Below are 288358 nucleotides of genomic sequence, written 5' to 3'. Positions count from 1 at the left end.
GAGCAATGTTACAAATTACAGCTCTCTTGATCACACATTTCAGATGTTTTGCTTCTGGCAACATATGCCTAGTTCAGCATGATCTCTACTCTCATGTATAAACTATCCTCTTCAACACATGGAGCATAGCTCTGTCATTGTTTACATGAATATCCATTCATTCTCCTTCTGCTCCTATTCTGAGAAACAAATGTCCAAAGGCATATTTACGTCACGCACAGATTGGCACCAAACAAGGTCCTGGCATCCAGGGAGTGCTGGCAACTGATGGGCCAAATGTAAACTGACCAGGAGCCAACACAGTTCTGCTTGACTGAGTGCTCCAAGCAGTCAAGGTTAAACCAATCTTGCAATCAGTATCTCCATAGTGCACCTTTCTATTCAAATACAAAAACATGCTCCATTACTCAAGGATGATCCTGGGGTAGGCTCTGGATCCACTGCAACCATCTTGAGTAATAAGTGTGTCATTCAAGATGAATGAATGATTGATATAAAAAGTGCAAAGACAGCACTTATATTACACAAATCTTTATTTTCCATTCAACTCATTAATCTCCCTTGTTCATGTGGCAGTTGCAGAACATTTAGATAAAAGGTATAGACAATATAGAAATCTAAATATCTTAATTAGGTCCTTTCACTGTAAATGGTGTTACAGCACCACACTTCACCACACGTAGTGTGAATTAAACACGATAGATTGCCTAAGTAGATTATACGCAAGTTAGTAAAATTACAATAAATCTACTGTCCAATATTGAAAAGGAACAATGTGAAAGAGACTCACAGTCGTAACTTAGCTTGAATTATAGCCCCACTTTCGTCACTTTATTTACAGCCCCAAAGAAGGACTGACAGTCAGATCAATTGACTTAAATAAATAAATAAATAAATAAATAAAAAGCATTGCCATATTTTGTATATGGGATGCAGGCTGGATGTTTTGCATGATTTAAAGTAATTATGTCAATGTTCCACAACCCTGATATCTGACTTGGTGTTTTTGATTAAATGTAATGAAAAGTAAATAATCTGTTTCATATGTTTGTTGGGTGATAATCAGGATAAATATGTAGTGAAGCATGTTGTGCATTCTGAGAAGTTTTTCTGTTCAACATGAGTGTAAAATGTGGTTGTTTAAACTCCAACATCTCTCATCAACAAGGCTTGCAAAACTGCTCACCAGATGTTATTTATTTATTTCCACACAGTTCTGGATAAACTTGAGAGATTGTTGTGTGAACATTCCAGGAGATCAGCAGTTTCTGAAATACTCAATCCAGTCTGTCTGGCACCAGCAGCCTTGCAGCAATCAAATAATTTTTTCCTCAGTTCTGATGTTTGATGTGAACATTAACTGAAACTCTTTACTTATATTTGCATTACTTCATGCATTGAATGTGTCTTGATTTTGAGTGGACATTAGGCTGACTTTGAGTGACCTTTGGTATAGTTTGATTTTGAGTTGACATTGGTCTGAATTGGTGGAGACATTGGTCTGGTTTTGAGTGGACATTGCTCTGATTTTGATCAGATATTGAACTAATATAGAGTGGACAACAGTCTGATTTAGAGTGGACATTGCTCTGGTTTTGAGTGGACATTGGTCTGAGTTTGAGAGGAGATTGGTCTAGTTTTGAGTGGACCTTGGGTTGGTTTTGAGTGGATATTGAACTGGTTTTGAATGCCCATTGGTCTGAATTGGTGTGGACATTGGTCTGGTTTTGAGTGGACATCGGTCTGGTTTTGAGTGGACATTGGACTGAACTGGTGTGGACATTGGTCTGATTTTGAGTGGACATTACTCTGGTTTTGAATGGAAATTGGTCTCAATTGGTGTGGTCATTGGTTTGATTTTGAGTGGATATCAGTCTGAATTGGAGTGGACATTGGTCTGGTTTTGAGTGAACATTGGTCTGGTTGTGAATGGACATTGGTCTGGTTGTGAATGGACATTGGTCTGAATTGGTGTGGACATTGGTTTGGCTTTCAGTGGACATTGGTCTGATTTTGAGTGGACATTGGGCTGGTTGTGAATGGATATTGGTCTGATTTTGAGTGGACATTGGGCTGGTTTTGAATGGAAATTGGTCTGAATTGGTGTGGTAATTGGTTTGATTTTGAGTGGATATCAGTCTGAATTGGAGTGGACATTGGTCTGATTTTGAGTGGACATTGGGCTGATCATAATCCTGCACTACAGGTTATAAACTGAATAAAAACATTTGAAGGTTCAGAAAAGCATGCCTTTCCATATAACTGACAAACACGAGCTATGTCCCAGAGAGTATTTCGAGCTATGTCCCAGAGATGGACAGATGTGTGTGCATGTCTTCAAAACACCAATACCAGCAGAAAGTCATTGTTTGTAGCAACTTTCAATTGTGTGCTTTCTTTTCTTTTTTCTTGAAAAAGAAAGCAGCAAGCAAAACTTAAAACACTGGTAGACAACATACTGTATCTATACATGTGTATACATGAAGACAACATGTAGCTGTATCGTAACTGTATTTTGGTCTACTTCACTGTAGTAATTTTTTCTTTTATTTATCTGCACTTGGCAAATAGTGATGCACAGACCCTGTTCTGTCTGTTGATCTGTGATAGACACTAGTTTCTATAATAAAATGTGTCTATAATTTCATATGATTACACAATCACAATTTGTAGCACATAGCTATTATGCGATGTAGAAATTTGTTAGGTGTATAACAAGTGAAACAATGACTAACATGATGCTCTTATAGACATGAGGGGTGGGGGTTGCAGCTTGTGTCGTTTGCATATAGGAAGGTCTGGCACTATATCATTACATCTTCTCAATCTATCCAGGTCTATAATGATTATTACTGTAATTGTGTGTGTTACATGAAAGGAGGGCATAAGTGTTTAAAATCAGTGTGAAATTTAGTCTGGGCAATCCAAAAATCAATAGGTAGTCAACATAAAACTAGGATAATCCATATTCAGAAATTGGGAAAACAGACAAGGGTCAAAATCTGGAAGTACAACAACTTACATGGGAAAATAATGCTTAGAAACACATACCTTATATGTCACTACTAGTGCATGTCAAACAATTAGAATATCATGAAAAAGTTTTTTTTTTCATAATTTAATTCAAGAAGGTAAACTTTCATATATTCTGTATTCATAACAAGTAAAAGTGAAATATTTCAAGCCTTTTTGTTTTAATTTTGATGATTATGGCTTAAATCAGAAATCCAGAATCTCAAATTATTAGAATATTTCCTAAGATCAACTTCTGAAAAATATGTTCATTTATACACTCAGTACGTGGTTGGGGCTCCTTTACCATGATTTACTGCATCAATGTGGAGCAGCATGGAGACGATCAGCCTGTGGCACTGCTGAGGTGTTATTGAAGCCTGTTGCTTTGATAGTGACCTTCAGCTCATCTGTATTTTTGGGTCAAGTGTTTCTCATCTTCCTCTTGACAATACCCCATAGATTCTTTCTGGGGTTCAGGTCCGGTAGGTTGGCTGGCCAATCAAGTACAGTAATATCATGGTCAGCAAACAATTTGGTAGTAGTTTTGGCACTGTGGGCAGGTGCTCAGTCCTGCTGGAAAAGGAAATTAGCATCTCCATAAAGCTTGTCAGCAGATGGAAGCAAGAAGTGCTCTAAAATCTCCTGGTAGACAGCTGCGTTGACTTTGGACTTGATAAAATACAGTGGACCAACCAATGTATGGCACCCCAAATCATCACAGACGATAGAAACTTCACACTGGACTTCAAACACCTTGGATTCTGTGCCTCTCCACTCTTCCTCCAGACTTGAGGACCTTGATTTCCAAATGAAATGCAAAATTTACTTTCATCTGAAAAAATAACTTTGGACCACTGAGCAGCAGTCCAGTTCTTTCTCTCTTTAGCCCAGGTAAGACACTTCTGACATTGTCTCTGGTTCAGGAGTGACTTGATATTAGGATTGCGACAGTTGTAGCCCCTTTCCTGAAGACATCTGCTGACACCAGCCTCAGTCCACTCCTTGTGAGGCACTCCCAAGTCCTTAAATTGACTTTGCTTGACAATCCTCTCAAGGCTGCAGTCATCCCCGTTGCTTGTGCACCTTTTCTAGCCAGCCTTTTCAGCAATGAACTTCTGTGGCTTTCTCTCCTTGTGGAGGGTGTCAGTGATTTGGCTTCTGGACAGCTGTCAAGTCAGCAGTCTTCCCCACGACTGTGATTGCATGTACTGAGCTAGACCTAGAGATAGATGGTATTTATGTTGTTTTACTCAAACTTGAAATGAAATACTCATATTTTGAGTTTATTTTATTTTTTTGCACTGTAGGCCATAATTATCAAAATTAAAATAGAAAAATGCTTGAAACATTTTAGTTTATGTGTAATGAGTCAAGAAAACATTTCATAATATATTGAATAATTATTATATTATGTATATTATAATATCTTCTTCTTCTTTTGGCTGCTCCTGATTAGGGATCGCCACAGCGGATCTTTCGTCTCCATTACTACCTGTCTTATTCATTCTTCTCTACCACACCTGCCACTTTCATGTCCTCTCTCACCACATCCATGTATCTCCTCTTTGGCCTTCCTCATTTTCGTTTGCCTGGCAGCTCCATCCTCAACATTCTCCTTCCCACATGCTCTGCATCTCTTCTCAGGATGTGCCCATACCATCTCTATGTATATTATAATATAATAATAAAATAATTGATGGAAAATATTGAACTTTTCATGATATTCTAATTGTTTGAGCTGCCCTAGTATATAGCTGATAGCTGTCAGAAAGTCTTCATTGTGAGAAAAAGGAACATGAAGGTACTAATAGACAAACTAATCAAACCGAAGCACAGAACAACTGAACACATTCAGGTAATAAACCAATGATAAAATGAAGGCAGAGGCAAGACTGAACAAAGCTACTGAATAAAAAAGCAAGCAGCACTCACACTGAGATGTGGGCAAACATGATAATAATGTAATGCCAATTTTGTTTTCATCATCATCATCATCATTAACTGTTAGATGCCACAATCATACTGGATGTTAACATATAAATCAAGTCAAAATTTCATTACTGTACCAATTGTTTTGTCTTGCAGATTTTAAGCATGCACCCAGGCTGTGTCATCCAACTTGAAAAAGAAAAATGTATGGAGAGGATGGCCTTGGATGACCCTGTCAGTGACCCTGAAAATGGTAAGTAGTGTGTGTGTGTGTGTATTATTGTGGGGTAGGTATGTTTGAATATCTACAGTATAACTGTATATTATTCTATCCACATTCACTGGATATGAGCAATCGCATGCTCTGATTGGCTACTCTACTACTAGGCTATCAGCTCATATACTGTGAGTAGAGAAAAATAAAATGGCGGAACGTGTTGCTGAACCAACCGAGGATGAAATAAAAACTCTACTTGAATACAAAACCCCCCAAAATACAAAAAAAAAAAAATGGAATGAAAAGTATTTGATAGTAAGAACGTATCTTTTTTATTTTTCAAGAATTATTGTCGTATTTTTCACAAATTGCTACTGTCATTTCGCCGGTTTGTTTACATTCTACGTGGAAATGATTTTGTCGGACGTTTTGTATAAAGTTTTTATTTATCAAATTTGCAAAAAATAAAAATGCTCTGTTTCTCAAAATCCAGTGAATGTGGATAGAATAAAACAGTTATTCCACTCAATCTCATCGTACATGGCTTATAGCCAACTCGGTGCTATGCGCCTCATCGGCTATCAGCTCATGTACGACTCGATTTCATGGAATAACTGTTAAATAGAGTGAATATTAATTAAAGGATATTGCTTAAGTGTATGTTAGAGTTCTTGATATTCTAAATCTTAATCTTAAAGGTCTCCTTGCATCGTTTTTTCATTAATTGTGCGGTGGTCTCTAGTATGAATGAATGCCCTGTGAGCCGGTTTTGGTGAAAAAAATGCTGTGGTTCTCCTGTTTCATGCTGTTCTAGTTTGCTGGAGGAGTGGGTGGCGGGAGAACGACAGGATTTCAGCTCTTACTCATTAATATTCATGACATGTAAACGTGTTACCTCTGATTGGCTAACAGCACTGTGACGCTACCTCCAGTGAGTCAGAGCAAGCGGATGTGGGTGTCTTACTACGGCGAGAGAGAAGGAACAAACCGCGAAGGGAAAAATACCGCGCACTGAAGTCATTGAGGTGCGACACGAGGAAAAATTCAACAAATGTTTGGGTTTTTACTGAACAAACAAACGAATAAAATGAACGCGTGACTTAAAAAAAGAATGCGGGTGTCTTTGTAAAAAATGTTTTGATTGGCTATTATGGTCTCGACGTCGATGTTTTGACCAATAACAATGTAGATAACATGAATTTTACATCACATTCAACGAGATTTAAACGAGACTAAAGATGGCGACTTACAAATAATGTGTAAACATCGTTGGAGTTAATAAAGTTTGAACAGCATGAAGGAACATACCCCAACCCCCCGAAATTAATAATAAAAAAAATTCTCAACAGATTTGGCATAATATAAAAAGGTCGTTTTTTACTCAGAAAAAGCGGAAAACTCTCATCCCTGCCTAGCTTGTGACCATGTCATGCATGCTAACGTGGAGAATATGAACATGCTATTTTGTAACAAAAACCTTCGAACAAAAAGTTCATGTTTTACTTCCAGCTTGTGAACTGGTGGTCGATCGTCTTGACGGCACAGATCCAGGGATTAAATACAACCTCGAAGCAAAACCACTACTGAAGGCACTGAAGTTTGAAAAGTCACTGTGGTTGAAATGATCAGAACACAGTACTAACGCTGCATTGTACTTCACTGGTGGTGTTCCAAAGATAAATTCCAACCATTTATTCTTCACCTCTTCTATCTTGGGCAAGAAATGCAACGTTGATGTGTTACTGCCACAAATAACACAGGCACGAACTTGTTCAGACATGTTTTCAACTTGCTGTTAGGTCCTCTTCGTTAGCTACTGACGAGATGGGCTCTGCTATCTCTCCTCGCGCTTAAATCCGAACTTCCTTCCCGTGGGCGGTCGCAAGCCAAGGTGGGCGAGGCCATGAATACTAATTTACAGTTTCGTTTTTCCGACTATTTTCTTTCATAAGCTAATACAGGGAATGGGGTAGAATTACATTTTCACATGCAGCATGCATATGCAACTCGGAGTGAACTATGGTATTTCAAAAAGAGCCAGTATTAAACGTTTTTGGTGGAAGGGCACCTTTAAAAAATCTTAATATTCAAATTGTAGTGCCATCATTTGCTGCTTCGAGTGTGTGATAGTGAAAATTAATTTATTGTGCAGCTATAACCTGGAGTACTACCCGAGGAACATGTCTTTGATTAAAGTTTTCTGTTATATCTCACATGATTTTATCGTGATTCTCGTATGTGTTTCATTTACATATGTACCCTCATAAATTGGATTTTCTTAGGTCAAAGGAATCAAATCAGAGAGAAATGCCATGCTCAGCATCATCATCATCCAAACATGTGCTCTTCTGATCATGAGTCATACATTTTTCCACTGCAACTTTCTTCCGAGATGGGAAGTTGTGAATTGGTGCAAAAACAACCATTTTCCCATCTATCTTCCCATGGATTAGTTTATCCAGTAATTCTTTTATTGGCAAAAGTGCTCCACAGTGAAATCAAGTTAGAACAATATTTGAGTTTCTATAAACACAATTTAAAATGTTTGATAAAAATGTATTCTGAACACACTCTAATACTGGTTTAACACTCACATAAAAACATAATTTAAGCTCGACAATAAATAGGTAGATGCATATATTTATTATAGTCAAATATTTCTGATACCCTTATTACTACATCTAAAACTAGAAGGACACTCAGTAGAGTTCACACCTCCGCCAAGCCACGCATTTGAATATCCAGATATTTACTATGTTTCCTATGTTTACATAAATGTATGGATTTGCATTAAAATCTAATCATGGTTCCTTGGACCGTGGCACATCGTTCCTCAGAATTTCATCAAAATCCGTTTGCTACTTTTTGAGTTACGTTGGGAACAAACAAACAAACAAACAAAAAACAAGCAGAGGTGAACACATAATCTCCTCCAACAAAGTTGAAGGAGGTTATGTTTTTGCCTCAGTTTGTTTACTGGAGGTAACTATATTAGCACCTAGTGTACTTCTCTTCGCACTTAGCTCTTATAAATATCAAGTTGTATATTTGAGTGAAATTGATTTATTTAATATGGAGGAGCCATGGCCCAATGGTTAGAGAAGCAGCTTTGGGCCTAAAAGATCACTAGTTCAATTCCATGGACCAGCAGGAATGGCTGAAGTGCCCTTGAGCAAGGCACCTAACCCCCAGGTTGCTCTGGGCATGTTGTACATCCTTCTGGATAAGAGTGTCTGCTAAATGCCTATAGTGTAATGTAGTAATTTTGGTAGATCTGAGCAGAATATATGACTGATATCTGTACTGAAACTCAAGAGGAAAAGTATGAGATGACAGGAGACTGAAGCAGAAATCTTTTTTTCTTTTCAGTTCATCTAATTGTTGTCTAGGAGAACATATAGAGATACAGTTGAAGCCAACAGCAAAAGAACTGATGAATGAGTTAGAAGTATCCATCCACCATTAAGAGAATCCTACATCAGCATGGCCTGAAAGGTTGTTGTGCGAAGAAAAAGTCCTTAAAAAATACAGACTGACATTTGCAGGTAATGACCAGAGTTTTGGAGAAGTGTCCTCTGATCAGATGAAACAAAGATGGCACAGTTTGGCCATGATGATCAGTGCTGTATGTGGAGGAAAAAGGGTGAGATTTTAATCTGAATAACACCATCCTAAGTGTGAAGCATGGGGGTGGCAGCATCATGTTGTGAGAATGTTTTGCTGGAAAAGGGACTGTTGTTCTTTAGAAAATAAATATCATCATGAGGAAAGGAAGGAGGCTTATCCAGAAATACTGATGCAACACCTCAAGATATCAGCCACAAATGTAAAGCGTGGTTGCAGCTGGGTCTTCCTGCAGGACAGTGATCCTAAGAATACCTCCAAAGCTGTAACAAAGTGTAACAAAGTCATCACAAAGCCCTGACCTGAATCAACAGGAAAGAAAAAAGAAAAATCCAGCGAAGTATTGTAAGAAGCATGTGGAAAGCTACCCAAAGCTTTTGATTCAAGCTAAACAATTTAAAGGCAATACCATTAAATACTAACAAATTGTACAGTACCAGTCAAAGGTTTGGACATATTTACTCATTACTATGAATGAGTCAGTGTGTCCAAACTTTTGACTGGTACTGTATGTACTACCACAGATGCATGCTAACCTGATCTCTTTTTAGATTTTTTTATGGAGTCATGAAAAATTGATTGTGGACGTATAACCTAGGTGTGTGTAAACCTTTGGTCTCAACTACAATGTAGATCACTTTTTAAAATTTTTTTTTGCTATGGGTAGATTTCTTAATTCAGTTTTAAACACTTAGCAGATTACAATTACCAAATCACATTATACTGCATTCATTACCAAGTGGGAACAGGAAGGAAGGAAGGAAGTATATTTAGAACAGCCCTCTAGTATGTAATAGCTGAGCCACAGTAGAGGATAATCCTGCTGAATGCAAAGCATGTTTTCCACTCCCGATTGCAAAAGTGATGTGTAAAATCTAATTTAATAAAATCTTTCTGACCCTAATCACTTGTAAGACTGCAGTTTCAAAAACAGTTATCATTTGTCATTAACAGTTTAACAAAATGCTCTGGAAGTTACAGTCTTTACATAATAATAAGCTTAATTTATATAGCGCCTTTCTCACACCTAACCGTGAGCTGGCCTAGTGGTTAGTGTGTCTGCCTCTCAATCAGGAGATCGCAAGTTCTACTTGTGGTCAGGTTATGCCAAAGACCATCATAAAAATGGTACCTACTGCCGTCTGGCAAGGCATGCTGCGATACAGGTGCGAGTGGGGAGTCAAGCTCTCGTGGTTACTAGAAGACTAGCCCCCCACTGTAACCCTAGCTGTATAATAGGCAAGAGGCCGAGGGCTAGAGAAGTGGAGATCGGCACTGCCCAATGTGCCTTAAGGGCCTAGTTAGTACTGCCTGGGAAGACCAGATTCTAGCACGGGAAGGGCTTTAACTTTTCTCACACCCAAGGTCGCCTTATGGTTACAAAAACAAACAGGAAAAAAAAATTCTTCCAAAAGTTGTCAGGATGTAACTCTTGTGACGTAGCTGCTCACAGTCCCACCGAAAGGTGCACACAGGTATGTCCTACACTGTCTACACAGCCACCGCGAAGTCACCAGGCAACAGTGCTGGGAACACCATGCCATGAACACAGAGCGCTGGGCAACCCCGATGTTGATGAAAGCAACAAGCACACTGCAGTCCATAGCGAGCAGGGAGATAAAGTCCTGGGGAAACCGACGCTCAAGACTGGGTCTGGAGCGACGCCACAACCGGTGGACAAAAAGTAAAAATCGGCAAAACACTAAAACAGAGAACAAACATCAAAACATACAAACAAAGAAAGCAAAGAAAAAGAAAAATCTCCGGTGAGAAGCGGCAGCCAAAATGTGCACAGCGTACTCTCAATTGGAAAACTTAGAGTTAAAACCCCCACATTGATAAGAATATAGTCATTAGTGCTCTATACGGTATACTGTAGCTGTGTAGCTGAGTCTAGTGTTTAGAGCAGATATTTTAGCAACGAAGGGATTACTTTGAAAACAAACTAGATCAAACATTTTCCTCATGAGGCTCACTTTTTAGTTTTGGTGGCATCCTTAATAAATACAGTCAGTGGCTATTAACTATAGATAGGCATACCGTATCAGGTGAAAATTCAAATTCAATCCAAATTGGTTGAAATGGATGTTACTGAATTCAGAAATGAATGAAGAACAACATATTTTAATTCTGTAAAAAGCATGTTTATCCATTCTTGAGATATTATAAATCAAAGATTGAAAAAACAGCTTAATTTTTAGAAAACTGCCGTAATATTCTGTCTGAGGATCACATGGTCCAAAATGGGCCTCATTAACCAATGAGATCAAATGTTTTTTCTTCATAACTTTTCTATTTTTCAATATATTTACATGGAAATTAGCAGGCACATAGATGGTTGTATACTTAATACAAAGTTTGAAAAATTAGTAAAAACAAATTATGCAAATTCGTATTTAATTAGATTAATTATGCTAATTAGAGAAAAATGTTAAATCGGCACACTCAATAAAAAAGTAATAAAAGATTATTTCTAATACGCTCTTTGTGCTCTGTAGGCCTTTGTATTTCTCAAAAGTAGGGTCTACTGGTGTTTATATGAAAGAATATAAATGATAATATTCACAGATTTCAAGGCGAATCTTGAAAAAACTATGTGAGCCACATCCAATAAATAAGTCACATTAATTGAACTGAAATTGGCACTTGCGTTTCTGACTTCCGGTTTTTTAAAATATCATCCCGACCACTGAAACCTCAATATTTTTCATCAAAACAACTCCAGTTATACTCTAAAATAGTTATTTATTTACATAAGTCAGTTTGATTTGAAAAAATAAGTAGGTAAAGCTATGAAAACTCACTTCAAAATCTCCCGTGAATCATAACATCAAAACTAGCTGACGGAAAATTTTGCTGAATACTTCATCAGAAGCAGTGAGAGTGAGAGAACATCCCTATAAAAGTTGATATTCATGAGTAATCCAGTCGGAAACCGATTAGAAGAGAGAGAGCCTGACCACTTTCCCATGACTCAAAAAGCACTGGCAGTTTCCGAACATCATGTGAGCAGAGTTTTTACTTTGCTGTACCAACGTCAACCTGCTGTTACTCCCAAAGTATTGAACAGAGCTTAACCAGATACATTTCTTTGGAAAGCAGAGATGCAGAATTTTCACAGCACAGCCAGCGAGAGTCTGATGTGCCTACTGTATAGTAGAGACGAGGTAGAGGAAAGCTGGTGTTTACTTGTGTAAGTGTTTTCCAAAGAAAGGAATATAATGCACATTTGTACGATTAGAACATGATAATGGTGTAATCAAAATTCTGTGAGAGTCTGCAATGCAAAGATGCACTTTGCACTTTGCTGCTAGCCACATTTGTGCCTTCTGTAATTAGCACAGCTTTGTAGAGAGAAGACAGGATTTGCAAAATCAGAGTTAATGGCATTTGGGACTGAATAAATGTTCCCATAGCTTCCAGGAACTGCATGTCACATGTAACTCCTCAATGCACATCTTTGTAGAACTCAGTTGGAATACAAACAATGCTTTTTTTGCTTTGTTTAATATTCATCCATATCGCTTATCCTTCAGGGCAATGGGGGAAGCTGGAGCCAATCCCAGCTGACTTTGGGCGAGAGGCGGGGTTCACCCTGGGCAGGTCACCAATCTATCACAGTGCTAACACAGAGATGAACAACCTTTCACACTCACATTCATACCTACAGTATGGGCAATTTAGAGTAGCCAGTTGACCAAATCTGCATGCCTTTGGACTGTGAGAGGAAACCAAAGCACTAAGAAGAAACCCAAACAGACACAAGGAGAAGATGCAAACTCCATACAGAAAGTCCCCATTCAGCCATGAGGTTTGAACTCAGAACCTTCTTTGCTGTGAGGCAAGAGAGCTAACCATTGCACCACTCTGTTGTCTCATCTCATCTCATCTTATCTCATCTCATCTCATTATCTCTAGCTGCTTTATCCTGTCCTACAGGGTCACAGGCAAGCTGGAGCCTATCCCAGCTGACTACGGGCGAAAGGCGGGGTACACCCTGGGCAGGTCACCAATCTATCACAGTGCTAACACAGAGATGAACAACCTTTCACACTCGCATTCATACCTACAGTATGGGCAATTTAGAGTAGCCAGTTGACCAAATCTGCATGCCTTTGGACTGTGAGAGGAAACCAAAGCACTAAGAAGAAACCCAAACAGACACAAGGAGAAGATGCAAACTCCATACAGAAAGTCCCCATTCAGCCATGAGGTTTGAACCCAGAACCTTCTTTGCTGTGAGGCAAGAGAGCTAACCATTGCACCACTCTGTTGTACTAATTCATAAAATGGTTTTCTGTATACAGAGCAATGCAAAGTTGTTATATTGATGCCAATTAATAGATGGTGGATAAAGTCCCAGATAATATGATGCTTTACAGGCACAGATCATTAGGAGGCTAATGTCAGTTACATGTCACTTTATGTTGGGGTTTTGATGTTTACATTATTGGTTGTATAAATACTGGCTACTTCCTGCCTCGGCTGAAATGTAAGTCATGTGCTCAGCAGCATAAACTCGGAGAAACTATTAGCCATATAGGGGAAAGGAAATAATATGGTGTCATTCACAGACACTGAGGGGTCCATGAGATATTGACTGTATAATTAAATCGGAAAACCAGATATGACAGCTGTTGATTGACACGTCACTCTTTCTCAGATACACTTTCTATCTGAATGGAAATATACTGAAGGTTTGATAGATGTAAATGAGAAATTCAGCTGCCAATGCATTTACAGTGCCTTGAAAAAGTATTCATACCCCTTGAACTTTTTCACATTTTCCCACCTTACAACCACGAACTTAAAAGTTTTTAATTGAGATTTTATGTGATAGACCAACACAGAGTAGCACATAATTGTGAAGTGAAATGAAAATGATAAATGGTCTTCAAAATTTTAAACAAATAAAAATCTGAAAAATGTGGTGTGCATTAGTATTCAGCCCCCCGCGTCAATACTTTGTAGAGCCACCTTTTGCTGCAATTACAGCTGCAAGTCTTTTGTGGTATGTCTCTACCAGCTTTGCACATCTAGACACTGAAATTTTTGCCCATTCTTCTTTGCAAAATAGCTCAAGCTCAGCCAGATTGGATGGAGAGCGTCTGTGAACAGCAATTTTCAAGTCTTGCCACAGATGCTCAATGGGATTTAGGTCTGGACTTTGACTGGGCCATTCTAACACATGAATATTCTTTGATCTAAACCATTCCATTGTAGCTCTGGCTATGTTTAGGGTCATTGTCTTGCTGGAAGGTGAATCTCCTTCCCAGTCTCAAGTCTTTTGCAGCCTCCAACAGGTTTTCTTCCAGGATTGCCCTGTATTTAGCTCCATCCATCTTCCCATCAACTCTGACCAGCTTCCCTGTCCCTGCTGAAGAAAAGCATCCCCATAGCACGATGCTGCTACCACCATGTTTCACAGTGGGGATGGTGTGTGCAGGGTGATGAGCAGTGTTAGTTTTCCGCCACACATAGCGCTTTGCATTTAGGCCAAAAAGTTCAACTTTGGTCTCATCTGACCAAAGCACCTTCTTCCACATGTTTGCTGTGTCCCCTACATGGCTTCTGGCAGACTGCAAACGGGACTTCTTATGCCTGTCTTTCAACAATGGCTTTCTTCTTACCACTCTTCCAAAAAGGCCAGATTTGTGGAGTGTACGACTTATAGTTGACCTGTGCACAGATTCTCCCACCTGAGCTGTGGATTTCTGCAGCTCCTCCAGAGTGATCATGGGCCTCTTGGCTGCTTCTCTGACCAGTGCTCTCCTTGCTCGCTCTGTCAGTTTAGGTGGACGGCCATGTCTTGGTAGGTTTGCAGTTGTGCCATACTTTTTCCATTTTTGAATGATGGATTGAACAGTGCTTCTTGAGATGTTCAGAGCTTGGGATATTTTTTTATAACCTAACCCTGCTTTAAACTTCTCCAGAACTTTATCCCTGACGTGTCTGGTGAGTTCTTTGGTCTTCATGATGCTGTTTGTTCTTCAGTGTTCTCTAACAAACCACTGAGGCCTTCACAGAAGAAGTGTATTTATGCTGAGAGTAAATTACACACAGTAGGCCTCTATGAACTAATTAGATGACTTCTGAAGGCAATTGATTGCACTGGATTGTATTTAGAGGTATCAGAGTACAGGGGGCTGAATACTAATGCACACCACATTTTTCAGATTTTTATTTGTTTAAAATTTTGAAGACCATTTATCATTTTCATTTCACTTCACAATTATGTGCTACTCTGTGTTGGTCTATCACATAAAATCTCAATTAAAAACTTTTAAGTTCGTGGTTGTAAGGTGGAAAAATGTGAAAAAGTTCAAGGGGTATGAATAATTTTCAAGGCACTGTATTAGATTAAGTGATGAGTAAACGCGAACTTGTCTAAAACTGAAATAGCATAAGTGAATGCTCAGTCATGTAGTCATTTAAGTGCATGTAGGTGTTAAAACAATAAGGTGAAATCAATGTCTGGGAGATGCTACAGAGTAATATACATCATTTAAAGACCTGGAATTTCATGGTTTGTGAGATGGATAGTGTCTCATCTCATCTCATCTCATCTCATCTCATCTCATCTCATCTCATCTCATCTCATCTCATCTCATCTCATCTCATTTTCTTCTGCTTATCTGGGTCGCGGAGACAGCAGTCTGAGAATGGAAGCCCAAACTTCCCTCTCCCCAGACACCTCGGCCAGCTCCTCAGGAAGAACACCGAGGCGTTCCCAGGCCAGTCGAGAGACATAGTCCCTCCAGCGTGTCCTGGATCTTCCCCGGGGCCTCCTCCCGGGGGGACATGCCTGGAACACCTCCCCATGGAGGCGTCCAGGAGACATCCAAAAGAGATGCCTGAGCCACCTCAGCTGATTCCTCTCAATGTGGAGGAGCAGCAGCTCTACTCCGAGCTCCTCCTGAGTGACTGTGCTTCTCACCCTATCTCTAAGGGAGCGCCCAGCCACCCTGCGAAGGAAACTCATTTCGGCCGCTTGTATCTGCGATCTTGTTCTTTTGGTCATTACCCAAAGCTCATGACCATAGGTGAGAGTCGGAACGTAGATCGACCGATAAATCGAGAGCTTTGCCTTTTGGCTCAGCTCCTTCTTCACTACGACAGACTGGTAAAGCGACCGCATCACTGCGGAGGCTGCACCAATCCGCCTGTCGATCTCACACTCCATCCTTCCCTCACTCGTGAACAAGATCCTGAGATACTTAAACTCCTCCACTTGAGGCAGGACTTCTCCACCAACCTGAAGAGGGCAAGCCACCCTTTTCCGGTCGAGAACCATGGCCTCGGACTTGGAGGTGCTGATTCTCATCCCAGCCGCTTCACACTTGACTGCAAACTGCCCCAGTGCGTGCTGAAGGTCCTGGTTTGAAGAAGCCAACAGGACAACATCATCTGCAGAAAGCAGAGATGAAATCCTGTGGTTCCCAAACAGGATTCCCTCCGGCCCCTGGCTGCACCTAGAAATTCTGTCCATAAAAATTATGAACAGAACCGGTGACAAAGGGCAGCCCTGCCAGAGTCCAACATGCACTGGGAACATGTCTGACTTACTGCCGGCAATGTGAACCAGACTCCTGCTCCGTTCGTACAGGGACCGGACAGCCCTTAGCAAAGAGCCCTGAACCCCATAATCCCGAAGCACCCCCCCACAGGATACCACGAGGGACATGGTCGAATGCCTTCTCCAGATCCACAAAACACATGTGGACTTTTTGGGCAAAATCCCATGAACCCTCAAGCACCCTATGAAGGGTATAGAGCTGGTCCAGTGTTCCACAACCAGGCCGAAAACTGCATTGTTCCTCCTGGATCTGAAGTTTGACTATTGGTCGAATTCTTCTCTCCAGTACCCTGGAGTAAACCTACCCGGGGAGGCTGAGAAGTGTGATTCCCCTATAATTGGAGCACACTCTCCGGTCCCCTTTCTTAAAAAGAGGGACCACCACCCCGGTCTGCCACCCCAGAGGCACTGTCCCCAACTGCCACACGATGTTGCAGAGGCGTGTCAGCCAAGACAGCCCCACAACATCCAGAGACTTGAGATACTCAGGGCGGATCTCATCCACCCCCGGTGCCTTGCCACCGAGGAGCTTGCAAACCACCTCAGTGACTTCGGCTTGTGTAATGGACGAGTCCACCTCTGAGTCATCAGCCTCTGCTTCCTCAATGGAAGACGTGATGGTAGGATTGAGGAGATCCTCGAAGTATTCCTTCCACCGCCTGACAATATCCCCAGTCGAGGTCAACAGCTCCCCACCTGCACTGTAAACATTGTTGGCAGAATACTGCTTCCCCCTCCTGAGGCGCCGGACGGTTTGCCAGAATTTCCTTGAGGCCGACCGATAGTCCTCCTCCATGGCCTCACCGAACTCCTCCCAGTTCCGAGTTTTTGCCTCTGCAACTGCCCAAGCTGCAGCACGCCTGGCCTTACTTCCAGTGTCCACCACCGGGTTCTGGGATTGCCGCCACGACAGGCACCAGAGACCTTGCGACCACAGCTCTGAACAGCCACGTTGACAATGGAGGCAGAGAACATGGTCCACTCAGACTCAATGTCCCCCGCCTCCCTCGGAAGCTGGGAGAAGCTCTCCCGGAGGTGGGAGTTAAAGACCTCCCTGACAGAGTGCTCGGCCAGATGTTCCCAGCAGACCCTCACCATACATTTGGGCCTGCCAGGTCTGTCCGGCTTTCTCCGCCAGCGGATCCAACACACCACCAGGTGGTGATCAGTTGACAGCTCAGCCCCCCTCTTCACCTGAGTGTCCAAGACATAGGGCCGGAGATCAGATGAAACGACAACAAAGTCGATCATCGACCTCTGACCTAAGGTGTCCTGGTGCCACGTGCACTTATGGACACCCCTATGCTCGAACATGGTGTTTGTTATGGACAAACTGTGACTAGCACAGAAGTCCAATAACAAAGCACCACTCGGGTTCAGATCGGGGAGGCCGTTCCTCCCAATCATGCCCCTCCAGGTGTCACTGTCGTCGCCCACGTGAGCGTTAAAGTCCCCCAGTAGAACAATGGAGTCCCCAGTCTGAGTACCTCTCCCAGGGACTCCAAGAAGGCCGGATACTCTATACTGCTATTCGGCCCGTAGGCACAAACAGCAGCAAGAGCCCTCTCCCTGACCCGACGGCGCAGAGAGGCGACCCTCTCGTTCACTGGGGTAAACTCCAATACATGGTGGCTGAGCTGGGGAACTATAAGCAAGCCCACACCAGCCCGCCACCGCTGACTGTGGGTGACTCCAGAGAAGTGGAGAGTCCAGCCCCTCTTGAGGAGCTGGGTTCTGGAGCCCAAGCTGTGCTTGGAGGTGAGCCCGACTATCTCTAGCCGGTACCTCTCAACCTCCCGCACAAGCTCAGGCTCTTTCCCCCCAACAGCTAGCCACTGTGTTCGGGGATCAGGTCGTCGAGGCCCCTGCCTTTGGCTGCCGCCCAATCCACACTGCACCGGCCCCCTACGGCTACCTCTGTGGGTGGTGAACCCACAGGTGGTGGGCCCACGTCACCACTTTGGGCTGAGCCCGGCCGGGCCCCGTGGGTAAAGGCCCGGCCATCAGGCACTCGCATACGAGCCCCAACCTTGGGCCTGGCTCCAGGGTGGGGCCCCGGCTGCACCATACCGGGCGACGTCACGGTCCTTGATTTTTTCATTTCCATAAGGGGGTTTGGTGAACTGCTCTTGATCTGGCCTGTCACCTAGGACCTGTCTGCCTTGGGAAACCCTGACAGGGGCGTAATGCCCCCGACAACATAGCTCCTAGGATCATTCAAGCACACAAACCCCTCCACCACAATAAGGTGGCAGTTCTAGGAGGGGATAGTGTGTGAGCTAAAAAGAGAATTGCAGAATGTGGTGGTGTGTAAAAAAAAATCTGTTTATTAAGATAACCCCAATCCCAAAGAAGTTGGAATGCTGTGTAAACTGTAAATAAAAACAGAATGTGATGATTTGCAAATCATGGAAACGCTATATTTCGTTGAAAATAATACAAAGACAACATATCAAATATTAAAACTGAAATGCTATTGTTTTTTGAAAAATATATGCTCATTTTGAATTTGAGGTTAGCAACATGTCTCAAAAAAGTTGGGACAGGGGCATGTTTACCACTGTGTTGCATCACTTCTACTTTTAACAACACTCTGTAAACATTTGGGAACTGAGGAGACCAATTGCTGTAGTTTTGAGAGAGAAATGTTGTCCCATTCTTGCCTGATATATAATTTCAGTTGCTCAACAGTTCAGGGTCTCCTTTGTCGTATTTTGCGCATCATAATGCGCCAAATGTTTTAAATGGGAGACAGGTCTGGACTGCAGGCAGGCCAGTTTAGCACCCGGACTCTTTTACGACAGAGCCATGCAGGTTTCATATGTGCAGAAAGCGGTTTGGTATTGTCTTGCTGAAAGAAGGAAGGCCTTCCCTGGAAAAGATTTTGTCTGGATGGCAGCATATTGCTCTGAAGCGTGTATATATCATTCAGCATTAATGATGCCTTCCCAGATGTACAAGCTACCCATGTCATGTGCACTAATGCACCCTCATACCATCACAGATGCTGCCTTTTGAACTGTGCACTGATAACAAGCCCGATGGTCCCTCTCCTCTTTAGCCTGGAGGATGTGGTGTCCATGATTTCTAAAAAGAATTTCTACTTTTGATTCGTCAGACCTCGGGACAGTTTTCCACTTCGCCTCAGTCCATTGTAAAAGAGCTCGGGCCCAGAGAAGGTGGCATTGTTTCTGGACATTGTTCATATCTGTTTTTTTTAACTTGCATTTGTGGATGCAGTAATGAACTGTTTTCACAGACAACGGTTTTCTGAAATGTTCCTGAGCCCATACAGTGAGTTCCACTACAGACACGCGTCTGCTTTTAATGCAGTGTCACCTGAGGGCCTGAAGAAGATCACAGGCAGCCAGTGTCAGTTTTCAGTCTTGTCTCTTGCATATAGAGATTTCTCCAGATTCTCTGAATCTTTTAATGATATTATGGGCCATAGATGATGTGATCCCCAAATTCTTTGCAACTTTACATTGAGGAACGTTATACTTAAATTGTTGCATTGTTTGCCCATACAGTCTTTCACAGAGCAGTGAACCCCTCCCCATCTTTACTTCTGAGAGACTCCGCCTCTCTGGGATGCTTTTTTTATATCCAGTCATGTTACTGATCTGTTGTCAATTAACCTAATTTTTTTTTTAATTAGCATTACAGAACTCTTGCAGAAGGTCCGGGTTCGAGCCCCGTGGCCGGCGAGGGCCTTTCTGTGCGGAGTTTGCATGTTCTCCCTGTGTCCGTGTGGGTTTCCTCCGGGTGCTCCGGTTTCCCCCACAGTCCAAAGACATGCAGGTTAGGTTAACTGGTGACTCTAAATTGACCGTAGGTGTAAATGTGAGTGTAAATGGTTGTCTGTGTCTATGTGTCAGCCCTGTGATGACCTGGCGACTTGTCCAGGGTGTACCCCGCCTTTCGCCCGTAGTCAGCTGGGATAGGCTCCAGCTTGCCTGCGACCCTGTAGAACAGGATAAAGCGGCTAGAGATAATGAGATGAGAATGAGATGAGAACTCTTGCAGTCTTTTGTTGCCCCTGTCCCAACTTTTTTGAAACGTGTTGCTGACATCAAATTCAAAATGAGCATATATGTTTCAAAAAAGAATAAAATTTCTCAGTTTCAACGTTTGATATGTTGTCTTTGTACTATTTTCAATGAAATATAGGGTTTCCATGATTTGCAAATCTTCACATTCTGTTTTTATTTGTTTTACCCAGTGTCCCAACTTTTTTGGAATTGGGGTTGTATATGGGAGATAAATTATTTGACGTGTGACGCTCCATCATCTCCATCATGAGGCAAATTTTAGATACATGCAACTCTCTGTTCAGTGCTGTTGAATGTTTATTAAGGTTGATTTCTTGTTATTATGCTGTTGGTGAGTATAAGGACTGAGATTTACAGTATACCACATCACTGTTGAATTCTCGATTCTGATTGGTCAGCAATTATAAATTTATTTTCCATAACAACAGCTTTGACAGTAGTTCCAGATGTAACTCAGAGGTTCGTGTATATTAATGTGCTCATACCAGGATGTTATAATTTCAATAGTAAAAACTTACTCAGCCTAATAATATACAGATGCATCAAGTGTTGTTATTCAACATCCCGTTGAATAACATCTCGTCCCTACATCATGGACGTCTGGTGGCTGCTACTGCTGTGATCTACAAGATGCACACTAGCTCATGCCCACCAGACCTGAAGAGGATAGTTCCTTAACCATATGTGATCAGACGTGCAACTTGCATCAGCCTATCTATGCCAAGTCATGCACTCACTGAACCAGTCTCAAGAACCTCCTCCACAGGCAGGACCTTCATCCACATTGAGATCTGTATCTGGAATAGACTCTCAGACAGTGTAGTTGGAGAGATTAGTGACAGTAGGTTTTAGTCTTTCAAAACTCATGCTCATTACTATTTGCTTTCCATACTGTGATCTCATAGGGAGAACTTCTTAGCTGTTGTGAACCATTGATTGGCCTTTTTGGTTTACTTTTATAGTGCTTTGTTGACTATGTTAGTTCATGACCTAGACATACCTCCTGTGGCTATTGTTCACCATAGCATGTTTATATATCGAAGATGGTATATTTATTAGACTCCAGTGTCAGTGCTTAGAAATGGTCAGAGGTAAAATACTTCCTGTTTTCCTTCTCAAGAGATTCTTCAGAACAGACGACTTTGCACATTGTGGTTTCTCAGTAACATAAACTTTAAAGTGTGAGAAGAGAAGAAAGCCTGGATCAATTGTTTATAGCTGTTATAAGTGATGATAGGAAAACTTACTTTGGGGATATTCCTGACATTAAATGCAACCATAAAAGAATACAATTTAAGATGATCTTTAATAAATACAAATGTAATAATTGGCAGATGGCTGTGGTATGAGAGGAGTAAACACTTTGGCACATGCCATAAACGCTTTGGCTGTTATTGGAAAATAATAAACTGCGGTGTGGTAACAATAAATCTGCTACCTGTTGTTGATAATTTTCTTATAACAGACATTAATAATTATTTGTACAACAGCCTTTGAAAGTAAATAATTAATAAGCATAAATAATACATCAGGGCGGCACGGTGGTGTAGTGGTTAGTGCTGTCGCCTCACAGCAAGAAGGTCCGGGTTTGAGCCCCGTGGCCGACGAGAGCCTTTCTGTGCGGAGTTTGCATGTTGTCCGCGTGGGTTTCCTCTGGGTGCTCCAGTTTCCCCCACAGTCCAAAGACATGCAGGTTAGGTTAACTGGTGACTCTAAATTGACCGTAGGTGTGAATGTGCATGTGAATGGTTGTCTATGTCGATGTGTCAGCCCTGTGATGACCTGGCGACTTGTACAGAGTGTACCCCGCCTTTTGCCCGTAGTCAGCTGGGATAGGCTCCAGCTTGCCTGCGACCCTGTAGAACAGGATAAAGTGGCTATAGATAATGAGATGAGATGAGATGAGAAATAATTCATCATTCTAGTCCTACTCCTCTGTTGTTTCCTGAAGGGGAAAGGAAAGGAAGAAATACGGCCTTGGTCACACTATTTTTCCCACGTCAAAAAATGTCACATCTAAAGCTTCTATTAGATCATGTTAGATATTTATCACCAAAAGCACATGTCCTCATAGTGTTCATATAGGACTAGCTTGGGTAGCATAATTATTTTTTTCTGATCTATTTCCAGGTGACCACAGTCATCCAAAGCCTTCTGTTTGGCAGTATGCCGTGTTGCATGCAGATATAAGACCAGATAGGAACTGTTTGTAGTTTTTGCCTGTTTGGATACCTCAAAATTTCTTGTTGGTTGGACTACTAATAGTCTAGTTTAAATGTTTGGTAAGATGTGGAATGTCAGTCTCACCAGGTACAATGCAATCCCATGGTTCCGTACCATATATGACATTTTCCATAAACACCTTTAAGTTATTTCTAGTAGGCTGCTGCGTCCCAACAGGTAAGAACTGGAGTCATTCAAAATGATGTCTGAGAAGGCGCAGTCTAACATGTACAGGTGTAACACACAGACTTCTGGAACACTAAGAATTTTAAGATGTGCCATGTGGCTAAAGTTCATTTGACTATTTTCTGTAAACATTTGTCACATATGGGATTTCAGTAGCCTCTGTAAGTGGTGTTCCGATTCTGCTGAAGTTTTCAAGCTTTGCTACAAAAGAAAGTGTTTACTGTGCTTGGATCATTGACAAGTCGAGGTAAAGTGAATTTTAGAAACATTGAGTTTATACCACCTTCTTATTTGAAGCAGAAGAGCTTTCTTGTTGCTTTATTCAGATGCCTGGATAATGTGCACTAGGGTCCCATTAAGCTCTCACTCCCTGTGATTTGTTAACTTTAGGGTATTAGGAAATTAAAAAGTACAGTACTGGGTACATACGTACAAGGATGTTTCAGTTTTACTCCTGGTGCAACATAATTGGGACCAATAGCATGACCAGGGCTGTATGTATAATTCTTAAATGCAAAATTTGGATTCATTGAAAAAGCCATTACAATTTGCAAACATCCTGTCTAACATGAGACAAGAGACTTGTCTGTTTACCTGTATATAGCTCACCTAACCACAAATAGCTGTTTTTGTGTGTCAGAAATACTGAAAGATGTCAAAATGACATTTTTGGTGGTCACTTGGTCAAGCTACATAGATATTTGGTGTTCAATGCTCTAGTAACTAAGCAAAATACAACCTGCACATACAGAATGTGTTATACCAGAACACGTTTATATATCTACTGTATGTTTAGAAAAAGAAGCTGTTGGGAGAACTGAACTGCTGTGTTTTTATTCACCAGATATTTTCAGTCTTTATTTCCTACTGCAGTTTCACTATGACTTCAGCCTGTGCAGTAAATCTTACATTTGTGAGTCTGTTCAGTATAACATCATTTTTATTATTTAATAGTGACAATATGACAAGAATAACTCACTCCTGTTTATCTAAAAAGTGATCGATGAAGCTCAGGATGGTTGAAAACTGTTTTGTCGTCTCATTAAGTGTCTCTTGTATTGACCGAGAGCTTTGAAAGCAGTAAAGTAATTGGGATATGAGCACATTGTGATGCTCGATGTCTGTGAGTAAGCTCACTGGAGAAATGCTCACTTGTTGGTGTGAATTGAAATTGGCACACCTTTTACCCATCTATTCCTCTATGCTTTGCTTGTTTTCTGGTTCAAAACCATGTCTATAGAGAGATGAGAGAGATGAAGGCTGCATCCCAGATTGTATTTGACATTTGGTAGATGTTTATTAAGCTTTGATTGGAAAATATGCTGTCACATTGTGTAAATAGGTATTAAATGTAGAAATATTGCTGGCAGATGGAGGACTCTTCCTGTCACTAATCCACAGTTCTCCTTTAAAATAATGTCCTGCAGCGTGACTAAATATAACTGAAACTGGTGCTCCAGACACCCCAATATCAAACACTTTTTCACAGTCTGAAGAAAACATTCATCACCACTTTTCACTTTTTTTGTAAGCTTATATGGAATGTAAACTGACAGTGTTCTTCTGTTTACCTGTATCAGTTGACATCTAAATGATCAGCAGAAAGCTGTTAAACCAACCAACCAACCAACCAAACAACCAAACAAACACAAAAATAAGAAATGCAACAAACACAAACAAATAAATAACATAAAAGAAACAAAAAACAAGCAAACAAACAACCAGACAAACAAATACATAAATATGAGAACAAACACAAATAAGAAAACAAACTAACTAACTAACTAACAAGCAAACATACATACACATAAATAAGAGACAAACAAACAAATACCAAAATAAGAAAAACAAACACCTAAATAAGAAAAACAAACTAACTAACTAACTAACTAACTAACTAACTAACTAACTAACTAACTAACTAACTAACTAACTAACTAACTAACACATAAATAAGAAAACAGACATATAAACAAACAGCAAACAAACAAACAAACTAGAAAAGCACTCGGAGAGCGCAGACCTCCGCCAAGAATCCTTTAAAAAATTCCAGGATCCAGACGGTGATCCAGATCACCGCCCAAATTTAATGGATTGTTACTTGTGCCCAGTCACACCTCTGGAAAAAATTTTTAGAGCAATCTGTTCATAACTTTTTCCATAATGTTGCTAACAAACAAACAAACAAACAAACAAACAAACAAACAAACGCTACCGAAAACATAACCTCCTTAGCGGAGGTAACAATCTACCAGACAAACAGACAAATAACCAGACAAACTACCAGACAAACAAACAAATACCTGAATCTGAGAACAGACATGTACATTAACAAACAAACAAACAAACAAACAAACAAACACATAAATAAGAGACAAACTAACAAACTAAGACAACAAACAGACACATAAATTAACAAACAAACAAACAAACAAACAAACAAATGAGAAACTAATAAGCAAACAAACAACCAGACAAGCAAACTAACAAATACATAAATGAGAAAACGAACAAACAAATAAACACAAATAAGAAAATGAACAAACAAACATATTAATAAGAACTAGATAGAACTTGACGCCAATGGCGTCGATGGGGATGCCTCCACCTGGTAGACTACACGCCTTATTAAGTTGTGATTTGGGGATGGACATTTGACCTCACAGTAATCTTGACCTGTGACCTTTTAACCTCAAAATCTAATCAGTTAATGTTTGTCCCCAAATGCACAAATGGTGAAAGTTTGGTGAAATTCCTTTCATTTGCCTTGGAGATATTGTGTTCACAAGGTTTTTGGACAGACATTTGACCTCACAGCGACCTTGACCTTAGACCTTTTGATCTCAAAATCTAATCATTTCATCTTTGTCCCAAAGCGCACAAATGGTGAAAGTTTGGTGAAATTCCTTTCATTAGTCTTTGAGATATGGCGTGCACAAGGTTTGGGGATGGACATTTGACCTCACAGTAATCTTGACCTGTGACCTTTTAACCTCAAAATCTAATCAGTTCATGTTTGTCCCAAAGTGCACAAATGGTGAAAGTTTGGTGAAATTCCTTTCATTAGCCTTTGAGATATCGTGTTCACAAGGTTTCGGGATGGACGGACGGACGGACGGACAGATGGACAACCCGAAAACATAATGCCTCCTGCACCTTAAGGTGGCGGAGGCATAAAAACAAACAAACAAATTAACATAAGAAAAAGCAAACACATAAATAAGAAAGAACAAACAAATAAACACAAATTATAAAAAACAAATAAACAGATTTATAGCTTAATTAATTAATTTATTGATAATACACTCATTGGGCACTTTATTAGGAATACCTCTACACCTGAACATTCATGTTTTTATGAATTTGTCTCAGCCGCGAGGCAGTTCCACCCGCAGAAACACCACTCACTGGATGTGCTTTCAGTTTCACACCATTCTGTGTAAACTCTAGAAATCAACAGCTTCTAAAACCCTATAAAAAACAAGCCTGTGTAGCACCAAAAACCATCACAATTTTCAAAAAGTCACTGATTTCTTCCCCATTCTGATGTTTGATTTGAACATTAACCAAACCTCTTGACCTGTATCTGCATGATATTAAACACTGGGCTACTGCCATACGATCAGCCAACTGGATAATTGCATAATTATATTAGGATTGTTTTGTTTCTCGTTATTTCTGATTTAAAGCCATACATCCCCACTATCAGTTCTCATCTGGCTCAGTGTCACAAATCACACTTTTCTGTTTGTCTGTCTATATTTAGCAGTGATGAGTGTGTTTCTGTCACCTCCAGTGTGTCGCTGGATGTGGGACAATCTGACATGCTGGCAGCCAGCGGGAATAGGTGATGTGGTGTGGATGCCCTGCCCTGAGCTTTTTGAGGTCATGAACGAAGACTATGATGGTATGTAACAGCTGTTAATCACCTCTGTCTGCTTAAACAACTAGTTGACCTTTGAAATCAATAACCATTTGTTTGACAAGGTAACTGTTCATTGGTTAGTTATTGCAGAGTTTGGAAAGGTGAGCCGTAACTGTACTGAGGATGGCTGGTCAGAGATGTTCCCTCATTATGTGGACGTGTGTCCTTTTGATGACAATAGAACCACTCCTATGGTAAATATTATAACACGCACAGGAGATACTTTACAGTCTGTGAAAGCTCTGTATTATTATTATTATTAGTTGTAGTAGTTAGGTTGAAACACACAGACCAAACAGAATGATACAGAATAACAATAAACAGCAATAAATATTTGTGGAAGTTATTTATTGCATGCTCTGAAATAAATGGTTTATTAAAGGAAGATATGGCACTTGGTGGGTAAAACACTCAAACAGTGCTAGTATTAATTGAAAAAATAGACAAGTGCTGTTCTACAAGTGCCAGTTTTGATTGAAAATGATTTTGGCCTTTTGAAATTAGATTAAACCTAGATTGTTCTAACACACTCACACTCACTATCCGTTTTGAGTCAGTTGACACGTTAGACGTGTGTATGACTAGCAGTCTTCAGCAGAGCTCTCCATTCAGCACGGTCTTGAGTTGCCTCCTCTACGATATTCCATAGCTTCAAGTCAGCACGGACAGATTCTTTCCAGCTTTTTTGAGGTCGGCCACGGTTGTTCGCTCCTTCAACTTCCAAGGTAGTACATCTGTCGATCCAAGAATTACCGCGTTGGACGTGTCCAAACCAACGGAGATGATTGTATCTGGGAACAGTGTCAAGGCGACGGAGGTTCAGCATCCGCAGAAGAGAAGATGTGCTAATTCGTGTTTCTCTTTTGACATTGCACATCCATAAAAGCATAGCTCTTTCATTACGCTCAAGCCATTTTTGGTCATCTCTTTGGAGTGCCCAACATTCAGAACCGTTTAACATGGTGCTACGCACACAACTGCTGTATAGTTGACTACGGGTATGAAGTGAGACAGCTTTGCAGGTTAACAATGGCAGCAGCTCTCTAAACTTTCCCCAAGCAGAACGAGTTCTGATAATCATTGCCAGTTCACAACCACCTCCTGGGCAGATACCATCACCAAGGTATACGAAGCTATTGATGACCTCTAGTTTGCGACCTGCCAACATTACCTCACTACATGGTCTTGCATTAATCACATAGTACGCATAGTAACACAATAAATTAATTTCTTGCATGTCTCCATTCACTAATTATTTAATAATAATAATTCATGGATTGACTAATTCATGATTTAGATTTTAAAATATGTTTGATTTTTAATTTTTTTTACACATGTTGGTGTATGTAATGTGAAATAAAAAAATGAAGTGATATAATGTGACATGACAGAGGTAAGAAAAATAAAACATGACAGACAGTGCTGTTATATGAAAATAATGCATGGTGGGGTGTAATGCAGCAAGCAAGTGAACGCACAAGTGTCTTCCCTTCAGGACAAGTACTATGTGTCTGTGAAAGCTCTGTACACAGTGGGCTACAGCACATCCCTGGTGTCTCTCACCACTGCCATGGTGATCCTCTGCTGGTTCAGGTGAGAGATCGTCTTAATACAAGAGGACAAAAATACAATGAGTAGTCATATTATCTCCTATTAATATTTCTACTGGTACAACAACTACTATACTCTTAATACTAACCTTTAATACTGCTATATGTAACACTATTATTTATAATAATTGCAATCAGCAGCAGCACAATGCCCTTAATGAAGCAGCTAAATATTTATTGTAATTCACAACAATACAGATCAGATGAGTCAACTGAAAGATGTTATGCTGAATCTGTAATGGAGGTGGTGGTTATATTTAGTTTACTTTTCTCCACACATTGCTAACTTGTGATTTTCCCCACAGGAAGCTTCATTGCACCAGGAACTTCATCCACATGAATCTCTTCGTGTCTTTTATCCTGAGAGCCATCTCAGTTTTCATTAAAGATGGAGTTCTGTATGCTGAGGAGGACAGCAGCCACTGTTTTATACACACTGTGAGTTACACACACACACACACACACACACACACACACACACACACACACACACACACACACGTACACTTTTATTCACTGGCTCTTTTAATGCGTCAGATAAAACATGAAATATGTCTTTGAGATCTCAATAAGAAAGCAAACAATGTACAGTGCTTTCAGGAGTAGATCACTGCTGCTTTGGGATTCAGTTTTAATTATGAGGGATATAATTATGAGAGAAGGATGACTTTGTGGTTTCTGCTTGTAATCCAATTCATGTTTAAAAAACAAAAACCCACATCAAAATATCATCCTAAGGTTCTGAAGCCACCACGATCCTGACGAGGATAAAGTGGTTACAGAGGATGAACGATTGAACAAATAAATGCCAATACATTGTACTGTATTGTTTACATTGATATTCAATAAAAATGTGTGTGTATATATATATATATATATATATATATATATATATATATATATATATATATATGCGATGACCTGGCGACTTGTCCAGGGTGTATCCCGTCTCTCTCCCATAGTCAGCTGGGATAGGCTCCAGCTTGCCTGCGACCCTGTCGAACAGGATAAGCGGCTACGGATAATGGATGGATATATATAATCTCATCTCATTATCTCTAGCCGCTTTATCCTTCTACAGGGTCGCAGGCAAGCTGGAGCCTATCCCAGCTGACTATGGGAGAGAGACGGGGTACACCCTGGACAAGTCGCCAGGTCATCGCAGATATATATATATATATATATATATATATATATATATATATTTTACACCATGCACTGAGAGGCACCGGTAATTATGGATTCTCTTGGGATAAACTCACTGGAGGCGGCCATGTTTGGCGCGACCTTCGACTTGCGCATGTGCGACATACCATGTTATCGCCTGCCTTGCTCGGCATGATCATGATGCATAGATCTACACACACAGAAATGCTAACGGAGCCACAGCTGTGACTCAAGTTGGCTGTACAGCTTGAAATTGTGACGTCAATTCATGGTATATCCAGGATATACCATGACTGACTCACACCATATCTCATATGTTTTTTTATTTTTATTTATTTATTTTTTTAATCTCATGAGATACATTGCTTAATCAGTGGTGGAACTATTTTATGTCACGTGAGCCATCCTTGGCCGATCCCTGCATGGGGAATTTTTGATGAGGGATATATATATATGTATATAATAGTTATTCCATTAAATCGAGTCGTACATGAGCTGATAGCCGACGAGGAGCATAGTGCCGAGTTGGCTGTAAACCATGTATGACGAGATTGAGTGGAATAACTGTTCTATTCTATCCACATTGACTGGATTTTGAGAAACAGAGCATTTTTAATTTTAGCAAATTCGATAAATAAAAACTTTATTCAAAACATCAGACAAAATAATTTCTGCTTAGAATGTAAACAAACCAGCGAAATGACGAGAGCAAGTTTTGAAAAATGCGATAATAATAATTCTTGAAAAATATGAAAGATATGTTTTTACCATCAAATACTTTCATTCCTCATTTTGTTGCTTTTTTTGTATTTTTGGGGGGGTTTGTTTTCAAGTAGAGTTTTTATTTCATCCTCGGTTGGTTCAGCAACACGATCCGCCATTTTGTTTTTCTCTACTCATGGTATATGAGCTGATAGCCTAGTAGCAGAGTAGCCAATCAGAACACATGATTGCTCATATCCAGTGAATGTGGACAGAATATATATATATATATATATATATATATATATATATATATATATATATATATATATATATAATATGGACATGAGTGTTTTACTAGGAAATACACCACTTGTATTTTTTATACGAGCTACATCCGGGACATGGAGAACCAAAACTGTGACATAAATGTCTATATGTTACTCGTGAGGAAATTGATGAATTGTTTTGATAAATTTGGGTTCTTTTTGTTTGTGAATATGTTTATATTATAAAAAGAAAATCACACATTGGCTTGAAGGTATGAAGTTTATCTTCTTGTGTTGAAATACTTGTATTTTTTAAAATATGAAATACATCATGGGTCTGAGTGACATATTTCCAGATATTTCACCCTGATGATGTCACTCCCGGTGTTTTCCTGCTGACTAGACGTGCATTGTCAAAATGGCGAACCGGTTCAGAATTAAAATTCTTTTGATTAACTTGCGTGTTTTTTTTTGTGTGTGTGGATGTGTCCATATAATATAAAGAACATTACATGGTGGCACAAAGATATAAAGTTTATCTTCTCATGTTGAAAATATTTTCATTTGTTCGCTTTGCTCACTCGTGATATATACATTCACCACTCGAAGATAAACTTCATATCTTCATATACAGTGTATATATATATATATATATATATATATATATATATATATATATATATATATATATATATATATATGAATGACATTAGTGCAAGAACCTACGGAGCCCCTAAAATCCTGTAAGATGATATTTTTTATCTTGTGCGCACAAGTTATTTATCTGTCCAAATAAAGCAATGAATGCAACCATGTTTTAAACATACTTGACAAATCAATTAAGTATTAAAAGCTATAAACACAACCTACCCATGTGGTCTTCAAAGCATTGGTCCATCATACAGATATTAATGTGTTCCTATAAGATAATTAACTTGTGAACACAAGGCAAAAAACAAACAAACAAACAAACAAACAAACAAACAAACAAACAAACAAACAAACACCTTCTGTGGCTTTAGGGGCTTTGTAAAGAACAAATAGTAATAGTGAAATATATAAAAAATCAGGAAAAGAGAATTAACCAAATCTAACAGGCCTATCTAATGTGTTTTGGTGTGACCCATTGGTAGCTCTTCTGTAAGCAGTAGTAACTGTTCAGAAGAGGAAGTAAGAATGGATGAAATTAAATGGATGCCATTTTTTTTGCTTTGGTGATATTAAGAATTCAGTCTCCTTATAAACACTGTAGTGTTCTTTTTCCTGTTGCAGGTGGAATGTAAAGCAGTGATGGTGTTTTTTCACTACTGTGTTTTGTCAAACTACTTCTGGCTGTTCATTGAGGGACTATACCTCTTTACTCTACTGGTGGAGACCTTCTTCCCTGAGAGGAGATATTTCTACTGGTACACCATCATCGGCTGGGGTGAGCTAAAACACCACGACAGCACATTCAATAATTAAGAAGACTGCATGTGTGACTCATTCAGTAAAATCTTTCAACCAGGAACCCCAACAGTGTGTGTAACAGTCTGGGCCATGCTTCGTATCCATTTTGATAACATTGGGTAAGATATATATGACATAGTTCTTAACAGTATAGAAAATGGTATTGTTGAAGATAAATATTAATCAGTAAAGGACTGTTTTTTTATGTTTTATCTGATGTGAATAATGTTTTAGATGTTGGGACATAAATACCAACGCTGCCATCTGGTGGGTGATAAAGGGACCTGTGCTTGCTTCCATTATGGTGCGTTTTTTGTTTTGTCATAATTTCTCTGAAGCCTGTATTCAAAATCATGATTACTGTGTTTATAATTCTTCGTAAACTGATAACGATTAATTGGGAATTTTTATAAACTCTGTTAATGCCTCATAAAGTACTAATACTGTGCTTGATTACTTCTCATATTGTATCTCAAGCGTATCTTAAGCATTTATGACAGTGCTGTTCTGTACTGCATGACTGTTTTCAACTAATAATGACTTGTGCATAATTAGAAAGCAAACATCATAAAATACTTTATAAACATTATATTATGAACATGTAATTCCTGGTTAATTAAAACACACACACACATGCTTTAGTATCAGTTCATCTCATCTCATCTCATTATCTCTAGCTGCTTTATCCTGTTCTACAGGGTCACAGGCAAGCTGGAGCCTATCCCAGCTGACTACGGGTGAAAGGCGAGGTACACCCTGGACAAGTCGCCAGGTCATCACAGGGCTGACACATAGACACAGACAACCATTCACACTCACATTCACACCTACGCTCAATTTAGAGTCACCAGTTAACCTAACCTGCATGTCTTTGGACTGTGGGGGAAACTGGAGCACCCAGAGGAAACCCACGCGGACACGGGAAGAACATGCAAACTCTGCACAGAAAGGCCCTCGCCGGCCACGGGGCTCGAACCCGGACCTTCTTGCTGTGAGGCGACAGCGCTAACCACTACACCACCGTGCCGCCCCCTTCTAATTCAATGGTTTTAATTTATTTTTATTAATTAAAAGTCACTTCATGTCTTAAAGTAATGATGGATGTAATTTCTCTTTACTTAGTTGAGCAGTTCTTGATATAATATAGCTTACTCCTGCTATGGCCTAATGGTTAGAAAAGCAGCGTTTGGATCAAAAGATTGCTGGTTTGATTTCCTTAACCAGCAGGAATGGTTGAAGTGCCCTTGAGGAAGGCATCTGACCCCCACCTGCTCCCCAGGCTGCTCTGGGTACATTGTACGTTGCTCTGGATAAGAGGGTCTGCTAAATGTCATTAATGTAATGTACAACAGTTGTGGAATAGGGCTATTTACTGTATTTTTATTGTTTACTGTTGGATCTCAAACGCATTACAAAGGCAAGAAATTGCACTAATTACCTTTTGACGAGACACCTGTTAATTGAAAAGCGTTCCAGGTGACTACCTCATGAAGCTGGTTAAGATAATGCCAATAGTATGTAAAGAGTCATCAAGATAAACGCTGGATACTTTGAGGAATCTAAAATATGAAACATATTTTGTGTTATTTTAAACACTTTTTTGCTCACCACATAATTCCATATATATTCCGATTAAAATGGTTGGTGAGTGTATACAATTTGGTTCACCATTCAAAATAAATGGACAAGACTAAAGAAATTGCTTGCAGACATGTTTATGCTTATTACAGATGGAAAGTGCGTTCCACTGAGCTCTAGCGCCAGGCCATTTCCAGGAAATATAAGTTTCGGTCATGGCGACAGTGTGTGTATGTCAGCCTCGGTTCAGAGGTTTCAGTTTTGAAAACTGTAAGAGGTAAGAGTAGAATAATATAAAGTACAGACACTTGGTATATTTTACTGCTGTGATTTTTAATTGTTGATTTTTGGATTACGCTTCAGTTTTGTGGCTACTGCCTCATAGAGTAAATATATATGCTATATTTACTGTATGGACATGGGATCAGAAAACTATTTTATTTATAAGCAGTAGCTACATGTACCCATAGGGTACCTATTTTTTTCACGATATCTTCTTTCATATTCATCATAAGTGCTACCGGGCGAGGTTAGTTTTGCCTGGCAACACTTGTTTTTTATTGTAATTAAAAGTGACATTTGCATTACGACATGATTATCAGACATTTTTCGAGCTTTATGAGGCATTATTAGAGTTTTCTTACAATTTTTTACCAACTTACAAAGAATTATACGTACATATATGTATAATTATGTACATATATGTACATATATGTATATGTATAGTATATGTAGAATTATACGTCAGAAGTTGCTGCTTTTTTTTCTTTATGATGATAAATTCTCTTTCCCAAAATAACACACACCGTATCTTTCTACCATTTCAGATCAATTTTGTCCTCTTTATCGGTATCATTATAATCCTTGTCCAGAAGTTGCAGTCTCCTGATATAGGAGGCAATGAATCCAGTATTTACTTGTAAGCATTACATGATTATTTCTCTTTCCATTCAGAGCGTCTTTGTATAGTGCCTGTGCATTATGTTGCTATCATTATGGAAATATTGTGTAATCGACAGACGCCTTGCTCGCTCCACTCTCCTGCTCATCCCTCTCTTCGGTATCCACTACACTGTGTTTGCTTTCACTCCTGAGGACGTCAGTAAGAGGGAACGACTCGTGTTTGAACTGGGTCTTGGGTCTTTCCAGGTACTAAAGCTAAACCTCTTGTGTTGACACAGAGCTGAGCTTTTACATTTGCTCATGTACATGTACACAGGAATATTTGCTTAATGTGCCTGCTCTATTTGAAGCACAATATTTGTGTGGAGTTTTAAAATTGATAGCATTTAGTTTCTTATGATGTACTGGAAAATATTGTGTATTGTATTTACTCCATTGTCTTTTAAATATATTGTTGAATATTTAACAGTCATTCCACGAAATCGAGTCATACGTGAGCTGACGGCCGACAAGGCGTGTAGCACTGAGTACGACGTCTTGTACAACGAGATTGAGTGGAATGACTATTTTATTCGATCCACATTCACTGGATTTTGAGAAACAGAGCATTTTTATTTTTTGCAAATTCAATAAATAAAAAATTTATACAAAACGTCCGACTTAGAATGTAAACAAACTGGCGAAATGACAGTAGTAATTTGTGAAAAATGCGATAATAATAATTTTTGAAAAAAAGATACGTTTTTACCATGAAACACTTTCATTCCATATTTTGTTGCTTTTTTTGTATTGTTTGGGGTTTTATTTTCAAGCAGAGTCTTTATTTCGTACTCAGTTGGTTCAGCAACACACTCCGCCATTTTCTTCTTCTTTCATTTTTTTTGGCAGTTGGCAAACCAACTTAAAGGTGCATTACCACCACCGACTGGGCTGGAGTGTGGAACAGGAGATATTGGGGGGAAAACTATATCCTTTTAGCTATTTCTGTTTCTTTTAAATACTTGAGAGCAAAGTGATATATCTGACTTGATGCGCTTTGCCATTTTGTTTTTCTCTACTCATGGTATGAGATGATAGCCTAGTAATAGAGTAGCCAATCAGAGCGCGTGATTGCTTACATCCAGTGAATGTGGATAGAATAAATTGTGTCATACCCCACCAATGTTGAAAGCTTGAATCTGATTGGTCAGAAGATGATAATGATTTTTTTTTTTTTTATAATAACATAGTTCTGAGTTCTGATAGCGCTATAGTGCTGGCTCTAATTCAAATTTCAGTAACAACATACACAGAGACTTGGGTTGTGAACACTTTGCATAAACTAATGCTAATAATAAACATATATATATATATATATATATATATATATATATATATATATATATATATATATATACAGTGGTGCTTGAAAGTTTGTGAACCCTTTAGAATTTTCTATATTTCTGCATAAATATGACCTAAAACATCATCGGATTTTCACACAAGTCCTAAAAGTAGAGAAAGAGAACCCAGTTAAACAAATGAGACAAAAATATTATACTTGGTCATTTATTTATTGAAGAAAATGATCCAATATTACATAATCTGTGAGTGGCAAAAGTATGTGAACCTTTGCTTTCAGTATCTGGTGTGACCCCCTTGTGCAGCGATAACTGCAACTAAACGTTTCCGGTAACTGTTGATCAGTCCTGCACACCGGCTTGGAGGAATTTTAGCCCATTCCTCTGTACAGAACAGCTTCAACTCTGGGATGTTGGTGGGTTTCCTCACATGAACTTCTCACTTCAGGTCCTTCCACAACATTTCGATTGGATTAAGGTCAGGACTTTGACTTGGCCATTCCAAAACATGAACTTTATTCTTCTTTAACCATTCTTTGGTAGAATGACTTGTGTGCTTAGGGCTGTTGTCTTGCTGCATGACCCACCTTCTCTTGAGATTCAGTTCATGGACAGATGTCCTGGCATTTTCCTTTATAATTCGCTGGTATAATTCAGAATTCATTGTTCCATCAATGATGGCAAGCCATCCTGGCCCAGATGCAGCAAAACAGGCCCAAACCATGATACTACCACCACCATGTTTCACAGATGGGATAAGGTTCTTATGCTGGAATGCAGTGTTTTCCTTTCTCCAAACATAACGCTTCTCATTTAAACCAAAAAGTTCTATTTTGGTCTCATCCGTCCACAAAACATTTGTCCAATAGCCTTCTGGCTTGTCCACATGATCTTTAGCAGACTGTAGACAAGCAGCAATGTTCTTTTTGGAGAGCAGTGGCTTTCTCCTTGCAGCCCTGCCATGCACACCATTGTTGTTCAGTGTTTTCCTGATGGTGTACTCATGAACATTAACATTAGCCAATCTGAGAGAGGCCTTCAGTTGCTTAGAAGTTACCCTGGGGTCCTTTGTGACCTCGCCGACTATTACACGCCTTGCTCTTGGAGTGATCTTTGTTGGTCACCCACTCCTGGGGAGGGTAACAATGGTCTTGAGTTTCCTCCATTTGTACACAGTCTGTCTGTCTGTGGATTGGTGGAGTCCAAACCCTTTAGAGATGGTTTTGTAACCTTTTCCAGCCTGATGAGCATCAGCAACACTTTTTCTGAGGTCCTCAGAAATCTCCTTTGTTCGTGCCATGATACACTTCCACAAACATGTGTTGTGAAGATCAGACTTTGATAGATCCTTGTTCTTTAAATAAAACAGGGTGCTCACTCACACCTGATTGTCATCCCATTGATTGAAAACACCTGACTCTAATTTCACCTTCAAATTAACTGCTAATCCTAGAGGTTCACATACTTTTGCCACTCACAGATTATGTAATATTGGATCATTTTCCTCAATAAATAAATGACCAAGTATAATATGACATGTCTCATTTGTTTAACTGGGTTCTCTTTATCTACCTTTAGGACTTGTGTGAAAATCTGATGATGTTTTAGGTCATATTTATGCAGAAATATAGAAAATTCTAAAGGGTTCACAAACTTTCAAGCACCACTGTATATATATATATATATATATATATATATATATATATATATATATATATATATACATTTTTAAAAAAGTATAAAATATGTGACGAGTCATGGAATCCACGGACACATGTCGGCCGAAACGAATCCGAGAAAATCGCAAAAGAAGCATGAATTAATTAATTAATTCATGCTTCTTTTGCGATTTTCTCGGATTCGTTTCGGCCGACATGTGTCCGTGGATTCCATGACTTGTCACAAATACAATCGATATAATGAAGTAGAGATTTATGCAACATTTATGGAAGCAGTCTCCAGTGTTAGCACTTTGTAAAGGTCAGTTTGTTTTCTCAGTACGTTTGCACTCTCTGGTTTCTCAGTCACTTGACATGCTGCATTTTTAGTCTTATGCCAGGGTCAGACTACACAAATTCAACCTGATTTTGAAATGATTTTGCCGTGGCTGACAAATTTGCAGCTTCGGGCCTGAATATGAATGTCAGGAATGACGAACAGATCTTGTATTGTGACATAATTGAAGAAGAGTGATGTGGTGTTTGGGATGCCCCATGACACCCTGATGAAAAGTCTCGCATGTCAGAATTTTTTTTTTTTGCCGAGTTTGACATCTTCTACGACGTGTTCTTTTATGTTCTTTCAGTAGCCATGATTAACAATTTCTTAACCCTCCTCCCTGATGACATGCAAGGACATGAACGACGATTGGTCGAGGTCAAACTTGTGTCTCCAGTCTCCCGACCAAGACATGCCAAGAAATTATGGCACTGTGATCACCTAATCTGCAAGGGTGACCATCATGAACTGACAACAATATCATGTGGTCTGATCCCAGCATTATTTAGCGATAAGAGAGTGAAAAAAAGAGAGGCTGGTGAGGGAAGGAGTATTAATAGCTTCTGTAATATAAGTGATAAATTTAATTTGCTGACATTCGACAACATTAAATGTAACTAAAACAGATAAAAAGCATGACTTGTTCATTCATAGATAAAAATAAATTGTAATCGTCATGAGGTTGCTGTGGTATAAGGGGAATAAAATACTTCAGGATGTGCTGTTATTGGAAAATAATCTTGTCTTTTGTCAGGGCTTTGTGGTTGCTGTCCTTTACTGCTTCCTTAATGGAGAGGTGAGTCTTTTTGTCCTGATTTTGTCCTGATTTTGAAAGCAGCAATGACATACAGTACATAGGCATCTGTCAGGAAGATGCACATACAGTTGTGGTCAGAAGTTTACATACAGTGACATGAATGTCATGGCAATATTTGAGCTTTCAATAATTTCTTTCAACTGTTCTTTTTCTGTGGCAGAATGATTGTACAGCATACATCTTTAATAAAAAAAACCTAGAATTTGGTGCACAAGTTTTAATTTTCTTTGGGTTTCTGAAATCAACACAGGGTCAAAATTATACATACAGGGTCAAACATTTACATACGCTCACTTAAATTATTAATTCAGAGGTGCTGAAATTTCCAAAATGTCTCTTATCTTGCCAAGGCTGAGGTCTCTTAACTTCCTGTTAGTGATTATGATTGACTACAGCTGGTAGCTTCTCTGTGCCTTCATAAAAAGGGTTTGTTTACAGCACTCATTGGATTGACCAACACACAGTAAAATGGGAAAGTCCTCTGAGAAAGAGGATCGCAGATATACACAACTCCGGAATGTCTCTTGGAGCCATTTCTAAATAACTGCAAAATTCCAAGATCAGTTCAAACAATTGTATGCAAGTTATTGTGATGTGTAGTCACTTTGCCAAGCCACTTTGCTTCAAGAAAACCCAAACTGTCACCCTCAGTTGAAAGGAAATTGGTTTGGATGGTCAGGAACAACCTGGGAACCACCATGGCACAGCCCTGCCATGAACTGTAAGCTGATGGATCACTGTCTACAGTTCAGATCACCATGGACTAAGAGGCTGCTATCCAAGAAATAACTCCCTGTTCCAAAATTGACATCTTCAAGCTTAACTAAAGTTTGAAGCTGACCACACGGACAAAGAAAAAGCCTTCTGGAGGAAAGCTGTATGGTCAAATGAGACAAAGATTGAGTTGTTTGGCCACAATGACCACCATGTACAGAGGAACACTGTACCAGCTGGTGGTGGTGGTAGGATCATCATGCTCTGCAGCTGTTTTGCTGCCAGTGGAACTGGTTCATTGCACAAAGAGAATGGAATAATGAAGAAGGAGGACTACCTCAGAATTCTTCAGCATAAACCATCAGAAACTTGAACATGACTTGGAACTTGGGACTTACAACAGGACAATGAACCCAAACACACATCAGAGCTGGTTGTGGAGGATAAAGCAGGCTAACATTAAGCTTAAAACAAGTCCTGACTTCAACCCTATTGAAAATATATGGACCGTGCTTATAAGTCGAGTCCATGCCAAGAAAAAAAAAATTAATTGAACTCTACCAATTCTACCATGAAGAGTCATGAAATATCCAACCAGAATTCTGCCAGAAGCTTGTTCATGGTAAACAAAAATGTTTGGTCAAGGTGAATCTTGTGAAGAGACATTTTACCCAAATATTAGGTGTGCTGTATGTATATTTTTGACCCTGTATGTATAATTTTGACCCTGTGTTGATTTCAGAAAACCCAAAGAAAATTAAAACTTGTGCACCAAATTCTAGTGTTTTTTTTAAACTTAAAAGCTGTATGCTGTGCAATCATTCTGCCATAGAAAAAGAACAGTTCAAAGAAACTACTGAAAGCCCAAATATTGCCATGACATTCATATCCAAGATGACATTCATGTCACTGTATGTAAACTTCTGACAACAACTGTAATTATGAATGTGAAATGTATAAATATGACCTAAACCTATGTGATAAAATCAACCTGTGATGAATATGTGGAGCATAAAAATGATCCAATGCTATACTCTTATAAACAGTATAATTTAGGGTCTAAACCTACTTTTTGAATCCACTTTCATCAGTTTTAAAAATACAATATACAATTTTGAAAAATAAAAATTCCAAAATTCTGCACTAGTGTAAGTAAAAATGGTTCTTATTAATCGAAGGAAAGGTAACATTAGTGCACTATAAGGGGAACGATACTACTTTTTTTCAGTATCAAGTGTTGGTCAGAATCAGAAACAATTGTGGCCTGTACTGTTGTTAGGATGCGGATGTGTTACCATGGTAACATTTTACTGGAAGCTTACTCCTCTTTCCCACGGCCCAGCAGGTATATTAATGACCAGCTAAGGACTTTTTTTGTGTGAAATTTGGGGTCATGCCTTGGGAATAGGAGATGAAGTGAGAATTGTAGAGGAAGAGAGAGAGCAGAACAGAATATGCCAATGTAACAATATAAACCACTAGAGACCAACCTGCTAATTTGCTAGCTAGTAATGAATTGTATACAAAAATGTATGGAGAAATTCTGGATGTCATGTGTCATTCCTGTCAGATTTTCATCACTGGTATTAAATTATATATCCATATATTATATGGACACGAATGTTTTACTGGGAACTTGTATTTTTTCATATGAGCTACATCTGGGACATGGAGAACCAAAACTCTCTTTATCATATGACCAGTCTGGACCAGTGCGCGCACTCTTAATAAAATCATTGGGAAAAGTCACGTGACTGGGCAGATATGGATTTTTGAATCCAGTCCGGAAAAGGCCATATGCAGCCCCGGACCCGTTTCCCTCACTTCCACCGTTTTCATTTTGCTCTGAATTGTTACTTTGAACAATGAGCGACATAACTGAACACAGTGAAAGTGAATTTTATTATCCAGATGATTTATCAGACACAGACCTAATTGAACAAGCTAAAACTGTCAAAGAAAATGAAAAAACAAAAAGTACTTTTGAATGAAGAAATTCACTTGTTTATGCAAGGACACATTCATTATTCTGAAAAAACGACATTTTGTTATCGAGTCATCATCAGATGAAGAAGTCTGACGCGACTCCATTTTGTTCTCAAATCAAAGTTCTTTTGTGTAGATTTAACAGGCTTGTATCGATGTTGTCTCCATGAGCTGACCCGAGTTTGAACTGACTTTTATGAATAATGTTATCTTAAAATCGTTTTCATTTCGAGAGAACAGGAAAGTCAGTTGTATTTTATAGAAATTAAACTGTAATTTCAAACTTGTACAAAGGTGATTCAGCATATAAATGATTTGCTGTCAATGAAATAAAAATTGATTGGTTCATTTTTCGCACACCGTTGTTCATTGTTTTCCACTGTGTACTGTAGGTTAGTTAAAAAAGGTCATATGATAAAATGCTTATTGAATGAGTTAGGCCAGGTTGGACGGGAAAATATTCAGCTCTTGGTCATTTGTATGGATCAAACGTAGCAAGGTCTGTACAAATGACCAAGAGCCAAATATTTTCCTGTCCAGCCCTTCTACTTAGTCAATAAGTATATAACATCACTTGTGAGGAAATTGATGAATTGTTTTGATAAATTTGGATACTTTTTGTTTGTGAATGTGTCTACATAATAAAAAAAAACTCCACATGCTGGCTTGAAGATATAAAGTTGATATTCTCATGTTGAAAAGCTCGCATTTTGCATACAAAATATATTACGGCTCTGAGTGACATATTTCACTCCAAAATGATGTCACTCCCACCCTGTGCCCGAAATCACTCCCTACTCACTATATAGGGCACTATACAGTATATAGTGAGGACGCCATTTTGTAGTGATGTCTGAAACCTTAGTGAGGATTATTTACACTCAAAGTATCCCACAATGCATCACGAAAAGTAGTGTACAACGATGGTCACTAACCAAAGCAATATATCCCATCATGCGTTGCGGTCGCGCTGAAAGAAATCAAATTAAAAGTCTCAAATTTTATTTAATAAAAGGCAGCGGCAAAGAAGAAAGTATTCAGCCTTGATTTAAAAGAACTGAAAGATGCAGGTATTGATTAATGTAGTAAATACGCTCAGTATAATATGGATTTATCACAAAAACACATGCATGTATTTATTATTTTGAAAACCCACCAGCCGACTGATCTGGCACGTTTTAATTGTGCGACAGTAATGACATAAATACCAGCGTGACGAACTAGTGTCCGAAAGTGCTTTTTCATTTTACCAATGAGCTCACTATATAGTCCTCTGTATACAGTGCCTTGAAAAAGTATTCATACCCCTTGAACTTTTTCACATTTTTCCACCTTACAACCACGAACTTAAAAGTTTTTTATTGAGATTTTATGTGATAGACCAACAAAGAGTAGCACATAATTGTGAAGGGAAATGAAAATGATAAATGGTCTTCAAAACTTTAAACAAATAAAAATCTGAAAAATGTGGTGTGCATTAGTATTCAGCCCCCTGTACTCTGATACCTCTAAATACAATCCAGTGCAATCAGTTGCCTTCAGAAGTCATCTAATTAGTTAATAGAGTCCTACTGTGTGTAATTTACTCTCAGCATAAATACACTTGTTCTGTGAAGGCCTCAGTGGTTTGTTAGAGAACACTGAAGAACAAACAGCATCATGAAGACCAAAGAACTCACCAGACACGTCAGGGATAAAGTTCTGGAGAAGTTTAAAGCAGGGTTAGGTTATAAAAAAATATCCCAAGCTCTGAACATCTCAAGAAGCACTGTTCACTCCATCATTCAAAAATGGAAAAAGTATGGCACAACTGCAAACCTACCAAGACATGGCCAGCCACCTAAACTGACAGAGCGAGCAAGGAGAGCACTGGTCAGAGAAGCAGCCAAGAGGCCCATGATCACTCTGGAGGAGCTGCAGAAATCCACAGCTCAGGTGGGAGAATCTGTGCACAGGACAACTATAAGTTGTACACTCCACAAATCTGGCCTTTTTGGAAGAGTGGCAAGAAGAAAGCCATTGTTGAAAGACAGGCATAAGAAGTCCCATTTGCAGTTTGCCAGAAGCCATGTAGGGGACACAGCAAACATGTGGAAGAAGGTGCTTTGGTCAGATGAGACCAAAGTTGAACTTTTTGGCCTAAATGCAAAGCGCTATGTGTGGTGGAAAACTAACACTGCTCATCACCCTGCGCACACCATCCCCACTGTGAAACATGGTGGTGGCAGCATCATGCTATGGGGATGCTTTTCTTCAGCAGGGACAGGGAAGCTGGTCAGAGTTGATGGGAAGATGGATGGAGCTAAATACAGGGCAATCCTGGAAGAAAACCTGTTGGAGGCTGCAAAAGACTTGAGACTGAGAAGGAGATTCACCTTCCAGCAAGACAATGACCCTAAACATACAGCCAGAGCTACAGTGGAATGGTTTAGATCAAGGAATATTCATGTGTTAGAATGGCCCAGTCAAAGTCCAGACCTAAATCCCATTGAGCATCTGTGGCAAGACTTGAAAATTGCTGTTCACAGACGCTCTCCATCCAATCTGGCTGAGCTTGAGCTATTTTGCAAAGAAGAATGGGCAAAAATTTCAGTGTCTAGATGTGCAAAGCTGGTAGAGACATACCACAAAAGACTTGCAGCTGTAATTGCAGCAAAAGGTGGCTCTACAAAGTATTGACGCAGGGGGGCTGAATACTAATGCACACCACATTTTTCAGATTTTTATTTGTTTAAAATTTTGAAGACCATTTATCATTTTCGTTTCACTTCACAATTATGTGCTACTCTGTGTTGGTCTATCACATAAAATCTCAGTAAAAAACTTTTAAGTTTGTGGTTGTAACGTGAAAAAGTGTGAAAAAGTTCAAGGGGTATGAATACTTTTTCAAGGCACTGTAGTAATTCTCTCTATAGTGAGTCGGGAGTAGTGAACGAGTGAGCGATTTTGGACACAGGGCAAGTATTTTCCCGTTGTGAAAATGGCGAAGTGGTTCAAAATTTAAATTTTTTTGATTAACTTGCATGTTTTTTTGTGGATGTGTCCATATAATATAAAGAACATTACACGATGGCACGAAGATATGAAGTTTATCTTCCCATGTTGAGAAATATATCACTCATTTGCTTCGCTCACTTGTGATATATACATTCACCACTCGAAGATAAACGTCATATCTTGGCTAACCATGTAATATCCTCTATAATACAACCCCGATTCCAAAAAAGTTGGGACAAAGTACAAATTGTAAATAAAAATGGAATGCAATGATGTGGAAGTTTCAAAATTCCATATTTTATTCAGAATAGAACATAAATGACATATCAAATGTTTAAACTGAGAAAATGTATCATTTAAAGAGAAAAATTAGGTGATTTTACATTTCATGACAACAACACATCTCAAAAAAGTTGGGACAAGGCCATGTTTACCACTGTGAGACATCCCCTTTTCTCTTTACAACAGTCTGTAAACGTCTGGGGACTGAGGAGACAAGTTGCTCAAGTTTAGGGATAGGAATGTTAACCAATTCTTGTCTAATGTAGGATTCTAGTTGCTCAACTGTCTTAGGTCTTTTTTGTCGTATCTTCCGTTTTATGATGCGCCAAATGTTTTCTATGGGTGAAAGATCTGGACTGCAGGCTGGCCAGTTCAGTGCCCGGACCCTTCTTCTACGCAGCCATGATGCTGTAATTGATGCAGTATGTGGTTTGGCATTGTCATGTTGGAAAATGCAAGGTCTTCCCTGAAAGAGACGTCGTCTGGATGGGAGCATATGTTGCTCTAGAACCTGGATATACCTTTCAGCATTGATGGTGTCTTTCCAGATGTGCAAGCTGCCCATGCCACACGCACTAATGCAACCCCATACCATCAGAGATGCAGGCTTCTGAACTGAGCGCTGATAACAACTCGGTTCGTCCTTCTCCTCTTTAGTCCGAATGACCCGGCGTCGCTGATTTCCATAAAGAACTTCAAATTTTGATTCGTCTGACCACAGAACAGTTTTCCACTTTGCCACAGTCCATTTTAAATGAGCCTTGGCCCAGAGAAGACGTCTGCGCTTCTGGATCATGTTTAGATACGGCTTCTTCTTTGAACTATAGAGTTTTAGCTGGCAACGGCGGATGGCACGGTGAATTGTGTTCACAGATAATGTTCTCTGGAAATATTCCTGAGCCCATTTTGTGATTTCCAATACAGAAGCATGCCTGTATGTGATGCAGTGCCGTCTAAGGGCCTAAAGATCACGGGCACCCAGTATGGTTTTCCGGCCTTGACCCTTACGCACAGAGATTCTTCCAGATTCTCTGAATCTTTTGATGATATTATGCACTGTAGATGATGATATGTTCAAACTCTTTGCAATTTTACACTGTCGAACTCCTTTCTGATATTGCTCCACTATTTGTCGGTGCAGAATTAGGGGGATTGGTGATCCTCTTCCCATCTTTACTTCTGAGAGCCGCTGCCACTCCAAGATGCTCTTTTTATACCCAGTCATGTTAATGACCTATTGCCAATTGACCTAATGAGTTGCAATTTGGTCCTCCAGCTGTTCCTTTTTTGTACCTTTAACTTTTCCAGCCTCTTATTGCCCCTGTCCCAACTTTTTTGAGATGTGTTGCTGTCATGAAATTTCAAATGAGCCAATATTTGGCATGAAATTTCAAAATGTCTCACTTTCGACATTTGATATGTTGTCTATGTTCTATTGTGAATACAATATCAGTTTTTGAGATTTGTAAATTATTGCATTCCATTTTTATTTACAATTTGTACTTTGTCCCAACTTTTTTGGAATCGGGGTTGTATCCTTCTAAACTTCCAGCCAATTTCGGTCTTCCACTTCATGATGCTGCATGAGTGACATTGTTAAATTTCTCCTTAAAGGTGCAGTCGGAGGTGAAGAGGAAGTGGAGGAGCTGGACAGTGAACCGTTACTTTGCGGTGGACATGAAGCACAGGCACCCGTCCTTGGCTAGCAGTGGCGTAAATGGGGGCACGCAGCTCTCCATCCTCAGCAAAAGCAGCTCACAGATCCGCATGTCCAGCCTGCAGGCTGAGACTCCAGCCACATGAGCGGCAGTCTCTCAGATCCGCAGACACACACTGAACTCCTCACACTTAGTGCTATAGTAGTCCAGTTTCACCTCACAGACTTGTAGGAAGTTGCATTGTGTGGGGCAAACTGATGCTGGAGGCCATTCATCACAGCAATCTGCTCCTGAACACAAAAGAATTCAACACCTTTAACAATCACATGGCCAAGGACACAAATATTTGGCTCATCCTTGATATAAACGACGGCATTTCTAGAGCCATTGGAAATCTCAAATGAAAGAAATATTTCACTCATTGATTGTGATGATCTTGAACACAAAGGCTGAATATCTCTGGCCTGCCATAGAACTCTTGCCCATATTGATGTGAAATGGCCCCTTAGCCACATAGGAATGGTTTTATCCATGATCCTAGCAAAAAATAAAAAATTAAAAAATACAAAGGGATGATACAAAGGGAAACACACTGACATGTCCTTCTGAAGACCATTATCACATTAAGGTTAATCAATCTTTAAGAAAAGAGATATTTCAACCCTGAAGTGTTACACTGAATACTAATCTATTTGATTTAATGCAGTAGAAATATAAAAAGTAAAAGAGCTACTAATCTGCCAAAAGTATTTTATTTAGAAATTGTGCAGTGTTTTCCTGAACCTCTTTCTCCATGTGCTCGTAAATATGATCTTGGATTTGATGTAGAACATGCTGTGGTCTTCCTTCCAGTGTGAATATTTTTATTTATATATTATATTTCCATAATGGAGAGTAAGGATCTAATTTGTGAAAGGAATTTAAAAAGAAAAGAAATCGAATAGCTGAGATATATTTCGTGCTATTTTTTACATTATTGATGTTGATAGAAGTGAAGAACTATTTGGTTTAATGTTCTTAAAGCGCACAGAGGACGTACTGACTTGCATCATGGGAAAAGTTGTTTCATATGAGGTATGGAAAGAGCACATTTTTCAGTATCAGTTTAAAACTGTGAATGTATATGGTTAGTCAACTGGGGACCATTTTTATTAAAAGTTGGGTAAAAACTTTGCCCTCTTATTATTTTAGATGAACAAAAGCAAAACTAATACCTGCAAACTAAAACTAATACAGTACATAACGTACTTTAAGTAGAGCGGCGGCTACAATTATCGACACCTTAACGATCTTTTGGCCGTTGCAAAAGTAGAAAAGACTTTCAATATGTAAATTGTGCATGAATAGTTACTCAAACTTCCACTGAAAAAAAAAAGAAGAGTTGATTCCTGGTTACTTAGCGTATCAGATCACGTGACACCGTTCCACAGTTATCGACACCTTTGTCCACAGTTATCGACACCGTTCCACAATTATCAATATCCAGATGATTATTTATAAAAAGAAATTGGTATGTAGTATTAAGTTAACAAAACATAGTTTTTATTTCAAATTTGTTTTACATAGACATATTTAGTACAAAATATATTTTATATAAAAATATGGATGTCGGCGCTTACGTAAATGATGAAGTAATTCTAATGTTTGTATACAAATGAACTGATAATGTTTAACCTGCGTCAGAAAATCTTTTAGTTCCACTTTCTACCCACTTTCTAAGTATTTTTGTAGATCACATTTTGTTAATCATTTGTTATTGTTTGTATGTTGTTAATTTCTAGTTTCATAGTTTGCCAATAAATGTCAACAGGCAATTGACATTGTAACTGCATGAAAATCCAGGTCAAAGGTCACATGTCATTCCTCGAACCAAAATATAAACTGTCTACTAATATTGTAATATGTGGTAGATCTTTACAACAGACAAACAAACAAACAAACAAACAAACAAACAAACAAACAAACAAAAAATTCTGAATGGAATAGAAAAATCTGAATATTTCAAGCATGTCTTTTTTTTATATGCAAGGAATTTAATTCTGGTCTAATTCTATTTATTGCACTCAGGTTCCAAATACTCTATAAACATTCCATTCTGTTTTGAATCAGAAAAAAAATTATTATAAATCACAGCACTTTTATTTTTTTAAAGTACTTAATCTACTTCAACAATGTTACACAAAGATTGATCCATAACAGTTGTAAATGTCACTTAATTCCACAGGGTGTCGATAATGGTGGACACCGGTGTAAGCGATCACTATTATCGACACCTCACGTGACTTCTCAAACACGCATTCAGATACGGTACAAAACGGTGACTGTCAAACGAAAGAGTAAGAAACAAAGTAGGTTTCGACAAGGAGATCATGAAATATTGGTGAATTTGATGAGTAAAAACATGTCTGTAATCTTTCCACCATGCTTACCTGTGACGATAATGTTCGGGTTTTCCTCAAACTGTTGATCGTGCGAAAAAAATTCCATCTCCGATAACGAGCTGTGTCATCAGACGACAAGATCAAAGGGCGAGGGGGGTCTTCCGGTCAATTAATTAACCAATAATAACTGTTGTAACTGAAACTCACCTTTGTAAAATAGTTTTTTATTGGTAAATCTGAAAAAGTGTTGATAATTATGGACTGTCAATAATTGTAGCTGCCGCTCTAGTAAAGTTGTGATTTTGTGAGTGGATGGCTCTTGTATTTTATTTTTAAGACTTTTTCTAAAGAGCTGTTAGTACTGAAAATGTCACTAAAGCAAACAACAAGCAAAGCACCTCATGATTTTGTATAACTTGTTTGGTTCATTCTTGTTGTTTGCATGTTTTTTTTTCTTGAATGCTTCAACTGTAAGATCATTATATTGTAAATATATATATAGTCTAATGAAAAGTCTGCAGCTTCATAAATACAAAGTGACTATTTTGGGCATATTTTTGAGTAATAACTTTTTTTGTAGTAGTAATATCCTAATAATATCTAGTTTGGTTGGTGGTTTTTAACTGAATGTTTATCACAGTAGAATACTATCTTTAATATAATTTAACCCATATATAAAACAAAATCAATGTATTACATGGCACTTTTGGGACTCCAAAGATCAATATTTAGATATTTGACCTTATACGCTGGTATTACCGTACTTGCTTGCAAAGGCTTAGGAAGCTTTGCAGCTGATGTCAATTCAGATCTCCTCAAACAGGGATCCTGAGAAGGATATTCTTTAACAGTGATGCTCAGAAAGTTTATCATGAAAGTGCCTTTTTGCACAAAAGAAAGAATAACATTTAAAAGATAATCCATTATTGTTCAACTGCAAATGCATGAAGCTTTGTGGCTCGAGGGAAGTGCTTTTATTGTACATAAATATGTCTGTGAAACCAAGAGGCCTTCAGAAAATTTTATTCTGATTTATTTCTCAGCCTTCAATTAGACATTTGATCTCTTCAGATATTTTCTTTGGAAATAATATAGAAAAAAATGTTTTTTTTTATTAAATTGTAGCTGTGTTGGATATTTCCACAGCATTTTTAAAAGCATTTTGCCTTTTCTTTTTGCTTTTATATGTTTAAACATAAAAAAACCATTTCATCCTTGTGTCTACAGTAATTTCAGCCTTTTTTCCCCACTTTATATCACTTTATAATGCAATGCCTTGTTTGCAAACCGGAACTGCAAAAAGACAGAATATGTGTTTCAACAGGAGATGAAACACAAATAAAACTCACATTTGTTTTTAGAGGATTGCAATTTATGTATTTGTGTGAAGTTACAGTATAGAAGACTGCTTCATGTTTTCTGGTGTTGTGTCAGCGTTACTAAAGCATAGACGTGTTGTAAATCGATTTTAGTTCATCACATTTTAAACTTACACATTTGTTATTAACGCAAAATACAACTTGCGCGTTGTCTTAAAAGGCAACAGTTTCTACTGATATTAGTTGTAAGAGGATTAGTAAAAGCTTGTGGTGTTGTGTAGGACTAGAACACTAAGCATCAACTCTGTGACCTGTCCGGAACTGAAATCCGGCTTCATTTATATCCATTGTTATCCATAAAGTGCTCCTGTTCAACGATTTCCAAACAAGCTAGCCAATGAATCTGAATCAAATCACTGCCAAAATGTACGTTATTGTTATTTGATGTTGTGGATCAGTCACAATAGGAGTGTTCCAGGACATATTAAACAATATGTCATTCGATTTCAAGGGCAAGTCTCATTAGCTATATTAGATTTTGATATGAGGTTGTGCCACAGGTAACTATTCGCTCTTGATGTTGATGTCCAAGAAGCCAACATTGTCTTATAAGAATATACTGTTCTCGAAAAGTAGTTATAGTATCAGTGTTAATGAGAAGTGTACTGTAGAGGACATGCTCTCTGGTTATGAAACTTGCTGAATTGTTGCATCTGTACCATGCGATATTGAGTATTATGCTTCTGGAGCTGTATCTTCTAATATATGTTCAACATGGGTAGTTTGATTTGTTTCTGTGATTTATTTTGAAGATGGTGTTTGTTACATATAACCTGCATTCTTTCTGCCTGTAGTCGTGAAACAGATGCATGTGTATTCTGTGGTTTGATGGTTTCTTCTCAAACTGTTGAGTGTGTTGATGTTTAACAAAATGTGCCAGCCTGAAACGAAGCTGTCATGTTAAAATATGCAAGAAATAGTACTTAGTTGGAAATGACTGCAATCGGTTCTGTTCATAGCACCGGTGTGTTTTTATGAATGTCATGTTGCCATACACTGCTTCAATTATTCAGACAATAACTTACCTTTTTCACTGTAAAATCTCTGTTGCTCATAGCTTTTTAGCCTTTTGTCTGCTCCCAGACAAGTCGCTGGGATTCACACACACACACACACACACACATTAGTACTTCACTATTTATCGAGGACAGGATTGAATCTGCATCACTAAGTGATGGAGCTGACTGCTGATTGTATGAAAATAGGTATATTATGTGAAGATTATTATGTCAAATCCATTTTCATATTCCGCAATACCAGCATATTTAAACGTGCAAGGTTGATAAGAGAAACCTGTAAAATAAGAGGCAATTTTGAAAATGCGCTGTCATCAATGAAAAATGGCATCATTTCTTTTTTCTGTTTTAATTGAACATTAACAGCACGGCACACATAAACATTACCTACAGTAAAACATCTCACATCCATTACTGGAATACAGAAATAATTCCTGAATGAGCTAAGACAGTGAATTTTTTGAGACAACAGTGACTGAATAATAATAATAACAATAATAATTACTGAATGTAAATGCATGACAAAACCCACAGCTGATATTCATGTTGCTTTTGTGATGGAAAGCTTGCTTTTTTTTCTTTTTAAATTTCATCTTATGTCCCATCTGCAATGTAATGTACTTTAGTTCTGGTGTGTTAGACATTTTGTATATTATGACTTTTAAATTGCATTAAATGTCTCTAAAACTACCTAAACATGTGTAGTAGTATTATAAATAAACTTCATAACACAAAAGGCCCATGAAATTAAACAAATGAATCATGATGGGAGAAAGAAAAAAAAGTTCAATCACTAATTATTTCTCTGGTTATTGTGCTTTATAAATGAAAGATTTCCAAGTACAGTGTGTCTGAAAATTTTCTTTACAACTTTGTTCCAATATGAAAAGTCAATCAGAAGGTTAAGAGATAGGGGGATTGTCCTGTTACACAGAGAAACATATTAAGTTTTTTTTCTGAATACCAGGTTTTGGGAAGTTTTGATCATCTGCAATGATCAGAGTAAGACATTCCCAAGCAGGTCGAACATCAGACCCTGTGATTTCTTTCTTTCTTTGGGGATTTGTCAAAAAATATGTCAAAAATTTCCTTTATTTGTAATTACCTCCACCTATTTTGTTGGAGGAGGTTATGTTTTCACCTCCATTTGTTTGTTTGTTTGTTCCCAACAGATCTTAATGAAATTTTAAGGAAAGGTGAGCCATGGGTCAAGGCACAATTGATTAAACTTTTATGCAAATCCAGATATGTATGTAAACATAGTAAACATCTGGATATTCTAATATGTGGCTTGGGAGATATTGCTTGGCTTGGCACTCTACCACATGTCCTTCGAGATACCTCTGCCAACTTTTTGCCTCTGTTTGTTTGTTTGTTTGTTTGTCAGGCTTGTAGTACTTGAGTCCAATATTCAGACTCGAGTCCGACTCATGCCCTAATTTTAAGGACTTGTGACTCAGCTTGGACTCGGACTCATGCATTAATTAACTGCATTAGGACTCGTAAATTGGAGACGAGGACTCTGATTTTTTCTTTATTTTTTGCAACATGCCATAATAATTTGGCATAAGATATTTATATCTGAATTAATTTTTGTACTAATTTCGTGCAACAGTGTCACACCTCAGATAGACTCTTGGGCATGCTCCGGACAACGCGTACGCTAAGCGGACTCTCGTGTGTGCACTCCATAAATGGTTTTACATAAAGGCAGCAATAGCCATCGTCAGATGGTGCAGTTGGAGTCTTGTTCTTGGATTCAACTCGAAATTTTCTTTCATGACTTGGACTTGAACACTGGGGACTCGAGACAGGACTTGGACTCGAGGTTTAGTGACTCAACTGCAACACTGTTTGTTTAGGATCCAGTATTTTTTTTTGTAGATATTCTAATATGTGGCTTGGAGGAGGTATACACTCTACCAAGTGCTTTTCTAGTTCTATGTGCATTTGTAAAATTTTTATTTACTATCAAAGTTGTATAGATCATTTTGAAACACCCTGTACTTTAACAAATATACCCCCAAAAAGTCTTGTTTAGGCATGAACACTAAAAGCATGTCTCCAAACTGTGCACTGCAGAAATACATTTGGCACCTGTTCCTCTTCAGAATATTTTACATATGTAGTGATTAATGCTCTGAGGTAAAATCAATGCGATGTAGTTGACAAAGTTAAAGAACAAAGCAGCTGATCATGAAATACATTAAGGCAAGTTGGTGAAAGTAGCAAGGAGACTTCATCTCAGCATTTAGATACAAAAGGCGAAAGTCATTGGAAAACAACCATACAACAAAAACGTCCAGGTATAACAAACAATCTCAACTTTAGAGATGGAAAATTGATATCAGGGTTTCTCACCTCCAGTCCAGGAGTCTGACTGATCAATACTCCATTTGCCACTGTTTAAACAATTTCGTCCACTGAGACTAGAGCTGAGAAAATGTGTTCTACACTGACTTAGAACATTCTCAATGAAAAACATACTCTCCAAGAATTAGTATATGCAATATAAATTGAAACAGACTTGAAACAACAAATTCAAACCATGAAGTTGTTCCTTATGTGTCAATATCACAGGTGGCTTCCTCATGGCTATTGTGAAACATCTAACTCTTTATATTGTCTGATATTTTTGGCACTTCATAATTCCAAATATTCATTCACACTGTGTGTGAGGTGGGAATACACCCTGGATTGGACGTCACAAGACATAATACTAGTACGCACACATTCACACACTCATAATTCCAATAATTAATTATTTCATAATTCCAATGTCTTTGATATTATGGAAATAGTTCAAATAAAGAAAAGTCAGCAGCTCTATTGAAACATTCGTATGTACAGTCGACACAAAAAGTATTTGGACACTTAAACGTATATTAATTTCACTGCATGAGGAAACACCATCATTACATGACAGGCATTTAGCAGATGCTCTTATCCAGAGCGACGTACAACAGAACATCAGGGCAGTTGGGGGTGAGGTGCCTTTCACTCAAGGGCACTTCAGCCATTCCTGCTGGTCCAGAGAATCAAACTGGCAACCTTTTGGCCCCAAAACTTTTCTCTAACCTTTAGGCCATGACTTCCTCATCAAATGAAGTAGCTTTCATTTTAAAGAAAGTAATCACAAGCACAAGTTTCAAGCAAATATAAAATAGATTGTTAAATATAGTCTATTTTTTTTTGGGGGGGGGGTATATTTTGCTTGGAAAGTGTGCTTCTGGTAACTATCTTTAAAATAAATATCACTTGGTTTGACATGTTGTTTTCTAATGCAGTGAATTTCAAACATTTGTAAGTGTGGCTTCGTGTCCAGATACTTGTTGGGGCCACTGGAGATGGATTCATTGGTATTATAAATATAAATATATAAAATAATAGTGAAATAATATTAAGAAATTACACACAGTACACAAATTAATCATACATCCAAACAATAAATATAAGAAAAATTCTGTATTACATTATACATATACCAACATATAGCTAAATATATTATTAAATAATAGCCATATGACATGTCAGCAATATTTACATATTTACACCATGTGATAATCTTATTTACAGAGACATTCACCAGTATTAGAACTTTCTGAAGGAAACAGTATTAAACAACAAATTATACAGTTTAGTGCTCCACATTGTGAAATATAACACTGTTATTTAAGATGGTCAGAAAATGTTGTGAATCTAAATTAAAGAGTTTAACATTCTATTTCAATAATAATAATAATAATAATAATAATAATAATAATAATCATTAAATAACAATGTTAAATATTACTAAATGGAAATCAAATAAATCACTTAGTACTGTACTTAACATAAATAAAGCTCATTAATGAAGCCACTGCCTAAGAGCAGCTTTATCACACAGGACAAATTCACTATGCAATACTGTATTTACTCACAAATGGCTTAAGAACTTCACTGTACAGTGGATTAATTATTTATACAAATACAGAAATAAACAACAATGGCATTTATATGATTTAGCCTTTTAATATATATATATATATATATATATATATATATATATATATATATATATATATATATAAAATTTATTTATTTTTAAAGCTCTTAGTTGGTAAAGCAGTCATGCAAAGCATGGACCTTCACGAGTCTTAAGAATATTTCTAAAGTAAAAGCAATTGTACGCGCACACACACACACACACACACACACAATAATAAACTGTAAATGCAAAAAATAACTCAAGCAATAGCCCAAAAACTATGGCATGGCAAAGGAATTTCAATGAAAGGTAAAAATATTAAATATAACCCCAATTCCAAGAAAGTTGGGACTCTGTGTAAAATATATATAAAATCAGAATGTAATGATTTGCAAATCTTGGAAACCCTATATTTCATTGAAAATAGTACAAAGACAACATATCAAATGTTGAAACTGAGAAATTGCATTGTTTTTTGAAAAATATATTCTCATTTTGAATTTGATGTCAGCAATACATCTCAAAAAAGTTGGGACAGGGGCATGTTTACCACTGTGTTGCATCACCTCTACTTTTAAGAACACTCTGTAAACATTTGGGAACTGAGGAGACCAATTGCTGTAGTTTTGAAAGTGAAATTCTTGCCTGAAATAGGATTTCAGTTGCTCAACAGTTCGGGGTCTCCTTTGTTGTATTTTTTGTTTCATAATGCAGCAAATGTTTTAAATGGGAGACAGGTCTGGACTGCAGGCAGGCCAGTTTAGCACCCAGGCTCTTTTACTACAGAGCCATGCAGTTTGAATATGTGCAGAAAGCAGTTTGGCATTGTCTTGCTGAAATAAATAAAACCTTCCATGAAAAACATGCGGTCTTGATGGCAGCATTTTACTCCAAAACCTGTATATACTTTTCAGTATTAATGATGCCTTTCCACTTCACCTCAGTCCATCATAAAAGAGCTCGGGCCCAGAGAAAGTGGTGGTGTTTCTGGATATTGTTTATGTCTGGTTTTAACTTGCATTTGTGGATGCAGCAATGAACTGTTTTCACAGACGATGGTTTTCTGAAGTGTTCCTGAGCCCATCCAGTGATTTCCACTACAGACACATGTCTGCTTTTAATGCAGTGTTGCCTAAGGGCCTGAAGATCACAAGCATCCAGTGTCAGTTTTCAGCCTTGTCTCTTGCATACAGAGATTTCTCCAGATTCTCTGAATCTTTTAATGATATTATGTACCATAGATGATGTGATTCCCAAATTCTTTGCAATTTTACATTGAGGAATGTTATCCATAAATCGATGCACTATTTGCCCATGCAGTCTTTCACAGAGCTGTGAACCCATCCCCATCTTTACTTCTGAGAGACTCCGCCTCTCTGGGATGCTCTTTTTATACCCAATCATCTTACTGACCTGTTTCCAATTAATTTAAGTAGTTTTTTTTTTTTCAACTTTAAACAACTTTTCCATTCTTTTGTTGCCCTGTCTCAACTTTTTTGAAACATGTTGCTGGCACTAAATTCAAAATGAGCGTATATTTTTCAAAAAACAATAGAACTTCACACTTTCAACATTTGATATGTTGTCTTTGTACTTTTTCGATTAAATATTGGGTTTACATGTTTTGCAAATCTTTGCATTCTGTTTTTATTTACATTTTACACAGTGTACACCTTTTTTGGAAACAGGGTTGTAAAACTGATTTTACCGTATAGTTGGCAGTCAGGGCCGGCCCGATGTGTAAGCAAACTAACTCCCTGCTTAGGGCCCCTGTGGCCACCTGAGGGCCCTCAAATAGCACTTGAATATTTTTTCGTGGTGATATATTATGACAATGGTAATCATACAAAAATGCAGTATTACGTTAAGAGGCTGTGTATTTATTACCACTAGTTTAAGCAAGCTAGACAAGACACCAGCGAGACACCAGTGCTGCCTCTGTCAGAGCTGGTGTCACATTCATAGGCATGTAGACTGTAATAGATGTTAACTGCATTTTAATGCAAGCACAGTCAGTCAGAAAAATGTTATATGAAACTTTTGCACAAGTGTACATAATTTTCAAAAATAATTTTTCAGTTTTATATTTTATTGTTCCTCGGTTCATTTTATGTCATTATTTAAGTAATTATTTAATTTATTTAATCCTGTCTGGGTTTTGTTTTTTAACATTTGCATTTATCTTTCACATACAAAGGAGACTTTATTGAGGGATGTTCTGTTTATCCAAGTTATTTGATTTTAATTGTTGTTCTGCACTTTTGCAAATTGCAATTTTTTAAAAACCAAAACAATTACAGTAGTTTACTTGTTTACAGTAAATGCATTGTCTGATGGTTTATTTTGTTAATTTTCAGTCCACCATGGTCAGTATGCCACTAAGTACTGTATCACTTTCAAGTGTAATTAAAGTGCAATTTTACGGCAGGCCATGCTTGTGAATTTGCTATCTTTTAAGATTAAAACCCACAGAAGGGTAAAAACATGTCAAGCTGATATTGGTATGATGTAAGCAACACAGCTACACCTAATAAAACTGATAGTGGGTGTGTTAGATTTACAGTAGGTGTGTGAACAATCCAGCATTGACAGTAGTCATTAGTGTTGGTGGTACTGATGCGGCGGGGGGGGGGATATCAAATTCTGCTCAGGGGCCCATAAAGGCTTGGGCTGGTGCTGTTGGCAGTCATTTGCACATTTAGACACATTGTTTAATTGAAGAATAATAGCACTTGTTCTTGAACTTGAGTGAATCAGAGCACAAACAACCTTTAGTACGTGTCTTAGAAGCTGATATACAGTATCTTACTTGTTAACTACTAGGATGCAGTATGAACTTTGGAAAACATTCAAAACAGACCCATATGAGCTAGAGATTCAAAACTATAAATATATTTTGCTTACGCTGGATAAATGGAAAAAAAATACACACCACTTGTAGATAATATTTAAATATTTCCAGTGAAGAAAACCAGGCAAGGTCAGAAAAAAAGACCAGTGCAATAAAACAACATCCCATAGTCATGGCTGTAAACTGCTCATATAGTGCAACTACAAGCTTAAAAAACTAAAAGTATAGAGATATAAGAGATAAAACACTACTGTAAAACAAAGATGACAAAAAAAAACATCAACTAATTAACATGAAAATTGATGAGAAATCAAAGTGCATACATAATGAAAATCATTCACAACATGCCTCTGGAACTAGTGCACTAATTATTAGTGATCTCAGGAAGTAGAGCTTAGAGGTGATTCACTGTGCAACAAATAAACACACAACAAATTTAAGATTCAGAAACTGAACATGTTTGGAATAGAGTATTTTGGGAATAGTATTTGGCGTATAGTCAATGAAAGTATGTCAGTGAAGAAAGTTAATCTGAGCAAATTTCTTCTGTGCAACAAGAAAACATACTAACTATTTGTAGATGTCATTTAAGGGTAACACTTCGGTGTAGAGGATCACATATTAGAACTGGGAAGTACTTTGTTAATGTAGTTCATCTTTTTTAAGTATTTGTACGACACCAAATCAGAAAAATTTGGGACAGTATTGGGTTGAAATTGAAATTAAAACTGAAAATTATGATTTCAAAATAACCTTTGATCCATATTGCACTCAAAACAACACAACAACACATTATTTGACGTTTTACCTTATGAATTTTATTGTTGTTGGGGTTTTTTTCTCCCCCAAATTAACACATTTAAATTTTGATTCTTGCAACACGTAAAAAGAAAAAAAAATAGTTGGGACAGTAAAGCATTTCCCACTCACCACCCCGCAGGACAACTTCTGAATCCTGATTATTAAACCTCAAATATTAAACCTCAAATATTCTGTCTTCTTCCTATTTAACCCTAATCCTCTGTCTTCCAAAGCTCTTCTTCATTCTTCCAACTTCCTCTCCATTTCCTCCTTTCTGGTGTTACCAGGGGGACTGCTTTTGTATCTCAAACATCAACACATGCATAACCAGAGGTAGAAATTTAAAGTGCTAGTCTTATGAAAATAACATCATAAAATCCCAGGTTTTCTGTGTGTGATTTGCTCAAATAGGTTGTAAAGTTCACTGATAAATAAAACGTTCGTTCAAAAAATATTTTTTTTTGCATCTGAATTCTGTTCCAAAAATCACTAAAAGCTTGTCCGCCATTAGATTGCAGTGATTTATGGGTCAGCGACGCTGCATGTGTGACATCATATGTGCCACTGCATTCTTTTGTAAAGCTCTCAACACAACTTTACGACAACAAGGGCGTAAAGGCTTATTTCCTTGTTTGGTTTCCTGATCCCTGATTTCCTGTTTCTCGTCTTTGATTCTGCCGAGTCTATGATAGCCTGTTTGTGCCTCACTCGACCTATTGCCTGTTTCACGATTTTGCCTGCCATTCTGGATTGTTTAGCTGTCTTCGTTTGTATTAATAAACACACTTACATCCATCTCCCAACCACCTCTGACAGAATACTTTGCTCTCCCTGACAAAGAGAGATTCACCTGTTCATACGTCACGTTCAGGAACAAACTAATGTTAATGGCGCTAAAACAGCCACCATCAAATGGTGTGGTTGAAGTCTTGTTCTTGGACTCGACTCGGATCAATAGGGGACTCGACTTGGATCAATAGTGGACTCAACTCGGATCAATAGTGGACTCGACTTGGACTCGACTCGGATCAATAGTGGACTCGACTCGGACTCGACTTGGATCAATAATGGACTCGACTCGAAATTTTTTTGAATGGCTTGGACTTGACTCGGACTTGAACACTGGAGACTCGAGACTGGACTTGGACTCGAGGTTTATTGACTCGACTACAACACTGTGTGACAACAACTTTATTCCTCTATAGTTTCTATAGTCTAGACTATCTCCCTTTTCCTTGTAAATGGGTACCATCTCATTGCTCCTTCACCCCTCTGGTGTTTTCTCCTACTCATAGGTCTTCTACATTAGGTCCCACAACACATCTACTCCCTCTTCTCCTAAACTCTTCCAGATTTCCACTGGTATATCCCTCTAGAACAGGATAAAGCAGCTAGAGATAATGAGATGAGATATCATCTGGTCCTGTTGTCTTTTCATTCTTCATTCACTTCATTGACTCTTTCACTTCCTTCCTTCTTATTCTTGGTACTAACCCTTAATTTTGGACTCCATCCCCAAACACTATCCTCTGATTTTTTTTCATTCAGCAGCTTGTCAAAATACCAGAGGTGGAAAACTGGATTGACAAAGTAAAAGTCCTGCTTAGGTTTTCCTTCTGCCTGTGCTCTCAACACAGGTGATTTCACCAATTAGCTCATCAACCTGGCTTAGGGGATGTGGTAATTAGGATTAGCTGGTTCACTGAATTGGCTGGAGCAAAAATGTGGCAGGGTTTTTACTTTCTGCACCCGGGTTTTTCCACCTCTGCAAAATACCCCTTCCATCTATTTTTACTCCTATCATGCTCACTCAAGACTACACCTTACTCATCTCTTATCTGTTTTATCTGATTATGTAGCTTTATCAATATTTAAAAGCTACATAAGGCCATAATACCTTTTTATACTATATGATACTAAGGTCGCAAAATGTGAGAACACTAAATAAAGGCTTAATAAGCTGCTAATGTTGCCAACTGCTATATTTATCACTTACAGTATATGCACATTAACTGTATTAGGTATGAAGATAGGAATAAAACACTCAGGAGCATGCTGTTATAGGAAAGTAATCAACATCTGGGTGATGTGATGCTGCCTGATTCAAAGTGTACTTACTTTTCCCACCCTGAAGTTGATTATTTTCCAATATGTGCATCCCATAGTACTTTATTCCTCTTATAGAGGCTTTGCGCCATCATGTGACCCCCATAGCAATGGTAACTATGCCACCATGCCAGGAGGCAGCTTGTAGTGCTTCATTCAGACGAGTTAGTTGTTATTGATCGGTATAGGAGGGTTTTGCTGTGATTTTAGATGTACAAATCATTCTGAATGAAACAAAGACTTCAGATTTTTTTATTTACCAAAAGTAAGTCATCATCAGGGGGAAAAAATAGAGAGATTTCTAAACATAGAAGGGAAAAATGGTTCGCAAACATACAAAGTGCAGCGAGGTGCTCATTCTTATACAGAGAAGTGAACATGAGCTTGAACACCTCACTGCACTTTGTCTCTTACGCTCATGTTCACTTCACTGGATAAGACTGAGCACCTCATTGCAGTTCTGAAATTAAACATTTTTTGGAGTTCTTACGTTTGTGGAAATGAAGTGAGCATACCATTGGGTTTCTGACCTCTCCATTCAATACTAAGTCCAACCAAATGTTTGCGAGCCATTTTTCCCTTCTATGTTTTGAAATCTCTCTAGTTTTTTTCCCCTTGATGATGAATTACTTTTGGTAAATTAAAAAAAATCTAATGTCTTTGTTTCATTCAGAACAATTTGCGCATCCAAAAACACAGCAAAACCTTCCCATACCAATCAATAGCAACTAACTCATCTGAATGAAGCGCTACAAGCTGCCTCCTGTCATAGCGGCATAGTTTTTATTTTTTTAATATATATATATATATATATATATATATATATATATATATATATATATATATATATAGTGCAATTGTGAACAATAACTAACTCAGGTACTGAGTTTGCCAATCAGATTGGTTCACTGCTGCTCAGAGATAAAGAAATCATTACAGCCAGGGATTGAAAGGGAAGCATGCATGTCTGGAAACCCATGTGGCTGACAAGAGAGAGAGCTTATCCCTACCAGAAAAAAACAGAACCAGGTCTTATTGCACTGTTTTCTGGCAGTTTAAGGAGCAAGTCCAGCCAGCTCATAAATCACAAGTGCTCTACGGTAATAAGCCAGGTGATTTACTTACAGCACATGGGTTATCCAGTTATGACTACCACCCTCTTTAACTGTAAACATAGGTCACCCTGCTGACAGTGAGTGGTTACACATGAAGTGCCATCAGGTGCTTATTCACTTGCTCTTTAAAAGATTGAAGACTCTGATTATTCAGTTTACCTACAACTGTGTCTGGGAGGTTGTTCCACAGCCTTGTTGAAGAATGAATGAAGGTTCTGTCCAGTGTAGATGTTCTGGCTTTTGCCATTATCAGGGCATGGGTAGGCATAGAAGTGCCAGGATGGGTAGTTCTGCAGGACACATATTGGTTTGGCAGCATAGCTTGGAGGTCTCTGGGACAATGGCTGGTGGGCATTTTGTAAAGAACTGTGACAGTGGCAACCTCCCTTCTGTGTTGGAGAGTAGTGATGGCCAACTCCCTACCAGCAGCGACCTGATCTACTCCAATGAAGCAGAGAGCTTTCCGTTGAATTGAGTCAAGCTGGTTTAAGACAAGATAGTTATCGTTGCCATAGGGGTCACGTGACGATGCAAAGCCTCTGAACAGTCAGTCAATCCCTGTGTCTGAAATCGCTCCCTACTAACTATATAGGGCATAGTGAGGACACCATTTTGTAGTGCTGTCCGAAACGATAGTGAGGATTATTACACCCAATATAGTGCACTCAAAGTATCCCACAATGCATCACGAAAAGTAGTGTACAACCGGTGGTCACTAACCAAGCAATATATCCCATCATGCATTGTGGTTGCGCTGAAAGAAATCAAATCAAAAGCCTCAAATTTGATTTAATAAAAAGGCAGTGGCAAAAAAGAAAGTATTCAGCCTTGATTTAAAAGAACTGAAAGACGCAGCAGACACAAAGTACTTTGTATTGATTAACATGGGAAATACGCTCAGTATAATATGGATTTATTACACAAATACATGAATGTCTTTATTATTTTGAAACCCCACCAGCTGCCTGATCTGGCACGTTTTACCTGTATGACAGTAATGACGTAAATAATAGCATGACCAACCAGTGTCCGAAAGAGTTTTTTCATTTTATTACTGAGCTCACTATATAGTCCTCTACAGGGGTTAAATTGGGATTGGTTATGTGGGGGGGCTCTGCCTCGTACCCGCCCCTGCCCCCGCCGCCCTGCCCCAATATACTTTTTGGAAAATAACCCTCTAATTTGATAACCATATCATATTGCACAGAGATATACACCTTATCTGTGTGTTGTAGGCCTATGTGTGTCTTGTAGTGCCCCCCTACACATTATGGCAGTTTGAATGTAGATTGGTTGGCCAATGTAACAGATTGTACAGGTTGTTGTACATTGGTTTGAAGGAAATGATTAGTGGGGGGTCTGGGGGTCCTCCCCCAGAAGTTTTTTATTATCATACATGTTATTTGCTGAATTCTGGTGCATTTTAATAAGTTGTTAGCTGACTTTACAGAGGTAGGTCGAGCAATATCATGTTAAATCTTGTCACATGCCTACAGGTGAAAAATGTGAAGGAGAAATGTTCAGTGAGAAAATTTGAAGGCTTGCACAATCTTAAACCAAAACAGTTGATTTATTTTGGAGGATAAATGTTAAATATGCCAAAACACTGTCAGTCAAATTGTCAATCAAATATATTCATGCAGTGAATGCAACCAAATACAAACAACACTATAACATTGGAAGCATTTATTATTATTGTTATTATTATGTATTCAATTATTTATTTGGCATGTGGTGCTTTTTGTATTGTCTAGAACATACATAAGATGAGCATATTATAGCAGCAAAATAGAAGCACAATCATTTGAATGCAGCAAAAGTTTTGCTGCATTCAAATGATTGTGCTTCTATTTTGCTGCTATAATATGCTCATGTTATGTATGTTCTAGACAATACAAAAAGCACCACATGCCAAATAAATAATTGAATACATAATAATAACAATAATAATTACACTAATAATACACTAATTATATTAACAATAAATAATAATAAATTAACATTAAATTAAATATTAACAATAAATAATAAAACACTAATAATATTAACAATACAGTGAACATAATCATTATCATATTTTTTATTATTAAAAACAAAATATCAAATAATACTGAAGAGGGCAAAAAATAATACTGATCTAAATATGTTGTGTTTTTATTTTTAGACAGTATGTGTTTTGCTAAACACATACTGTCTAAAAATAAAAACACAACATATTTAGATCAGTATTATTTTTTCCCCTCTTCAGTATTATTTGATATTTTGTTTTTAATAATAAAAAATATGATGCTGCCCACCTTTTGAAGAAATCTGTAAGCTTCCTCCTCTTTGCTTTCCTCATTTTTAACCTTTAGCTGCTGACCTCTAAAAATCCAAGACAACAAAACAATTTATTAACCTTCTTGTATAAAAGTGAAATTGACTGTATCGACAGTTAATTAAGGCTAGAGCACAAGACGAGTGTTTTGTTTATGTTTGCCAAAGGTAGCTAACTTGAGGCAACGTTAGGCTCAACTTTTGGTCAATCTCAGTAGCTAACTTTAACTGACATCTCCCCCTTCCCCCTGGCTAATTTCTGTCGATAACTGGGGACTATGGAAATTGAACTCGCCAAATGCACAGACAGTTCGTTCAAGCACCTCTGATGGATTAGGATCGTATGCAGGTAAAAGGGGAGACGGTGTACGGAGAAAATTATAAACAAGTCACAACGCTGAAACACAAGCCCAAAAACCCGCAAACCACGACTTCTGATTTTTTTTTAAGGCGAGCTCACAAAAAAAGAAACCCCAAAGTCGCTTATAAAAAGCGGAATTGGCAACCCACGCAGTGTTCCAGAAACCAGAATCTCTGATCGCAAGTTCTGTTCTAAATAGCTTTGACAGGTCGTCTTGTTATCAGGAAAACTATGATCTATCTCATAAAAGTCATGGGTTTATTGATTAATAAAACGATATTTAATTATTCAGAACTGAAAATCGTGAAAAGGGTTTGTTGCTTTTGATGTGTGCATGATCATATGCCATCCGCTCTGAGCTTATGTGCCGGGGCTCAGCCCCGGAGAGCCCCGGCCCAATTTAACCCCTGGTCCTCTATATAACAATTCCCTCTATAGTGAGTCGGGAGTAGTGAACAAGTGAGCGATTTCGGACATGGAATGTGTAATGACTTTGTGACTGCTGCTCTTTTTTGGCCATGTGGGGTCCTCAGTGTCTTTGGTTGGTCTCATTATCTACTGTATGTATTGTGTTCACCTGAGCCTGGTTTATGTGCCAATTTAAGCCCCCTATTTTCCTGAGTTCTTTGCTCAGTCTTGAGTTGACGTGCAGTGCAAACCAGTGATTAAGCTTAGTCCCGTGTTTAATGCCCTGAGGCTTCTCCTGTTTATTTTCCTGTCATTGACCCTTGCCTGCCGATCTTGGACTTTTTTTTTTTTTTGCCTGCCACTTTGGATTGCATGCTGATTCTGACTGACACTGGCTTCTGACCCTTGCCTGGACTGTATTTCTGGATAATTGTCTACTTGCTGTTTGGATAGTCCTACCCTACTTAGCAAGCAAAAACCCTTGATCTGAATAACCTCATCTCTGCATGCAGGTCTACTGTATGCAGGTAGACTGCATGCAGGTCTACTGTGTACACCACCTTATGGCACAGAGGTAGAACTGTTGCCTGTTATACCAGAAATCTAGGTTCAATTCTAGGTAAACCTAACACGATGTTGCGAGACACCTGCAAAACAAACTAGTTCCTTGAATGCTTATATTACAGCAGCTATAAATGGTTCTTCCCTCATTAGCCTCTATTCTAATCTCACTTGAAGCGACGAAGACAAAAAGTGCATTTGTCATGTTACTATGAAGCCTCAAAACTCTCCTATATTTATTTTAAACTTATAACTTTATCGCTGACTGTTATACTGGAACATCCTTCCAAAAATATCAATTACACAATTACGTGTATGGTTTTTAAAATCCATTTTGGTGGAGTGGCCACCACACAGGTCCCTTTTACTATAGAAACAATATACTATACTCTATGAGAAAGAGTGCATTAATAGTGTATAAACCTGTGATTTTCCTGACAGTGAGAAATGTCAGAGCTGCAACAATCTCGTACATCATTGTACTCTGTATAATACAGCAAATTGTCCATCTTTGTCTGTCTGCAGACTTTCACACTGGTTGGTGTTTGTTTATAAATCTGCTCTTGGGCTAGTTCCTCCTTATCTTTCTTTTACTTGCGTCTAAAACAAAATCGACACAGCCTGTGCTCTAATAACACAATACAGATGTTGGTCCCTGGACTGAGAACAGACTTTGGGGGAGGTTTTTAAATTTGCTGCTCCTTCATCCTGGAACCATTTACAAAGGGACTTGAAACTATCAAAGCTGATAACCCTGATCAGGGTGAATTTAAATCCATTCTAAAAGATAGAGAAAATACCTCTCTTGTACAATGCACTTGTTTTTAAAATTCTATTTGTATTTTTAATTGAATTCTTAACCTTGAGCTTTTATGGCATTTTTTCCCCCCCAATTTTTTTATTCAGTTTTTGCACAGTACAGAATAGTATATCAACTTTACATCAGAGCGTCCGCATTAGAAGGAAAGAAAACCCCAGCATAAATCCCACTATCCCACCCCATGTCCCATGTCGGTTGAGGCCACAGTAAGTGACTAATTAGTTACATAACATAAAAATAAATAAATAAATAAAGTAAAATAAGATAAAATAAAGTGAATGAATAACAAGGGGGAAGGGGGGGGTCTCTCTCTCTCTCTCTCTCTCTCTCTCTCCTTTTATGGCATTTTAAGTGAATACTATTTTATCTGTAATGTTGCACCAGGTGTATTTTGTCTGTTTGTATGGTTGTATTTTTATTGTAATGTTGTTTATGCTGCCCTTTTGGCCAGGTCACTCTTGGAAAAGAGATTTTAATCGTACTGAGTCTTTTACGTGGTTAAATAAAGGATATTGATTAATTGATTGATTGATTGAGAGCTTCTGTTATAGAAAATTATTCTTCACTGTCTGACCTTGAGAATTCAACAGAGCTCTGGAATACTGTCTAATATGTGACCCCTTTACACTGTGTGATATATCGCCAAATTATGCATTACGAGCCCACAGTATGATTAAATCCAATCTCTGAATGTGAGTTGTATTCTTTTATAAGAATGGTAGTATACGGTAACTTTAATACTAACACTCTTGTATTAATGACAGTGTTATATATTGTTATTAAAATATTATAGGGATGGGGCAATTAAGACAAGCAGAATGGGGCAGTGTCCTTAGACCAGTGAGATGCCATTTTTGAGCTCAGCTGAAGGCTGCTCCTTAGGGCTGGATTTTTCTAGAACAGAAATCTGAGTGACGGTGCTGCTCTCCGTGAACAATGTTCGCCTCCTCTTACTGTAACTCATATAACCCTGCATCTGCCATTTCCACAGCCTCTTCTTCAGCTCCGCTTGCACCTAACACCACACACGCATGTATGTGCGCGCACACACACACACACACACACACACACACACACACACACACACACACACACCTATAGTATATGTTTGAGACATACATCAGTTCTATAGGTGCATATAATTAATTATCTGAAACTGAAGATCTGATGATCCATTTGCATTTAATACAACTTCACGTGTTTACAAGGCCCGTACCAGCCAATGAATTATTTTCACGGTTCAAACTAAAGTCATAAATTAATCTCCTTGTTATTGCCTTGTTCTGTATGCATTCTACAACTTCCTCATAGTGCTAGCAATGTGCTATAAATAAAACTAAAATAATAACTTTCAAGATAACAAAAGTCTAAGAATTACTGCAACAATCTCAATAATGATGATTCAGTGTTGTTTTCTCTTCTCTCTTTCATGTAAAGTCATAAGAAACTGTCAAGTTTTGACATGTTCATCTTTCATAAAGTCACCCATATTACTTTAAAAATGTAAACGTAAGCATATTCACAATGCTGAGCATCAACGGTGTAACACCATTATTGAAAAATACACTGTCCCATATTAATATAAATGTTGCATTTTTTGAAAGTATATACCTAAAAGAAATGAAAAAATATAAGTGGGCAAACAATCTTTCCCCTGATGCAGCACACCGTCAGAAATAGGGGTACAGTAGGAGTCCATTTCTGTCCCCCAAGGCACAGTCTACACTAATGTACCCCCTAGGGCTCATTATTGGACCTCAAGATAGCTATGTGTTTTCTGACCAAGCTCCAGCTGTCTTCATTCTGTCAAGGACGAGATAGTGAGGCTGATAGCTGTGCAACTCTCCCTCACTCTAATCCAAGTTACATGCAAGTCATGACTTCAAATTCAAGTCTTGTGGCAATGAGCAAGTGGCGAAGCAACAGATGCGGAAACACTGGAAGCTGTAGTCACGAACCTGCACAGAGGTGGCCCAGGGCATAGGGTTGCTTTCTGCTGGAATGAATCAGCAGTGGAGTTTGGCAGCCCCTTGGGTGTCTGAGCAGCCCTGTTTAGGATTGGCTTTGCTCACCTCCATGGAGGAAGGGGCTAGAAAAGGCGCCCAAAACATAACTTGCTTCACCTCACCCAGGCCAGCACACCATGGCTGGTGGGGATCCCACTCAGCGGTCGAAATACAACAAAAAGATAGTGAAGGTACCCAACCTTGTCACATGGAACGTTGACATGTGGGTGTACCTTCAAAACCTGGATTGGCCTTATCAGTCACCTCCAGACCCACAACCGCCACCCACCAAATTGAAGTCATGGTCATCTTTGACCCTGAAGGACGATCAACATCATCATCAACTATGTGTACCTTTTAGGGCCAAAAAGGTACATATATGTTCCCAAGCAGTATATAAAGGGTACAAACCTTAGAGGGTACTGCCCCAGTGACAAGCCATTGTACCCCTAAAGGTACAATAATGTACTTTATTTTCTAAGAGTGTATATATCAGCAGCCTTTAATTCAAATGGCTTCAAAATTGGCATTTTATGTCAGATTAATTATTATTTTTCTATGTAACTGCACACATTTATACTGGACTTAAGCATATGATTTTAGCTTGTTTAGGGTCTAAGGAATCATTGAATCCGTGTTTAGTTGATATAGTGCAGCAGATAACTGCATATTTCATTAAAATCATTCAGATGGTGAAACAAACATCAAATTTGGCACAGATACTCTTCAGAGTCCTGTCTTTCTAAAAAGGGCATTGGCCACGCAAAAAATTCAAAATGGCGGCCATTTTTCAAGATGGCCACTGGTGAGTGACAAATTTAGGTTCTTCGTGTAATATATTTACATGTATTTGCTCTTTTAGTATTTTTTTGCCCTTATAAGCTCATTTTGTGAAGACAGAAGCTTCTGAAAGAGGACTGCCAGCTGTTCTTGAAGCTGTTTATATCCTGTCAAAGCAGAGAATGTAATCTACATGAGTTTTTCCAGCATGAGAATCAAGCATTCCCAGCTGCACTGAGTGAGGGTGGAAGGCTGTATACATGCCAGAAAGCTCAACTGACCTCTGTCCTGGAGGGTCATGTTACACCAGAAGACACGACACCAGAGTCCGATGTCCTGATTGTAGATGGGTCTGCTCTAGTCCATACATTGCCACCAAAGAGAGGGAAAACCTTTGAGGGCTATGCACTATTGGACTTCCTGCCAGTGATACAGTCCTACAGTAGCAAACACACTGCCACACATCTTGTCTTTGATGTATACACCACATCAAGTCTCAAAGCTGACACCAGGATCCAATGTGGTCAGGGAGGGAGGCGCAAGGTGACAGATGAGAACACCATTCCATCCAACTGGCGCAATTTCCTCAGACACAATGACAACAAAACTGAGTTGTTCCAATTCCTGGCAGAAAAGGTTACCCAGATGTCTGCAGCAAACCTGGTTATTGTGACAAAAGGATCTGCTGTCCTCAGCACCCATGAGACTGGCCTTCAGGAGCTGGACAAGTGCACTCATGAGGAAGCTGACAGCCGCATCTTTGTGCATGCGAAGTATGCTGTGGAACATGGGAGCAAAGCCATTGTGATCAAGGCAAATGACACAGATATTGTCATCATTGCACTGAGTGTCTTCCACATACTTCAGAGTCTGGGGTTGGAGTACCTTTGGGTGGCATTTGGCCAAGGCCAGAGCTTGCGATGGATCAGCATCCATGACATGTGTAAACATATGAGCCAGGAAAAGATCTCTGGCATCTTGTTCTTTCATGCCTTCACAAGCTGTGACACCATCTCAGCCTTCAGGAACAAGAGCAAGAAGACGGCTTGGCAAACGTGAGACATCTGTCCTGAGGCCTCCCCTGTATTCTCCAAACTGAGTCAGTACCCTCTCACAGTAGAAGAAGGTGACCTGCAGATCCTGGAGAAGTTTGTCATACTCATGTATGACAGGTCCAGCACTGCTGCCACTGTGGATGAGGCCAGGTTTGACATGTTTGCAAGGAAACAAAGGCCCTATGAGGCCATTCCACCAACCAAAGCAGCTCTGCTTCAACATACAAAGCATGCTGCTTACCAGGCTGGTTGTGTGTGGGGCCAAGCAACCCAATGTCAGCCAGAACCAGAGAGTCCTGCTGACTGGGGATGGCAGAAGTCAGGTGAAACATGGCAGGTTTTCTGGACAGCCAACTCTCCCATAGCCAAGAGTTGCCAACAGCTAACCAAGCATGGCTGCAAAGCAGGCTGTCGTGGCAGGTGCAAATGCTACAAGCTGGGTCTTACCTGCACAGCTTTGTGCAGTTGCAAGTGTGAAGTCTAAATCTCTTTTTTTATATCTCAATTTTTTTCTTTATTTTTGTATTTTTTAAATATTATGGTATAATTTTTTTTGTTTATATATTATATAGCCAAAACAATCACAGTAACATGCCCATGTTCAGTGTCTTGAATCCAGGTATACATGATATCTTTCCTATGGTTACTGTTTGTATGACCAAAATATTTTACCCTATGGTATTTTTGGTGGCCAACTTCGATGCTGTCTTGACCCATGTCATGGCCAGTTTGGCTCGAATAACATATTAATAAACTTCCTTGATTAAAACACATCATTGGATCAAAAAATCGTGTCTCTATCTGAATTAGTTGCTGAGGTATTAAGTTTTTTACCATTTGTGGCCACCATTTTGGATGCCATCTTGGATATTTCCCAAGCAACACTTTCTGTAACTAAAATTACCTGTATGCAGCAACTTATCACCCAAATCCATGGAGTTGAGCTCAAAAATTCTGCATACTTTGTCCATTATGTAACCTCATCCAATCATTTTCAACCACAGATGTCGGCCATCTTGAAAAATGGTCGCCATCTTGAATTTTCATGTGGCCAATGCCTTTTTTGAAAAGAGCAGGTCCTGGAGACAATCTGTGCCAAATTTCATGCTTGTTTCACCATCTGAACGATTTTTACAGTTATCTGCTGTACTAATAGCTTGTTTTACACCATGGCACATTGGGCTGAAGAACCTATAAAACTCCTTTTACAGTGCAACAGTGATCCTGTAGCACTACAACCTAATCAAAGACTTTCTTCTAGGGAGATGATTCTACAGGAGGTAAAAGGTAAAATGTCCTTGATGGACAGACACTTTGCAGTACAAAAACAGTAAAAACTTTGTGGCAACCATATCAATCAGATTTTGCGAATTATCCTATTTACACAAGTAGATTATCATTGGCTCTTTCTATCATCAAGTTAGCATTATAACCAGGGCAGGAATTTCACGAGGGCCACGAGGGCCATGGCCCTCGTGCCCTCTCAATTTGGCCTTGTGCCCTTGGAAAAAAATATCTGCCGTAAGGCCACAGTGGACTTGATGCCCTGCGGTTTTGAGGTTTTGTAGTCTGCCTCGTGACTGCCAATAGGCTTTAACATCACCTGCATCTACTGAGAAAAAAATACGTCTTTTGATGACATTCTGGATTCTTATTGGGCAACTCATCAGTGGTGGATCAGACTCGAGCCTGGCATGAACCGCTCCAACGTGCTACCGGTATAATGACACCAATCTATCACCAGCCAACCAGGAGACTTAATCAAACGCATCCCCTGCCCACTTGTGTCCGCGTCTGAGACATTAAATTTTCACAGAAGGAGGGAAGAAGTTGACTGAGGTAAGACTGTGTGATAAATTAACAAACGAATAAGATAGGAATTTCAACATATAGGGCTTAAGTTATGTTACTGTTAAATAAGCATTGCTTGTACACTAACGTTATGTCGTTACAACGTTGACCCACTTTTAACGTGCCGAGTACCAACTGTAGCCGGTAACAAATGCTAATTAGCTTGCTGTCAAAAGTGCAAAGACCTTAAATTGCTCTGTGTAAATTAGAAAATGGCGCAACTTCCTCTGTAGCCGTCAACGGACAAGCACAGACTTGTCTTGAGTTTTGAGCCAATCACAACAGGGCAGCACTGTGGCCTGAGGTAAAACATGATAGTTTAAGTTTGTTTAAATTACAAAAATGAGTACACCCAGGGCGGCACGGTGGTGTAGTGTTTAGCGCTGTCGCCTCACAGCAAGAAGGTCCGGGTTCGAGCCCCGTGGCCGGCGAGGGCCTTTCTGTGTGGAGTTTGCATGTTCTCCCCGTGTCCGCGTGGGTTTCCTCCGGGTGCTCCGGTTTCCCCCACAGTCCAAAGACATGCAGGTTAGGGTAACTGGTGACTCTAAATTGACCGTAGGTGTGAATGTGAGTGTGAATGGTTGTCTGTGTCTATGTGTCAGCCCTGTGATTACCTGGCGACTTGTCCAGGGTGTACCCCGCCTTTCGCCCGTAGTCAGCTGGGATAGGCTCCAGCTTGCCTGCGACCCTGTAGAAGGATAAAGCGGCTAGAGATAATGAGATGAGATGAGATCTTGAGACATGAAAGTGCTATTTAAAAAAAAATAAAAGGTCAGAAATGTTTTCTTTGTCATCTATTTAGTTCATTTTATTTCCTCAATAATTTTCCTTGATTGAGAAATCGGTCTGGGCTCTTATGGATTAATCAGTAGCCTGCATGCTAGTACAGTATATGTTCCATTTACAGTCAAACATTTTGATGTACTCCAGGCTCAATTTTGATTAATCAAAAATCTGCGTAGTAGTAAAGTCTGAAGATGCTCTTGCACATTCGGTGTCAATTGAACAAAAATTATAGGAGGATATAGGTTTAATAAGTTTTACAATTTTTGAAGTGAGTGATGGATTGATAAGTTTAGATGTGTTCAATATTTTCTTATCTTCAGACATAATAGTGTAGGAGATGTTTCTTTACCTGCTTGATAGTTTCGACTGAGACTCCAATCTTCCTCAGAAGAGTCATTAGTCCTTAAATTAAATTCATTATAGACGTGAACTTAAAATCATTGTTTTATTTTATGGCCTTGGTGCCCTGGCTTTTGGCCTTCGTGCCCTCAAAAAATTGACAGCACAAAAGGTCAAGTGGCCTTGCCCCTAAAATGATGAAATTCCATGCCTGACCATATACATTAGTGAGTTGCTGTGTGCCATGTTACGGACAGACAATGTGGGACAGAAAAAATATTACCTATATTGGAAGGCTTGTTAAGAAGAAATCTGTCATTATTATGAGCCACGATCACTTTCACACTATATCAGATGTTTAAGGCAGATATATGTCAATTCTCAATGATAACTTTGGAACTATTTAATGGCATTGTCCACAGCTTACATATAAATTTTGTCGTTTTTTTTTTTTTATTGTGACGCAAACAATAAATAAGATGAAAAAAAACAGAAATCTGGAGTGTGCATAGGTATTCAGCCCCTTTCGTATGAAACCCCTAAATAAGAGCTGGCCCCACCAATTCACTTCATAAGTCACATAATTAGTTGATTAAGATCCACCTGTGCGCAATCAAAGTGTCACATGATCTGTCACGTGATGTCTGTATAAATCAACCTGTTCTGGAAGGACCCTGACTCTGCAACACTACTAAGCAAGCAATATGAAAACCAAGGAGCCTCCAAACAGGTCAGAGACAAAGTTGTGGAGAAGTATGGATCAGGGTTGGGTTATAAAAACTATTCCAAACTTTGAATATCCCACGGAGCACCATTAAATCCATTATAGCAAAATGGAAAGAATATGGCACCACTACAAACCTGACAAGAGAAGGCCGCCCACCAAAACTCACAGACCGGGCAAGGAGGGCATTAATCAGAGATGCAACAAAGACCCCAAAAATAACACTGAAGGAGCTGCAAAGATCCACAGCGGAGATTGGAGTATCTGCCCAGAGGAACACTTTAAGCCATACACTCCACAGAGTGGGGCTTTCTGGAAGAGTGGCCAGAAAAAAAGCCATTGCTTAAGAAAACATGTTTGGAGTTTGCCCAACAGCATGTGGCAGACTCCCCAAACACATGGAAGAAAGTTCTCTGGTCAGATGAGACTAAATTGGAACTTTTTGGCCATCATGGTAAATGCCATGTGTGGTGCAAACCCAAGACTCTGAGAACACCATTCCTACAGTGAAGCATGGTGGTGGCAGCATCATGCTGTGGGGATATTTTTCATCTGCAGGGACAGGAAAGCTGGTCAGGACTGAGGGAAAGATGGATGGCACTAAATACAGGGCAATCCTGGAGGAAAAGTTGTTTGAGTCAGCTAGATTTTTGGGACTGGGATGAAGGTTCATGTTCCAGAAGGACAATGACCCTAAACATACTGCTAAAGCTACACTGGAGTGGTTTAAAGGGAAACATTTAAATGTCTTAGAATGGCCTAATCAAAGCCCAGACCTCAATCCAATTGAGAATCTGTGGCATAACTTGAAGATTGCTGTACACCAACGCAACCCATCTAACTTGAAGGAGTTGGAGCAGTTTTGCCTTGAGGAATGGGCAAAAATCCCAGTGGCTAGATGTGCTAAGCTAATAGAGACATACCCCAAGAGACTTGCAGCTGTAATTGCAGCAAAAGGTGGCTCTACAAAGTATTGAATTGGGGGGGATACCTATACACACTCCAGATTTTTTTTCATTTTATTTATTGTTTGTGTCACAATAAAACAAAAATTTGCACCTTTAAAGTTGTGTAACTCAAATGGTGCTAACCCCTCAAAAATCCATTTTAATTCCAGCTTGTAATGCAACAAAACAGGACAGACACCAAGGGGGATGAATAATTTTGCAAGACACTAATTTTAATGATACTGAAAATTTCCATCTGGTAGCTCGAACATACCCTAATGCTCAATTTGTTTTCTCAGACTGCTAGTCAAATGTATGTCAAACAGTCAGATACACATCCAATAGAACATAATTATTATTTGAAGCTTAAAACATGGTAATTGGGTTTTGATGTCCAGCATTGTGATCACGCTCATTAATAAAATTATACAACACTTATGAATGTGAATTTTATGAATAAAAGCACATTAAATAAAGAGTTAACCAACCTTGTTACATTTAGTCAGTTAGTGGTTTGTGGCTTACCTCTCCATTAAGAAAACAGTACAATAAAGCCACAACAAAGCCCTGAAATAAGAGAAACATTAATAATATCAAAACATTCACCATGCCCATAGCATTGAGAATAAATATAATGTAAACATTATTATACATTTAAACAAATGTATAAATCTACTGACAACAGATACTATAGTCCACCATGGTGCACCAACTATTAAACCTGCTGAGGTCCTAAGTGCTAATACTACATATGATCACTAGAGGACAGTGTCGGTCAACCTGAAATGAGCCCAGGCCGAGCTCAATGTAGAGACGAGCGTCCTCCCCTGTGTGCTCCGGCAGGAAGGCGAACACCATGTAATGCATGCCAAACAGTGGGATCAGGAACAGAGTGGACTTAGCCAGCCTCCTATACACACAATGGATCCATCAGTGTGTAGTCATCGGTATACCATTATTTAATACACTGCAGTGTTATCAAGAATGATGCTCATAATGAATGGATCATGGAACTGTGTGGATCCTGCAGAGCCATCTCATGTCAGGTCAAGTCAAGTCAAGTTTATTTGTATAGCGCTTTTAACAACAGACACTGTCGCAAAGCAGTTTTACAGAAAATGAAAGACTGAGCAAGCCTGTGGTGACGATGGCAAGGAAAAACTTCCTCAGATGACACGAGGAAGAAACCTTGAGAGGAACCAGACTCAAAAGGGAACCCATCCTCATCTAGGTGATAACAGATAGCGTGATTATAAATAACTCACTTCCTGACTGTCCCCTATATAGTCACAAAGTACAACTGTGTAACCAAGAAATTAATGATAGTTTTAGCATGAAGTCTATTTTGTTGACGTTATCAACTGTTCATTGATGGAGTATTGAGTGCAAAACTGTTCATGACAACTGCAGTCCTTAAGTTATCATCATAGAAATTGTAGTCCTCAGCCATCATAGCAAAACTGTAAGTGTCCAGAGCTGTCTTCCAAGTGCGAATCTCAACTGTCCATATGGGGTCACCCTCCACAGGAGCGATGTGATGAGACTCCAGCCATATAGGACTGGAGGATGTCAAATGTAGAACTTCTTAATCCTTATGTTCCATTTATTCATTTGTTCATTTTCATTAAGGAATTTACAGGGTCATGGTGGATCTGGTGTCTATACCAGGAATATTGGGAATGAGGTGGGAATATACCATGGATGGGACAGGCTACACATACATCCACACTTTTTCACACAGGCATTTGAGAGCTAAGGAAGGTCAAGGGGGTGGAAGGAACCCAGACAACCCACACGGACATGTGAAACTCCACACAGACAGTAACCTGAGCTAAGGATGATGGAGGTGGAGGTGCAACCTGGATTTACCCACTGTCCCACCAGCTGTTCCAGCCTGATTAAAAATGCTTGTTTTATCATGATATATGTTGCACCATGGGATTATTGTATCAGATGCATTGTTTACAGAATGCATAGAAACGGCATTGAAAAGCACACAATATTTTGGACCGTTTTCGTAGGCTGATCTAGCAACCATCAATGAATAATCACCTCAATAGCACCCCTACGGGATACATTTAGCACTTTTAACATCATCCACGACTGAGACAAGTATAGATCTTCCTTCTGCCATAAAAATCAGTGAATGACATTTTGATTTCTCGTGAAAATGTGTCAATCATGTGAGCACAGTTTTCGCGCAACATTTGCTTGGCGGCACTAATAGTTCACCACGGGTTTTCTTGATCTTCCGAGCAGCATTTTGTGGTCTGTTGCTCAACAAATCTGGGAAATTCGCCAATAATCTACAATCAAGATTGCCTCCTGATGGATTCACAAGGTGAATCTGTAGTGAGTGCCTGGAAAATGGACCATTTTGGGTTGTGTGCGCATGATTTCATGTCAGATTTACAGTAACTTCCCTTGGTCCAATTTCACTTTGGTTTGTATTTCCTGCATATGGAAGCTTGGTAGTTTAAATCCATTATCTGAACATCTGGTATGAAAATCTGGTGGACTGACACATCAATAAAAGTGTTAAAATGATCAATGTTTGTAAGCATAAAACAAAAAAGGTGGTTTTATTTTCAGTCACAGTCTAATCCAGCATGCTGCTATCATGCATCTAATCATCAAATGATTTTGTATCAAAATGGGAAAATGGGGTTGGCACATCATACCGGGTGTTAATTCGACAATTGCACTGATTTTGCACTTACATTCACGTAATATCAAAAATAGTCTGGAACATTAATTTCTTTGTCATGATAACAGAATTAAGCTCTTACGTAAAGTGACTGGTGTCATTGCCTCCAACTCCTGGAGACTTCAGCTTTTCCACAAGTATCCTGATCACGTTGATGAAGATGATAAAGTTCACCTGGACCAAAGAAAGTAAACAGGATTCATTGCAAAACTTAGGTGTGCAAAATAACTTTTAAAGGCAGCTGTGCCTTTTTGGTCATGTGCTGTACTGTAAATAGTTTACTTACCAGAAGAGATATTGTAATCGGTCCTTTTATAATCCACCAAATGAAGGCGATATCTGTGTCGTCCCAGCACCTTCACCATTACCACAGCATGAGAGCAAACACAGAGCCATTCAGGGGCAGTTATTTCCCATGAGCACTGTACACACTTTATCAGGTCACTGATCAGAGCTAGTTACTACATTTTTCATTTATAATGACATTTCCCTGAATAAAGACAACACATAGCACCTTATGAACATTTTCCTTCTTGACATCTTATCTCACTTCTTATTTAATTTCTCATGAGATGCACTCAGGTTCAAATCTAATACCCTCATACAGTGTCTTGCAAAAGTATTCATCCCCCTTGGTGTTTGTCCTGTTTTGTTGCATTACAAGCTGGAATTAAAATTGATTTTTTGGGGGTGAACACCATTTGATTTACACAAAATGCCTACAACTTTAAAGGCGAAAATTGTTCTTTTATTGTGACATAAACAATAATTAAGATGAAAAAATATAAATCTGGCGTGTACATAGGTATTCACCCCCTTTCGTATGAAACCCCTAAATAAGAGCTGGTCCAACCAATTCACTTCATAAGTCACATAATTAGTTGATCAAGATCCACCTGTGCGCAATCAAAGTGTCATATGATCTGTCACATGATGTCTGTATAAATCAACCTGTTCTGGAAGGACCATGACTCTGTTACACGACTAAGCAAGCAACATGAAAACCAAGGAGCCTCCAAACAGGTCAGAGACAAAGTTGTGGAGAAGTACGGATCAAGGTTGGGTTGTAAAAAAAACTATCCCAAACTTTGAATATCCCAGGGAGCACCATTAAATCCATTATAGCAAAATGGAAAGAATATGGCACCACTACAAACCTGACAAGAGAAGGCTGCTCACCAAAACTCACAGACCGGGCAAGGAAGGCATTAATCAGAGATGCAACAAAGACACCAAAGATAACACTGAAGGAGCTGCAAAGATCTGCAGCAGAGATGGGAGTATTTGTCCATAGGACCACTTTAAGCCATACACTCCACAGAGTGGGGCTTTATAGAAGAGTGGCCAGAAAAAAGCCATTGCTTAAGAAAACACGTTTGGAGTTTGCCCAACAGCATGTGGCCGACTCCCCAAACACATGGAAGAAGATTCTCTGGTCAAATGAGAATAAATTGATCTTTTTGGCCATTATGGTAAATGCCATGTGTGGTGCAAACCCAACATCCTGAGAACACCATTCCTATAGTGAAGCATGGTGGTGGCAGCATCATGCTGTGGGGATATTTTTCATCTGCAGGGACAGGAAAGCTGGTCAGGGCTGAAGGAAAGATGGATGGCACTAAATACAGGGCAATTCTGGAGGAAAACATGTTTGAGTCAGCCAGAGGTTTGAGACTGGGACGAAGGTTCATGTTCCAGCAGGACAATGACCCTAAACATACTGCTAAAGCTACACTGGAGTGGTTTAAAGGGAAACATTTAAATGTCTTGGAATGGCCTAATCAAAGCCCAGCCCTCAATCCAACAGAGAATCTGTGGCATAACTTGAAGATTGCTGTACACCAACGCAACCCATCTAACTTGAAGGAGTTGGAGCAGTTTTGCCTTGAGGAATGGGCAAAAATTCCAGTGGCTAGATTTGCTAAGCTAATAGAGACATACCCCAAGAGACTTGCAGCTGTAATGGCAGCAAAAGGTGGCTCTACAAAGTATTGACTTTTTGTGTGTGTGTGTGTGGGGATACCTATGCACACTCCAGATTTCTATTTTTTTTTTTAATCTTAATTGTTGTTTGTGTCACAATAAAACAACAATTTGCACCTTTAAAGTGGTAGGCATGTTGTGTAAATCAAATGGTGCTAACCCCCCAAAAATACATTTTAATTCCAGCTTGTAATGGAACAAAACAGGACAAACACCAAGGGGGATGAATACTTTTACATGACACTGTATGCACAATAGGGCATATTCAGAGCTGAGTAATGAGAACATAGTGAGGATTTAATACTGGAACTGTGTCCATCAGACCTATTTTCAGACCTAAAGTCTAACTAATACTTATCTTGTGTGAAGATAATGCATATGAGGCATTGGTATGTCTTATTTACCAATTTTTCTTGCATGTTATTTGCTTGAATGAGGAGCAGTATTAAGTCTAGTGCCACTGTCTGACAATTTGATGTAACAAAACACACACACACACACACACACACACACACACACACACACACACACACACACACACACACACCTACCTAAAACAAAGGAATACCACTTGTGGATGATATCAATGCTTGTGTTTAAGTACGGTTGTCTAGACAGTACTGAAAAGCCCCGTCTCAGACATCTCTACTCAAGGAAATTATGGCAGCCTTGGAAGTGTTAATTACACACAGGTCATTTTAATAATGTGATTGGCACAAACCAACTCTGAATACTAAGAACTCTGAATTCCTGCACATAAATATTGATATAACTGTTGAACTTAGGTTGCTGACTGTGAATACAGCCCTACAGAGCAATAAAGAAAGAAAAATCAGTACAAAAAAAATATATATAAAAGGTTCCATTCCAGGGCGGCACGGTGGTGTAGTGGTTAGCGCTGTCGCCTCACAGCAAGAAGGTCCTGGGTTCGAGCCCCGGGGCCGGCGAGGGCCTTTCTGTGTGGAGTTTGCATGTTCTCCCCGTGTCCGCGTGGGTTTCCTCCGGGTACTCCGGTTTCCCCCACAGTCCAAAGACATGCAGGTTAGGTTAACTGGTGACTCTAAATTGACCGTAGGTGTGAATGTGAGTGTGAATGGTTGTCTGTGTCTATGTGTCAGCCCTGTGATGACCTGGCGACTTGTCCAGGGTGTACCCCGCCTTTCACCCGTAGTCAGCTGGGATAGGCTCCAGCTTGCCTGCGACCCTGTAGAAGGATAAAGCGGCTAGAGATAATGAGATGAGATGAGATGTTCCATTCCTTCTACACATCAAATAAAGATATAATCTCAATTTGGCTGATAATTTGCCAATTAGCCAATAATGTCTGCTGACTCATCCTACTGATTACTCTGACTCAATCAGATCGGTGTAGTCTATGATTTGTGTGTATTTCACAATGCTTATCAGATTTGGTCCTTCACAAGCTTGTTTTTGTAAAACATCCTGTAGGAGCCAAATTTAGTTTAAACTTGCTTTGGTTTAGAGACTCATATTTTTGCTTTAGATTTACTGGCACTTAGCCTGGAACTTTTATTTTGACATAGTCTTAGGTCACCTTAGGTCACCTCATCTCATCTCATCTCATCTCATCTCATCTCATCTCATCTCATCTCATCTCATTATCTCTAGCCGCTTTATCCTGTTCTACAGGGTCTCGCAGGCAAGCTGGAGCCTATCCCAGCTGACTACGGGTGAAAGGTGGGATACACCCTGGACAAGTCGCCAGGTCATCACAGGGCTGACACATAGACACAGACAACCATTCACACTCACATTCACACCTACGGTCAATTTAGAGTCACCAGTTAACCTAACCTGCATGTCTTTGGACTGTGGGGGAAACCGGAGCACCCGGAGGAAACCCATGCGGACAACATGCAAACTACGCACAGAAAGGCCCTCGCCAGCCACAGGGCTCAAACCCGGACCTTCTTGCTGTGAGGCGACAGCACTAACCACTACACCACTGTGCCGCCCTTAGGTCACCTGTTCAGGTCAAAGATGATGTATTTCAATGTGCTCAGTCTAGTCTCAGTTAGACAATGGAAGATGCTGGTGACCAATAGTTTTTTAACCGCTTCCAAGATACACTTGAATGTTAAGCTTCAAGCAATTAGATTTAAGTCTTAGATTACTTTGATTTCACCCTTTGGATCTTACACCTTTGGAATAATCTTTCTGTGGATCTCTACAAGCAATTGGATTTTACACCACTGTGTGCCACTTGCTTGCCTGCCTGCCTGCCTGTTATCTACCTCTTTCCATCCCTGTCTTTCCTGCCTACTTGTCTGCCTGACCACCTGCCCTCTTCCTGCCATCACTGAACATGGGTATGAGTAACAGCCGGACACAGTGTTTGAGATAAGCGCGTAACAACTAAACAACCTCTAAAGATTTTTTACTTTGTTTGACCACTACACATCCTTTAAGGCCCAATCCCACAATACTGATAACTGTAACTATAACTATAACGATAACTATAAATAACTCATTCCCCTGCAGTTTATGTAGTTGGTGCTCACACCAGACCGATAACGATACCTATAGCCCAGGCCTGGCTTTATCCATATCGGTGAGATTACTTCTGGAGCGATTTTTCCAGGCCTGGACCTGATCCGATAAAACATCTGACCAATCAGGTAATTGTTTACATGTGACGTTGTCTGAGCACATGCTATTTTTCCCCGGGCATCTTTGTACATCCTTGTTGCATCATGAAGTTAGGGAATATGGATTCATGGAAAATAATGCAAAGCACGGATCTTTTATTCACGGATATGTGATTTTCCATGAAATATCAATAGTAAATTAATAAAGTAAACATATAAATCTTTGGCAGTCCAAACATTTAATTGTATTAGACTTCTTAATCTTTTTTTTAATCCGTGATGCATCATCCGTATGAAATCAGTAACCAATCTGTAATACGTTGAAACGTCCGTGACCAATCTGTAAATTTATTAGCATCCATATTAAAATCCGTAACCAGTCCATATTTTGTATCCTTTTTTAATTATATTTCCGTAGTTCGTGACCTATCCGTATTATATCAGCCACCGGAGTGTGTGCATGGGTTGTTTTGAAGTCCAAGCTGTACAGTATGACCCGGAATAATGTGCTACTACTTGGAAAAAACTTCCATGACTATTTGCTTGCATTTATTTCCCTGAGTGTCAGGACCAAGCGATATTATAGTGGGGATTATAGTTGTGGTGTGACTGCTCCAGACTGGAACTAAATTCAGGCAGAGGGATAGTTATATTTACAGTTATAGTTATCGGTGTTGTGGGACCGGGCCCTTACAGAGAGACTGATGTACTGAACTGCTTAGACACCAAATCACACTTACCCCCTGTTATCATAGAAATTCCTGGCCAGAACCCAAATAGTCAAGACTGTTGTTGGAAGGCCTGAAAGATACAACACAAGTTAAGAAACAGGAAAACATGTTGTTTATAATGCTATTTACGTACCATGTTTTAATCTCTCTCTCTCTATTTGGCTTATCACTGCAGTGACGTGGCCACTCTGACAGCTTTTTCTTCCAGCCATCAAAGTTTCTCAGGAAGAATTACAGTAGTGGTTTCCTGTTGCCTTCTACTGGGTTATTAAAGAGGTTTTCTCCTCTCAAACATTCACAGCTTTGGGCAATTAAAGTAGCCAGTTAACCTAATCCACATGTCTTTGGACTGTGGGGGAAACCGGAGCACCCGGAGGAAACCCACACAGACACAGAGAGAACATGCAAACTCCACACAGAAAAGCCCCCGTCGGCCGTAAGGTTCAAACCCAGAACCTTCTTGCTGTGAGGTGACAGTGCTAACCACTGCATCACGTGCTGCCTGTTTTAATTTATCATGTCTAATAGTGTTATGTTGAAACTGTTTAAAATTGATAGACTTGTAGATGTGTTATCATGCATTTCCATCAACTTTACAAATACCTTTATACAAATAAGATAAATAATTCTTTGTGCATGCACTGTAAAAAAAAGTGGCTGTAAATTTCACAGTAATGTACTACAGTAAACAACTGTAAAGCCTATTTATAGTAAAGTACTGTAAGATATTAATCTAGTTATAAAAGAACATACACTCACTGGCCACTTTATTAGGAATACCCATACACCTGCTGTTTTATGCCGTTCTCTAATCAGCCGATCCCTTGACAGCAGCACAATGCATAATAAAATCACGCAGATACATTCTAAAGCTTCAGTTCATGTTCACTTCAAACATCAGAATGGGAAAAATTGTGATCTCAAACTGTGACTTTCACTGTGGCATGGGTGTTGGTTTGAGCCAGATGGACTGGTTTGAGTATTTCAGAAACTGCTGACCTCCTGGGGTTTTCACACACAACAGTCTCTAGAGTTTACACAGAATGGTGTGAAAATAAATAAATAAACACTGAGTGAGCGACAGTTCTGTGGGCGAAAACAAACGCCTTATTGATAAGAGAGGTCAGAGGAAAATGGCCAGACTGGTTCGAGCTGCCAGGAAGGATATAGCAACTCTTTACAACCGTGATGAGCGGAAAAGCATCTCAGCATGCAACAGCAGAAGACCACATTGGATTCCACTCCTGCCAGCCAAGAACAGGAATCTTAGAATCAGGAACAAGTTCCTTTTAAAGTGGCCTGTGAGTGTATAATCCAGTACATGTGCTCATTTGGCTGTTGCAGGATACAACTAAGGTGAAGGTTAAGGGTCTTGCCCAACCACAACATCTTGGTAGTGTTGGGATTTGAAGACAGAAACTTCTTATCTGTGATACAAAGCCTTAACCACTGAGGTGCCACAACTACACCACAACAACAATGCAACTAGCCTTTCTAACTAGCTTGTATTAGTTCAACTACTCCCACTGAATTAACTCCACTAAAAGATTGCTTTGAATGAATGCAAGATTGATGAGTGAGTTGTGGTGGCTCAGTGGTTAAGGTTTCAAGTCACAAATAAGAAGGTCATTTGTTTAAAACAGCAGCACCACCAAACTATCGTGACTAGGTCCTTGAGCAAGACCCAGCTCAGCTGTATCCTGCATCAACTGAACAAGCAAATATACTGGGTTATGAGTTAGTTTATACTCTGTTTATACCCAGGCTGCCACTAAAATACTGTAAAATCTACACTTTTCATTATAGTACCAAATTTATTGATGTGATTCATGCTTCAACTTCATCTCATTATCTCTAGACACTTTATCCTTCTACAGGGTCACAGGCAAGCTGGAGCCCATCCCAGCTGACTACGGGTGAAAGGCGGGGTACACCCTGGACAAGTCGCCAGGTCATCACAGGGCTGACACATACAACCATTCACACTCACATTCACACCTACAGTCAATTTAGAGTCACCAGTTAACCTAACCTGCATGTCTTTGGACTGTGGGGGAAACCGGAGCACCCGGAGGAAACCCACGCAGATACGGGGAGAACATGAAAACTCCGCACAGAAAGGCCCTCGTCGGCCACGGGGCTCGAACCCGGACCTTCTTACTGTGAGGTGACAGTGCTAACCACTACACCACCATGCCATCCATGCTTCAGCTTGTCGCTGCATAATTCTATGTGCTGTTTTATGGTTTAGACACTTTCACTATTATTCTAAATTGTTTAAAACTGTTGAAATACAACAAAATACTAATGAGGAGAACTGTCCGCATCTTATGATCACTTTTCATCCCTATTTCATCCATTTATCTGTAAATTCCTCTAGATAAAAGAATCTGGTTGTGCTTACCCCAGCCAATAAGGATGTACCACCAGAAATACTTTTTTTGTGAGACAAATGTGAGAGCCAGCAGGGTCTGCAAGTACATGCCCTCCACCAGGAGCCAGAAATAGTTAGCCAGGATGCTAAACTGGAAAAAGGCCACTGCTGCCTTACAGGATGCCTAAAAAGTGAGAGGTTGTGTATGAAGAACAGAGACTATGAAACACTGATTGCTGCAATACTAATTATCCATCCATCCATCCATCCATCCATCTATCCATTTTCTACCACTTATCTGGTTCCAGGTCGGGGGGTAGCAGTCTCAGAAGTGATGCCCAAAGCTCCCTCTCCCTAGCCACCTTCTCCAACTCTTCCAGGGGGATGCCAAGGCATTCCCAGGACAGCTAAGAAATATAATCTCTCCAGTGTGTCCTGGGTCTGCCCTGGGGTCTCCTCCCAGGTGGACATGCCCATAATACCTCCCCTGGAAGGCATCCAGGAGGCATCCTAGACAGATTCTTGAACCACCTCAGCTGGCTTCTTTCGATGTGAAGGAGCAGTGGCTGTAGTTTGAGCCCCTCCCGAATGTCCGAGCTCCTCACCCTATCTCTAAGGCTGAGCCCAGACATTCTGTGGAGGAAGCTCATTTATGCCACTTCTTTTGGTCATTACCCAGAGATTGTGGCCATAGGCGAGGGTAGGAATGTAGCTTGACTGATAAATCGATAGCTTCGCCTGATAGCTTAGCTCTCTCTTCATCACAACAGATTGATAAAGAGTCCACATGACTGCTGACGCTGCATCAATCTGCCTGTCAATCTCCCATTCCTTTTCCTCCTTGCTTGTGAACAAAACCCCGAGATATTTAAATTCCTCCACTTAAGGCAGTGACCTACCCCTAACCTGGAGAGGGCATTCCACCTTCGGCTGAATACTAATGGCAAGCTACCTTATTCAGTGTTGTAGTCGAGTCACTAAACCTCGAGTCCAAGGCCCCAGTGTTCAAGTCTGAGTCAAGTCCAAGCCATTAAAAAAAATTTTTGAGTCGAGTCCGAGTTGAGTCCACCATTGATCCGAGTCGAGTCCACTACTGATCTGAATCAAGTCCGAGAACAAGACTCCAACCGTACCATTTGACGGTGGCTGTTTTAGCACCATTAACGTTAGTTTGTTCCTGAACATGATGTATGAACAGGTGAATGTGCATTCTCTTTGACAGGGAGTGTGAAGTATTCTGTCAGAGATGATTGGGAGATGGATGGAAGTGCAGAAGATGTGTTTATTAATCCAAGTGAAGATGGTAAACAATCCAGAAGAGCAGGCAAAATTGTAAAATGGTGAAACAGGCAATAGGTCAAGCGAGACACAAACAGGTTATCGTAGACTTGGAAGAATCAAAGATGTGAAACAGGAAATTAGGGATCAAGAAACCAAACAAGGAAATAAGGCTCGGTAATGTGTCAGCAATGCAACTCAATACTTCGCAAAGTAAGTGTGGTTTCACAGTTTTTATATAGGCGTGCTGATTGTGCCTTAATCCTGTGCAGGTGTAAATTGTTTACAGCACGCTTGAGAGTCCGCTTGGCATGCGCGCTGTCCGGAGCATGCCTGAGAGTCTATCTGATGCGTGCGCCAAGGCACACAGGTGTGACACTCTTGCTCGAAATTAGTACAAAATTTATGTAGATATAAATATCTTATGCCAAATTATTATGGCATGTTACAAAAAAAAATATCTGATTCCTCGTCTCCAATTTACGAGTCCGAATGCAGTTAATGCACGAGTCCGAGTCACCAGTGCTCAAGTCCAAGTCAAGTCACAAGTCCTTAAAATTAGGGCACGAGTCGGACTCGAGTCCGAGTCCTGGACTCAAGTACGACAAGCCTGACCTTATTTATACATAAATTGCGACATGAACAGTTCAGAGTAAGTAACAGTTGTCAGTAAGGTCTGAGTAAAGCATTGCATACTGTAACATAATGATATGGAGTGGGTGAGCGTTTAGAGTTGGAGAGTCTTACTGTAGACATGAAACAGTGGTCCTGGGTTTCATCGGTAAAGAGGACGCCATCTTTAATAAAGACTGCACTTGCTCTCAGGATGAAGGAGGAAAACAGGTTGATGTGGATGTAGTTCCTTGTACAATGGAACTTCCTGTGTTAAAATTGTAAACACAAAATGTCTTTTTTTTTCCTACAGATAATCTCTGGGATATTTTTGAAAGCATAAATAACGTTTTTATCAAAATGAAACACTCACATTTTACTGTGATCATATTACATTCAATGTTAATACAGTATAAAAAAAATTAATGTGACCATATTACTTTGTTTATTAAGTTTTTGTTTTTATATGTGACTAATATCTGATTATATGTGGAAAATATATGAAGGAGAATTTAACCATGTTATGCACTGGAACTGAACATGTGAAATCAGGTTAATGTATGTGATATCACAGAAATAACATGTGATAACTGTGGTAAATAAAATAACATACCCTGGATGTAAAATTGAATCATGAAAAAAAAAAACATATATGAAAAAGTGTTAAAATGTGCTGAAGAAAATTAATCACATGTAAAAAAAAATCACATAAGTAAAAGTGATTAATGGAAAAGAGTGAAAAAATATATTTAAAAAAATTGTATGAAAACATTTTATGATGAATATTCTATGATTCAAAATGAATGAACCATGTGTGTGTAAAATCATGTCAAAATGAATCAGTCTTATGAAACCACTGCATGTGAAAATGAATCATGTGTCAATAAATCACATATGATCATGAATTAAACATGTGAAGAAATCACATGCAAATAAATGAATCGTGTAAAATTCACAAATATATTGTGCCCTCCATCCCCCTCCCCCCCCCCCCCAAAAAAAAAAAAAAAAAAGATTGGTAAAAAGGGTTAGCAAAAATCCACGTTTTAGTGAGGTCGTTTCATCTCACAGTGAAAAAAAAATGAGAAAAATCCAACTTTTAATTGAAATAAATTTATTCGGAGAAAAACAAATCCCTTATCAAGAAATAATTATTTTCAGCAAAAACACATGTGCCACTATTACTGGCACCCTTGGACATTATAGTGAGCACAATATAACTGAAGCATGTTTCCCATTTAAATTGTACATGTTTGAGTTGATTGGAGTGTGTAGGAACTTTCAAGCTGTAATCCAGGACTTTCTGATTAACTGGGGAACAAATATGAGGTGACACAGAGGCTAAATTCCCTTAGTCATCCATCAGCATGGGAAAGATAGAACACTCAGACCAAATGAGGGAGAAGTGTGTTGACCTTCATAAGTCAGGGAATGGATATAAAAAATAGCTATCCACCTGAAAATGTCCGTTTCTACTGTTAGGACAAAATAAAAAAGTGGACACCAACTGGAACTGTTACAAACTTATTTATTTTGCCCCCAAATACAGTGAGAAGGATGGTAAGAGAGGCAAAAATAAATAAATAAAAAATCCCCAAGGATCACTGTTGGTGAATTACAAGAAAAGTAAAATCTTGGGGTTTCCAAGTCTCCAAAACCACCATCAGACTCCACCTCCATGCCAACAGATTATTTGGAAGGTATTCCAGAAAAAAGCCTTTTCTATCAGTTAACCACAAACGTAAGCACCTGGAGTTTGTGAAACACTACAACAACTTTGACTGGAAGTGTGTTCTCTGGTCTGATTAAACAAAAATTGAGCTTTTTGGCAATAAGCATTCAAGGTGGGTTTGGTGTAAAAAGAAGGATGGCGATAATGAAAAGAACCCAATCCCAACTGGAAAATATGGTGGAAGTTCTGTGATGTTTTGGGGCTGTTTTGCCTCCAAAGACCCTGGAAACCTTATTAGGGTCCATGACATCATGGACTCCATGAAATACCAGGAGATTTAAATCAGAATCTGGCTGCCTCTGACAGGAAACTAAAACTGGGTCATCATTGGATTTTCCAGCAGGACAATGATCCAATGCAGATGTCCAAATCAATACAAAAGTGGTTAACTGAGCACAGAATGAAGCTTCTGCCCTGATCATCTCAGTCCCCTGACCTGAACCCCATTGAAAACCTGTGGGGTGAGCTGAAGAGATGAGAGCACAAGAGAGGGCCGAGGACCCTGGATGATCTGGAGAGATTATGTAAAGAGGAATGGTCTCAGATGCCCTGCTCTGTATCTCCAACCTTATAAAATGTTACAGGAGACACTCAGTGCTGTTTTACTGCCAAAGAGAGGATGTACAGAGTATTAAATGCAGGAGTGCCAATAATAGTAAAGGGCAATGTAAATGGATTTATTTGTTTTTCAAAAAAAAAAAATCATGTGAAAATAAACAAATAATGAAAAAAAAAAACCCCACCCCAAAATAAAAACGGCTGGACTCATGTGAGAAAGTGTGAAACATAAAAGTGTTGGAGGTATTCTATGCCATTTGGAGATTTTTTATTTTTATTTTTTAGCTGTTCACAAGTAAAAATCACAAGGCTGTGAGGCTGCCAGTTACCTTCTACCTACCTGTAGGTGGACTGAGTAGGCTAAATTGCCCCAAGAAATGAATGTGTGTGAATGTGTGTGTATGGACAACCCTGTTCAGGATAAAGCTCCAACTGAAGCTGAGTGAATGAATGAATTGAATCTGTTTTTAGTTACGCATAAAATCATCCACCAATAAATACATGTAAATATGGGTAGAATGTAAGTGTTGACAAAATTGGTCACGTTATACAAAGCATTTTGTATTAAATTTATGTCGACAAACACACAAACGTCTAGATTTCCTTCATACTTGTTATACCTGAATGCTGTAAAGACGAAGATGGCTGATATGAGGGAGATGAGAGAGGTAGCGTAGCCCGCAGTGTAAACCTGTCTGAATGTAGAAAAATACGAGGTCTGAAAGAGAAAGAGAGAGAGAGAGAGCAAGATTTAAAGTATGGCAGAGTTTCCATCACATTCAGAATAGAATTTATTTTTTCATCGGTAAAGTAGATTGTAATTTTTCTTCTTTTTTGCACACCATTTTGCGAAATAAATATAACAAAAACTGAACTGATAAATCCAAGCCACTAAAAGGAAAAACCCTAACCACTGAAAATTAAATCTACCTTCATAGGAAAGTCTTGTTGTGTTCTCGGTTGCAGTAATTAATTTGTTTGCATTAGAACCACGTTCCACTGTTAGTCCTGATCGTCTCATCATTTTGTGTGTCTGTGTATTCATTCATGCATAAAGGCCTCGATCAGTGTGTGTGTGTGTTATCATATGAGTGCTCTAAATGCAAGGCGGTGTTTCTGAGCTATCATTAGCATCTGACGGCATATTCAGGCATATTGATAGAGTGCTTGAGAGAGGAAAAAAGGTGAAAGAGTGCAAAGGAGAAAGACCATTAGGGTAAGAGCTCAGGAAGCACAAATTGTTCTCTGTCATTAACCTTGTTCTGTCAGTCTGTCTCCATTTTATTTCTGTGTGTGCTACATTTACTGTAACTTAAATGCAACTAGACAGGGACACTCTAACGAGTGCAAACCCCGCCTTTTCCCTATTAAAATACATTGGGCGAAAATTTCGAAGTTCTGCCATGACCTTGACCTTTGACCTTTGACCTCCAAAATTTAATGGTTTCCTTCCTGGGTGACTGGCAACACATGTACAAAATTTGGTCCAAATCGATCCATTGGTTCTTGAGATATCTTGCAGACACACAGACAGACAGACAGACAGACAGACAGATACACACACACACACAGACTGACGCAGGTGAAAATAATAACCCCTCCGACTACTGTCGGCGGGGTTAACAATTTTGTCATCCAGATACACTCACACACTCTATCTCTCACACTCACACTAAATGTCACTGGAGTTGTCTAGTCGTCCATTTCACTGAATTCTCTGCTAGGGCTTGGTTTGAAGGGCAATGCATGGGACTTCCAAACATCATAACAAACAAACTAACAAGATACAAATGAGCTGTTTGTATATCTCCCTTCCGTCCTGTTCATCCACTTTGGATTAATGCATTATGCATTAAGAAAAAAAAAACCACCAGAAGACATTGTTTACAGCCAAGACTAATTTAATACAATTCATTATTATTATCCATCCATCCATCCATCCATCCATTTTGGCATATCACTACAGTGATGTGGCTGCTCTGATGGCTTCAGCCATCAAAGTGTCTAGGGAACATGACAGTAGTGGTTTCTCATTGCCTTCTACTGGATTATTATAGAGGTTTTCTCCTCTCAACCATTCACACTCACATTCACACCTACGGTCAATTTAGAGTCACCAGTTAACCTGACCTGCATGTCTTTGGACTGTGGGGGAAACCGGAGCACCTGGAGGAAACCCACGCAGACACGGGGAGAACATGCAAACTCCACACAGAAAGGCCTCCGTCAACCACTGGGCTGGAACCCAGAACTTTCTTGCTGTGAGGCGACAGTGCTAACCACTACACCACCGTGCCGCATTATTATCCATACAGGACACTTTTTCGATGGAATAAAAACTTGTTCTATTCCCTTCGAGTGGGTTTCATTAATTTGGTTTGATAGCATGCAATATTGTTAGCATATCTCTTATCCTACATGTATTACGTCACTATACCCAATGGAGAATGAGCGTTGAATAGGGTTTATGAGGGTGCATGGTTGTCAAGACAACATGACGTCACATGTCGGAGACATAAAACGTCTGCACTAGCGAGCAACTGTGACAATTTGTAAACAAACATGGCCGCCAGGTTTGCGTCATTAAATACAGAAGATTTTGAGAGAATTTTGAAAGAGAAAGACGCGTTGAACACCTGAAAGGAATGTGTATCTATAATAATCTCCTCTCATCTCATTATCTCTAGCCGCTTTATCCTGTTCTACAGGGTCGCAGGCAAGCTGGAGCCTATCCCAGCTGACTACGGGCGAAAGGCGGGGTACACCCTGGACAAGTCGCCAGGTCATCACAGGGCTGACACATAGACACAGACAACCATTCACACTCACATTCACACCTACGGTCAAGGACGCGTTATCCTAATGGGCTTCATGGGCAGCTGCCCAGGGCCTCGGCCACTAGGGGGCCTCGGAGGTAGCGAGATCGGAAAATATGAAATGATATTTTCAGAAGTTTTGCATACATGTCAACCCCTTTGGGCGTCCACCTGTAGTATCAGAGGAGGAAATCCATAAAATCAACATAAAATCCTTATAGCCTTCGAATCGCATCAAACTTTTATTTTGATGTACATTTGTACAATACACATTTACTGCTATCCTATTGTTCATAGGGTAGGCTGCTCCCACTCCAAAGGAAAATACTTTTTACAGACTCAGGGAAAACACTCGAACTCCACTGTCTGTGCACTGTCAGTCAAAGTGTAGGCTGCTCCCATTTCAATGGGATACTTTTCACAGAGACCATTTTTGTCCACAGTCAACTTTTCATATAGCCAGAGAAAGCACTCAAACCTCACCATTTTTGTCCACAGTCAGTCATGTTTACATATGATCTTGATTATAATCACTGGCAGCCTTCTTTGCCAGCTGTAAATGCCTTTCTGTGGGGGTGATGTCACAACAGAAGTCTGTGTTCAGTTTGCATTGCAGTAGTGCAGTAAGGGTGTCTGTGCCCAGGTTTTTTCTGCAGTGTGGATTTTCCTGACCTCTGCTCTTATTACACTTGTTGGTTGATCATCGGTCTTAGGCTTTGCAAACATCGTCATTTGCGGCTGATTCTGTTTCTGGTGCAAATTTCGCTGATGTAGTTTGGACCTCATGTGTCCCCTCACGTCGTAAACTCCAGACGCTGCAACTTTTATATCTCGCACACAAACTGTGCAGTGCGCGTACTCCTCATTTTTCGCCTGAACAATGACACCATTAAATGTCTCCTTCCATTCAGGAAGATACCGCCTGCCGTATCTCATTTTCTTTCTCTGTGTTCCCATTCTTTCACTCAGCAGACGCTATTCAAAATCTCTCAGGTGTAAACAATGTCACTCTGCACAATGAGAAATGCAGATCGTGCGCATGACCGGAACGAGCGAAGTCTCGCAGTCGCGATACTGCACAAGGCTTGAGGAATAAACATCCGGTTTCACATAGTCTGGGTTATCTGCCCCTGCATACACGCTGTTCTTTGTCTATAAATCGAGCTTTTGTATGTTTTTGCGACGATCAGCTGACGATGTTCAAGTAAGATACACAAAATAAATTTAGGTCAGAAAATACTGAAAATCCGTAAGACTTTGTTTATACGCCCGTACGCCCTTGAAATGAACTAAAATCCGTATAATTTCCGGACAATCCGTATAGGTTGACATGTATGGTTTATCATATTGATAACATTTTTGATGCATTTCGCCACCCGTAAGGAAGCCCACCTTGTCCCGTCACTTTCCAGAAAAGTAGGAAAGTGCCCTTGTAAGTTGACCCATGGCTGTCAAACTGAATGCGCAAAGCTGTGTGCCACTGCTGTTTGGGACATTACGTGTGTGAAAGGATGAAATGTTTCACATAGCCTAACATTTTGAGATTTATTTCTGAGAAGCAAGATATTTTTCTTTCTTTGTTATCGCGCTTTGTTTTCACAAGTTAAAAGTCACCTGGATTCCAAAATGAAAACGAACGGTTATATACCAAATGAATGTTCTTGTTCTGAATACTAAAGAAACTGTTGTAGGCCTAGGTTATGTTCTTGACATGTTGTTCATTGACTCACTCATTCAAAGGCTTCTTGAGGCTAAACTTTAGTTAACCAGACCTGTTAACCGTGATGTCTGATGGATTTTTTCACCATGCAATTGCCTATTTCACCATTGCTTTTTCTCGATTAAATACGTGTTGATGGATATAAAGTTTTATCGTTCAATAGTATTTCTAATTGTGCCACTGTCATTATTTAAGTTTCTGTGTCTAGTTAGACAGGCACATCTGAGGGGGTGAATTTGCTGAGCGCAGTTGACAACAGGCGGGGATGGGGCCTCGGGGGTGTGTCTGCCCAGGGCCTCGGCAAGGGTTAACGCGGCCCTGCCTATGGTCAATTTAGAGTCACCAGTTAACCTAACCTGCATGTCTTTGGACTGTGGGGGAAAACGGAGCACCCGGAGGAAACCCACGCGGACACGGGGAGAACATGCAAACTCCACACAGAAAGGCCCTCGTCGGCCACGGGGCTCGAACCCGGACCTTCTTGCTGTGAGGTGACAGCGCTAACCACTACACCACCATACCACCAATAATAATAATAATAATAATAATAATAATAATGGCTTTTTTCATGGTCTATCAGATGTATTCCATTCAGCTACTTGTCTTCAACTCGTTCAGTATCATGCTAGCTGAATGGAATGTATCTGATATACCACTCAACACCAGCCAATATTATTTAATTCTCAAATGAGGAGATATAAATGCTATGTCTGAAAGGCTCACATAAGTGACTGAAGCCCAAAAACTTGATATATAATCTCCAAATCGATCCAAAATCTATAAGTGAAATGTAATTGTATGTTTCCTCAAAAATGTCACTCCATTGAGCTGTATATTCAGTTCTTCAAAGGAATAAAATGAGCTGATTTGACATATAGAAGTATAATAATAGATCTATTGATAGGACTATGTTCCGTGTTAGTCCAATGGGGAATGTGTTAGAGATCAGATCAGAGCTGAGACAACACACCTGCCCAGTCAGACAAACAGCTTTTGACTTGTCACATGGACAAATGGATAAATAATCACAGAAGACATTCAGTGTTGGATTTTATCATCATGTATTTATTTTATAGTCTCTAAAAATACATTACAGTTCAAGACTGGATTAAAAAGCTTCTAAAAGGGATCCCAGAGCACCAGAGCGCATATTGGAATGGAGCAGTGCCAACTTTCTGGAACACAGGTAAGACTCTAGACCGGATATTTCTCATAATAAAGATTAAATAACTGTCATTTTATGTCAGATGCGACAGTGTCGACCTGTAAGGGTTAAAAAAGCAACAGTAAGACAAAAGGGAGCAGTGGCCTGAACATTTTTGTGAGTCCCTTATAATTAAATTCTTCTCTGTTATACACAGTTGTAAATATTGCCAAACTGCTGCTTATATTGTGCGGAGGTATAATCCATCAGATGAGAAAGTTAAGATTCTATAAAGCCCTGAGACGTCGTACTAATGTGACAAAATAAAAGCAACTTTTGACATAATACTTCAATAGCAAAGTGGTCTGTTGATATAAAAACTTTATTTTTAGTGCTTTCTCAACTGATATATATCATGACCAGATTTATTAAATAACTGGAATTATTAGATGATTAAAACTCTGCAAGTGAACGTGAACAACATCATATCCTGCCCTTGCTAAGACCAGTGGGTGGGAAACTTTTGAAACTTTTAAGTCAACTTCTATCAGCCAATAAGGCACCAAGCACCTGTAGCCAATCAGAGAATAGGTTGTATTCAGTCATGTGATTTTTGCTTGTGAATTTACTACCGGTGAATGAAGTGGTGGTCAGACAAACCAATTTGGCTGCCATTATGCGAAGAGCTAGTGAAACCGTCTCAGACTATTTTTGCAGTTTAGAAGCCAATGCACGGTCAAGATACTGTCAGAAATTTGCTCTTTGCGATGGAATAGATCCTTACCTGTTAGCAAAAAAAAAGGATTTTTCTTATGAGTTGGAAAATTATCCATCCGTTGAGTTCCCTGACATCTCAAACTACCTGGTGCTGCAGACATTGTTCTACACGGACAAACAGATGAAAACCTGGAAAAGCATGGAGGGGAACAATTTATTATATGTGGCTGAGTTAAAGATCTGGGGATCAGGAGAGTACGAGATAAATCCTGTATCGTTTTTGCCCGGGTAAATAGGAATTTCTGGGCTTTTTGTCCTCAACTTTGCAACGTTTGCTTGGACACTACAAGTTTTAGTATCGGGTGTAAACAAACCACAGCTGCTAGATTCCCAATCCTCCCTGCCCTTCTCTTCCGGGTAAATCATTCACAAAGATCCACAGAAACCCCTTTAAAGACCTGGGTATTGGTGAAACAGGATGGAGAAGTTATCACGGCTCACTGTAACTGCATAGCCAGGGAAGCCGTTTCGTGCTGTTTACTCATGAGCACAGCTTTTGTGTTTACATGGATCGTCTTGATTATCTTATCTCTCTAGTTCAATGTAGGAGCCCAATCTACATCATCGTCCTTGTAAAGACTGCTCGGACATCCTGATAAATAAAGTGAAAACATACATGTTAGTTTACACTATGGCAACCACGATCACACAGTAAACAAAAACACATCTGAGGACTTAAGCATCTCCTGAACTTAAAACATCACGAAATAATGGAAAATGGCAAGAGAAGTGATTTGCGAATCTAAACAAAATAAATGAGAGGAATTTACAAACCTTTCACGAAGTGATCACTGGAAATTCAAGCGTTCTTCGACTCGGCTCCCTTCCATCACAGTGAAAGGTTCAAGAGCCACCTTTCTTGTCATCTTTTCGGAAAATCCTTTGCTCTTTCCGGGGAACCCGGAAGAAACTTTTATCAGTTTCACTGTTTGTTTGATTCAAGCAGCCCAAAACAATGCAAGCGTAGGGCATTTTAATGACTAGCAAGGTGCCCCAGCGATAGTAACGTATTGTGAACAGTGAACTTAGCTGACCACCACTTCATGTCCTGCGTATCTAATGAGGCAGATGTGACGTTGGATGCAATCCACCTATACCACTGATCCCACAGCCAATCAGCATCCGGTCCTCACTTGTGTGACGCTCTACCTGTTTGCTCATTTGAGTCGGTTTGAAATCTGAAGTGCTGACTCTATATGTGCTGCTACCAAGGGGCCAAAACCTGAATAGCTTTTTTTTCTGACCATCAGAAAGGGTGGTCCTCAGAAGAAGGCAGCTTGACAAGGACCCCACTTCTTCTTCTTCTTCTTCTTCTTTTGGCTGCTCCCAATTAGGGGTCGCCACAGCGGATCTTTCATCTCCATTGTTCCCTGTTTTCCGCATCCTTCTCTACCACACCTGCCACTTTCATGTCTTCTCTCACCACATCCATGTATCTCCTCTTTGGCCTTCCTCGTTTTCGTGTGCCTGGCAGCTCCATCCTCAACGTTCTCCTTCCAACATGCTCTGCATCTCTTCTCAGGATGTGCCCATACCATCTCAGTCTCATCTCTCTTACAGTAGCTTAATTCCCAAGCTCTCCACATGTGCTGTCCCTCTGATGTGCTCGTTCCTTATCCTGTCCAACCTCCCATCGTAAACCTTAACATCCTCAACTCCGCCACCTCCGACTTTGCCTCCCGTCTCTTCGTTAAGGGTACGGTCTCCAATCCATACATCACAGCTGGTCTCACTACTGTCTTATACATCTTACCTTTCACTTTTGCTGGGACTTTCCTATCACAAATGACTCCGAAATCCTTCTCCAACTGCTCCACCCTGCCTGTACTTTCTTTTTCACCTCACTATCGCAGCCCCCATTTTCCTGCACAGTTGACCCCAGGTACTCCAATACATAGTTTTCACTGATGTCACGGCATTCCGGGAAAAGCCCTCCAGCTGCCATCTTGTGGATCAAACAAAACGGACCATCACCATTACCGGCTACATTATCTCGGACAAATTTATGAAGTTATATAGTCAGTTTTCTAAAATAAAGATCAATGTTGGCAAAATTAAGCAAACAGAAGTATATAGATACATTAGACGACATCTCACGACAACGGTATGCAGCCAAACTGGCCTTGATTGGGGGAATTGACCCCTACGAAGTGGACAAAGATGCATTTTCAAGTGACTATGCAGGGCTGCCATCCATATCGTACCCTGATATTGTGAACTATTTCGTGAATAGTAAAAGTGCCTACACACTTGACGACCTCAAAGCATACAAGTCGCTGGAGTCATACAATTATTTTGTCTGTGGCTGGGTCCATGAAGTCCACCATATAAAAACAAGTGACAGTCATGTCCTAATTACAGCCAAGGTATGTAAACATTGGAAATAGAAATAGAAAACATGACAAACGAGCGATATTAAGTGTACATTACAATGTAAACGTACACTCAGCGGTTCCAGTTAGGCATTCTCCAGAGATTGTTTACACGATGTTTTGGTTTCCAAAAACAAACTTAAACACAACTGATTGTTTATTTAAACAACTTACCACTTATAAAATGATCGGAGCAGACTTTGCTGTGTTTGGAAGGCTGATAATCTTTGCGGTTGATTCTCGCAAGCCATAGATTTCTCCTTTGTATGCTGAGTTTCTTTGTTTGCTCGCCTTCGTGCTCCCGTACAGTGGGAATTCCATAAAAGCTCCGCTTGACGTCATCATCTGACCTATTACGACAGCCGTGAATACAACAGTTGTGCACCATTGCTAGCTTTAAATAGCCTGCTTGGGTTCTTTTGAAGACTTTGTACTCACGCGTTACAATGTGTGCTCAGTGACCCGTATGGTAAGCTTGACCCACAAGATGGCCGCCACTAGGGAATCCCCGACTCTGTGACGTCATGTGCAAACTATGTATTCACCAACTTTCTTTACGTCTACTCCTTGCGTCTTCACTACACTCTCATCCACATTCTACACTCTCATCCCCATTCTTGACAAGGACCCCACTAGTATAGTAAAACATCTGTGTGTGTGTGTTATCATATGAGTGCTCTAAATGCAAGGCGGTGTTTCTGAGCTATCATTAGCATCTGACTGCATATTCAGGCATATTGATAGAGTGCTTGAGAGAGGAAAAAAGGTGAAAGAGTGCAAAAGAGAAAGTCCATTAGGGTAAGAGCTCAGGAAGCACAAATTGTTCTCTGTCATTAACCTTGTTCTGTCAGTCTGTTTCCATTTTGTTTCTGTGTGTGCTGCATTTAACTTAAATGCAACAACTTCGTCATCCAGATACACTCACACCGTCTCTCACACTCACACTAAATGCCACTGGAGTTGTCTAGTCGTCCATTTCACTGAATTCTCTACTAGGACTTGGTTTGAAGAGCAATGCATGGGGATGCTATATACCATAAAACAAACAAACAAACAAATGAAAAGTTGTGCAGAGCACGATACTTGTGAAAATCACAGATCATTCAGTTCTGGTTGATTAGTACCCAAAATCAATAGGGAGTTTACGGTTCTATGAAAGAATCTTTTCTGAAAGGGCAGCATGGTGGTGTAGTGGTTATCACTGTCGCCTCACAGCAAGAAGGTTCCGGGTTTGAACCTCGCGGCCGAGAGGGGCCTTTCTGTGTGGAGTTTGCATGTTCTCCCCGTGTCTGCATGGGTTTCCTCTGGGTGCTCCGGTTTCCCCCACAGTTCAAAGACATGCAGATTCGGTACAATGGGGCCACTGTAACTGGCGCAAGCTGTAGTGGTTTCCCAGCCATAATGCATGTACATATCTAGATCTTGCTACGGCAAAGCTAATAAATCAAAATCATTAAACTTAATTGGAACAGCGGTTCAGGAGCTATTGTGTTAACAGCACTGTTTTGCACTCATTGACCTCTACAGGTCAATCATGTTAATGGCAACAGAAAAAGAAAGAAAAAAACAAGGAGCTACACTGTGCAGGGCAACGATATGGGCAGGTTACACGCGGCAATCAAAACAAGTAATGACTGTTCTGCAGTACAACTACAACGTCTCCTGAGTCCATTGCCATCACTCACCATCATTTCTTCTGACAGTATGGTATTCACAAAATAGTACCCGTCAAGTTGATTTTTGTGACCTTCAAACAAGGTCATAATTGGGTCAAGGTCAAATGTCCCACACTACAATGTTCCCCGGGTCCATTGGTACCACTCACTAGGCTGTACCATTGTTTATTCTGGTAATTATGGTGTTCACAAAGTAGTACCCGTCAGCTCGATTTTCATGATATTTTAAGTGTTTTTCAAGACATTCAAACAAGTTCATATTTGGGTCAAGGTCAAATGTCTCATATGGGTGCACAACTACAATGTTCCCTGAGTCCATTGGTACCACTCACTAGGCTGTACCATTGTTCCTTTTGGTAGATATGGTGTTCACAAAGTAGTTCCCCTCAAAGTGTGACGGACAGACGGACAGACAGAATGATAATAATGGGAATTCGATGGAATATGACATGATTTTTTGTGACAGGATCAAGTTTGCTCAAGATTTTATTTTATTGATCAAAAGGGGTTTTAATGGAGAACCTACAAAAAAAATTTCATCAAATCTGACTTCAACTTTCTGAGTTATAGTCACTTGAAATGTTGGCTCTGGGTGGTATGGTGGTGTAGTGGTTAGCGCTGTCACCTCATAGCAAGAGGGTCCTGGGTTCGCGGCTGGTGAGGGTCTATCTGTGTGGAGTTTGCATGTTCTCCCTGTGTCTGCGTAGGTTTCCCCCAAAGGCATGCAGGTTAGGCTAATTGGTGGCTCTAAATTGACCGTAGGTGTGAATGGTTGTTTGTCTCTGTGTCATCCCTGCGATAACCTGGCGACTTGTCAAGGGTATACTCTGCCTTTTGCCCATAGTCAGCTGGGATAGACTCCAGCTTGCCTGCGACCCTGTAGAACAGGATAAGTGGCTATAGATAATGGATGGATGGATGTTGGCACTAAAAACCGGTACTGTGACCTTGATCTTTGGACCCCAAATTTTGCATATGACCTTAGAATTAGGCCCAGAATGCTAATTCATGGTCAGAGTATCGATATCAAATCGATAAACACAAATTTGTCAAAAATCTCATGAAATCTGACCTCATTTTTTTTTACTTCAAGACATCACAGGTAAAACGTCAATGGTGTACTCAAAAGGGATTCAAAAATGCTTTCCAATGCCACCAGTCCCATCTCGATACGAACACTGGTTCAGAAGTTATGGCCGATTAGGTGTTTTTACAAGATTTGACCTTTGGCATTGACCCACCAAGAACTATTGATGTCTTTGTGTGACCTTAGTGAGTTTTCCTGTGCATTTTTGTGAAAATTGGTCAAGAAATGATGACGCTAGAGCACCAACAAACAAACAAACAAACAAATGGACAAGCAGACAGATCAACATATTTGCAAAAATCTCCAATTTTTGCAAGTAACAAGATACAACTCAACTGCTTGTGAAACTACCTTCCTTCTTGTCCATCCACTTTGGATGAATGTATTTATGCACCAGCACTACTGTTGATCATTGCATTTAATGTACTGTATACTTAAGATTTACACACCATGTCATAAGGATAAATAAAAACTTAATACCAAACCAGTGAGTCTAGGACTGATGTAAAGCATACACACACCTGCAGAGGCAGTGCTAATCAGGGTAAAAATCAGGGTTGCCAAAGTAAATAGTACCCAATCCAGTAACAGCTTCTAACCTTCCCAACATACAAACATATGGTCTGATCAGGACGTCTGGTCCTGAGATTAGATACTATGACGAACAAAAAAGATATCTGTTAATAACTCCAAACGATGTGTAATTTGTATTCTGACTGGACAATGTGTGCTTATCTATGATGGAGTAAATAATAAAGTTAATAATCCACCTTATTATTAACTTTACAATGCACCTGCACTATTTCACAAGCTCCTTCTCAGTTACTGCTGCTGATGTGTTATGGATGTTTCAGCAAACTGAGCTGAAAATATCAGTCCAAATGGAGACCAAATCTAGAGGGAGTTTCAGTCTGTGTAATCACCAGACATGACTGTTACTGACAGGCTGCATGAATCTACAGTCTGAAGGTCTCAGCATGGCTTCTACACCATTCTGTTTAATTTTCATATGAACATTGGTCATGCTGTTACACTTGATTGCAAGAATAAAAGTAAAGAAAGAAAGAAAGAAAGAAAGAAAGAAAGAAAGAAAGAAAGAAAGAAAGAAAGAAAAAGACCTTTGTTTACAGCCAATACTAATTTAATACAATACATGCAATATTTAAATAATATTGGCTGGCGTTGAGTGGTATATCAAATATATTCCTGTCTGTTGTTGCCCAAATGAGGCTGTCTGTTGTTGCCCAAATGAGGATGGGTTCCCTTTTGAGTCTGGTTCCTCTCGAGGTTTCTTCCTCATGTCGTCTGAGGGAGTTTTTCCTTGCCACCGTCGCCACAGGCTTGCTCATTGGGAATAGATTAGGGATAAAATTAGCTCATGTTTTAAGTCGTTCAAATTCTGTAAAGCTGCTTTGCGACAATGTTTATTGTTAAAAGCGCTGTACAAATAAACTTGATTTGATTTGATTTGATATTCCATTCAGCTAGCATGATACTGAACGAGTTGAAGACGAGTAGCTGAAAGGAATATATCTGATATACCACTGAAAAAAAACAGCCAGTATTATTATTATTATTATATATACAGATTCCTCTCGGGTGTTCAACGCGTCTTTCTTTTTCAAAATTCTCTCAAAATCTTCTGTATTTAATGCAGCAAACCTGGCAGCCATGTTTGTTTACAAATTGTCACAGTCGCTCGCTAGCACGGAAGTTTTACGTCTCTGACATCTTGACAACCATGCAATATCGTAAACCATGTTCAATGCTCATTCTCCATTGGGTAGAGTGATGTAATACATGCAGGATACGCGATACGCTAACAATATTGCATGCTATCAAACCAAATGAATGAAACCTGCTAGAAGAGAATAGAACGCATGTTTTTATTCCATTGAAAAAGCATCCTGTATGTATAATAATCATTATTATGAAATGAGGAGATATAAATGCTTTGTCCTGGAGGTTGTCATAAGTGAGTGAACCCCAAAGACTTTATCTATAATCTCCAAATTGATCCAAAATCTATAAGTGAAATATAATTGGATGTCACCTCAATGTCACTCCACATCCATCCATCCATTATCTGTAACCGCTTATCCTGTGCAGGGTTGCAGGCAAGCTGGAGCCTATCTCAGCTGACTATGGGCGAGAGGCGGGGTACACCCTGGACAAGTTGCCAGGTCATCGCAGGGCTGACACAGAGAGACAAACAACCATTCCCACTCACGTTCAATTTAGAGCCACCAATTAGCTTAACCTGTATGTCTTTGGACCGTGGGGGAAACCAGAGCACCCAGAGGAAACCCGGGCAGACTCCACACAGAAAGGCCCCCGTTGGCCACTGGGTTTAACCCAGAACCTTCTTGCTGTGAGGCGACAGTGCTAACCACTACACCACCGTGCCGCCTGAGCTGCACGTACAGTTCTGAAAAGGAATTTTCTTTCAGCCGCTCCCATTAGGGGTCACCACAGCGGATCTGTTCAGCATATTTGATTTGGCATAGGTTTCTCACGAGATGTTCTTCCTGATGCAACCCTACCCAATCTATCCAGGCTTGGGACTGGCACTAAGGCTACATCCACATGACAACGGCAACGAGATTTTTTTTTTTTAAATATCGTGTCCACATGGGCAACGGATCAGTAAAATATCAGGTTCATATGGCAACGCAACGCTTGCTGAAAATGATGCAATACACATGCCACACCACTACATGCGCTGTAAGACGGTCCCATCGGAGACACCAGAACAATAGAAGTAGACGCATGCGCATAACTGCGCATGCGCACAGTGACTATCCCTGTCACTGTCACACCACACACTTTCTCACTCCCTATCCTATGGATATAGTCCCTTTAAATCACGTGCTCATTTTTTGAATGGAGACGCGGAAAGAGGAATGAACGGGGGTAGATGGAAGCCGGTACGCCAACATTCTGATATCCTCCAGAATTCTTTAATGGTCCAGAATAAACATCTGAAGAGGTGAGATTGCTCCTTTTTTTTCCCTATTTTTGCTGGCGGGATTGACTCTGCCCTAAGGGCTATTCTCTCTCTCTCTCTCTCTCTCTCTCACTTTGCACCATTACACAATAAATATTCACAGTAAAAATATTTTGTAAGCGCGTTTCATGAACCAAGTTATAGGATTTGTTGACAACTTGCATCGAGTTCGTTACACTTCTACCCGGCGTGAAGCACTGACAGTCATGTGGTTGTGACGTCATCGTAAACAAATCCGTTCTACTCATCCAGACGACTTCGCAACTGCTCCGTTGCCAGATTTTTTCACTCTGGAACCCGTTCTCAAAAGATTTCGTTTTGGGGCACCCAAAACACCGGTGCCGTGTGGACGCCAGGCCGAAACGATAAACAATTTTATCAGATTCACCTGAATCCGTTGCCGTGTGGACAGGGCCTAAGTATGCACTGGCTTGTGCAACCCCAGTGGCTGGGTATTTTACCTCATCTGCATGTCTTTGAACTGTGGAGGAAACTGGAGCACCCAGAGTAAACCCATGCAAACATGGAAAGAACACACAAACTCCACACAGAAAAGCCCTGTTGGTCGTGAGGTTTGAATCCAGAACCTTCTTGCAGTGAGGCGACAGTGCTCCACTGTACCACCCCACATTTGATTCTTAAAAGGAATAAAATGACTATAAATTGACTATTATAGTAGCTCACTGTGGCAGCAGGAGTATGGTTGAGCTGTAGACTGAAGAACTGAAGCAGGTAACAGCTGTGTGTTTTTTACTGGCAGACTACTTATGTGGATGTTTTTCTCAGTAGATAGAGAAGGAGCAAGAACATCAAAGCATCGCAGCCAGAGATTAACCAGATCTCAATCCACCAAATCAACTTTGGGATTGTAACAGCATCACATCACCCATCAGCATCACATCCTGTTGTGTTTCCTTACATAATCTACTCTGCTTTTTGGGTGCAACACTCTTTGCTATCTTATTTCTCATGGTAATGTATGATGTGCCTTATTTTTACATTTACCCCATGATCACAAAAAATATGTGCATTAACTAAGACGGAGTTTTCACCTCAGTTCCTTCCATGGTTGGTAATATACAAGCATCCTCATACGATGGGTAAAGGTCAGTCCAGCCGTTCTTTGTGCAATTCCGGTATATGTAACCTGAAACAGAAAAACATACAAAAACATAATTTGTATCTTTCAAAAAATATTCACAATCGTAAGTGGAATAATTAGTATGTATAATCACAAATATCATCTGCATGATTTGACTTGGTCAGTCCTTCCTTAGTTTAAACCCCCACAATCCACACTGCAAACTAAGGCTACATCCACAAGACAACGGCAACGAGATGTTATTTAAAAATATATTGCGTCCAAATGGGCAACGATCAGTAAAATATCAGGTTCATATGGCAACGCAACGCTTGCTGAAAACGATGCAATACACATGCCACACCTCTAGGGGCGCTGTAAGACGGTCCCTTCGGAGACACCAGAACAATAGAAGAAGTAAGGACGCATGCGCATAAACTATTATGCGCGAGACTTCATATTAGCCACAAAGTCAGGAAAATCTGTTCGTAAAATTACATTATAATGACCAAATACAATGAAAAGTATTTTTCCAGTCTCACCTGTGAAAGGTAATCCCATGTGATCTCGTTTGGACGGCAAACCTGTTGGTACAGTTAAACGCAGCTAATCTTTATTCTCCGCTTTAACCTATCCAATATGGCGGCGAGGATGACGTATGATTCTACGCGGAAGGCGGCGTCTTTAATGGTCCGGAATAAATTGAATGCTACACGTTGATGGATTAATTTGTTGTTTCTCACCTGTGAAAGGTAATCCCATGTGATCTCGTTTGGACGGTAAACCTGTTGGTACAGTTAAACGCAGCACATGAATCTTTATTCTCCGCTTTGACCTATCCAATATGGCGGCGAGGATGATGTATGATTCTACGCGGAAGGCGGCGTCTTTAATGGTCCGGAATAAATTGAATGCTACACGTTGATGGATTAATTTGCTCTTCTACGCCCTTTTTGAGGAATGTATTGTAGGACTTAAACCATCATCTGAAGAGGTGAGATCGCTCCTTTTTTTCCCTATTTTTGCTGGCAGGATTGACTCTGCCCTAAGGGCAGAGTCTCTCTCTCTCTCTCTCTCTCTCTCTCTCTCTCTCTCTCACTTTGCACCATTACACAATAAATATTCACAGTGAAAATATTTTGTAAGCACGTTTCATGAACCAAGTTATAGGATTTGTTGACAACTCGCATTGAGTTCGTTACACTTCTACCCGGCGTGAAGCACTGACAGTCATGTGGTTGTGACGTCATCGTAAACAAATCCGTTCTACTCATCCAGGCGACTTCACAATGGCAACGTTGCCAGATCTTTCCACTCTGGAACCCGTTCTCAAAAAGATTGCGTTTTGGGCACCCAAAACGCCGGTGCCGTGTGGACGCCAGGCCTAAACGATAAGCAATTGTATCGGAGTCACCTGAATCCGTTGCCGTGTGGACAGGGCCTAAATCTCCATCCCGAAGAAGGTACTTGAAGTGCGGACACTTTCTCCATAATGACAATGGTCACTGCTGTGAATAAGATTAGCATTTCTTTTGATTTGATTATGGTTTCCGTTGTTGCTATTGTTTTTCTGTTGTGTAGATCACAGATGATTTCACTAGCTGGCATGCTGAGCTGTTAGTACTGTTTCTGACATTATCTTCGGCCTCTGTGCACAACTGACGCTAGTACAAGATTTTCTCTTTCAGTCTGGGGAGAAATGGAGTAATGGGAAGAGCTGCAGGGAGGATTAATGGAATTTTGACACAAAATCCCAGTATAGTTTGAATAATATGAATCTGAAAATCAACAAAGTGGATCAGGAAGCTGAAGGGGACAGAGATGGAGCAAAAAAAGAGAGAGAGAGAGAAGGAGAGAGAGAGAAAGAAGGAGGGTGAGTGATACTACTGTAATGTTTTATTCAGCTGTGACAGAGCAAACGCATATAAAGAAAGAGGTTCAGATAAAAGAAGAAGAAGAAGAAAGCAAGTGATAGAATGATGGAGAGGCAGAAAGAAAAGTTATGTCATCTTGACTTTTGGCTCAGATGATGTGAGTTCTGACAGCTCTGAATATATGACAGTAAGTTTAAGATTCACTTCCAAACAATGAAACTACTCATATATAAAAAAAACCCACCCCTAACTTTTCTGAAATATGTAATAGTTAATTAGTTATTAAAGGATTATTAATTAACAATAATTTCTGACATATTGTACGTTGTATGCCAGGAAATAACAGATTATGGTGGAGCTTCACCCTTTATATCAGCCATTCAACACATATTTTTACCAGAAGCCAAAAATGTGATTTCCGTGTGTTTTGGGGTGCCCATGTTCAGCACTGAATTTATTTATCATGTCACACTCCACAGTTGTGGTTAATCCTCTGTGCCCGAGTGCTCTAGAGTACTGGAACAGATTTTGGGTGGCACGGTGGTGTAGTGGCTAGCACTGTCTCCTCACAGCAAGAAGGTTATGGGTTCGAGCCCAGCGGCTGACTGGGGCCTTTCTGTGTGGAGTTTGCATGTTCTCCAGGTGCTCAGGTTTCCCCCGGTTAGGTTAACATGGGGCAGACATGGCCTGAGGTTGGGCTTAAGGGCCCTTGAGCAAGGCACCTAAACCCCAGCTGCTCCCCAGATGCTGTAGTATAGCTGCCCACTGCTCTGGGTATGTACTGTATGTGTGCTCATTGCTCACTTGTGTGTGCATGTGTGTGTTCACTGCTTCAGATGGGTTAAATGCAGAGGTTAAATTTTAAGTCTGTGCTTGAGTGTATGTGAGACAAATAAAGGCTTCTTGGCTTGGTTTCTTCTTCTAATGGCTCATATGAAAGTAGCAACTCAGGGCTCCAGTTTTTCCATAATATGTCCAGAGAAAAGTAAAAGAAAATGTTTTTTTTCCTCTCACACAAATACTTATATCCTCAAAATAAATGGTCATATCAATCCCATTCCTATGCTTTGAAATGGCTCGAGTGATTTCTCATAAGCATATAAAATTTAAGTCAAGTTTATTTTTATAGTGCTTTTAATAACAGACATTGCCGCAAAGCAGCTTTACAGAATTTTAATGACTTTAAACATGAGCTAATTTTAAAACATTACCTGGATAGCTTTCTTTCATCTCAGAAATCTGCTAAGATAAGAAATTTAATGTTACTACATGATGCGGAAAAACTAGTTCATGCTTTTGTTACCTCCAGGTTGGATTATTGTAATGCCTTACTGTCTGGATGTTCCAATAAGTGCATAAACAAGCTCCAGTTAGTTCAAAATGCAGCAGCAAGAGTCCTTACTAGAACTAGAAAAATGACCACATCACGCCTGTCTTATCCACACTGAATTGGCTCCCAATCAAATTTCGTATTGATTATAAAATACTACTATTGACCTTTAAAGCACTGAATGGTCTCGCACCACAGTACCTGAGTGAACTTCTGCTCCTCTATGACCCGCCACGCCTACTTGGATCAAAAGGTGCAGGCTATTTGCTGGTACCTTGTATAGTGAAGGTTACATCAGGGGGCAGAGCCTTTTCTTACAAAGCTCCACAGTTATGGAACAGCCTTCCAAGTAGTGTTCAGGAATCAGACACAGTCTCAGTGTTTAAGTCTAGGCTGAAAACATATCTGTTTAGTCAAGACTTTTGTTAATGGTGTTTATGAGGTAAAGGAGTAGATCTGGAGGGTCCTCAGACATGGAGTATTTTGGTAAACTGGGATGTATGGATGCTGTCGGTCCCTACTCGCTTGCTCACTCGAGTTTGTTGACGGTGTAGTGGCTGGCTGCTTTATGTCCCGGGGCTCCCTCTTGCCTGTGTTACCTTCTGGCTCTCCCCTTTTAGTTATGCTGTCATAGTTAGTTGCCGGAGTCCCTGCTTGTACTCAGTGCAATATGTATACTGTTCCTACTTATTCAGGTGACATTGGGCATACCTAACAACCTGTGTTTTCTCTCTCTTCTCCCCCCCCCAAATCTATCCCTCTGAGTTACAAGTTGGTCCTGGGATCGAGATGCTGACCTCTTCTGCTCCTCGGACCTGCCTGATCCATCCTGGTGCCCTGTGTCTGGTTGGAGTCTCATCGCATTGCTCCTGTGGAGGGCAGCCCCATGTGGACAGTTGGGGTTTGCGCCTGGAGGACACTCTGGACTCTTGCAGTGATGCTTTTGTGGCTGGGGACTGCAGTTGACTTGCTGACTTTAGGACTGCAGTTGACTTGCTGACTTTGGGACTACGGTTGTCGTGAATGGTTTTGTGCTCGGGTTTCCGTCGGTGGGGGGTTTATAGCATCAACAAAGCTGACTTTGTTAGGACTGTTAATGTTATAGTCATGTTATCTGTTGTTGTCCGGATGGGGATGAGTTCCCTTTTGAGTCTGGTTCCTCTCGCGGTTTCTTCCTCATGTCGTCTGAGGGAGTTTTTCCTTGCCACCGTCGCCACAGGCTTGCTCATTGGGGATAGATTAGGGATGAAATTAGCTCATATTTTAAGTCGTTCAAATTCTGTAAAGCTGCTTTGCGACAATGTTTATTGTTAAAAGCGCTATACAAATAAACTTGACTTGACTTTTATCCCTAATCTATCCCCAATGAGCAAGCCTGTGGTGACGATGGCAAGGAAAAACTCCCACAGATGACATGAGGAAGAAACCTCGAGAGGAACCAGACCCAAAAGGGAACCCATCCTCATTTGGGTGATAACAGACAACGTGATTATAACATTTTTAACAGTTTTAATATGAAGTCTGTTTTGTTGAAGTTATAAATTCTTAACTGATGGAAACTTGAGTGCAAAATTGTTCATAACAACTGCAGTCTTAAAGTTAGCAAGTCAACTGTTGACTTGGTAACTAAAGGAGTTATCTCCAACCGCTAAAATTCTGTGCAAGGTTTTGCATAAAAATATTTCCAAATGGCACCAAGTCTCTTCAAATGGCACTGAATGCCTCCAAATGGCACCAAATCTCTCCCATTTGCATAATGCCTTTAGAAATGGCACAATGCCTCTAAAAAGGAACAATGTCTTCAAAAATATCAGACAAAGTCCAGAAATAGCAAGGATTGCTAAAAACATGTCCAAATGACACAAACCACCAATAAATATAATCGAAAATATCTCCAAATGGCATCAAACCTCTCTCATTGGCATAATAGTCTTGCCATACTTCTTCCTTTAAGGGCAGAATACACAGTGTTTTCTCCCAGCTGAGGCTTTGTCTATCTTGGCAGATGTTGAAGTGTCCACAATTTTCACTGGGTACACAGCTTGTCACTACAGCTGGACACTTCACTGACAGCTCAGCTCTGAACTTGTGGCTTCACCACTCCCAAAATCTACAATTCTAGACCTGCATGTCACTAAGAGCTACTTTCTGAGGGATTTCAAACAAAAAAGCCAGTCATAGCCAGTTGTGCCTTTAGCCAGTTATTCCACTCATCCTCTTTGACTCGACTCAAATCTGTAGCCTGCCGGTTGGGAATGAAATGGGAATCACGAATATAAAGTACAATAAGTTCGCCAAATCACCGATACTTAAAGGTCAACTAAGTTAAAAAAACAAAATTCCACGGTGATCCAAATGTGTTTTCATGTATCCAGAGAGATACCTTACATTTCTGAGCGTGATTTTGTGAATGTGCACTAATTGCTGGAAAGCGGTATTTCATCTGTTTTTCAGGACCCAAAGCTCCACCCTTCAAAAAATAAACTCACGAGCATGAGATAGGTCACGCGACCTCGTGATGTATGTTTCAGAATAACACGGTGGCATAGTCGTTGCACCTGGACTGAAGTGCGGAAAGTAATTTGAGTTGATTTAGTTACTTACAAAGACTGAGTCCAGAGTTTTCGCCTACAGTCCCCAGCCATGCCTACTCGGTGTATAATCGCAGGTTGTGGCAATACATATAAAGACGGGGTAAGCTTTCATTGCTTCCCCAAAGATGAGACCATCAAAAAATTTGCGCCAAAAATGAAGTCGTACAGATATCATGGCATCCTCAGCAGGTAAGTTCATACCTCTCGCTAATCTTGATAACTCAGAATGTTGCTGTTTTCATGCTGATAATAGATAACATCACATTCAGTATCAATATTAACAGCATCAACAAAATCATTGTTTCTTTCCTATCATTTCTATCTCAGGATTCATTTGGCAGCACTACACTACAACGCAAACAGTGACAGAGAGCAGGCAAGGACAAGTAAAGGGGACCTACGCAATAGTATTCGAAAACCAAAGTACAAGCCAGGAAGTGCTTCAGCTAAGCTAAGAACCATGCAACTACTGTAAGTCAAAGGTGGAAAATGTCACGTTATGTAGGTTGTGATTTCCCCCATACATTTATCACATATTGGCTTTGCACTGATTTGTAAAACGCTTTACCTAGTGTTACAAAACAGACAGCCCACCAAAACTAAAAGCAGTAATCTTCTTTTGAATGTTTGACACGTTTTTCTAATGTGTGTAGCCTATGTTGAGGAACTCATGGCTGATGTATCGGAGCAAGACTTTGACACTTCACCACCAGAGAGGCAGCCATCACCACCACCTTTGAGCAGCGGCCATGTGTACCCCCCCAAAGAGGAGATAATCCGATGCTGTCACAGCCGATTTTCCAAAAAATGATTGTATTGTGCTGTATGTACACATCAGATAAACTTTTGATGGGCAAATGTGTGTCATGTATGATCTTGTGCCTTTTTGGGTCTTTGAAAACTTTTTCAGTTCTGTTTCAACACCATACATATTTATTATTATTATTATTATTATTATTATTATTATTTTTGTTATCATTGCTGAGGTTATTTCAGGCAAGTGTTAGTGTTGATTATGGACATATAATGTATCCACACTGGATTGGGAAGGATTGCTGTGTGAATCCTTTTCCCAGGTCTTTGGACCTCTGGTTTGTCTTTGTTATAGGGTTAACAAATGCATTAGAACAAATAAATCTGATTCAAGTATACATTCAAACATCTTTATTTGCCACATTACACCACATCCTGGAAATCTGTATATTCAGTGGATGGGAATGTCTCCCAGATCTTTGTGACTGCACAGGATGGCAGTGGAACGCGAACAAGACAGCCTAGGTACTCCCAGCACCATCTAGCCAGCTGCCGATATGCAGTATGCCTGAATTTCCTGTAAATTCAGTGTACTTTGTGAATTTACTTTGTGTGTGGTTTTATTATTATTATTTTACTACAGTAGTGATGACTTTAGCTGCAGCAATACATGAAATCTCGGCACTTTTGTTACCAATCAGAATTCTAGGGGGACAACTCACTCATTTTCAGATGGATCCTGCCTTGCATGCCCACCATCACCGTTCGAACTACGGGGGTACTCGGGGGATCCGAGATCCCCTGAAACAGACATGGGATCCCTTGAAAACATGATTTGGGAAATGTTGGGGGTTCTCTAAAATATTGGCAAAATGATGTTTATTGACATAGCAATCGTGTGTAACGGGAAGCATTTGCATATCCGAAGTGTTGTGGAAGATTGGTTGTTGACATGATTTCCAGTGATGCTTTGGTGCTGCTGTGGATCAGATGTGTTGAGTAGCCTGACTGTTTTTTTTTTCTTGCGTGTGGTATCATTGTTGACGCGAGGTTGTTTTTTGAACATGCCAATGCGGACACGATTTCCCCTGATGAGTTATGACTTCAGACGCGATGCGTGTGTGGAGGTGTGGAGTCTGCGTGGTATGTGCGTAAGATAGGCTTCTCATGTGTTTGGAGATCCGCGCTCTGAGACAAGCGCAAGCACCCCCCCCCAAGGGAAAAAAAGGGACCCCCCGAAAATATCGGCATAGTTCGAACACTGCCCACCATACTGCTGCACATACTGGTAGTGTGCTGTCTCCAGTACCCATCTATCCAGGCAGACTGTTTGAAAGCCTGGGTGAGACGTGATGCACTCTAGTTGTGCATTCTGTTGCTCATTGTAGGCTTATATTTTTGCAGCCACTTCGGGGATCTCTCTGCAGCACACTGATTCGACGGCAGTCGGCATTGACGCACAGGCAGAGCATGTGCACCTGTGTCACGGAATGAAAATAGTCAACCTACAAATCAGGGCGTTGAAATAATAACATCTTATTTGCTACACAGGCCTACACCTTTCGTGACACAATGGAAAACAATGCACAACACAATGTGTCCCTTTTATTTCGATCCTTATCGATCATTTCCACAAAAACTGCAGGGACTTCTTCAGGTACTTTCTGCATTGTATTCTGAAACATACATCATCACCTGTTGTCCAATCAGAAAGGGATATTTTGTAACTTCACTAAAAATATACGATTTTGAGAAGAACAACTTTCTTGCTTTACTTCCAAGTCAGGTTTTGTGTTTTTAGGTAAGAATAAACATATTATGAAAGTTAATTTTTTTTAACTTAGTTGACCTTTAATGCTAAATTGGCTATGATATTGATATAATAATAATTCTATAATATTTATATTTAGCTTTCAAAGAGTCCATGCTGATGCATTTGCCGTTGTTTATTACTACATGAAGTGCAAGGCATAAAACATCCATGCTACACTGTCAGAAACAGGGGTACAGTAGGAGTCCATTTCTGTCCCCTAAGGTACAATCTACACTAATGTACCCCCTAGGGCTCATTATTGGACCGCAAGGTAACTATGTGTACCTTTTTAGGGCCAAAAAGGTACATATATGGTCCCAATTAGTATATAAAGGCTACAAATAAGTACCTTATAGGGTACTGCCCTAGTGACAAGCCATTGTACCCCTAAAGGTACAGTAATGCACTTTATTTTCTGAGAGTGTAGATGCAAAATGTATTTCCATGTTAAATGTAAAAATAAATACAGTACCAGTCAAAAGTTTGAACACACCTTCTAATTCAATGGTTCTTATTTATTTTTATTAATTAAAAGTCATTTCATGTCTTAAAGTAATGATGGATGTCATTTCTCTTTACTTAGTTCAGCGGTTCTTGACACAATATGGATTACTACAGTTGTGGAATAGGGCTGTTTACTGTATTTTTACTATTTACTGTTTGATCTCAAACACATAAAGAAGGCAGTAAATTAATCCACTAATTAATTTTAGATGAGGCACCTGTTAATTGAAAAGCATTCCAGGTGACTACCTCATGAAGCTGGTTAAGATAATGCCAATAGTGTGCAAAGCGTCATCAAGGTAAACGCTAGGTACTTCGAAGAATCTAAAACATGAAACATATTTTAACACTTTTTTTGTCAACCACATAATTCCATATTATCTACCAGATGTTATTTCATAGTTTTGATGCCTTCAGTATTGTTCTACAATGTAGAAAATAGTCAACATACGGAAAAAACTATAAACGAGTAGGGGTGTACAAAATTTTGACTGGTACTGTATTTCGATGCTGCATAATCAAAAAATATATATTTCTATATTACATGTAAAATATATATTTCAATGCTACATGCAAAAAAAAATTCTATGCTACATGCAAAAATCAGAAAAAGAAAGCAACATAGCTGACGTACATTTCAAGGACCAGGTTCAGTCCTTGCTGTTTGTTCTTCAGCTAAATCCCCGCTGTCTTCCTCCTAAAAACACTCAAGTTCCTCGACACTGTGACTCCTCAATAACTCTTCCAAAACTTTGACAAATTCAGGCTTTTTCAGGAACATGCCATCATTATAAGACACTAATAAATTGTGTGCTGAGTGAAAACTAAGAGAAAACTTTTCAAGATGTGAGATAAGAATGGACTAACTGACATTTTGGACACAGTATGGCCAAATAACAAGAAGAAGCTTTTATTTGCCACACGTACACTCAAGCACAGACTTAAGCACACAATGAAATTCCTCCTCTGCATTTAACCCATCTGAAGCAGTGAACACACACATGCACACACAAGTGAGCAATGAGCACACACACATACCCAGAGCAGTGGGCAGCTACACTACAGCACCCGGGGAGCAGTTGGGGGTTAGGTGCCTTGCTCAAGGGGACTTCAGCTCAACCTCAGGCCATGGCTGCCCCATGCTAACCTAACCACATGTCTTTGGACTGTGGGGAAAATCGGAGCACTCAGAGGAAACCCACACAGACACGGGGAGAACATGCAAACTCCACACAGAAAAGCCCCCGGTCAGCCACTGGGCCCGAACCCAGAACCTTCTTGCTGTGAGGTGACAGTGCTAACCACTACACCACGGTGCCACCCAAGAACAAATCCCAATGAAGCCACACTCACTGATAGCCTATAAGCTAGCTGGCTCACAATGATTTGTACCATTTATTAAAGGAACTATCCGATAAAATTGACTTCCTTTCTTCCTTTCCAACTTCATCTGACAAGCTTTCTTATTTTACATCAAAAGTTATTTTTATGAAAAACGTATTGTCTCACTAACTCACTAATGATCTCACTAACTCTACTGTAGTAAAGGTTTCAGTGGGACTGTTGCTCGAATTGAAATTTTACATGGCTAATACAGATAAGTGAAGTGATACAAACAGTGAAATGAGAAAGCAGCTCATCGAAAGAAATTAATGGACCAGAACTAACAGTTATGTAATTGGAATTAATCAATGTCCAATGTTTTTCGGCTACTTCCAGATGTTCAGTTTATTAGGTATAGACCAGTGTTGTAGTCGAGTCACTAAACGTCGAGTCTGAGTCCAGTCTCGAGTCCCCAGTGTTCAAGTCTGAGTCAAGTCCAAGTTATTAAAAAATTTTCAATTCGAGTCCGAGTCAAATCCACTATTGATCTGAGATAGATAGATTCTTTATTGTCATTGCACATTTCTATACAACAAAACACTGTTTGAGGGCTCAGATCACAGCAGCATATCAATAAAATAAAAATAAATAAATAAATATTATACATAACCTTTTAAAAAGCAGCATATTGGTATATACTCAGCAGTATAAATTGCAGTATGTAATTATTCAATGTAGCCAAACACAGTAAAGTGCAGAGTGTGAGTCCAAGTCTGGATCAGGCCTCCAGCAGAGCTTTTACAGCCCTGGCGAAGAAGCTGAGTCGAGTCTGAGTCAAGTCCACTATTGATCTGAGTTGAGTCCGAGAACAAGACTCCAACCGCACCATTTGACGGTGGCTGTTTTAGCGCCATTAACGTTAGTTTGTTCCTGAACATGACGTATGAACAGGTGAATGTGCTTCTCTTTATCAGGGAGTGTGAAGTATTCTGTCAGAGATGGTTGGGAGATGGATGTAAGTGCAGAAGGTGTGTTTATTAATCCAAGTGAAGACGGATCCAGAACAGCAGGTAAAATCATAAAACAGCGAAACAGGCGATAGGTCGAGCGAGACACAAACAGGCTATCGGAGAATCGGCAGAATCAAAGACGAGAAATAGGAAATTAGGAATCAGGAACCCAAACAAGGAAATAAGGCTTGGTAATGTGTCAGCAACGCAACTCAATACTTCGCAAAGTAAGTGTGTTTTCACAGTTTTTATGTCAGCGTGCTGATTGCGCCTTAATCCTGTGCAATTATGAGCCGTTTATGACGTGCGAGAATCCGCTTGGCATGCACTCTGTCCAGAGCACGTCTGAGAGTCTATCTGATGCACGCACTAAGGCATGCAAGTGTGACACTCTTGCACAAAATTAGTGCAAAAATGAATATAGATATACATATCTTATGCCAAATTATTATGGCATGTTACAAAAAAAATAATCTGAGTCCTTGTCTTCAATTTACGAGTCCAGATGCAGTTACTGCACGAGTCTGAGTCCAAGTCTGAGTCATCAGTGTTCAAGTCCAAGTCGAGTCACGAGTCCTTAAAATTAGGGCATGAGTTGGACTTGAGTCCGAGTCCTGGACTCGAGTACTACAAGCCTGGTATAGACACACTGTATTTATCCTGACCTAACTGGCAACTCAATGCCGTGCAGGCTCGGATGCAGACATGCTCCAACACCACTGATATGGCATGATGTAATATGTGCGATGGTGCCCTGAGGAAACTGCCACCTAAACAACACATCTCTCCTCACACAACTGCGCGTATGGTGATGAAAAGACAGTGACACTTCAGCACCATTGTTTTGGACAGTTGAAAGCAGCGTGGCTATAGGGTGGGGCCCACTGATTGCACATGGCTGGAGCAACATAAATGGTGCCTCAATCCACCCTTCTCAATCAGCCAGTGGAGTATAAAGAGGTGCCACCACACCCAGAGGTTAGTGGGGTTTATTGTGTGCATGTCTTGTGATTCTGGCTTCCTTTCTCCAATCAGGCAACCTCACTTACGCTAAGGATGGTGAAGAAGACACTAAGAACCCTTTACTTTTCGCTGGTGAACACTCACATTTACACTGCCTGGAAGCTCGCCAAAAGACCCAGACGCAGCCAGCCCCTGCCTGGGACCTCACCTTAAACTGGCTTGAGCTCTCTGGTGCTTGCACTGACTGCACCTCTCACACTCCCAGCACTTCCCCATTCCTTATTTTTCATTAAAAAGGCACATATTTGTTCTAATGAGACCTGCGTTGTGTGTCTGTGTTTTCCCCGTCACAGCCGCGAGTGCCACATATGGTACACTCTGTCCTCTAAAATTCATTTTGCATCACTGCAGCTCCATTACATAAACATGCACAATCAGATGTACTGAAATGTTTATACCTGTATACGTGGAATTTCTCTGTGTTCTGTTTGTAAAAAGGTTCTGTTGGCAACTTTGAACTGCCAGTGTAGATATTTGTTTACTGATGACAAATAAGAGACTGTTTTAGGATCTTAGTGAAAGAGTAAATCACCACAAGAAAAACGTAAAAGAATTAATACACTTTTATATGAAGTAGCCGTATATTCTATACACAACTATCTTTTCATTAAAACAATTTAGTCATTAAATGACATTACTGTCATGATCCGCCCCAGACTTCCACTCCAGAGATTTATTATCTCCCAGCTCAGCGCAATCTGGATCCGGGATGGGATTTCCATCCTGCCGGCATTCACTTCCTGGTCTGCTCTCATCTCATCTCATTATCTCTAGCCACTTTATCCTTCTACAGGGTCGCAGGCAAGCTGGAGCCTATCCCAGCTGACTACGGGTGAAAGGCGGGGTACACCCTGGACAAGTCGCCAGGTCATCACAGGGCTGACACATAGACACAGACAACCATTCACACTCACATTCACACCTACAGTCAATTTAGAGTCACCAGTTAACCTAACCTGCATGTCTTTGGACTGTGGGGGAAACCGGAGCACCCGGAGGAAACCCACGCGGACATGGGGAGAACATGCAAACTCCACACAGAAAGGCCCTCGCCGGCCACGGGGCTCGAACCCGGACCTTCTTGCTGTGAGGCGACAGTGCTAACCACTACACCACCGTGCCGCCCTGGTCTGCTCTGCTGTGTATAAATAGGCCGTTCTCAGAAGGGGACTTTGCCAGAATGTCTTATCTGTTTCTCACATCGTGTCTGTGCCATTTTGCTTCCTGAATTTTTGCTCTCTGTTTTTGCCTATTCTTTGCCACAGTTTTTGCACTCTCGTCTTGCCATTTTTTCATGTTTTTGTGCTACGTTTTTTGTTTACAGTTTTTTTTGTCTGGACTATTTTTGCTATTTTTGTTTGTTTATTCTCTTGGACTTTAATTAAATCTTTTTTTATTCATTGGAATTTCTGGTTTGTGTTTCTGCTTTTGGATCTTACTCACCACATCCCGTCACCCATAACAATTACTTTCTGTATCAAGTCCCTCTAACTCATCTTGTTCTGAACCAAGGATTTATCCAATACTAGCAGGTTACCTGGTGTTTCCCGGGTTTTGCAAAATTCTGGGTTGCCCCCAGACTTCCATGTCAAATTTGTTGAAGATCTGTCGAGAAATGGTGAGGTTAACCCAAGACAAACAAAAATCCAAATATCCACTAACCAGGGGCCCACCAGGGACCCCCTGGGGCCCATACAGGATGTGGCAGTGGGGGCGTGGTCAAGCGTTGGTCTGTGACCGGAGGGCGGAGTCAGGGAAGGTAAGTGAATTTCCCCGATGTGGGATGAATAAAGCGAATCTAATCTAAGTGGCAGAATCACTGCACCTGATGTCTGTTAATCTGTGTTTGTGTGTCTTCCCCAGTGACCGCGCCCTATATAAGGAGAGAGAGAGCAGAGGAAGGGAGCTCTCTCCCCAACCAGGCGACTTGTGTATGTGTGTGTGCCTGGGAGAATAAGTTTACACTGAAAAGTAGAAAATAAAGAGGTTTTTTTTGGAACTCAGTTCTGGCCTGCTGTACTTCTGTGCTCCACCCACCCACTCTCATACTACAGTGGTGCCGAAACCCTGGACTTGGAGCACAGAGGAGAACAGCCCCATGGAGTCCTCCCACTTCGCGGACCTGATCCACGCCCTCGCCACGGCCCAACAGACCCAGCACCAGGCTCTGATCGCCCTTCGAAAGGAGCAAGAGCAAAGGTTCGAGGCCCTGGTGCTGGCGCAACAGGAAGATCGTCAGGTGTTCCGGCACCTCCTCGCATCGGCAGGGTCCACCACCTCCACTGCCGCGGGCCCTCCCCACCTCACCCTAACGAAGATGGGCCCACATGATGACCCCGAGGACTTCCTAGCGCTCTTTGAGCAAGCAACAGACGCCTGGGGCTGGCCGGTGGAACAGCGTGCGGTGCACCTCCTCCCCCTGCTAACAGGCGAGGCGCAGCTGGCCGCACTACAGCTCTCCACCGACAGCCGGCTGGTCTACGCAGACCTGCGCCGGGCCGTCCTCCAGCGTGTGGGGTGCACCCCAGAACAACAACGCCAGCGCTTCCGCGCTCTACGCCTAGAGGAGGTCGGCCGGCTGTTTGCGTTTGGCCAGCAACTCCGGGACGCCTGCCGGTGGTGGCTGAGGGCTGACAACTGCAACGCTGAGGGAATCGTCGATCTGGTAGTACTGGAGCAGTTCATCGCCCGGCTGCCCGAGGGGACCGTGGAGTGGGTCCAGCGCCATCACCCGGCGTCGCTGGATCAGGCCATCGAGCTGGTGGAGGACCATTTGGCAGTTGTTCCAACGGCAGGACAGCATGTTTCCTCTTCTCCTCTCTCTCTCTCTCTCTCCCCTTCTGTTCCTCGTGCTCGCCCCATTCCCCCACCGCAGAGGCGGGGGCTGGCTCCACCCCAGCCGGCCCACCACACCCGTGGTGCCCTATTGTTTCCTGCTTCCGTGTCTGTCTCGCCCCCCCCCCCCCCCCCCCCCTCAGGTGAGCGAGCCCCAGAGCGCTGGTGCAGAGAGAGAGCCCGGGCTGGTTTGCTGGTGCTGTGGGGAGCCGGGGCACCTCCAGAATCAGTGCTCGGCAATGGAGGTGGGTGCGGTGGTCCTGATCCCCGACGCGCCAGGAACCGCCCTCGATCTGGCTGGAGCATATCGCATACCGGTGAGTGTCCAAGGGGATATATATCAGGCTTTGGTGGACTCCAGCTGTAATCAGACCTCAATCCACCAAAGTCTGGTGCAAGACGAGGCATTGTGGGGAGCACAATTGGTGAAGGTGTTGTGTGTGCCCGGGGATGTTCACAACTACCCTTCAGTGTCGGTCCACATTCTATTTCGAGGGGAGAAATCTAGTGTAAAGGCGGTGGTTATTCCTCGCCTTACCCACTCGATAATTTTGGGGACTGATTGGCCGGGATTTCGGGAATGAATGACTCATTTAGTGAAGAGTGGTTCCTGCCGTAGTTTAGCAGGGGGAGGTCCCAGTGTGGCATTGGCAGGAGCAGCTGTCACAGAGCCGTCTACGTCATCTCTGCGTCAGAGTGAGGAGCCGCTAGCTCCTCCTCCCTCTCTTGGAGAATCCCTCACAGATTTCCCGTTAGAGCAGTCATGAGACAAGACTCTGCGGCATGCGTTTGACCAAGTGAGAGTAATCGATGGTCAAATGCTCCAGCCAAACGCCACCCCATCCTTCCCCTATTTCTCCATTATGAAGGATAGGTTATACCGAGTGACGCAAGACACTCAGAGTAAGAAGCCGATTACGCAACTTTTAATCCCAAAGAGCCACCGGGAATTGGTATTCCAGGCGGCTCACTTTAATCCCATGGCCGGACACTTAGGGCAAGATAAGACACTAGCCCAAATAATGGCCCAGTTCTATTGGCCAGGGATTCGCGGTGATGTCCGTAGGTGGTGTACAACGTGCCGCGAATGCCAGTTAGTAAATCCAGTGGCCATTCCAAAAGCGCCTTTGTGCCCTCTGCCATTAACTGAGACCCCGTTCGAAAGAATTGGGATGGATCTCGTTGGGCCATTAGATCGGTCAACATGAGGGTATCGCTTTACAGTATTTTAGTTCTGGTGGACTATGCAACGTGATACCTGGAAGCAGTGCCTCTTCGCAATGCCTCTTCGCAATGCCTCAGCATGCAGTATTGCGGAAGCACTCTTCCATGTCATCTCCCAAGTCGGAATCCCCAAAGAGATTCTGACTGATCAAGGCACTTCATTTATGTCACGCACCCTGCGCGAACTGTATGGGCCATTGGGAATTAGGCCGATCCGCACCAGCCTTTATCACCCACAAAGGGACGGCTTAGTCTAACAGTTCAATCGCACCCTCAAGAACATAATTAAAAAGTTTGTACGTGAGGACACATGTAATTAGGATAAATGGCTCGAACCCCTGTTATTCGCAGTGCGAGAGGTCCCCCAAGCCTCCACGGGGTTCTCCCCATTCTAATTATTATATGGGTGTAAGCTGCGCGGCATCTTAGATGTACTGCGGGAAAATTGGGAGGAGGGACCTTCATCCAGCAAAAATGAAATCCAATACGTTATCGATCTGCGTGCAAAACTCCACACACTGACACACCTAACCCAGGAGAATTTGCGGCAGGCCCAAGAACGTCAAATCTGCCTGTACGACAGGGGTATGCACCTTTAGGGAGTTTGCACCAGGAGATAAAGTACTCGTACTGTTGTCTATGTCGAGCTCCAAATTGATTGCCAAGTGGCAAGGACCCTTTGAGGTCACACGAGAAGTCGGGGACATTGACTATGAGGTGAGGTGGATGGACAGGGGCGGGGTGCTACAGATTTACCACCTCAATCTGCTCAAACTCTGGAACGAGGAGGTCCCCGTGGCATTGGTGTTGTTGGTTCCAGAGAAGGCGGAGCTGGGGCTGGAGGTTCAAAAGGGAACATTGACATCGTGTACCTCTCTGGTCCCCTGTGGAGACCACCTCTCCTCGACCCAACTCATGGAGGTTGCCCAGTTGCAGACCGAATTTTTGGACGTGTTCTCGCCCCTGCCCGGCCGCACCCGCCTCATAGAACACCACACTGAGACGCCTCCGGGGGTGGTAGTGCGCAGCCGCCTTTACAGGCTGCCCAAACACAAGAAAAAGGTGGTTCGGGAAGAACTCAAGGCCATGCTCGAAATGGGCATCGTCGAGGAGTCCCACAGTGACTGGAGCAGCCCAGTGGTCTTGGTTCCCAAGGCCAACAGGTCGGTCCGGTTCTGTGTGGACTATCAAAGTCAACACAGTGTCTAAATTCGATGCGTACCCAATGCCTCATATTGACAAGTTGCTGGATCGACTAGGCACGGCTCGCTTTTATTCGACATTGAATTTGACAAAGGGTTATTGGCAGATCCCCTTGACTCCACTATCCCGAGAAAAAGCGGCCTTTTCCACACCGTTTGGCTTACACCAATTTGTCACACTTCCTTTTGGGTTGTTTGGGGCGCCTGCTACATTCCAGCGGCTTATGGACAGGGTCCTCTGCCCCCACGCCACCTATGCGGCCGCGTACTTAGACGACATCATAATCTATAGTAATGACTGGCCGCGGCACCTGCAACACCTGAGGGCCGTCCTTGGGTCGCTGAGGTGAGTGGGTCTCACAGCCAACCCGAAGAAGTGTGTGATTGGGTGGGTGGAAGTACGGTATCTGGGCTTCCACTTGGGCAATGGGCAAGTGTGTCCCCAAATTAATAAGACAGTGGCGATTGCGGCCTGCCCGAGGCCCAAGACCAAAAAGGGGGTGAGACAGTTCCTGGGGCTGGCTGGCTACTATCGTAGGTTTATACCTAATTATTCAGACGTCACCAGCCCACTGACTGATCTCACTAAAAAGGGGGCACCAGATTCGGTCCAGTGGACGGAGTAATGCCAGCGGGCTTTCTCTGAGGTGAAGGCTGCACTGTGCGGGGGGCCACTGTTACACTCCCCTGACTTTTCTCTCCCCTTTATGTTGCAGACGGATGCCTCAAACAGGGGGCTGGGGGCCGTTCTGTCCCAGGAGGTGGAGGACCGCCCCGTGCTCTACATCAGCAGGAAGCTGTCGGTGCGTGAGGGGCGCTACAGCACCATAGCTGGCGATCAAGTGGGCAGTCCTCGCCCTCCTCTACTACCTCCTGGGGCGCCCTTTCACCCTCTGTTTGGACCACACGCCCCTCCAGTGGCTCTACCGCATGAAGGATGCCAACGTGCGGCTCACCCATTGGTATCTGGCACTCCAGCCCTTTAATTTCAAGGTGATCCACAGGCTGGGGGGCGCAGATGGTCATGGCGGACTTCCTCTCCCGTCAAGGGGGGGGGGGTAGTCAGCTGCAGGCCGGATGGCTGCCCAGCCTGAGTCGGGCGCTGGGGGTATGTGGCAGCGGGGGCGTGGTCAAGCGTCGGTCTGTGACCGGAAGGCAGAGTCAGGGAAGGTAAGTGGCAGAATCACTGCACCTGATGTCTGTTAATCTGGGTTTGTGTGTCTTCCCCAGTGACCGCGCCCTATAAGGAGAGAGAGAGCAGAGGAAGGGAGCTCTCTCCCCAACCAGGTGACGTGCGTGTGTGCGCGCGCGTGTGTGTGTGTGTGTGTGTCCCTGGGAGAATAAGTTTACACTGAAAAGTGGAAAATAAAGTTTTTTTTTTGGAACTCAGTTCTGGCCTGCCGTCCTTCTGTGCTCCACCCACCCGCTCTCATACTACACAGGAATTTTGTTTATATCAGCAAAATTCTGGGTAATCCATGGACCTACTTGCCAAATTTGGTGAAAATCTGTCGAGAAATGGCAACGTTAGCTCAACACAAACAAACAAACTTTGCCACTTATTATATAGAATAACTTTTACTAGCACTTCATCTTCCTTCCCGAATATTTCCATTTCCTTTGTAGCCCTGAACATTTTAACAGCTCTGTGGTCCATGGTATCTGGTTATTTAGCACAAAAGTCTTTTAGCACAAATCCAAAGTCTTTTAACACAACTCTAAGTTCTTTAGCACAACTCTGGATTATGGTCACAATAATCGAAAAAAAATGCTCTTGATATAGGAAGGGGTTTATTATGATTGCTTAGGGACTGGAAGCCGGGATTTCTGCTGCTGTGCATGTTAAGGATCAGTTGTTGATCCCTGAAATGTGGACTGAAAATCCAATTATTTGGTGTCTTTGGATATTTGTAGTTAAGCCACAACAAACCTGGAATTGTGGGCGCCTTCACAGATAACTTCAGTCACTTCTGATCATATCATAAATTAAATAATTTGGAGGGAGGCTTGCTGAATAAGGGCAGCACGGTGGTGTAGTGGTTAGCATTATCGCCTCATAGCAAGAAGGTCCTGGGTTTGAGCCCAGTGGCCGATGAGGGCCTATCTGTGTGGAGTTTGCATGTTCTCCCCGTGTCTGCATGGGTTTCCTCCAGGTGCTCTGGTTTCCCCCACAGTCCAAAGACATGCAGGTTAGGCTCTGTGTCAGCCCTGTGATAACCTGGTGACTTGTCCAGGGTGCACCCCGCCTCTCACCCATAGTCAGCTGGGATAGGCTCCAGCTTGCCCGCGACCCTGTAGGACAGGATGAGCGGCTACAGATAATGGATGGATGGATGGATTGCTGAATAACATACAGGCTACACCAAACATGGTGGTTTCAAGATGGCAGAGTGGAGAAATACAATCTCTCGTTTTTGATTGGAATCTTGGCAACTTTCATAAAAAAATCCATCAAACATCTTTAAACATGATCAGTATTCATAAGAAAGATTAAGTGTTCTTGGATTTTGTGCTAAAGAACTTAAGAGTTGTGCTAAGAGACTTTAGAACTTGTGCTAAAAGACTTTTGTGCTAAATAACCATAAACCAAGGTCCAACACTTAACAGAGGCTTTTGAAATTTAGCCTGCACGTGATGAAGAACAGCTTTAGCATGAGGTCCCAGGCATAGCTTGCATGAACAACTATACGCTTAGTAAATTGAATGCTAATTTCAGACTCATTATGAGCACATTTTTTCCAACCACATCAAATTATGTTTCCTATTGAGAGAGGAAAAAGAATCGCAATATCTCAGTATCACATACTAGCCTGTAACTTAACCTTTCAATCAATGATGATGATAACTGATTATCTATTTAGCCTATAGTACTGCATAATACAACCATTCTTCTTCTTCTTCATGACTCTTTTTTAAATAAAAATAAAAGTGAGTGCAGAGCTGAGCATTAAAAAAAGGGGAAAATATTTGTCAGGGTGGTGCAGGCATTTATGGATGTATGTGCAGGGGAGAATGGGGGAAGCAAACTGGACACGAAGCCAAAATGCTGGACAAGTATCAAAGTCAAGGGACAGGCAAGGGTCGGTCGATCGGTAAACTTGGCATTATAGGCAGGACAAGAGAAAAACGAGAAAGATACAAGAACGGGGGTCGAAAACACAATAAAGCAGGCAGACGGTAAAGGCTTGGTATGACAGGAATGAACACTGAACAACACTTCGTGTTGAGTGAGAGTGTGAGAGGTGTTTAAGTAGCAAGGGCTGATAAACCAGGAAATGAGTGACAGGTGTAATTAATAGACAGGTGATAGAGGGCGCTGTGGTTCTTGGGTATTGTAGTTCTGAGAAGCCATGTTAGAAGTTTGTTTGGAACTGGCACTCTCAACACCATTACAATATTTAATAGCAACCAATGATTTTTTTTAAAGAATCTGCATATTCTTATACAACCCCGATTCCAAAAAAGTTGGGACAAAGTACAAATTGTAAATAAAAATGGAATGTAATGATGTGGAAGTTTCAAAATTCCATTTTTATTCAGAATAGAACATAGATGACATATCAAATGTTTAAACTGAGAAAATGCATCATTTAAAGAGAAAAAATTAGGTGATTTTAAATGTCATGACAACAACACATCTCAAAAAAGTTGGGACAAGGCCATGTTTACCACTGTGAGACATCCCCTTTTCTCTTTACAACAGTCTGTAAACGTCTGGGGACTGAGGAGACAAGTTGCTCAAGTTTAGGGATAGGCATGTTAACCCATTCTTGTCTAATGTAGGATTCTAGTTGCTCAACTGTCTTAGGTCTTTTTTGTCGTATCTTCTGTTTTATGATGCACCAAATGTTTTCTATGGGTGAAAGATCTGGACTGCAGGCTAGCCAGTTCAGTACCCGGACCCTTCTTCTACGCAGCCATGATGCTCTAATTGATGCAGTATGTGGTTTGGCATTGTCATGTTGGAAAATGCAAGGTCTTCCCTGAAAGAGATGTCGTCTGGATGCTCTAGAACCTGGATATACCTTTCAGCATGGATGATGTCTTTCCAGATGTGTAAGCTGCCCATGCCACACGCACTAATGCAACCCCATACCATCAGAGATGCAGGCTTCTGAACTGAGCGCTGATAACAACTTGGGTTGTCCTTCTCCTCTTTAGTCCGAATGACACGGCATCCCTGATTTCCATAAAGAACTTCAAATTTTGGTTCGTCTGACCACCGAACAGTTTTCCACTTTGCCACAGTCCATTTTAAATGAGCCTTGGCCCAGAGAAGACGTCTGCGCTTCTGGATTGTGTTTAGATACGGCTTCTTCTTTGAACTATAGAGTTTTAGCTGGCAACGGTGGATGGCACGGTGAATTGTGTTCACAGATAATGTTCTCTGGAAATATTCCTGAGCCCATTTTGTGATTTCCAATACAGAAGCATGCCTGTATGTGATGCAGTGCCGTCTAAGGGCCCGAAGATCACGGGCACCCAGTATGGTTTTCCGGCCTTGACCCTTACGCACAGAGATTCTTCCAGATTCTCTGAATCTTTTGATGATATTATGCACTGGAAATGATATGTTCAAACTCTTTGCAATTTTACACTGTCAAACTCCTTTCTGATATTGCTCCACTATTTGTCGGCGCAGAATTAGGGGGATTGGTGATCCTTTTCCCATCTTTACTTCTGAGAACCGCTGCCACTCCAAGATGCTCTTTTTATACCCAGACATGTTAATGACCTATTGCCAATTGACCTAATGAGTTGCAATTTGGTCCTCCAGCTGTTCCTTTTTTGTACCTTTAACTTTTCCAGCCTCTTATTGCCCCTGTCCCAACTTTTTTGAGATGTGTTGCTGTCATGAAATTTCAAATGAGCCAATATTTGGCATGAAATTTCAAAATGTCTCACTTTCGACATTTGATATGTTGTCTATGTTCTATTGTGAATATAATATCAGTTTTTGAGATTTGTAAATTATTGCATTTCATTTTTATTTACAATTTGTACTTTGTCCCAACTTTTTTGTAATCGGGGTTGTAAGAAGTCTTGTATCCAGCAAGAATGGGCAAAAATTCCAACTGCGAAATTGCAACAATAAGTATCCTCAGATTTCATACGATTATAAAGTGTTATTAAAAGGAAAGGTGATGTAATACAATAGTAATAATGCCTCTGTCCAAACTTATTTTGAGTGTGTTGCAGGCATCGAATTCTAACTTCATTAATATTTACAAAATATAGTTAAGTTGATCAGTAAAACTATTGAAAATCTTTTCTTTGTGGGCGGCTTGGTGGTGTGGTGGTTAGCGCTGTCGCCTCACAGCAAGAAGGTTCTGGGTTCGAGCCCAGCGGCTGACGAGGGCCTTTCTGTGTGGAGGTTTTGCATGTTCTCCCGTGTCTGCGTGGGTTTCCTCCGGATACTCCGGTTTCCCCCACAGTCCAAAGACATGCAGGTTAGACTAATTGGTGGCTCTAAATTGATCGTAGGTGTGAATGTGAGTGTGAATGGTTGTTTGTCTCTATGTATCAGCCATGTGATGATCTGGCGACTTGTCCAGGGTGTACCCCGCCTCTCGCCCATAGTCAGCTGGGATAGGCTCCAGCTTGCCTGCGACCCTGCACAGGATAAGCGGTTATGGATAATGGATGGATTTTTGTTTTTATTGCATTTCAGAAACTATCCCACACATATGTCCATCATCTGTCTATCTACAGTACTGTGCAAAAGTCTTAGGCACCTTACTGATTTTAGTACAAACTTTGTTATTTTAGACTTTTATTTTATGACTTCTGTATTATGGATCCAGTACAAAAACACTTTAGATTTCCAAATATTAGTTTTCCAGCACAAAATTAAATGTTACAGAAAAATGTTTGCATGTCAGTAAAGAAAGCAGCAGATTAAATAAGAGAGCACTTTTCAGACAAAAGCATAATGAAGGCTGCTGGGTTTTGGTGCAAAATTAAGATGCGAATGTGCCAGTCAAAGTGTCCAGAAGAACTGTGGCTGGTTCTGTAAGATGCTCAGTAAAACCTACAGCTCATTTCCTTATAAAACTGCACTCACTGTACCTGAGACTACTATTTTTTAAGCAAAGGGTCGTCACAGCAAACACTGACATTTTTTATGCATCGCTGCTTACTGATCTTTATATTGTTGTTTTTTTAATGTAGGAACATTTAATTTCTTTATTTTTAAAGGCATCTTTGCTCTACAGCATTTTATTGCATGTGCTGAAGACTTTTGCACAGTACTGTATCTATCCTCCAAACACATGGTCACAAACAGTGACTTGTTGAAGCCCACATTCATATAATTTTCATTCAGGACCCTTTGACTTATTTTTATAGTTAGTGATTATCATATAGATTTAAGCATGGAAGAGAGGGCACATAAATAAAAAAAGAAAAAAGATTGAAATATAAAATGGTAAAGTCATTTTAAAAAGTTAAGAACTATTGCCAACTGATCAAGTTTTTATCTTGTTAGATATTAATTAGGATACAAAATTGATATTGATTTATTATATATTAATTATTATGTCATGTATTCATCTTCTTTATCCATTTTATTCAATGATATACAATGCTGTGCAAAAGTCTTAGGCACTCTATCACTGTCAAAAAGGATTTGTTGTTTTAACTTAAAGTTAGTACCCGGGCTGCCTTAAGTTTTTGAGTTCATTGAAATTAATATATACATGTTATTTACCAGCTGGGAGGTCCGTATCGTGAAATACCGCGACCGAGGTCTTGAAAGTACTGAGCGAGGTCCTCTGGGACGAGGTCAGTATTTAAGGCCGAGGTCACGGTATTTCACCATACGGACTGACCTTAAGCTGGTAAATAATATATATATTTTTTTCTTTACCAAATTCTAACAGAAAATGAGAGCGCCTGAAAGGGAAACCCTAGCCGAGTTGTAATGCAAATGGCTTCCTCCTCGGTATACAAGTGCACTTCCATGGCAGGAAAAAAACTCCATTTTGCTGCCTATGTAGTCCCCTATTTATACAAAATTGAGTCATTCAGGATTCAGCCATGTTTTTGTTCAGTGTTAGCAAGTTAGAGGTTTTTAGCTTTCTCCTGAAATGTTTTCTTTTATTTCTTCTTCCTCAGGGTAGTAAAACTCGCTTTCGCTGTGAACACTGTCGTTATCACTATCCATGCTGTAAAATGAATGCCATTCTCCTGAGAAATGCTGGCAAAAATTTACAAGATTTTTGATAATCTTATAAATAAATCTTATAAAAAAAAGGATAAATGTTGACAAAAAATGCTACTATGTTTGTTGTTGTTGTGAACGAGCGAGTCGCCAGAGGTCCATAACCGGGGTCCGTAACTGGGGTCCGTATCGTAGGATATGGACCCGCTCGCCAGCCAATCAGAGTGCAGGGTTTGATGGAAACCGGACCGTGAAAAAAATTAAGTAAGTTAACACAATGAGGTGAACAATCTAACTTACTGTATTAATTTCAATGAACTCAAAATTTTAAGGCAGCCCGGGTACTAACTTTAAGTTAAAACAACAAATCATTTTTTACAGTGTATTTTTTTCATTCAAACTTTGTTATAGATTTCTATTTTATGACTTCTACATTATCGAGTCAGTGCAAAAACATTTTAGAATTCAAACGTTTGTTTTCCAGCACAAAATTACATGTTACAGAAAAAAAATGTCTGTATCTGAGCAGGATATTACATAAGAGAGCACTTTTCAGAAAATATAATAAAGGCTGCTGGGTTTTGGTGCAAAATTAAGAAGCGAGTGTGACAGTCAAAGTGTCCAGAAGAACTGTGGCTGGTTCTGTAAGATGCTCAGTAAAACCTACAGCTCATTTCCTTATAAAACTGCACTCACTATACCTGAGACTACTATTTTTTTTTCAAGCAAAGGGTCATCTCACACCATATCGACTTTGTGTAATTTATTATGGCTTACTGATTACTATAGTATTTTTTTAATGTTGAAACATTTCATTTCATTATTTTTTAAGCCATTTAGGTCTACAGCACTTCTTACACTTTTGCACAAGACTATACATATATAGTATGTACACCTGTTTAACTAATAAATTGTCAACTCAGTGTGTATGAATGTGCTCACTTTGACCTGGAACATGATTGTTTTTCCAGGAAGCTGTACATAACAGAAGGGATAATTGCAGGAAGTGGAAAAACTGCTAATAAAAGCACTGAACATTATCAAGAAGCAGGTGCACTCAATCTGATTAGGAACTCCACTGGATGCTGTGGGTGGACAGCATGTTGGAGAGGTAGGATGTCTGATGTCTTGATGTCTTATCCAGCAGCGGAAGGATAAAACCGAACATTGAGAACCTGCGACCCACACAAACACACTTATTACTTTACATAAACCTGTGCTGTCCACATGTCAGTCTGCCCATGGTGGTGAAATATTAGTCAGTAAAAAAAAAAATGCTGGACAGGCACAGTTAACTAAGAGAAGAGATGCAGGTTTAAGAAGATCATATGTTGTATATGCAAGTGGAAAGTTATGTGGAAGTATTCTGAAAAGTGAACTGGTCCATGTTAAATCTTTAAAGCCATGCCATATTTAGATAAAATTGGTTGGCTTTTTTTCGTAGTATATCAGATATATTCCATTCAGCTAGCATGATATTGAACGAGTCGAAGATGAGTAGCTGAATGGAATATATCTGATATACCACGAAAAAAAGCCAGCTTATATTATTATTATTATTATTATTATTATTCATCCAACCACTGGGGATGCATAAGCGTACTCTTGGTGCCGGTCCCAAGCCTGGATAAATTGGAGAGGGTTGTGTCAGGAAGGGCATCCGGCATAAAACTGTGCCAAATCTAACATGCGGAATGAATGAAAAGAGAAATACCATACCAGATCGGTCGGGGCCTGGGTTAACAATGACCGCCTCTGGTACTGTTGGTCAGCAGGGTGCCGGTGGAAAGTGTGCTACTGTTGCACCACAATGGAGAAGGAGAAAGAGAGGGGGGAGGCGTGTTAGGAGAGAACATGAAAGATGGAAGGGAAGGAGCTTAGGAACACTGAATGTGGGTACATTGACTGGCAGAGTGAGAGAGTTAGCAGGTATGATGGAAAGAAGGAAGTTGGACATTTTGTGTGTGCAGGAGACGAGGTGGAAAGGAAGCAAGGCCAAGAACATTGGAGATGGATGCAAGTTGTTTTATTATGGAGTCGATGGAAAGAGAAATGGTGTTGGTATTGTTTTGAGGGGAGAGTTGGTCAACAGTGTAATTGATGTGAAGAGGGTGTCAGAGTGATAGGCATGAAGATGGAGATTCAAGGAGTGGTAATCAGTGTTGTGTGTGTGTACGCCCCACAGGTTGGATGTGAGAATGAATAGAAAGAGTCTTTCTGGGAAAAGATGGATGAAGTGATAGAAAGTATACCGAGGGAGAAGCGCGTGCTGATAGGAGCAGATTTCAACGGACATGTTGGCGAGGGAAACAAAGGAGATGAGGGCACGATGGGCAGATATGGTGTAAGAGAGAGAAATGTGGAAGGGCAAATGGTGGTTGGTTTTTCAAAGAGGATGAATTTGGCAATAGTCAATACATACTTCGAGAAGAAAGAGCAGCACAGGGTGACATTTAAGAGTGGAGGAAGATCTACACAGGTGGACTACATACTCTGCAGAAGGGGTAATATGAAGGAGATTGGAGACTGTAAAGTGATGGCAGGGGAGAGTGTAGCTGGACAACATCAAGTGGTCGTGTGCAGGATGAGCTCGAAAGTGAAAAAGAGGAAGTGTGAAATAGTGGAGCCGAAGATTAAATGGTGGAAACTAAAAGAGGTTGAACATCAGAAGGAATTTAGGGAAGAAATGAGACAAGCATTGAGTGGTAATGGAAGTCTACCAGAAGATCAGGATACTACTGCTATACTAGCAAGAGAGGCAGCAAGGAAGGTGCTAGGGTGGTCATCGGGAAGGAGGAAGGAGACAAGGAGACACGGTGGTGGAACAAAGAAGTGCAGGAAATTATAAAAGAGAAGAGGCTAGCAAAGAAGAATTGGGACGATCAGAGAGACGAGGAAAGCAGGCGGTTATACAGAGAGACGAGACAGAAGGCAAAAAGAGCGGTAGCGAAGGCGAAAGCAGATGCATACCAGGAGTTGTACGAAAGACTGGAGACCAAAGAAGGAGAGAAAGACCTGTACAGACTAGCTAGGCAGAGAAACAGGGAAGCAAGGGATGTACAGCAGGTAAGAGTGATGAAAGATGTAAATGGAAATGTGCTGACAAACAAAGAGAGTGTATTAAGAAGGTGGAAAGAGTACTTTGAGGATTTATTAAATGAGGAGAATTCAAGAGAGAAAAGGTCAGATTCATTGGAGACAGCAAATCAGGAAGCAGAGTTGGTTAGTGAGGATGAGGTGAGGGCAGCCATGAAAAGAATGAAGACCGGGAAAGCAGTCGGACCAGACGGTATCCCGATTGAGGCTTGGAGATGTTTGGGTGAGATGGCTGTGGAGTTCCTAACTAGATTGTTTAATAAGATCCTAGAGAATGAGAAAATGCCAAATGAATGGAGAGTGTGCTAGTCCCAGTATACAAGAATAAGGGAGATGTACAGAGCTACAGTAATTACAGAGGAATAAAATTGATGAGCCACACCATGAAGCTATGGGAAAGGGTATTGGAGTGAATGAGAAGTAGAGTGGTGCAAGACATGTATGAGAACAGTGAAACAGCAGTGAGGTGCGAGGTGTGCAGTTGGAACAACTGAATGGTTCAAGATGAAGGTGGGACTCCATCAAGGATCTGCTTTGAGCCCTTTTTTGTTTGCCATAATGATGGCTAGCTTGATGGATGAAGTGAGGCAAGAGTCACCATGGAGCATGATGTTTGCGGATGATATTGTGATATGTGGTGAAAGTAGAAAGGAGGTTGAGTTGGGTTTGGAAAGATTGAGGTACGCATTGGAACAAAGAGGAATGAAGGTGAGCAGTAGCCAGACAGAATACATGTGCATCAATGAGAATGGGGATGAGAGTGTAGTGAAGATGCAAGGAGTAGACGTAAAGAAAGTTGGTGAATTCAAGTACCTGGGGTCAACTGTGCAGGAAAATGGGGGCTGCGATAGTGAGGTGAGAAAGAGAGTGCAGGCAGGGTGGAGCAGTTGGAGAAGGATTTCGGGAGTCATTTGTGATAGGAAAGTCCCAGCAAAAGTGAAAGGTAAGCTGTATAAGACAGTAGTGAGACCAGCTGTGATGTATGGATTGGAGACTGTACCCTTAATGAAGAGACAGGAGGTAAAGTTGGAGGTGGCAGAGTTGAGGATGTTAAGGTTTGCGATGGAAGTGACAAGGTTGGACAGGATAAGGAACGAGCACATCAGAGGGACAGCACATGTGGAAAGCTTGGGAATTAAGCTAAGCGAGAGGAGACTGAGATGGTATGGGCACATCCTGAGAAGAGATGCAGAGCATGTTGGAAGGAGAATGTTGAGGATGGAGCTGCCAGGCAAACGAAAACAAGGAAGGCCAAAGAGGAGATACATGGATGTGGTGAAAGAGGACATGAAAGTGGCAGGTGTGGTAGAGAAGGATGCGGAAGACAGGGAGCAATGGAGACGAAAGATCCGCTGTAGTGACCCCTAATCGGGAGCAGCCAAAAAAAAAAAAAAAAAAAATTATAATAATAATAATATTATTATTATTATTATTATACATTCCTTTCGGGTGTTCAACGCATCTTTCTCTTTCAAAATTCTCTCAAAATCTTCCATATTTAAAGAAGCAAACCTGGCGGCCATGTTTGTTTACAAATTGTCACAGTCACTCACTAGTGTGGAAGTTTTACGCCTCCGACATGTGACATCATGTTGTCTTGACAACCATGCAATATCGTAAACCATATTCAACACTCATTCTCCATTGGGTAGAGTGATGTAATGCACGTAGGATAAGTGATATGCTAACAATACTGCATGCTATCAAACCAAATGAATGAAACCAGTTAGAAGGGAATAGAACGCATGTTTTTATTCCATCAAAAAAGTGTCCCGTATGTATAATAATATTTAATAACAACCAAGTGGTATTCAGTAGGGAAGGTGTAAATAGGAATGTAAGTCTGGCTCTTGCACATGGGATTTTAAGTGGTTAATTTAAAGGTGTTGTTAAAATCAGTGTAGTTTTCAGTACAATATATTACACACTTTATTAATAGATTAGATTTATACAAAGATCATGTTTACATTCATATATTATTGTGTCACCATGACTACATTGATTCAGTGCATTAAAATCCACTCACTAGATTATCAATATGAATAAAGGATAATGCCAATGCCATTGGTCTCAAAGTACAGGTTCTTAATCTTGGGTTCATGACCCCACATAGTCACTGGAAATACGGATGTGTTCACAGCTCAGTCACTACATGCCCCAATAAACAATCCTCCTTGGCCTTCTTTTCGTACAAGTTATGACATGGAAAAATCCCAAAGCTGGGGTTCCCATGTTATAAGTCATCCATCCATCCATTATCCACAAGCTGGAGCCTATCCCAGCTGACTATGGACGAGAGGCGGGGTACACCCTGGACAAGCCGCCAGATCATCACAGGGCTGACACATAGGCTACATCCACACGACAACGGCAACGAGATGTTATTTAAAAATATATCGCGTCCAAATGGGCAACGATCAGTAAAATATCAGGTCCATATGGCAACGCAACGCTTGCTGAAAACGATGCAATACACATGCCACACCTCTAGGGGCGCTGTAAGACGGTCCCTTCAGAGACACCAGAACAATAGAAGAAGTAAGGATGCATGCGCATAAACTATTATGCGCGAGACTTCATATTAGCCACAAAGTCAGGAAAATCTGTTCGGAAAATTACATTATAATGACCAAATACAATGAAAAGTATTTTTCCAGTCTCACCTGTGAAAGGTAATCCCATGTGATCTCGTTTGGACGGCAAACCTGTTGGTACAGTTAAACGCAGCTAATCTTTATTCTCCGCTTTGACCTTTCCAAAATGGCGGCGAGGATGAAGTATGATTCTACGCAGAAGGCGGCGTCTTTAATGGTCCGGAATAAATTGAATACTACACGTTGATGGATTAATTTGTTGTTTCTCACCTGTGAAAGGTAATCCCATGTGATCTCGTTTGGACGGTAAACCTGTTGGTACAGCTAAAGGCAGCGCATGAATCTTTATTCTCCGCTTTGACCTATCCAATATGGCGGCAAGGATGACGTATGATTCTACGCGGAAGGCAGCGTCTTTAATGGTCCAGAATAAATTGAATACTACACGTTGATGGATTAATTTGCTCCTCTACGCCCTTTTTGAGGAATGTACTGTAGGACTAAAACCAACATCTGAAGAGGTGAGATCGCTCCTTTTTTCCCCTATTTTTGCTGGCGGGATTGACTCTGCCCTAAGGGCAGAGTCTCTCTCTCTCTCACTTTGCACCATTACACAATAAATATTCACAGTGAAAATATTTTATAAGAGCGTTTCATGAACCAAGTTATAAGATTTGTTGACAACTCGCATCGCATCGCAATGAGAAGATCATTGGCACTACTGGTGTTAAGAATCAGACCATTTCATAAATGAATATTTTGCTGTAGAGCTGCAGTGTTTGTACAATTGCATGTTTTTGCTTCACTATTACTGTCACTATTCTGCTTCTTGCATTACTACTGTGAACTAACACTGAACATAATAATAATAATAATAATAATAATAATAATATCCAAGCTCGTGTTTCACTCTCACTAGTGCTCTGTAAGGCTTTTTCCTGGTGATATCCTGGTGATATTCATTACACTTCTACCCGGCGTGAAGCACATGTGGTTGTGACGTCATCGTAAACAAATCCGTTCTACTCATCCAGACGACTTCACAATGGCAACGTTGCCAGATCTTTCCACTCTGGAACCCGTTCTCAAAAAGATTGCGTTTTGGGCACCCAAAATGCCGGTGCCGTGTGGACGCCAGAATAGAGACAGACAACCATTCTCATTCACACCTACGGTCAATTTAGAGCCACCAATTAACCTAAACTGCATGTCTTTGGACTGTGGGGGAAACCAGAGCACCCAGAGGAAACCCACACAGACACAGGGAGAACATGCAAACTCCACACAGAAAGGCCCCCGTCAGCCACTGGGCTCAAACCCAGAACCTTCTTGTTGTGAGGCGATAGTACTAACCACTACACCACTGTGCCGCTGTTAGAAGTCATGTATTTTGTAAACTGTTAGCTCCATGGCCAGTCTACCAACCTTATTTTGATCATGAATCAATAAAGATTACTCGGCCCAACATGTTATTCAATTCAAGTTGATAATATTGATCCAAACAGTCGATTTTTTTCAACTAAGAAGAAAACTTCCAGTCTACTCTGCTGGTGCGACCATTTTGGAAATCGTATGATGCATTGCTATGTGCTGATTGGTTGAAAGGTGAATGACATTGAATTTGTCTGCAAAAAACCATGCACCAATGTTTTAAATGTGAACTGTCAAAATGAATAACAAAAACAGGACTAAAGGCTCACAACACACCGTGTCATGGTATGGACGGGTTGACAATTAAACAAGTAGTTTAATTAAACAAAGTCTAAATTTATGATACACTACGTGGCTTCAAATCATTATTTTCAAGTTTATTTGGGCGCGCTGATTGGGGGATACTGATAGGTAAAACAGCACGGTGCATAAGGTTCATGAACACCATTTGAGCTTTGGCCAATCAGCATGCAGGAATGCAATCACGTGATTTTCAATCATGGCGGCACCGATGGAGTAGACAAACTTTTCGACTCAATTCAGAAAATCATCAGCAGAGAGCACTAATATTGAGTTGCTGAAATGTTGATTTGGGAAACCTTTACTGCAGGGGTCTTCAATCCTATCCACAAAGGGCCAGTGTGGCTGCAGGCTTTCATTCCAACCAAGCAGGAGCTACACCTGATTTCACTTGTTTAATCATTTCACCCTTGTCTCCAGTCAACAATCAAGTGAGCCTCCAATTTGGTTGTAATGAAAGCCTGCAGCTACACTGGCCCTTTGCGGATAGGATTGAAGACCCCTGCTTTACTGTTTTGTGATCATACGGAGACTGACAGATTGTATGTGGAGTGGACCGTTCATGAATTACAGCTTTGGGGATGTTTCCGTGTCATAACTTGTAGGAAAAGAAGACGGAGGAGGATTGTATGTATTGGGGCATATAGCGACTGTGGTCACAGGAGTTGCTTTTTTTAAATGTCATCTTTTTAATTTAATTTAAATTTTTTTTAACCAGCTGTTATTTATAATGTATTTGTAAATAATCTTTATGTTGATGTAATCTCATCTCATCTCATTATCTGTAGCCGCTTTATCCTGTTCTACAGGGTCGCAGGCAAGCTGGAGCCTATCCCAGCTGACTACGGGCGAAAGGTGGGGTACACCCTGGACAAGTCGCCAGGTCATCACAGGGCTGACACATAGACACCCATTCACACTCACACCTACGGTCAATTTAGAGTCACCAGTTATCCACACAGAAAGGCCCTCGCCGGCCACGGGGCTCGAACCCGGACCCTCTTGCTGTGAGGCGACAGCGCTAACCACTACACCACCGTGCTGCCCCATGTTGATGTAATATTTAATCATATTATATATGATTAAATATTTAGTAATATGTAGTAATAAGTCGGGCGGCATGGTGGTGTAGTGGTTAGCACTGTTGCCTCACAGCAAGAAGGTTCTAGGTTCGAGCCCAGCGGCCGACGAGGGCCTTTCTGTGTGGAGTTTGCATGTTCTCCCCATGTCTGTGTGGGTTTCCTCCAGGTGCTCTGGTTTCCCCCACAGTCCAAAGACATGCAGGTTAGGCTAATTGGTGGCTCTAAATAGACCGTAGGTGTGAGTGTGAATGGTTCTTTGTCTCTATGTGATGACCTGGCGATTTGCCCAGGGTGTACCCCACTTCTCTCGATAAGCGGTTACAGATAATGGATGGATGGACATGGCGTGTAAATCTAAAGTATACAGTACATTAAATGCAATGATCAATTGTAGTTTTGGTGCATAAATGCATTCTTCCAAAGTGGATGGACAAGAAGGATGGTAATTTTACAAACAGCTGAGTTGTATCTTGTTTGTTTGTTCGTTTGTTTCATGTTTTAACAGTCAGGTTATTACAATTATTAAAATGTCATTCATTCATTCAAATTAGAGTGCCAAAATATTTAGTGTGCCATTTTACACCAATCCGCAGTGGTGCCATGCCATGTTAATCAAAACAGCTATCTTACACCAGACACTGCCAGCTCTCCGAGAAGCTATTTAAAGATTTAAAGTAAAATTAAACATTTTTTGTCTCTCTTTCTTTTGTGTGTGCTTTTTTAGTCCTTTTAGACAATATTTCCATGCTAATTTTTCTGAATGTGTATTTACTTTGTCTGTGCATTCTTCATTTCATATCTATTGCACCATCCTGTCTTTTTCACTTACATTTTTTACCAATGTAAGTCATGCTAAGTGGGTGGTTTGGTGTTAGCTTGCCAATGGGAGTTTTTGTTCTTGCCTGTTGTTACTAGAATTAGCATAGCATAGCATGTATCACTCAGGTCTCTCACCCTGAAGCTAACGTAGGGAGAAAGTTGGCTGAATGCATGCGCTTGCCTTGTGTGGTAAGAGTTCTAAGGTGAGGTCCGATGGGAATGAAGAAGTGTTTACGAGCAATGACTCACAGTGCTAACAAGCAATGCAACAACACTAACCTCCTCTGGCTCCTAGTGCTCTGCCTTCTTTCATGACCCCTTTGATTTTTCATTATTTTATTATTTTCTTGGCACTAAACAGTTTTCATTGCAGAAAGCAACATTCCAACATTCATCTCATTTACGCTTTTTTTTTTTTTTTGGTCAGGGGAAATGGAAGCCCTGGCTAGTTGTGGTGTTATATGTCTTTTTTGTGCGATTTGCTGTGGTGCACTTTTGACTTGTTTTAAGGTTTTATGCCAATTTTTGACAGCGCTTACATTTTAGTTTTTTTATGATTTTAGAGATAAGCATAAAGCATGACTGCCTATCTATCTATCTATCTATCTATCTATCTATCTATCTATCTATCTATCTATTATGCATTTATTTTTTAACTATATATGGCCATTATTTTTTAAATTTGTGAAATACATTTTAAGTACCGGTGGCACGGTGGTGTAGTGGTTAGCGCTGTCGCCTCACAGCAAGAACGTCCGGGTTCAAGCCCCGTGGCCGGCGAGGGCCTTTCTGTGCAGAGTTTGCATGTTCTCCCCGTGTCCACGTGGGTTTCCTCCAGGTGCTCCGGTTTCCCCCACAGTCCAAAGACATGCAGGTTAGGTTAACTGGTGACTCTAAATTGACCGTAGGTGTGAGTGTGAATGGTTGTCTGTGTCTATGTGTCAGCCCTGTGATGACCTGGCAACTTGTCCAGGGTGTACCCCGCCTTTCGCCCGTAGTCAGCTGGGATAGGCTCCAGCTTGCCTGCGACCCTGTAGAACAGGATAAAGCGGCTAGAGATAATGAGATGAGATGAGATTTTAAGTACCTTGCATTTAATCTTAAAATCCTATCAAAACATTGTATTTTTATGCTATACTTCCCTGATACCACATTTTATAATGTTTTAAAAGATAGTTATTATGCATTCTAACATGTTCACACATTGAAAAAAAAGTCATGGGCTGTTTCACAATCATGGTATTCTTTTTGGGTCCACAATAGTCCATAAATCAATCCACAGATTTTTGTGTTTCTCTGCAGCCAAACATTACTTTTTTGAAATGGAAATGAACTGCACAGAATTTCAGATCTGCAGGTCATACACTGGGTGTGTTACTTGTTGTAAGAAGAGGCATATAGTGTATTTCTAAAGTTGACCCACTTTTTTATAGTCCACAAGAGTAACGTATAAAAAGTAAAAAACTGTTGAAATGGATGGGACATATATGAAGTACAAATTTTCACGTAATGTGCAGTGATGTTTGTACATGGTGGTAACTGTAATAACAACTGAAGTGGTGACGATCCCTTTGGTTTTCCAGAGAGGACACTTTTAGACAGTTACACATTTCAACCACCTGTGAAGCTCTGCTGCAAAAAAGTGTCTCGCATCTGTTTCAAGTCCTGTTTTTTACTGTACAACAACAAAGTATTCTGCTTCAAAAGAGACAAATATTTTCTTAAAAATCATTTACAACCTCATCATATGGTGAGTGTTTTCCAAAGAGGACATTTTTGATGAACAAAGGATACTTCCGGAGGAACTTAGTTGACAAAAAAATGTAACTTCCACTTAAATATCTTTCTATTGTGAATGAAAGTACTGTATACATCCCAAAGTAAATTCTAATCAATGCTAAAAAAAAATGCAATTCTGTATTTAAGCGGTAAAATCTAAGTGTAATAATTAAAGTAGAATTAAATAAAATGACCACAAGGTCAAAACTGAGTCCGTATTTGACTCTTACAAACATATTTATAAGAACATATAAGAGACATTACTGCTGTAGGTTGGGCTGATGTGTGTGTGTCTGTAAAATAAAGGATAAGAAACTCCAGCAGATGTATACTGGACCTAGTTACAGGAGTTAGTTGGTGTTATTCATAAAGACAACCATGATTGTGAAACAGCCCATATTAAAAAAAAAAAAAAAAATCAGTAAAGCAAAGATTCCTTAAAATTAATACAATTAAACATCATATAGTGACGGTAACATCAGGGGGCAGAGCCTTTTCTTACAAAGCCCCACAGTTATGGAACAGCCTTCCAAGTAGTGTTCGGGACTCAGACACAGTCTCAGTGTTTAAGTCTAGATTGAAAACATATCTGTTTAGTCAAGCCTTTTGTTAATAGTGTTTATGAGGTAACGGAGTAGAACTGGAGGGTCCTCAGGCGTAGAGTGTTTTGGTAAACTGGGATGTTTGGATGCTGTCAGCCCCCCACTCTCTTGCTCACTTGAGTTTGTTGACGGTGTAGTGGCTGCTGCTTTATGTCCTGGGGCTCCCTCATGCCTGTGTTACCTTCTGACTCTCTCTTTTAGTTATGCCGTCATAGTTAGTTTTGCCAGAGTCCCTGCTTGCACTCAGCACAAAATGTATACTGTTCCTATTCATCAGGTGACATTGGGCAAACCTAACAACCTGTGTTTTCTCTCTCTTTCTCTTTTTCTCTTCCCCCCGTCTGTCCCTCTGAGTTACATGTCAATCCTGAGATCGAAATGCCGACCTCTTCTGCTCCTCAGACCTGCCTGATCCATCCTGATGCCCTACGTCTGGTTGGAGTCTCATCATATCGCTCCTGTGAAGGACGGCCCCATAGTTCTCATGAACAGTTTTGCACTCAACTCTCCATCAATGAACAGTTATAACCTGAATGAAACAGACTTCATGTTAAAACTGCTAAAAATGTTATAATCATGTTGTCTATTATCACCCAAATGAGGATAGGTTCCCTTTTGAGTCTGGTTCCTCTCAAGGTTTCTTCCTCGTGTCGTCTGAGGGAGTTTTTCCTTGACACCGTCACCACAGGCTTGCTCATTGGGGATAGATTCGGGATAAAATTAGCTCATGTTTAAAGTCATTAAAATTCTGTAAAGCTGCTTTGCGACAATGTCTATTGTTAAAAGCGCTATAGAAATAAACTTGACTTGACATTTTGTACATTTCTGAAACAAATCTAGTGAGCAGTAAACAGTAATAAACAAAGTCAATATTTGGTGTCATGACCCTTTGCTTTTTAAAAATGCATCACTAGTCTCAGGTACAGACAGATAGACAGACAGACAGACAGACAGACAGACAGACAGACAGATTGATTGATTGATTGATTGATTGATTGATTGATTGATTGATTTACTTTCTTGATCCCAAGCTGGGAAATTGTTTACATTGTTTTTAATTTTTTTTTGAAAATTGTTTTTAAATTTTTTGTCCAGTTTTATGAGGAAATTTTCTATTCGGTAACGTTACCTTCTTTACTGCTATACAAGCATTTCTCTGTAACATTTAACTGTTTGTTGGAAAAGTAATGTTTGGAAATCTGATGTGTTTTTAACCCTTGACTTAGTAATGAAGAAGTCATAAAATAAATCATTTAGATTAAAAAATTTGCATTAAAAATGAGTGTGTCTAAGACTTTTGTGCAGTACTGTGTATGTCTACATACACATTTCATATATGTTTTAAACAAATAGATATATTAAAAATGCACTCTTGCACAGTTCACCCAGGTTACTTTATATATTAAAACATATTAAAGAGGAGCTGTATTTCTACCAGTGTTTCTATCTTTCCAGGATGGTTATCTGGTTGTAAACTACTTAAATGTTTACAGAACACTTGAGAGCCATGTCCTGGACTTGGCACATTTATGACCCTCCTTCATTTTGTGTATATACGGCAAGGTTGTAAAAGTCCTCTGGTTTCACAAGCTCTTTGACTACAAGGACACGGTGCTGCTCACAGTGCAGATGGCACAGCATCATTTTATCCGAGTCTGTTCTGAAGATGGCAGTGACATTTGACAGCTGTTTAAAGTGGCTGTAGTGTTTGACAAATAGACTCAGAGCAATGCACAAGAGTTGAGATAAACCAAGTTCTCCATTGGCCACAGTGTATAATCAGCAGTTGTGCATTGCCTCATGCAGTGTGTAAATGACACGATACTAAACAATAAAATACTTTGGTACAACAATTATTAGATCAGAATTGAAAAAGCTACGGACTGTTCAACCTCCACATCATTTAGTCATTTTTACACATCGTAAAAGCAATTTCTTTTTCTTTTCAGTAACTTGCAAATGCTTTGGTGCATTCATACAAATGATCATGTGCAGTTGTCTGCTGTTTTGTGCATTATCACTTGATTATATCATGTTGATTAAAATGTCATAACATGCAAAAGTGTTGAACCAGTTGCCATATTTTGAATACATTTATATTAAACTTTTGTTTTGTACATGTATCCTGAATTGATTGATTGCTCTCAGGTGAATCTTGACTTTCATTTATGAAAGGGGATTTGTGAAGCGTGAGATCAACCAGTGATCAACCATTTCTTCAAAATAGCTCAGATGTTCATCTCAGGAGCCTTCGAGTGGCAAGCATGTATATAGACAGAGCACAACACAGTGTTACAATTTCCGACAATGGAAGAACAACAGGGAAATAAGCAGGATCATCAGCCAGGAGGAAGCAGAGGATTAAGGCTGTGTGGTGGAAGGGTAAGGAGGCAAAACAGAGGAACAGAGGAAGAGGTTGAAAAGGCCAAGGAAATACACATGTTCTTGATGAAATAAGGGCCACAATTGTGGACCATTTTCTCAATCATGGCCTTACAATGGCCGAGGCTGGTCTCAGGGTGCAGCTGCATGTTGGGAGAACAACTGTGTCCTTCTTTAGCAACCACTTTCCATCTACAGAGTCTCATTTGAACAGTTAGTTTCTCCTATGCTGGTATCTAGGAGCCTTCGACACCCATGACCCTGTCGCCGATTCACTGGTTGTCCTTCCTTGGACCACTTTTGGTTGGTACTAACCACTGCATACCAGGAACACCCCAAAAGATGTGCAATTTTGGAAATGTTCAGACCCAGTCATCTAGCCATCAGAATTTGGCCCTTGTCAAAGTCACTCAGATCCTTACGCTTGCCCATTTTTCCTGCTTCCAACACATCAACTTCAAGAACTGACTGTTCTCTTGCTGCTTAATATAACCCACCCGTTGACAGGTGCCACTGTAATGAGATAATCAATGCTATTCACTTCACCTGTCAGTGGTCATAATGTTATGGCTGAATGGTGGAAATTAATAAGGTGTGGATACACTTGGGAATGGTGTGATTGACACCTTTTCCGGAAGAGACCGGCTATAGCCAGTCAGCTAACTTCAGCACAGAATTTACTGTCATATATCTACTTATTTAAACTTTTCTGGACACATGCACTCATCCAACCTGTTAGCTATTTCGATAAAAAAAAAAAACATTTAAAAGTTTAAGAGGAAAAAGGCTAGTTTAATTGTGCTTGTGCATATAGCCTCCCTGATTAGTAATGTATCTCAGTATTAACAACATCTAGATACTTGTGTATTAATGAAATATCTCCAGGTGAAAGTAATTAAGTTCTCCAGATAGATGTAAGATTGATTTCCACCATGGACACGTTCTGCATTGTGGGTCTACTGAATAGGGAAGCCATGGCATAATGGTTCGAGAAGCAGCTTTGGGACCAGAAGGTTGCTGGTTTGATTCCCTGGACCAGCAGGAATGGCTGAAGTGCCCTTGAGCAAGGCACCTAACCCCAAACTGCTCCCCAGGCTGCTCTGGGTATGCTGTATGTTGCTCTGGATAAGAGCATCTGCTAAACTCCTGTAATGTAATGTAATGTAATGAATGATTGGGGTGTACCTCACTTTGCCTCTCGTCTCACCTGCACAAACTCAAGAAGGAGAAAGTCTCTAATGCGCAGATCCTGGCTGCAAATTTGACAACATAGCAGGGGTATTTTGGGCTCATTTCGATAGAATTGGAATAAACGGAGCCACACCATCCATGTTTTCTTCAGTCAGTGTGCCAATGGGAAGGAAACATTACTTTGTTACTGTATTTGCTGCTATTTCAGAGCACAGTGTGCTAACTTGTATTCCCATTACAGGGCTATACAACACACAGAATATCCTCACCTTCTTAGACACCCTCTACAGGGATGTCATTCCTAATGATGAGAGGGGTCTGATTTGAGATGATTTCCCAAAGCATGTGGTAATTTGGAATAATGTGAGTTTCCATCACTCAAATACCATCAGGAAATGGTTTGCGAGTCACTATAGGATACTGATGGAATTCCGCCCACCCTATTCCCCATTCTTTAACCCAGTTGAGGGGCATGGAGGTGGAAGGTTTATGATCGCCAGCCACCTAATCAGATGTCCCTGTTGGCTGCCATGGATGCAGCATGTGAAGTCATATCCGTTGTGATGTGGATGAGAATCTGTGGCCTGACAAACAGGAAGTGTAGAAAGACTGCAATGTATTTCCCTATACTGTACAGTGCTGCATGTACAGCTCTGCCGAAGGACTGTTTCATTTCCTTGTTGACATTTTTAACTTTGTATTTTTTTTCCTTTGCTCTATACAGTATTGGAAAACAGTTTGTCTTTTTCTTGTCTGTATCGCAATGACATGCCCTGTGTCCAAAATCGCTCACTCGTTCACTACTCCCTACTCCCTATATACTGTAGGGAATCACTATATAGAGGACTATATAGTGAGGTCATTGGTAAAATGAAAAAACACTTTTGGACACTAGTCCATCGTGCTGGTATTTATGTCATTACTGTCGCACAATTAAAGCGTGCCAGATCAGTCAGCTGGTGGGTTTTCAAAATAATAAATACATGCATGTATTTTTGTGATAAATCCATATTATACTGCGCGCATTTACTACATTGCTGAATCTTCGTGCTTGCATGGAACTACCATCTGATCATGCCACACTGACTTGTAGTCTTGATTTTCCGAGACCTGCATCATTTAAGTCCAGAGTGTGCATAGGAGAATTAAACAGATCGACCTGGACTGCTTTGGTAAAGAGTTGTCTACATTGCCATTATTTAACATCAACCCATCTGATGTCGCTTCGCTTGTTACTGAGTACAACACCAGTTTGAGCAATCTTCTTGATAGACATGCTCCAATATGTGAACGTATTATTACAGTAAGACCACATTCACCTTGGTTCTCTGAAGAACTACGTAATCTTAAAGTTGAGAAGCGTCGCTGGGAAAGGAAATGGCAGAATTCAGGCCTAGAAATTCACAGGCAGATCTATAATGATGTTGCTGGCCAGTATTATTCAGCTGTTGAGAAGCACAAGAGTAATTATTACTGTGATAAAGTATCAGGTTTTAATCAGAAGCAATTGTTCAAATTCATCGATGAGTTGTTCAAAGTAAAGTCTTCTGTGCCACTTCCTACTCATACGTCATCACTTGAGCTTGCCCAGAGGTTCAGTGAATATTTTAATGGAAAAATTGTTGCTTTTCAAAATGACATTAATGATATGCCATCAAAATCTGTCAATTGTGCTATCGTGGAAGAGCAATCACTGTGCAGTTTCTCAGAGTTTACTTCAGTATACATTGATGATGTCAACAGAATAATTATGGGATCGCCATCTAAGTCTTGCTGTTTGGATCCACTTCCATTCACACTGCTAAAGGAATTTATCAGTAAGCTGTTATCACCCATTACTAAAATCATCAATATGTCATTACAGCAAGGAGAATTTCCATCAAGCCTTAAACATGCTCTAGTTACTCCACTACTTAAGAAAGCCTCTCTCGATCCTGAGGATCTCAAGAATTATCAACCAATCTCCAACTTGTCGTTTCTGTCTAAGACTATTGAGCGTGTTGTGGCAACACAACTTAATGATCATTTGCTTGTGAACAATCTCCTCTCAAAGATGCAGTCTGCCTACCGTCCTCACCACAGTACTGAGGGCCCGTTTACACGAGGACGCTGTCGGGTAAAAACGACTAAATATTTTATCGGAAGTGCCTTTCGTCTACACGGGGACGGCGTTTCCGAGGCTGAAAAACGGAAAAAATTGAAAACGCCTTCCAGAGTGGATAAGTTAAAAACAGCCCCCGTTGCATATCCGTCTAAACTACCCAATACGCGAAACTCTGCTCGGATCTGCTCACGTCGGGTACGCGTTTACGTCATACATATGTCATATACTGTACATGCCAGCCCGGGAAGTAAGAAAGTGTTAGGACTAGGACTGTTTTGGCCTCTAGAGGCCGCTGTTTTTTCCTTTTCGTGTCATGTTTATTTTGGCCTCTAGAGGCCGCCACTGTTCCTGTGTTTTGTGTTTTTGTTAATTGCCTGTTTAGTCCTAATTATCTTCACCTGTGTCCTTAATTAGTTTGTGTATTTATACCCCTGAGTTCAGTCCTCTTGTCACGGAGTCTTTGTGCTGTTATGTTTATCTCCAGTTTCCTCTGTACCGTGTTCTTTGTTTTGCACTTTACTTTTCTGGTTTTTTGGCTTTTGTTTTGGACCTTTGGATATTTTTATTTTTGTGATCTTCTGAGCTTTTGCATTTTTGCTTTTTCCTTTTTGGACTTTGAACTTTTGATATTTTATTTTTCCCTTTGTCTTCCCAGTATTGGTTTATACTCTTTGTTTTTGTTTTTTGTTTTCCCCTGTATATAGTGTATATAGTATAAATAAACCTTTTGATACTTTTTCTACTTCCGCCTCACGCCTCTGCATTTGAGTCATCCCCCTGGTGGCCTAGTGGGGGTTTGCTGGATTATCACACCAACGAACCAGGTTCGAATCCCAGCAAAACCCTAACAGAAAGACTCCGTCATGACCGACTCAGCAGAGGCTGCTTCAACTGTCTACCCGGCCAACCTTCAGGGAATTATAGCAGCTTTGACACGCTTCGGAGCGACCATGGACGCTCATGGACGTACGCTCACCAGCCAATGTGAGGCCCTTGCTCGCCACGAGGAACTGCTTCAGCAAATCGGGAAAACCCTGGCACAGCTGACATCTCTGCCTGCATCTCCAGCTCCAGCTCCCGCTCCTGCTCCTGTGCCTCCTGCCGTGCTGCCTTCTTCACCTCGCGAACCCAGCCTTCCTGCACCACAGAGGTACGATGGCAAGCACAGTGAGTGCCGAGAGTTCCTTACCCAGTGTCAACTCACCTTTGAGCTTCAGCCTACCACCTACACTACGGATCGCCGCAAGATTGCCTTTGTGATAACCTTATTAGCTGGTAAGGCGCGAGCCTGGGCTACTGCTATCTGGCAAAGACAGGGACCTGAGTGCCTTGATTTCCAGCTGTTCTCTGAAGAGATGCTTCGGGTCTTCAATCAGGCGGACATCAGTACCGACGCAGCCCGAAAGCTCATGTCCATCCGGCAAGGAGGAAGCGTCGCAGATTACGCCATCTCGTTCCGAATGCTCGCAGCAGTAAGTGGATGGAACGAGACTGCCCTGGTGTCAGCCTTCCACCATGGTCTGTCTGACCCCATCAAGGACGGTCTGGCCTCTATTGGATGCCCAAGTGACCTCGAAACCCTCATCTCACATGCTATTCGTCTGGACAACAGGATGAGAGAACGCCACCAAGCCTTGAGCCCCCCCAGCCTCCCTACCTCTACCTGGAAACCGTCTACCTCCTTCAGTGACTGTCTAGAACCCATGCAAGTGAGTCGTACTCGCCTCTCCGCATCTGAGAGGGAGCGCAGAAGGAGGGACAAGTGCTGCATCTACTGTGGCAAGCCTGGTCACTTCCGAGCATCATGTCCCGAACTCTTGGGAAAAGGACCGCCCCGTCCAGCCGAGGGAGGGTTGTGACGGGGCCTACCCTCTCTCCCGGACTCCCTGGCCAAGGAATCTACATCCCGGTCTCCATCTCCTGGGGTGAGTCTGTCCACTCTTGTCAAGCTTTGTTAGACTCAGGGGCGGCTGGGAACTTTATGGATATTCACTTTGCCCAAAGCATCAATATTCCGACTGCACCTCTTGAAGTCCCACTGTCTGTGTCTGCCCTCGATGGCCAAGCATTAGGTGATGGAAGAGTCACCCAAGTTACTTCTCCAGTCTTCCTCCAGTCTCAAGGTCACAAGGAAGAAATATCCCTGCACCTGATTCCTTCACCTGAGTTCCCAGTTATTCTAGGCCTTCCTTGGCTTACTCGCCACAACCCTCGCATAGACTGGGTAACAAGCCAGGTTGTGGAATGGGGCCCTGCATGCCATGCCTCTTGTCTGCTCTCTAGCTCTCCTGTGTCTCCTGCCGAGCCCCCTGATCTCACCGAGTTATCTCAAGTTCCCACAGAGTACTGGGATCTCAAGGAGGTATTCAGCAAGAGCAGGGCCGCCGTTCTTCCTCCGCACCGGGCCTACGACTGTGCCATCGACTTGCTCCCTGGGACTACCCCTCCTCATGGCAGACTGTTTTCCCTCTCTCAGCCAGAACGCAAGGCCATGGAGGAATACCTCAAAGACGCCCTGGTCTCTGGGTTCATTCGACCCTCCACTTCACCTGCTGGTGCCGGCTTCTTCTTTGTCGGCAAGAAGGATGGGGGGCTCCGACCATGTATTGACTACAGGGGCCTGAACAAGATCACTGTGTGCAACCAATATCCCCTTCTGCTGATGTCCACTGCTTTCGACCTGCTCCAAGGCGCCACCGTCTTCACCAAGTTGGACCTACGGAACGCATACCACCTCATCCATATCCGACAGGGAGAGGAGTGGAAGACTGCCTTTAACACCCCATCTGGGCACTACGAATACCAGGTGATGCCCTTCGGACTCACCAACGCACCAGCTGTTTTTCAGGCCCTAATCAACGACGTCTTAAGGGACATGATTAACCTGTACGTTTTTGTCTACCTCGACGACATCCTTATCTTCTCCAAGACCGTGCAGGAGCACCGCCACCATGTCTGCCAGGTTCTCCAGAGGCTGCTACAGAACAATCTGTTCGCCAAGGCCCAGAAATGCGAATTTCATGTTCCCGAGGTCTCCTTTCTGGGATTTATTGTACGGACAGGCCAACTCCAAATGGACCTTGCCAAGACCCTGGCTGTCCGGGATTGGCCTACTCCCAAGTCCGTTAAGGAGGTTCAGCGGTTCTTAGGATTCGCTAACTTCTACCGCAAGTTCATCAGGAACTTCAGTTCTGTGGCAGCACCCATGTCAGACCTCACCAAAAGGACAGGTGGATCTTATGTCTGGTCTCCTCAGGCGGAAAAGGCGTTCAAAGACCTCAAGGACCGCTTCTGCACGGCACCCATTCTGGTCCTCCCGGACACCTCCCAACCATTCATCGTGGAGGTGGACGCCTCGGACAGTGGTGTCGGCGTGGTGCTCTCTCAACGTTCAGAAGGAAAGCTGCACCCCTGCGCTTACTTCTCCCACCACCTGAGTCCTGCGGAGTCCCGGTACGATGTGGGGGATCGAGAACTGCTAGCGGTCAAACTGGCCCTTGAGGAGTGGAGGCACTGGCTGGAGGGAGCGCAACATCCATTCCTGGTTTGGACTGACCACAAGAACCTGGAGTACCTCCAGCAAGCCAAGAGACTTAACCCTCGACAGGCTAAGTGGGCCCTGTTTTTCAGTCGGTTTGACTTCACCCTCTCGTACCGCCCCGGCTCCAAGAACACCAAACCTGACGCACTGTCCAGGCTGTTCTCTGCCACTAACAGGGAGAATGAAGTTGGGCCTATTATCCCGGTGTCCCGGATTGTGGCCCCTGTCCGCTGGGGTATTGAGGAGGCTGTTCGACGAGCCCAACGCCAGGACCCCGGTCCTGGGACGGGGCCACCGGGCCTCTTGTACGTCCCACATCAAGCCCGGGCCAAGGTTCTCCAGTGGGGTCACTCTTCCCCTCTCACCGCCCACCCGGGAGCTCGGAGGACCCTGGACTTCCTGAAAAGACGCTTCTGGTGGCCTAACATGGAGAAGGAAGTAAGGTCATTTGTCCTGTCCTGTGAGGTTTGCACCAGAACCAAGAACCCACGACAGCGTCCCCAGGGTCTCCTGCATCCTCTGACCATTCCCCGGCGTCCCTGGTCCCACGTGGCAGTCGACTTCATCACGGGTCTCCCTGAGTCACAAGGTAACACGGTCATTTTGGTCATAGTTGACAGATTCTCCAAGGCCTGCCGCTTCATACCACTGTGCAAACTCCCCTCTGCTCTTGAAACAGCAAAACTTATTTTTAATCATGTCTTCCGAGTCTTTGGTCTTCCACAGGACATCGTCTCAGACCGAGGGCCCCAGTTCTCCTCCCGAGTGTGGCACAGGTTCTGCAAGGTCATCGGAGCCACTGCCAGCCTCTCCTCTGGGTTTCACCCACAGTCCAATGGTCAGACGGAGAGGCTCAACCAGGACCTGGAAACCACCCTGCGAGGCCTGGCTATGGATAACCCGACATCGTGGAGCACCTGGCTGCCATGGGCGGAGTACGCCCACAACACCCTGCAGTCATCGGCCACCAAGCTGTCGCCATTCCAGTGCCAATTCGGGTTCCAGCCACCTCTGTTCCCGGACCAGGAGGAGGACGTGGGGGTGCCCTCGGTCAACCAATATGTGAGACGGTGTCGCAAGACCTGGAGCAAGGTCAGGAAGACCCTCATACAGACCTCCAGAACCAACCAGACTCAGGCCAACCGCCATAGAAGACCTGCCCACGCTTTCCGCCCTGGGCAGCGGGTTTGGCTGTCCACTAAGGACCTTCCGCTGCGGGTGGAGAACCGCAAGCTTGCTCCTCGCTACATTGGCCCCTTCAAGGTGGTGCGCAGGGTGAACCCTGTCTCCTACCAGCTCCAGTTGCCCCGGACTCTGAGGATCAACCCCACTTTCCATGTTTCCCTGTTGCGGCCCGTACTGACGTCTACATATGCCCCTGCCCCTAGGAACCCCCCACCCCCCGCATCTTCCAGGGGCAGACTGTGTTCACTGTGAATCACCTGCTTGACTCCCGCCGGGTCCGCGGCGGGTTGCAATATCTGGTGGACTGGGAGGGCTATGGTCCTGAGGAGCGCTGCTGGGTTCCTGCTCGGGATGTCCTAGATAAAGAACTGTGTCGGGACTTCCATTCGGCCCATCCGGATTGCCCTGGGAACGTCAGGAGACGCTCCTAGAGGGGGGGGTCCTGTTAGGACTAGGACTGTTTTGGCCTCTAGAGGCCGCTGTTTTTTCCTTTTCGTGTCATGTTTATTTTGGCCTCTAGAGGCCGCCACTGTTCCTGTGTTTTGTGTTTTTGTTAATTGCCTGTTTAGTCCTAATTATCTTCACCTGTGTCCTTAATTAGTTTGTGTATTTATACCCCTGAGTTCAGTCCTCTTGTCACGGAGTCTTTGTGCTGTTATGTTTATCTCCAGTTTCCTCTGTACCGTGTTCTTTGTTTTGCACTTTACTTTTCTGGTTTTTTGGCTTTTGTTTTGGACCTTTGGATATTTTTATTTTTGTGATCTTCTGAGCTTTTGCATTTTTGCCTTTTCCTTTTTGGACTTTGAACTTTTGATATTTTATTTTTCCCTTTGTCTTCCCAGTATTGGTTTATACTCTTTGTTTTTTGTTTTCCCCTGTATATAGTGTATATAGTATAAATAAACCTTTTGATACTTTTTCTACTTCCGCCTCACGCCTCTGCATTTGAGTCATCCCCCTGGTGGCCTAGTGAGGGTTTGCTGGATTATCACACCAACGAACCAGGTTCGAATCCCAGCAAAACCCTAACAGAAAGTAAGTAAAAAAGTAAGAGCATGTCTGATTGCATCAATCCAACGGACCTTCAAGCTGCTCTGGCAGCTTTAATAAACGTCCAGGAGTCCTTCGAACATCTATACCGAATCTGCACATATACCGTTAATGAACAGAGGCGGGTATAGTATGCACTTACTTGCCAGAGTAGTCAAAGTTTTCGCGGTGCAGATCAGACAAGATGGAAGACGTTGCGCATGCGTGCAGACATAGCGGAGGTCTTTCACAGCACCACCTAGCCGCCTGGCATGCACATCCAATTGAATTCCACACATTTATGCGTCACCGTATAGACGCAGATTTCCTCCTTGAAAACGGTTGTGTAGACGCGGAAAAAAGTGAGAACGAAAACGGACTTTTGCGTTTTTGTTTCAGACCGTCCCCGTGTAAAGTGGGCCTGAAACTGCTTTACTTCGTGTATATAATGACATCAACTTGGCACTTGATCAGCATAAGGAGGTCATTCTGGTCTTACTTGATCTCTCATCCGCTTTTGACACCATTGATCACATTATTTTGATTGAAAGATTGAAATTTCGCTTTGGTTTGAATGGTACTGTACTTAAATGGTTCTGTTCTTACTTGTCTAACCGAAGTCAATCTGTTGTCATCAATGGAACTCCATCGGCACCATCTTTTTTGATGTATGGTGTCCCGCAGGGGTCTGTGCTTGGCCCTTTATTGTTTTCCTTATATGTCTCTTCATTGGAGGATATTGTAAATGCACATAAATTACAGACCATGATTTATGCTGATGACACACAGCTGTACTTGGTCACACAGAGCTCTGAAAGATCTACCAGCATCGAAGCTTTTGAATACTGTGCTAGGGACATTGTTCAATGGATGAAGTGCAATAAGCTGCTGTGCAATACAACAAAAACAGAGGTTCTGCATTTTCAGTCACGGTATCTTGCAGTTGATGCCATTCAGTATGTCACCGTTGGTGAATCTGTGAAGGAGCCAATATCTGAAGCGTGTGATCTTGGGGTCATCTTTGATCACCATCTTAAGATGTCTTCCCAGGTCAGTAATATATGTAAATCCACTTCACATTCTCTCAGACGTATTGGTCAGATTAGAAAATATCTTGATACTGCCGCTATGGAAAAGCTTGTACATGCATTCATAACATCCAAGTTGGACTATTGCAACAGTTTGTTGTATGGTCTCCCCGACAAGGACTTGTTGAAATTGCAGTGCATCCAAAATGCAGCTGCAAGGATGGTCACATTGAAGAAGAAATATGACCACATCACACCTGTCTTACGCTCACTTCATTGACTGACAGTGAAGAAGAGAATAATATTCAAGATCTTGTTGATGACCTTCAAAGTACTCAATGGATTGGCGCCATCATATCTCAGTGATCTACTGGTGGTGAAGAAGCCACTACGGTCATTACGCTCTAACAGTAATAACATCTGTGGCAGCGGGGGCGTGGTCAAGCGCCGGTCTGTGACAGGAGGGCGGAGTCAGGGAAGGTAAGTGGCAGAATCACTACACCTGACTGCAATTAACCTGTGTTTGTGTGTGTCTTCCCAGTGACCGCGCCCTATTTAGGGAGGGAGAGCAGAGGAGCTCATCCCCCGGACGAGACGCTAGTGTGTGTGTGTCTCTATTTTTTGGGAGTAAAATATTGTTAGACTGAAAAGTGTGGCAATAAAGCCTCTGTATACACCTGATCTCTGTCCTACCGTCCTCTGTGCTCCACTCACTCATATCGAACTGCCACAACATCATCGTTCTTTCTACGCCACGTTACAGAACCGATACTTATGGAAAGCGTGCGTTCGCTTCATGTGCACCGAGATTGTGGAATCAACTTCCAAAGGCCTTAAAAGAATCAACTGACATTAATGACTTTAAAAAAGGACTTAAGACTTCTCTTTTCGATTTACATATCTCATCCTTTTAGTTTTGATTTCTGAACTTTTAAGTCTTGATTTTTTTTCTGTTTGATAATGTTTTTATGTAAATAAGTTTTCATGGACATTAGATATTTAATTATTTGTTATTGTTATTTTACATATATTATTGTAAGGGCATTGAGATTCTTATGGAATGTACATAGAAATAAATTATTATTATTATTATTATTATTATTATTACATTAATCAATACAAAGTACCTGCATCTTTCAGTTCTTTTAAATCAAGGCTGAATACTTTCTTCTTTGCTGCTGCCTTTTGTTAAATCAAATTTGAGGCTTTTAATTTGATTTCTTTCAGTGCGACCGCAATGCACAATGGGATATATTGCTTTGGTTAGTGACCATCGGTTGTACACTACTTTTCGTGATGCATTGTGGGATACTTTGAGTGCACTATATAGGGTGTAAATAATCCTCACTAAGGTTTCGGACAGCACTACAAAATGGCGTCCCCACTATATGGTGCCCTATATAGTGAGTAGGGAGCGATTTCAGGCACAGTTATGGTCATTAATAATCAGCACCTCCTGATCAATCAGAATGGAGAATTCAATAGTGCTGTGGTGTAAATAGAGATAAAGGAACAATTGAGTGATTACCATTGTTGTCGGCGAAGAGCTGGGAAGCTTCAGAACATGAAACATTAACCACTTGACCAACTTCAGCTCTGTACCAGCAACGAATCTCATCCCACTCTGTTCGGCAGCCTAAGAAGTGCATGCACACACACACACACACACACACACCATTAGAAAAAACCTTTTTAAATAAAAGTGTGATGTATAATATTTCTTTGTATTGTGGTGCACATTCTGGTATTCCTGCACGGAAACATGTTATAAATGGCGGTACGACTTTTGAGCATCAGAGAACACGTGCTAATATAAAGCAAACAGGAAGTGCTCTGAAATATAGACAGAATACGGGTCCTCTGAAACCAGATAAAAGAAGCAGCATAAAATCAAGCATGAGCACAGCTCTTTGGCTCTTTAGTGTTCATAAAAGTAAATGTCTTAAACCTGATAATCCAAAGACGTAATCCATCAATTGTTACACTTCTCTTAAAAAACATACAGGTCTCAGATGGAGACAACAGCATGGTGAGGTTGCAATGGCTTCAGGAGCTCAGTCATGGACAGAAATGTTAAATGTAAAGTACTCATTAATAGAGTTAGAGCTTAATTTTCCCAACAGGATGCCAAAATTAGTGAATCTAGTTGTAGATATTCGGGTGTATTAAAGCGTATGCTAATATTTGGCAAACTGTATGTCATGCTTGATAAAATCTTCCACATTGTTTAATACATAGCTGATATATATTTAAGCACTGCCTAAAAGTGGCGCTCCTAATGAGTGTAAAATGTGTGTGTAAGTGGCGGCCAGAGCTGTCACTCATTATTCATGTTACAGGCAGAGCTGTCAACCCTTACAAAAAAGAAGTTTATTCAAGTGTGCTTCTAGTATACGTCTTTTAAACTAAAAATAAGAGAGTATGCTTTCAGTTTAATTTTTATTTACTTATCAGAGATATACTTAATAAAGTTATACAGTGGTGCCTGAAAGTTTGTGACCCTTTTACGTTACGTTCATAATTACATTATAGTATATATAATTATGTTGTCATAATTACGTTCATAATTACGTTATAGTAGCTTTGGTTCTATTTCATAGAGAAAAAAATACATGGATGAAATGTACTCTAATAGAGGGTCATTTTCTATCGTGTCATTTACACACATGCAGTGTGTAAATGACACGATACTAAACAATAAAATACTTTGGTACAACAATTATTAGATCAGAATTGAAAAAGCTACGGACTGTTCAACCTCCACATCATTTAGTCACTTTTACACATCGTAAAAGCAATTTCTTTTTCTTTTCAGTAAATTGCAAATGCTTTGGTGCATTCATACAAATGATCATGTGCAGTTGTCTGCTGTTTTGTGCATTATCACTTGATTATATCATGTTGATTAAAATGTCATAACATGCAAAAGTGTTGAACCAGTTGCCATATTTTGTATACATTTATATTAAACTTTTGTTTTGTACATGTATCCTGAATTGATTGATTGCTCTCAGGTGAATCTTGACTTTCATTTATGAAAGGGGATTTGTGAAGCATGTGATCAACCAATGATCAACCATTTCTTCAAAATAGCTCAAATGTTCATCTCAGGAACCTTCAAGTGGCAAGCATGTATATAGACAGAGCACAACACAGTGTTACAATTTCCGACAATGGAAGAACAACAGGGAAATAAGCAGGATCATCAGCCAGGAGGAAGCAGAGGATTAAGGCTGTGTGGTGGAAGGGTAAGGAGGCAAAACAGAGGAACAGAGGAAGAGGTTGAAAAGGCCAAGGAAATACACATGTTCCTGATAAAATAAGGGCCACAATTGTGGATCATTTTCTCAATCATGGCCTTACAATGGCCGAGGCTGGTCTCAGGGTGCAGCTGCATGCTGGGAGAACAACTGTGTCCTTCTTTAGCAACCACTTTCCATCTACAGAGTCCTAATTATGTTCATAATTACGTTATAGTAGCATTGGTTCTATTTCATAGAGAAAAAATACATGGATGAAATGTACTCTAATAGAGACATTAAACTTAACTTTACTCCACCAAAATTTGCCTCTCAAAATGCGGGAAATAGCATTTTAGAGGGTTAAAAATGCAAAAATTTCCCAGGGGGCATGCCCCCGGACCCCCTTAGATTTGGCACGCCTTCAACACATGACATGTCACTCCCCCTCCAAAACTTCCTGCCACCACATCTGTAACTGTTTACAACCCCAATTCCAAAAAAAAGTTGGGGCAAAGAACAAATTGTAAATAAAAATGGAATGCAATAATTTACAAATCTCAAAAACTGATATTATATTCACAATAGAACATAGACAACATATCAAATGTCGAAAGTGAGACATTTTGAAATTTCATACCAAATATTGGCTCATTTGAAATTTCATGACAGCAACACATCTCAAAAAAGTTGGGACAGGGGCAATAAGAGGCTGGAAAAGTTAAAGGTACAAAAAAGGAACAGCTGGAGGACCAAATTGCAACTCATTAGGTCAATTGGCAATAGGTCATTAACATGACTGGGTATAAAAAGAGCATCTTGGAGTGGCAGCGGCTCTCAGAAGTAAAGATGAGAAGAGGATCACCAATCCCCCTAATTCTGCGCCGACAAATAGTGGAGCAAGATCAGAAAGGAGTTCGACAGTGTAAAATTGCAAAGAGTTTGAACATATCATCATCTACAGTGCATAATATCATCAAAAGATTCAGAGAATCTGGAAGAATCTCTGTGTGTAAGGGTCAAGGCCGGAAAACCATACTGGGTGCCCGTGATCTTCGGGCCCTTAGACGGCACTGCATCACATACAGGCATGCTTCTGTATTGGAAATCACAAAATGGGCTCAGGAATATTTCCAGAGAACATTATCTGTGAACACAATTCACCGTGCCATCCGCCGTTGCCAGCTAAAACTCGATAGTTCAAAGAAGAAGCCGTATCTAAACATGATCCAGAAGCGCAGATGACTCCTCTGGGCCAAGGCTCATTTAAAATGGACTGTGGCAAAGTGGAAAACTGTTCTGTGGTCAGACGAATCAAAATTTGAAGTTCTTTATGGAAATCAGGGACGCCGTGTCATTCGGACTAAAGAGGAGAAGGACGACCCAAGTTGTTATCAGCGCTCAGTTCAGAAACCTGCATCTCTGATGGTATGGAGTTGCATTAGTGCGTGTGGCATGGGCAGCTTACACATCTGGAAAGACAAAATCAATGCTGAAAGGTATATCCAGGTTCTAGAGCAACATATGCTCCCATCCAGACGACGTCTCTTTCAGGGAAGACCTTGCATTTTCCAACATGACAATGCCAAACCACATACTGCATCAATTACAGCATCATGGCTGCGTAGAAGAAGGGTCCGGGTACTGAACTGGCCAGCCTGCAGTCCAGATCTTTCACCCATAGAAAACATTTGGCGCATCATAAAACGGAAGATACGACAAAAAAGACCTAAGACAGTTGAGCAACTAGAATCCTACATTAGACAAGAATGGGTTAACATTCCTATCCCTAAACTTGAGCAACTTGTCTCCTCAGTCCCCAGACGTTTACAGACTGTTGTAAAGAGAAAAGGGGATGTCTCACAGTGGTAAACATGGCCTTGTCCCAACTTTTTTGAGATGTGTTGTTGTCATGAAATTTAAAATCACCTAATTTTTCTCTTTAAATGATACATTTTCTCAGTTTAAACATTTGATATGTCCTCTATGTTCTATTCTGAATAAAATATGGAATTTTGAAACTTCCACATCATTGCATTCTGTTTTTATTTACAATTTGTACTTTGTCCCAACTTTTTTGGAATTGGGGTTGTATATATTATGTCCAAAATGTCACTTATTCGATATTAATATCTTGTTTATTGAGCTGTGGTGGGTTTCCTAAAAGCCTCTTAATGCTAAGAGCATCTTAACTAGGAGAGTGTTCATTCTGCTGCTTGCGCTACAATTTAACAATGCTCTTTGTGCTATGATGCTTTTGGGAAACTTGACACTGTTCTATAAAAGTAATATCACACTCAAGGTTATGCTGTTGTACTAAATACCAGCATGACCTGGGACCGAATCCCAGGAGAGCAAGCACTCCGTCTTGTGCGATACTGCTTAAGGGTCAGAATAATACAGTGTGGAAAGGATTAATACGGCTGATGTTTTATTACTAATTGGTTTTAATGAAAACACGGCTGTATACAGAATGAACTACTTGGTATAAAAGTGTGCAATTCAACTGTCTTCCATTCTATAACACAATATGATAAAAATATGAGTCATACTTTGCACAATCTGAATAAGAAACCTTTTTGACCCCTTTCATGTATTTCTTCCTACATATTCCTACAGCAATCTTTAAAGACGTAGTTATACAACAACACCATGACTTTGTGTGTGTGTCTGTGTTCAGTTACTCATCAATAACTCATCAGAATCGGTAAAATCATGCAAACAGGTTAGCGTGAAGGTGTGTATCGGCTTCTTGGCTCTGCACCGTCTGTGCCGTTAGTCTGTTGAACAAAGGTATTTTTATGGAGTGCAATAAATATAATATAAAACAATTTAGTAACACCATTGTTATTGTTCTCGAAAATAACCACCAAAATATAGTTTAAGCCTTTATTCTCTGCATTATTCTGCAACTTTTAATACTAACAGTATATTTCTTCTGCATTTAGGTGCATTCATTCAGGCCAGATATAGTGAGAGAATAGCACTTGTTATATAAATGACTAAAGTTATTATAGTGTTCAAATGTCAGACTCTTTCTTTTTTTACTTTTAACTCTCACATTTGCTCTCTAATTTACTGTTCAAAGAAATTACAAAGAAAGAGGTTTATAATCTCTGTGCATTGCAAATAAATCACATCTTAGCAAATGGAAATATCTTGAATATTGTCAAATTGATCTCATATTCCCTCTTATAAGATTATGATAAACCAAATATTACTAAAACCTATTTCTAGACTTTTTTTTAGCTTTACATTTTCCTATTCTGTTGGCAGATAATTACATTTTTTGACAGAAATATCTGCCAATAGAACAAGACTATTAAGATTAAAATGAATAAAAATGTACTTATTATAATATGATATTATTTCTATAGAAACATGTAATTCACTTGGGCTTGTGAAAGACTTATACAGTGGACATGCCACATAATCTAAAAAATAAAATGTGTAATCAATTCTATACTTAAGTTTTTTGTAAGAAGATTTTTTTTTAATGTTTATATATACATAAAGAGTCTGACACAACCCCATACCCTGACAGACCATGGCTTTTGGACTTGTTCCTGGTAACAGTCTGGATGGTCCTTTTCTTCTTTGGTCTGGAGTACATGGTGTCCATTTCTTACAAAAAAACTGATTCCTCTGACCACAAACCATGTTTCCACTGTGTGATGGTCCATCCCACACACTTCCGAACCTAGAGGAGTCGATAACGCTTCTGGACACAGTTTACATACAACTTCCTTTTTTGCACAGTAAAGTTTTAATTGGCATTTGTGGATATAATAGAGGTTGACAAAGGTTTGCCAAAGTAATCCCAAGCCCATGTGGTTATATCAGCTATAGCTGAATGATGGTTCTTGATGCAGCACCATCTGAGAGATCAGAGATCACAGGTGTTCAGATTAGGCTTGTGCCCTTTCCCTTTATTCACTGAAATTCCTCCAGATTCCTTGAATTGCTTAATGATATTATACATTGAAGAGGGTGAAATATCCAAATCCCTTCACACCTTTCTTTGAGGAACATTTAAAAAAAATATTTCAATAATTTGCTCATGCATTTATTGGTAAAGTGGACATTGTCTGCCCAAAGACAAGGCTTTTCCTGGATTGTACCAAATCATGATTACAATCACCAGTTGACGTCACATGTTTCAAATCACATCATTATTTAATTGTTGTACCTCAATACTAGCCCTAAATTGCCCCCATCCTAACTTTTTTGGAATGTGTTTTAAGCCTGAAATGCAGGAATGGATGTATATCTCATCTCATCTCATCTCATTATCACTAGCCGCTTTATCCTGTTCTACAGGGTCGCAGGCAAGCTGGAGCCTATCCCAGCTGACTACAGGCGAAAGGCGGAGTACACCCTGGACAAGTCGCCAGGTCATCACAGGGCTGACACATAGACACAGACAACCATTCACACTCACATTCACACCTACGGTCAATTTAGAGTCACCAGTTAACCTAACCTGCATGTCTTTGGACTGTGGGGGAAACCGGAGCACCCGGAGGAAACCCACGCGGACACGGGGAGAACATGCAAACTCCACACAGAAAGGCCCTTGCCGGCCACGGGGCTCGAACCCGGACCTTCTTGCTGTGAGGCGACAGCGCTAACCACTACACCACCGTGCCGCCTTGAAATACAAGTCAAAATAAATTTTGAAATCACTGCTTTCTTTATTTGCATTTTCCTTTTCCATACTGTCCCACCTTTTCCTGACTTATATTTTTCTGAATTCAGATATTATATATATATTTTAATTATTCCACGAAATTGAGTCATACGTGATCTGAGGCACGTAATGCCAAGTTGGCTATGAGCCATGTATGGTGAGATTGAGTGGAATAACTGTTTTATTCTATCCCCATTCACTGGATTTTGAGAAATAGAGTATTTTTATTTTTAGCAAATTCGATAAATAAATACTTTCTACAAAACGTCCAACAAAATCGTTTCTGCTTTGGTGGACTTCTTAAAAACCTATTGATGGCTGCACAAATTAAATTTAGTGTTGTTTTTTTGGTAGAAAGTCCCGTCTTGCTGAGGTATAGAATAGCTTTTAATAGCATTTATTTAATTCTTCCTTGGACATTTCAGTTATGTAATTTTCAAATTTCTTTGAGCTTTTGAACCAGTCTAAAAAAAATTCAACACTTTTTTCTGCTTAGAGATGAAGAATGTAAACAAACCAGTGAAATAACAGGAGCAATTTGTGAAAAATGCTATAATTCTTGAAAAGTAAAAAATATATATGCACTTACCATCAAATAATTTTATTCCATAATTTGATGCTTTTATGTATTTCGGAGCATTTTGTTTTTGAGTACAGTTTTTATTTCGTCCTCAGTTGGTTCAGCAACATGCGGTGCAATTTTGTTTTTCTCTACGTACAGTATATGAGCTGATAGCCTAGTAGTAGAGTAGCGAATATATATATATATATATATATATATATATATATATATATATATATATATATAACACATTCACTGGATATGAACAATCATGTGCTCTGATTCGCTACTCTACTACTACAGTGGTGCTTGAAAGTTTGTGAACCCTTTAGAATTTTCTATATTTCTGCATAAATATGACCTAAAACATCATCAGATTTTCACACAAGTCCTAAAAGTAGATAAAGAGAACCTAGTTAAACAAATGAGACAAAAATATTATACTTGGTCATTTATTTATTGAGGAAAATGATCCAATATTACATATCTGTGAGTGGCAAAAGTATGTGAACCTTTGCTTTCAGTATCTGGTGTGACCCCCTTGTGCAGCAATAACTGCAACTAAATGTTTCTGGTAACTGTTGATCAGTCCTGCACACCGGCTTGGAGGAATTTTAGCCCATTCCTCCATACAGAACAGCTTCAACTCTGGGATGTTGGTGGGTTTCCTCGCATTAACTGCTCACTTCAGGTCCTTCCACAACATTTCCATTGGATTAAGGTCAGGACTTTGACTTGGCCATTCCAAAACATTAACTTTATTCTTCTTTAACCATTCTTGGTAGAAAGACTTGTGTGCTTAGGATCGTTGTCTTGCTGCATGACTGACCTTCTCTTGAGATTCAGTTCATGAACAGATGTCCTGACATTTTCCTTTAGAATTTGCTGGTATAATTCAGAATTCATTGTTCCATCAATGATGGCAAGCTGTCCTAGCCCAGATGCAGCAAAACAGGCCCAAACCATGATACTACCACCACCATGTTTCACAGATGGGATAAGGTTCTTCTGCTGGAATGCAGTGTTTTCCTTTCTCCAAACATAACACTTCTCATTTAAACCAAAAAGTTCTATTTTGGTCTCATCCATCCCCAAAACATTTTTCCAATAGCCTTCTGGTTTGTCCACATAATCTTTAGCAAACTGCAAACGGGCAGCAATGTTCTTTTTGGAGAGCAGTGGCTTTCTCCTTGCAACCCTGCCATGCACACCATTGTTGTTCAGTGTTCTCCTGATGGTGAACTCATGAACATTAACATTAGCCAATGTGAGAGAGGCTTTCAGTTGCTTAGAAGTTACCCTGGGGTCCTTTGTGACCTCACCGACTATTACACGCCTTGCTCTTGGAATGATCTTTGTTGGTCGACCACTCCTGGGGAGGGTAACAATGGTCTTGAATTTCCTCCATTTGTACACAATCTGTCTGACTGTGGATTGGTGGAGTCCAAACTCTTTAGAGATGGTTTTGTAACCTTTTCCAGCCTGATGAGCATCAACAACACTTTTTCTGAGGTCCTCAGAAATCTCCTTTGTTTGTGCCATGATACACTTCCACAAACATGTGTTGTGAAGATCAAACTTTGATAGATCCCTGTTCTTTAAATAAAACAGGGTGCCCACTCACACCTGATTGTCATCCCATTGATTGAAAACACCTGACTCTAATTTCACCTTCAAATGAACTGCTAATCCTAGAGGTTCACATACTTTTGCCACTCACAGATATGTAATATTGGATCATTTTCCTCAATAAATAAATGACCAAGTATAATATTTTTGTCTCATTTGTTTAACTGGGTTCTCTTTATCTACTTTTAGGACTTGTGTGAAAATCTGATGATGTTTTAGGTCATATTTATGCAGAAATATAGAAAATTCTAAAGGGTTCGCAAACTTTCAAGCACCACCATAGGCTATCAGCTCATTTACTGTGAGTAGAGAGAAAAAAAAAAAAAAAATATATATATATATATATATATATATATATATATATATATATATATATATAATCTACCTAATTTTCATTTTCATCCACCCTCTGGCATGAATCAATACATTGCCACAATCTCCCATCATTGATATTCCACTTATTAATTTCATTCATACCCATATTACAGTCAATCTATGACAACACCTGAGCTCAACTAGCCAGTAATGCCCAGTCATGTGCAATCTTCAATTCTCTGAGAAATCAATGAAAGTGACAGAGACATGAATATAGATTGTCAACAAGACTAAAGAAAGCAGTGTGGAATGCGTTGAAATCCTGCAGATAGGAGTGCATGTCTGCAAATTTCAATCAGCGCTGTGGCATTACCCACACTCAGTGATCCATGTGAGTGTGGCATTGCCCCCACAGGACTGAGAGACTTTGAAGACCTGACACTGCTTCATTAGCACAGCCGCTATCAGAGCGCTAGCGAAAAAGGCTGCAGATTTATTTTTCATGATGGGGCGATTCAGTTGTCTCTTGGTCTCTTGCTGTCAGAGCTGGGATAAGCACAGGGTTATTAGGTATGCTTTTCATATTCAAATCCAAATTGTATGCCTTACTTCGAGGCTTTCTGCAAAACATTATAAAGATGTTACTTCTGTAACTTTGTACAGTTAGTGGTTTTTTTAATGCACCAATTCAACTCAAACCTGCATGCAACATATAAGGGTATAAAAATGAATAGTATTCTTTATAATTCAAGATCTCTGAAAGGAATGCCTTTGAAAGTTTGAGATTACGTAACACTTGAGCGCACACTGCTGAACTGAACTATGCAGCCCACAGAGCTCCATTAACCAGGCGGAAAATCGACTTAACAATAAAAGTCGATGAGGACTGGAAGCTCAGATTGAATGATCTTAGTGTCAAGACTAACTGCATAATTATAATATAGACTTAAATGCATAGCTTAAATACAGACAGTAAAAAAAAGGTTACATTATTAATATTCAGTGAATATTCAGAGTCAACCAACATGTAATGCAATGCATAAGTAAGGAATAAAACATCGGCGGGTGCTCTTAGAGAAAAATAAATCAGCGATGGGGTGATATTATTTTCAGCATGTGCTGAAATCAGTGTTGTAGTCGAGTCACTAAACCTCGAGTCCGAGTCCAATCATGAGTTCCCAGTGTTCAAGTCCGAGTCAAGTCCAAGTCATAAAAGAAAATTTTGAGTTGAGTCTGAGAACAAGACTCTACCCGCACCATTTGATGGTGGCTGTTGCTGCCTTTATGTGGACATATCAGGTGAAAATTCAAATTCAATCCAAATTACTTGAAATTGGTCTCACTAAATCCACAAATGATTGCAGAACAACATATTTTTTACAGAATTAAAATATGTTTATCTATTCTCGAGATATTACAAAGATTGAAAAAAACAGCTAAATTTAATTAAAATAGTTATTTATTTACATGAATCAGTTTGATTTAAAAAAAAAAACAAGTAGGTAAAGCTATGAAAATTCATTTCAAAGTCTCCCGTGAAGCATAACATCAAAACTAGCAGACGGAAAATTTTACTGAATACTTCATCAGAAACAGTGAGAGCGAGAGAACATCCCTATAAAAGTTATCTGACTGATATTCATGAGTAATCCAGTCGGAAACCAATCAGAAGTGAGAGAGCCTGATCGATTTTCCGTGACTCAAAAAGCACCGGCAGTTTCCCGACGTCCTGCCAGCAGAGTTTTTACTCTGTTGTACCAACTTCAACCTGCTGTTACTCCCAAAGTACTGAACAGAGCTTAACAAGATACATTTAAGCAGAGATTATAAGCTTTTTAATGAGAGTATTCACAAGAGAAAATATTCAAGAGTTAAGTAATGACAGGTTTGGAAACTGTATGAGTATCTGCATACACAATTTTCACAGCACGGCCAGCGAGAGCCTGATATGCCTACTTTATGTGAAACTGTTTATGGTGCACGCAGGCGAGAGTCCGCTTGGCGCGCATGCTGTCCGGAGCATGCCCGAGAGTCTATCTGATGCATGCACCAAAGCACGTAGGTGTGACACTCTTGCACGAAATTAGTACAAAAATTAATGTAGATATAAATATCTCATCTCATTATCTCTAACCGCTTTATCCTGTTCTACAGGGTTGCAGGCAAGCTGGAGCCTATCCCAGCTGACTACGGGCAAAAGGTGGGGTACACCCTGGACAAATCGCCAGGTCATCACAGGGCTGATACATAGACAACCATTCATAGTCAATTTAGAGTCACCAGTTAACCTAACCTGCATGTCTTTGGACTGTGGGGGAAACTGGAGCACCCGGAGGAAACCCACGTGGACACGGGGAGAACATGCAAACTCCGCACAGAAAGGCCCTCGCCGGCCACGGGGCTCAAACCCAGACCTTCTTGCTGTGAGGCGACAGCGCTAACCACTACACCACCGTGCCACCCCTAGGTATAAATATCTCATCTCATCTCATTATCTCTAGCCGCTTTATCCTTCTACAGGGTCGCAGGCAAGCTGGAGCCTATCCCAGCTGACTACGGGCGAAAGGCGGGGTACACCCTGGACAAGTCGCCAGGTCATCACAGGGCTGACACATAGACACAGACAACCATTCACACTCACATTCACACCTACGGTCAATTTAGAGCCACCAGTTAACCTAACCTGCATGTCTTTGGACTGTGGGGGAAACCGGAGCACCCAGAGGAAACCCACGCAGACACGGGGAGAACATGCAAACTCCACACAGAAAGGCCCTCGCCGGCCCCGGGGCTCGAACCCAGGACCTTCTTGCTGTGAGGCGACAGCGCTAACCACTACACCACCGTGCCACCCAGGTATAAATATCTTATACCAAATTATTATGGCATATGACAAAAAAATTACGAAAAAATCCAAGTCCTCGTCTCCAATTTACAAGTCCGAATGCAGTTAATGCATGAGTCCAAGTCCAAGTCGAGTCACGAGTCCTTAAAATTAGGGTATGAGTTGGACTCAAGTCCGAGTCCTGGACTCTAGGTACTACAAGCCTGGCTGAAATATTGTATTCCTCTTATATCACAGCAATTTCCCAACAAAAGCAATTTTTAATTGTTCATTAAAGAAGAACATGCAACACTTTTTTTCTGCCATTTATAGTTATATTTAACAGTTAACTCACATTTAATTTGTAGAATATTAATAACTTTACATGTAATGTTATGGGACATCTTTGAAACAAGTTAATTCCTGTTATCACTTAAGTTACACAACGATAAACACAGTCTTGTTTTCTCTCTCACCTGAAGTTAAAAAAAAACAAACAGCTTGTCATGTTACTGAAAAAGTGGAAATTCCTGTGATGGAAAGCTTTAAGTAACAGCGTTTATACAACATTAAAATTAAGTCATGGCTGTGATTTAATAAAGCGTGGGCAAGTCGTCAATTTCATCAAGCATGCAGCAGGCCTACCCGAGGCCCATAAAGCAAAATGCTTCACTTATTTCCAGCCTTCATATGGAATGACTTATCTCTGTTTCATGGTACAGCTGTTGAAGTGCATCATGGAGCCTAATTTATGTCTGCAGAAAATTTGATGAGAAACAGGAATAATAATGAACAGCAATACACTAAAAAAAGCCTCTGTGTAGCTTGTACAAGCCCACTATGCAATCACGGGACATAAATGTTGATCTGTTTTGCCGAAAATTATGAAAAACTTGGTGTGTGGAGTAGTTTCCTCTTGCTGCTTGATCTCATATTGAAAGTCGTGGTCATGTAATAATAACGTTGTGGTTAGGACTTCATAGCTCATTCGCATGCCTTATTAACTCATGTCCAGGAATTAATTAGATCATTCACATGCCTTATTAAGTCATGGCCATGAGTTATTGGAAGAAGAAGAAAAAGAAGTAGAAGAAGAAGAAGCCTTTATTTGTCACATGCACATTCAAGCACAGTGAAATTCATCCTATGCATTTAACCCATCTGAAGCAGTGAAACGGTGGTGTAGTGGTTAGCATGGTCGCCTCACAGCAAGAAGGTTCTGGGTTCGAGCTCAGTGGCCAACGGGGGGCCTTTCTGTGTGGAGTTTGCATGTTCTCCCTGTGTCTGCGTGGGTTTCCTCCGGGTGCTCTGGTTTCCCCCACAGTCCAAAGACATGCAGTTAGGTTAACATGGGGCGGCCTTGGGCTGAAGTGCCCTTGAGCAAGGCATCTAACCCCTAACTGCTCCCCAGGCACTGTAGTATGGCTGCCCACTGCTCTGGGTGGGTGTGTTCACTGCTTCAGATGGGTTAAATGCAGATGATGAATTTCACTGTGCTTGAGTGTGCATATGACAAATAAAGGCTTCTTCTTCTTCAGTGAACACACACATGCACACACACAAGTTAATAATGAGCACACACACATACCCAGAGTAGTGGGCAGCTATGCTACAGCAACCAGGGAGCAGTTGGGAGTTAGGTGTCTTGCTCAAGGGCACTTCAGCCCAAGGCCACCCCGTGTTAACCTAACCTGCATGTCTTTGGACTGTGGGGGAAACAGGAGCACCCTGAGGAAACCCACGTAGACACGGGGAGAACATGCAAACTCCACACAGAAAGACCCCCGTCAGCCACGGGGCTCGAATCCAGAACCTTCTTGCTGTGAGGCGACAGTGCTAACCACTACACCACCGTGCCACCCCTATTAGTTATCTTATTTTAATATTTTTTCCTTTTTTGAGAAAATGAATCAAGAATTTAACAATGCACTCACATTATATATGCATTTTATTACACAATACCAAAAGCTAATCTTCAAAAGTGAATAAATCACAACATAATTAATAAACATACTCGAAATAAATCAGTAAAATAAATTAATATGCGAGTAAAATATTTGCTATTTTGGTGGTTTGGGATGCCTGAGGGTTAGATGATTTTTTTCTGTGGCTGTATGACAATTCATATTTCCCTGTTCTTCATCTTTTAGAGCATCCTTATTGACATTGTGGGCTATTGGTTATCTAACATCTTGGTGCATTCAGTTCTAATAAGGTTTACTGAATAGGAAATGGGATTATATCTGTTTCAAATATCTAAAATCTTCCATCATTGGGTTCAATCTCATCTTCCTGCCTGAAGAATCACATTCTTATTGCCATATTTATCTTGTCTACTATCCCAGGGCTCATCTCTGTCATAATATAATTGCAGCTTTGCTTTGCTTTGCGTGTATGTGTGTGTATGGTGTATGAAATTTTACTGTCCGTTTACAGAATATTGTTGTTTAAAACAGTGCCTCTTTTAGTCTCATACTCTTGTGCATTAAAGTGGGACTGAGTCCATTATGATGACAATGTGCAAGAAATTAGTATATATATATATATATAGTATGTGTGTGTGTGCGTGTGTGCAGGAAATTGGTGTGTATAGCGGCGGCACGGTGGTGTAGTGGTTAACGCTGTCGCCTCACAGCAAGAAGGTCCGGGTTCGAGCCCCGTGGCCGGCGAGGGCCTTTCTGTGTGGAGTTTGCATGTTGTCTGTGTGGGTGCTCCGGTTTCCCCCACAGTCCAAAGACCTGCAGGTTAGGTTAACTGGTGACTCTAAATTGACCGTAGGTGTGAATGTGAGTGTGAATGGTTGTCTGTGTCTATGTGTCAGCCCTGTGATGACCTGGTGACTTGTCCAGGGTGTACCCTGCCTTTCGCCTGCAGTCAGCTGGGATAGGCTCCAGCTTGCCTGCAACCCTGTAGAACAGGATAAAGCGGCTGAAGATAATGAGATGAGATATATATTAGTGCCCTCCATAATTATCCCCCCCCCCCAAGATTAGTAAAGAGGGTTATTAAAAAAAAATCCATCTTTTGGTGAAGCTGCTTCATCACACACTCAAAAAAAAAGACAAAAATTCAACCTTTAACTTAAATAAATTAATTCAGAAAAAACCAAATTATTTTCAACAAAACCACATCACTATTATTGGCACCACTGGAAATTATAGTGAGCACAATGTAACTGAAGCACGTTTCCCATTTAAATTGTACATGTTTGAGTTAATTGGAGTGTGTAAGAACTTTCAAGCTGTAATCCAGGACTTCCTGATTAACTGGGGAACAAATGAGGTGACACAGATCCCAAATTTCCTTAGTCATCCATCAGCATGGGAAAGATAAGAGAACACACAAACCAAAGGAGGGAGAAGTGTGTTGACCTTCATAAGTCAGGGAATGCTTAATAAAAATAAAAAATAAAAAAAGAGCTACTCACCTGGGAATGCCCATTTTTACTGTTAGTAGTGTTGTATTCAAGACCACCTAAACTGATTGATTGAGACCAGGGTGTATTGAGATCGAGACAAGACCAAGATTTTGAGGGGTTGAGACTGAGCCAAGACCAAAACCAAAGCAAGGTGAGACTGAGTCAAGACCAGAACCAGACCAGTGTGTGTGAAGAGGGTGGGGGAGAGGTTGGGGGCCTTTTGGGGTGACAGCCATTAACAGTAGTTAAAATTTCTAATTAGCAATGACTCATGTTATTGGTTGCATTTGAAACAGGAAGTTTTACATCCAATCACAGTAATGATGTTAACAAATAAATCAGACAAAGCACAGGTAATTTAGTGAAATCCCCACACACTGCAAAAAATGGCCTTTCAAAAATAAGAAATAAAAGATTAAAACAAAGCATATTTGCTTGAATCAGGTGAAAAAAATCTGCCAGTGGAACTAGTCAAATTTGACTTGGTAAGATTTCTTAAAGTAAGATGAAAAATCTAACCTGTTTTTAGATGAAATAATTCCAAAATAAGATTGGGGAACTTATTATGCGAGATCTGATTAACTCAAAATAATTCTTATAACAAGATCGTACTTCTTACATTTAGCCTTTTTTTTAAAGTTTTTTTGGGGGCCTTTTCCACCTTTATTGGATAGGACAGTGTAGAGACAGGAAATGAGTGGGAGAGATTGGGAAATGACCTCAAGTTGGAATCAAACCCAGGTCCCCGGATTTATAGTATGGCACCTTATCCACCTGAGCCACAACAATGCATTTGGGGGACACTAGATTTAAAGATTTCAGTAAAGTTCATTTATTCCCAAAACAAGCATACGGTACTTTGTTTTTTTTTCTTGAAACAAGATGAACCGCATTTGACAAATGTCCAAAATGTACTTACTTGTTTAAAAAAAAAAAACTTGTTTTATTTTCAAAGGTGCTCCAAATAAGACTTTTTCAAGACATTTTGTCTATACAAGATTTTCAAGATGGACTGTCTAAAAACTAGCCTTTCTAGCTAAATGAGGTTTTGCTTGTTGGGCAATTATGTCTTATAATAAGCGTGGCTAGATGTTTAGACTTGAAAATAGACAAATAAACTTCCTAAGATTTTTATTTTTTGCAGTGCAGTTGTGGTTTTGACCAGACTTGAAATAAAATCCTGAGTCTCTATGTCCAAGCCCCAGACAAGACTGTGTAAAAATGCGGTCGATTCCAAGATGAGACCAAGACCATCAAAAAGTGGTCTTGAGACAAAAACTGGTCTCAAGCACTACAACACTGGTTAGGGCAATAATAATAATTAAAAAAAAAAAGTGGACACCGACTGGAACTGTTACAAACTTGTCTGGAAGAGGACCCAAGTTTATTTTGCCTCCACATTTCAATGAGGAGGAAGGTAAGAGAGGCAAAAAAGAAAAAAAAATCCCCAAGGATTACTCTTTGGTGAATTACAAGAAAAGTAAAACAAAAATCTGGCTGCCTCTGCCAGGAAACTAAAACTGGATTGTCATTGGATCTTCCAGCAGGACAATGATCCAAAGTGTATGTCCAAATCAATAGAAAAACAGTTAACTGACCACCACAGAATGAAGCTTCTTCCATGGCATCTCAGTCCCCTGACCTGAACCCCATTGAAAACCTGTGGGGTGAGCTGAAGCGTAGAGAGCACAAGAGAAGGTCTTGGACCCTGGATGATCTGGAGAGATTGTGTAAAGATTGTGTATCTCCAACCTTAGAAAATGTTATAGGAGACACTCAGTGCTGTTTTACTGCCAAAGAAAGGTTGTACAGAGTATTAAATGTAGGGGTGCCAATAATAGTGTCACGTGTTTTTGTTGAAAATAATTATTTCTTGATGAGGGATTTGTTTTTCTTTGAATAAATTTATTTTGATTAAAAGTTGGATTTTTTTTTTGCTTTGTGGATCTGGAGAAGGCATTCGACTGTGTCCCTCATGGTATTCTGTGGGGGGTGCTTCAGGAGTATGGGGTTCAGGGCTCTTTGCTAAGGGCTGTCCAGTCCCTGTACGAACGGAGCAGGAGCCTGGTTCGCATTGCTGGCAGTAAGTCAGACCTGTTCCCAGTGCATGTTGGACTCCGGCAGGGCTGCCCTTTGTCACCGATTCTGTTCATAATTTTTATGGACAGAATTTCTAGGCACAGCCAGGGGCCGGAAGGAATCCTGTTTGGGAACCACAGGATTTCATCTCTGCTTTTTGCGGATGATGTTGTCCTGTTGGCTTCTTCAAACCAGGGCCTTCAGCATGCACTGGGGCGGTTTACAGCCGAGTGTGAAGCGGCTGGGATGAGAATCAGCACCTCCAAGTCCGAGGCCATGGTTCTCGACCGGAAAAGGGTGGCTTGCCCTCTCCAGGTTGGTGGAGAAGTCCTGCCTCAAGTGGAGGAGTTTAAGTATCTCGGGATCTTGTTCACGAGTGAGGGAAGGACAGAGCGTGAGGTCGACAGGCGGATCGGTGCAGCCTCTGCAGTGATGCGGTCGCTTTACTGGTCCATTGTGGTGAAGAAGGAGCTGAGCCAAAAGGCGAAGCTCTCGATTTACTGGTCGATCTACGTTCCAACTCTCACCTATGGTCATGAGCTTTGGGTAATGACAGAAAGAACAAGATCGCGGATACAAGCGGCCGAAATGAGTTTCCTTCGCAGGGTGGCTGGGCACTCCCTTAGAGATAGGGTGAGAAGCACAGTCACTCGGGAGGAGCTCGGAGTAGAGCCGCTGCTCCTCCACATCGAGAGGAATCAGCTGAGGTGACTCAGGCATCTCTTTCGGATGCCTCCTGGATGCCTTCCTGGGGAGGTGTTCCAGGCATGTCCCCCCGGGAGGAGGCCCCGGGGAAGACCCAGGACACACTGGAGGGACTATGTCTCTCGGCTGGCCTGGGAACGCCTCGGTGTTCTTCCTGAGGAGCTGGCCGAGGTGTCTGGGGAAAGGGAAGTTTGGGCTTCCATGCTCAGACTGCTGCCTCCGCGACCCGGCCCCGGATAAGCGGATGAAGACGAGACGAGACGAGTTGGATTTTTCTCATTTTTTCAGTGTGAGATGAAGTGACTTCCCCGAAAGGTGGATTTTTTCGAACCCTTTTAACTAATCTTTACAAGGGAGGCCAATAATCATGGAGGGCACTGTATATATTTGAAGGAAACAAAAAGCAATGATTTTAACATATTTTCTGTAATTTATGGTAATAACTTGAGAAGTGAGCAATGACGTGTAGCGAGGTGTTTAAATAACTTAAACGGGACTTCATCTTCAGCTTCCCTTGTTGTCAGTTTGACAGATGAGCTTGTGTGGAGAATGAGAATCTCTAGACATTACCTTCTCTAACTCAACTCTTCTGTTTCCAAAGACTCAGGATGATTATACATCAATGATAAATTGTTTTATCATTTTATTCCACATCATGGAGTTACAACCTACAAGTGAAAGAACACAGACTAGGGGCTAAATGTTCAGATACAGAAAAAACCTATCAATATTAAAATAATATATCACTTTTATTTATTACATCTGGCCCTTGTTACAGTTCTTTATGATTCATTTTCGAACCAGAAATTTCCAAATTTGCTTTGTTGGACTTGAAATGTCAAGCTGACACCATTACTGGATCACAATTACTATATCCCATTTTACAGATATCCACATTTGGCTCGTGTTGATGTTACTGATAGGAGAGAGCAGCTCAGGTGGCCCAGAGAACACAACCAGTGGTGGGTTTCCCAAAAGCCTCTTAACACTAAGAGCATCTTAATGAGGAGAGAGCATGTTCGTTGTGCTGCTCGCTCTACCATTTAACTATGATCTTTGTGCTACGATGCTTTTGGGAAATGACACAGATTTGCTCAATTGGTATCAGGCAACAGATGGCTGTGACATACTTGGGATTCAAACCTTTCTGTTGCACCACTTGGGAGCTTAATTATAATGTTAAATGTCTTAATAAATTTTAAAGGGAAACTTAAGGCATGTATTCAAGTAATGCTCTGTGTATACTATCGAGACCACTGTATTCTACGTCACCCCTACAAAGATTCTGAGAGCACATTATGCAATGTTTTAAACGTTTCTTTATTAATACCCTTTAAAGTTCTAGATTACTATTCAGTAACAACAATTTTACTAATAGAAAAATATAATTACAAATGGGGAATGAGTCTGGATCCATGTATGGGTCCTAGGATTTTCAGAGATTCAAAAGCATCTGGAAACCTCCAGATGTTTCACATTCCCTTCCTCAACCTAGCTAGTATCCATCCATCCATCCATCTATCTATACATTATCTATACTGCTTACCTGTCAGAGTCATAGGAGAAGCTGAAGCCAATCCCAGCTGACTTTTAGTGAGAGGCGGAGTTCATCCTGGGCAGGTTGCCAATCTATCACGGGGCTAACACAGAGAGACAGATAGCCACTCACATTCACACCTACGGGCAATTTAGAGTAGGCTGTTGACCTAATCTGCATGTCTTTGGACTGTGGGAGGAAACCGGAGCACCCAGAGGAAACCCACACAGGCACAAGGAGAACATGCAAACTCCACACAGAAAGGTACCAGTCAGCTGTGAGGTTCCAATCCAGAATTACATTCATAGCATTTAGCAGATGCTCTCATCCAGAGCAACATACAGCACACGCAGAGCAACCTGGGGAGCAGGTGGGGGTTAGGTCCCTTGCTCAAGGGCACTTCAGCTGGTCCAGGGAATTGAACCAGCAACCTTTTGGCCCCAAAGCTGCTTCTCTACACTGTAAAATATAATAAGTTGACTTTACTTAAAAAAAATATGCAAAGTCGTTGCCTCAAAAAAAGTCATTTATGTTGATTTAGATAAATTAGATTGGGTTAACTTATTTTTTGTGAGTTTGCAGTACTCAAATTAACTTAGATTAGTTTGATTACATTAACTTATTTATTTTGAGTTTGCAGTACTCACATAAACTTATATTAATTTGATTACATTAACTTATTTATTGTGAGTTTGCAGTACTCATCTTATATAATTTTGATTACATTAACTTATTTATTTTAAGTTTACAGTACAAGTTAATGTAATCAAAATTATATAAGATGAGTACTGCAAACTCACAATAAATAAGTTAATGTAATCAAATTAATATAAGTTTATGTGAGTACTGCAAACTCAAAATAAATAAGTTAATGTAATCAAACTAATCTAAGTTAATTTGAGTACTGCAAACTCACAAAAAATAAGTTAACCCAATCTAATTTATCTAAATCAACATAACTGACTTTTTTTGAGGCAACGACTTTGCATATTTTTTTTAAGTAAAGTCAACTTATTATATTTTACAGTGTAACCATTAGATCATGGCTTCCCCCAGAATCTTTTTTTGTTGTATTTTAACAATTAGCTTTTTTATCTTGTTATCTTTCATTGTTCTATTTCATTGTATTGGTCTTTCATTTCATTGCTGTTGACAACACTTTGGCCACACATTGTCTCTTAAATGTGATAAAGAAATAACCACAGCACCATCGTGCCGCCTTGCTAGTGTACTTTTTTTTTTCATTCATGGTCAAAATGAATCCTATTCCAAAATGTTGCTTTTTTCAGAACTATTGTATCAGTTGGGTATGAGGTTTAGCAAGGGGTCTGCACCAGGGGTGGCTGGTAGCATTTAAAATACGGGAAGCAAAGGTGTCTGGTATTGAAGTGTCTGGTACATCTACATATGCTTCATCCGATTTGTCTGTTGGTCTGGCCTCCTGTCCAATTATCTGACTCTGTTCATAAGTAAGCGCATCAAAAGACTTACAAAATCAGGTCTACAAAATTACTAGTCCTGTATTTGTCAACTAAGCTGCTAACTAACTTGGCCTGAGTATCCCAAAAGCATTGCAGCACAAAGATCATCGTTAAATGGTAGCGCGAGCAGCACAATGAATGCTCTCTCTCCGAGTTAAGATGCTTTTAGTGTTAAGAGGCTTTTGGGAAACCCACCCTTGTTCAGTTTCACTGAAGAAGGTAGTGACAATGAGATATTAGCCTATAAATGAATAGAATTATCAAACATAACTTTATAGGCTTTTTAAGGCAGCACAGTGGTGTAGTGGTTAGCACTGTTGCCTCATAGCAAGAAGGTTCTGGGTTCGAGCCGACGGGGGCCTTTCTGTGTGGAGTTTGCATGTTCTCCCTCAGTTTCCTCCAAGTGCTCCGGTTTCCCCCACAATTCAAAGACATGTGGTTAGGTTAACATGGGGCCCTTGAGCAAGGCACCTAACCCCCAACTGCTCCCCAGGCACTGTAGTATAGCTGCCCACTGCTCTGGGTATGTATGTGTGCTCATTGCTCACGTGTGTGCATTGCTTCAAATGGGTTAAATGCAGAGAGGAATTTCATTGTGCCTAAGTGTATGTGTGATAATTAAAGTTGTTCTTCTTCTTCATGCTTACGATCTTTACCAATTTCATAATAAAATAGCAAGCTGTACTAGTTGTGTAAAACTGTTATGGATTCGGTTAGTGACTGCTGCAGCTCTTGGCGCTCTGCCTGACTGCCCTGTGATACGTTTATGATTGACATGTCAGTCATCTCGTCTCGTCTTCTTCCGCTTATCCGGGACCGGGTCGCGGAGGCAGCAGTCTAAGCATGGAAGCCCAAACTTCCCTTTCCCCAGACACCTCGGCCAGCTCCTCGGGAAGAACACCGAGGCGTTCCCAGGCCAGCCGAGAGACATAGTCCCTCCAGCGTGTCCTGGGTCTTCCCCGGGGCCTCCTCCCGGGGGGACATGCCTGGAACACCTCCCCAGGGAGGCGTCCAGGAGGCATCCGAAAAAGATGCCCGAGCCACCTCAGCTGGTTCCTCTCGATGTGGAGGAGCAGCGGCTCTACTCCGAGCTCCTCCCGAGTGACTGTGCTTCTCACCCTATCTCTAAGGGAGCGCCCAGCCACCCTGCGAAGGAAACTCATTTCAGCCGCTTGTATCCGCGATCTTGTTCTTTCTGTCATTACCCAAAGCTCATGACCATAGGTGAGAGTCGGAACGTAGATCGACCAGTAAATTGAGAGCTTCGCCTTTTGGCTCAGCTCCTTCTTCACCACGACGGACCGGTAAAGCGACCGCATCACTGCGGAGGCTGCACCGATCCGCCTGTCGATCTCACGCTCCATCCTTCCCTCACTCGTGAACAAGATCCCGAGATACTTAAACTCCTCCACTTGAGGCAGGACTTCTCCACCAACCTGGAGAGGGCAAGCCACCCTTTTCCGGTCGAGAACCATGGCCTCGGACTTGGAGGTGCTGATTCTCATCCCAGCCGCTTCACACTCGACTGCAAACCGCCCCAGTGCATGCTGAAGGTCCTGGTTTGAAGAAGCCAACAGGACAACATCATCCGCAAAAAGCAGAGATGAAATCCTGTGGTTCCCAAACAGGATTCCTTCCGGCCCCTGGCTGCGCCTAGAAATTCTGTCCATAAAAATTATGAACAGAACCGGTGACAAAGGGCAGCCCTGTTGGAGTCCAACATGCACTGGGAACAGGTCTGACTTACTGCCGGCAATGCGAACCAGACTCCTGCTCCGTTCGTACAGGGACCGGACAGCCCTTAGCAAAGAGCCCCGAACCCCATACTCCCGAAGCACCCCCCACAGAATACCACGGGGGACACGGTCGAATGCCTTCTCCAGATCCACAAAGCACATGTGGACTGGTTGGGCAAACTCCCATGAACCCTTGAGCACCCTATGAAGGGTATAGAGCTGGTCCAGTGTTCCACGACCAGGACGAAAACCGCATTGTTCCTCCTGGATCCGAGGTTCGACTATTGGTCGAATTCTCCTCTCCAGTACCCTGGAGTAAACTTTCCCTGGGAGGCTGAGAAGTGTGATTCCCCTATAATTGGAGCACACTCTCCGGTCCCCTTTCTTAAAAAGAGGGACCACCACCACAGTCTGCCACTCCAGAGGCACTGTCCCCGACCGCCACGCGATGCTGCAGAGGCGTGTCAACCAAGACAGCCCCACAACATCCAGAGACTTGAGATACTCAGGGCGGATCTCATCCACCCCCGGTGCCTTGCCACCGAGGAGCTTGCAAACCACCTCAGTGACTTCGGCTTGGGTAATGGACGAGTCCACCTCTGAGTCATCAGCCTCAGTCTCCTCAGTGGAAGACATGACGGTGGGATTGAGGAGATCCTCAAAGTATTCCTTCCACCGCCCGACAATGTCCCCAGTCGAGGTCAACAGCTCCCCACCCGCACTGTAAACAGTGTTGGCAGAGTACTGCTTCCCCCTCCTGAGGCGCCGGACGGTTTGCCAGAATTTCTTCGAGGCCGACCGATAGTCCTTCTCCATGGCCTCCCCGAACTCCTCCCAGTTCCGAGTTTTTGCCTCCGCAACTGCCCGAGCTGCAGCACGCCTGGCCTGCCGATACCCGTCGGCTGCCTCAGGAGTCCCGGAGGTCAACATGGCCCGATAGGACTCCTTCTTCAGCTTGACGGCATCCCTTACTTCCGGTGTCCACCACCGGGTTCGGGGATTGCCGCCACGACAGGCACCGGAGACCTTGCGGCCACAGCTCCGAACAGCTGCGCCCACAATGGAGGTAGAGAACATGGTCCACTCAGACTCAATGTCCCCCGCCTCCCTCGGAAGCTGGGAAAAGCTCTCCCGGAGGTGGGAGTTAAAGACCTCCCCAACAGAGTGCTCGGCCAGACGTTCCCAGCAGACCCTCACCATACGTTTGGGCCTGCCAGGTCTGTCCAGCTTCCTCCTCCGCCAGCGGATCCAACTCACCACCAGGTGGTGATCAGTTGACAGCTCAGCCCCTCTCTTCACCCGAGTGTCCAAGACATAGGGCCGGAGATCAGATGAAACGACTACAAAGTCGATCATCGACCTCCGACCTAAGGTGTCCTGGTGCCACGTGCACTTATGGACACCCCTATGCTCGAACATGGTGTTCGTTATGGACAAACCGTGACTAGCACAGAAGTCCAATAACAAAACACCACTCGGGTTCAGATCGGGGAGGCCGTTCCTCCCAACCACGCCCCTCCAGGTGTCACTGTTGTCGCCCACGTGAGCATTGAAGTCCCCCAGTAGCACAATGGAGTCCCCAGTCTGAGCACCCCTCAGTACCTCTCCCAGGGACTCCAAGAAGACCGGATACTCTATACTGCTATTTGGCCCGTAGGCACAAACAACAGCAAGAGCCCTCTCCCCAATCCGAAGGCGCAGAGAGGCGACCCTCTCATTCACTGGGGTAAACTCCAACACATGGCGGCTGAGCTGGGGAGCTATAAGCAAGCCCACACCAGCCCACCGCCGCTCACCACGGGCGACTCCAGAGAAGTGGAAAGTCCAGCCCCTCTCGAGGAGCTGGGTTCCAAAGCCCAAGCTATGCGTGGAGGTGAGCCCGACTATCTCTAGCCGGTACCTCTCAACCTCCCACACAAGCTCAGGCTCCTTCCCCCCCAGCGAAGTGACATTCCATGTCCCAACAGCCAGCCGCTGTGTCCGGGGATCAGGTCGTCGAGGCCCCTGCCTTCGACTGCCACCCAATCCACATTGCACCAAACCCCTACTGCTACCTCTGTGGGTGGTGAACCCACAGGAGGTCGGGCCCACGTCACCTCTTCGGGCTGAGCCCGGCCGGGCCCCATGGGCAAAGGCCCGGCCACCAAGCGCTCGCATACGAGCCCCAACCCCGAGCCTGGCTCCAGGGTGGGGCTCCGGCTGCGTCCTACCGGGCGACGTCACGGTCCTGGATTTTTTCTCCATAGGGGGTATGTCAGTCATGTTCATTATTTTTTCAATGTTAAGCAGTCGTTTATAAAGTTCAGCTCCTTTGAGAGATTTCTCAATTATCATAAGGACAAACCATGTGTCTGGGCATGACCAATGATCTGATAAACATTGAGATATTTTTGCTATGAAAAACCAACCCACACACTCACAATCACCCGGTGAAGCCATGTATCTTGGCAGGACCCAAAATGACATGTTAAAAGCCTGTTGTTTAATTTAACATAATCTTAAACCCTATTAAAACGTACTTGAATCAGCCATAGGAGCCCATAGAAACCTGGCTTTGCTGTAATTCTATGAGTGGTGTGTCAGGGGCTATAGAGAGCAAAACTAAAGCCGGGCAGAATAAGTGGCGAGGAGGAAGAACAGCTGTAATGTTATTTGTTTTGCAATAGTTTTACATTACTGTCTAACTACCATGCCGAGGGCACAAGTGTGAAAAGATCATATGCTTGTTATAACTATTTTTATACATGAAAAATGGAACTGTCTTCTATTAATACAGGATAAATGACAAAACTTCTGTTGGTTTCCTTCTTTTTAGTGGTAGGGATTGAAATGAAAACCACACGAAACATCACACTATTATAACCAAACATAAAACATAAAAAATAGATATAAATTTCACAGGACCTTGCTGTTTAACTTAATCTTGATCTGGCTCCATCCACTTTGGCCCCTGATCATTGTCTTTGTATATCTGTCTAACTGATTTAACTTCTTTCTTGTTGTTTTGTCACACTATGTCTCTGAAATTCACTCATTTCTCCTTATGACCTTATGACTGCTAGTGGGTATGATTATGGAATTGCATGCGATGACTGTATATGCTGCCTGCATGTTTTAAGCATACTTTGATTTTGACCAAGATTATCAAAAAATCATTTTGATTTCATTCTTGAGTTGTATTATTAGAGGCCGTATTATTTTACCTTTTATTGTATTTTATTTAGGCAGCACGGTGGTTTAGTGGTTAGCACTATCATCTCACAGCAAGAAGGTTCTGGGTTCGAGCCCAGTGGCTGACGAGGGCCTTTCTGTGTGGAGTTTCCATGTTCTCCCCGTGTCTGCATGGGTTTCCTCCAGGTGCTCCGGTTTCCCCAACTGTCCAAAGACATGCAGGTTAGGTTAATTGGTGGCTCTAAATTGACCGTAGGTGAGAATGTGAGTGTGAATGGTTGCTTGTCTCTGTGTGTCAGCCCTGGCAACTTGTCCAGGGTGTACCCCACCTCTCGCCCATAGTCAGCTGGGATAGGCTCCAGCTTGCCTGTGACCCTGCACAGGATAAGCGGCTACAGATAATGGATGGATGGAAAGTGCTTGTAATTGTTGTATATAAATGGTGCTATAAAAGTTATTATTATTATTATTTTATTATTATTATTATTTTAAAAAACTAAAAAAAACTGCATATAGCTGGCAAGTGCTACAATAAATTGTTAATAGACAAGTAATTCCCTGAGCTTCATCCAAGCCCATACAGGGAGAGAATCTCCTCACATGGGTATGTTTCCGCTGAGATAGGAGGAGGAGGAGGAGGAGGAGGACAATCATCACTGTCTTGAAGAAGAAGGTGGAAAAGGGCAAGTGCGACATTATGAGTAATCTGGCATGTCTAAATGCCAAGGCCAAAGCAAGAAACTCATCAGGTCTTTTCTTCCCCACAGGTCACTGTTTGAAAGATTCTGATCTTGAATTCAGCGGGGCTTCTTTGTTGAGTAGCTCTTAGCATGCTATAAATAGGGCACCTTGACAATCAATGATTTCTCTTTTACTTTTGCTCTTTTCTGTTCAGCAGAGAAGGAAAGACGGGGGTCTTGTTGGAAGATGATCTGATGACTGGAGGTATTGTGCTGCCTTCAGAGCGTCAAAGATAATGTCAGTGCATCGTGTCTGTGACAATTTCGAGCTTTTACAACTGATTTGGCTCAATACTAAAATCACAATAACATTTTTAAAAGTTATTTAGCCAATTTGGGAACAAATATTATATTGCACTTGATCATGGTATAATTTGAAATGAATAGAAGACAACCTGTGTGTCAACATACATTATAAGCCTGCATTATTTTTAGCTCATCTGGCCATAAGGCCAATGAGCTATTTTCATGGTGTGGTGTCCATCGTCCATCCATCGTCCACAATTCAGTTAAATCGTATCTCCTCCGTCAGTTCTCCATGGATTTCCGTTCTGATTGTTTTGTTTGAAAGAACTTGTCACTCTGCACAAAAGTTGGTCATTGTTTTGTCAATTTTTTTGCTCATGGGTTAGTAATTAGGCCAAGTTCTGATCGATGTCTTGGGTAGATCTTCCCTTGAGTAACAAAACTTGGTCATTTGTTTGTTTATTTTCAGTTAAATAATATCTCCTTCCTCAATTATCGATGGATTTCAGTTCTGATTGTTTTGTTTGAAAGAACTAGACCTTCTGCACAAAACTTGGTCATTGTATTGTCAGTTTTTTGCTAACGAACTGCTAATTAGGTCACCTTAACAAATTTTTGGACTTTTCACTAGAATTGTGTCTCCTCTCTCATTTCTCACCTGATTTCAGTTCTGATCAATGCTTTGGGTAGGTTTTTAACCACGTCACCCTGAAAAAAGTCTTACCCAGATACAAACCCCACATCCACATCGCCACCAGGTTGGATAAAACACTGGATCAGTGTTATTCTCCAATCCCCGAGGCTTTTCATGCTGTGGCCAGGGCCCCTCTGGGTAAGTCCGACCACAACTCTATTCTCTTGATTCCCAAATACCGTCAAAAACTGAAGGTATCAAAACCAACTGTCAAACACTTTAAGTGCTGGTCCCCACAGGCCATAGAAACATTACAAGACTGCTTGGACTCCACTGTTTGGAGCAACTTCTGGTCTGACGGCCAGGATGATATTGACTCCTTCACTGATACTGTCACAGCCTACATCCAATTCTGTGAGAGTGTCTGCATTCCTGTGAGAACTGTGACTGTCTTTAATAACAGTAAGCCCTGGTTTAATAATGAACTAAGACTGCTCTGTAGGAAGAAACACTCTGCCTTCAAATGTGGTGACATGACTAATTACAAAAAATTGAAATATGATTTTCAGCGAGCTGTGGTGAATGCCAAAGCTTCCTATAAAGCTAAACTTGAAAAAAAAATTACAGGCAAATGATATTAAAGGTGTCTGGCAAGGGCTGCAGGACATCACTGACTTTAAAACAAAACATCATGCTCCAGTCAGCGACCCAGCCCTCCCTGATAAGCTTAATAATTTTTACTGCCGCTTTGACGACGGTGTTCAGCTGCCTGCCCCCTGTTACAAAGAACAAGGTGGCCCTCCACCCACTGTTTTTGAACATGACGTCAGAATTTTGTTGCGCCAACAAAACACCAGGAAGGCATCTGGGCCTGATGGTGTGGCGTCTGCTACACTTAGACACTGTGCTGACCAACTCACCCCTGTCCTCACTTGTATTTTCAACTGGTCTCTCCAACTTGCTATTGTGCCTGCCTGTTTCAAATCTGCTGTGATTATCCCAGTCCCAAAGAAACATAAAATCACTTGTCTTAATGACTATAGGCCTGTTGCCCTAACATCTGTCATTATGAAAATCTTTGAGCGCCTGGTTTGTAAGCACCTGTCCAGCCTTACCTTAGATCCCCAGCAATTTGCCTACAGAACAAATAGAAGCGTGGATGATGCAGTATCCCTCTGTTTGCACTCTATCCTCCAACATCTGGAATCGAAATGTACATATGCCTGTGTTCTCTTTGTTGATTTTAGCTCTGCATTCAACATCATTGTACCTGTAAAGTTGATTAACACTCTGCAAGAGCTGGGTGTCAGTACATCACTTTGTAGATGGATTTTTAATTTTCTGTGTGATAGAAAGCAGGTTGTTAGAATTGGTGACTACTTTTCACAGCCCATGCTCCTAAACATCGGAGCACCACAAGGTTGTGTCTTATCTCCTCTGTTGTACTCCCTATACACACATTTCTGTCAGTCTCACTCCAATTCAGTTTTGTTGTACAAGTTTGCAGACGATACATCAGTTGTTGGCCTCATCACAAACAAGGATGAATCTGACTACCGCAGGGAAGTGGACGAGCTGGTGGGTTGGTGTGATAGGAACAACCCGATTCTTAACATCTCTAAGAGCAAGGAACTGGTCGTTGACTTTAGGAAAACCTCTGGCCCCCTCTCCACTCTCTCTATCAAGGGGGTGGAGGTGGAGAGGGTCACTCACTTCCAGTTCCTTGGGACTACTATTCATGAATCCTTATCATGGGACCTTAACACCAACATCAAGATCAGCAAAGCCCATCAGCGACTTCACTTCCTGCGGCAGCTCAGGAAGTTTAAAGTCAGTCAGACAGCCATGATTCATTTTTACAGAGCTACAATTGAAAGTGTTCTCACATTCTCCATCCTTGTCTGGTTCGGTAACACCACCTCATGGAACAAGACAAGGATGGAAAGGGTTGTACGCAGAGCATCCAAAATCATAGGCGCCAACCTCCCCTCACTTTCCTCCCTCTTTTCATCGCGGTTAATTAGAAAGGCAAGAAAAATCATAGTTGACCCCTCCCACCCAGCACACCATCTTTTTAATCTCCTCCCATCAGGAAGGAGATATAGAAGTTTGAGAACCTCAACATCACGGTTTAGAGATAGCACATATCCACTAGTCATCAGACATCTGAACCTTCTCTGACTGCCATGATATGTAGCACTCTATATGCATGGTATGCACTTTACCATTGGAACATTCTAAGATGCACTTTATCATGCAACTTTAAATGCAACTTATTTTTAGCCATTATTGCTGTCCAGTGACTACTGGGTACCCCACTACTGTTCACTGTCTTTGTCTGTTTTACCCATGGCTGTCTGCCCTTAGGTATGTGTTCTGTTTTTTTTTTATGTATTTGTTGTTGGGGATATGCCAAAACAAATTCCTATCAACTGTGTTGACATGGCAATAAACTATTGAATTTTGAATCTAGATCTTCCCTTGGGGAACAAAACTTGGTCTTTTCTTTGTTGATTTTCTTGTTGTAAACAATTTGTTTACATCTTTGTTGATTTTTTGTTCAATTGTGTCTCCTTCAGTTCTCAATGGATTTCAGTTCTGATTGTTTTATTTGAAAGAACTCAACCTTCTGCACAAAACTTGGTCATTGTGTTGTCAATTTTTTGTGAACAAATTAGTAATTAGGTCAACTGAACAAATTTTCGTCTGACTAGAATTGTATCTCCTCTCTCATTTATCATGCAAATTCAGTTCTGATCGATGTTCTGGGTAGATATTCTCTCAGGGAACAAAATTTAGTCCAGTGTTGATTTTCCTGTTGTAAACAATTTGTCATGGAGGCTGGTCCTCTCTCACATTATCACATTTCAGTTCTGTTTGATGTTTTGGTAGTCATAGTTGTTTTGATGGCAGGCCAGATGAGCTACTACGTCCTTGATGTTCTGGTTATATATGTATTCATGGACCAAATCTGAGCAAAAAGAAGAGATGGGTTGTAGAGGAGAAAGGGGAGAAAAAAAGCAAGAATGGGGTTAACAGAAATGGGGAGAGAACAGGAAATCAGAGAAACGGTAGAGGATGAACAGAAAGCTGGAGAAGAGAATCAAAATAAGAGTGTTCCTTAGTTACATTAGTTAACAGATTTTTTACACTGAATATAAACACAATTAGACAAAAAAAAAAAATCAGTTGACCGACAGAAAACCATGATGGTGTCCTGGAGAGGAGCAACCCAAAGACTCCTTCAGGAATAATGACTTCAGTTAATCCACTTTGAGTGCAAGTAGTGTGTACATCCATCCATCTATCCATCTATACCAGTGGCGTGCACAGACATTTTGGGGGGCAAGTGCTCTGGGGGGAAAAAGGGCACTTTTTTGCGCATGTGGAACACCTTATTATAAAAGTCTGAGATTTAACCCTCCTCTTGTGTTCGGGTCGCCACTGACCCGTTTTAGTTTTTAAAGGTGTAAAACAACCACTTAATGTTAATTTATTACATCAAGGCTTTTTGACTTTGCCAGGAATCTCTAGTTGAACAAAATAGAAAAAGAAATTTTTGTTTTCCTAAATCTGAAAATGGTCTAGCAAAAAATATAATACTTATGTGCAGTTGTTTCTGTATGCGACGGGCTACTTCACGACAAAATAATTACAGCTTGGGCTTAGAGGGCAAACAATACATTTTCACTCGATTCATGTGTTACCTGGCTGGTGGGGCAGGGGAAGAGCTGACTGACTGCCCGATGTGTTGTCTGCGCTATGACAAGGCTGTGGCTTCCAGGACGCTATGCTGCTGCAACCTCACATTGAATGCACTGCACGCTTGTTCACGTGACAGAGCAAGAGAGACAGAGGTCCGGTGTGTGTGCGGAGGGGGCACACATCGGGACACTATTTTCACACACGCTTTCAATGCCGCGGCTTTTCTAAAAGATCATGTCGACATTGGCCTCAGTAAACTGTAAAAAAAAAAAAAAAAAATTCAAAAGGGCACTTTTTTGGACAGAGGGCAGAGGGGCAGGTGCTTGAGCACCACCTCGTGTCTATCTGTGCACGCCACTGATCTATACACACACACAAAAAAAAAAAATTGTGGTCAGAAGTTTGCATACATTCATCATGGACATGAATTTCAGATCAATTTTGAGCTTTTAATTATTCCTTTGAACTGAATAGAAAAAACAACAACAAGAATTTGGTACACAAGTTTAATTTAATTTATTTTTTCTGAAACCAACACAGGGCCAAAATTAGACATAAAGGGTCAAAAATATCCATACACCCACTTTGATTATTAATTCAGTGGTGCTAAAAGTGCCAAAATATATTTTAACTTCCTATTAACGATCATGACTGACTACACTTGGTGGCTTCTCTGTGCCGACATAAAAAGGGTTTGTTTGACAAGTACAAGTTATTGGGAGGTGTAGCCACTTTGCCAAGGTCTGGAAGAAGATCCAAACTGAAAATTGGTTCAGATGTTCAGGAACAACCCAGGAAGCACCAAGGCACAGACCTGCCATGAACTGGAACCTGCTGGAACACCAAATGGACTGAGAGGCTGCCATCCAAGAAAGAATCCCCTGCTCCAAAATTGACACCTTCAAGCTCGAATAAAGTTTGCAGCTGACTGCATGGACAAAGAAAAAGCCTTCTGGAGGAAAGTTTTGTAGTCAGATGAGACAAAGATTGGGTTGTTTGTTCACAATGTCCAGAGATATGTTTGGAGGAGTAAAGGTGAGAGATTCAACCCCGAGGACACTGTACCAAGTGTTAAGGAACTGTGAAGGATGGTCAAACAGAGTGGACGGAATAATGAAGAAGGAGGACCATCTCAGAATTCTTCAAAATAACTTCATACCATCAGCTAGACGGTTGAGACATGATTGGGTGTTCCAAAAGTACAATGACACCAAACAAATCAAAGCTCATTGTGGAATGAATAAAGCAGGTTAACATTAGTCTTTTGTCATGGCCTTCCCAAAGTATTGACCTCAAACTTATCGAAAATACAGTATGTGGACTGTGTTTAAAAGTCCAGTCTGTGCCAGGAAGCTAATAAATTTTTACTGAACTCTACCAATTCTGCCAAGAAGAGGTCAAATATCCAACCAGAATTCTGCCAGAAACTTGTTGATTACGACCAAAATTGTCTGGTCAAGGTGACACTTTGGAACATTTAACCAAATATTAGGTGTGCTGCTGTATATATAATTTTGACCCTATACTGATTTCAGAAAATGCAAATAAATTATTTCTGGACCAAATTATTATTTTTTTTAAAGATGGATGTTGTACAACCATTCATCCACAGAAAAAGTTCAAAGAAATCACTGAAAGTCCAATATTGCCAAAACATTCATGACCATAATGAGTGTATGTAAAAATATGACCATAACTGTACATAAATACAGTAGTTAAGGACTCTTATTGTTGCTTGGAAGTGGTTCTGGTAAGAAAACACTCTGTTTGAAAGTTCTACATAGAACCTTTGAATGACAAGCCAATGAATGCTTAAGGATTTTAGACTGAGTCATTTTTTACAGGACTGAATGAATCTGGAGGGTTGTTGCTGCTGTTGTTGTTGTTGTTGTTGTTGTTGTTTGATGCACCACAGTCAATAAAAAATATAAATTGCCAAGTAGCTAATTGTAGCAAAGTACACTAGTATTACAATGGTTCCATCAAGTTTCCTATAGAACAGTAGAACACTTGTCCATGCACAGGATTCTTGAGAAAGCCATTTTAAGACTGTAATATTATTATATTTTGTCACTACAGTCATCTTACAATGGGACGATTTATAATGTTTACTTGATGCATAGTAACACAGAGTTGCTTTGTTTGTTTTAAAAATTGTCACTTCATGTCACTACATAGGTGATCATTTGGGATTAGAAACTGTACCATTACGCACATCCACCTGAAAAAGTGAAGTATGCATCTCTGGCATAGAGCTAGATTGTCTCACTCTTTTCTGCTACTCTCCATTTTAACTGTTGCTGTCAGTGTCATTGCAGAGGTGCTGGATAATTTTTTATTCAGCTTTGCCATAGTTATATACTGTATATATAATGGCTAGGAAACCACAACAGCTTGCGCCAATTACAGTGGCCCCATTGTACCTAATCTGCATGTCTCTGAACTGTGGAGGAAACCGGAGCACTCAGAGGAAACCTATGCAGACAGGGGGAGAACAATAAACCACATGAAGACACGATGTCCCAACTGCTTTCCATTCCCTCTCCAGAAGCTCAAGGTTTATTGAAGTCTACATGGAGAAGGCATCACAGCAGCTTGGGTTCTCATAAAGCATCCAAGAACAGCATTTAATGCTGCATAGAATACAGACCTTTCTCAGTCTCACGGCTCTCCCTGGTAGACACGACACTATTTAGCACATGTTGTACCTCAACCACACGGGTTGTTATAACTTAATAAAGAAGACTTAATCTGGGTTGAAAATGGTCCTTGTGGAAGTTTTTTTTTTTAACCTGCTTCACCTGATTACAGGAATCTGATATTTTGGCATACATTTGAAACATTTTAAAATCTATTTGGATTGAATGTATTTGGCTATCCTGGGCAGCTGAATCATCCATCCATTACTTATCCTGTGCAGGGTTGTGGGCAAGCTGGAGCCTATCCCAGATGACTATGGGGATGCGAGAGGCAGGATACAGCCTGGACAAGTAGCCAGGTCATCACAAGGTTGACACATAGACACAAACAACCATTCACATTCACTTTACAGCCTCCAATTAGCCTAACCTGCATGTCTTTGGACTGTGGGGGAAACCGGAGTACCCGGAGGAAACCCACCCAGACACGGGGAGAACATGCAAACTCCACACAGAAAGGCCCTGTTGGCCACTGGACTTGAACCCAGACCCTTCTTGCTGTGAGGCAACAGTGCTAACCACTACACCACCGTGCTGCCTGCAGCCAAATCAGATTTTCATTTATTAGGACTGTTCACCTGTATCTATACCACCAGGTTTAAAGACAAGCATTTTACTTTTAGCCTAAGGCATAGAAAATACTGACTAGCCTAGCAGAAAATGTATTTTTTTCCTTTTGTCAAGTCCAATGCAATGTTACATGAAACCAAGAGACAATAAAAAAACTAGACTAATATAATAATATACAAATGAGAATTATGCAGGATTCAAATAAACATCTGATATGTATCTGATATTTGTCTAATGTACTTGTGCATATACTGTATTAATGCTTGATTGTCATAAATAGGATGCATGTGTCAGGCAGCAGGGACAGACACAAGTGCAGGTACACAAAAGCTTGCAACAAATCCAACACGCTGAGCAAAAATCAGGAACAGGAAACAGAGAATGGCCAGGTGATTGTCAAACAACACACACTGAGCATGGCAAGAGTAAAAAATCAGAAAACCAGAACAGGGCTCAAAACCAAAATATCAGAATAGCAAAATACAAAGGTTTGGTATCAACCAGTAACAATGGCACGGAGCATATACTTCACAATGATGCTGTGGTGAGGAAGTCGTTAAATACTGTGGCTGTGATTGAGTACAGTATGATGGCCATATAGCAGTATTAGTTGGTGTGGCCTGCCATCTGTTTCCCTCCTCAGGTCCTAATCTTCGGCTCCTCCTACCTTGCTGGGGGATGAGCTTCACCTGCTTGGGAGTCTTTATAAGCTGGTTTCCTCCCAATCTGCTCCTCTCCCACTTGGAAGGCTTATGCCTTTCAGGCACCCAACTTGTTTTTCATTTGGTTTGGTTGATTGTGTTGAGTTTATCCTTAGTTTAGCCACATATAGTCTTAGGTTAGCTATATTTACCTTCAGTTTGGCTTATTTTGAGTTCTCATTAATAAACTATTGATGTAATCAAATTGTTACTGTGTGGGTCTTCCATCTTTTTACGCCTTGAATGAGCTGGGCATACCGTAAGAACTGGGGGCTCGTCCATTGCTGAACCCAACAAATATTAAAACGTAAGCAATTTGGTCATGTTGGGAGATCTATAGTAACTATTTGTGAATTTATGCAGTATACGGGAGCCTTTCTGTGTAGAGTTTGAATGTTATCCCCGTGTCTGCATTGGTTTCCTCCAGGTGCTCCAGTTTCCCCCACAGTTCAAAGACATGTGGTTAGGTTAACATGGGGCAGCCATGACCTGAGGTTGGGCTGAAGTGCCCTTGAGCAAGGGCACCTAACCCACAACTGCTCCCCATGTGCTGTAGCATAATTTAGGGGTGAAGAAAATTTAAGACCAAGTGTTCCGCCTCGGACCTGCCTGATCCATCCTGATGCCTTATGTCTGGTTGGAGTCTCATCACATCGCTCCTGTGGAGGATGGCCCCATATGGACAGTTGAAAGTCACACTTGGAAGATGCTCTGGACAATTACAGTAATGCTTATGGCTGAGGACTACAGTTGACTTGCTAACTTTAGGACTGCAGGTCTCATGAACAGTTTTGCACTCAAGTTTCCATCAATGAAGAGTTATAACATCAACAAAAACAGTTAAAACTTTTAATGTTATAGTCATGTTGTCTGTTGTTGCCCAAATGAGGATGGGTTCCCTTTTGAGTCTGGTTCCTCTCGAGGTTTTTTCCTCATGTCGTCTGAGGGAGTTTTTCCTTGCCACCGTTGCCACAGGCTTGCTCATTGGGGGTAGATTAGGGATAAAATTAGCTCATGTTTTAAGTCATTCAAATTCTGTAAAGCTGCTTTGTGACAATGTTTATTGTTAAAAGCGCTATGCAAATAAACTTGACTTGACTTTTTTGGCCTCATTTGAACAGATCTACCATGGTACTGTAAATCTTGCAACACCTGTCAACTAACTGGGAAGCTCAACCAGCAGATTAAGCCAGCTCCATTGTACCCAATTCCAGTGTTTGAAAATCCACTGGGCCAGCAGTGGTGTAGTGGTTAGCACTGTTGCCTCACAGCAAGAAGGTCTTGGGTTCTAGCCCAGCAGCTGATGAGGGCCTCTCTGTGTGGAGTTTGCATGTTGCCTGCGTGGGTTTCCTCCAGGTTCCCCAGTTCCCCCCACAGTCCAAACTGATGGAGCTAATTGGTAGCTCTAAATTGACCATAGGTGTGAATGGTTGTTTGTCTCTATGTGTTAGCCCTGCAATGACCTGGTGACTTGTCCAGGGTGTACCCCGCCTCTTGCCCATAGTCAGCTGGGATAGGTTCCAGCTTGCCTGAGACCCTGTACAGTATAAGTGGCTACAGATAATGGATGGATGGAAAAACTATTTGAATATGTGATACTAGATTGTGTGGGTCCATTGACAGAATAAGGCTGGCAGTAAGTAAATATTGATGGTGATGTATAAAATACTTGCTACCCTGCAGCTTTTCCCTTGCATTCAATCAAAACCAAGCCTTGCACTCAATCAAAACCAAGCCAAAAAGCTTGATTTTGATTGAGTGCAAGGCTTGGTTTATGGTTTTGCAACACCAAAGGTAGACATGAAAATAAAAGCTCTTATTTTCATGTCTACCTTTGGTGTTCCAAAAGTGGTGCAAAATGACCAAGGGAGTAATTTAATATCTTGTACCTTTTCTGAAGTTGCAAAACAGCTTAGAGTTAAACATCACATATCGAGTGCATACCATCCAGAGTCTCAAGGAGCCCTTGAATATTTCCATCCGCCACTGAAATCTGTTGCATTCCTATTGTACTGAACTCGCTAATGCTTGGAAAAAGGGCTTGTCTTGGTTGATGCTTGCAATAAGGGAAATTTCCCAAGAAAGCACAGGTTTCAGTCTCAACAAACTGGTACTTGGGGACACAGTAAGGGGTCCACTAGTTCTACGGAGTGATGACTTGAAAAATGTTGCGCCATCTGATTATGTCTTGAATTATGTTAATGATTTTTGCCACTGTTTACATATTGCCTGTGTCACTGCTCAGAAGAGTAGTGTCTTTCACAAGAAAAAAATGAAGCAGTTTTTTTTTTTTATCACAAAACTGAAACCTGTCTATTTGAACCAGGGGATCAAGTGTTGGATTTGTTTCCTGCGGTAGGTTCACCTTTCCAAACAAAGTTTAGTGGACCATACACAATTAAGTCACATGTCAGACAGGGACTACTTGGTACATACTCCATACAGAAGGAAGAAAGTTCAGTGGTGTCATGTAAACTTATTAAAACCCTACCATGCTGTTCATTCTGCCTCTGAAGTAAAAGCTAATGCATTTCCCAGACATAATCCTAGATTGGAACTGGTAAAATCTGCCACCACAGTTGGAGTTCATCTCCAAATGATTCTGATATTCCATCCAAGCCCGTTCTTACAAGGATATTGAAAAACTCAGTGTATCTGAAACATTTGGATAATCAGTTGGGTTGTCTGTCAGATGCTCAGCATGAGGATCTGGTGAAGTTGCTTAATTCACACTTGTCTATCTTCTCAGATACACCATTATGCACTAACCTGATTAAACATGATAGAGATATGGGGGATGCTCAACGTATTAAACAGTGCTCTTCTAGGATGCCTGTAGGAAAGTGTAGATGGATGGAGAAAAATAGATTAAATGTTTGAACATGGGCTAGCTGAACCAGGGTGCTCCAGCTGGGCTTCTCCGTGTCTGCTGACACATAAGGCTGATGGTTCTGATGGATTTTGTACAGACTTCCGGAAGGTTAATGCAGTCACCAAACCTGACTTTTATCCAATGCCTCGTATGGAAGACTTAATTGATCAAGTAGGAAGTGCAAAATTTGTTACTAAACTAGATCTTTTGAAAGGATATTAGCAGGTGCTACTAACAGCCAGAGCTAAAGAAATCTCATCTTTCATCACACCATGGAGTTGTTTTCTTATTCTGTCATGCCTTTTGGGTTGAGAAATGCTCCTGCAACATATCGGTGCCTTATGAATAAGGAATTGACTGGATTGAGAGGGTGTGCAGCCTATCTAGATGATGTTGTGGTTTTTAGTGACACATTGGAAGCACAGGTTCAGTGTCTGTCTGCAATGTTTGAGCAGTTAGCAGAAGCAAATTTAACTGTCAGTCTCGCAAACTGCGAGTTTGTTAAAGCAATGGTGACTTATCTTGGCATGGTGGTAGGCCAGGGTGAAGTCTGGCCTGTGCAGGCTAATGTGGAGGCCACTGACAAGTATCCTGTGCCAGCATCTAAAAAGGAACTGGTGCAATTCTTGGGGTTAGTGGGATATTACCACATTTTTTGTCACAACTTTTCTACTATGGTTGCTTCATTGACAAACCATCCATCCATCCATCCATCCATCCATCCATCCATCCATCCATTATCTGTAGCTGCTTATCCTGTACAGGGTCGCAGGCAAGCTGGAGCCCATCCCAGCTGACTATGGGCAAGAGGCAGGGTACACCCTGGACAAGTCACCAGGTCTTAGCAGGGCTTCATTGACAAACCTTTTAAGGAAAAACACTCCTTTTGTCTGGCTTCCCCATTGTCAGGCTGCTTTTATTTGTGTTTAAAAAACAAACAAACAAAACAAACCCTTATTTGTCCTGCTCCTGTCCTTGCAGCCCCTGAGTTTGAAAAACCTCTTAAGATACAAGTGGATGCAAGTGAGATTGGTACTGGTGCTGTCCTCTTACAGAAGGGGGAAGGGAGAGTTGAACATGCTGTCTGTTTCTTCTTGTGTAAGTTTAAGATCCACCAGCTAAATTATTCAGTTACTGAAAAGGAGATGTTGGCATCAATTTGGGTACTGAGGGTTTTTGAAGTGTATGTTGGACCATTGTTGTCAGTTACTATTATACAGATGATAATCCTTTAACTTTTCTGTCCAGTATGCAAAATGGTAACCAGAGACGTATGCATTAGTTACTGTTCCTTCAGTCCTATACGTTTGATGTGCGTCATATTAAAGGTCGGGAAAATGTAATGGCTGATGCACTTTCTCGACCACTTTGTTGATGTCACAAAGACCCTGTTAATGGGATCCTCATTTTATTGGGGGGCACAGCCCTGGACCATGTACCAGAATTAATTGGTGTGGCCTGCCTTCTGTTTCCCTCTTCATGTACTAATCTTTGGCTCCTCCTACCTCAGAGGGGGATTGGCTTCACCTGTTTGGGAGTCTTTATAATCTGGTTTCCTCCCAATCTGTCTCTCTCCCACTTGGAAGGCTGATGCCTTTCAGGCACCCAACTTGATTTTCATTTGGTTTAGTTGAATATGTTGAGTTTATCCTTACTTTAGCCACATATAGTGTTAGGTTAGCTCTGTTTACCTTCAGTCTGGATTATTGAGTTCTCATTAATAAACTGTTGATGTAATCAAATTGTTACTGTGTGGGGCTCCCTTCTTTGTTGTGCCTTGAATGAGCTGGACACAACAGGTGCCGTGATCTGTATGATAGTGATTGAATGTGCCAGTTTGTGGGTGTTGGGTGTTGTAGTTCACAGCAGCCATGTATGTAGACTACACTGTGTCCAGAAAAATTTAGTTTAATGTAGATTCTGACATTGACATGACAACATGAATCATATTTTTATATTAAAAAAAAAATTCCCACTTGCCCCTCCTTCAGGTGGTCTTTTTTCCCTTAAGCTCGGGTCCTCTACCAAAGGCCTGGGAGTTTGAGGATCCTATGCAGTATCTTAGCTGTTCCTAGGACTGAACTTTTCTGCACAGAGATCTCGGATATTGTTCCTGGGATCTGTTGGAGCCACTCTCCCAGTTTGGGAGTCACTGCACTGAGGGCTCCTTTCACCATGGGGACCACTGTTGTCTTCATCTTACACATCTTTTCAAGCTCTTCTTTCAGCCCTTGATAGTTCTCAAGCTTCTCAAGTTCCTTGTTCCTGATGTTATTGTCACTTGGTATTGCTACATCTATCACCACAGCCTTGTTCTCTCGTTTGTCCACCACTACCATGTCTGGTTGGTTAGCCATTACCAGTTTGTCTGTCTGTATCTGGATATTATGAGTATGTGTATATGTAAAGGTGATCAACACCATTAAATTCAACCTGGCAAATTTTATACACATACGACCATATTTAACAATAGAGGCAGCTTTATGCATGCCATGATCTTTTCTCACATTTCATATTGTTTCACAAATTGGTCTCAAGCTAATAAGACAACTTTGAAACCAGTAGAGGTCCTATATAAGCAAACTTTAAAAGTTCTTGACAAAAAACAAACAAACAATCAGCTATCACCACTGTCATATTGTTAAGAAGTACAATTTATTTCATTTTGATAGTTTTTTTACATTTTTTAGATGCTTGCCTAATTTTTAAGATATTACATGGGCTTGCACCTCCCCCATTGAGTGAATTTGTGAAGCAGATAGATGGTAGTGGCAGGGTAACTAGGGCAACCACCCGAGGAGACTGTATGATACAACGCAGATATAGTAAACTTGGGAATACAGTCTTCTCAGTAAGGGCCTCTAATTACTGGAATAGTCTTCCTTGTGAGGTAAGGGAAAGTTCAAATTATACAATTTTTAAAACCAGGCTTAAGAGATGGATCAAAATTAACCAGTCTTGTAACCATGAATAGCCCTCAGGTCACACATCACTCCTATACAAAATTACTCATTCTTGTGCTGGGTGTTTGTATTGTTTTTTTGTTGTTGTCGTTGTTGTTTTGTTTTTTTTATGTTGCTGTACTGACCTGCCAAGGGACTAGAGATGAAAATTAGCTAATTTGCTAACTCTGGCACATTTACATTTTTAATTCAGTTGGAGATGTTGATTAATGTGCATTGTCCCTTTTTAAATAAACTAAATAAATAAATAAATAAATATGAAATTAATGAGATCCTGTTTATATGTGTTTTTGTATGTAAAATTCCAAACCTTGAGTGGCTACATAACTAAATATATTATTAAATCTGTGAACCCTTGCAGTACACTGTGCTTCATTGGATTTTATTTGATTTGAGCTTCACATTAGGTTCTGCGTTATCTACTTTCCACTGTACAAACTACAACCCCGATTCCAAAAAAGTTGGGACAAAGTACAAATTGTAAATCAAAACGGACTGCAATAATTTACAAATCTCAAAAACTGATATTGTATTCACAATAGAACATAGACAACATATCAAATGTCGAAAGTGAGACATTTTGAAATTTCATGCCAAATATTGGCTCATTTGAAATTTCATGACAGCAACACATCTCAAAAAAGTTGGGACAGGGGCAATAAGAGGCTGGAAAAGTTAAAGGTACAAAAAAGGAACAGCTGGAGGACCAAATTGCAACTCATTAGGTCAATTGGCAATAGGTCATTAACATGACTGGGTATAAAAAGAGTATCTTGGAGTGGCAGCGGCTCTCAGAAGTAAAGATGGGAAGAGGATCACCAATCCCCCTAATTATGCGCCGACAAATAGTGGAGCAATATCAGAAAGGAGTTCAACAGTGTAAAATTGCAAAGAGTTTGAACATATCATCATCTACAGTGCATAATATCATCAAAAGATTCAGAGAATCTGGAAGAATCTCTGTGCGTAAGGGTCAAGGCCGGAAAACCATACTGGGTGCCCGTGATCTTCGGGCCCTTAGACAGCACTGCATCACATACAGGCATGCTTCTGTATTGGAAATCACAAAATGGGCTCAGGAATATTTCCAGAGAACATTATCTGTGAACACAATTCACCGTGCCATCTGCCGTTACCAGCTAAAACTCGATAGTTCAAAGAAGAAGCCATATCTAAACATGATCCAGAAGCGCAGACGTCTTCTCTGGGCTAAGGCTCATTTAAAATGGACTGTGGCAAAGTGGAAAACTGTTCTGTGGTCAGACAAATCAAAATTTGAAGTTCTTTATGGAAATCAGGGACGCCGTGTCATTTGGACTAAAGAGGAGAAGGACGACCCAAGTTGTCATCAGCGCTCAGTTCAGAAGCCTGCATCTCTGATGGTATGGGGTTGCATTAGTGCGTGTGGCATGGGCAGCTTACACATCTGGAAAGACACCATCAATGCTGAAAGGGAAATCCAGGTTCTAGAGCAACATATGCTCCCATCCAGACGACGTCTCTTTCAGGGAAGACCTTGCATTTTCCAACATGACAATGCCAAACCACATACTGCATCAATTAGAGCATCATGGCTGCGTAGAAGAAGGGTCTGGGTACTGAACTGGCCAGCCTGCAGTCCAGATCTTTCACCCATAGAAAACATTTGGCACATCATAAAATGGAAGATACGACAAAAAAGACCTAAGACAGTTGAGCAACTAGAATCCTACATTAGACAAGAATGGGTTAACATTCCTATCCCTAAACTTGAGCAACTTGTCTCCTCAGTCCCCAGACGTTTACAGACTGTTGTAAAGAGAAAAGGGGATGTCTCACAGTGGGAAACATGGCCTTGTCCCAACTTTTTTGAGATGTGTTGTTGTCATGAAATGTAAAATCACCTAATTTTTCTCTTTAAATGATACATTTTCTCAGTTTAAACATTTGATATGTCATCTATGTTCTATTCTGAATAAAATATGGAATTTTGAAACTTCCACATCATTGCATTCCATTTTTATTTACAATTTGTACTTTGTCCCAACTTTTTTGGAATCGGGGTTGTATAGAGAATCTACATATCTTGCATCCAAAATGATCTAAATGATTATCAAAAAGATGAAATACAGTTGTAAGCACCATATACTCATGTATTGTGTAACCAGTAACTCCACAACTAGTGAACAAAACTATTTTTTTTTTAATTTCATCATCTTACAAAGGATGTTTTATCCTGAGATGAAAAAAATTAAAATCACAGACCATTTGGTATGTATTTATTCTAAATTATCATCACTCAAAAAAAAACCAATGGCATTTTGATTATTCTTTTCTCTTTTTTTAATAAACCAGCTTTTCATTTGACATTGTCTTATATTTAGCAAAGCATTCATACATGAGAACTTCAAAAATACACTTTCTCATGATGCATCATATAAAGCAGCAGCTCTCCTGCTTGACTGTCCATAAAACCAAGCAAACGGATTTTGGGTAACTTGATCTCCTCAAACACAGATGCAAGAATCAACAGAAGAAAAATGATCTGACGCTTTATTTGCTTTGTTAACATCATTATTGCTTGTCAGTAGTCGACAAAATCAAATTAAAAACTTCAATCAAATCAAATTTGTCATTGGCTCTTTGATCCCAAGTGACTTACATCCTGATCCCAAGAGGCAGGATCCAGTTCAAGCTCAGAGCTGAGCAGCTGAGAGTCGACAATGTTGAGCAGTTGAGTAGTGGCAATGACAGGATTTGAATGTAAAACCTTCTGCTCACTGTGTTTAGCTTTCACTGCTGGTGAACAAAATTAGCCTATTTATCAATGTTTTTGTGGAACGCCAGCACACTGTGTAGAAACCCACACTGCTTTCGATATATTTTGGTGGAGAAGGCTGACATTAATAATGACATAGCCTTAAGCAAAATTAAGTCCAGAGACATATGGCTTGAGGCTACTACCGAGCATGTTCATGGTACAGCTGTTTTATATTTAGTGATGCCCACAAAACTCCACAAAAGCAGAACATTCAGCAGAAAATGACCAAATGACAACTAAACAGGAACTGATTAATTTTTCCTCCTAATTTCACGTCTAGTCTTATTTGTCTTATTGTATGGATTTGTTTTGTCTTTACTTTCTTTCAAGTCAGTAAGATGAAACAACCAAGTTTCACAAAATATGAATTACATTTGTATCTGTAAATGAAAAAAAAAGCAGTTTAAACTTGACAAAAATATCTGTATATACAATTGCAGCAAACCTGCACAAACTCAGGCGCTCTTGTCGGATAAGGAAGCTTTTCTGAACTGGATTATCATGCACATGTCCTTGTGAACAATTTATGAATAAACGTATCGAATAAAATATCTGTAAAAATTGAGGCTGATTATCTTTGAAATGGTTGAAAACAATATAAAAGACCTAAACCCTTTATATAAAATCCTCTTTTAAATATTGATAAATAGGTGGGATTTACTTTGATAAAAACTCACAAGCATGAATGTGGACTGATCACGTTTCTGTCCAATAAGTATCACAAAATATTTGCCTTCAGAGCCACACAATGGAGAGGAGTTTAATTACTCATGTGCACAGGCACACAGGGGCCAAGTATAAATACTTATTAAAAGTTCATGAATACCAACAAATTGTGAATATTCATGAGGTTCAGATGGAAAGCCTGTAGCATGGGTGAATGAGTCACTGTTTCTGTCAGTGCGTTTACATGCACATCCAAATCGAGCTACTGTCGGTAATCGAGCTAAGGGTCCCAGCAGGGGTGCCAGAGAAATCCAATCCTACATGCACACAAGGAAATTGAGCTATTGTGTGAGGTACATTGTGCACCCGAGCCACAGGTGGCACTACACGCCCCATCGTGTTGGTACACTTCCGGTTGTCGTCATGAAGAAGAGCTATTCAAGAGTATAAACAAAGTTATCAGTTCCGTGTTCACAAGAAAAACGACGACGTTCGTTCTCCTTGTTCCTCCTGACCTCTTCTGCTGCTTGCTACTACTACTGTTGTCATGCCGACCGAGGCTGTTGTGTTTCCCGCTTGTGGTCTCGTCACTCGTCACTTCCGGAAGGGGCAGTGCTGAAGTAAGTAGCTCGACTACGTAGCTCGATAGGGTTTACATGCACTAAGTAGCTCGGCTACAATCGCATAATCTAGGTCGCGTAGCTCGATTACGAAAAATCCAGTTCGGCTCGATTTCAGCCGAGCTAAGGTGTTTCCATGGCATTTAGAACTTCAATTTCAGTTGAGCTACGGCAGAAATTTGATTTTCTCTATGTGCATGTAAACGCACTGAGTGGACTTCACACATCATCACCATGCACGATTTTCCGAGACTAACTTTGCTTTGCTTAATTTCAATCCCTAGCACCATTAATGAGTAAAATTTGTAAATAATTTCACTATAATCAAGCTCAAGTTTACTGAGATTGAGTAGAACTGGATGCTATACACTGACCCAAGTCCAGTTTTAATTGCTTATAAGCTTGAAATAGATTTTAGGGTCTGAATCTCAAAATTGTACTTATTGCAAATGTGTTTCTAAGTAGGTCTCATATCCCTCTCTATGGAATGATATCTTTTATAAATAACAAAAATGAAAGGCTTTTTCCCTATTCTAGAAGGTTTAAACTCTTGGATTAAAGTTTGCAATGAAGCTTTAAATTCTTGTTGCAATTTTGGATTACCTTTTACAGTGGTACTTGAAAGTTTGTGAACCCTTTAGAATTTTCTATATTTCTGCATAAATATGGCCTAAAACATCATCACATTTTCACACAAGTCCTAAAAGTAGATAAAGAGAACCTAGTTAAACAAATGAGACAAAAATATTATACTTGGTCATTTATTTATTGAGGAAAATGATCCAATATTACATATCTGTGAGTGGCAAAAGTATGTGAACCTTTGCTTTCAGTATCTGGTGTGACCCCCTTGTGCAACTAAACGTTTCCAGTAACTGTTGATCAGTCCTGCACACCGGCTTGGAGGAATTTTAGCCCATTCCTCCATACAGAACAGCTTCAACTCTGGGATGTTGGTGGGTTTCCTCACATGAACTGCTCGCTTCAGGTCCTTCCACAACATTTCGATTGGATTAAGGTCAGGACTTTGACTTGGCCATTCCAAAACATTAACTTTATTCTTCTTTAACCATTCTTTGGGAGAACGACTTGTGTGCTTAGGGTTGTTGTCTTGCTGCATGACCCACCTTCTCTTGAGATTCAGTTCATGGACAGATGTCCTGACATTTTCCTTTAGAATTCGCTGGTATAATTCAGAATTCATTCTTCCATCAACAATGGCAAGCCGTCCTGGCCCAGATGCAGCAAAACAGGCCCAAACCATGATTCTACCACCACAATGTTTCACAGATGGGATAAGGTTCTTATGTTGGAATGCAGTGTTTTTCTTTCTCCAAACATAACACTTCTCATTTAAACCAAAAAGTTCTATTTTGGTCTCATCTGTCCACAAAACATTTTTCCAATAGCCTTCTGGCTTGTCCACGTGATCTTTAGCAAACTGCAGATGAGCAGCAATGTTTTTTTTGGAGAGCAGTGGCTTTCTTCTTGCAACCTTGCCATGCACACCATTGTTGTTCAGTGTTCTCCTGATGGTGGACTCATGAACATTAACATTAGCCAATGTGAGAGAGGCCTTCAGTTGCTTTGAAGTTACCCTGGGGTCCTTTGTGACCTCACCGACTATTATACGCCTTGCTCTTGGAGTGATCTTTGTTGGTCGACCACTGCTGGGGAGGGTAACAATGGTCTTGAATTTCCTCCATTTGTACACAATCTGTCTGACTGTGGATTGGTGGAGTCCAAACTCTTTAGAGATGGTTTTGTAACCTTTTCCAGCCTGATGAGCATCAACAATGCTTTTTCTGAGGTCCTCAGAAATCTCCTTTGTTCGTGCCATGATACACTTCCACAAACATGTGTTGTGAGGATCAGACTTTGATAGATCCCTGTTCTTGAAATAAAACAGGGTGCCCACTCACACCTGAATGTCATCCCACTGATTGAAAACACCTGACTCTAATTTCACCTTCAAATGAACTGCTAAACCTAGAGGTTCACATACTTTTGCCACTCACAGATATGTAATATTGGATCATTTTCCTCAATAAATAAATGACCAAGTATAATATTTGTGTCTCATTTGTTTAACTAGGTTCTCTTTATCTACTTTTAGGACTTGTGTGAAAATCTGATGATGTTTTAGGTTATATTTATGCAGAAATATAGAAAATTCTAAAGGGTTCACAAACTTTCAAGCACCACTGTACCCAATGCAAAACTGAGAATATACTGTACTATATTATATCCCTCATCAAAAAAATTCCCATGCAGGAATTGGCCAGCGATAGCTCACGTGACATAAAATAGTTCCACCAGTGAATAAAGCTATACTGCCTTTCAGATTTTTCAAGTGTAGGTCATAAAAAGAATCTTCCCTGACACCCAATTATTTTTGTTTAGTGGACCGAAAGCTACTGAATTCGAATCACAGACTTACAATTTTATTAGTTTTTTTTTTTAAATAGAGCAATTAATGAATTTAGGGCCACGTGGCCTTAAATTCTCCGCTATTCTTTCCTGCTTCACCCCGACCCAATACAAGATACTACGTCATGCATCATGTGGTGGGCTTTCCCTGTTCACGCAAGGCATTGTGGGATACAAATTTGAAACAGGAGAGAAAAATGGAGGACGTGAGTGTGCGAATGAAACGTGAAAGACCAACTACAGTAATGGAAAGCGAGAAGAAAAGATGTTATGTTGCAAAGGAAAGGAAACGCAGGACCAAACTAATAAATATCGGCGGTCAGCGAGCACCTCGGTGTGATCAGCTGTTCGTTTAGCGACAGAATGATGGAGCTGTCAGTGCACGCTCAAAGGTAAACCTGCGCCTGCGCACACTGGACTTCCTTTGTCTGTTTGACTGCATGAAGTGAGCGATTTCATGCACATTATTTGCTCAGGAATCCTTTTAAATTAAATCACTTCCCAGCCACAGAATGGCCTGATATTTTGTGAGATATTACAGAAATAAACATAAATCACGAACAAATTTCAGAGGGAACTAAATTTCACTGATTTTATGAACTCGAAAGGCCATCTCACTTGAAGCAATGTATCTCTTGATGTCAAAAATAAAAAATGGATATGGTGTGAGTCAGTCATGGTGTATCCTGGATATACCATGAACTGATGTCACAATTTCGAGCTATACGGTATGGTCAACTTGAGTCACAGCTGTAGCTCCATGAGTATTTCTGTTTGTGTAGATCTACGTATCATGATCATGCCTAGCGAGGTAGGTAATAGCATGGTACATTGCACATGTGCAGGTCGAAGGTCACTCTGACGTAAACAACAAACATGGCAGCCCCCAGTGAGTTTATGCCAAGATTCAATCTTAACACTTTTAGTTTGGAATTTTTTGATGAGGGATATAAATCTAATACACCATGCACTGAGAGGCTCTGGTAATTACGGATTCTCTTCAGGGATTGGCTGCACCCCTCAGACAACAGTACTATGCCAGTCACCTCAGAGAATCCATAATTTCAACCGAATCCTCTCGGCGCATGGTAAGATTTTAATAAAGAAACACTTTTGAATAAATTTGTTTTGTCAATTATACTCCAAAACAAATATAAGAAATATTTTTCTTACAGTGTCAGCCCTGTGATGACCTGGCGACTTGTCCAGGGTGTACTCCGCCTTTCGCCCGTAGTCAGCTGGGATAGGCTCCAGCTTGCCTGCGACCCTGTAGAACAGGATAAAGCGGCTACAGATAATGAGATGAGATGAGATATTGTAACATTCTTTAATAAAAATAAAAGCAATCCTATAAGAAACACCTCACTGTTTGCTATAAAACATTGAAATATCAGACACACACTGATCAGCCATAACATTATGACCACTGAGAGGTGAAGTGAATAACATTGATTATCTCATTACAATGGCACCTGTCAAGGGGTGGGTTATATTAAGCAGCAAGAGAACACTCAGTTCTTGAAGTTGATGTGTTGGAAGCAGGAAAAATGGGCAAATGTAAGGATTTAAGTGACTTTGACAAGGGCCAAATTGTGATGGCTAGATGACTAGGTCTGAACATCTCCAAAATGGCACATCTTGTAGGGTGTTCCTGGTATGGAGTGGTTAGTACCTACCAAAAGTGGTCCAAGGAAGGACAACCAGTGAACTGGTGACAGGGTCATGGGTGTCGAAGGCTCATTGATTCATGTGGGGCACGAAGGCTGGTCCAAATGGTCCAATCCCACAGAAGATCTAAAGTAGCACAGACTGCTGAAAAAGTTAATGCTGGCTAAAACAGAGGGCGACATGGTGGTGTAGTGGTTAGCACTGTCACCTCACAGCAAGAAGGTCCTGGGTTCGAGCCCAGTGGCCGACAGGGGCCTTTCTGTGTGGAGTTTGCATGTTCTCCTGTGTCTGCGTGGGTTTGCTCTGGTTTCCCCCACAGTCCAAAGACATGCAGGTTAGGTTAATTGGTGGCTCTAAATTGACCGTAGGTGTGAATGTGAGCCCCGCGATGACCTGGTGACTTGTCCAGGGTGTACATAGGCTCCAGCTTGCCTGCGGCCCTGCACAGGATAAGCGGCTACAGATGATGGATGGATGGCTAAAACAGAAAGGTGTCGGCATGAACAGGTCTACATGTGCAAATTAGTTCAATGAGAGTATTTTCCCTATGTACACTCAGCAAAGGGTTTATATTCAAACTGTGATATCAACAATCAGACATAGAAATGGTATAAGTCAATTGTTTGGTCATTAAGGAGCTGCAGTTAAAGAACTGGGTTGTATTGATCCTCTCATATGGCCCTTACCTCCCTCATCAGTAGCTCTGATTAAACATCTTCTGTTTGAGAAACTAACTTTAATCTCCAAAATCTTTACACTTGATTACCTTCGATAATTACTTTTGGCTGACTGAACCTAGGCGGCACGGTGGTGTAGTGGTTAGCGCTGTCGCCTCACAGCAAGAAGGTCCTGGGTTCGAGCCCCGGGGCCGGCGAGGGCCTTTCTGTGCGGAGTTTGCATGTTCTCCCCGTGTCCGCGTGGGTTTCCTCCGGGTGCTCCGGTTTCCCCCACAGTCCAAAGACATGCAGGTTAGGTTAACTGGTGACTCTAAATTGACCGTAGATGTGAGTGTGAATGGTTGTCTGTGTCTATGTGTCAGCCCTGTGATGACCTGGCGACTTGTCCAGGGTGTACCCCGCCTTTCGCCCATAGTCAGCTGGGATAGGCTCCAGCTTGCCTGCGACCCTGTAGAAGGATAAAGCGGCTAGAGATAATGAGATGAGATGACTGAACCTACATTGGAAATAATATTATTAAGCTTTTTCTCTTCTTTATTTCAGTAGGCACAGAGCCAGACTCAACTACCAAGAGCCTATCACACATATATTTATAATATACCTTGAAACGTATAATCCAGCTTCAGCAGTTCTCTCTGTTCCTCTTTTTTGTGCTTGTGTAGCACTTCTATACAGACATGTTTATGTTTCTAATGCAAAATATGCAAATTATGTGTTAAAATATTCATCTTGCAATTCCTGAACTGTTTATCACATAAAATACAAAAGTTCTACTCGTTAATTCAGTATCTAATTATATCCATGTTAGGGCATTAGCCAGTGGTGGCTGGTGGTCTTTGAAATAAGCTCAGTTTTAGGTCTATGTAATACAATTTTTCAATTATTTGTTCTTTTTCATTAGTCAATTATTTATCAATTTGTTGTTTATGTGACTTCTTCCTTGTTGTACTCTGACTCTGCCAAGTAAACTTAAGTGTGCACATGAAATTAAGTGTTCCTTGCTTTTCTCATGCCTTTTGTATGCCCTGTCACAGTTGGCCAAATCTCCAAAACCCAATTTTGACCAAATAATACATCCCTGGGATGGTTTCATTCAGAGACAAGGCCAACAGGACATTCTCTTGGTCAAAACACTCCCAGTTAACCAGTTTACTTTGTCATACCAAGACAGCTAAAATGAGCGATTGGGTCCCCCTGAATTTTGAATTAAATCGATCTTGGGCATTGATCTGCCCTGTTGTTTAATTTTGAGCCTCTCTTCATAAGGAAGAGCATCACATGTCTTCTCCAAAATCAGGTCGATAACATTAGCAACATTTACCATTTCACACAGCTAACAGCTAGCTCAATAGCTGGCTAGATTTCCCCTCTATTACCTGGCTTAAAATAAACAGCCTTTACTGAACCCAAGCAAAAGCAAGTAACAAACTCACAAACGCTATATTTATGGTTTTATTGACAGTATATACAAATGGGGGGCGGCACGGTGGTGTAGTGGTTAGCGCTGTCGCCTCACAGCAAGAAGGTCCGAGTTCGAGCCCCATGGCCGGCGAGGGCCTTTCTGTGCGGAGTTTGCATGTTCTCCCCGTGTCCGCGTGGGTTTCCTCCGGGTGCTCCGGTTTCCCCCACAGTCCAAAGACATGCAGTTAGGTTAACTGGTGACTCTAAATTGACCGTAGGTGTGAATGTGAGTGTGAATGGTTGTCTGTGTCTATGTGTCAGCCCTGTGATGACCTGGTGACTTGTCCAGGGTGTACCCCGCCTCTCGCCCGTAGTCAGCTGGGATAGGCTCCAGCTTGCCTGCGACCCTGTAGAAGGATAAAGCGGCTAGAGATAATGAGATGAGATGAGATATACAAATGGAAATAGGAACTGTATATCAGTAGGAAAAGAACGAGAACTAGCAGCAGCTAGTCTCATGACTTCACTTGACAAGACACCACATGGACTGGGCTTGAATCCCTCTGATGTGACATATAATTTTAAAACACTGTCAGTCACATGACAGTCAAAAGAGATTTAAGAGTTCCTCCAATCATCATACAGAAGCCCAGCGTCCAGTCCTGCCTTACCGTCCGGGACTCTTCATAGACCCCCAGTGAAGCCCGGTGTCCAGAAATTACGTTTTAAAAGCATATTGTCTAATAATTATCTAGCTTTGCTGTACTAAGATCAGAGCATATCCCGTAGTGGCATTAAACTACAAAATGGGTTTTCAATGGGTCGTGTTTCCACAGGCTTCTATGGGGGGGGGGGGGGGGGGGGGGGGGATATCACATTATCAGATTATGACAACCAGCGAAAAATAACTGCTGAATGAACTAGCCGTAAAAATGAGCACTTTCTAGCACAAAATATTGATTTGGAATAAGAGAGTTAAGTAGTGTAAATACATATTTAACAGACAAACTTTTTTTGTGACATTTTACAGGAATCTGAGCTTCCCTTGTGGTCATAGAGCAGTCGCCTGTTGAGCAGTATTAGCCTATTTTAATTAATTGGCTTGAAGAGGTTTAAAGAGCCACAGTGGAATTAACTTCATGGTTCGACATATTTTAAGTAAAGGAAAGATGTATCACAAAGTTTTTATTCTTTAAAGGAATACTCCGGAGTGAAATGCTTTCTAGGTCTATTTTCACATTATTGGGAGTGCATACGTTGCGTTGCTACCACAATCACGTCAATCGGATGTGTTTTGAGAAAATTTGTTTTTTGCGATTTCAACCGGAAAGCACTAACATATGGAATCAATTTTGTGCCAAAATGTTCATACAATACTTTTGAAATATCAAACAAAAACGACAAATCAAAATACAAAAAAAGAAAAAAAAGTCAATTTTTTTAGACTGGCAAACAAATTATTCGTGTAATCATGCAAAATATCAGTCTATTACTCTTCAGAAACCTTTTATTTTTATTCCGCGTCTTTCTCAGCTTTGTTTGACGTAATTTATTTTGGTTGCGATTCCAGCTTTCTCGTTTGCGCTCCCTGACTTTTTGCTTGCAGTTTTGGCACAAACTTCACGTGTGGGCAGGCTGTCCAGGAATGCATTCCCGTTGGCTAACTTGTGTTTGACTGACAGCTACGCTCAGCCATTTCCTACTCGGATTCTGGCGGACTGTTTGACGAGTGACCGATCCATTGACGGTAAACAAGGATCGAGTGGACTTCAGTGGCGACTATGATCTCATCTCATCTCATTATCTCTAGCCGCTTTATCCTTCTACAGGGTCGCAGGCAAGCTGGAGCCTATCCCAGCTGACTATGGGCGAAAGGTGGGGTACACCCTGGACAAGTCACCAGGTCATCACAGGGCTGACACATAGACACAGACAACCATTCACACTCACATTCACACCTACGGTCAATTTAGAGTCACCAGTTAACCTAACCTGCATGTCTTTGGACTGTGGGGGAAACCGGAGCACCCGGAGGAAACCCACGCGGATACGGGGAGAACATGCAAACTCCGCACAGAAAGGCCCTCGTCGGCCCCGGGGCTCGAACCCAGGACCTTCTTGCTGTGAGGCGACAGCGCTAACCACTACACCACCGTGCCGCCCCGGCGACTATGATATTGAATTAATTCAACAAAGTGTAAATTCAATATCATAGTCGCCACTGAAGTCCACTCGATCCTTGTTTACCGTCAATGGATCGGTCACTCATCAAACAGTCCGCCAGAAACCGAGTAGGAAATGGCTGAGCGTAGCTGTCAGTCAAACACAAGTTAGCCAACGGGAATGCATTCCTGGACAGCCCACCCACACATGAAGTTTGTGCCAAACCTGCAAGCAAAAAGTCAGGGAGCGCAAACTAGAAAGCTGGAATCGCAACCAAAATAAATTACGTCAAACAAAACTGAGAAAGACGCGGAACAAAAATAAAAGGTTTCTGAAGAGTAATAGACTGATATTTTGCACGATTACACGAATAATTTGTTTGCCAGTCTAAAAAAATTTACTTTTTTTTTCTTTTTTTGTATTTTGATTTGTCATTTTTGTTTGATATTTCAAAAGTATTGTATCAACATTTTGGCACAAAATTGATTCCATACTAACACGGCAGTGCGCGGGGCATGTCTTTTTGCCGATACAAAACGCTAGTTTTAAAACCATTGCAAAGCTCAAAACAACATGACAGTTCTGTGGAAGTGAGTAGAGGGTTCCTACAAACAAAACGAAGTGTCCCTGGCTCTGCAAGTGCACGGACAGAGTGTGTAGAAGAGTAAATACAAAGCCACTACCTTACCTGAAGTTGTTGTTCTCCTGACGTCATCTTCAGGGGAAAGTCCGTAAAAGTCGAGTGCCGAGTGCAGAGCCCATCCCGCTGGAAATGCACAATTGTGGTATGTTGTGCATTTCCAGTGGGATGGACTCTGCACTCAGCACTCGACTTTTACGGACTGTCCCATGAAGATGGCATCTGGAGAAGACCAAATTCAGGTAAGGTCACTGGCTTTGTATTTACTCTTCTACACACTCTATCCGTGCACTTGCAGAGCCAGGGACACTTCGTTTTGTTTGTAGGAACCCTCTACTCACTTCCACAGAACTGTCATGTTGTTTTGAGCTTTGCAATGGTTTTAAAACTAGTGTTTTGTATCGGCAAAAAGACATGCCCCGCGCACTGCCGTGTTAGCGCTTTCCGGTTGAAATTGCAAAAAACTAATTTTCTCAAAACACATCCGATTGACGAGATTGTGGTAGCAACTCAACGTATGCACTCCCAATAATGCGAAAATAGACCTAGAAAGCATTTCACTCCGGAGTATTCCTTTAAAGAATAAAAACTTTTTGGAAAATGATGGATCAGCCCTACGAGGCACCAGAAACAGATCTAAGGTAGTTAGGCCTTAACAGAGTGGCCCAGCTGAGGAGACACTGAACATGTGTGGTGGGTTCATACACATCTTCGAAAAAGCAACTCCATAAATAATAAAACATAAATCTACACCACTTGCTTGAAAAGTAATATTAAGGTAAATATAACCATTATGATACAAGACTTATATGAATTAAAGCAAATTTAAAATAACAAAAAAACGGGGCGGCACTGTTTCCTCACAGCAAAAAGATTCTGGGTTTGAAACTCATGGCTGACTGGGGCTTTCTGTGTGGAGTTTGCATGTTCTCCCTGTGCCTGTGTGGGTATTCTCTGGTTTCCTCTCACAGTCCAAAGACATGCAGACTAGGTCAACTGGTTACTCTGTATTGCCTGTAGATGTGAGTGTGTGTGGTTGTTTGTTTCTGTGTTCGCCCTGGGATAGATTGGCTTCCTACCCAGGCTGTACCCCGCCTCTCACCTGAAGTCAGTTGAGATTGGTTCTGGCTTACCCTATGACTGATGGATAACTGGATGAATAATAATAATAATAATAATAATAATAATAATAATAATAATAATCTCCAAGTTGGGATCCTACTGCTTAGACTTGAATCATTAAACTGCGCTAACTACACTAGATACTTTAGAATGTATTATTATTTCAAACAAAGATGATTATCTAAAGAACAAAACAGTATCATTTCTGTTTAAATGTACTAATCTGTGCTACATTTTAAATACTGACTTCATTCTGACTTGCTCAAAAATATATATTCTGTTACTTTTTTCCATTGGCTTTTATTTCCTGTTGTTGCTTCCCTGTGTTGTTTAAACTGCTTGGGTCTACTGGTGAACCTTACAAGATTAAATCAACCTTTGTGGTTTATGTCTTTGTGAGATTTTATCATTCAGCATCAAATACAAATCCGTGGTGCCTTTTTTTTTAAAAATTGGTTAAACAGACAAAAAATATAAATTACCTCAAGAATACAAAATGCATTCACGTGCTTCAAAGTGTGTTGCACATCTTTTAATGCAATGGTTTGACTTCTGCTCCTGGAAACTCCCCAAATCATTCAACCTGAGCTTTCTAACCTGACTTTTGTGTGTAAACTTCATTTTAACTGCTGTTAGCGTTAATGTGTGAAAGGGGTTTTGGTTGAAACTAGAAGCAGGACATGGGGTAGCCACCTGGATAGAGAATCACATTTAAGAAGGTTTATGACCCCTCCCAGACTCCTTCTAGAACCTAAAACTGCCCAGAAGATCCATTATATATTATATGGACATGAGTGTTTTACTGGGAAATAAGCCACTAATATTTTTCATATGAACTACATCCAGATGGCAACTGTAACATATTCGTCACTTGTGAGGAAATCAAAGATTGCTTTGATAAATTTGGGTACTTTTTGTTTGTGAATGTGTCTGTATAATAAAAAGAAAATCACATGTTGGCTTGAAGATCTGAAGTTTATCTTCTCGTGTAGAAAAACTTGCATTTTTAATATGAAATAAATCCCAGATCTGAGTGATATATTTAAACAACATTGGCTGGCGTTGAGTGGTATATCCAATATATTCCATTCAGCTAGCATGATACTGAACAAGTTGAAGATGAGTAGCTGAATGGAATATATCTGATATACCATGAAAAAAATCTAGCTTATATTATTCCATCCATACATCCATTATCTGTAGCCACTTATCCTGTCCTACAAGGTCGCAGGCAAGCTGGAGCCTATCCCAGCTGACTATGGGCAAGAGGCGGGGTACACCCTGGACAAGTTGCCAGGTCATTGCAGGGATGACACATAGACACAGACAACCATTCACACTCACATTCACACCTACGGTCAATTTAGAGCCACCAATTAGCCTAACCTGCATGCCTTTGGACTGTGGAGGAAACCGGAGCACCCAGAGGAAACCCACACAGACACGGGGAGAACATGCAAACTCCACACAGAAAGGCCCTCACCGGCTGCTGGGCTTGAACCCAGGACCTTCTTGCTGTGAGGCGACAGTGCTAACCACTACACCACCGTGCTGCCCCCATTATTATTATTTTTACTATTCTTATTATGCATAATCATTCCTTTTGGGTGTTCAACATGTCTTTCTGTTTCAAAATTCTCTCAAAATCTTCCAAATTTAACAAAGCAAACCTGGTGGCCATGTTTGTTTAAAAATTGTCACAGTTGCTGGCTAACGCGAAAGTTTTACGTCTCTGATGTGTGACGTCACGTTGTCTTGACAACCATGCAATATCGTAAACCATATTCAGTGCTCATTCTCCACTGGATAGAGTGACGTAATACACATAGGATAAGCGATATGCTAACAATATTGCATGCTATCAAACCTAATGAATGAAACCCACTAGAAGGGAATAGAACACGTTTTTATTCCATCAAAAAAGTGTTCTGTATGTAGAATAATTTTTGATATTTCACTCCGATAACATCACTCCCAGTGTTTTCCCACTGACTACCTGGGCATTGTCAAAATGGCAAACCAGTTCAAAATTAAAATTCTTTTAATGCACTTGTGTATTTTTTTTTTGTGGATGTGTCCATATAATGTAAAGAACAATACACGGTTGTGCAAAGATATGAAGTTTATCTTCTCATGCTGAAAAATATTTTCACTCATTCTCTTCGCTCACTTGTGAAATATACATTGACCACTCAAAGATAAACTTTATATCTTTGTATGACCATGTAATGTCCTATCTATCTATCTATCTATCTATCTATCTATCTATCTATCTATCTATCTATCTAGATAGATAGATAGATAGATAGATAGATAGATAGATAGATAGAAAGATAGAAATATTTACATTAGTTTCAGAATTTCTTAGTATTTGGTAAGTCAAGTCAAGTTTATTTGTATGACACTTTTAACACCAGACATTATCACAAATCAGCTTTACAGAAAACTAAAAACTGTATACAACCCCGATTCCAAAAAAGTTGGGACAAAGTACAAATTGTAAATAAAAACAGAATGCAATAATTTACAAATCTCAAAAACTGATATTGTATTCACAATAGAACATAGACAACATATAAAATGTCAAAAGTGAGACATTTTGAAATTTCATGCCAAATATTGGCTCATTTGAAATTTCATGACAGCAACACATCTCAAAAAAGTTGGGACAGGGGCAATAAGAGGCTGGAAAAGTTAAAGGTACAAAAAAGGAACAGCTGGAGGACCAAATTGTAACTCATTAGGTCAATTGGCAATAGGTCATTAACATGACTGGGTATAAAAAGAGCATCTTGGAGTGGCAGCGGCTCTCAGAAGTAAAGATGGGAAGAGGATCACCAATCCCCCTAATTCTGCGCCGACAAATAGTGGAGCAATATCAGAAAGGAGTTTCACAGTGTAAAATTGCAAAGAGTTTGAACATATCATCATCAACAGTGCATAATATCATCAAAAGATTCAGAGAATCTGGAAGAATCTCTGTGCGTAAGGGTCAAGGCCGGAAAACCATACTGGGTGCCCGTGATCTTCGGGCCCTTAGACGGCACTGCATCACATACAGGCATGCTTCTGTATTGGAAATCACAAAATGGGCTCAGGAATATTTCCAGAGAACATTATCTGTGAACACAATTCACCGTGCCATCCGCCGTTGCCAGCTAAAACTCTATAGTTCAAAGAAGAAGCCGTATCTAAACATGATCCAGAAGCACAGACGTCTTCTCTGGGCCAAGGCTCATTTAAAATGGACTGTGGCAAAGTGGAAAACTGTTCTGTGGTCAGACGAATCAAAATTTGAAGTTCTTTATGGAAATCAGGGACGCCGTGTCATTCGGACTAAAGAGGAGAAGGACGACCCAAGTTGTTATCAGCGCTCAGTTCAGAAGCCCGCATCTCTGACGGTATGGGGTTGCATTAGTGCGTGTGGCATGGGCAGCTTACACATCTGGAAAGACACCATCAATGCTGAAAGGTATATCCAGGTTCTAGAGCAACATATGCTCCCATCCAGACGACGTCTCTTTCAGGGAAGACCTTGCATTTTCCAACATGACAATGCCAAACCACATACTGCATCAATTACAGCATCATGGTTGCGTAGAAGAAGGGTCCAGGTACTGAACTGGCCAGCCTGCAGTCCAGATCTTTCACCCATAGAAAACATTTGGCACATCATAAAACGGAAGATACGACAAAAAAGACCTAAGACAGTTGAGCAACTAGAATCCTACATTGGACAAGAATGGGTTAACATTCCTATCCCTAAACTTGAGCAACTTGTCTCCTCAGTCCCCAGACGTTTACAGACTGTTGTAAAGAGAAAAGGGGATGTCTCACAGTGGTAAACATGGCCTTGTCCCAACTTTTTTGAGATGTGTTGTTGTCATGAAATTTATAATCACCTAATTTTTCTCTTTAAATGATACATTTTCTCAGTTTAAACATTTGATATGTCATCTATGTTCTATTCTGAATAAAATATAGAATCTTGAAACTTCCACATCATTGCATTCCATTTTTATTTACAATTTGTACTTTGCCCCAACTTTTTTGGAATCGGGGTTGTACATATGAGCTAATTTTGTCCCTAATAAATTTATCCCTGATGAGCAAGCCTGTAGTGACGGTGGCAAGGAAAAACTCCCTCAGACAACATGAGGTAGAAACCTTGAGAGGAACCAGACTCAAAAGGGAACCCATCCTCATCTGGGTGATAACAGACAATGTGATTATAAATAACTTGCTTCTATAACTGTGTCCTATATAGTCACAAAGTATAACTGTGTAACCAGGAAATTCATCATAGTTTTGACATGAAGTCTATTTTGTTGAAGTTATTAGCTGTTCACTGATGGAGACTTGAGTGCAAAACTGTTTATGACAACTGCAGTCCTAAAGTTATCATGGCGATTGTAATCCTCAGCCATTATAGCAAAACTGTAAGTCCCCCTTTTGCTTTAATGACAGTGTGCATTCAAACTGGCATGGACTCCACAAGTTTGTGTAAAACCTGATGATCCATTTTCGATCAAATTCATTGGAGGGTTGTTTGACCACATGCTACAAGAGATAGGATAAGACTCACTCACAGAAAATCTGACCTTTTGAGTTGATACGGCTAATATTACAAATTTGTTGAAATTCAAATAATGACCTAGAAATAAAGATGTTGCACATCTCCTTTTTTGTTTTAGAGTTTTTAAAATTCTAAAACTTTGTTTATTTTCAAATTTCAATTAAAAAAATCCCAGATTTTCAGTGTGGTCTCAGACTCGCTGCCTATTACGTATTACACATTTAATATGAACAACAGCTTTATATTAATGCACTCATTCTATCATGTTGTTACTTTTATTATAATACAACCCCGATTCCAAAAAAGTTGGGACAAAGTACAAATTGTAAATAAAAACGGAATACAATGATGTGGAAGTTTCAAAATTCCATATTTTATTCAGAATAGAACATAAATGACATATCAAATGTTTAAACTGAGAAAATGTATCATTTAAAGAGAAAAATTAGGTGATTTTAAATTTCATGACAACAACACATCTCAAAGTTGGGACAAGGCCATGTTTCCCACTGTGAGACATCCCCTTTTCTCTTTACAACAGTCTGTAAACGTCTGGGGACTGAGGAGACAATTTCTCGATTATGTTTATTATGTCTTATATTAGATATGGTTTTTTTTTCTTTATTATCAGACATCTAGTTTTTGGTTTGTTTACCTGACATGTTTTGACGTACATAACTGTCGTCTTCCTCAGAGTGTCAACGAATGTTGTTGGTGATGCAGCTTATCAGCTGATGTTTCCGAAGGCGTGACCTTCCTGTCTGGTTTGACAGGTCGGTCACGCCTTCTACTGTCTGTTCGTCCCCTGCAAAATGGCACTCCAGGTATGGGAGAGCATGTATGCTCCCTCATCCCGGTTGATGGTCCTCGGGCTCCGCTTTCGGATCTCCATGGCCTCCCTGATCCAGCGCTGATGTTTATTATCTTCTGTGCGGATGACTCTGGCATTCCCCCAGTCCATAATGTGATTTTCTCTTTTACAATGATCTGTTATGGCTGACTTGTAATTTTCCTGTTGTGCCTTTTCTTTTATTGTTCGGGTTTGTCTTGTAGCTATCTCCTTTTCGCACTCTTTCTTATGTTCATTTTTCCTTGTGGTGAAGCTCCTTCCTGTCTCCCCTATGTAAGTTTTATTGCATGATTGACATGGAATCTCATATATGGTGTTGCATTTTTTATCCGGATGTATTCTGTCTTTAGGATGAACCAGGATCTGACGGAGTGTAGTGTATGGTTTGACAGGTGTGTTAATGTTGTGATTCCTCATAGCTCTTTGAATGCGTTCCGTTATTCCTCTGATATATGGTAATGTTACTACTCCCCTGTGTTCTTGTTTGTTGCTTTGTTTTTTCTCTTTCTTCTGTGTTTTGTTGTTTTTGACCTGTTCTGCCCCTTTGGATATTGCCCACTGTGGATATTGACATGCCTTCAGAGCGTGTTGTATATGTTGTTCCTCCTGTTGTTTGTCCTGTGGGTCTGTAATTATTGCTGCATGTTCATGTAATGTTCTAACTACTGATATTTTGTGCATTATGGGGTGTTCGCAAGTCCAGTTTAAACATTGGTCGGTGTGTGTGGGTTTTCTGTGTGCTTTTATTTTGATGTCCCCATCTTCTGTGTGTTGTATTTTAAGGTCCAAAAATGCTATTGACTGCTCCGTTTCTTCTTCATGTGTGAATTTTATGTTGCCAGTATTGTCTATGGTGTTGAGATGGTCGGTGAGTTGTTGAGTGTGTCCCGTCTTCACTTTTTCCAATATATCATCCACATAACGTTTCCAGAGTGTTGGTCTATATTCTGCCGGTATTGTAGTGAGTGCTTTCTGCTCCAGGTCTTCCATGAAAAAGCCGCACATTATGGCCGATAGTGGGTCTCCCATGGCAAAACCTTCCTTTTGTCTGTATATTGTATTCCTAAATTGAAAGTATGTGGATGTGGCGATGAATTGAAGGAGTTGAGTGATATCTTGTACAGTGAGGTTTGTGCGTTTCTTGAGCATCCTGTCTGTTTTTAATCTGTCTTGTACTACCTGTATGGTGGCTTCCATGGGTGTTCTGGTGAAAAGAGATATGACATCATGTGATATGAAAACTTCATCTTGTTGCATTTTGATGTTTTTTAGTTCTTCTGCCAGTTGTTTTGAGTTTTTGCAGTGTTGGTCTGTGAGTCCTAGTAATGGTTTGATTATTTCGGCGAGTGCTTTTGATAGGTTGTATGTCACTGAGCCAATGCTGTCTACTATGGGGCGTAATGGTGTTCCTGGTTTGTGTATTTTTGGTGTGCCATAAATCCTGGGGATGACGTTGGCTGTGGGTACTAGGTGATTATATGCCTGTTTATCTATTTTATTTTCATTGAGTAGCGGTTTGAGTAGTACCTTGAGTTTCTTTTTCTTGTCTTCGGTTGGGTCTTTTCTTAATTTCTCAAAGGCGTTGTCACTGAGTAATTCCATCATCTTTTTTTCATATTCATCGGTGTCCATGATAACTGTTGTTCTACCTTTGTCTGCTGGGAGGATTGTGATGTCTTTATTTTTTGCTAATGTTCTCATGGCTTTGGCTTCCTGTTTGGTGATGTTGCTAGGTGGTGGTTTGGCCGTTTTCAATATGCCAGCTATTGCATTTCTTAGTGCTGCTTTTTGTCCCTGATCCTGTATTTTTTCACATGCTAATTCAGTTGCCAGAATGAATTCATCGTGAGGTATATTGTTTGGTGTGACAGCGTAGTTGAGTCCTTTTCCTAGTATACTGCGTTCTGCTTGTGAGAGTTTGTACCTTGATATGTTGTGGATCCATTTGTCGTTGATGTGTGCGTGCTCCGGTTCCGCCGTCTTTTTCTGTGCGATGAGTTTGTCCAGTTTTCGGATTTGTCGGGTTTTTGTCTTGGTGAATTCCTGCTCGTGTATGTCTGCCAAATGTCTGTGTATTGCTATTTCGATGTCCTTGTTCTGGGGAAACCGGCGTTTGAAAGTTTCCGTCTCCCTGTGTAGTTCACTGTTGATATTTCTGAGTTTGTCGGTTATGCACCGTATTCGTTCTTTTACCAGAGTCATCCGCACTTTCCTGATCATCTTCTCCACATTTCTGGTTGGAATCGGGTTCTTGATATTCAGGCTGGCCGGTATGACTTCTTCATCCCGGCAGCGCAGATTGAACCTCAGGTGGTTCCTGTAGCATGCCCGTTTTCACGTCAGTCTTTCTAGGCAGCGAAACTCCTTGATGCTTTTATCTCTGTAACTTATTCTTAATTTCTCAATTACGTTCATTATGGGGTTTTTTTTCTTTTTTATCAGACATCTAGTTTTTGGTTTGTTTACCTGACATGTTTCGACGTATGTAACTGTCATCTTCCTCAGATTGTCACCGGATGTTGTTGGTGACGCATCTTATCAGCTGGTGTTTCCGAAGGCGTGACCTTCCTGTCTGGTTTGACAGGTCGGTCACGCCTTCTACTGTCTGTTCGTCCCCTGCAAAATGGCACTCCAGGTATGGGAGAGCATGTATGCTCCCTCATCCCGGTTGAAAATTACAAGTCAGCCATAACAGATCATTGTAAAAGAGAAAATCAGATTATGGACTGGGGGAATGCCAGAGTCATCCGCACAGAAGATAATAAACATCAGCGCTGGATCAGGGAGGCCATGGAGATCCGAAAGCGGAGCCCGAGGACCATCAACCAGGATGAGGGAGCATACATGCTCTCCCATACCTGGAGTGCCATTTTGCAGGGGACGAACAGATAGTAGAAGGCATGACCGACCTGTCAAACCAGATAGGAAGGTCAAGCCTTCGGAAACATCAGCTGATAAGATGCGTCACCAACAACATCTGGTGACACTCTAAAGAAGACAACAGTTACTTATGTCGAAACATGTCAGGTAAACAAATCAAAAACTAGATGTCTGATAAAAAAGAAAAAAAAACATAACTGAGGAGACAAGTTGCTCAAGTTTAGGGATAGGAATGTTAACCCATTCTTGTCTAATGTAGGATTCTAGTTGCTCAACTGTCTTAGGTCTTTTTTGCCGTATCTTCCGTTTTATGATGCGCCAAATGTTTTCTATGGGTGAAAGATCTGGACTGCAGGCTGGCCAGTTCAGTACCCGGACCCTTCTTCTACGCAGCCATGATGCTGTAATTAATGCAGTATGTGGTTTGGCATTGTCATGTTGGAAAATGCAAGGTCTTCCCAGAAAGAGACGTCGTCTGGATGGGAGCATATGTTGCTCTAGAACCTGGATATACCTTTCAGCATTGATGGTGTCTTTCCAGATGTGTAAACTGCCCATGCTACACGCACTAATGCAACCCCATACCATCAGAGATGCAGGCTTCTGAACTGAGCACTGATAACTCGGGTCATCCTTCTCCTCTTTAGTCCGTATGACACGGCGTCCCTGATTTCCATAAAGAACTTCAAATTTTGATTCGTCTGACCACAGAACAGTTTTCCACTTTGCCACAGTCTATTTTAAATGAGCCTTAGCCCAGAGAAGACGTCTGCGCTTCTGGATCATATTTAGATACGGCTTCTTCTTTGAACTATGGAGTTTTAGCTGGCAACGGCGGATGGCACGGTGAATTGTGTTCACAGATAATGTTCTCTGGAAATATTCCTGAGCCCATTTTGTGATTTCCAATACAGAAGCATGCCTGTATGTGATGCAGTGCCGTCTAAGGGCCCGAAGATCACGGGCACCCAGTATGGTTTTCCGGCAAAGATTCTCTGAATCTTTTGATGATATTATGCACTGTAGATGATATGTTCAAACTCTTTGCAATTTTGCACTGTCGAACTCATTTCTGATATTGCTCCACTATTTGTCGGTGCAGAATTAGGGGGATTGGTGATCCTCTTCCCATCTTTACTTCTGAGAGCCGCTGCCACTCCAAGATGCTCTTTTTATACCCAGTCATGTTAATGACCTATTGCCAATTGACCTAATGAGTTGCAATTTGGTCCTCCAGCTGTTCCTTTTTTGTACCTTTAACTTTTCCAGCCTCTTATTGCCCCTGTCCCAACTTTTTTGAGATGTGTTGCTGTCATGAAATTTCAAATGAGCCAATATTTGGCATGAAATTTCAAAATGTCTCACTTTCGACATTTGATATGTTGTCTATGTTCTATTGTGAATACAATATCAGTTTTTGAGATTTGTAAATTATTGCATTCCGTTTTTATTTACAATTTGTACTTTGTCCCAACTTTTTTGGAATCGGGGTTGTACATAGGGCCAAATTACTCAATTAAAGTAATGCAGGCAGCATTGGATTGGCATCTAAGACAAGATAAATATCCGGGATCAATCCTGAAAGATGTGAAAATCCTGTCCAAAATCCTTGTGTCGTGTCACTGTGTCATGATGAAAGACGCTTTAGAAACTGATTCAAACATTCAAGATAGTCTTGCGCTCTCATTGGTTCTGAAAATGTGAATGACAAATCTTGTGAACTTGAATAACTTCTGAAGTAGGAATTTGGTCCTATATATTATAAACAAGTAATCATATGGTTCCTAGTAAAATTAAGGATAAATTTCACTCGTGATTTCCGTAAAATCCTTACTTTTACTCAGCCCCATATGATTACCTATACTAGTAACAGCTCATTCACAGGGCCAGGTACAGTGGAGGCTCTATATAATCTAAGACTAGTAAATAAACATTGTTAACCAATTTTACTGTATTTTTACTGAAAATTAATCAAAAAGGCAGATCAGTGGGCAAGTTTTTGATTCAAAAGTCACGGCTAAGAGGACCATTTTTGCTCCGTGACTTATTAAACAAAAACTTGCCCACTGATGTCTTTGTTTAATTTTCAGTTTCTTCTCATAAATATGAGCATCAAAAGACTTTTTTTTTAATCAGGACAGCATTAGCATTGTCTGCCATATCTTGCCAAAACATAGCTAAGTTGCTAGCTGAAGAAGGAATTGACAGCTAACTAGCAAATTCCTAAACAACAAATTTCATAAATGAATTCAAATAATCAAATATAACATTACATTATTTAAAATTACACCACTACTGCAGGCTCCAAGTGATTCTAACTGGTGTGGATATTTTTAAGTTTGAGATATCAGTCATGTTCATTAGTGTTTCTGTGATTGGTAGTTGGTTACGAGGTTCCGTACGTCAACCAATCATCATTAGAGGAAGCCGTGTATCCAAGCAGGGCAAGCAATGAACGCACTTTCCAATAAATGTCAAGATGTAATTTTTTTTTTTCCTGTGCAAAACTCACTCACTCATACTCCATTCACTCCCAGTGAAGCCATGAATCCAGGCAGGAATAAATGACATGTTAAAAGCCTGTTGTCCAATGATCATTAATATTTCATAACATTAAATCAATGAATACAAGAACATCTAACAGACACTACTTGATGCACCAGCTTCCCTCTGTGTCTATTAGATTTAAAGGCTGTGCTATTCTGGAAAGTGTTTTGAGTTAAATGAGTGAACAGTGCAATATTGCTGTAAGATATTTGATCATTTGATTTGCTAAAGTACCACTTATTACACCAAGATTGATGACTAGTAGACACTTTGGTAACATTTTATTGCCGCATTTTAATGAAATTTTAGGGGAAGCTGCTCCCATGTAAGCTTGGAGTAATTGCTTGTGATGTGCATACCCTGCATATGCTCACACCACACCAGGGAATCCTGCCATCATTACATGTCTGATTTTACACATAACTTGGCAACAGAAGCTTGCAAAGTCTCCATCAAAGTAGTATTTTGCATTGTATTAAAACTACAACCTTGAACAGAAAAAGTTGGGCCAGTATTGGGTTGAAATTAAAACTGAAAATGATATGGAAATAATCTTTGACCTATACTGCATTCAAAACAACACAACAGCACACTATTTGGTATTTTACCTCATGAATTTTATTGTTTTTTCAAAATAAACACATTTCAATTTTGATTCTGATAACACATTTCAAAGAACATTGGGACAGTAAAGCATTTACCACTTTATAATGTTGCCATTCCTTCTCACAACACTTAAAAGATGTTTAGGGATTGAAGACACCAAATGATGAAGTGTTTCAGATGTTCTTTTGTCCCATTCTTCATGCAAACAGGTCTTAAGGTATGCAAAGGTACAAGGCCATCATTGTCATATTTTTCATTTCAAAATTCTCCACACATTCTCTGTTGGGGACAGAGAGGACAGGCACCCTCTTCGTCCACAGCCATGCCTTTGTAATGTGAGCAGAATGTGGTTTTACATTTCCTTGTTGAAATATCTCTGGAAAAGATGTTGTCTTGAAGGCAGAATATGTTCCTCCAAAATCTCAATGTACTTTTCTGCATTAATGCTGCCATCACAGAAGTGTAAGTTACCTTTGCCAAGGGCACTGGCACAACCCCATACCATGACAGACCCTGGCTTTTGGACTTGTTGCTGGTAAAAAGAAACCTTTATTCGTCACATGCACACTTCAAGCACATTGAAATTCATCCTCTGCATTTAACCCATCTGAAGCAGTGAACACACGCACACACTCAGAGCAGTGGGCAGCCACACCAGAGTGCCCAGGGAGCAGTCAGGGGTCAGGTACCTTGCTCAAGGGCACCTCAGCCTAAGGCTTCCCCACGTCAACCTAACTGCATGTCTTTGAATTGTGGGGGAAACCGGAGCACCCGGAGGAAACCCACACAGACACGGGGAGAACATGCAAACTCCACACAGAAAGGCCCTCGCCAGCCGCTGGGTTCGAACCCAGAACCTTCTTGCTGTGAGGCGACTGTGCTAACCACTACACCACCGTGCCAGAGAAGTTGACAGGACGTAGTTAATATAGGGCTTCCTTATTGCACAGTAAAGTTTTAACAGTCTGGACGGTCCTTTTCATCTTTGGTCCGGAGCACATGGTGTCCATTTCTTACAAAAAAGACATTGAGTACTGATTCATTTGACCACAATACACATTTCCACTGTGTGATGGTCCATCCCAGATGTCTCCAAGCCCAGAGAAGTTGACAGCGCTTCTGGACGTAGTTAATATAGGGCTTCCTTATTGCACAGTAAAGTTTTAACTGGCATTTGTGGATGTAACTCTGTTTTGTAGTGCTTGACAAAGGTTTGCCAAAGTAATCCTGAGCCCACCCCACCCCCATCCCTCTGTCTGTCCCTCTCTGAGTTACATGTCGATCCCGAGATACCAGTAAGATGCTGATGTCTTCTGCTCCTCGCACCTGCCTGATCCATCCTGATGCCCTATGTCTGGCTAGAGTCTCATCACATTGCTTCTGTGGAGGACGGCTCTATATGGACAGTCGAAAGTCGCACTTGGAAGATGCTCTATACACTTACAGTAATACATTTATGGTTGAGGACTACAGTTGACTTGCTAACTTTAGGACTGCAGTTGTCATGAACAGTTTTGCACTCAAGTTTCCATCAATGAAGAGTTTATAACTTCAGCAAAACAGACTTCATGTTAAAACTATAATTAATTTCCTGGTTTCACAGTTATACTTTGTGACTATATAGACACAGTTATAGAAGCAAGTTATTTATAATCACACTATCTGTTATCACCCAAATGAGAATGGGTTCCCTTTTGAGTCTGGTTCCTCTCAAGGTTTCTTCCTCGTGTCATCTGAGGGAGTTTTTCCTTGCCACCTTCACCACAGGCTTACTCATTGGGGATAAATTAGGGATAAAATTAGCTCATGTTCAAAGCCTTTAATTTTCTCTAAAGCTGCTTTGCGACAATGTCTATTGTTAAAAGTGCTATAAAAATAAACTTGACTTGACGTTGTTTTTTCAGCTATAGATGAATGATGGTTCTTGATGCAGTGCCGTCTGAAGGATCAGAGATTATGGGTGATCAGCTTAGGCTTGTGCCCTTGTCCTTTATGCACCAGAATTCCTCCAGATTCCTTGAATCATTTCAAGATATTATGCACTGTAGAGGGTGAAATATCCAAATCCCTTCCTATATTTCGTTGAGGAATATTGTTTTTAAACAGTTCAATAATTTTTCTCATGCGTGTGTTGACAAACTGGAGATCCTTGACCCATCTTTGTTCCTCAAAGATGGACCTGTTTCAAATCACATCATTATTTAATTTTTTTACCTTATTACTAGACTGAAATTGCCCCCATCCCAGCTTTTTTTTTTTGAAATGTGTTGCAGGCCTGAAATGCAGGACTGGATGTATATTAACAAATGAAATGAAGTTGACCAGACAAAACATTAAATATTTTGGGTTCATTCTGTCTGCAATCAAATTGCAGTCAAAGAAAATTTAGAAATAACTGCTTTCTTTTTTATTTACATTTTCCATACTGTTCCAACTTTTTCTGATTTGGAGTTGTAGAAAAAGTGAAGATGGTGCATCCATAAACAAGCACATTGTACATAGCTCAGCTACTCCTATTGATGACGTATAATGGAAATACCACTGAAACACTGGCTAAGAGATATTAGCCCAAATGAAGCTAAAAGTGCAGGGTGTGTCACTCTGTGTAATCACGTGACATGACTGTCATTATTAGGCTTGCTGAATCTGTAGCACTGGGCTCATTACACCTAGCCCACAGTCTCTCTTCATGTCATTCTGTGTGCCTTCTTACAACTGCTGGTGGTGCTGTTTCATTTGGTTTAAAAAAAAATCCAAAATAATCTTGATTAAAACATTTTTAATTGCAAATAAGATGAAGTGGGTGACAAAAATGAGACCTTATATTGATTTTTTTTCTTTGAAAGGCAGAGGGCTTCGCCCCTCAGGCCATTGATACGAGATATCCCATCTGACACAAACAAGAGAACAAGAGGCTATAATGAATAAGGGCAGCAGCGTGGGGATATGATCAGACAGAGAAGTGCAGACAATGGATGTGTGGTCTGAGCAGCTCTCATCAAACCTTGAAGAAAGTGATCCCCTCTCAAAACCCATCCATCCATCATCTGTAACCGCTTATCCTGTGCAGGGTTGTGGGCAAGCTGGAGCCTATCCCAGCTGACTATGTGCAAGAGGCAGGGTACACCCTGGATAAGTCACCAGATCATCGCAGGGCTGACACATAGAGACAAACAACCATTCACACTCACATTCACACCTACAGTCAATTTAGAGCCACCAATTAGCCTAACCTGCATGTCTTTGGACTGTGGGGGAAACTGGAGCAAACCCATGCAGACACAGGGAGAACATGCAAACTCCACACAGAAAGGCCCTCGCCGGCCACGGGGCTCGAACCCAGAACCTTCTTGCTGTGAGGTGGCAGTGTTAACCACTACACTACTGTGCCGCCCTCTCTCAGAACCCATGTGCATTTAAAAAATATATATTTTAACCATTCATTTTGTTGCTTAAGGTTTGTTAGCATTAGTTTTGCTTGGTCAGTTCACTGTAGTTGTCACTAAAATGGTTATTTCTTATTTAGACCATTGATTTATCATTACATTTAATAGATTTAACAATAATTTTAAAAACAAGCCATTTAAATGATAATCAATCAAATTCCTTGAGTACTACAAGGTGTTGTTATAATGGCAAAACAATGATTCCTGGTTCCAAATTAGCCACATATTGGTGCTAAAACCAAACCAGTTTTGGCAGCCAAGAATGGTCTCATTCGCAGTGATAACACACAAAACAGTCTGAGATTAGACACTTGGTATGGAATTAGCATCGCCACATTGTTAGTGGTAAAGGGTAATCAATGACTTTGAGCAGTCACTGGAACAGTTGAGGAGGTGTGAAGGTTACTTCAGTCAGGATTCAGTACCACACAGAATGATTTACAGCACTGCCAGAACACTGAGAGGTATGTCAAAGAGTGGATTTGAGACTAAGTTGTGCTAAAGACAATTTGCGAAACTTGGTTAGTGTGGATACTGCTTGCAGAAGACAGAAAAATTTCTCTATGGTGGAAGGGACCTGTGTGGAGGTGCACCAAGAGGCACAGACAATTGTTAAATGCATTGTTGTACAACCCTGATTCCAAAAAAGTTGGGACAAAGTACAAATTGTAAATAAAAACAGAATGCAATGATGTGGAAGTTTCAAAATTCCATATGTTATTCAGAATAGAACATAGATGACATATCAAATGTTTAAACTGAGAAAATGTATCATTTAAAGAGAAAAATTAGGTGATTTTAAATTTCATGACAACAACACATCTCAAAAAAGTTGGGACAAGGCCATGTTTACCACTGTGAGACATCCCCTTTTCTCTTTACAACAGTCTGTAAACGTCTGGGGACTGAGGAGACAAGTTGCTCAAGTTTAGGGATAGGAATGTTAACCCATTCTTGTCTAATGTAGGATTCTAGTTGCTCAACTGTCTTAGGTCTTTTTTGTCGTATCTTCCGTTTTATGATGCGCCAAATGTTTTCTATGGGTGAAAGATCTGGACTGCAGGCTGGCCAGTTCAGTACCCGGACCCTTCTTCTACGCAGCCATGATGCTGTAATTGATGCAGTATGTGGTTTGGCATTGTCATGTTGGATAATGCAAGGTCTTCCCTGAAAGAGATGTCGTCTGGATGGGAGCATATGTTGCTGTAGAACCTGGATATACCTTTCAGCATTGATGGTGTCTTTCCAGATGTGTAAACTGCCCATGCCACACGCACTAATGCAACCCCATACCATCAGAGATGCAGGCTTCTGAACTGAGCGCTGATAACAACTTGGGTCGTCTTTCTCCTTTTTAGTCCGAATGACACGGCGTCCCCGATTTCCATAAAGAACTTCTAATTTTGATTCGTCTGACCACAGAACAGTTTTCCACTTTGCCACAGTCCATTTTAAATGAGCCTTGGCCCAGAGAAGACATCTGTGCTTCTGGATCATGTTTAGATACGGCTTCTTCTTTGAACTATAGAGTTTTAGCTGGCAACGGTGGATGGCAAGGTGAATTGTGTTCACAGATAATGTTCTCTGGAAATATTCTTGAGCCCATTTTGTGATTTCCAATACAGAAGCATGCCTGTATGTGATGCAGTGCCGTCTAAGGGCCCGAAGATCACGGGCACCCAGTATGGTTTTCTGGCCTTGACCCTTACGCACAGAGATTCTTCCAGATTCTCTGAATCTTTTGATGATATTATGCACTGTACATGATGATATGTTCAAACTCTTTGCAATTTTACACTGTTGAACTCCTTTCTGATATTGCTCCACTATTTGTTGGCGCATAATTAGGGGGATTGGTGATCCTCTTCCCATCTTTACTTTTGAGAGCCGCTGCCACTCCAAGATCCTCTTTTTATACCCAGTCATGTTAATGACCTATTGCCAATTGACCTAACGAGTTGCAATTTGGTCCTCCAGCTGTTCCTTTTTTGTACCTTTAACTTTTCCAGCCTCTTATTGCCCCTGTCCCAACTTTTTTGAGATGTGTTGCTGTCATGAAATTTCAAATGAGCCAATATTTGACACGAAATTTCAAAATGTCTCACTTTCGACATTTGATATGTTGTCTATGTTCTATTGTGAATACAATATCAGTTTTTGAGATTTGTAAATTATTGCATTCCGTTTTTATTTACAATGGAATCGGGGTTGTATGTGGGACGGCATGGTGGTGTAGTGGTTAGCACTGTTGCCTCACAGCAAGAAGGTTCTGGGTTCGAGCCCAGTGGCAAACGGTGGCCTTTCTGTGTGGAGTTTGCATGTTCTCCCTGTGTCTGCATGGGTTTGCTCCAGTTTCCCCTACAGTCCAAAGACATGCAGGTTAGGCTAATTGGTGACTCTAAATTGACTGAGTGTGAATGGTTGTTTGTCTTTGTGTCAGCCCTGTGATGACCTGGTGACTTGTCCAGGGTGTACCCTGCCTCTCGCCCATAGTCAGCTGGGATAGGCTCCAGCTTGCCCGCAACCATGCACAGGATAAGTGGTTACAGATGATGGATTGTTGTATGTGCTACACCTTCTCTTGTTTAACATCATTTATCTGTCAAACTTATGACAAAAAGTTGCGCGAGTGGGTGGTCAGATAGATACAAATCTTGCAGGACAGAGGTCATTTTCATTCACCTCAGCGTGCATTGGGTGGTTCTGTATGACTTACTGTGTAATGCTACAGGATTTACTGTTTTCATTCTTTCATTTTCAAGGACTGCTTTATTTTAGTCAGTGTCACAGTGCCACACACTACTCATCTACCATCATAGATGTCAAAGGTAATTAAGTGATCCAGTTGATAGCAGCAGGCTTTCTGTATAATAATAAAGCCACATCTGGCATTAGCAAACAGAATCTACCTTTTTTTTTGCTGTTAAGGTTTAAAGACATTTTTCTTGAGGTTGCTGAACTTCCTTGACTTTCATACAGCTGGTCATTCCAACAAAAGGCAAAACAGAGAATGAATAAACTGGCCAATGCTGTTGCCATACCAACGTGCAAAGTGTATACGGAAGAAATTGAAGAAATTGGACTGATGTGGTAATAAAAGGCACAATTATACAAGGTTTATTCCAGGGCATCTATGGAGTGGGAGTAAACACTGGACCAACAACTGATGTAACTCCTAGATCCTGGTCTTGATAGACTCATAAAATCACTCAAGGCCTATGTAGTCCCCAGTCAGGTGGCAGTGATAGTACCTGACAGCATAAAAATAATTCATTTCGGCGGCTTCTTGAAATTTCAGCGTGACCAAGAAAGGAAATCCTACAGTATATACATTGTGTTCATGCAACTGTCCTAACCATGCTGTCGGATGGGTTAGCTAAAGTCAGTCTCAAAGAGATACCAAAGGTAACTTACCAGTCATTGTGGTGTGGTTGCGGTTCTCTTGTTGACGTGTGTATCTGCATTGTTCTTGAGCCTTCATATGTTGAGCCACCAGGGTGCATACTGGATGGATTGCATCCCCCTGTCAAAAGTGATTTAATATTACTATAAACCTGACACACCATCGAAACACTGTTTATTTTATTTCTCAAAAGACTTGGGATATTCAGGTAATATACAGCAAGTTGTGTATATGTTGCTTGTAGGGGAAGCCATGGCCTAAAGGTTAGAGAAGCAGTTTTGGGACCAAAAGGTTGTTGGTTTGATTCCCTGGACTCTTGAGCAAGGCACCTGCTCCCCAGGCTGCTCTGGGTACATTATACGTCGCTATGGATAAGAGCATCTGCTAAATGCCCGTAATGTAATTTGCTTATCCAGGGGTTATCAACTGGTGGACCACAGTCTGGGTGTGGTCACAGTTTCTGTGCCACATCCGATGTTGTAAGTTTATCTAGTCACATGCATTTCATGAGGCAAGAAATGTTTAAGTAACTTCACAAATCTTTGTTGAATACCCCCCAAAAAATACCTCTACATTGAGATACCTACTTTATAAACTAATTTAACTAAACAGAATTTAATCACGGGCGGCACGGTGGTGTAGTGGTTAGCGCTGTTGCCTCACAGCAAGAAGGTCCGGGTTCGAGCCCCGTGGCCGGCGAGGGCCTTTCTGTGTGGAGTTTGCATGTTCTCCCCGTGTCCGCGTGGGTTTCCTCCGGGTGCTCCGGTTTCCCCCACAGTCCAAAGACATGCAGGTTAGGTTAACTGGTGACTCTAAATTGACCGTAGGTGTGAATGTGGGTGTGAATGGTTGTCTGTGTCTGTGTGTCAGCCCTGTGATGACCTGGCGACTTGTCCAGGGTGTACCCCGCCTTTCGCCCGTAGTCAGCTGGGATAGGCTCCAGCTTGCCTGCGACCCTGTAGAACAGGATAAAGCGGCTACAGATAATGAGATGAATGAGATGAGAATTTAATCACGTGCTGTGTCCAAAATCACTCACTACTCCCTATATAGTAGACTATATAGTGAGTTCTCCATTTTGTAGTGCTGTCTGAGTGTATAGTGAGAATTATTACACCCTATATAGTGGACTCGTATCCCACAATGCATCTTGAACAGTAGTGTACAACCGATGGTCACTAACCAAGCAATATATACCATCATGCATTCCAGTTGTGGTGAAAGAAAAAAAAAGTGTGTTGGAGGTGAATGGATGGAGGAAGAAACTCATTATAAACGGACATTCAAGTACAATTAAAAATAGTAAGAGAATAGAAAATAAGCTCAAATAGAATAAGACAGAAAATACAAGAATAAAAAAGTTACAGTGCAGAGCGAGGAATTAATCAAAAGCCTCAAATTTGATTTAATAAAAGGCAGCGGCAAAGAAGAAAGTATTCAGCCTTGATTTAAAAGAACTGAAAGATGCAGCAGACACAAAGTACTTTGTATTTATCAGTGTGAGAAATGCTCTCAGTATAATATAGATCTATCACAAAAATACATGCACATATTTATTATTTTGAAAACCCACCAGCTGGTACGTTTTAATTATGCGACAGTAATGATGTAAATAACGGCACAGCTGAGTAGTGTCCGAACGTGTTTTTTCATTTTACCAATGAGCTCACTATATAGTCCTCCGTATAGAATTCCCTAGATAGTGAGTAGGGAGTAGTGAACGAGTGAGTGATTTCGGACATGGCTACAAATGTCTATAATAGACCCACACAACACCAAAAGATAATCCTCTACAAGGAAATCCATAAACATATTGCTATCTACTTTCCTTTTAATATCCATAAAGTGTGTAATAGTTATATAACAGTTACATATGGACAGAAAGAGAGAAAGCACAAGAAAGTCAGAGAGAGAATCCAATTAGAACAAATGGGATTAATATGGGTCACCTTTCTCCCAATTAATGAGAAAGGGAACGAAGAGCAATGTCGCATTTATATTGTGTATAGCCTTCATTTCACCCCATTGCTGTATTAAAAAGCTGTGATGAGTCAGAGGTGGATGAACGGTAATGAAAAAAATTATGCCTGGAGTTAAAAGAAGCATAGCCATTTTGTTGATGAGTGTGTTGCACCAAGTATTAAAGCAGAGAAGCAGTGAAGCAGAGTTCTCGTCTCATGTCAACATCCTGTTCACAGTATTTCTGATAGTTGTTGTCAACATTTAATGATGGGATTACAAAGGAAGTAGACGGTCAGGACAAGGGAGGTGCTGCAGCTTGTGGAAAGCACCAAGGGCAGAAGACTGTATGGAGAATCTGGATGTGGATGTGAAAGAAACAGAGTAACTTCCTTGCCATGTTATGCCCTTGAACAGATGGCAGATGGCAGAGCTGTAGGTGGCACTGACCTCAGACAGGGAAGAAGATTCCTGCAAAGGGTGTACATGAAGGTGAGGAGAGATTCATCTCTGTTATTAAAGGAGTATCCGTGCATAAAGCTAGCATTTATGTAATATGCTAATGAGCAACTATGTCTCTGTCTTTTGGCAAACTTCACGATTTTGCATTGTGGTGGTTCAACGCTTGGTCAGCATGCATTATGCAAATTTGTAATACAAAGCATGTGGGAATTCTTCAGATTCCCAGCAGCAGCTGACTGGACCATTAATCTTCCTGGTTTCCTTCTGTCTTAGCATAACAATGGATGTCTGAATTGCTTATAGAATTATATGCTAAATTCAACTTGTGTGTAATCGTGCCTTCTTAACAGTGATACAAAGGGTAGCATTGTCACCACACAGCTCCAGTGTCCCTGATTTGATCCTGAGCTTGGATTAGATGTGTTTTGCCTTTTTCTCCCTATCCATGGAGGCTTCCTTTTCCTTCTCCAGTCTGCTCCTACCACCCAAGAACATGCTGGTAGACAGTGCTCAAAAATGCACTTAGACGCGACTCAGTGTCAGCATGGTACCATGCAATGGACTGGGGTTAAATCCAGCATGAATCCCTGCCTCATGTGGAGTGTTCCCAGGATAAGCTCAGAAGCCACCTCGACCCTGACCAGGATAAAACATTTACTGAAGATGACTGAACAAATGGGGTGGCACGGTGTAGTGGTTAGCACTGTCGCCTCACAGCAAGCAGGTTCTGGGTTTGAGCCTAGTGGCTGATGAGGGCCTTTCTGTGTGGAGTTTGCACGTTCTCCCCATGTCTGTGTGGGTTTCCTCCGGGTGCTCCGGTTTTCTCCAAAGACATGCAGGTTAGGTCAATTGGTGGCTCTAAATTGACCGTGAGTATGAATGGTTGTTTGTCTCTATGTGTCAGCCCTGTGATGATCTGACAGCTTGTCCAGGGTGTACCCTGCCTCTTGCCTATAGTCAGCTGGGATAGGCTCCAGCTTGCCTGCAACCCTGTACAGGATAAGCGGCTACAGATAATGGATGGATGGACTGAATAAATTGTGCCTTCTTTTCCATTCATGTAATCACCAGTTGGGAGCTCAGACTTTTTTTTTAAGAAGCTCCAACTTGACAGAATGTGATGTCACCTTATAACTTAAATAAATGAGACAGTCAATGACGGTATCACTCACTTCGGCCCTGTCTAGTCCACAAGGAACGATCTAAAGTGGGCCACCTTGTGCAATAAATGTTGCAAACTATATACACTACATACAAGCTATATATAGAAGCAATATACACCCTAGGAATACTGACCTATTTGCCAGACAGAATCCAAAACGGCAAGGAATTAACCAAGAAGAAATGATTTATGTTGAACTGCTCATTAAGGCTTAATTAGTCCATAACTTTATTAATAATCCTAATTCATCAAATCTGGGTAGAAGTTTTATGCACCCTAGGTCCCCCTACCTTCATGCCAGAAAGAATCAAAATTGGTGAAGAATTGAGGGAGAAGAAGCGATTTGTGTGGAAACTGCTCATTAGTGCTTAATTACTTCATATCCTCATTATTAATTGTGATTATGCAAATGTGGGTAGAAGCTATATGCACCCCAGGCAGACACAGCATTCCCTGTGATTTTCCATCACTGACCTTGTACAAACATTCTTTATCTATCTGAATGATGTTAAGGCATTATCTGCATTTCCATAAAGACAACTAATTTCTGAGTCTAAGGAGATGAACAGCTCCAAGTAGAATCTCTGAACTGTCATCCTGTAATTACTGCAATTCAGACATGACATGACTGCTGTAAAATCTCAGAAAGCTACTTGCCACTAGGGTGATCTACAAAGGATAAAACATGACTGGGCATGCTGTTGTAGGAATGATGGGGTGATATGGTGCAGCCTTGATTATTATCTCATCTGGCCAACAGGTGATGAGTTTACGGTATGCCATCATGTGTTGTTGATGACATCATCACATCATGTGACATCATGTGGAGCTGGCCGAGGTGTCTGGGGAAAGGGAAGTTTGGGCTTCCATGCTTAGACTGCTGCCTCCGCGACCCGGTCCTGGATAAGCGGAAGAAGACGAGAGACGAGAGAGATCATGTGTTGTCTGTCGTCCATCCAGTGTCATCCACATTTCACAAAAATCGCTTCTTCTCTCTCAATTCTTCACCGATTTTTATTCTTTTTGGCAGGAAGGTACTGTAGGTCTGCCTAGAGAGCATATGGCTTCTACCCAAATTTGCATAATCACAATTAATAATGAGGATATGGAGTAATTAAGCCCTAACGAGCAGTTTCCACACAAAACGCTTCTTCTCCCTCCATTCTTCAACGATTTTTTATTCTTTCTGGCATGAAGGTAGGGGTACCTAGTGTGCATAAAACTTCTACTCAGATTTGCTGAATTACAATTATTAATGAAGTTATGGACTAATTAAGCCTTAATGAGCAGTTCAACAAAAATCACTTCTTCTCGGTCAATTCCTTGCCATTTTGGATTCTTTCTGGTAAATAGGTCGGTATTCCTAAGGTGGATATTGCTTCTATATATAGCTTGTATATAGTGTATATAGCTTACAACATTTATTGCGCAAGGTGGCCCACTTTAGATCGTTTCTTCTGGCTAGACGGGGCCGGAGTGAGCTACGCAGTCATTGATGGTCTTGTTTTCCAATAACAGCATGTCTAAAAACAGACTTTTATACCATTTTATACTCCCATACAGTCATTCCCTCATTATCTCTCGGAGTTAAAAAGACAAAAACTTTATCGTGTTTTTCATGTTACCAAGAAACCAGTCTTCCGTGCTTAGACTTTCCCTAACTAACTGTTACATAGCAACTGATATGGAGAGTCCTTTAAAAATGTTACATAAATGTGTCCATACAGAAATCTTCTTTAGATTTCTGACAGCATGTACTTTTTAAACAGTTTTTGTTTTGTATTAGAATGAGCTCATTATTATAAACCTGTGATTTGCCTTGCTATTAGCAGGACTGCTGTTATATCAGATTAATTGACACCTTACAGAATAGCCAGTCAGATTTGAGGATTAGTAAGGACTGTGGTATAATAGATTGTGCAAGAATCATCTCGTGAAAATATGATTTTAACACCCATGCCAAGATTAGTCACAAAGATCACACTTTTTGCGTATTCTGATGTTTCTGATGTGAACTGAAGCTCTTGACCTGTATGTACAGTATGTGCAAGATTTTATGCATTGTGCTATTGTCACATGATTGGCGGATTGAATAACTGCATAAATGAGCGGGTGTATAAGCGTTCCTGGGCGGCACGGTGGTGTAGTGGTTAACACGGTCGCCTCACAGCAAGAAGGTTCCGGGTTCGAAACCAGTGGCCGGCGAGGGCCTTTCTGTGTGGAGTTTGCATGTTCTCCCCGTGTCTGTGTGGGTTTCCTCCAGGTGCTCTGGTTTCCCCCACAATCCAAAGACATGCAGTTAGGTTGACATGGGGCAGCCTTGGGCTGAGGTGCCCTTGAGCAAGGTACTGAACCCCTGACTGTGCTCTAGGCTGCCCACTGCTCTAGGTGCATGTGTTCACTGCTTCAGATGGGTTAAATGCAGAGGATGAAGTTCACTGTGCTTGAAGTGTGCATGTGACAAATAAAGGTTTCTTCTTCTTCTATTAAAGTGGATGGTGAGCATGTGTTTAATTTAATGTTTTGTGGCTTAGCACTGGACCACACAACGGAATTACACAATCTTATCTAGAATGCAAATTATTATATCCACATTCACTGGACATAAGCAATCACGCGCTTTGACTGGCTACTCTACTATGAGGATATCAGCTTATATACCATGAGTAAAGAAAAAAAACTGGCAGAGCATGTTGCTGAACCCACCGAGGATGAAATAAAAACTCTACTTCAAAACAAGACCCCCAAAAATAAAAAAGCAACAAAATATGGAATAAAAGTATTTGATGGTAAGAGCGTATCTTCTTTTTATTTTTCAAGAATTATTATTATAGTATTTTTCACAAATTGCTACTGTCATTTCGCCGGTTTGTTTACATTCTAAGCGGAAATGATTTTGTTGGATGTTTTGTATAAAGTTTTTATTTATCGAATTTGAAAAAAAAATGCTCTGTTTCTAAAAATCCAGTGAATGTGGAGAGAGTAAAAGAGTTATCCCACTCAAACTTGTCGTACATGGCTTATAGCCAGCTTGATGCTATGCGCTTCATCGGCTATCAGCTCATGTACAACTCGATTCCATGGAATAATTGTTAATTATTGTGTGGGCTCTAGCAGTGTTCATTTTGACAGCAGTTTTAAATTTAGTTTTAGTCTTAGTCACTTACTGAAAATTGCAGTTATATTTTAGTCACATTTTAGTCTTTTTTGTTTTAGTCAAGATTTAGTCAGTGGAACTCAGTTTTAATTTTAGTCTCATTTTAGTCAATGTTTTCATCATAATTTTCTCAGACAGTTTCATGATAGTTGTAGAATGTACAGGAGGGGTATTGCTGAATGTTTCTTTTATAGAATGCGTTTGGTGTTGTGGGCGGCACGGTGGTGTAGTGGTTAGCACTGTCACCTCACAGCAAGAAGCGTTCTGGGTTCGAGCCCAATGGCCGACAGGGGCCTTTCTGTGTGGGGTTTGCATGTTCTCCCTGTGTCTGCGTGGGTTTCCTTCGGGTGCTCCGGTTTCCCCTGCAGTCCAAAGACATGCAGGTTAGGTTAGTTGGTGGCTCTAAATTGACTGTAGGTGTGAATGTGAGCGTGAATGGTTGTTTGTCTCTATGTGTCAGCCCTGTTATGACTTGGTGACTTGTCCAGGGTGTACCCCGCCTCTCACCCATAGTCAGCTGGGATAGGCTCCAGCTTGACCATGGACCTGCACAGGATAAGTGGCTACAGATAATGGATGGACTGATGTTGTTGTTGCTATGTAGATATTATGTGGAGTTAGCCATAACTGATGACCATCATTTTCATATAAAGATGTTACTTCATTCAGACCACTGATGTATGTGTGTGTGTATTCTGACTCATATACCTGTTAGAGTCCAGGAGCAACGTGAAAGCCATGCGAGCCGGAGCCTAGTGAGCTGGATTATCCCATTATCCAACTATGGTCAGGAACGCAAAACAGGGAAGGTAACATACTGTAATGAATTTTACTGAAGAATATTTCTCCTGGCTGTTAAAAATTCTCTTGGAAAGTAAGCTTGGCTGTCTGCCCAAACAGAGCCAGCTATTTTGTTCTGTCTTTACTCGTCAGGGTATAATGAACAGAGATTTCGCTGTAATTTTCATTGTCAAATATTTTTTTCATTTACATTGTTGTTACAATTTAGTCATGAAACAAAAGGTTGTTAATGAATACTTCATTTCATTGATAAAATTAATACTGGCCCCCAGTCTGATTTCCTCTTGCTTAAAAAAAATCGATTGGCCAATCTTCTGGCCATTGGCATTAAACATAAGAAGGAGTGAGACAAAGGAGGAAACTAATAGGCAGATAAGGATCCTGCTGCTGGTAAGATAATGTATAGCTGCCTCATGGCTGAGACTCAGAAAAAACATTAGCATAGGAAATGAAGCACCGTTCAGGAAAGAATATGGCAGATCATTAGCGAGCTCACCAAGCAACAATCACGTTTCATTACAGCATCGATTTCTCTCTGTTTTTGGTGACGTATGGTAGTGAAGAATATTCCAAACAAATTTATAAAGCAGGTTTGTACCCTACATTAGCTGGAGGTAGTAACTGGTATTGACTGTTGAGTGTGTTTTGGAGAAGTACGATAATTTGTACCGGTAAGTAAGGCTTGATTTTGGACTACAGGGTTGAACTAATTGGATTAAAGGAAATTAGTTCTCACTTAATGTTAAATAGCCAGTGTTTTTCTTTTTCCTGGAAATGGCCATTTAAACAATATGTCTGGAGAACAGAAACAACTAATTTCATTTATTAGAACATCCCTCTCATTATACATCTGAGATAGTGAAGGGTCAGGCTGTGCTTCACAGCATTTAGTGGCAAAGTGTCAGTATGGAGCTTTATTACCTCGCCCCGGGACAGAGTCCACCAGGGGCAAGGTATTGTTTTCGGTCGGGTTTGTTTGTTTGTTTGTTTGTAAACGATATTACAGGAAAACGGCTGGATCAATCTTCATGAAACTTTCAGGATAGATGGGCATTGGTCTCAAATAGAACCTCCAACATTTTGTGGGTCATCTGGTCAAGGTCAAGGTTTTTGTGGCTACTGCCTCATACACTCATATGTAAGAGTGTAACAATCGTGCACTGCTGGTGATGCGCACTGTGCATGCGCATACACGTGTTCCCATTAAAATGGTTGGTGAGCGTATACAATTCGGTTCACCATTTGAAATAAATTGACTAGACTAAAGAAATTGCTTTCAGACATGTTTATGCTTATTACAGAGGGAAAGTGCGTTCCACTGAGCTCTAGCACTGGGCCATTTCCAGGAAACAAGAGTTTGGGTCATGGCGACAGCGTGTGTACGTATGTCAGCCTCGGTTCGGAGGTTTCAGTTTCGAAAACTGTAAGAGGTAAGAGTAGAATAATATAAAGTACAGACACTTGGTATATTTTACGTCTGTGATTTTTAAATTGTTCATTTTTGGATTACGCTTCATTTTTGTGGTTACTGCCTCATAGAGTAAATATATATGCTATATTTACTGTATGGACATGGGATCAGAAAACTATTTTATTTATAAGCAGTAGCCACATGTATCCATAGGGTACCTATTTTTTTTTGCGATATCTTCCTTCATATTCATTATAAGTGCTACCGGGCGAGGTTTGTTTTGCCTGGCAACACTTGTTTAATTCCCCCCCCCCCCCTCCACTATACCAACAGAATTCAAATAATAGCCTTCAGCATTATTTATACACAAGACTGGGTTTGAAAATGTATTTGAATTACAAGTTTTAAATGATTCTTTCACACTGCTGTTGTTGGAACTAACCATATTTTACTGTGTGTAGCAATGGCATCTTTACAGAGGTCAGGAAAATGCAGTAACTGGCGTAGATATTCAACATGCATGGCATGTGCAGCTCATGCATTAGATGCATGTAAATGCTCAATTATTGATTAGTCTTTATCATTGTCTCTTATCCATAAGACAAAGACTTACATGACTGAATTCACAATTGGTTGTTTTTACTCCAAACAAGTAAGTATACAGTAAGAAGGAAGACGGCTTGTTCAAACAGAACCACTTCTTAGTCAATAGCACAGAGTGTGCAAGTACAGTATATATACAGTACACGGTCAGAAATAGGGGTACAGTAGGAGTCCACTTCTGTCCCTCAAGATACAATCTACACTAATGTACCCCTTAGGACTCATTATTGGACCTCAAGGTAACTATATATGTGTACCTTTTTAGGGCCAAAAAGGTACAAACATTTTCCCAAGTAGTATACAGTATAAAGGGTAGAAATAAGTACCTTAGAGGGTACTGTCCCAGTGACAAGCTGTTGTACCCCTAAAGGTACAGTAATGTACTTCATTTTCTAAGAGTGTACCAGTCAAAAGATTGGACACACCTTCTAATTCAATGGTTTTTCTTTATTCTTATTAAATAAAAGACACTTCATGTCTTAAAGTAATGATGGATGCCATTTCTCTTTACTTAGTTGAGCGGTTCTTAATATAATATGGATTGTTACAGTTGTGTAATAGGGCTACACTGCAACCCCACTATAACGAACTCTTTTAGTATGAACTTTTGCATATAACAAACTAAGTTCGTGTCTTCCGCCTTTACTGACAATGAGTCGGAGTCTTCAAAAAAAACCATCACTATGTCAAGTCCACACGCATTGGCGTGCATGCATGCGCAGAGTCATTAGGACTATGCACCTGTTCCAGATTAGAGTGCAATCACAGCGCACCCTTATAAAGACTCTCTAAATACACAGACTTGGTGAAGTATACACACTGCTCCTAGTGCCTGACGTTACCAAGCCTTGTATCTGTGTATTGCCTTTCTGGCTTTGACTTAGTTTTGTGTATTTGGACTGTGCCTTATGTCTTTGCCTCCGCCATTGTGTTTGTGCCTCGTGTGACTGTTGCCCATTTCATGATGCTGCCTTTGCCTTACATTTTTGAACTATTTGCCTGTGTGTAAATAAACACTCTTCCTGTAATTATATCCATCATTCGCCTGCTTACATGACACACTGAGCCATGCATTCCTCTTCCCACCAGAGACAAACAATAAGTCATCAAGTCCGCAGTCAAGTTAACAATACGTGCTAACACCATAAAACAAAGGCTTAACTAGCTTAGCTTAGGTGTTGATCACTAACAATTATCGAGAACAGTGATCAAAAGATAGTCAAAAGGACAAAATGACTGCTGATACCACTAAACCTAACACCTAGTTAAAGCATACTGGTGGCGTTTTTATACCCCCCGCCCAGCCCCGTGGTGCGATATAAATTACATCATCAGTGATCTACAACATGTGAATCAACTGAATGGTGAAGATTTAGAAAACAGAGCAAGTGAGTGAGTGGAGATTGATAACGATACACCGGTCACCTCCGTCATTTCCATAACAGATGAAGAAATTATTGCCTCTGTTCATGATCCTTTAACTCAATCAATGAACTGCGAAAGTGACTCGGAAGGAGAAATTCATGATCAGGAGAATGTGCCTAAATTTTCGCATATAACGTGAGTGTTTGGTGTGACAAGTGGGTCCATTTCAGTATTACGGACTTTTCGGTATAACGAACTATTTGGATGTCCCCCAAGGAGTTTGTTATAGCAGGGTTGCAGTGTATTTACTGTATCTTTATTATTTACTATTTACTGTTTGGTGGTATCACATGCATTAAGAAGGCAATAAATATATTATTCTTCAGGATTTATATATCGATTTCTTTTTTTATTATTATTATGAAAACCAATATTATAAAACTTGATACTCTGAGTTATTTAGAAACCTGTTTCCAGAGTAAAGAACAGCAGGAGTGTCTAGTGTTAAATTCAGTTCATTTAAACCACAGGCATACAGAAATTTTATTTTTTCCTACTTCTAACAGGCCAGATTCAGTATATGAATGTAGGCAGTAATCAGTTAAATTGCATTTCATGTGATGTTAAATCTTAAACTCTACAATGCTGTAAAATGTTAGTACTACTTATAGTTACACACACACACAAAAAATAAATTTAACTCGTAGAAAATTTAAGCTATGAGGACATACATTTATACAATTTTCCCACTGTGCTGTCTGTCTGTCTATTGCCATCCTCACAGTTGAGGACCAGCGATCCAGAAAGCTATCAACTAGCTTCCCTGAATTCTCTTTGGTGATTATAGCACACCAGAGGGACCCAAACCTTCATCTGGTGGTGGGTTCCCACTGCGCTACTGAGTGCTTTTTAGAACAAAAAAAAATTTCTGACCATTATACCAAGCTGTGCACACAAAGATGCTTACCATTACTTGCATGTGCATGCAGTCATTGTCTGAAAACATCTAATCTACAGTAAGCACAGAGGAACCACATCTGTCCTTGCTGTGAGTTTCCCAAAGAGAACATTACATTCATGCTTTGTAAAATCTGACATCTGGGTTTGACAAAGCTAGGCACAAAACGCAAAACGCTATGATTAATGACACCAGGCATTCAGTATTAGGGCAGCATGCATATATTTCATGGAATATACCTCAACAGGAGACAAAATGACCGAACAGACGGCTTAACAAAGGGCATGCTGCATGCTCAGATCCACTAGTCAATGTTTTGCAGTTTGTTGCTAGTGTACAGGCCAGCTGATTAAGTTGACATTGTATTATCCAAAGGAGACACCAACACAAGAGTCGGGGTATTCATTGCACCTGCTGTTGGCTTGGTGGAATCCATATTAAGTTAAGCTATTTGATTTTGTCTGACTGGTCAGAAAAAAGCATCATTAATAAATAATGAACAATAATCATTTCTCTCTTTTTTTTTGAAGGGGAGAAAGATGAAAAGCTCCCTAATAGGAAGAAATGCTGCATTTTCAGCATAGACTTCAAACATGAAGGAACAGTCATGGAGCTCAAATTCTGCAGTTCATGATACATAGGAGTCGACTGGAGAAGAGTAGAGGAGCTAAGGGTGAGATACTGTAGGGATGAAGTGTGAAAAATCCTGCAGTGGTCTAAATGGAAGGATAAGTCATACATACACTCACCAGCCACTTTAATAGGAACTTGTTCTTGATTCTAAGATTCCTGTTCTTGGCTGCAGGACTGGAACCCATTGTGGTCTTCTGCTGCTGCATGCTGAGATGCTTATCTGCTCACCACGGTTGTAAAGAGTTGCTATATCCTTCCTGGCAGCTCGAACCAATCTGGCGATTTTCCTCTGACCTCTCTTATCAACAAGGCATTTGTTTCCACACACAGAACTCTCACTCACTCAGTGTTTTTTGTTTTTCGCACCATTCTCCGTAAACTCTAGAGACTGTTGTGTGTGAAAACCCCGGGAGATCAGCAGTTTCTGAAATACTCAAACCAGTCCATCTGGCTCAAACCAACACCCATGCCACAGTGAAAGAAAGCCATACTTTGAGATCACAATTTTTCCCATTCTGATGTTTGAAGTGAGCATTAACTGAAGCTCTTGCTTTGCATCTGCATGATTTTATGCATCGTGCTGCTGTCAAGGGTTCGGCTGATTAGAGAACGGCACAAAACAGCAGGTGGATGGGTGTTCCTAATAAAGTAGCCAGGGAGTGTATGTGCTTAAATAGGAATTACACAGCCAGCCAATGTAACAATCAGCTATAACAATAATAAAGGTAATATACTGTAATTCTATTAAGAAATACAACTATACGTGGCTTAAAAAGCAATATGGGATTTAAAAGAAAGGATGAAATAAAAATACACTGAAAATAAATACACAAAATGTACACTTCTTAAAAACAATACACAACAGCAAACCAGCTAGTATGCAGGCATGCAAACTGGTCAGGGGTGAAAAAGGTGAGAAGGATGCACGGGGACACGGCACGCGCGCAAAAGTACATTTTGTAGTCTACGTTACAAAAAAAATTGCAACCAGTGACATCTTGAATTTAATACAGTACAAAATAACTTTCCATAAACATGTCTTAATAAGTTACTGTTGAGTGGCCGGTAAATTGTACCATTTATTTGTCAGTGGCCGGTAAAGTTTGATATTTTGTGAAGTTAATTTTCACCCCTGTGTACAACACAGTGGGCTATTTACAAAAAGGTATATATTACTGCCTGTGCTATCTAACAGACCTACCCCAGAGGACACACCTGGCCAATCCCTGTCTGTCAATTTTCTTAAAGACATCACCTATGTGAAATCAGGGGCGGATCTAGAAAAATATTTATGGGGTGGCAAGAGGGGGGCAGGAATTTTTGAGGGGTGGCAACGTATTACAGACATGTATATATACTGAATTTAATCACAGTTTGACGACAAATAGTATGTACACACTACAAAAGGGCACAGACTGCCATTTACAAACTCATACAGATAAACTTAATCTCATGCCTTTATTGTTCACGAAGAACACACATTCTCAGATGAGGTCTATACCGTTTCTGGACAGTTTTATACTGTATATGCAAAAGAACAGACACTAAAAAACAACAATAACAACACTGCTTCAAGTTCAGCATGATTTAAACCATTTACACCAGTGTCACATTTTATAGTTTTATTTTCTCACGCTTTGTAAAGGCTCACCAGTGAGCATAACATGAACTTGTCATGCCTACAACAGCTGAATGCGGCGATTTCCATGTTGCTCAGCAAAACGCTTCACAAATTTATCAAGATCTAATGCTTTTGTGCGCTTTGATTCAATGCTGAGTACAGCCAAACTTGATAGTCTCTTTTCTGTCATAGTCAACCGCAAATAAGTCTTTATGAGCCTGAGAGATGATAAACTTCGTTCACAGGATGCTCACAGGCAAGACAACCGCTATTTTACACAACCTGAACAACTCAAAAAAAAACAACATCATCATCTTGGTATGGGTCCAAAAACAGTGAACTCCATGAGAGTGGTAGGACTCCCCTGTTCCCCCTTTTTTCTGTCTAGTACTCTCCTCGTCTGATGTAACTCATGTTTAAGATCCTCAATATTTGAATCATAAGCTTCAGCCAATAGCAATGTTTTCCTTGACAGACGGTGAATCAATATTAACTTTTGTGGCCGACTTTACACAAAACTAATGTCAGACCTAGCTAACATTAGGCCAAAAAAAAAAAAAGTGTGTTTCAGGTAACATGAAATACTAAAATAAGGTCGGTAGGTAGGAAATTTTTTTTCTTAATTTGTTTTATTTTGTTCGAAAAAATTAACACAAGTAAACATCTTACAAAATAGTATTTTGGCACAAAATCCTTTATACCACACATCATAATAAAATAAGTGTTTTAAATCTTTAAACGAATAAAAAAATATATCGCAAGAGTTCGAGTTATGATCTGCGGAAGCGTATTGCTGCCACACTCAAAAAAAATAAATTGGCTTAGACTCAAGTAATTACGTGAAAAGATATTGTTAACAGAGTTATCACGTTTTTACAATATATTTATCATGTAATAACATATCACGTAATTTCATGATACGAAATTATCACGTTATTTCATGATATTTCCATGTGATAATGTGAAAACACCTTATCAAGAAATAACGTGAAAATATGGTTTAACGTCCTAGGCTAGGCTACTTCCATTAAAAGCAGCCGGCCTCGCCTAGCCTACTGTAGAACTTGGGTCGAGCAAAAACACGGAGCAAAAACATGGCTGAATCCTGAATGACTCCTATTTGTATAAATAGGGGACTACATAGGCGGCAAAATGTAGTGTTTTTCCCTGCCATGGAAGTGCACTTGTATACTGAAGAGGAAGCAATTTGCATTACAGCCAGGAGGGCTGATAGAAGTGGCAAAACATTTTACTTTTTATCGTTTCTTTCACAACTTGAATGCGTTGAAACAAAAAAAATTATGACAAACTAACGCCGCTTACACTAAAATATCGAGGGAAATTTGTAATAAAAATTTACGGTCGGCAATTTCGACGCGGAAATTCTCGATCGGTCGGGTTACCGGAAACACACTTTTTTTTGCCTTACATGTATAGTTAGCTAAATAACCTTCTCCAACCTGATTTTTATCCTCTCAAAATCAGCATCGCAACTATACTAGCACTGTTCATTCATTATAATTTCATTTTTTTGATAGATAGTTAATCAGCTTTTACCCCTTTCCTCCCGTGTCTCCTTTCCTCGCGACTCCTGGCTCCCTCGCTTCGCGCCTCTCAATTTTCCAAAACAACCAATCTCTGGCGTTATCTCGTGCTGCATTCGCCGCAGTCGGACATTGGAAATTCGCGCACGTAAATGTCATATTGGCCGTAATTTTTCTTTGAATTCGTCGCTGCCAACTGGGGTAGCAGCAGGGGTGGCAAGGCTTTCTTTTAGAGTGGCATATGCCACCCCGGTAGATCCGCCCATGGTTATTCACCCCCGAGCGCGCTGGAAACTGTTCCATTGGTATTCAGATTCAGTCGCGAGATGAGGTTGCCAGATCTCTCTATAAAAAGGTGACTTTGCGGTCTGAATCTGTGGAATATTCGTAAGCGAGGACTGGCAACCAGCAGTGGGTTGTGCACCAGCTGATCAGAACTCCAATGGAAAAGAAGCGTGTTAGTAACTGTTTATCTTGATTGGCTGTAACCTTGTAAGTGAAATGTTTGGCAACAATAGCGTTGTAGCCTGCCTACCCCCCCCCCCCCCCCCCCCAAAAAAATCTCTTCGGATCTACACGATTCACACAAGTGACCTATTTTGGGACCAAAACGGCGAATTTCGCCGAAAGGTGAGGAGTTTGCATGTGTGAGTATGCTAATATTAAAATTACATTAATGCATATTCTAATGAGGGGCGGCACGGTGGTGTAGTGGTTAGCGCTGTCGCCTCACAGCAAGAAGGTCCTGGGTTCGAGCCCCGGGGCCGGCGAGGGCCTTTCTGTGTGGAGTTTGCATGTTCTCCCCGTGTCCGCGTGGGTTTCCTCCGGGTGCTCCGGTTTCCCCCACAGTCCAAAGACATGCAGGTTAGGTTAACTGGTGACTCTAAATTGACCGTAGGTGTGAATGTGAGTGTGAATGGTTGTCTGTGTCTATGTGTCAGCCCTGTGATGACCTGGCGACTTGTCCAGGGTGTACCCCGCCTTTCGCCCGTAGTCAGCTGGGATAGGCTCCAGCTTGCCTGCGACCCTGTAGAAGGATAAAGCGGCTAGAGATAATGAGATGAGATGAGATATTCTAATGAACTAACCAGTGGATGAATAAGCTAACTGAAACATGATGGTTGACAAACATGGATTTGAGTTCACTTTTTGTGGCTACTGCCTCGCTTCGCCTCTATGAGGCAGTAGCCATTATGTCATCATGTTGTAAGAATATGAGCGCAATAATAGCACACTGCACATATGCATAAGCATTGCAATCACCAGAATGGTGAATTGTGATCTCGCGATACAAACAGTTGATCTCCTGTTATCAGAAGAACAAGTGGCGAAGCCATTATGTCATCGTGTTGTAAGAATGTAAAAATGAGTGTAACGATAGCGAAACTTCGTAACCAATCAGCACTTATCCTGATCAAGTTCAATTACCTGTTCTACTTCTTGATAAACTTTGGAACCAATCAGAACCAGAAATGAAATAAGAGAAACCTCGTTATAACTTTGTAGTATCAGAAGATAATCGGCAGATAAAAAGACAAACGAAATTCACCTCGTGTTTCACCAAGGCTACTGATTCGATATCGAGTAAGTGGTGTTTATTTTAAGAAAATTTACCTTTTGATTATCACAGCTTTTGTTTGGCCCTTCTGAAAGTTCACATGAAAGGCTTTGTAAAGTTTTTTTTTTTTTGAGCTTTTTGGCAGATATATTGAGAAGCCGATATCAAACTTCTGCTATTCACTTTAATTTTTTTAATTAAATTTTTTATTTTAGTCTTTACACTACACTTATGAAACAAAATGTGCTCATTAGTACTAATGCTTGGTTCACACATTGGCGTTTCAGCCTTGCATATGTACGGCGCATCAGGATACGTGGCAGTAAGAAAGGAACGTCACAGCATCGCCAGCTTACGTAGCTAATACTCTAGGATGCGTAACACGATCCCCTTGTACAACAGGGTACGGCGTATTTTTAAGTCCACGCTTAAAAATCCATAGCACATACATAGCAGCTTTTATATGTCACATGTACGTCATAAAAACGAAAGCTACACAGCAGTGATGCAGCGGGAACGTTGCTCGAACACCTATTATGCCATGTGAGTGCTTTAGTTGACGTGTCTGATGAAGGTGGCTCCGGGGCTGGCTGGGTGGATGCGGCTGATGTCTTCCCTCTTCCCTTGGCCTTCTTGGGTCCTGGCTTCTTCGCTGGCATGATGCTTTCTTGACTGTGATGAATGACAACGAACAGGGCGTGAGGCCCCCTTTTATACCCACCTGTGAACGCCGCAGGTACACAGCAGCAACGTCATACGTAAGAATGAAATGCCACACCAACGAAAGCAGCAAAATGGTTACGCCATGGCAATGTATCATATGCCACGCATACGCTATAGTATGTCATAACTTTATGTCCCTTGAACCCCATACACACCCCAGATACGCCATAGGAATGCCACACATACACCGTGCACGTCACAGGACTTTAATTTTGGATAAAATACGCCTCATTTCTTGGCGTTTGACCCACACGCCGCTTATGTGGCAAGATACAAGGCAGTGTGATAGTAGCCTAAATAATGCTTCTAAGACAATTCATGAACAAGTGCTTTCTTACTATTTTGAAAATATAGTTCACAGCACTGTAATTTGAACAAAACACAGTAAACAAAATTGGTAACAAAAATACTACAAACCCTGATGCTGCTCACAGCTTGATGATGCTTGCAAGAGATGAGGCAAGTATAATTGATAACATGTACCGTATGTATGCTATATTTACTGTCTGGACATGGGATCAGAAAACTATTTTATTTATAAGCAGTAGCCACATATACCCATAGGGTACCTTTTTTTTCTTTTCCACCCTTTAAATTTTGCACATTTATGAAATACCAATTTTAACTTTTTGTTTGTGAATAATATTTATGTTTATTCCCACAGGAACACAATTAGCTATTTTGTGTAAATTCACGACATATAATTCCACTTAAGTCCATTTCGGTTCCATGCTGTAACACTACAAAATGTGAAAAAGTTCAAGGGGTGCAAATACTTATGCACAGTATTCCATGAGCACATTGTACGGTAGTACCAAAGGAATTCTCTTTGTATATACTTTATACACAGCATGTACACACTGGCTTTGCTTTCCCTGAAACATGAATTATTCTCTTTGTAGCCATTAATACCATTGTGCTGCCTCCCTGTACCTCACAGCTCTCACAAAATTTGCACCTAAACACATGCTGACGCTTGACATGGCGGTCCGTGAATTGCTGAATGCCTCGGTCATCTCAACACTCGAAACACTGCAACTGTTTTATTGCGCTATTACTCCTCTAAATAAGAGTGTCACAACAGCATCAACACTGCCTCTATAACCTGTACATGAAACTGTATATAGCACATTTCTTCATATTCGACACAGCATTCTATTATTTCTAATACATTCATATTCTCTATTTATGTAACAATGGGAGACGTGAACCGAATTATTGTACTGTACTGGTACAATGACAAGACCGGTTCTATTCTTTTCTATGCTGCTCTGTTCTGTTCTAGCAAACCCAATTTCACTGTAATTGTACTATGACAATAAAAATGTTTTGTTCTACTCTGTTTTACTCCTTTCTGTTCGAGTCTATCCTGTTATATTCAGCTCAGTCCTGTTCTATTCGATTCTGTTAGTGTTGTAATACTTGAGAATAATCTCAAGACCACTTTTTTTTTTGAAGGTCTCAGTCTCATCTCGGAATCAACCACATTTTTACTCGGTCTTGGATCGGTCAGGATTTTATTTCAAGACCGATCAAGACCACAACTGTGGGGATTTCACTAAATCGCCGGTGCATTGTCTGATTTATTTGTTAACATCATTAATTTGATTGAATGTAAAACTTCCTGCTTCAAATGCAACCAATAACGTGACTCACTGCTAATTAGAAATTTTCATTACTGTTAATTTTCATTACCTCTCCCCACCTCACCCCACCCCTCTTTGCACACACTGGTCTGATTCTGGTCTTGACTCGGTCTCATCCTGCCTTGATCTCAACCCCTTAAAGTCTTACACTCTGCGCTTGGTCATGACTTGGCTTTGGTTTACCGTAGGTGGGCTTGACTACAACACTAAATTCTGTTCTGTTCTATTCTATTCTATCAAACCTAATTTCACTTGTCAGCTTATGCAATGATAAAGATATTCTGTTCTAGTCTCTTCTGTTATATTCAGTGCATATGATTCAAGTCTTACATTATTATAATGTTAAAATTTTTTTATCAGTTTGTTTCAGTTAGTTCAATTATTTTGTTTTTAAACTTTTTCAAGCTTGTACCATGTAGTTAGTTTTTTCAGGACCTTCTTGAAAATCACTTTAGTGAGGAAGCATCCTGGTAAAATATCATTTAAAAAAATTAATTCTGTTCAATTATATTTTATTCTGTTTGATTCTATTCTCATCTCATTCTCATTATCTCTAGCCGCTTTATCCTGTTCTACAGGGTCGCAGGCAAGCTGGAGCCTATCCCAGCTGACTACGGACAAAAGGCGGGGTACACCCTGGACAAGTCGCCAGGTCATCACAGGGCTGACACATAGACACAGACAACCATTCACACTCACATTTACACCTACGGTCAATTTAGAGTCACCAGTTAACCTAACCTGCATGTCTTTGGACTGTGGGGGAAACCGGAGCACCCGGAGGAAACCCACGCGGACGCGGGGAGAACATAACATGCAAACTCCGCACAGAAAGGCCCTCGTCGGCCAAGGGGCTCGAACCCGGACCTTCTTGCTGTGAGGTGACAGCACTAACCACTACACCACCGTGCCACCCTGATTCTATTCTATTCAAGCAAAAAATACTTTCCCTATACTTGTACAATGGCAGAAGAGATGTTCTATTCTATTCTATTCTACTCAATTCTCATCAATTATATTGTGTTTTGTTTGGTTCGATTGTACTTTATTCTATTCAAGTAAAAACTAATTTCCCTATACTTGTACAGTGGCAGTTGAGAAATTATATTCTATTTGACTCTATTCTATTCTATTACTATATTCAGTTCATGTCTATTCTGCTTCATTCTGTTTTGTGATATTCTATTCTGGTCTATTTTATTCTATTCTATTCTAGCAAAACTAATTTCACTTGTCAACTTGTGTAATGATAAAGATATTCTGTTATATTCTCTTCTGTTATATTCAATGCATATGATTCAAATCTATACATTCTTACATTATTATAATGTTAAGTTTTTTATCAATTTGTTTCAGTTAGTTTAATTATTTTGTTTTGAAACTTTTTCAAGTTTGTAACATGTAGGTAGTTTTTACAGGACCTTCTTGAAAATCACTTTGGTGAGGAAGCATCCTGGTAAAATATCATTAAAAAATAAATTCTGTTCAATTCGATTCTGTTCAATTATATTTTATTCTGTTTGATTCTATTCAGCCGGCACGGTGGTGTAGTGGTTAGCGCTGTCGCCTCACAGCAAGAAGGTCCTGGGTTCGAGCCCCAGGGCCGGTGATGGCCTTTCTGTGTGGAGTTTGCATGTTCTCCCCGTGTCCGCGTGGGTTTCCTCCGGGTGCTCCGGTTTCCCCCACAGTCCAAAGACATGCAGGTTAGGTTAACTGGTGACTCTAAATTGACCGTAGGTGTGAATGTGAGTGTGAATGGTTGTCTGTGTCTATGTGTCAGCCCTGTGATGACCTGGCGACTTGTCCAGGGTGTACCCCGCCTTTCGCCCGTAGTCAGCTGGGATAGGCTCCAGCTTGCCTGCGACCCTGTAGAAGGATAAAGCGGCTAGAGATAATGAGATGAGATGATTCTATTCAAGCAAAAATTACTTTCCCTATACTTGTACAATGGCAGTAGAGAAATTATATTCCATTCGACTCCATTCTGTTTTGTTTGATCATACTCTATTCTATTCAAGCAAAAGTTACTTTTCCTATACTTGTACAGCGGCAGTTGAGAAATTCTATTCTATTCTATTCAGTTCATGTTTCTTCTGCTTCATTCTGTTTTGTTCTGTCTTTTCTATCCTATCCTATTAATCTTTTCTGCTTTATTCTGTTATGCTCTGTTCCTATTCTGTTCCATTTCTATTCTATTCTATTCCATGTGACAAACTTTATATGTACAACCCAAAAGAAAGAGGCGCGCACCACTCTTTCAGTGACCCTGTGCTTCTCTTGAATAAACAAGAGGACCACAGTGAGAGCGCATGCACTATACACACTGTGCCATGCAGCTCACAGTAAACTAGAAGCAGCAGTTCCTTACCGTGTGCCAGGTACAGAGGTGGATCCAGCATGTCAGCACCACTGCTCGGAAAGTTAATGCATTCTGAGAAAGTATCATGTTCAGCACTGAGGTGTGCGCCAAGAGACTTTCCAAACGAAGAGATAAATAAATGCTGAGTCAAAGAGACGCTTGTATATTCAGGTCAGTCCACAGTGCTACATAACAGCAGGTCCACACGGAGGGAGGGTTAATTATTCACCGAGCACCGGCTTCTCCCTGTGTGTGTGTGTGACAGCAGCGGTGTGCAGAGTGGGTGGCTTTCCTGAAGAGGACTGATGGAGTGAGTGGGGCGTGTGTGTGTGTGCCAGCCAGAGGCACACTGCTGCATCCGCACCTCCCCGCCTCGCGCACACTCCCGCACATCCCGCATCTCATTAACATACAGCATCAACTTACAGCTTTAACATACAATGTCTTGCATAAGTATTCATCCCCCTTGGTGTTTGTCCTGTGTGTGTCTTTGATTTACACAACATGCCAAGGTGCAAATTGTTTTTTTATTGTGACACAAACAGTAATTAAGATGAAAAAACAGAAATCTGGAGTGTGCGTAGGTATTCACCCCCCAAACTCAATACTTTGTAGAGCCACCTTTTGCTGCAATTACAGCTGCAAGTCTCTTGGGGTATGTCTCTATTAGCTTAGCACATCTAGCCACTGGGATTTTTGCCCATTCCTCAAGTCAAAACTGCTCCAACTCCAAGTTAGATGGGTTGCGTTGGTGTACAGCAATCTTCAAGTTATGCCACAGAGTCTCAATTGGATTGAGGTCTGGGCTTTGATTAGGCCATTCCAAGACATTTAAATGTTTCCCTTTAAACCACTCCAGTGTAGATTTAGCAGTATATTTAGGGTCATTGTCCTGCTGGAACATGAACCTTCATCCCAGTCTCAAACCCCTGGCCGACTCAAACAGGTTTTCCTTCAGAATTGCCCTCATTGTAAATAAAAAGGGCTTAGACATGTCTTATTTAAACACCCCTAAATGTAACACTTAGAATACATGTCTAGGGTATTTAGCAATGCCTGGAAGACATATCTTGTGTCTACTGGTAGATGCCGGTGTTTTTATAATAGACACGTGTTTTCTTGCATCCTCCAGATACACCCATGTCTTCCTAGAAGACATGGAAGTATTATTTAAATACCCCGATGTTTCATGTAAATACCCTAGACATGTCTTACTTTTTTACAGTGCTGTATTTAGTGATATCCATCTTTCCTTCAGTCCTGACCAGCTTTCCTTTCCCTGCAGATGAAAAATATCCCTTTAAAATTGTAGGCATGTTGTGTAAATCAAATGGTGCTAGCCTCCCAAAAAATCTATTTTAATTCCAGCTTGTAATGAGACAAAACAGAACAAACACCAAGGGGGATGAATATTTTTGCAAGACACTATATTATTACAAGCTGTAATTAGCTATATTATTACATATGAACAAAAACAGCAAGTGCTGTAAAAGTTAATTCAGCAATATTTTTGATTTGCTCAAGCTTGAGTAAAATATTTAATATTTGATGAACACAGTTTCTGTTATTTTCAAATGTTATAAATACAGAATAACATTTCCTCTCATAAAAAGTTTATTCTAATTGTATTTACTTATTTATTTTAATGCTTATTTTACCAGGAAGTCCCACTGTGGTCAGAAATCTATTCTACGAAAGGGACCTGGCCAAGATAGCAGCCCTTACAAACTCACAACATACCGGGCTAGTCAAAATTATGTTAACACTGATGGATTATTTTTCTCCTGCAAATAGATGTGCCATGGGTGACAGATTAAATGGTACTGTTGCTCGCTGGTTTTTGTGTGTTGAACACGATGGCAAACAGGTTGAGACCGTCCTGTAAATCATCTTGCACATATGATGTATGTTTTGTGAATAAATGGTTTCTACCATTTAAGTGTTAACACAATTTTGACTAAATGTATTAAAATACATATACAACATAAAATCCACAAAAATAAAAAGCTAGTTCAACTCCGTGGCCTCTGAATAAAAGCAGCCACATATCTCATTTACCACATTTTTTATGATGCCCTTAAATTTATCAGTGGATATAAATGTACGTACTTTTAGGCCTTTCTGTAGATTATTCCATGTCCCAGGTACATACAGTGTTACAGGAGTCCACTGGACAATAAATGATAAAGAAATAACCATTTTTGACATATATCTTTCTCTTTCTTTCGACTTTTCTGCACACTGAACAAGTGTGAAAAATGCCCCCTTAGTAGTATTTCTTGGCACCAAACATATACAGATATACAGTCATACACAAACACACAGTTTGTTTGTTTGTTTCATCTGTATGCTCTTTTTTGGTTCCGCCTCTCTCTCTTTTTTTTTTTTTGTAAATGTATTTATTCCAGTAGATACCATCACAGTATCATATACAGGATTAGCCAAAATTATGTTAACACTCAAATGGTAGAAACCATTTATTCGCAAAACATACATCATATGTGCAAGATGATTTACAGGACGGTCTTAACTTGTTCGCCATCGTGTTCAGCACACAAAAACCAGCAAACAACAGTACCATTTAAAGAATAATAAAAATAAGAATAATAAAAATAATCCATTAGCGTTAACATACTTTTGACTAACCCTGTATTTCATACTGATATAGATGAGGAATAAAACATAACAGGACATGCTGTTATAGGAAAGTAATCTACAAAAGGCTGGTATGAAGTGGCTTGACAGAAAATGGGATTACTGTAGCTTATAGCTTGTGCTGAAGTGGTGTATTCCTCTTATCCCACAGCAATTTGCTAATGCTATTTAATTTAAAAATAATAATAATCCATTTGACACTTTGTTTGCATTTTTAGTTGCATTCAATGTTGTGGAACATCCATGAAAGAAGATTCAAAATTCAAGAGAGCTTTATCGTCAATACATCCAGATACAAATATAGAAATACCGTTTCTCTCAGGTTCCCCATGGCACATTTATAGAGAAAATAGAAGATTAGTTCCTTCCATTCTGAAGACAATATGATGTAAAGTATCTGTTTATGTGGAGGTGTTACAGACAAAGCCGTTATAGAAAATTAATCAATATCTTCTCTCCATTCAGAATCAAGAATGCAGCAACATGATTAATAGACAGGATTAACAGGATTAATAGACATTTATAACAGCATAATTGAATGTTTCTATTAATTTGCTACTGAGAATGGAGCAAGAGAAGTTTCCATCCACTCCATCAACCCCTCAGATAACACACTGTCCCTGAAAAATCCTTGACCATACCCTAATTATTTTAAATCAGCAGGGATAAGAAGGAGTGAACTTATGATCACTACTGAGCATTTGTTCTACTAAATCTGACCCTCAGGGGACTTTGCTTGTAAGGGAACATAGCCCTGTGATGTTTTTATTCAAAATATTATCTTAGCTGGACAGCAGAGCCCTATGGCATACAGCTGCCTCATGTTGAGGGAGAGAATATATATATATATATATATATATATATATATATATATATATATATTTTTTTTTTTTTTTTTTTTTTTCATATATATTCATATAAATGCTGAACAGGAATATACATCAGCATAACTATTGATATACACTCTAAAAATATTCTTCAGCCCAGTAAAAATTGCTCATAAAAAAGAAAAGATTTTACCTAAAATGCTGTTATCTGAACTTGGCTCAATTAAAAGAATAAGTACAGCTCGTTATTTTGTGTGTTAAGTGTCTAAGATTTTGCATAAACATTGTCTATGATTTTGAGCAATACCTACGTTCAGGAGATTTGGGAACACTAAACTAAATATTTTGAAATCTTCTGACACCACACCATAAACTGTACTCTGTCAACTTCAAAGCATTTGGACCATTTGCCATGACACAAAGGAAGAATTGCATAGAGCACATCAGACTGTTAATTTTTATGTGTTTACAGTTATGAGGTTTTTTTTTTTGTCGGCTTCTTTCAAACAATTGACGTAATGTTTTATGGGGTCTTGTTTATCTATATCAAAAGGTGTTTTGACTGCAAGGCTGGCTTCGCAGGGAACATGATGGAGCCGCGGCTTTTACCAGAGTCTTTTACCAGAGGTATTCTTAAATATGACCATGTTAGATCTTCCATCCATCCATCCATCCATCCATTATCTGTAGCCACTTATCCTGTTCTACAGGGTGGCAGGCAAGCTGGAGCCTATCCCATCTGACTATGGGCGAGAGGTGGGGTACACCCTGGACAAGTCGCCAGGTCATCGCAGGGCTGACAGACAGAGACACACACACACTCATGGTCAATTTAGAGTCATCAATTAACCTAACCTGTATGCCTTTGGACTGTGGGGGAAACCAGAGCAAACCCACGCAGACACGGGGAGAACATGCAAACTCCACACAGAAAGGCCTTCGTCAGCCGCTGGGTTCAAACCCAGGACCTTCTTGCTGTGAGGCGACAGCGCTAACCACTACACCACTGTGCCGCCCCATGTTAGAACTTCTCGGGTTTTATTTATTTATATCATGAAGTTGGTCACTGATGTAAGTTTGTACCTGTGTGCTTTTGCAAGTTAACAGTACTGTTGATCTAGTTTCCTGGACACAATGATTTGAAAGTTCTGTTATTATATAGTGATTGTTAATTTATTTGTCATATAAGAAAATCTGTGTGCTATAGATTTTCACTGTGGCAGAAGTAGCAATAGTTTTTGTAGTGATAATGTTTAACCAAGATATTGCACATATACAACTTAAAATATTAAGGTCGTATTCACACCTACGTTGTTTGGTCTGGACCAAATGAACCAAATTTCCCTTGGTCCGGACCTTTTGGGTTGAATACAAACCACCGAACTCTGGTCCGGACCAAACAAGCGGACCAAGACCGAGCTGCAAGGTCGGACTCGGTCCGGACCAAAGGAACCCTGGTGCGGATCTTTTGGAGGTGTGAAAGCAGACCGGACCTAATCTGACAGTTTTGCTTTTTTGTACCTCAGGAGCTTCCGTCGTTTGTCGAGCATTACGGGAAACAGAGTCTTGACACTCCACCGCAAAGTGCAAACACTGTTTCGGTTGTCAAGGGAACCTTACAACAGTCATTCAGTCATTCAGACCAGTGGTAGGCTAGACTACAGAGTACAAAAAATGAGTAGGGGGCAAACGTGGGCCGAGGAAGAAACGCGTACGCTTGTGGATATATGGGCAGATGTCCACATATCTGAGCTTTTGGAGAGAACACACAAAAATGCCGACGTGTTTGCTGTATTCAGTGAGAAAATGAAGGAGAAGGGGTTCACGCGCTCCCCAGAACAATGTCGGCTAAAAGTGAAGAAACTCCGTCAGACCTACATTAAAATCAGGGACATTCTTTCAAAAAGTGGCGGTACTAGCGACGCAAAAAAGAAATTCATCTATTGCGTGAAGAGCCAGAACTGTCACAACATGATGTGCGCTCATCAGCGCTATCCTCCGTAGCCGCCTTGCCCTTTGTCGTCGTCGTTGATAAATTACTTGTACAACAGCATAGTAATCGCACAATTGTGAAAACAGTAAAAACTGGAAAAAACATATAGCTTTGATGACATTAAAAAGAATAACAGCACGGAAAGCCTCCATGACTACTTTTGAACTTAACGCTTTGTGCGCGTGTCGTCTCTGACCAATAGCTGAATGACCTCAGGGCGCGTGGCTTTGTTGACAGATTTTGGTCCGCTTACTAAAATGTACAGTGTGAAAGCGAACCGCACCAAAATGAAAAAAAAAAAAAACATTTGGTTCGGACCAAAGCAAGTGAACTATCGAACTATCCTGGTCTGAATACACCCTAAGAAAGTCAAATGAAAGAGCTTCATTTTACTGGCTGGAGAAGCCTGTGTTTTTAAGTAAAGACATGAAGTGAAATTCAGATTTTTTTAGTAAAGTCAGCTTAATTTTATGTCTAAAAATGACCCCAAAAATTATGCATTTTCTGCATAAAATTATGGATGCAAAAATGTTGCAGTAATTTTTTTTAAGTAAAATCAGCCCGTTATTTCTTACAGTGTATACAAAAAGCACACAACTGCTGCATCAGAGAAGATGACGATATTCAAAATGCAGATCATCAAGTCATACAAGCTGCATACGGAATATCTAGAAGAACTGAATCAGTAGAGTCATTTAGTGTATGTCTTAAAGCAGGGGTGTCCAAACTGATCCATAAAGGGCCGTGTGGCTGCAGGTTTTCATTCCAGCCATGCAGCAGCACACCTGATTTGGCTCATTCAATCAACTGACACACCCACCCTTTAATCAAGGGTGGGTGTGGCTGCAAGTATTTGACTGTGTGAAGACAGTTCAGTTGATTGAATGAGCCAAGTCAGGTGTGCTGCTGCATGGCTGGAATGAAAACCTGCAGCCACACGGCCCTTTATGGATCAGTTTGGACATCCCTGTCTTAAAGCAAATAGCCTTTTTTTCTTCATTTGTTTGAAAGTATCTTTCTAAATCTCAAGATTTTGACAGAGCGTGGGGAAATTGACAGGAAACCACTTCTCAGATCCTATATCTGGTGCTGATACCGGATCAGTGCATCCACAGTGAATTGTACATTTGGTTATAAATAAATAAATAAACCCAAACCTGACATTGTCTGTGCTCTGGACACAGAAGGCTTTGATCTTTTCTAACACTAAATAATATTTTGACAGTTTTGTCCTGATACTCAATAGTACATCCTGAAGTACATGGGCTTAAACACACATTAAGCCTATTGGCCTAATTAAGACAGATTTCTATCTGTTATAAAAATAGTCCTTCATGGAAACATTATCTGTATGTGCCAATCAAAGATTGCAGAAATTCTAAAGAACCCGAGATAAACAGTCAAGTGTCTTTTGGTTTGTTGTAGAATGGTTTTATTATTATTATTATTATTAGTAGTAGTAGTAGTATCCATCCATCCATTATCTGTAGCCACATATCCTGTTCTACAGGGTCGCAGGCAAGCTGAAGCCTATCCCAGCTGACTATGGGTGAAAGGTGGGGTACACCCTGGACAAGTCGCCAGGTCATCACAGGGCTGACACATAGACACAGACAACCATTCACACTCACATTCACACCTACGGTCAATTTAGAGTCACCAGTTAACATAACCTGCATGTCTTTGGACTGTGGGGGAAACCGAAGCACCCGGAGGAAACCCACGCCGACACGGGGAGAACATACAAACTCCGCACAGAAAGGCCCCTCATGGCCGCTGGGCTCAAACCCAGGACCTTCTTGCTGTGAGGTGACAGTGCTAACCACTACGCCACCGTGCCGCCCTATTATTATTATTATTATTATTATTATCCATGTTTTACAATTTTGCCTGCCGTTCAGGATTCTTTACCTGTCTTCACTTGTATTAATAAACACACCTTCTGCACTTACGTCCATCTCCCAACCATCTCTGACAGAATACTTCGCACTCCTTGACAAAGAGAATGCACATTCACCTGTTCATACATCATGTTCAGGAACAAACCAATGTTAATGGTGCTAAAACAGCCACTGTCAATGGTGCGACTGGACTCGACTTGGATCAATAGTGGACTCGACTCGGACTTGACTCAATTTTTTTTTATGACTTGGATTTGAACACTGGGGACTCGAGACTGGACTTGGACTCGAGGTTTAGTGACTCGACTACAACATTGGTATGACGAAACAAAGTGCCAGCCCACTCCCTTCACGCACATAACCCTGGGTGATGATAGGTTTGATACCAATGGACATGGCAAGCTAAAAAGCCCAAAATTTGTCAACTATGTGACATCAACTATGTGATGTTTAATTTAAGGTAGCTTTAGTATTGCCAATGCTGCTGGATACTGCAGTGCAGGCTACAATTCCACCAACAATGTCTGCTGATGAAGCCAAATTCTATACAACAAGCCATTTGATCAAAATACTTAAGGACTACAGCCACCAGGATTGTATTACAGGAACAGAAAGTAGCTGGTCTATCTGTCACATCGTTGACGTCTCAGAAAATGATGCATGTCATTAGTGTTGTATACTGAAAAATATAAAAACATTTGAGCACGGCTCTGCTGTGTACCTTTCATTTGGGATTGGCAGTATTTATTAAACCCAGACATATGTATTAAACCCAACATACTTCATCCATCCATTATCCGTAAGCACTTATCTTGTGCAGGGTCGCAGGCAAGCTGGAGCCTATCCCAGCTGACTATGGGTGAGAGGCGGGGTACACCCTGGACAAGTCGCCAGGTCATCACAGGGCTGACACACAGAGACAAACAAGCATTCACACTCACATTCACGCCTACGGTCAATTTAGAGCCACCAATTAACCTAACCTGCATGTCTTTGGACTGTGGGGGAAACCGGAGCACCCGGAGGAAACCCACGCAGACATGGGGAGAACATGCAAACTCCACACAGAAAGGCCCTCATCGGCTGCTGGGCTCAAACCCAGAACCTTCTTGCTGTGAGGCAACAGTGCTAACCACTATACCACCGTACCGCCCAGCATACTTCGTTTTTGCCAAATTGCCCATCCCAAATTTCTCAGTATTCCCAGAAATACTCTATATCACTTATGCATCAGCACATTACATTTCCAAACACAGCAGCAGAAAATATAACAACAGTAAAGCATTTTCCAAGCCAGTGCAAGCTTTCTAAATGTAACTGGAGTCTTAGATTGCACACATGCAGCCATAAAGTCACCTTTCTAAAGGGACGTTGTTTACCATACCGTATACGGTATGGTGATTTGTGGGCGTTCTTTTATGTAAATGTGTAAGGCGAGGCATGACTACAGCAATTTGTGTCGAACTTCATGTGCCTTACACACCCCACCAATTTAACCTTGTTCTACAGACTCTAATAAATAAATGAGGCTCCTCGTTTGAGTAAGACATCAAATTAAAATTTCACTTCCAATTAATGTGCAACACCTGCTCTGTCATCTGAGCGAGACTTCATCTGTCATTTGGAAGGTATTTCTGAAATAGGCAAAGATGAATTTCATGGAGTTTATTAGAACCACCTGGTTCAATTAGATGTCTGTTATCAGTAATGAATATATTTGAGTCAATGATTTTTTTTTTTTTTTAATCTGTTACGCATCCTAAGACGTGAAATGACAGGCGCACCAATCTGAGGCCTTATAGTGTCTGCACAACACATTTTAGTCTTTTCAAGTAAAATTAAATGTTACCAGTGAATATAAGAAAGAACAGGATAAATAAAATCCAATCACACAGTTCTCTTCACTTCGTATACAATACATGCCCAAATATTTTCAGTATGTGAAAAATATTTGCACCTTACATCTATAATAAATCCAAACCACTGATACTTTTAGCATCAATAGGCTGACTAATGTAGCCTACAGGAAAGACCTCATTTTGCTGAGATAATAATTGTATGTAATATTGAAATAATTTAAAGTGGCTTGTTCTTATTGAACATGCATGTCCTTGCATAGAGCAAGCTGGCTAGTTTATATTTAATAATCTCTAATTTATACAAACAATTACATCTTCCTCAGAGGCTAGATCCTGGAAAAAAGGATTTGTACAATTCATCATTATTATCATATTAGATCATAATTATATTAGATTTGCATGCATTGTAACAGACGCTTGGCCTCTGTTTATCATACAGCCATTTCACAGACTGCTTACACAGAAAATAAAATATAATTGTAGTAATTGTCCTAAAACACATAAAAGATTAGAATGAGTTGTTATTTTATGGATTACCTCTACTGTGACAATGGATATTGTTAAAAGTACAGATATAGCCAGCCATTATCCGTAATCGCTTATCCTGTGCAGGGTTGCGGGCAAGCTGGAGCCTATCCCAGCTGACTATGGGCGAGAGGTGGGGTACACTCTGGACAAGTCATCACCAAATCATCGCAGGGCTGACACATAGAGACAAACAACCATTCACACTCACATTCACACCTACAGTCAAATTAGAGCCACCAATTAACCTAACCTGCATGTCTTTGGACTGTGGGGGAAAATGGAGTACCTGGAGGAAACCCACACAGACACGGGGAGAACATGCAGACTCCACACAAGAAAGGCCCCTTGGCTCAAGCCCAGAGCCTTCTTGCTGTGAGGCGACAGTGCTACCCACTACACCACCGTGCTGCCAGTACAGATATAATTGAAGTGAATTGCATACCATCAGAAAGCAAACCAAAGGTGAATCTAAAAAAAATATTACAGTAAGGAAGATAAATTCTTGGGAGGAACCAAGACACAGCTGGGGGAAGTCAATCCTCTTCTCATTGTGAGGATTTTTTTTTAATCAGACAATCTTAGATGTAGTTTCTATAAGGATAATAATGCACCAATATTCATTGATATAAAGGAGACAGTGTGGTCATAGTTTTGCTCATTTGGTTAAAGAAGAAGTAGCCAGAGCTTGTAGTCATCAGGATGGCTAGAATTAGGATCAGTACAGTGTCAGGAAGGATGGTACTTCCTTCCTGGTGGTTTATCACTTCTTCTTCCCATAGCCAGCAAGGGCACCACTGATGACATTTTTACCAGTCTATCATTGGTGTGTCTCGGGCATTTAAAGTGCATATTCTGGACCAATTTTGTTTTTTTTAAATATGAAAGTATGTCCCTTTACACACTCATCCAGAAGGGTAATTTTGCACAAAGCCATCTGTCTACAGCAGAAAAAAATAAAATAAAGCGCGTCTGGAAAAATCCCAAAGGAGTCTGGAGCCAGATTCGTGACGTCACCTGCGGAAGCGCCAGCAGGCTGCAAGAGCTTTGCACAGTTTCAGTGCACAGCCTGTGTAGACCAAGCGCTCCCATTTCTCTCCCATTGTCCAGTCTTTTGGAAAACGATGAGTACTAATCCCATCATGATTGGTGTTGCTACACCCTCCTATGATACATCTGTTAACCATTTTAATAATTATGCGATAACGTTGAAGAAATTTGCAGAAAACCACTAGGTCATTTTCTCATAAATAAACCAGCGCTGACGTAGGATTCAGAGGGAGGCGTCCTGCAGATGACATCATGAAAATCAATGTTTGCCGGGAAATCCAAATGCCAAGTATTTTCAGAGGTGGGCCAATTCGCCTCAAATGGCTTGATTTCAACTGAATTTTTCTGGTATTGCACAAGGTAAAAAAAATTGCAGAGAATGCAGAATGTTACAGATATTTGACCAAAGTTTAATATAAAATAGGAGAATTACATTGATCTTGCTCCTGAATTTACCCATGATATGCACTTTAAACTTGGCAGAGCCCATCCCTCTCCAAGCTTGATCAATGGAAAATTTAGAGTAGCCAGTTAGCTTAACTGCATGCTTTTGGACTGTGGGAGGAAACCGGAGAACCTGGAGCAGAACATGCAAACTCCACACAGACAGGCCCCTCATTGGCCGTAAGGTTTGAACCCAGAACCTTCTTGCTGTGAGGCAACAGTGATAACCCCATTTTATCACTAGTTTTGTTATTGACTAGTGTCCTGTGTTTAGTGAATATAACAGAAGCAACATTTTGTACTCAGGTATCCAAATGTAGATATAACCCCAATTCCAAAAAAGTTGGGATGCTATGTAAACTGTAAATAAAAACAGAATGTGATAATTTGCAAATCACGGAAACCCTATATTTCATTGAAAATAGTACAAAGACAACATATCAGATGTTAAAACTCAGAAATTTTATTGTTTTTTGAAAAATGTATGCTCATTTTGAATTTGATGTCAGCAACACATTTCAGATAAGTTGGGACAGGGGTAACAAAAGACTGGAAAGTGTAATGCTAAGCAAACAAACAAAAAAAACCTAATTTGGTTAATTGGCAACAGGTCAGTAACAAGATTGGGTATAAAAAGAGCATCCCAGAGAGGCGGAGTCTCGCAGAAGTAAAGATGGGGAGGGGTTCACTGCTCTGTGAAAGACTGCATGGGCAAACAGTGCAACAATTTAAGAATAACGTTCCTCAATATTAAATTGCAAAGAATTTGGGGATCACATCATCTATGGCACATAATATCATTAAAAGATTCAGAGAATCTGGAGAAACCTCTGTATGCAAGAGACAAGGCTGAAAAATGACATTGGATGCCTGTGATCTTCAGGCCCTCAGGCGACACTGCATTAAAAGCAGACATGTGTCTATAGTGGAAATCACTGTATTGCTCAGGAACACTTCAGAAAACCATCGTCTGTGAAAACAGTTCATTACTGCATCCACAAATGCAAATTAAAACCAGATATAAACAACATCCAGAAACACCGCCACCTTCTCTGGGCCGGAGCTCTTTTATGATGGACTGAGGCGAAGTGGAAAATTGTCCTGAGGTCTGACGAATCAAAAGTAGAAATTCTTTTTACAACCCCGATTCCAAAAAAGTTGGGACAAAGTACAAATTGTAAATAAAAACGGAATGCAATGATGTGGAAGTTTCAAAATTCCATATGTTATTCAGAATAGAACATAGATGACATATCAAATGTTTAAACTGAGAAAATGTGTCATTTAAAGAGAAAAATTAGGTGATTTTAAATTTCATGACAACAACACATCTCAAGAAAGTTGGGACAAGGCCATGTTTACCACTGTGAGACATCCCCTTTTCTCTTTACAACAGTCTGTAAACGTCTGGGGACTGAGGAGACAAGTTGCTCAAGTTTAGGGATAGGAATGTTAACCCATTCTTGTCTAATGTAGGATTCTAGTTGCTCAACTGTCTTAGGTCTTTTTTGTCGTATCTTCCGTTTTATGATGCGCTAAATGTTTTCTATGGGTGAAAGATCTGGACTGCAGGCTGGCCAGTTCAGTACCCGGACCCTTCTTCTACACAGCCTTGATGCTGTAATTGATGCAGTATGTGGTTTGGCATTGTCATGTTGGAAAATGCAAGGTCTTCCCTGAAAGAGACGTCGTCTGGATGGGCACATATGCTGCTCTAGAACCTGGATATACCTTTCAGCATTGATGATGTCTTTCCAGATGTGTAAGCTGCCCATGCCACATGCACTAATGCAACCCCATACCATCAGAGATGCAGGCTTCTGAACTGAGCGCTGATAACAACTTGGGTCGTCCTTCTCCTCTTTAGTCCGAATGACACGGCGTCCCTGATTTCCATAAAGAACTTCAAATTTTGATTCGTCTGACCACAGAACAGTTTTCCACTTTGCCACAGTCCATTTTAAATGAGCCTTGGCCCAGAGAAGACGTCTGCGCTTCTGGATCATGTTTAGATACGGCTTCTTCTTTGAACTATAGAGTTTTAGCTGGCAACGGCGGATGGCACGGTGAATTGTGTTCACAGATAATGTTCTCTGGAAATGTTCCATGAAAATGAGCCCATTTTGTGATTTCCAATACAGAAGCATGCCTGTATGTGATGCAGTGCCGTCTAAGGGCCCGAAGATCACGGGCACCCAGTATGGTTTTCTGGCCTTGACCCTTACGCACAGAGATTCTTCCAGATTCTCTGAATCTTTTGATGATATTATGCACTGTAGATGATGATATGTTCAAACTCTCTGCAATTTTACACTGTTGAACTCCTTTCTGATATTGCTCCACTATTTGTCGGCGCAGAATTAGGGGGATTGGTGATCCTCTTCCCATCTTTACTTCTGAGAGCCTCTGCCACTCCAAGATGCTCTTTTTATACCCATTCATGTTAATGACCTATTGCCAATTGACCTAATGAGTTGCAATTTGGTCCTCCAGCTGTTCCTTTTTTGTACCTTTAACTTTTCCAGCCTCTTATTGCCCCTGTCCCAACTTTTTTGAGATGTGTTGCTGTCATGAAATTTCAAATGAGCCAATATTTGGCATGAAATTTCAAAATGTCTCACTTTCGACATTTGATATGTTGTCTATGTTCTATTGTGAATACAATATCAGTTTTTGAGATTTGTAAATTATTGCATTCCATTTTTATTTACAATTTGTACTTTGTCCCAACTTTTTTGGAATCGGGGTTGTAGAAATCATGGACATCACGTCCTCCAGGCTAAAGAGGAGAGGGACCATCTGACTTGTTATCAGTGCACAGTTCAAGAGCCAGCATCTGTGATGGTATGAGAGTGCATTAGTGCACATGACATTGGTAGCTTGTACATCTGGGAAGGCATCATTAATGCTGAATGATGTATACATGTTTCTTAGCAATATGCTGCCATCCAGACAAAATCTTTTTCAGGGAAGGCCTTCCTTCTTTCAGCAAAACAATGCCAAACCACTTTCTGCACATATTAAAACTGCATGGCACTGTAATAAGAGTCCAGGTGCTAGACTGGCCTGCTTGCAGTCCAGACCTGTCTCCCATTTAAAACATTTGGCGCATTATGACGCACAAAATACAGCAAAGGAGACCCCGAACTGTTGAGCAACTGAAATTGCATATCAGGCAAGAATGGGACATTTCTCTTTCCAAACTATAGCAATTGGTCTCCTCAGTTCACAGACATTTACAGAGTGTTGTTAATAGTAGAGGTGATGCAACACAGTGGTAAACATGCCCCTGTCCCAACTTTTTTGAAATGTGTTACTGACATCAAATTCAAAATAAGCATATATTTTCAATGAACAATAAAGTATCTCAGTTTCAACATTTGATATGTTGTCTTTGTACTATTGTCAATGAAATATAGGGTTTCTGAGATTTGCAGATGATCACAATCTGTTTTTATTTACAGTTTACACAGCAGCCCAACTTTTTTGGTATTGGGGTTTTATACAGGGTTAGGCAAAATTATGTTAACACTAATGGATTGAATGCGTGGTGCGCCATGAATGGGCTTTAAATGGTACTGTTGTTTGCTGGTTTTTGTGTGTTGAACACGATGGTGAACAGGTTGAGACTGCCTTGTAAATCATCTTGCACATATGATGTATGTTTTGTGAATAAATGGTTTCTACTATTTAAAAGTGTTAACATAATTTTGCCTAACCCTGCATTATATTACATTTGATGGTAGACACTCTTATCCAGAGTGGCATACAACATACCCAGATCAGCCTTGGGAGCAGTTTTAGGGTTAGGTACCTTACTCAAGGGCACTTCAGCCATTCCTCCTGGTCCAGGGAATCAAATCGGCAACCTTTTGGTCCCAAAGCTGCTTCTCTAACCATCTGTAACCAGAAGTCCATTTGCTATATTTGGAAACAACAATAGCTTGTAGTTTTAGCTAGAAGTGCATTACAGTAATGTAATCTAGATTTTATATGTACACAAGCCAACTCCTCAGCATTATGAATGGACATTATGTTGGGTGGCACAGTGGTGCACTGGTTATCACTGTCACCCAACAGCAAGAAGGTTCCAGGTTATAACCTCACGGCCAGTGGGGGCCTTTCTGTGTAGAGTTTGCATGTTCTCCCCGTGTGTCCGTGGGTTTCCTACAGGTGCTCAAGTTTCCCCCACAGTCCAAAGACATGTGGTTAGGTTAACTGGCTACTCTAAATTGCCCATAAGTGTGAATAGTTGGGTGGGAACTGCTCGAGGTCCACCCTGGGTAGCTTTCCTGAGCTGGCTAACAAATCTGCAGTAAACAATAAACTGATATCGAAGAAGACACCACATTTTGTTTGACAGATGGATGTTGTTGTTTTTTTGCAAATTTATTAAAGCTGCAGTCGGTAGGATTGAGAAGAGAGTAGACTGTGAAAATTTGAATGAATACAATTTCCAGTTCCCTCCCCTTCCTCCCTTCCCTCTATGCTGCATCTAGCCCCGCCTCCAAAGCCACTCCCTGCAGAGGAGGCTGCCATGCATGCACAGGCTAGCAACCATGGCAACTGAAGTTGTCTGATAACACTGGTCGACAGCCAAAATGCTTCCGAAATAAATATAGTCAAACTTTACTAATTCTGGGTCGGTGAGAACGAAAATGAAACTTAAAATTGTCCATCGGCTCTAGTTTTCAAGATTGGCTTTATGACTAAATCTATGATTGGATTTGGATACTTTTTTGGTAAAACAATGAATGATGCAATCTGAAGCCAGTATTACATCATACATGATCTCATGTTATTCCTAGAAGTCGCTGATGATACAATCATCAGTCAACTTATATCACTCTGCTGAATAAATTGCCCTAGATCAGCTCAAAAAGAAAAATCATGCAGTGCTGTGCACTCGAGATTAAATCTTTGGTTGACAAGCTTCATAAGAGATACTCCGTTTCATGAATACAAGAGACAAGCTGCCAAAAAGCACTGAGTTCACACTGAATAAGGACTAAACCTATTCAGTACTTATACATAATTGTTTTTTGCCATTTGGTTCATAATACATTTTATTTATATAAACTTTTTGCTGATTTTCTAGTGTTACATAAAGAGAACAGGTGAAATATCATGTAAACCAAACCATAAACACATGACGAGACCTAGGTTTACAATTTATACTTAAAACATTACTATCTACACAATGTACATAAGTATAAAATGTAAAATCTTAAATGTCTTGGAAGCCGTAGCCAATCAGCTGTTTTGTCATATTTGAATTCAAGACAGCAAATTTCATAACAAACAGCCAATTTCAACTCTGAAGCAGACAACTTCAGAAAAATTGTTGACCAGTGTGTGTATGTTTTATATATATATATTTTTTTTTCCTTAATGGAGCATTGTTTATTTTAGTTGTTGTTTTTTTTTTTTTGTTGTTGTTTTTTCCCCCTAGTAGTTATGCATAAAGCTACAAACTTCGCAAAAAAAATGTTTTTTATCTGTTTATTTATTTATTTATTTATTTACACTTAATGGAGCATAGTTTATTTTATTTTTTCCCCCTAGTAGTTATGCATAGAGCTATAAACTGCATTTTAGGGTGTGTTTTTTTAATTCATTTTTTTTAATGATGCATATCATAACAACATACAACAACACCACAAGGACGACACAGCAATGGCACAATAATACACCATTACAGATTAGATTAGATTAGATTAGATTAGATTAGATAGAACTTTACTGATCCCTTTGGGAGGGTTCCCTCAGGGAAATTAAAAATTCCAGCAGCATCATTACAGGATAAACAGAGAATAGAAAATAGAGAAAACTTCTAGATAAATTAAGTACATTTACATATACAAATATAAAAAAAAGATATGAAAAAAGTCCAGCAGGAGAGGTATTGCACATTGTCCAGTATTTGTTAGGGTTTTGAACCTGGCTCACTGGTGTGATAATCTAGCAAACCCCCACTAGGCCACCAGGAGAATGACTCAAGTGCAGAGGCGTGAGGTGGAAGTAGAAAAGTATCAAAAAGTTTATTTACAAAATGTACAATCCACGGCAAAAAACAAAAGTAATCCAAAAGCTCAGAAGATAAAGGGAAAATAAAAAATATCCAAAAGTTCAAAGTCCAAAAATAAGAAAAGAAAAGGCAAAAATGCAAATGCTCAGAAGATCTCAGAAATGGTAAAAAACAAAATTCAAAAAGGTCCAAAAAGAAAGCAAAGTACAAAAACCACAAAGACACAGGCAAGGAACATGGAACAGAGGGAACTAGCACTAACAGGCATAGCATAGGAAAAAGACTCCGTGACAAGGGAACAAACAGAGGGGTATTTATACACACACTAATTAAGGAACAGGGCGGGGCAGGAAACAGGCAATGAAGACAAACACAAAAACACAGTGGCGGCCTCTAGAGGCCAAAACAAACATGACAAGATGGAAATAACAGTGGCCTCTAGAGGCCAAAACAGTCCCAGTCCTAACAGGACCCCCCAGGAGCGTTTCTTGACGTTCCCAGGGCGATCAGGATGGGCCGAATGGAAGTCCCGGCATAGTCCTTTATCAAGAATGTCCCGGGCGGGGACCCAACAGCGTTCCTCAGGGCCATAGCCCTCCCAATCTACTAGATATTGAAGCCCGCCGCGGACCCGGCGGGAGTCAAGCAGGCGATGCACGGTGAACACAGTCTGACCCTGGAAGATGCGGGGGGTGGGGGGTTCCTAGGGGCAGGGGCATACATGGACGTCAGTACGGGCCGCAACAGGGAAACATGGAATGTGGGGTTGATCCTCAGAGTCCGGGGCAACTGGAGCCGGTAGGAGACAGGGTTCACCCTGCGCACCACCTTGAAGGGGCCAATGTAGCGAGGAACAAGCTTGCGGTTCTCCACCCGCAGCAGAAGGTCCTTAGTGGACAGACAAACCTGCTGCCCAGGGCGGAAAGCATGGGCAGGTCTTCTATGGCGGTTGGCCTGAGTCTGGTTGGTTCTGGAGGTCTGGATGAGGGTCTTCCTGACCTTGCTCCAGGTCTTGCGACACCGTCTCACATATTGGTTGACCGAGGGCACCCCTGCTTCCTCCTCCTGGTCCGGGAACAGAGGTGGCTGGAACCCGAATTGGCACTGGAATGGCGACAGCTTGGTGGCCGATGACTGCAGGGTGTTGTGGGCGTACTCTGCCCATGGCAGCCAGGTGCTCCACGATGTCGGGTTATCCATAGCCAGGCCTCGCAGGGTGGTTTCCAGGTCCTGGTTGAGCCTCTCCGTCTGGCCATTGGACTGTGGGTGAAACCCAGAGGAGAGGCTGGCAGTGGCTCCGATGACCTTGCAGAACCCGTGCCACACTCGGGAGGAGAACTGGGGCCCTCGGTCTGAGACAATGTCCTGTGGGAGACCAAAGACTCGGAAGACATGAGTGAATAATAGTTTAGCAGTTTCAAGAGCAGAAGGGAGCTTGCACAGTGGTAAAAAGCGGCAGGCTTTGGAGAATCTGTCAACTATGACCAATATGACAGTGTTACCTTGTGACTCAGGGAGACCCGTGATGAAGTCGACTGCCACGTGGGACCAGGGACGCCGGGGAATGGTCAGAGGATGCAGGAGACCCTGGGGGTGCTGTCGTGGGTTCTTGCTTCTGGTGCACACTTCGCAGGAAAGGACAAATGACCTCACTTCCTTCTCCATGCTAGGCCACCAGAAGCGCCTTCTCAAAAAGTCCAGGGTCCTTCGAGCTCCCGGGTGGGCGGTGAGAGGGGACGAGTGACCCCACTGGAGAACCTTGGCCCAGGCTTGATGTGGGACGTACAAGCGGTCCGGTGGCCCCATCCCAGGACTGGGGTCCTGGCGTTGGGCTCGTCGGATGACCTCCTCAATACCCCAGCAGACAGGGGCCACAATCCAGGACACAGGGATAATAGGCCTGACTTCACTCTCCCTGTTAGTGGCAGAGAACAGCCTGGACATTGCGTCAGGTTTGGTGTTCTTGGAGCCGGGGCGGTACGATAGGGTGGAGTCAAACCGACTGTAAAACAGGGCCCACCTAGCCTGTCGTGGGTTCAGTCTCTTGGCTTGCTGGAGGTACTCCAGGTTCTTGTGGTCCGTCCAAACCAGGAATGGATGTTGCGCTCCCTCCAGCCAGTGCCTCCACTCCTCAAGGGCCAGTTTGACCGCTAGCAGTTCTCGATCCCCCACATCATACCGGGACTCCGCAGGACTCAGGCGGTGGGAGAAATATGCGCAGGAGTGCAGCTTTCCTTCCGAACATTGAGAGAGCACCGCGCCGACACCACTGTCCAAGGCATCCACCTCCACGATGAATGGTTGGGAGGTGTCCGGGAGGACCAGAATGGGTGCCGTGCAGAAGCGGTGCTTGAGGTCTTTGAACGCCTTTTCTGCCTGAGGAGACCAAACATAAGATCCACCTGTCCCTTTGGTGAGGTCCGACATGGGTGCTGCTACAGAACTATAGTTCCTGATAAACTTGCGGTAGAAGTTAGCAAATCCTAAGAACCGCTGAACCTCTTTGACGGACTTGGGAGTGGGCCAATCCCGGACGGCCAGGGTCTTGGCAGGGTCCATTTGGAGTTGGCCTGTCCATACAATAAAACCCAGAAAGGAGACCTCAGGAACATGAAATTCACATTTCTGGGCCTTGGCGAACAGATTGTTCTGTAGCAGCCTCTGGAGAACCTGGCGGACATGGTGGCAGTGCTCCTGCACGGTCTTGGAAAAGTTAAGGATGTCATCGAGGTAGACAAAAACGTACAGGTTAATCATGTCCCTCAAGACGTCGTTGATTAGGGCCTGAAAAACAGCTGGTGTGTTGGTGAGTCTGAAGGGCATCACCTGGTATTCGTAGTGCCCAGATGGGGTGTTAAAGGCAGTCTTCCACTCGTCTCCCTGTCGGATACGGATGAGGTGGTATGCGTTCCGTAGGTCCAACTTGGTGAAGATGGTGGCGCCTTGGAGCAGGTCGAATGCTGTGGATATCCCCGGAAGGGGATATCGGTTGCGCACAGTGATCTTGTTCAGGTCCCTGTAGTCAATACATGGTCGGAGCCCCCCATCCTTCTTGCTGACAAAGAAGAAGCCGGCACCAGCAGGTGAGGTGGAGGGTCGAATGAACCCAGAGACCAGGGCGTCTTTGAGGTATTCCTCCATGGCCTTGCGTTCTGGCTGAGAGAGGGAAAACAGTCTGCCACGAGGAAGGGTAGTCCCAGGGAGCAAGTCGATGGCACAGTCGTAGGCCCGGTGCGGAGGAAGAACGGCGGCCCTGCTTTTGCTGAATACCTCCTTCAAATCCCAGTACTCTGCGGGAACTTGAGATAGCTCGGTGAGATCAGGGGGCTCGGCAGGAGACACAGGAGAGCTAGAGAGCAGACAAGAGGCATGGCATGCAGGACCCCATTCCACAACCTGGCTTGTTACCCAGTCTATGCGAGGGTTGTGGCGGGTGAGCCAAGGAAGACCTAGAATAACTGGGAACTCTGGTGAAGGAATCAGGTGCAGGGATATTTCTTCCTTGTGACCTTGAGACTGGAGGAAGACTGGAGAAGTTACTTGGGTGACTCTTCCGTCACCTAAGGCTTGGCCATCCAGGGCAGACACAGACAGTGGGACTTCAAGAGGTGCAGTCGGGACATTGATACTTTGGGCGAAGTGAACATCCATAAAGTTTCCCGCCGCTCCGGAGTCTAACAAGACCTGACAAGAGTGGACGGACTCACCCCAGGAGATGGAGACCGGGATGTAAACTCCTTGGGCAGGAAGTTCAGGAGAGAGGGTAGGCCCCGTCACAACCCTCCCTCGGCTGGACGGGGCGGTCCTTTTCCCAAGAGTTCGGGACATGATGCTCGGAAGTGACCAGGCTTGCCACAGTAGATGCAGCACTTGTCCCTCCTTCTGCGCTCCCTCTCAGATGCGGAGAGGCAAGTACGACCCACTTGCATGGGTTCTGGACAGTCACTGGAGGAGGTAGACGGGCTCCAGGTAGAGGCAGGGAGGCCGGGAAGGCTCAGGACTTGGCGGCGTTCTCTCATCCTGTTGTCCAGACGAGTAGAATGTGAGATCAGTGTTTCGAGGTCACTAGGGCATCCGATAGAAGCCTGACCGTCTTTGATGGGGTCAGACAGACCATGGTGGAAGGCTGACACCAGGGCAGTCTCGTTCCATCCACTTACGGCTGCGAGTGTCCGGAACGAGATGGTGTAGTCTGCAACGCTTCCCCCTTGCCGGATGGACATGAGCTTTCTGGCTGCGTCTTTACTGATGTCTGCTTGATCGAAGACATGAAGCATCTCCTCAGTAAACAGCTGGAAATCAGAGCACTCGGGTCCCTGTCTCTGCCAGATAGCAGTGGCCCAGGCCCGCGCCTTACCAGCTAACAAGGTTATCACAAAGGCAATCTTGCAGTGATCCGTAGTGTAGGTGGTAGGCTGAAGCTCAAAGGTGAGTTGGCACTGGGTAAGGAACTCTCGACACTCACTGTGCTTGCCGTCATACCTCTATGGTGCAGGAAGGCTGGGTTCGCGAGGTGAAGAAGGCAGCATGGCAGGAGGCACTGGAGCAGGAGCGGATGGTGGAGCAGGAGCAGAATCAGGCGGAGGAGATGGGGGCAGAGAAGTCAGCTGTGGCAGGGTTTTCCCAATCTGCTGAAGCAGTATTTCGTGGCGAGCAAGGGTCTCACGTTGGCTTGCGAGAGTCCGTCCATGAGTGTCCATGGTGGATCCGAGGCGTGTTAACGCAGCCATCATTCCCTGAAGTTTGGCCGGGTAGACAGATGAAGAAGCCTCTGCTGAGTCGGTCATGACGGAGTCTTTCTGTTAGGGTTTTGCTGGGATTCGAACCTGGTTCGCTGGTGTGATAATCCAGCAAACCCCCACTAGGCCACCAGGGGAATGACTCAAGTGCAGAGGCATGAGGCGGAAGTAGAAAAGTATCAAAAAGTTTATTTACAAAATGTACAATCCATGGCAAAAAACAAAAGTAATCCAAAAGCTCAGAAGATAAAGGGAAAATAAAAAAATATCCAAAAGTTCAAAGTCCAAAAATAAGAAAAGAAAAGGCAAAAATGCAAATGCTCAGAAGATCTCAAAAATGGTAAAAAACAAAATTCAAAAAGGTCTAAAAAGAAAGCAAAGTACAAAAACCACAAAGACACAGGCAAGGAACATGGAACAGAGGGAACTAGCACTAACAGGCATACAGTAGCATAGGAAAAAGACTCCATGACAAGGGAACAAACAGAGGGGTATTTATACACACACTAATTAAGGAACAGGGCGGGGCAGGAAACAGGCAATGAAGACAAACACAAAAACACAGTGGCGGCCTCTAGAGGCCAAAACAAACATGACAAGATGGAAATAACAGCGGCCTCTTGAGGCCAAAACAGTCCCAGTCCTAACAGTATTGCTTTTTGTCAGGTTAGGCTACTGCTCCTTCCCATTCTCTGTCCTCCTGTTACCCCTCCTCCCCCTCAGAGAGGAGTTGTACAGTCTGATGGCGTGAGGGACAAAGAAGTTTTTAAGTCTGTTAGTCCTGCACTTGGGAAGGAGCATTCTGTCACTGAACAGGCTCTCTGGTTGCTGATGACAGTGTGCAGAGGGTGATTGGCATCGTCCATGATGTTCAGTAGTTTGTCCATTGTCCTCTTCTCTGCCACCATCACCAGAGAGTCCAGCTTCATGCCGACCACAGAGCTGGCCCACCTGATCAGTTTGTCCAGCCTGGATGTGTCTTTCTTGGAGGTGCTGGCCCCCATCCCTCATGATTTCTCTGCATGCTGTTATCATCGAATTGAGATTTCTGGAATTTAAAAATTCTTTCATGCTGGTAATAAGTTGGGATTGTTCTTCTGACATCCTTTGGGATAAGTATTCTCTGGCGCCCATTATCATTTCTGCACGAATGGTTTCCTTAGACCTCCTTGTGGTCACTAAGGTATGTCCAACTGATCTGCGTGGTCTTGCCTCATCCTCATCAGACTCTGCTGTGGCTTCATGAAACTCTTCCTCTAACCCACCTGGATAAGGGCTATCTACCATGATGTTCAGAGATGCCTCACATGCATTTTTGGCTACCTCAATATCGGTCAAAATTACCATTGCTTTCTGACAGGCTTTTTGGAGGTTCTCAAACACATGCAAAATGTCCATCACTGCAGTGTAGAACACCTGGTCACTACCCTTTGCCCAAAGCTTCACGAAGCCTTTGGCTGTTGCCTTATCCGTCTTGGAAGCTGTTGCAGATGACTGAATAGATTGCCAGTGCAGGCACATTCCTGGCAGGTTTTTCCAAACTGCACTGCATAGGTTTACCAGATGTTCCACAAATCTCACTTCAAAGTACTCAGGAAATCTGTAAAAAGTGAGGTCAGCCTCTTGCATCAAATCTTTGAGAGCATTTGTTCTTGCAGAAGCTCTATAGAAAGTTGCAATAGATTTTATGTTGGTGCACCAGTGCTTAATTTCAGCAACAGATGCCTCTAAGTCAGAGAATGCAAGGTCTGACTTATGGGCAACACACCAAATGCAAAGAAGATCTCGCTGCAATTCATTTTTCATCTTTTGCCATAAACCAGCTTTCCTCCCTGTATTGGCACTTTCCCCATCAGTTGTAAGACCAGTTAATTTGTCCTTCATCACATCATCAAGTTTAAGTTTCCTAAAATTTTGCAAAATGGCATCTAAAAGTCCATCAGCCCCACGCTTTTCCGAACAACTCTCTCCTAGAAATACACTTTTCATACTTTTGTCCTCCTGGACGTATCTTGCTGTGATGAACTTATTATCAATAGAATATTTGTCAACAGAGCCATCAACCTGGATGGAAAAACAATCAGCCTCTTTCATATCATTGATGACAGATTCCATGACAACATTTGCAACAATATCAAGCATTTCTTGGTAGATGACTGGGTCTCTGTAATGGAAGGAGGGTGCTGGTGGGTTGAAAGGCATGAATTCAGCACCAAGACCATGGTCTCGGTAGACGGCAATGTGGTTGCTCGCATGTTCTTGAGCAAGCGATCTTGATGGCCATGAGTTAGCAGAAAGAGTCATCTGTTTGCTGTCATTATAAACATCCACAGCCAACTGGATTAGTCTTGACACTGTTTCGGCTTCATGGCTCTTCAGCAGCTTTATCCATGGATGTTCATCTGACTGGGCTGTCCAAAGTCTATTTGCTTCATCAACCCTAACAGCAGCACTGTGTACATCACCTTTCAAATGGTCTATTATACGTTTTAATTCCATTGTTCCATCACACCTCACACCATCAGCAATTGGTACTTGGCCATTTAGAGCATACTTCTTTGCTTCAACAATTTGATCAGAACAAATTTTGCCCTTCAGGTCTGGTCATCTGCCCAGCTTCACCCTCTGAAGAACTGAAGGGAATGACTCTAATAGCCAGGAAGCATCAATCTTGCATCCTTTATACCAGACCTGGGCATTTTACGGCCCGCGGGCCGCATCCGGCCCTTTGGTTCATTCTGACCAGCCCGCGTAAGGTTAATTAGAAATTACAAAATAAGCATATTTTCTAATTTTACCTCATGCATGGACTGAATGTGCAGTGCTTTTATGTTCAACAAAAACGCAATGCGCGCGACATGAACATGACATGAAATCCCACGAAACCTAATCCCGCGATAACTACTTCCGTAATTTGTCCAGACCAACCACAAACTTGTACGTCATCCTTCAAACGGTCCAGCCAATCACACAGTGTGACGTCACCAGCAGGCGCCGGAGCCCGAGCCGATCTGTAGATCTGATACCTACACCGAATCGACACGGTATCATTATTATAATATGATGCATCTTGCTTGATATTTGGAGTAGAAAGACAATATTGTGATGTCTTTATTGTGTTTTGGGGTGAATGTGACTGAAAAAAAATGGTACAAACGTTCACATTTTTTTAACCATTGTTTTGGGAAATTTGATTGAATAAATGACATTTTTTGTAAGGCAACCTCGTTTTTTCCATACTCTTACCAGTCTTAGCAGCTTGTAAAAACAATGTTATTTACTGCTTTATATAAAGAAATATAATTAATATTATGCAGAATTTAGTTCAGCCTTTTGGTCCGGCCCTCCACAAAATTTTCTGTTTCTCATGTGACCCCATGGAAAAAATAATTGCCTACCCCTGCTTTATACCATTGTTTTACTTCATCTTCAGCATTTTTGATTTCAGAGCGGCCTGGCCATGTTCAGCAGTGCTGTCAGTGCCTGACTGACTGCTGGTTGGCTGTTGTGGATCTTCACTACCAGTACCAGTAGCCTGTTTCTTGTTTGAAACTTGAAAATAATCAGTCATTCGCTTCATTTTTGCACCTCTAATTAGGGATAGCTAGGTTTCTTCAACTTTCTTCTCTCTCCTCCACTTTTCAATACTTCACAACGTTCACATGACACTGCAAGGCAACAAATGTACTTTCAATTGTTTGGTCTAATTTCTAGTGCAGTATGTCATCACCTGTAAGGAAGAATCACTTGCTTAGTCTTGCTACCAATACCATACTAACCTTGAAATCAAGTTTGCCTACCTCCTGCAAAATGGTTCACCAATCACCATACAGACAAACACACTATAGTGACTACACAGCTATCAAGAGCAATTACCAAGCACAAATGTTATGTCAAAGACACTCTAAGTTGCACAGTAATGACATCGGATTCTGACATCAGCCATCTCAGTAACCAAATTTTAGTTTTGTTTTTCTTAACCAACATGATCTTGTGTGTATATCTTCTAACATAGATCTTCGTTTTCCTTGTTAAATGTATACTTACATGGTACTTGGTTAATTAATTGCAACTGATTGAACCAAATGATAAGACATAACTTGGTTTAAAATTTGGTCTCCCAGTGAAGCTGGTTTGGCATTGACTAGGAGACCAAATCAGGCCATTGGGAGACCATTTGGTCTCCCAGTAACTATGTAAAACAGGACACTGGTGACCACGGACTGATAAAACATCCACAGGAGTTTCCTGCAGATGTTAAAGGACCGCAGCCTCCTCAGGAAGTACAGCCTGCTCTGTCCCTTCCTGTACAGGTAGTTGGTGTTGCAAGTCCAGTCCAGCTTGCTGTCCAGCCACAGCCCGAGGTACTTGTAAGAATCCACAGCCTCCACCTCGACTCCCTTGATCAGAACTGGTCGTGACCTTGGTCTGGACCTCCCAAAGTCAATGACCAGCTCCTTGGTCTTTGAGGTGTTGAGCTGCAGATGGTTCCTGTTGCACCAAATGGCAAAGTCCCCACCAGGCTCCTATACTCCTCCTCTCTGTCATCCCTGATACACCCCACGATGGCTGTATCATTGGTGAACTTCTGAATGTGACACAGCTCCGAGTTGTAGCAGAAGTCTGTGGTGTACAGGGTGAAGAGAAGAGGGGCCAGCACCATGCCCTGGGGTGCTCCGGTGCTGCTAATCACAGTTTCAGATGTGATGTCCTTCAGCCTGACGTACTGCTGCCTGTCAGTGAGGTAGCTGGAGATCCAGGTGACCAGGCAGGGGTCCACTCACATTCTGTTCAGTTTGTCCTGAAGCATAATGGGCTGGATGGTATTGAAGGCACTCGAGAAGTCCAAGAAGAGGATCCTCACTGTGCCATTTCCCTTATCCAGACGCGAATGGGCTTGGTGTAGCAGGTAGAGGATGGCGTCTTCCACACCAACACCTGCCCGATATGCAAACTGCAGACAGTCTTAGGCATGTTGTACCTGGGGTCTGAGGAGGCTGAGGAAGAGCTGCTCCAATGTCTTCATCAGATGTGAAGTGAGTGCCACCGGTTGGAAGTCGTTCAGCTCGCTGGGCCGGTTCTTCTTGGGAACTGGAACGATGCATGATGTCTTCCAGAGGGTGGGCACTCTCCCCAGCTGCAGGCTGAGGTTGAAGATGCATTGGAGTGGTTCACCCAGTTCAGCAGTGCAGGTCTTCAGTAGTTGGGGACACACCTTGTCCGGGCCTGCTGCTTTCCTGGGGTGAAGCTTCCTCAGTTGACCTCTGACCTGGTCTGCAGTGATGCATGGAGGAGTCTGTGTTGAGGTGGGGGAGGAGGAGAAGGGGGCTGCTGCTATGACTGGGGGGAGGTGTGTCAAGGGAAGAAGGAGAGATGGCTGCAGTGAGGGGGAGGGTGGGGGGGGCGTGGGCTGTTTGAACCGGTTGAAGAAGTCATTCAGCTCGTTCACCCTCTCCACTGTCCCCCCTATGACTCTGGTCTTTGTGTTGTGGCCTGTGATGGTTTTCACACCTTCCCAGACCTCCCTCATGCTGTTCTCCTTCAGTTTTTGCTCCACCTTTCTCCTGTAGCTGTCCTTAGCTTCCTTCACGCATATTTACAGACATAAGGGGGGAAAAGGGAAAAAAAGAGGAAATATAATTATATTTTTAGGACTGTGTGGAACAGGCACAGTAACCTGTCATTTTTTTTTATTATTTCTTACAACATGTAGGGAGTTGAGGAGTGAGTCTAACTCCAAAATAAACTCACAGAAGGAAGGCTGTGTTTGTCTTTTTTCATGAAGGAAAAATTTTGCCTGCAAAATAAAGTAGTTCACCACATATTCCAGTGATTTGTTTGTGGGATTTTCATAATAAAAAAATTTAATCTTCATCGCTAAGGGAGTATGATGTCTCGAGATAGCTAAAGATGTGATTGTTTAGATCATTGATAAATGTTTTGGTCCTTTCATATTAAAAAAAAAAGATGTAGAAATGTTTCATCCATGTCCCCACAAAAAGAAGAATCAGTGCTTATGTCTGTGTATTTAGCTAAGTTAACATTAATCAGGTAAATTTTGTGAAGAATCTTAAAATGAACTTCCTTCACTTTATTTGTAATGCAGTATTTGTTAGGTAAAAGCCATGCTTTTTCCAATTAATATCCTGAATCAGAGATCCCCAATAAAATTTCCCCCTTGGTGCAAGTCTTTTTCTGACCTGAAAGATTTGGCGAACATGTTTGTCACATTTTCTGTCTACCATATTAATCTCATTCAATAAAAGTTGTGTTGCACTGCTAGTAGGCAAACCATAAGAGAGGTGACTTTTAATTAGTTGGATTAATCCCTTAGGGATAGCTTTAATTAATAAATTAAACTCCCTAAATGGGACTGGGAAGCCATGGTGTGACAAAAATTGTTCATAAGTCAATATAGAGCCAGATCTATCAAATAAAAGCAATAACATTATGAATGCCATTTTCAAACCATCTGGGGTAAAATAGGGACTTATTTTTAATGGTTGGCCAGTGTAACAGAAACTGTTGTGAGTAGTGTTACGTAATCAGTAAACCACTTACGAGGACAAATACCAAACTGATATGACTGCCTGGGCACTACAAGCTATTTTCAGTACGTTTCAAATCAAACAACACTAACCAGTAGCTTTAGAATTGGAAACAAGCCAATGTTAGCCTGACTGCAACATCACAAGAATATGAGATATGTGTTACAGAGTGTTACTGTAACCACTGCCATCTTAACTTTGTGTTTTGTTTTTGTTTTTATTGTTTTCAAAAATCAAATCAAACGTACATCAGGCAGGGGTAATTACGTGTCAAGGATCGGGGGCCTGTCCATAGCATGTGCACGAGCAGTGATTGACAATCCATCAGACACTCCTCATGGCTCTGATTGGTTGTTTTAATTTGGATGCAGTGGATTCTTAGAAATGACATTCGGAGCACTGGGTGAAGCCAGAGGAAAATTCATTATCATCATCATCATCATTATCCTAGTCATCATGACACCAAGATATGTAGTCCATGGGGGATGAAGCTGTTTGGCTTCTCAGGGCGTACAAGAAATATCCCTTATTAATCAAGCAGTGTACAAAGTAAAATAACCCAAGAGCTTCTCCACAAAGAAAAAAAATACAGCATGATACTGGAGCAAAAGAAAACTCTGAGATTCACGGTGATAGATAGATAGATAGATAGATAGATAGATAGATAGATAGATAGATAGATAGATAGATAGATAGATAGATAGATAGATCCCCTCCAAAAATTAAATAATGATTCTTTATAATAATATATACAGATTGCATATTTTAAATAGTTTTAAATTGTTTAAAAATTTTTTATACACTTGCTACTTTAATAGGAATTTAGATTACATTAGATTAGATAAAACTTTATTGATCCCTTTGGGCGGGTTCCCTCAGGGAAATTAAGATTCCAGCAGCATCATTACAGATAAACAGAGAAAATAAATAGAGAAAACTTCTAGATAAATTAAAATAAATTATTTACATATACAAATATAAAAAGAATAAGATATGGGGAAGGGGGGAAGGAGGGGGAAAAAGAGAGAAGGGGGGGCGGCGGCAGGAGAGATATTGCACTTTATATTGCACATTATATTGCACATTGTCCGGTATTGCTTATTGTTAGGCTAGGCTACTGCTCCTTCCCATCCTCTGTCCTCCTGTTACCCCTCCTCCCCCCCAGAGAGGAGTTGTACAGTCTGATGGCATGAGGGGCAAAGGAGTTTTTGAGTCTGTTTGTCCTGCACTTGGGAAGGAGCATTCTGTCACTGAACAGGCTCCTCTGGTTGCTGATGACAGTGTGCAGAAGGTGACTGGCATCGCCCATGATGTTCAATAGTTTGTCCATAGACCTCTTCTCTGCCACCATCACCAGAGAGTCCAGCTTCATGCCGACCACAGAGCCGGCCCGTCTGATCAGTTTGTCCAGCCTGGATGTGTCCTTCTTGGATGTGCTGCCCCCCCCCAGCACACCACAGTGTAAAACAGGACACTGGCGACCACAGACTGATAGAACATCCACAGGAGTTTCCTGCAGATGTTAAAGGACCGCAGCCTCCTAAGGAAGTATAGCCTGCTCTGTCCCTTCCTGTATAAGTGTTTGGTGTTGCAAGTCCAGTCCAGCTTGCTGTCCAGCCACAGCCCGAGGTACTTGTAGGAATCCACAGCCTCCACCTCGACTCCCTCGATCAGAACTGGTCATGACCTTGGTCTGCACCTCCCAATGTCAATGACCAGCTCCTTGGTCTTCGAGGTGTTGAGCTGCAGATGGTTCCTGTTGCACCACACAGCAAAGTCCCTCACCAGGTTCCTATGCTCCTCCTCTCTGTTGTCACTGATACACCCAACGATGGCTGGGTCATCAACAAACTTCTGAATGTGGCACAGTTCCAAGTTGTAGCAGAAGTCCGTGGTGTACAGGGTGAAGAGAAGAGGGGCCAGCACCATGCTCTGGAGTGCTCCGGTGCTGCTAATCACCGGAGCACCCAGTGTTTTCTTGTTCTTGATTCTAAGAGTCCTGTTCTTGGCTGGCAGGAATGGAACCCAATGTGGTCTGCTGTTGCCTGCTGAGATGCTTTTCTGCTCACCACGGTTGTAAAGAGTTGCTATGAGTTATTATATCCTTCCTGGCAGCTTGAACCAATCTGTCCATTTTCCTCTGACCTCTCTTATCAACAAGGCGTTTGTTTCCACCCACAGAACTGTCGCTCACTCAGTGTTTTTTTGTTTTTCTCACCATTCTGTGTAAGCTTTAGAGACTGTTGTGTGTGAAAACCCCAGGAGGTCAGCAGTTTCTAAAATACTCAAACCAGTCCATCTGGCTCAAACCAACACCCATGCCATAGTGAAAGTCACACTTGAGATCACAATTCCCATTCTGATGTTTGAAGTGAGCATTAACTGAAGCTCTTGCTTTGCGTCTGCATGATTTTATGCATTGTGCTGCTGTCAAGGGATCGACTGATTAGAGAATGGCATAAAACAGCAGGTGGATGGGTGTTCCTAATAAAGTAGCCAGGGAGTGTAGTTAGATTCTACATATTTACATCCAGGCCAATTAAATTTTCTTTCATTCATTTCTAAGTAATGTGAGGAAACAAATTCAGTAAAGGTAACAGCTTTACATTTTTGACCTCTTTCATTTAGCTTGTAATAATCTGGAGTTATTCTTTTTTGATCTGTAATAAAACAGCTTTCACATTTTAAAAGTGTTTCCATGTCTTTTTTTAATAGCATATTGTTCATTCTCAAAAAGAAAGCAAACGATGCATTTTTGGACAGTTTACATGGTCAAATACCACTTTGATTTGCTTTAGTCAGATGTTCCTTTACAGACTTATTAAGACAAACGATAACTAGACAAGCAGAAACAACATCCTCATTTTCAGAAATCAATCTGGGTTAATTCTCTTGGAGTCTTGTGGTTAGTCTTGTTCCAATATTTCTGCCTCAAGAAGCCCGAGTAGTCTCTGAGGGGATTAAAACTGCTTTTCAAACATGGAAGGTTGAGAGATTCAGAAGATTACACTGTTTTTAAAGAATGCACAATGAATAGGACTTTTAATGAGTGAGGATAATCTCATTTGATTAATACAAATCATAAGACATAAGATGCTAACCCTGTATCTAAGCCCGAACCCTAACCATTTGTGCCTTTGCCTACAGGCTTGGATATTTGCAATTCTGAAAACATGTTGAGCCAGACACATTTATATCTTTCAGTGTCTCTGAGCAATATGCAAGTAAAAGTGATCTTGAGCTAAAAGAATGATTGTAAGCACACAAAAAAGGTCCTACTAAGAACAATGTCAATTCAACACCTTTACTGTCTTTGTATAGTGTAAATATATATAAATATGCAAAAATATTTAAATACTCAATAGAGTTAATATGTTTGTAAAACCCTTAAGCCCTGATAATGGAAAACAGATCTGTAATACGAAATCAGGGAGGTCATTCCCATAAGAAGCTCATTATCTTGCAGTTTAATTAGCAGCTCATTCAGAGGCCGAGAACAAAACCGGGAAGCATTAAAACCCAAAATGCCTGAGCTGAATTGAAAAGGCAACAAACACCTCTGCTTCATTAGCCTTCTGAAAGCTGTGGAGGTCAGACGAGGCAAATAAGCAGGCACTGGGATGTCAAGGAGTCTGTTTGAAAGGTCAAAAAAGCAAAGCTTACAGGCAGCAGACAGAGCAATGTTAATGATCAAGATGCTTTGTGGTAATTTACAATGGATGCAAGGAATTAGTGTTGAAATGGCTCTCACGAAAAAAATTGGATATATATATATATATATATATATATATATATATATATATATATATATATATATATATATATACACACAGTTTGTGAACCCTTTAGAATTTTCTATACTTCTGCATAAATATGACCTAAAACATCATCGGATTTTCACACAAGTTCTAAAAGTAGATACAGAAAACCCAGTTAAACAAATGAGACAAAAATATTATACTTGGTCATTTATTTATTGAGGAAAATTATCCAATATTACATATCTGTGAGTGGCAAAAGTATGTGAACCTTTGCTTTCAGTATCTGGTGTGACCCCCTTGTGCAGCAATAACTGCAACTAAACATTTCCAGTAACTGTTGATCAATCCTGCACACCGGCTTGGAGGAATTTTAGCCCATTCCTCCATACAGAACAGCTTCAACTCTGGGATGTTGGTGGGTTTCCTCACATGAACTGCTCACTTCAGGTCCTCCCACAACATTTAGATTGGATTAAGGTCAGGACTTTGACTTGGGCATTCCAAAACATTAACTTTATTCTTCTTTAACCATTCTTTGGTAGAATGACTTGTATGCTTAGGGTCATTGTCTTGCTGCATGACCCACCATCTCTTGAGATTCAGTTCATGGACAGATGTCCTGACATTTTCCTTTAGAATTTGCTGGTATAATTCATTGTTCAATCAACGATGGCAAACCGTCCTGACCCAGATGCAGCAAAACAGGCCTAAACCATGATACTACCACCACCATGTTTCACAGATGGGATAAGGTTTTTATACTAGAATGCAGTGTTTTCCTTTCTCCAAACATAACGCTTCTCATTTAAACCAAAAAGTTCTATTTTGATCTCATCCATCCACAAAACGTTTTGCCAATAGCCTTCTGGCTTGTCCACGTGATCTTCAGCAAACTACAGATGAGCAGTGGTGTTCTTTTTGGAGAGCAGTGGCTTTCTCCTTGCAACCCTGCCATGCACACCATTGTTGTTCAGTGTTCTCCTGATGGTGGACTCATGAACATTAACATTAGCCAATGTGAGAGAGTCCTTCAGTTGCTTAGAAGTTACCCTGGGGTCCTTTGTGACCTCGCCAACTATTACACGCCTTGCTCTTGGAGTGATCTTTGTTGATCAACCACTCCTGGGGAGGGTAACAATGGTCTTGAATTTCCTCCATTTGTACACAATCTGTCTGACTGTGGATTGGTGGAGTCCAAACTCTTTCGAGATGGTTTTGTGACCTTTTCCAGTTTGATGAGCATCAACAACGCTTTTTCTGAGGTCCTCAGAAATCTCCTTTGTTCGTGCCATGATACATTTCCACAAACATGTATTGTGAAGATCAGACTTTGATAGATCCCTGTTCTTGAAATAAAACAGGGTGCCCACTCTCACCTGATTGTCATCCCATTGACTGAAAACACCTGACTCTAATTTCACCTTCAAATTAACTGCTAATCCTAGAGGTTCATATACTTTTGCCACTCACAGATATGTAATATTGGATAATTTTCCTCAATAAATAAATGACCAAGTATAATATTTTTGTCTCATTTGTTTAACTGGGTTCTCTTTATCTACTTTTAGGACTTGTGTGAAAATCTGATGATGTTTTAGGTCATATTTATGCAGAAATATAGAAAATTCTAAAGGGTTCACAAACTTTCAAGCACCACTGTGTGTGTGTATATATATATATATATATATATATATATATATATATATATATATATATGTAACGGTTCAGTACTGGTGGGTGGAGCACAGAGGATGGCAGGACAGAGATCAGGTTCAAATGAGCATTTATTGGTTCACTTTTCAGTCTGACCATAACTCAAACAGGCACACACACGACGGGTGTCTCGTTCAGGGATCTCCTCTGCTCTCTGCTCTCCCTCCTTATGTAGGGCGCGGTCACTGGGAAGACACAAACACAGGTTAATTGCTCTCAGGTGTAGTGATTCTGCCACTTACCTTCCCTGACTCCGCCCTCCTGTCACAGACCGGTGCTTGACCACGCCCCCGCTGTCACAATATAGTATTGTACTGTGTCAACACTAATGATACTATAATCATTCCAGTGTACTGTTACTGAAATAGGAGCAGACTGATCAAGATGCCAGTATTATGACTCACTGTGAGAATTCCTAAAGGGGTTGTGAGAGAGAGAGATTGTGTGTGTAGATGATCTCATGAGTGAAAATGGGCAGCTGTGAGTCTACATATAGGCTGTGTTGGTGGGCGTACAGTATGTGCTACCAAAACTGTCATTATATTTTGTGTTTGGTTGATATTTTTTCTACACTGACCACTAAAATAAAACACAAAGAAGTTGCACATATACTGCATGTCAAATAATGATAAGTTTTTCTACATTTATGTGAAAGTAACACCCTGTACCTGAACAAATATACCCCCCTCCCAAAAAAAAAAAAAAAATCTTGTTTAGGCATGAACACTAAAAGCATGTCTCCAAACTGTGCACTGCAGGAATACAGCTAGTGATATTAGAGCAGAATTACATTTGGCACCTGTTCCTCTTCAGAATATTTTACATATGTAGTGATTAATGTGGGTGGCACGGTGGTGTCGTGGTTAGCACTGTTGCCTCACAGCAAGAAGGTCCTGGGTTCTGTGTGGAGTTTGCATGTTCTCCCTGTATCTGCGTGGGTTTCCTCCGGATGCTCCGGTTTCCCCCACAGTTCGAAGACATGCAGGTTAGGCTAACTGGTGACTCTAAATTGACCGTAGGTGTGAATGGTTGTTTGTCTCTATGTGTCAGCCCTGCGATAACCTGGCAACTTGTCCAGGGTGTACCCCGCCTCTTGCCCGTAGTCAGCTGGGATAGGCTCCAGTTTGCCTGCAACCCTGTAGAACAGGACAAGCGGATACAGATGATGGATGGATAGTGATTAATGCTCTGAGGTAAAATCAATGCAATGTAGTTGACAAAGTTAAAGAACAAAGCAGCTGATTATGAAATATATTAAGGCAAGTTGGTGAAATTAGCAAGGAGACTTCATCTCAGCATTTAGATACAAAAGGCGAAAGTCATTGGAAAACAACCATACAACAAAAACGTCCAGGTATAACAAACAATCTCAACTTTAGAGATGGAAAATTGATATCAGGGTTTCTCACCTCCAGTCCAGGAGTCTGACTGATTAATACTCCGTTTGACACCGTTTAAACAATTTCGGCCACTGAGACGAGAGCTGAGAAAATGTTTTCTACACTGACTTAGAACATTCTCAATGAAAAACATACTCTCAGAGAATTAGTATATGTAATATAAATTACCAGCAAACTTGAAACAGACTTGAAACAACAAATTCAAACAGTGAAGTTGTTCCTTATGTGTCAATATCACAGATGGCTTCCTCATGGCTACTGAGAAACATCTAACTCTTTATATTGTCTGATATTTTTGGCACTTCATAATTCCAAATATTCATTCACACTGTGTGTAAGGTGGGAATACATGTACACCCTGGATTGGACACCGGGTGCCTCATCGGCTATCAGCTCATATCCAAATCAATTTCATGGAATAACTCTTAAATATACGCCTACTCATTCACAGGTTTTCCTGTATTTGGACTATTTTCTACATTGTAGAACAATACTGAAGACATCACAGCAAGAAGGTCCGGGTTCGAGCCCCGTGGCCGGCGAGGGCCTTTCTGTGCGGAGTTTGCATGTTCTCCCTGTGTCCGCGTGGGTTTCCTCCGGGTGCTCCGGTTTCCCCCACAGTCCAAAGACATGCAGGTTAGGTTAACTGGTGACTCTAAATTGACCGTAGGTGTGAATGTGAGTGTGAATGGTTGTCTTTGTCTATGTGTCAGCCCTGTGATGACCTGGCGACTTGTCTAGGGTGTACCCCGCCTTTCGCCCGTAGTCAGCTGGGATAGGCTCCAGCTCACCTGCGACCCTGTAGAACAGGATAAAGCGGCTACAGATAATGAGATGAGATGAGAACATCTGGAACATATATGGAATGATGTGGTAAATGAAAGTTAAAAGTTAATTTGTGCAGTTACTTAAATACCTTCTTAATACATTTGAGATCCAATAGTAAACAGTAAATAATAAAAATACAGTAAACAGCCCTATTCCACAACTGTAGTAATCCATATTATGTCAAGAACCGCTCAACTAAGTAAAGAGAAACGACATCCATCATTACTTTAAGACATGAATAGTATTTTAATTCATAAAAACAAAGAAAAAAACATTGAATTATAAGGTATGTCTTAACTTTTAACTGATACTGTCCCTGATTTGTGAGTGGTTCATCACATGCTTTTGTTATCAGGTTTTTAATGAACATGATGAACACTTCTTTGTTGATACTGCTCCAGACAAACTCAACAATTAAACAAATAATTCGCAGTCCAGAGGTGAATCCTATAGCTGGATCAGTGAAACAGAAATAAACAGAATAAATAGATGCTTAGAGATTCTATTTAAATAATATTGGCTGGCTTTTTTTTCATGGTATATCAGATATATTCCATTCAGCTAGCATGATATTGAACTCATCTTCTACTCATTTCAGTATCATGCTAGCTGAATGGAATATATCTGATATACCATGAAAAAAGCCAGCCAAAATTCTCATATCTCATCTCATTATCTCTAGCCGCTTTATCCTGTTCTACAGGGTCACAGGCAAGCTGGAGCCTATCCCAGCTGACTATGGGCGAAAGGCGGGGTACACCCTGGACAAGTCACCAGGTCATCACAGGGCTGACACATAGACACAGACAACCATTCACACTCACATTCACACCTACGGTCAATTTAGAGTCACCAGTTAACCTAACCTGCATGTCTTTGGACTGTGGGGGAAACCGGAGCACCCGGAGGAAACCCACGCGGACACGGGGAGAACATGCAAACTCCGCACAGAAAGGCCCTTGCCGGCCACGGGGCTCAAACCCGGACCTTCTTGCTGTGAAGCAACAGTGCTAACCACTACACCACCATGCCGCACAGCCAAATTTATTATTATTATTATTATTATTATTATTAATAAATATACACATTTGATGGCCATGTTTGTTTATAAATTGTCACAGTCGCTCACTAGCGTGGAAGTTTTACTTGTAATATGTATCTTATGGCATTTTCAATTCACTGACAGTTTACTGCTGGCGCCGCCATCGAACAAAGAAATGCTTCTGTGCACATGCAGCAGAAAACTCTCTCAT

General features: G+C 41.0%; 2 protein-coding genes across 2 annotated transcripts in view; one reads left to right on the top strand and one right to left on the bottom strand.

The window, feature by feature from the left end:
- Positions 1-49048, top strand: part of adcyap1r1b (adenylate cyclase activating polypeptide 1b (pituitary) receptor type I) — an 86228-nt gene extending 37180 nt beyond the window's left edge. Inside the window, exons 3-14 of the mRNA XM_060919968.1 lie at positions 5101-5197; positions 26619-26729; positions 26829-26941; positions 28243-28340; positions 28663-28795; positions 31768-31921; positions 32003-32063; positions 32179-32248; positions 34350-34441; positions 34542-34671; positions 38518-38559; positions 46174-49048. Coding sequence (XP_060775951.1) covers positions 5101-5197; positions 26619-26729; positions 26829-26941; positions 28243-28340; positions 28663-28795; positions 31768-31921; positions 32003-32063; positions 32179-32248; positions 34350-34441; positions 34542-34671; positions 38518-38559; positions 46174-46362 — 1290 coding nt within the window. The 3' untranslated portion in view covers positions 46363-49048. The remainder of the gene's footprint in view (positions 1-5100; positions 5198-26618; positions 26730-26828; positions 26942-28242; positions 28341-28662; positions 28796-31767; positions 31922-32002; positions 32064-32178; positions 32249-34349; positions 34442-34541; positions 34672-38517; positions 38560-46173) is intronic.
- An 18083-nt stretch (positions 49049-67131) lies between these two features.
- ghrhrb (growth hormone releasing hormone receptor b) lies at positions 67132-251227 on the bottom strand. Its single transcript, XM_060918468.1, has 14 exons — positions 251199-251227; positions 250844-250949; positions 228884-228992; positions 155390-155497; positions 105023-105117; positions 89992-90089; positions 87217-87349; positions 85222-85375; positions 82827-82887; positions 77781-77850; positions 77577-77668; positions 75568-75697; positions 75313-75354; positions 67132-67314 (listed from the first exon to the last, which is right to left on the bottom strand). Exons 1-14 carry the CDS (start codon positions 251225-251227, stop codon positions 67132-67134), a joined length of 1410 nt encoding a protein of 469 aa, XP_060774451.1.
- Positions 251228-288358: the final 37131 nt, after the last annotated feature.

The sequence above is a fragment of the Neoarius graeffei genome, chromosome 4 (assembly GCF_027579695.1).
Source record: "Neoarius graeffei isolate fNeoGra1 chromosome 4, fNeoGra1.pri, whole genome shotgun sequence".
Classification (NCBI taxonomy): domain Eukaryota; kingdom Metazoa; phylum Chordata; class Actinopteri; order Siluriformes; family Ariidae; genus Neoarius; species Neoarius graeffei.
Note: the sequence above shows the minus strand (reverse complement) of the source record. Positions and strands in the feature narration are given on the sequence as shown.

Excerpts from the sequence above, each read along its gene's own strand:
- ghrhrb (XM_060918468.1), bottom strand. The coding sequence starts at position 251,227 with ATGTGCGGGAGTGTGCGCGAGGCGGGGAG. Across the intron at positions 90,090-105,022 it reads CAACCATGGAAGGAACTGAG|ACCTCGTATTTTTCTACATT; the intron begins GTGAAAACTCCG and ends TTTCTCTTTCAG. Across the intron at positions 85,376-87,216 it reads ACCACTGTTTCATGTCTACA|GCATCCTGTAAGGCAGCAGT; the intron begins GTAAGACTCTCC and ends CTCACTTTTTAG.